The following is a 222,174-nucleotide window of genomic DNA, read 5'->3' on the forward strand; positions in this document are numbered from 1 at the left end:
CGGACTCTAATGAATTCTGAACCTTGTCAATGCTAAATGAAACAAACTGTTTATTATTTAAAGAAACAGTAACTGTAATTCTGGAACTGAAGTATCAGTTCCATCTAAGTGTCTTAATAAAAGATCAAAGTCCTAAGAAATCTGCAGTTGTGTTCCACATCATTTACTGTGAACGTGACACTAGGTTATTTGGCATTATTATTATTATTATATTTTATCTTATTATTTTCATTTTTCTTTTTTCTTTTTCGAGTATTGGTGTTTTGGGGTGGATTCACAGATCGTGATTGGCCTCTGCCTCTTGCCTTCCCTCCCTGTACTGTTGCCCGTCACCTTTTAGGGGTCGAGTATGGAATGTTGAGGTTCCCAGCGATGGGCCAGATGCCCCCAATCCGTGTCTGCCCCTCCCCTGCCTATATATTGAGGTGGTCATTGTCTTAGTGGATCGGGGGTGTGTGGTGTGCCAGGGGCCCCATGGTTATGCCCCGAAGATTTCTGGGTTCCACGGCCCAGGCGGATTGGTGGGCGGGCGGGTGGGGGGGGGAAGCGAGACAAGGATCGGGGCAGGCGGCACCGGCAGGGAGCCTGTTGGTCGAGAGCCACCCCCGGCGTGAGACCCATTACACAAAAGCAGTGTTACGTTAATTGAGGAGTGCAGTCTAAGCATCTAAGTGAGGCTCTAATCGTCCAGGGGGACAAGAGTCCGATACTGTCTTTGCCTCCAGGGGCAGAGTGTCACAGGTGGGGAAGACACCTCGGTCTGCGGTATCACATGGGTCCTCTCAGTGCCTCCGTGGTGCTGTATGGTCCCCTGGAGTGGGAAAGTCTAGCCCCCCTTCCCCCTCCCCAAAAATCTGTGCAGCTCTGCTCACTTCCCCCGCGACCCGACCCGGTGTCAAAAGTCCCAGTAAGGGGCATTCAGCCTGTGCAGGGGGGGGGGGGGGAGTCAAGGTAATAGGTTTCCACTCACAGTGGCGCTGTAAGGTGCTGGGCACCAAGTCCTGAAAGAGGGTGATCTCTGCTCCCTTGAATTTGATGGGGCCTTCCCGACTCTTGCGTAGTAGGGCCTCCTTTGTTTGGTAGCGTAGGAAGCGAATGACCACATCTCTAGGGTATGCTGCGTCCGTCCTCCTAGCGCGTAAGGCCCTGTGTGCTCTTTCAATGGTCCAGTGGTCATGCGGGATATCGGGCAGTAGGGTTTGCAGCACCTCCAATACGAGGTCTCTCACCGGCCCCTCTTCCTCCCCCTCCGGCAGGCCTCTCAGTCTGAGGTTATTGCGCCTCGATCTGTTAGCCATGTCTTCTATCATGAGCTCAGCGTCAGATAAGCGATGTGTGAGGTTATTGACCTGGGCCACGACTGTGTTATGGGCCGTAGTGGTAGTTTCTAGGCGGGCCTCCAGGCGGTGTGTCCTAGCTCTGAGAGCGTGTATTTCAGTCTGCAGTAAGGCGGTTGATTTCACGATCTCCCCCGCTAGGTATGAACGCACCTCGGTTAATTTGTCCCGAATCTGGGAGATGTTGCCCGGGGTCGTGTCTTCGTTGAGTGCCCCACGTGGCGAAGGTGGCTGGGACAACGCTCCATCGTCGGCGCCATCTTGATGGTCTTGCTGGCCGACTCTTTGGGCGGCAAACAAGCCCGCCACTGTGTTGTTGCCCTCTGGACCTCGTTTGGGGGCCTTCTTGGGGTGTCGTTTCTCCATTAGGAGGGTTGTCGGTAATTCGGTAAAGCTTATGTAGGCTGGATGCAGCGCGGTCGGAGCGGAGCTCTAGTCAGACGCGTCCAGCTCCCTTGACGGTCAGGCCACGCCCCCAGGTCAATAAAAATTTAACACAAAACCTTTTTAAAATTGCCCCCCTCCCCTCCAGTGTTTAAGCAGGCAACAGACTTCTGTTATGTCCTAGTTGTTTAGATCAATGGAGCTAAACTGTAGAGTCTGCAATTGCCCAGTACATCTGCCTTGCAAAGACTTCTTATTGAGTTGCATTGGGAAGTCTGATTTGACAGCCACAGAAAATCTGGGTGGGGTTAAAAGGGGAGGGCTGGCTAAGAGATCTCCAGTTTTTATAAGCGGTTTTTAGATATACCCCAATAAAAAAGGTCATACTTAAATGCATGTTTTCATTGGGCTTTTATTTTATTTACTAAACAGTACATACATATATATATTTTTATTTTTATTATTTTTTAATATGTAAAAATATTATTTGGGCTCTGGAGAGTCTTTTAATATATATTTATGGATTATCACTGAAGATCACTGTAATTGTATAATACAGTTGAGGTGTTTTTATATTCCCATAGGCTAAGCAAATATAATGCCTCATAGCAGATACAGATATGATCAAACCCATCAAATCAGCTATTAAATTATTATAGTGCTGTGTAATAGCATCCTAGTGGAATCTGACTACAATCTGCTCTAATTAGTTTGCCATTCCATCTAGGTGCCACGAGACTTGAATCTTTTGGAAGACAGCATCTTAATGAAAGAGAATCTGTCACAATAATATATTTTTTTCATACCCCTGTCCCTAATTCTCCTCTCTGCCCCAGTCAGTGTTTTTTTTTTTGTGCTCTCTATTCACCCCCATGTACCTTAAATTTTGTATTATTTGCAGTACTAGATCCTCATTCCAGGTTCAGCCATCTTCTAATTGCTGTTGGTGACATTATGCACATTATGCAACGGGAAGCACTTTGGAGACTGCTGTGGCCACACATGCCCAGTAAGCTGTGAGTGATAAAAATGGAACTGGGCATGCACGGCACTTGGAAATCTTGTGAAGCAAAAGGAAGGACAGGACAGAGGTGAGTACTGGGGGAAAGTTATCTTATAGGAATTGGAGCTTGCCAAGCGTAGGAAAAATAAACAAGACAAAGTAGTACCTACTTTGCCTATGTTTTAAAGAGAAATGGGTCAGAAATTAAGAAAAGAAGAAGAACAGATTGGGAAAGCGGAAGAGAAGAGGAAACAATAGGAGAAAGGCAAGTTTGGGGTAACAATGACTTTAATGAGCTACAGAGACGCAACCACTTAAAGAGACACTAGAGGTATTTGGAGTACAGCCACATACCTGATAAGACATCATGCAAAATATCGGAAACAATGAGGCTATATGAGGAGTTAGCAGTTTTTCTCTGACAATTTTTAAGAGAGTTTTCTTCCTTGTAACAGACTACCATTCTCTATAAGCAGCACTGTAGAATGGAATACATGTTTTGGTTCAACAGGCAAATATGCTAGGATGACAAAAGCCCTTTGAACTTCCAGAGGAAAATTACCAATTAAGGTTTAAGACACTTCGTTGTATACATATTACATTTAATTATGTGATGATTTGCTTTTAGTTACTGTTTGTTTACAGCACTATTCTGAATGGTATGTGTAAATTCATTTGATTTGGGGTTTTGTAAATAACTTGTAGGTTTCTTTATTTTTCTGATCTCCAATTTTAAACTCTGATATTTGAGAGAAAAAAATATCCAACAGATTCAGTTTCTCGATGCACACAGCAATAACATCTAGACCTCTTAGTAACTAATTCACTTCACACCCACCACCGCTGCAGTCTTCTTTCCTTGTCTACCACCATAATGTCAGGTTGGTTGGCCACTACTTGCTTCTCTGTCTGGATCTGAATGTCTCACTGCATCTTGGTCTTGTCATTGTCAACTACCGTTTGTGACATCTCCCATCTGGACTTAAGCAGGCCCAGTCTATTTTTTGTGCAGATATTTTGTAAGACAATCCCAGCAACTTTGTTGTGCCTCTCAGCATATGCTGCCATTGCTAACACCTTGCACCCGGCTACCATGTGCTGGATTGTCTCAAAGGCCTCTTTGCATAGTCTGCACCTTACATAGTTACATACCTGAAAAGAGACATGCGTCCACCAAGTTCAGCCTTTCTTACATTTGATCTTTGCTGTTGATCCAAAAGAAGGCAAAAAACCCAGTCTGAAGCGTTTCCAATTGTGCAACGACCTTGGGTATTGCCTCGTGTGGTAGACCCTTGCTTCTATTTATCTGGTGCTGAGTGCTAGTTCCTTTGCTGACAGGATTAGTGCCTTGGTGCTGTCTTTCAGTCCTGCATTTTCCAAACACTGGTAGGAGTTCGCAATGTAAGCCACATCCACTATCTGTCCATGGTACACAAAATGGAGAGTTTTGTCTTACCATGGAACTGCCACATTTTCTGCATCCTCTGTTGTCTCAGGCATGCTCTTTGAAGTTAATCTTTAGAGCCATATTTGTGTACTTGTGGGTGCTCTGTTTCATCCAGGACTGTCTCCTTGACACTGAATAGGCCCCGACCCCCTTCATTCCAACTGGTGTACAGTCTCTGGGTGCTGCATTTTCCAGTTCTTGACATCCAAGGATGCCAACTCTTCTCTCAGTCAGTTTACTATTCCACCTGGGTACCTGATAAATGGTAAGATATATGTGTTGATGGCTTAGATCTTGTTCTTGACAGTGAGCTGGGACTTTAGAACCTATCTGACTCTCTGGAGGTACTTGGATGTTATCCTCTTTGCCTATTCCTCATGGTTGTCATGCATTTGTAGTACCCCCAGGTACTTATAGCTCTTCTTTACATATTTTTGGCCTACTGGTACTTGAACATCTTCTGTCCTGATCATCTTTCCTCTGTTTTCTATTATCTGCCCACACTAATCTAGTCCGAATGACATTCCAATGTCCTTGCTGTATATCCTAGTTAGGTGGATCAGTAAGTCAATGTCCTGCTCACTCTTGTCATATAGCTTGATGTCGTCTATGTAGAGTAGGTGGCTGAGCATAACTCCCCTCTTGAACCTGTGTCCGTATCCACTATTTATAATAATCTGGCAAGGAGGTTGACGCCTATGCATAACAGTGCTGGGGATAGCGCATCACCTTCCCACATGTCACGCTTGATATTCACTTCTGTTACTGATGTGGTACTGGCTTTTAGAATAGTTTTCCACTTGCCAATCGAGTACTTGCCAAGCATTCCAGTATCCATGTGTGTGGCTTTGGGTCATGGGCTTTCTTGTAGTCAATCAAGGTTGACTACAATAAATATTTGTTTTTGTTACTCGTCAGCCACCACACTCATTAACCCTCGCCCCACCAAAGGTTTCCTTAACCATTTGCCCCCTGGCTGCTAGGACTGCCAGCAGGCAAATAGTTTGGGTATTTAAAATAAGGGTTTAGATCCAGATTTCTGCTAATCTGTTATTTACAGACAGACTGAAAGCCTGACAAAGTTCTTGCGGCTTTGGAGCCAGTATTGCAAAATGTTAAAGCGGCACTGTCATGCCGAATCCCGTTTTTTTCTTAACCCCCCTCCCGCCTCCACTACATCCAATTGACCCCCTAGTCACCCCCAAATGCCCCTAAGCCCCCCAGATTACCTATTTTTAAATCTGTATCTTCTGCCCCGATCTTTATTCAGGGCGCCGCCATCTTTGTGTGGGTAGGTGAAGTCCCTGTGGGACACGTCATCTACCCACACTACACAGACTGTGAGATTCCCGCACATGCCCAGTGAAACATCTGGACATGCGAACGGGAATTTCATCTATTAATTCATTCATCAGACAGACGAATGAATGAATAGAAAAAATCAGACGAACAAACTAACACTGAGTATCAGTGTTCGTTTGTTCGATCAGTTTATTACAAGGAGGGAGCTACCGACGTGCAGCTCCCTCCTTGTAATATGTAAAGACAGAAGCGGTGGGGAGCTGTGCTCCCCACCACTTCATAAGCCCCCCAGGTCCCCCCCTCACTCTATGGGGGTCAATATGACCCCCATAATAGCACAAGGGAGATTAAAATCTCCCCAATGCCCCTACTCGCTATACCGCGAGTAGGGGCATGTCCACTAAACAGTGAGCTGCTCACTGTAAAAACATAAATGGTAATAAGGGGGGGGGGACCTACTGTCCTCCCCCCTGGCCCCCACCCCTGCGCGGTGGGTGGGGGCACTAATAAAATAATAAGGGGGGGACCTACTGTCCTCCCCCCCGGCCCCCACCCCTGCGCGGTGGGTGGGGGCCCTAATAAAACAATAAGGGGGGGGGACCTACTGTCCTCCCCCCGGCCCCCACTCCTGCGCGGTGGGTGGGGGCCCTAATAAAACAATAAGGGGGGGGACCTACTGTCCTCCCCCCCCAGCCCCCACCCCTGCGCGGTGGGTGGGGGCCCTAATAAAACAATAAGGGGGGGGGACCTACTGTCCTCCCCCCCGGCCCCCACCCCTGCGCGGTGGGTGGGGGCCCTAATAAAACAATAAGGGGGGGGGACCTACTGTCCTCCCCCCCTGGCCCCCACCCCTGCGCGGTGGGTGGGGGCCCTAAATGAACCCCCCCATCAAGGTGACTAGGGGTCCCAAGCCCCTAGTCACCCCCCCCCCCACCCAAAACATTCTATCCCCTACCTACCCCCCTCACCCTAAAAATAGTGAGGGGGGAATAAAATAACTAACCTGTAAAAAAAAAAAATTAAACTTACCATTTGACGTCTTCTTTTTTCTAAATTCTTCTTTCTTCAGCCCCCAAAAAGGCCAAATAAAAATCCATCATACCCGTCGCACTTTAAAAAAAAAAAAAAAAAAAAAAACGAGCGCAAAAAAAAATTAATCCATGTTCACCCATGGAGGGCACGCCGCGTACTGAGCTCCGCAGGGCGGGTCAAGGCTTATATAGCCTTGCCCCGCCCTGCAATTAGGCTTAAAACACACTGATTGGTTGGTTTAAGCCAATCAGAGTGCTCTGTGTCATTTTACAAGCGTGGGAAAATTCCAAAGAACTTTCTGTGTAATTTTACAAGCTTGGGAAAGTTCTTTGGAATTTTCCCACGCTTGTAAAATGACACAGAGCACTGTGATTGGATGGCTTGAAATCCATCCTATCACAGTGCTCTGTGTCATTTTACAAGCGTGGGAAAGTTCTTTGGAATTTTCCCACGCTTGTAAAATGACACAGAGCACTGTGATTGGATGGCTTGAAATCCATCCTATCACAGTGCTCTGTGTCATTTTACAAGCGTGGGAAAGTTCTTTGGAATTTTCCCACGCTTGTAAAATGACACAGAGCACTGTGATTGGATGGCTTGAAAACCATCCAATCACAGTGATCTGTCATTTTACACAGCGTGGGAAAGTTCTTTTGAATTTTCCCACGCTGTGTAAAATGACACAGAGCACTCTGATTGGCTTAAACCAACCAATCAGTGTGTTCTAAGCCTAATTGCAGGGCGGGGCAAGGCTATATAAGCCTTGACCCGCCCTGCGGAGCTCAGTACGCGGCGTGCCCTCCATGGGTGAACATGGATTAATTTTTTTTTTGCGCTCGGTTTTTTTTTGTTTTTTTTTTAAAGTGCGACGGGTATGATGGATTTTTATTTGGCTTTTTTGGGGGCTGAAGAAAGAAGAATTTAGAAAAAAGAAGACGTCAAATGGTAAGTTTAATTTTTTTTTTTTACAGGTTAGTTATTTTATTCCCCCCTCACTATTTTTAGGGTGAGGGGGGTAGGTAGGGGATAGAATGTTTTGGGTGGGGGGGGGGTGACAAGGGGCTTGGGACCCCTAGTCACCTTGATGGGGGGGGGGTTCATTTAGGGCCCCCACCCACCGCTCAGGGGTGGGGGCCAGGGGGGGGAGGACAGTAGGTCCCCCCCCCTTATTATTTTATTAGGGCCCCCACCCACCGCGCAGGGGTGGGGGCCAGGGGGGGAGGACAGTAGGTCCCCCCCCCTTATTATTTTATTAGGGCCCCCACCCACAGCGCAGGGGTGGGGGCCAGGGGGGAGGACAGTAGGTCCCCCCCCTTATTATTTTATTAGGGCCCCCACCCACCGCGCAGGGGTGGGGGCCAGGGGGGGGAGGACAGTAGGTCCCCCCCCCTTATTATTTTATTAGGGCCCCCACCCACAGCGCAGGGGTGGGGGCCAGGGGGGAGGACAGTAGGTCCCCCCCCTTATTATTTTATTAGGGCCCCCACCCACCGCGCAGGGGTGGGGGCCAGGGGGGGGAGGACAGTAGGTCCCCCCCCCCTTATTATTTTATTAGGGCCCCCACCCACCGCGCAGGGGTGGGGGCCAGGGGGGGAGGACAGTAGGTCCCACCCCTTATTATTTTATTAGGGCCCCCACCCACCGCGCAGGGGTGGGGGCCAGGGGGGGAGGACAGTAGGTCCCCCCCCCTTATTATTTTATTAGGGCCCCCACCCACAGCGCAGGGGTGGGGGCCAGGGGGGGAGGACAGTAGGTCCCCCCCCTTATTATTTTATTAGGGCCCCCACCCACCGCGCAGGGGTGGGGGCCAGGGGGGGAGGACAGTAGGTCCCCCCCCTTATTATTTTATTAGGGCCCCCACCCACCGCGCAGGGGTGGGGGCCAGGGGGGGAGGACAGTAGGTCCCCCCCCTTATTATTTTATTAGGGCCCCCACCCACCGCGCAGGGGTGGGGGCCAGGGGGGGAGGACAGTAGGTCCCCCCCCCTTATTTTTTTATTAGGGCCCCCACCCACAGCGCAGGGGTGGGGGCAAGGGGGGGAGGACAGTAGGTCCCCCCCCTTATTATTTTATTAGGGCCCCCACCCACCGCGCAGGGGTGGGGGCCAGGGGGGGAGGACAGTAGGTCCCCCCCCTTATTATTTTATTAGGGCCCCCACCCACCGCGCAGGGGTGGGGGCCAGGGGGGGAGGACAGTAGGTCCCCCCCCTTATTATTTTATTAGGGCCCCCACCCACCGCGCAGGGGTGGGGGCCAGGGGGGGAGGACAGTAGGTCCCCCCCCCTTATTTTTTTATTAGGGCCCCCACCCACAGCGCAGGGGTGGGGGCCAGGGGGGGAGGACAGTAGGTCCCCCCCCTTATTATTTTATTAGGGCCCCCACCCACCGCGCAGGGGTGGGGGCCAGGGGGGGAGGACAGTAGGTCCCCCCCCTTATTATTTTATTAGGGCCCCCACCCACCGCGCAGGGGTGGGGGCCAGGGGGGGAGGACAGTAGGTCCCCCCCCTTATTATTTTATTAGGGCCCCCACCCACCGCGCAGGGGTGGGGGCCAGGGGGGGAGGACAGTAGGTCCCCCCCCCCTTATTTTTTTATTAGGGCCCCCACCCACAGCGCAGGGGTGGGGGCCAGGGGGGGAGGACAGTAGGTCCCCCCCCTTATTATTTTATTAGGGCCCCCACCCACAGCGCAGGGGTGGGGGCCAGGGGGGGAGGACAGTAGGTCCCCCCCCTTATTATTTTATTAGGGCCCCCACCCACAGCGCAGGGGTGGGGGCCAGGGGGGGAGGACAGTAGGTCCCCCCCATCTTTAACCCCCGCGCAGGGGGGGGGGGGGGTTATTAGGTGTTTTTTTTTTACAGTGAGCAGACAGTGAGCGGTATAGCGAGTAGGGGCATATTATTTACTAATACTAAGTAATCTTTACTTAGTATTAGTACATTTGGCTTCAAGACCAATTCAGGTCTTTCAGCCTTTTAGTAGATAGCTCCCGGATACCGTGGGAATTAGGGAGTTATCTACTAAGCGGCTGCAAGATGCAGCCACAGCAATGAATAGGATCGGAGTTTCATTCATTAGAATGAAATTCCGATACGAACAAAGTACCGAATTGCATCCTAACACCAATGGAGAAACTCTTCTCATTCTGTTAGGATGCAATTCGGCAGTTTTGCCGGCGTTCTGTCTAAGTGACAGGACTTTCGGCAATACTGACAGGAAGTATTGTGGGAACTGGGAGGAAAGCTAGGGATCATGGGAAAATTGCTTTGACCAGCGGAAATGAAGCACACTTTGCTCCTCCGCTGGTCAGAGCTGGTCAAGCGGAGGAATCCTCCATAAGGCAAAGAGTCCCTACTTTGTCTTATGATTTTAAAGAAAACTAAAGAAGAATGGAAGAAATGAATAACAGATCCTGAGAGAGGGGGAGAAGAGGAAGAGATTGAGGAAAGGTAAGTTCGGCATGACAGTGCCGCTTTAAACACTGTTAAACAATGTTAAACACTGAACAATGTCTGAATTTTGCTGTCTGAATGCCCCTCCAATGGATCTGGATATTTTTTTAGCAAATCTGGACCAGGGACATTTGGACTTTAGTGAATAACACTGCATACATTTACAGTATTGGCTAGATAGATGCTGTAAGCATTTTCTAATGTTATCAGTACAATGTGCATGAGGTCTATATTTCAGTATTTATGCTGATCATTTTATTATGATGTTTCTTGTTTATTTTAACTGTATTAAACTACTAAGAAAGATAAGAAAATAATCTGTGCTGTAGGGCACTATATTCAAAAGGAAGCTATATTTACAACAAGCCGTCTCACCAAGCAAAACAATGTGTCAGAATGTGGTATATCCTACTTAATTCTCTGGTTATTATCCCTTCTCATAACAAAGATCACCACTGGCAACAGCTGTAATACAAGCCATCATAATTATTTGGAAGGACATCAAAATATAATTTGTATTATCTAAAACGTAGAACAATTTGTACGCAAAAGAAATCATATAAACAGATTATAAAAAGGTCATCCAGTTAATTTTGTTGTACATTGAAAATCTATATAAAACACATACATTTAATGTTGCCGACACTTTTTTCCTTCAAATCTCAAGATAGGATGCTGTGACACCCGAGTATGTAATGACACCTGTCAACTTTTTGAAAATTACAGACTCAAGTATTCATAAAAAGCATGATGGATGCCAGCTCAACAAATCTATCCAACATTGAGGATTAAACTTGGGGTGAACAAATGGAGTGTCAAAATTTCACATTGCCATAAGTATTTTGGAATCCAATCCTCTAAGTTGTACATGACGGTCTCTCAAGTCGAATTTAACATCCAGTTCTTTCATTTACCCTTGAGATGCCACCGAGGATGCAAAATAGCCACAACATAATTACATAGGTAGAAAAGAGACATGCGCCCATCAAGTTTAGCCTCACATCCCAAAAAATAAAACAAAATAAAAGTAGTTTGATGTGCTTTCCAATTTTGCAAAAAACTAGGAACTGTAAGGGAAATATACCCCAACTCGCAGGATTCAACTCGACAAAAGACAACACAGAGGAGAGATACGTCTACCGGACCTTAGAATGGCTGGACTCGACGTATACGAGAGGAGACAGAGTCAGGAACGATCCGAGGTCAAGGGCACAAAGAGACAGCGTAAACTAGGACTAGTCGGGGTCTGGTACACAGTAAACAGCAAGCCGGCAAACAGAACAGATAAGGATAAAGAGATAACGTAGTCAGAAACAAAGCCAAGGTCAATACGAAGGAACACAACAAGCGCTAAAGGGAACTGCATATAACAACAGAATATCCCATCTCTCAGGAACATCAACAAACAATTTATCAATAGGCCTCTCGCTAGGTGCCATGCTTTGTTTCGTCTGTATGGCCTGCAAGATGGATGAAGAAATAGACAAAATAGTAGTAACCATTATCCTGTCTGGGGGAATGACAGGAGTAACATCAATCTCCTGTTTGTCAGCAGTTTCGAACTGTCTGGACAGAGCGTCTGCTTTAATGTTACGATCACCTGGTCTATAGGTGATAATATAAATGAAACGGGACAAAAACAATGACCACCTAGCCTGCCTAGAAGATATTCTTTTAGCTTCACCAAGGTAGGATAGGTTCTTGTGATCCGTAAAAATGATGATAGGATCCTTAGTTCCTTCTAACAAGTGTCTCCATTCTTTAAGAGCTAAGATAATAGCAAGGAGTTTGCGATTACCCACATCATAATTCTTTTCAGCTTTGGACATTTGTCTAGAAAAGAAGCCACAAGGATGCAATGGCTTTTCAGGCGACTCTCTATGGGACAAAACAGCACCTACCCAGATATCAGAAGCATCAACTTCAAGAATATAAGGCAGTGAGGGGATAGGATGCTGTAAAATAGGTGCAGAGGCGAATGTAGTTTTAAGAAATTCGAAAGCCTGAAGTGCCTCGGGAGACCAGACACGAGTATTACCACCCTTTTTTGTCATACGGGCGATAGGCGCTACAATAGAAGAAAAACCCTTAATAAAGCGTCTATAATAGTTAGAGAAACCAAGAAAACACTGAATGGCTTTCAAACCTTGTGGTAGAGGCCACTCTATGACAGCAGAAAGCTTCTGGGGATCCATACGAAAACCTTTGGCGGAAATCAAGTACCCCAAAACCTGGACTTCGGATTGGCCAAATAAACATTTTTCTAGTTTACAATAAAGACCATTAGCAAGAAGGGTCTTCAGGACCGTTGTAACATGTCTGTGATGAGTGTGTAAATCTGTAGAATATATTAGTATGTCGTCCAAGTACACAATTACAAATGTGTGAATAAAGTCTCTTAAGACGTCATTAATGAATTCTTGAAATATTGCTGGGGCATTGCAAAGACCAAATGGCATAACAGTATACTCGTAATGACCGGATCTAGTGTTGAATGCAGTCTTCCATTCGTGGCCTTTCTTAATACGTATTAAATTGTATGCACCTCTAAGGTCCAATTTAGTGAATACAGTAGCATGTTTCAGCCTGTCAAACAATTCTGTGATTAAAGGTATAGGGTATGCATTTTTGATAGTGATTTTATTTAGACCTCTATAATTGATACACGGTCTTAAATCACCTTCTTTCTTAGATACGAAGAAGAACCCCGCTCCAGCTGGAGAAGAGAATCTCCTAATGAACCCCTTTTCTAGTGATTCCTTAACATATTCCTCCATGATACGGTTTTCTTGAATAGATAAAGGGTACACCCTGCCCTTTGGAGGTATAGTGCCAGGCAATAAATCGATAGCACAATCATAGGGTCTGTGAGGCGGTAATTTATCAGCCTCCCTTTTATCGAATACAGTCTTGAGAAACAAGTACTGAGGAGGTATAACAGTAGACAAAGGAGGAGCAGTAGGAACGTTAATAGAATGTAAAGGGGTGACTTTAATCATACAAGATTCGTGGCAGGCTTTGCTCCATGATTTTAATTGCCCCGACTCCCAGTCGAAAATGGGATTGTGAGAACGTAGCCATGGGTACCCTAACACGATATGAGAAGAGGGAGAGGTGATAACCTGGAACTGAACAGTCTCAAAGTGTAAAACCCCTGTGTACATGAATAATGGTACAGTTTCATGGGTAACAACTGGAGTACTTAAAGGTCTACCATCTATGGCCTCAATGGCCAAGGGTATCTCCCTCTCTCTCATGGGAATGTTGTTTTTCGTAACAAACCAGAGTCTATGAAGTTCTCAGCAGCCCCGGAATCAACCAAGGCTAGTATGCTTTCAGCTATACAACTCTCTCCCATATGAAGAGAAACAGGAAGAAGCAAATGGTTAGGAGGCAATTTAGGAGACTTAGATATCACACCCAAGGCCAGTTCCCTATAAGGTCTTAGGTGCGAGAGTTTTCCGGAAGCACAGGACATTCTTTTATCATATGGTCTCTCCTACCACAGTATAGGCAGAGTCCGTCCCTTCTTCTATGCAATTTTTCAGTATCAGAGAGTTTAGCAACCCCTAATTGCATGGGTTCCTCCTCAGATACTTTGAAACTCAGGTTTATCAACTTTGGGGTTATTAGGTGTAACTAAATGTCTATTCCTGTTCTTGGTATAGAGCCTGTCACGAATTCTGTTATCTATATCAATGAGGTAGTCAATAAGGTCCTCTAATGCAATAGGAAGTTCCCTAGCCGCTACCTCATCCAATATAGTATCAGATAAACCTTCCATAAATGCAGTAGTTAACCCATTGTTGGTCCAATCTACCTGTGAAGCAAGGGTACGAAACTAGTCAGCCACAGACCTAGAGCCCTGTTTGATTCTCATTAATGTTCTGGCGGCATTCTTTGACCTTTTAGTTGTGTCAAAAGTTCTACGGAAAGCCGTAAGGAAACTATTGAAATTATGCACCATAGATCCATTGGCCTCCCAAATAGGATTAGCCCACTCAAGTGCTTTGTCAGTAAGTTGATGCATCAAAAACCCCACTTTAGACCTATCAGAGGGAAAGGAACGTGGATACATCTCAAAGTGGAATTCTATTTGATTAATGAAACCTCTGCATGTCTTAGCTTCCCGCCATACCTGGGAGGGGGTGTTAAATGGGGCGAAGTAGTATGCATAGTGGATACTTCGGGAAGAAGAGGTGTAGGAGGGTTAGGTGCGGTTGCAGGAATAGTTCTAGACAAGAGCGTCTGGAGAGCCTGAGCTATCTGATCCATATGGTGATCCTGCTCTACAAACCTAGCCTCATGAGAAGCCATTTGCTGAGCTAAATCTGCGGGGTCCATGGCCCTATCGTAATGTGACGAAAATTTACCCCAACTCGCAGGATTCAACTCGACAAAAGACAACACAGAGGAGAGATACGTCTACCGGACCTTAGAATGGCCGGACTCGACGTATACGAGAGGAGACAGAGTCAGGAACGATCCGAGGTCAAGGGCACAAAGAGACAGCGTAAACTAGGACTAGCCGGGGTCTGGTACACAGTAAACAGCAAGCCGGCAAACAGAACAGATAAGGATAAAGAGATAACGTAGTCAGAAACAAAGCCAAGGTCAATACGAAGGAACATAACTGAACACAAGCGCTAAAGGGAACTGCAACAGATAGGGCAAGGACTAAGGGAAAAAGGTGAGTACCTTCTAAATTAATTTGATTGGCTCCTGTCATATCCACACTCCCAAAAGGTAAGTGTATGGAGAGTGTGGCATGACAGGGGCCAATGGGAGCCTTTTTCCAATTTAGGCTCCCACTGTTTCTTTAAGAGCGCGCCCGAGACCCGCGGCGCGCTCTTAGATTCAGGCGGGACACGTGACCGCTTCCCGCGGTCACTGCCCGCCTTCCTGTTGCAGCCGTCGGATGAGCCGCGCGCGGCTCGTGCAGCAGCAGGACCGCGCGCGGCTCGAAGAGAGGACCGCGGCTGGCCCCTGGATAGGGTAAGTAACGCTACAGGAACCCAATACGTCTTCACCCCAGAATGGCAGTGAGATTAGATTTTCATCCCGAGAATAAATACCACTGTTTATACATGACATTAACCAATTGTTGTCTAGTTTGTTGTCTATAACAACTCACAAATCCTTCTAGTATGTTATCCCTAATTCACTACCATTTAGGATGTATGTTTCATTTTTACCTCTAAGTGCATTCCTTTACATTAAATTCCATCTGCCATGTGAGTGCCCATTTCCCCAATCTATCTAAATTCCTCTGCAGCAAATTAATATTACGCTCATATTGTATTACTTTACAGAGTTTAGTGTCATCTGCAAATACTTAAGCATGACTTTCAATGTTTCAAGATCATTTATAAATATGATGAATAAAAATGGTCCTCCTCCACCAATGCCAGCCAACATGGGGAACCTAATGAGCAGTGTTTACATTAAAATGCCAGCAGGGACATACCATACTTACCAGAACTACAATAATCGGTAGTTGTTCTGGTGACTATATAGTGTCCCTTTAAATTAAAAAAAGCAAACATGGGCCAAATGCAAAATTGCATTTAGCCATTATTGCGTGCAGGTCTGTGCTACCATCGCAGAACAGGCATTTGGCTGTAGCGTTGACCAAAAGGACCTATGCTCTAAAACAACCAAATATTGAATGTCTAAAAAGAAAATTAGGGGGCACAATAATAAGAATACAGTCATAGGAACAGTCATTAACTGAAAAAAAATGGTACTGGTTAATCCTCAATCTTCTTTAAACCCAATACAAAAAAAAGCAAGTCCTGCGCTCAAACTCCCACTACTCTTGGGCGGCAGCAACGACCATAGTACACATCAGCCCCAATACATACAGTAAAACCAAAGAAAAAAAAGTTACCTGAGCGCTTTCCAAAATCCCTGTGTATATTTAAACAAATGGAGGTTATTTAGTTACGTCAATGGCCATTAGAGGGAATGTCCACCTGCCACGTCAAGGCAAACCTCTTAGGTGGGTCCTACACTAACCATTCACCTTTCTTTCTTGAGCTTCTGGCAAATTTCTGAACATGAACATAATGACTTTTGAAAATGTCTGCCAGATAAAAGGCATCATTCTTTATAGTTTTTAATTGTTCAGAGAGACCAATCTCATTATTACTTTTAAAAACTGTTGCGATTTCGTCACTTCCAGTAGCGCTGCTTTTGGTTTTGATGTTCTGCACATGTGCGTACTTCCTTTTGCTCATTGGGAGAGCGCACTTCTTTTTTTTTGTTTTTTTTTTAATTTTTTTATTTTTGTTGTGCATAGAAGGTTACAACATTGCTTGCATGGCAACAGCAGCTCTGACCAGCTCATTATTCGTAAAGTCGTGAACATATTAGTGGCATACGATTAACTGGCACATTTTTTGTTTTAGTAGATGAGACTCATAACACTTAGTTATTGCTAGGCGTTGCATAATATCAGGTAATGAGTATATGTTTACATGCAGATTATTTGTTTAGATTAGTTAGGTACATGCTTAGTTATGAACGTTACAACATCACCCCTTACGCCCCTTAGCTACACATGGATGCAGTAGGTAAGGCCTGAGAGATACTACATTAACCCCTTGCTTCTTATAGCTATACATGGATGCATTTGGCACATTAAGACAGGTATTATTTCGCAATATTTACGCTAATGTGAGTAAAGACTATTTAGGTCGTGCTCTAAAAGTCCCTTTGTGTCTGGAAAGTCCTGCCTTCCGTGGAGTTAGCTTGTTCCCATGGTTGTCTGGTGGGCTGCTCACGTTGTGGCGGCTGTGGGTTGGGTAGCTGGTTCTGCATGGGGGCTGTGCACCATCTGATTCTCTGGGCCTGGGTCTCGGAGTGTCCATAAGGAGATGTGGTGCAGAGTGGGGACTGATGTGCTCTGCAGGGTGTTCGGGGTCTTGCAGTCGGCCTCTGAGGGTGCTGTCTCTTCGAGGGGTAGGCGGCATGCTAGGATGCCGGGGTGCCTGCGGGTGCGATATTACGGTCTGGACCTGTGCTTATTAGGAGCTGCCGTTGTGGGTGAACAGCTTAAGAGGGCACTGAACAGGACTCCTTACCGCTGGGCCTCCGCCATCTGGGTGTCTGTGGCTGGAGTGCAGGTTTCGCCGGTTGTGCCTGTCATGCCCCCTGTTTCTCCGGTTTATATTAGGTGCGGCGGCCATTTTGTTGCTCCCCATGCGGTCTCAGGTTGGGCTTCCTGCCGATCGGCTGTAGTGGTCGGGTCTCGAGGGTGTGTAGACCGGGATCACCCCCCCCGGTCCATAGGGGGGGGGGGGTACGGGGCCGGTGTCCCCGTGGGTCTGACTCCGAGTGCTGGACGGTGTGCTGCAGGGCGGTGGCCGTCCGCCCCGCTCGCCACCGGGGTAGGCCGCAATGGAGACATGTCGGCTTTCTCCTCCAGGGGACTGAAGCCTATCAGGCCAGCCTCACCCTGGTTCCAGGATACTCCGCCCGGTGGGGGCCGCCGTTGCCGGTCAGTTTGGAGTCGAAAATCTTAAGGTTTGTGTGCATTTCCATTGTAAGTTGCAGGAGCTGGTCTTGCGTGCGACCAACCAGCTCGGCGGTCCGGCCCCGCCCCCAGCGCGCTTCTTTTTAGCCATCGAGAGAGATTTAGCAAACAGAGTATTCACTCATGCGTGTTGGACGTTTTGAGAGGTTTCTCTTGATGGCTGGAGGGTGGTGTGAACACGCAGGGATCATGTGGTTGTGATGGAGTACAGAGGGTCGAATATAAAACCCAATACCGCCCACCATGAAAGCTTGAATCACCCAGCGGTAGGGACCAGGTTGAGTACCACTGCTCTGGACTGGTTGCTCATTTGAGCAACGTCCTCATCCACTTATTGTTCCTGTAACATATAATTGTGTCATCTACAAATTTCTCCTTTTATAATATAGTAAAGGGCTGCTGAATATATTGGTGCTATTTTAATACCAATAATAATGTATACTCAGGAAATCCCAATGAATATATATTGCACAATTTCAGTTTGTTCTCAAGCTGCAGCAGTATATCCTGCATATATGTGCATTCAAAGATAAGTGATAAACTGCACCTATGTAACACACATATACATACAATGCACTTGTTCTTCAGCTTTCATGATACACATCATATCCATACCATGCATACATTCTCAACTGTAATGGTATAAATAAAATAAATAAATAAATGCAAGCTTACTCTGAAGCTATGCGGTACTGTCCACCTTAATTGGGTCAGCAGCACCCATTTATGAGAATACAGTACATTTGTTTTCACTAATGTACCAGTAAGGTGAACCTTATGTTATATCATATTAAGACATACACACATTCCAAATAAAATGTATGATTATTACTACTAAGAAGTATATGTGATATGATTATTACTCAAAGAAGCTGTGTAGTTGACTTTGAAAATAAATAATATTGTGTAGAGCTCTGACTTGCTGAATTGATTAGAGAGGGTGATTATAATGTGATTCTAAATAAGCTATGCTTTATGAATATCTGCTCTCTGCACCCCTCCCTGCAGAATTCACTTTAACCCTACAGAATAATAAAACCATAAAGGGATAGCAAACAAAAACTACATATCACTTTCAGTGAAACTTCCACCAGCCCATTGTGTCTAGAGCCTGCTATATTGTCAATGGGTGCATGGAGGCAGTGACCCTGAATAGCGCTCTCACAGCAGCTGCCTGAAGACAAAGCACTTTAATCCCGCCCTACTCAACAATCTGCGCTGTTTGATTGGCCGCTGCTCTCCTCAGTTCTCCTATATCGAGCTGTGATTGGCGGAGGTTTTGGCTCCAAAACTACTGTCTCCCCTTCTCCCCCCCCCCCCCCCCTCCTCCTCTCCTCACGATGCGACGGCCGCCATGTTTACACGGTTGCTGTAATGCAAGCTTCTTGTAAAGCAGACTTGTAAACCGTGAATAAAGGCAGGGACCGTGCAATAAAGTCACTCCTTTCCAGGGGCAGATTCTATCCGTAGTAAGACTACAACTCCCGAGATGCTTTGGCAAGGTTACGTTGGGCAAAGCATCACGGGAGTTGTAGTTTTACACCAGTTGTGGGAAATTACCTTTGAGTCACCCCTAAGGTCAAAGTGAAGTACCAATGGGTGATTTCATATATCATACAAAGTACACGTTGTAAGGAGCCTGTCACACTTGTGTTTTAGCTCTTGGAGGAGTACCCATCACGCTCTGCTGACAGAATAGGGTGATGGGAATTGTAGTCCAAGAAGACTGGTGCTACACTGTATAATTATTTTTTTACATCACACACTGCATGTATAGTGTGGATATATTGCAAAGTATAGAGCTGTTAAATTCCCCAATTAAAACAAGGAAGTTGTTTGTTTTTTATGTAAAAGAAACATTAAATTCTAAAGAGCAATTAGCAGGAACCTTGTAACACATCCAATTTTGAACCGAGATACATTTTATATCTGCTCCACTTTTAGAACTTTGCCTTAAAACTAATATTTAAACAATTCTTGACAGGGTTCACTAAATTGAAAATGCCCAGAATCAAAAGTAAACTTAAAGTAAATTTAAACTTATGGGAAAACTAGCTAAAACAATTTAAAAATATCCAAATCTGCTATATTTCCAATGTCACAGTTTACCCTGAATTAACAAAAAAAAAAAAAAAAAAAGGAGACAGACAAGCAAGGGCTATACATCATTTGGAGACCATCAATAAGTTATGTTTACATAGTTTTAAATTCAGATTTGATTTCACTCGAATTTAGAATTTCATGAATAATCCTATGTGTTTGTTGCTTGCTTCCCCTTTGCATTAGCTGTTCTCTGTCAGGTTTCATTTGTGGTTTTTTTTTCTCCCAGATAAATCATTATCAGGATAATTTAAATCTCAAGGCCCCAAACTCTTACAAATCCCATTTAAAGTTCTGATAGAAACGCATCATGATAATTATACTGTTCACAGCTAGAAATCTCATTATTCTTTTCCCAATTTAGCATTACCATAGAATGGCATGCAGTCTGTTATCAGAAACCGCTGAGATTATTTTTCTATACACACCAGTTAATGTATTTATTCCCATATAATTAATACAAATTAACATAAAATGGCTAACACTAAACACAAATCTGTTTGCACCTAGCATATTGATATAATTATTTTCGATAAGAAAGGAAGCCCTGCAGGAATTTTCAAAAAGTAAACCTCTATTTTGTATAGAGGCTAGACGATTTATGGGCATATATTTATTTTATTTATAAAATATTTTACCATAATGGATACATTGAGATTTCTCTAATTTCCAAGTATGTCCTGGGTTTTGAAGAGGCCTTGTCAACCCCTCCTCCCCCGCACTCTCAAAAAATAAATAAAAAATAGCGTATCATAAAGATAAAATCACTGAAATTCCAACAAAGTCAACATTCTACCAAGATACAGTGACAACTTTGTCTTATGTGTTTTTCCTACACTTGACAAAATCTTGCAGGATCCTCCATAGACATTACTGTTGTACTCTCGCAGAAGAAGCCCCAGGAGCTGAAGAGAACCTCAAGAAGGAAGGTGGCAGCTCATGCTAGTGACAGGTTCAGGTAAGAAAAAAAAAAAACAAAAAACTACCTTCCTTCTGAGCAGTCAGTAACTGGGGTCCTTTCAAAATATGCAAAAACAACAAAAGGGGACAGAGCAGTTTTAAAATCATGAACATAATAGTTTTTCCTATAACTCACTTTATAGCTAGACACTGGTACAGAACGATAGAGTTCTACTCTGATTTATTAGGATGCGACTGTGATGGAAGAAAAGTAGGGGGTAACAGCCTTAAAGGACCACTCTAGTGCCAGGAAAACATACTCGTTTTCCTGGCACTAGAGTGCCCTGAGGGTGCCCCCACCCTCAGGGTCCCCGTCCCGCCCGGCTCTGGAAAGGGGAAAAGGGTTAAAACTTACCTTTTTCCAGCGCTGGGCGGGGAGCTCTCCTCCTCCTCTCCGCCTCCGATCCTCCCCGTCGGCTGAATGCGCACGCGCGGCAAGAGCTGCGCGCGCATTCAGCCGGTCTCATAGGAAAGCATTTACAATGCTTTCCTATGGATGCTTGCGTGCTCTCACTGTGATTTTCACAGTGAGAATCACGCAAGCGCCTCTAGCGGCTGTCAATGAGACAGCCACTAGAGGATTAGGGGGAAGGCTTAACCCATTAATAAACATAGCAGTTTCTCTGAAACTGCTATGTTTATAAAAAAAAATGGGTTAACCCTAGCTGGACCTGGCACCCAGACCACTTCATTAAGCTGAAGTGGTCTGGGTGCCTAGAGTGGTCCTTTAAATGAGCATTCTTAGTACCATAACCACTGTGTTCTGCTGTAGTGGTTATGGTGTCAATAGCCTACTGTAATCAATCAGTAAGAGTTGAATTTTTTTTTTATTAGAAAGGGTAAAACATTCAACTGAGGGGTCCCCCTGGGAGCCCAGCACAGCTTTAACTCTCAGCCAGTGAATGACAATGACAATGACAACTATCAACATCAGGGTCACTACAGTGGTGCTTAGATCACACATTTAGGTCAGGACAAGCAGAATTGGAGTTCTAATTCTAAAATAGTTGGAAACCTACATTTTGGTCACCCTGTGCTTTAAAGCAAATACAGGGTGAAATTAGGTCATGGTGATCAGTGACCCTTTGTTTATGCTTGTATGAACTGATGGCTTGGGGCATCTTCTCTGTTGTGTCTGCACTAACATGAATTGTCATCTGATGGACAAATAGACTGGGACATGAATAGACAGACATGCAATACAGCCTGGAATGACAGCTTGGGAAAGAAGTGTAGGAGGGAGGCAAAGAGGGCATGGGGTAATGTACAGAACATTATAATGGAATTCGTTGTCTGATATAAATGAGTGAATTCTGCAACGCAAGAGGCGAAGAGGAAGAGACAGTCTGGTATAGAGCCAGTTAGAGGAGAACCGTGACGCCTCAGGAAGTGAGAGCAAGAGAGACAGCCCTCCTGCTAGAGGAGGAGAAACCAGAGACACAGGGGGAGGGGAGTGAGTGTCAGTGTATGTGTGACTGTGTGTGTGCTCCTGGCAGCAGGACTAGGGGAGGAGAGAGAGAGACTTGCCTGGCCAGGCTGTATGAGTGTGTGTATGTCTGTATGCAGGGTGCGGCTCTAAAGTGCGACAATATACCTCTTTATAACGCTTTGCTGACCCCCCTGGGAGATCCTGCTGGCCCTTTAGGAGCTGGGCTTTGAATATTGGGAATCCCTGACCCAGCCACTGGGAGTCAGGAGCTGCAGCTCACCTCCCTTTATAGCCCAGTTCTCTGGAGACCACATTCTAGTTTACATCTCCACCCCCAGGACTTTTAATTCCCCCCTCCCCTCCTCTTTTTTTATTTCTACTTTGTTATATTTACATTTTTATTTCACCTCTCCAACCCCAGGAGTAAGGAACCAAGGCAAAGTGTAAGGAGGAAAGAGGGGAAAAAAACTTCTGTTCATTTCGTCTGGAACTTGTAAAATCTTTTTATTTTTTTTTGTGTGAGATATATTTTTTTTTTGTTCTCTAATCCCCCATTAGAGGAGATCTGACTGGGATATCGTTGTGGACAAGGGTCAAGCAATATTTTCTTTTATTTTATTTTTTTAAAGAAAAAGAATTACAAAGAAACAAGAAATTTCTGCTGGATTTATTATATCTTTGTACAAACAACTTCTGTATTAAAACTGGTGTTGAAGTGAAGCAGAACTATCCATACAGATTTTAAAAAAGGTAAGGGTGTTTTATGCTGACCAAGATACAATTGATTCTGTTTTAGGAATATATATATATATATATATATATATATATATATTAATTAAAGTGTTTTACCTAGGACGACATTAACATTTCTCCTGTGTTCATGTATATTTTACCATTTTGTTTTGCTATTTATAAATCTGAATAGTCTTTGGGTGTATATGTTTAGAATTGGCTTGGGTCACCAGGTAGCAGAGTTCATGCACCAGTTGGAGCTGTTGAATTGATGGATGCATGAGGACATTGTTGCTAAGAAATAAGTAAAATCTTTAGGCCAGTGTGCATGAATGTTCTGCGTGACAACTGGTGTGTACCTGCAAAATAAATCCTATTTATCTGATGTGTAGACACTACAAATGCCAGACACCAATTTCCCACAGCTTGTTGTGGTTGCCTTTTTTTCTTTTTGTTTTTGGGCGCAGTGGGGCTACATTATAATGCGCAAAAGCTTTTGTTGTATGTTGAACAACAGTTGAGATTTGTGGCTGGTAGATGCCTATGAAATTTTGCTTTGTTACAGGTCACAACATTGTGCAGGCCCTGGCTGCTGGCTGCAATCCATTGTGGTTGCATTGGCGTTGCTTAGCAGTTTTAAGAAAGCTGCAGACCTTGCATCGTTTTTTCCCAGTGCAACAGATCATAGCAGTAAGGTGTTGCACTTTTATAAAATACCGCAGTTGATTTGCTGTAGTTGTACAAAATGTGATTGGATGTGCAGTGGCTACTCTTGTTTCCAAGCAGAAATGGGACAAAATGTGTGGTGTGATTGGAAAATTTAGGTGGATTCCTTTGTGGGTTATACCGTATGTGTGGTTTCAATTAGATAAATTGGTATAAATTTATTTTAGCTTTCTCAAATATCTGCTACTTTGCTGTTCCAATATTCTAACCAGTTTATGAAACCGGCACTCTTCAAGTTACAGTAGAGCTTACAGTCAGCTCTGTGACGAATGTGTCACAACCTGCGTTTCTTTCTATGTGAAGTTACGTGCAATCCACAAGAAGGTTACAGCGTAAACCAGAAGGGTAAATACATAAAGGCTTATTAGTCATGGGTATAATATGTAGCCATGGCTGTAACCGCACTAGGATACACAATTCTTAATTAATCCACTTTAACGTCTGGATTTTTATTCAAACAATGTTATTTTTAATTTAAAAAAAGCTGTTTTGTAGACAAATCCGGATGCATATATATATATATATCTGGAGTTTTTGGCCTCAAGGAAATCCGTTTTTATTTTAAGAATACTATCCTGCCCCTACAGCAACCAAGTAAAATATGTGTATGCAAGAGAAATACTTCTGAAGCAATATGTGTGTATGCTTCGTTTCTGCTCAATTTTACGCATGTACAGCTTTTTGCATATATTATAACTTTGTTCTCTGCCCTTTTTAATTTTTTTTATAATGCAGTCTGGGACTCAGGCTGCTGAATGGGTTTTAAATCCCTTTATGCCCCCTACCCCCTCTCTCTCTTTGTGTGTTTTCAAACTGTTTCCATCAACTTTATCTGTAGAATGAGTGGGGGTAGGTGTTCATGGGATTTAATTTCTCTGCCTTCTCCTTACACACAGTGCAGGCCTTTGTTAATTCCAAACATGCACATCTAAACGGTTACTAATCAGACAGCCCACCTATTGGCAGCATTAAAATTCAAAGGTTTCAGTTTAGGGACACTTTTTTATTTTTTTTTGTAACACTGTACATTCTTACTCTGTGCTGTTTTTATTTTGTTGTATTTTCGTAACTTTTTTCCCCCTTAATACATATCTCACACATAATCATTATTAGTACAGTACACTGATATAGATTGTTTGCGTTGCTAATCTTTGAAGACTGGTATCGCTTACTTTAGTGTTTTTTACTTGGGCCTATCTAAGCCTGCTGCTCATTGCAACACCAATATTTATTCTCCAGTAGAAAACAATAGTTTTCAAACTACTCAACAGAACCTCTGTTAGGCCAGAAAAGTAACCTAATTAAATTATGTTTCTAATATAAACATTCATCATGGGTAAAGTCCAGAATTAAACATATTCTGTAAACAACAATACTATACTCCATGCTGTGTTAAACCTGAAAGTCCTGCCTCTCTAATTGCTGTCTGTGTAGGATTTTTGTGGTGATTGGTTTAGAGACTGGGTTTCAGGATAAGGTGGCCTGCTCAGGATGTGATGTCACGAACTAGTGTCCCTTCCTGCAAATGAAATGCAAACTTGTGTTTTGACATATGGAAGTACTGTCTCCGTATTTATACAGAGTGAGGCCTCCTGTATTTGAAGGTAAATTCTCTCTTAGCCACTGTGTAAGAGGAAAGCACCACAGTCTCCCTCATTTTCCCTTATCTTCAGATGAAGGTATTGATGTCCATGTTAAGTAAAATAATCTTTGTATTTATAGTAGAAACTCCGATATAGTGCTGTACAGTATCTAAATATCGTAAGGCAAATATAGATCCGTAATGAGTCTCAAACTACAGGATTAGAACTTTTTTTTTTTTTTATTTTCCTTTTTCATATATATCGAATCCTCATACCCATAATCTCACTTTGATCTACTATATATGTTTTTTTTTTTTTACCCTGTACTGGCATGCAGTACAGTATAGTGCTGATTTTTTTTAATTTAATTTCTCTGACAGGCTCAAACTAATGATTGATAATGTTGTGGTGAGATCAAAACGTTAATCACACTGATTTAAAGTAGATTGGTCTATTATTATTATTATTTTTTTTTTTAAACTGCCTATACATTGCCCCAGAATTTCGCTGGGGATTTCAAAGCAAGTAAAAGCTAAGGTGAAGTGGACTACACATGGGGAAGTAATAAAACACAGCATAACCAGAATATTAGCTGTCATTCCTGATTGGACAAGGTAGCGTCTTGTACTATGCACTGTAGATGCCTGTGGAAGATCTAGGGTAGCACATTCAGCAGCAAAGGAATTGAAGAGAAAGGTGGCTATCCCAAGGAAGGAGACCTTCTACTCCCCCATCTTGTTTCTACCTGCAACTTACATGTCATCTGTGGGTATCAAAAATGCAGAGACCCTTCAAGTGACACTTTATTTAGTGACAAAATGTTCTGAAGTTTCATTGGGCAGAAACCTTTCTGCAGTTCTTTAACCCCTTAAGGACCAAACTTCTGGAATAAAAGGGAATCATGACGTGTCAGACATGTCATGTGTCCTTAAGGGGTTAAACTAGTACAAATACATTGTAGCGCAGATGTGATCTTGCTAGCGCTCAAAATCTCAACATGGAAATGGTGATTAGAAATTGAGCACTCACCTATTTTTGTGTGTTTCATTTTTGTGCGGTCTAATACTGTGAGAAGTCATTAAATATTGTGGGGCAGGAGTGTGTGTTCATTTTCCAAAGCATGCACCTGTCTACCTGCTAAACTGTGGCTCAGTACACACAGTAGAATACAGGACACCATGATCACGTACTTTGATCTCCTTAGTATAGCTCTGACTGTGAGAGAGCAGGGAGACAGCTGTGTGCAGTGCTACCAATGATAACTCTAACAGCAAAGTCTCCTATAAAGATATCCAATGTTTCTTGGTGTCCCAGGTCTTGGCGATAGTACTGTTGTTGTTGTTGAATGTACATTTATTCCCATGTCTTATATTCTTGATGTTATTTTTCAAATTCCTAAGTACCACAACTCTGCCCAGACATCATCTTTGATTCACCCCTCTTCTTTGACATACATCTGTTGTCTCCATCTGCTCTTTACACCTTTTTTTAAAATGGAAAATCTTTTCTCCCCTCCACTGCCATATCTGCACTGAGTCTTACATTCATCAGGCTTGACTGGTGCAATATTCTCTCTTGCTTGGCATTGATCAATACCCTGCATAAAAATAATACAATTTATGCTGCTGCATGTCTCACTCTGCTAAATATTTCTTTCTGAGAAATCTAAGCCCCACTCGTTTCCAGTCTAGTCCCAGTTTCAAATCCCTTTCTCTTGTAAATCACTCCCTTTGCAACTTATGACTCATTTCCCCTCTACAATCTTCATCTAATTTTCATTCCATACATTTACCCATCCTCTCCACTCGACTCTCTCACTCCCTCCTCATTGAGCTTCTTCCCAGTTCCACTCTTAGACTCATCCCTCGTTTGCTCCCCCAGTACTTTTTACAAGCTTCTGAAAACTCGTCAGTGACATCATCACCCTCAACAATCCTTGTCAGTTGGACTTATGTGGCATTAAATTAACAATATTGTAAATGCCATCTCCTTTATGTTAAAGGGTCTCATACCCCATTAATGCTTTAATTTGAAAAAGTCAGTTGCAGGGCAGCTTTAGGATTGTATACTGTGAAATAAAAAAAAATAGCATTTTCAGAGAATTAAATGCGGGGTCTGTCTCTTGGAGTCTTGAGGGATATTCTAAAGTGCAGATCTTGTTTAGATGGGAATAATTAAGGAAGAAATATTGTTTAGTTCAGATCCCCCATGTAGCAATTATCATATAAATCGTATGGTACTTAAGGTAATATTCTTTTGACAAATTTTTAGATCCATGTATGCCAACAGTAATAAATGCATTGCTTCAGACTTTGATAAACACAACTATTAAATACCTTAGTTTATGCAAAAGATAGGAGGGCAAATGAACAATGGAATGGTGGCACAAAATGGCATGGTGGTGATGTTTGTTTGCTATTTCCGAGAATAGAATTCTGGTTGTCTACCTAACCTTGTCAGAGGGACACCGTGATATTCTGTGTTTACCATTACAGAATGCTATATCATTCTTCATTTTTATTAAAAATAATGATTTTATACTGTCTTTTTTTTTCCTGGTGTTTTGACCTGTTTTTAATATGTAAAGACGATCAATATTATGCTTTATTTTTTGTGCATACTTTTTAAATGCTTAATTCTTTATTAAAGGAGCTCTGTCAATTCCGAGTATTTCATTAAGATAAATTCTTTGTGAAATGCTCATTGTTTGCATTTGAATTTCGTTGAAATTCCAGCACAATCAATAGATCTCATAAAACAACATGGGGACTACATTGGCTTATGATAAAGTCTGAGCTGCTCCCCTGTGCTGACTCACACAAGCAGGCATGTCACCTTCAGGGGTCATTGCAAATATGTAGAGACCATGAAAATGACAGAGACACTCCAAGTAGATTTACCTATTATTAGATATCCTCTGTTGTGCTAAAATTTGCATCTACAGTGTTTCTCTCTTTCCTGCATAACAAACCTTCTCGTGTTCGATTTCTCTTTTCCCACATTTATGCCACACTGTTTTGGAGAGCTGTCAGATGAGTTTGCATAAACTCATCTCAAGGGGGACATCATGGCCAACAATTTTCAATACTATGTTTTCTGGTCCTCTATATTTAAACAATAAATACATGTGTTTTTAAGGACTAAAAATAAACCCCTCTTTACAGTATGTACCCTGGTTGTGCCTGCTCTTGGCTGGTCACTAATGTTAATTGCTAACGTTTTAATACACATTTAAAAGAAAATGGAACATCACATGGTTAAAGAAACACTATAGTGTTAGGAATACATAGCTGTATTTCTATCAGTATAGTGTTCCTATGCCCCTGCGGCACTCAAAGGGTTAAATAACCCTTTAAACACTCACCTTATTCCAGCCCTGAAATCCCTTGGAGCTGGCTCCGTCTCAGGCTCCTCCGAAATCATTGTGAGGGGGAACCTAATACATGGCAACCACCGCACATGCACACTGCCTCCGCCGGCCTGCCTTCTACTGCATCCTGCTGCCATTTCATTCCTAGGTAAATGTTCCACACACACTTAACCATCCACACGATCTAAAAGAAAACATGATACATCAGAACAAGCAACATTCTTCCATTGCTCCATGGTTCAGTTCTAACGCTCAGGTCCCCATTGAAGGCACTTTTGGCGGTGGAGAGGGGTCATCATGGGCATTCTGACCAGTCTGCAGCTGCACAGCCCCATGCAAAGCAAACTGTGATGCATGATGGTGTGTTTTAACATCTTTATATAATGGCCAACATTACGTTTTTCAGCAATTTGAGCTACAGTAGTTCCAGATGGGCTAGGCTTTATTCCCCGCATGCATCAGTGAGTCTTGGGTACCCATGACCCTGACACTGGTTCACCAGTTATCCTTCCTTGCCACCTTTGGTAAATATTAACTGATTTATACTGGGAACACCCCACAAGACTTGCTGTTTTGGAGATGCTCTGACCTAGTCGTCTAGCCATCACTATTTGGTCCTTAACAAAGTCACTCAGATCTTTTAGCTTGCGTAGCTGACTGTTCACTTGCTGCCTAATATATCCCGCCCCTTGACAGGTACCTTTGTAATGACATCATCAATGTTATTCCTCTGGTGTGATTGTTTTAACCCCTTAAGGACACATGACATGTGTGACATGTCATGATTCCCTTTTAACCCAGATGTTTGGTCCTTAAGGGGTTAAGCCATGTAGAATAGAGTATGTTTTCTGCAAAATCATGGTTATCTGGCCAGCTTAGTTTGCTAGAATACAGTTTTGTGAGGAGACCCCTCCAAATATTCCATATAGTGGATGTTTTTGTTTCCCATGATACCGCTGCTGTGTTGGAAAGGTTTATCATGTTAAAGCAGGAAATCACCATTGTTTACAATCATGCTCTATCATTCTGTTATGATCCTCACTGTGTGCTTTGCATGGATAAAATGATGTATTATACTGCTGTCAGTGTCGCAGAGCATGTATGCTACATTAAAGCACTCAAAATGTGTGCACATAGCAGCTGATTGTTGAATATCCAATATTTATTTTGCTTTGTTGTTTTTAGTAGCTTCTTTTAACAGAACACAAGACATGCAACTCGTGCGAAATTGAAGCTTATTCGTATTTGAAGCAAAAGTGAAACCCCAGCCTAGTAGACCCTACACCCCTTCTAAGCTATAGACCTTTAAGCTTATTTGAGCAGGGTTCTCTTCAACCTATCGTTCCTGTAAGTTTTCTTGTAATTGTCCAATTTATAGTTAAATCCCCCCTCTCATACTATTGTAAAGCGCTACGGAATCTGTTGGCGCTATATAAATGGCAATAATAATAATAATAATCTGTCCTCTGGCAATTCAAAGTCTTTCTCTGTTTGCTTTTGAAGTCATGAGCTATTTACTTATCAAGAGCCGCTCAACTGAATGTTTTAAAGGGCCATTACCTGTCTGAAAGGAAACAAACTTCTGTTCAATAGCTGGTCACATTATTTCTCTTGTTGCCTTAACCCCTTAAGGACCAAACTTCTGGAATAAAAGGGAATCATGACATGTCACACATGCCATGTGTCCTTAAGGGGCTATAGAGGGGTATTCCAAGCTCCATTACAACTTCATTGATTAGAAGTGGTGATGGTGTCTGCAGTGTGTATGTGCAGTGTTTTGAAATGAAACACTTCATATACTGAGTTTAACTCCTTTGCTGCCTAGAGCATTGTCATTGGGACGTCATTAGTCAAAGGTTCATATTTCTATGCACGTAGTTGCATTCATGAGAGCAGTCAGGTGAATGGTTGATGCTTGTTTTGTCTTCCAGCTTCTACAGCTCTGCAAAAGATGAATGAGTGTCTTTGGCCACTGAAAGACCCTGGGCTTCTGGTGGGACCCCGGTGAAAGGGAAAAGTATTGCAAAATTGTTTGCCTCATTAATGGGAAATGGGGCTAGGGTACTCCTGGTATCATAACAACTACAATCGGCTGTAGTGATTGTGATGCTTGGAGTAATCCTATAAAGGGACACAGAACCACCATAGATAATTGTAGTGGTTTTGGTGTAAAGGCACTGTCCCTGCAGTCTCTCATGGGGATCTGCTGTCACTGTTATTACTACATTACGCTTTGTTTTCATAATAGAATTGATTATATTTTTGTTTTCCAAAAGGCACTATGGCACCCACACATTTGTTTCAATGTGTAGGTTAGGGCACAATTATGCATTTAATTTTTAATTTTTTTTTATTATTAAATGGTTACCTCAATAACCATGACCACTTCTGCTTTTGGTAATATGAATCTGTATATTCACTTTTGTCCAGGGTCTAGTTGCACCCCCAGCCTGGAGCTTGTTCTGCACTGCCTAATGTCAGCCATGTGCAAAAACATGGTCTGGCAGTCTTTTGCCCACTCTATGAAATATCCTTGTGTCCGGCTCTGGTGATGGCTATCTAGATGTTTTATGGTCTAGGCCTGGTGCAAGATCAACGACCACAATAAATGTCATCCCAAGGTTTACAAAAAAACAACAACTCTTAACAAATATAAACACACATCAAACACCAACTCATGCTTTTGGCATGACACTGAGCTAATAAGTTTTAGCTGTAATGTCATTTTAAGGAGACCAACAAGTCAAATAGCAAATTGTTTGGCTGCAACGCAACTGTATACAAATCAAGCAAGCATAGTTAAGGATACATGGTATATAAAGGTGGTAGGATTGCTAGTGTCAGGTGTGGTGATTTGCATCATCTGAAACAAAGCTAACCTCCTGGGATTATTCATTGTACTTTCTAGAATTTGTAGAGAATGGTGCTGTAAAGGAAAACAATTTGGTGTGAGTGACTTGTGTAGACAAAAACATTTCTGGTGTTATTTACTAAGCTCCAAATGTGCCTCCGAATAACAAAGCATCTTAACTTTGAAGTTACTAAATCACAATTACAACAGCAGCAGTAAAGATGAGTCCTATTGGGTTGATTGGCAATTAGCAGAATATAACCGCTATAAAAGACAGGTCTTGGAGGTCTGGGGTGACTTGCAATTCATTATGTTTTTGAACTATGAGGTGTATTCACTACTGAATAGCAAAATACGCTGATGTGATGAAATATCTCCAATTTGTCTATAGTCACAGACTTTGTAGCTCTATTTTGAATTGTGTAACTTTATTTTCAGTTGAATATACACAAGTGTTTGCTATTTCTATATAGCATGAGCTCGGCCGCTCTGCTGTGATCCATGGTTGTGCTTGTTGTCCACACTACATAAATGATTAAACCTTTGGATTGTTCTCAAATTCCAGATTGAGCTCCTGTGAACCGAAACATGTTTGGAACAAAAGGAAATCTGAGAAGTTTTGTGCAACATGTTAACGAGAATCGGTACAGTGTTTCCAGTCATTGAAAACGAGTACAGCACTTGTAAAAGCTGCAAAGTAGTTTTTTGTTGTTTTTTTCTTTTTTTTTTCCCTTTGTGCCAAAACATGTAAAAGCAAAATTAAACAATGTAGTATTGTGTTTAGTATTTGCCTTTATTCAGATTAATTGAGAAGGAAATGAGAGATTATCACATCGTTGGAGTAGTATGCCATTTCCATCTAAACTTCTCCCTCTGCAATGTGCATGGAGAATACCACTGTAATTGAGTATCCATTTGCTATGGCAGTTTTTTTTATATAACTTCATGCGGGAACTTATTGAGCATATGTGCAGGGTAAATGTGAACGTAGATTGCTATTCATGGACAACAAAGTGAACTAAACTGAGAATTCAAAGTGAATTTAAAAATTTTAAAATAAGTAAAATTTTAAATAAGTATTTTTTTCTTCTTCTTTTCGGAACTATAGGTCCCGTTCCATTACATTGCACACTGTCCCCAACCCATTTACTGATTAAAATTAAATTTACTTACCTTACCCACTTTCCAGTGCTGCGACATCCCCACTGCAGCTGCCCACTCCGCATCTGATGACGTCCGCATGCCTGCTGATTTCATCCACTATGTCATCCAATTCAGTGCTTCTATCTCGTAACTGGTGGACGAGATAAACATGCGCAGCCAAACTCCCTGCTTCTCCAAACACAATCAAATGAGCAACATTTGAGTGCAGGTCCAGCTTTGAGTGCAGGAAGCATATCTAGTGACTGTCAGGAAGACAGGCACTAGAGGTGTATTTATCTACAAAACGACAATGTTTTACATTGAAGGGTTAAAATTGAAGGACCGCTGCACCCAGACCACTTCATTAGGTGACATTAGTGGTCCCTTTAAAGCCAAAATAATTTGAAACATTTTCTAACTCAACTATGTTTCCAGTTTGCCTACTTTAGCCTCAAATTTTAAATTCACTTAAATAATTTTTGTGGTACCATTCAGACGTATAATTAGTATTACACATACGCACCACTTACATGGCAGTGGGAGACTTAATCAGCTGCTAAAAAAAGCACATCATATCCTGTCCCTGCCTCCACCTTGTAAGTGCAATTAATGTATGTGTCATATCAATTTATAATTTGAATAAAGGGAAATTTGTACTACTACAGTATTTAGATTTTTTTTGTGTGTATACTGGACATGGAGTAAATTTTCATAAGCAGGTCTACTTTGCTCAGATGAGCATTTACTTCTGTGGCTGTGTAATATCTGTACAAATGCTCTAATGTTAAGATAACCAGGAGTAGGTAAAAAAAAAAAAAAATGCTTAGTCACAAACACTGGCCAAAATTGGCGTTTTCTGCATTTTTCACACACAAACAAATACTAATGCTAACTTTGGCCAGTGTTTGTGACCAAATGGCTACTAAAAAAGACTGGACATACTCCATTTGCAATACCTTGGTTTGTCTACTATTGCAAATGGTATGCCATTATGGGTGTAAATTTAATTCCTGGGCTACTATACAGTCTCAAAGGCAACGTAACCAGTCTGGCGAATTTAAATTTCAAATGTAACGTGCTATATTTGACCCTGTAACTTCCCAAAACACTATAATACCTGTACATAGGGGGTACTGTTTTACACGTGAGACTTTGCTGAATACAAATATGTGTATTTTATTGCAGTAAAAGCAAACAGTATTATGACATTGACAGTTAAAATGTCATGCAGAACTAAAAAAATATATTTTTTTCTTATTTTCTCCCATTTTTTTCATATTAAATTAGGTTTCATAGCTAAATATTTGATATTAAATGAAAGCCATGTTTCCCCTGAATAAAATGATATATAATAAGGGGGGGGGGTGCATTTAATATGAAAGAGGTGAATTACGGTTGGACAGACATATAGCGCAAATGCCAGGTTTTGTTTACGTTTTGTTTTGTTCATAACTTGTACATTTGGCTCAGTCCTTAAGGGGTTAAGGAGTGTGTAGTTATAAACTAAAGCAATATTTACATCAAATATCTGGCTCTGCTCCCTATGCATCATTGTTCTCTTCAACCAGGTAATGACTGAGATATTTAATGAGATTTATTAATAATGAAGGATACACATTGTTGTGATTTTCTTTCTTTCTTACCTCCTAGTTTGTTAATGCTGTGTAGACTATAGGATTAACACATTCTATCTGTATACATTGAAGCCAACACCAGTTTTGTTAGTGTACTGCCTCTTTACTGAACTTAATGTTTGGTTCTGTTTTTAAAATGGTTGGAAATAGTTTCTTCGTGTACCATCATTTGAATGCATCTTTTTCTCTAGGCTGTTTTTATATAAATGTACTATCAATAGCTTCTTGTTTGCCACAATATGTAGACCCGCACCCATGATAAAATCAGATTTGATTGAGCGCTATTGCTAATGGAAATCTGCGTGAGTTAAGTATATTAGTGACATTTGAATAATTGAGTGCCTTAATGTTCTAGACTCGGATGCCTTTATAGGGTTTGTTGCTCTAAGGTTGACAAGTCACTTTGGCTTTAATTATTTTGCCTTTTAAAACCACACCATTTCTCATTTATAGTGGATGTATTATTGCAGAGGAAATATAATTTAATCTGTAAAAAAAACAACTCCCCTCTTTATATGAGAATAAAAAATGTGTAGACAAAACTGGCTCAGCAGTTCTTGAGATCAGTGTTACGACAATTTAATAACTAATCTGTTGACATTATGAAGCATTGACTAGGATGCACCTGAAACATTAACCTATTATTTTGTTTTGCCATTTTGTTTCCTTTTCAAGCTTTGTGCACTAATATAATTGCTGGAAAAGACAGGAGACTTCATGTAAATTGATTATGTCCACGATGCATATCGACTTTGTGGTAAAAACAGTATCACACTGTGGTCAGACCTGATGATGATCATGCAGTGAATATATGTATTTATTCATTCAAATACAGTGAACTGAAATCCCAGAAGCTCCTCTTGAATTAACTCATCAATTCAGTTGTAGGCTTGCTGTTGATGAATTCCTATGTCTCAAAATTCTTCTGTGGATGATATCGTGCTATGGACCTGCAATGCTTATGCCATTTCATTTTTCCACTGTAAATTGCAAGGATCTACTTAAACGTTTGCAGCACTGCATGGAAATGCCAAAGCTAAATAAGCAGGATATGTAATGCTGGCCTACCACCAGGTTGTAATGATAGCAGACCTTAACCCCTACATGACCAGCACTTTGCTATTGTAAACCATTGTCACTAAGTGATGGCTGACGTACAGGTTTGTTTGTTTGTTTAAAACATCCTAGGTTTTTCCAATGTCAACAAGACCTCTCTTGTTAGACTTCTAACAAGTGAGGGAGTCCAGCAATAGACATCCTCCCCACACAGGCTGCACCATGTATTCGAATGCTGTGGCACCATACCACAGTGATCGGATACCAGCTGTCACTATTAACTGTTGGTGGTTAGTGGGTCACCCAGTACATGCTGTGATTGTGACATGGTCTGGGCTGTTGCTAGTTTCTTGTAACACATCCGGCAATATTGTTACGGATCTTTCCCTGGCATCAGATCACTGTAACAGGCTGTCACAGCCATATTATCCCTGTCACCATGATTGGTGTGAAGTGGAATGTTGCTGGACTAGAGTGGGGCAGTCCCGGGATACTGCCTGATTGGCCCCCAGGTTGCATTTTCTCCCTGGAAGGAATTCACAGCAGTGACTGCCAGCTAATGAAAGTCTGAAAAAAATTCCAGCACTTCCTTTTTGAAAGTAATGTCCCTTTATTCAGGTGCCCAACGTGTACAAGAGCAACGTTTCGACTACTGAAACAGTCTTTATCAAGCTTGATACAGTTGCAGGGGCTGAAAAGTTGCTCTTGTTTACTTTGGGTACCTGAATAAAGGGGCATTACTTTTAAAAGGAATTTCTTTTTCTACTTTCCTGAATATGTACTTATTTGAATGGAACCAGATTCCTTTTATCCTTGTGTGGTTGGTAAGGGCTGTTCTTATGTCAATTGTTGAAGTTATCTGGCCGCTAAGGAATGTCATTACTGTCATAGGCTGTGTGATTGATCAGTTTGGGGTCTAACCACTAATCCGTGTGTTGTTGGTGTTGGCTAGGATTTGCTTGAGATAGGATTCATCAAGGTGAGGGTTAGGGTTGCTAGGTTTAGTTAGGGTTAATTAGATTTAGGCAGGGTTAGAGTTATTTAGGGGTTGCTTGGGTTAACTAGGGTTTGTGAATTTCAGAAAAGGCTGTTATGAATGGGTTAACATTTGTTTTTCAAGGGTTTAACTCACTATTTGTACAAAACACATTTCAGAAAAAAAAAAAAACATTTGCCATTTGTAGGCTTGGGGGAGGAGGATGGTTTGATTGACCCCATTGCCTAAACTGTGCTGTTATTTGTTTTTGATAAGGTTTTCAATTAGTCTGCTAAAGTACTTACTAAACCTCATTACAATAGTGTTATAATTTTTTTCCAAATCTTGTCACATTTTTAAACTTTCATTTTTGCTGGTTTATGCATGTAATTTACTGATTTCTGAAAGGACTTAATCGACAAATTGTTGGCAGTTTTGATATATTTCTATGCTTTTTATCGCTGCACTCTTATAATGGCGTGATCCCTGAGCAATGTATGGATATCTGTGTGTCAGAAATTGATCTCTATAGACTGTTAAGGACTGTGAAGGAGTATCAAAGCTCAATTTATTGTTTTTTGACCAGAGTGGGAGGATGGGGGGTGGAGTGACCGTTCTGTCTTCATAATGGGGAGCTAGACATTCATCTTAATTGCCGTATCAGTACTGCAGAATGTTGTGAGATAAAAACCCCATGTAACTTCTGGCTATGGGAGGTAATTGGTATTCACAGAGACCTGGTATTATGATGCATTACATGCTTATATGAGTAGTTCACAGCAATGCAGATGATGCAAACAGTCTCATCAACAGCTGCTGATTTAACTTGTCTTCCTATGGTGCAGTAGAAACCATTTGTTGTGAATGGTTGTAGTGATTAGTCCCAATGTTGCACTTCACTTTAAGGAAAATGTGTTCTTAAAAAGCAACATATGATGAGGATTAATTTGAAACATTTTTGTTTTCTTTTTACATTACATGTACTCAAGTTAGATTCAAGTTAAATGTACTCAAGTAGAAGGTCTCCGTATTTTTGTTCCATTTTTCTTCTTTTGTGGGAACCCCAAGGTCCCTAGAGCATGCCCACATAATGCAGGTAGATAGAGAATAGAATTCTTTTGAAGCTGTATGTAAAGAGTGGAAATTAGATGTGATGCTAGCTGAGCATAATTTTGAACTGTGTTAAATCATGGATGGACTGCGTCAAAGGGACCGTAGAGAGAAAGCTCCCAAGCTGATGGTATCAGAATTTTATCAAGAAACGACGCATAAGCATTGTAAAGGGAGAATACACTCTCCCTACTGTCCTTAAGCACATTACGCCATGAATTCTGTATCTAGAGGAAAGACCCAAGAGCGGGAATGGGAACAACCATGGCTTGGTTGATACATTCACCACAGCCTCAGGGTGGACGTGGTCAATTATGTTTCAGTACATTTTTAAGTTTCTTTTTCCAGATTTTGCTAGCAGCATAGAACCTTTAAAGGAAGAGATCGGAATTACAGCTATGTTTAACATTTGGGCCTTAAAAGGTTTCTGATCACATCAAGTCCCTTTTAAAAACTGAAACATCTGCTGTGTTAATAGTCTTCAAGATAAATACCCTTTGTTGTGCAAATGGTAAAAGATACATGCCCATGGGTAATTTAGAAAACTTGCAAAATATTGACACGGTCGAGGCAGTTTGGCAGAGGTGCAGATGAAAGATATAGCTGTCACACTGTACATTGTGCCCAATGACTTGCTACTTCCAGTCACATGTAGATTTGCATGGACCTGACAATGTGCATTATGTCTCGGCACCCACGGGACTTGACTGAAATTGTCCTCCGCTATAGAATGCCGAAATTGAGGAACAGAGACAGCCCAGTCTGCATTTACTTGTTTTTCATATTTTTTATTTTTAGCACAAGTGTGTACAGCAAATAATTGTTGCAGTACATTCTGCCTTTTTAATGACTTGGCAGATGTTACGTGCATGGGGTAGGTAATGGTAGAGGTAGGGAAAGAGAGGCTGGTAGTCTTGTGTTCCATTCCAAGATATTTTGTCACGCTTTTTATAACCAGGTAAATTGATTGGCTGTTACTTACTGAAATGAAAGCCTAAATACTGCTTTTATTCTGCATTATTAGCAGCTATCGTTTGCATCTTTCAAGTAAGCTTGGAGTGCTTTGTTGGGCGATTTTCCAAATGCTTGCGCAAAGGAATCGGACTTGAAGGATCTGTGAGGGGAAGAGAGTTCCAGGGATTTGGAACTGCAAAAAAAAAAAACTATCTTGTGTAAGAGATGTGTGTAGAATGTAATGAAGCAGACTGCCTTCACATAGAGTGAGTTCCTGGGTGCTAATTGGTCATTTAGATATATAAAGGTCTACTTGGCTTATGTCATTTTTGTGTATGTTCTATACTGTAATATGTGTTTTGTGTTGGTACACAAGCTCAATAACCTCTATAGCGGCTCCTGCAGCCTTATATGATTTCCATACAGCCTCATTTTATTTATTATTATTATTATTATTGCCATTTATATAGCGCCAACAGATTCCGTAGCTCTTTACAATATTATGAGAGGGGGATTTAACTATAAATAGGACAATTACAAGAAAACTTACAGGAACGATAGGTTGAAGAGGACCCTGCTCAAATGAGCTTACAGTCTGTAGGAAGTGGGGTATAAAACACATTAGGACAGGAAATAGCGATCAAAAAAGGTGGGAGTGAAGCAGAGCTGGAGTACAGAGTAATGTGCTGCCCTTTAGGAGAGAGCAAGAGACAGGTATGTGAGGTAGAGGTTACTCTGGGAGGCCATAAGCTTTCCTAAAAAGATGGATTTTAAGGCCCTTCTTAAACGATTGAAGACTAGGGGAGAGTCTGATGGCGGTAGGCAGGCTATTCCATAGGAAGGGAGTCGCTCGCGAGAAGTCCTGCAAGCGTGAGTTGGCCGTACGGGTGCGAGCAACGTTCAGGAGGTGGTCACAGGCAGAGCGGAGAGACCGAGAAGGGGCATACCTATGGATCTGTGGAGATTTTATATTGCTGTGCGAATAGAGCAGTCTTGTGGCTCCTGGCAGATGAAGATAGAGATTAACCAAAATATGTCTTCTCAGATTAGTGAAACTACAGGTAACTACAAATACCACCCCTCACTCTATTGGTGCAGTTAGTCACAGACATGTCACCTTAGAGGTCTTTGCATTGGATGTTTGTTGTTTGTTTTTGACTGTACTACTTGCAGTGCTTTCTTATCTCAGGATGTTGCCATTTCTGAGATAGCAGAACTATCATACCACAGTCAATGTCTACATCCTTTATATGTGCAATGTTGCAGTCACATGATTTGCTGTAAACAAGCAGGTGTCCCTACGAAAGAAGACTCTGAGTGTATGTGTATAGATGTATGCATGAATATTGCATATATAACATGTATGAGCTGAAGGCATGGGTTACAGCCAGAAGGACAGGATATTTATTACGGTCTGTTGTTTATATTTGATGCTTTGAGTGCTATTGATACTTGATGCTCTATTAAAAGACCGCATAAGAATCTGTGTATCAGTGGAAATATGCAGTCCACACTGTATAGTTAAACCACTGAGACTTCAGACGTCTAACTGCAATACATGATAATGGGTATGGTCAGCTTAATCCCTCTGTGCCACACTGCACCAGATATTTCTTTGCTAGTATATAGCTATATATAACAACAAAACTCAGAAAAGGCCCACATCTCATGATGAACAACACAGATGTTCTTGGTGGCTAATTCTGTGTCTGTTTGTATGCATGTGTGTTTTTTCATTGTAAAGTCTAGCAGCTATCATTCAAACAGTCACTAGTAGCTTAGAACTAACATAGATTAAATAATTGAATATATTTAACGTCCAATGTCAGCATTTTAAATATCCTGACACCAGACGCTGGGTGTGCATGCAGTCAGTGCTTCCCTTTTGAGAAGCATAGGATTCAGTCAAAAAGAGAAGCACTGGCTTGGAAGATCGTAGTGATAAATGTACATGTGCCATATGTTTGCAACAGACATCAAGCTGCTCGGAGAAGTCTGTCTCAGCAATGGATTAGAAAGCTTAAGTTCTTTATAATGTCCTAACGTGTGTAAAATGTGTTTATGGTCGTAGAGGAAAGTGCTGGCACAAAAAAAAATCTTAATTTTAAAAAAGTAAACAAAGTCTAGCTATATATATATATGTGGCCTTTTTTTATTTTATTTTTTTACGATTAAATTGGTTCTTGCTATTCATCAACTATTTAATCTGTTATTGAAGTAAAACTCACACCACTATCAGGCAAAATTTGCATGCCTTGCATAAAAGTGTGAGTTCAACTGGTGAGCCAAAGTTGTCAATATGACAGTTGTATAATTTCCTGTTTATTCAGAGCTGTGATATTTTGGGAGCCAAGGCATATTTCTCTCTTTGTTAACTCAAACACAGAGTGAGGGTTTGCAGTGCATAATTTATCCTTTCGTTATAAAAAGTCAAAAGTCTGAATTTGTTCATTGTTATGTACCCTTGGAGAATCAGAAGAATTTGAAGCTGCCTTTGTCATCAGACTTTTCCATATCCATCCTGTTTAGTTTTACAAATACCGACTGGAGGGTGTGAATCCGTTTCACACCAACAAGTCGCTTTATTAAGGTGAAAGGGTTATCCATTGATCTGTGCAGTTGGCTAGCTAACTTAAAGGCCACCAACACTGCACTGTAGAGGGAGCTTTTAAGTAGAACCACCAGGCATATGGAGAGGTAGAGACATAGATATTTTTTAAATAGGTAAATTACAACTATAATAACTTATTTATAACGTGTAATCGGATTTTACTGCAGATTAATGATTGCTTACGGCAACAGGGAGAGTGATATGAGAGATATTGAATATAGATGTCGGTGCAAGCTACAAGGGCTGGATATTTGCAGAGAGAGAAAGCCAATGTGGCTAACACTAAGGCAGCTTTATTGTGGTGCCTTTTTTTAGATCAACAAAGTGCTTGTGTGAACAAGGTTCAACCTGATACACAGCAACACGCTGTAGTAATTTTATTACATCAATAAATCTCACCATGTGAACGGAACTTTATTCAATTATTGATTTGTATACATGGATGATATACGTGAGTCTTAGGCGTTCACAGCAAAATGTAATTAAATCCACTTACAAGCTACCTGTTATCTATTTGGGTTTTGGTTTTTTTTGGATTGTTTTATGCAGTGCAGATACACGTTAACAGAACACATTTCTTGAATGAATGAATGAATGTATACTATTTTTCATAACGATAAAGAAAATAATTGCATGCTTTTTTTTTTTGTTTAAATTAAAATCATTAATGATTCTCTCTCCAGCACTGTGTGGATGCCATGTTCTTACTATGCGCATGTTGCACTCTGTAACACCAACTTTTTGTTCCCTCCCAGTGCCCACCAATCTGATTAGCACAGCTTGGGTAGCACCTTTTATTACATTGCTGGTGGTCAATTCATCAGTTTGAGAATGAAATGATGTCTGTGACTCCGTTCCACTTTCTATATTAATTGGCAAAGTGTGAGACAGAGGTTAATGCCAAGAAATGATTGACAAGTGGGAAGAGGTGAATTTTTTTGGAAGTCTATACATTTGATAGCAGTTTGGCTAGCACATTGTAAATATGAAATACACTGAGATCTCACAGCTATATCGTTGCGTTTGTAAAAAAAAAAAAAAAAAAGGAAAATATTATGTAGTTACATGACAACCGTTTTAATCAGCTAAGACATCCGTTCAGTTCATTCTTTGTGATATTGGAATTGCTGCTAAGGGCTGAACTACTTATCCCACAAACATCTGCTGGCTAGTGGTTTATGGAATAAGCTCAGACGCTATTGAAAAGAATAATAGCCTCCTGAGCAGCTGAGCCACTTATAGGTTTCAGCAGACCTCACTGCAAATGCTTGAATCTCAAGAGATACAGGGGCAGCATCATTTTATGTATATAATTCATTAAAAAATAGGAGTCCCTTGCAGCTCTGATTGTCCTTTTAACCTTTTTAATATTTCCTAGATCATCTATTTTGTAATGCATTCAAATATCTTAAAAGGGCATCGCTGATTGTTCTTGTCTGCCATGAACCTATGCTTTTGCGCTAATTACCCCTTTCTTCTTCTTACATTTTTGTGCACAATGTATTTTCCATTTTTAATTTTTATTTTTTTATGAAAGCGACTGTATTTAGAATTTTGCTTTGATTCATCCCCAAGGTGTCAAAGTGTGAATATCTTCCCATTACCTGTCGTGTTATTGCGTGCTTCCAATTTTCTACTCCATAAAATATCTAATGTGTTTTTACTATAGTATTAAAACACAGACTGTGCAGAGCAATATCCCTTGCTTATAATGCTCTTGGCTTCATTTGTCTAGTATATGGGAATTTCAAGTCACAACTAGCTCTATATATATATATATATATATATATATATATATATATATATATATATATATATATATATATATATATATATACACACACACAAATGAGTGAGTGTGTGTGTGTTTCTTCTTTCTCCATCATATATTTTGGTATGGATACATTTATCTGCATTTGAAATGCATCTACTATAGTTGTGTCTTTCTTAAAGGGGCACATGCTCGGGGTAAGAATATAGTTTCTCCACCTGTCCAGCAATGGCCCATGCTCAAATGAGTTTACAGGTCATTGTTAGAATTCCGTTCGTACCAACATAATGTGTCCCAAAGTAGATATGACAGCATTATATAAATAAATAGAGACCCAGTACAAACAACTTGTGACAAAGGACAAGATGATCAATTTTGGTTTAACCCATTAAGGACACATGACATGTGTGACATGTCATGATTCCCTTTTATTCCAGAAGTTTGGTCCTTAAGGGGTTAAAGAAAAGCTAATTTTAGATTATGTAGAGATTAGAAAAAAATGATATAGTTACACTGCATGGTAACAGTTTATTGATCCAAGAAGAAATCCAATTGGCATCCTAGAGTCAACAAATATTATTTTCCATTTTGGAGGCAGAGTTTGGTTTTCACCTTCTGTGGATATGTATTTTAGTGCTCACAGTCTCCACTAATCTCTACTCCACTAGCCATTGGCTAATGAAAAATCAGCCTTGATCAGTGTGCCATAGACCCTCCATGCTTGCAGTGGCAAGTAACATATAGGCATGTCTAGTAGCGTAGGGGTTTGAGAACTTTGAGCCTTGTCTGTATTTTGTACAAGGAGTTTTTGAATTTGTTTTATTATCTGCTGGTGCTCCATAGAATACATTACTATTTATAATTTACTGATGTATTTATTGTTTTGCCTAATATTTGTCTGATATGTCGTTGCACAATAGTGTGTATTTCTGCTTACAAGTCTTTAAGTGTTAAGATTGTACCGCAGCCTCTGCCACCTACAAAAGGTTTCTGAGAACACAGTGGAAATGTAGGGTTCTTAATTTCAGAGGAAATCCTGTAATACAAATTGAAACTTATTGAAGCACAGTGTCGGCCTCTGTTGTTGTGAGGGCTAATGTTGACACCCCATAACTTTTGTAAATCACATTTCCGTTGATGCTCAGCCAGCCATAGGAGTAGCTCACACATATTTAGCATATCAAGTTTAGGCATCTTTCCAGTGCCCTGATACAAATGTATTTTTATTTGTTTCTTCTTAGTGTTCAAAGAAGTCCTATAATGGCAAACATGTCAAGCTGCTCTGCATATTATCTAGTATGTAAGGGCGTGCAAACAAAGTTTGCCATTGATAAATAGAATAATCCATGTTACAGGTGTATTCCATCTAGATGGGTATGGAGGGGGTGGGTTTAAAATTAAGACTATAGTTTAACGTAAACCTGTCATGCCAGGTTCAACTTGAGGTAAAACAGCTCTTAAAGTAGTAAATATCATTTAGAATATCATTATTTGCTTTTGGCACTGATATAGTTTTACTTTCCTTCTCCCCTTTCTTCCAGCGTTGCCATTTTTGTCAGTCCTTGGTGTTGTGCAATTGCTTGAGTTCCCAAAAGTTAGATCCTCAGATGTTGTAGACCTACTGCAACTTCCATAATGCGTTGTCAGCCTTTAGAATGGCAATATATTATAGAAGTTGTAGTTCTAACTCCTTTCTCCTGCCCTTATCAGCATAAGTGACCCTTTGACTTTCCCAGCGGTTTTGGGACAGTTGGGTGAGCTTGTTCTATTGCGCTCAACAGAAAGCAAGTAAGATGCCATAACCCAGTAGTAACTAAATTTTGCACTCAGAGGTTTTTAAAATAAGTTTTCCATTATACCAGAATTAACTATCTCATCAAACCCAAGGGTAGATAATATGCAGCTGTCCATCTAGTTTGTGAGCCTTAGGAGAGGTAAGCAAGTTTTTCCTCTTCAGATGATCATGTATGTATATAATACAGCTCACACTGTGAAATATCGCCTATATTTCTGTATGTGTGTTACCATCATTCCCAATATTATTAAAGGTAATTTCATTGCCCTGGATTACTAATATTGGGAGGGTTGTTTACTAAAGTGAGGACTGTCAGGAATTCAAACTAAACTTCAAATTTAAGGCCGAAGTAGCTAAAGGGGAAGAGTAGTTGACTTGGAGAATTCTTCCATTTTGGCTATTTTTTTGTCTGAACGTTGGATTTCACTTTGAATTGCCAAACATTCTCGCTTTAGTAAATCACCCTGTTTGTTTACTTATCTTTCTAATTAACAAATATATATATATATATATAAATATATATATATATATATATATAAATATATATATATATGTGCGGTGTGAAAATAGAATTTAAATGTAGAAATCCACACCTCTGTATCCTGGGTGCCTCCATCTTAGCTCTCTGTCAGTCACTGTTATAAGCACCTTGCAATAAGCATAGGCAACGCATACAGGGAAAATGAGATATTAAACCATGCTTCTATTTCTCCTCTTTATTTGCCATGTTTACCCAATTTGCCTAGTTTGTCCTGGATTGTGATGTCATTTATTAAATCTTAACATCAATTTAAAGGACAATGGAACATCTCGTGAAAACAGGTTAACAGAAGTTCTAGATCATTTTCAGTGTTTTATGTGTAAAATTCGGAAAACTGATAGTTCCCCTTTAAGCGAATTGGGAACCCTTTGTTAAAAGTGGTACCTGCTGATAGTTAAATGCAGTTGAAAGAGTATATATCAATACATGTAGCTAATCAAGTAAATAGAGGAAACTTACTATCAAGGTCTTGAGATTTGACTTTTTTTTTTTTTTTTTTACAAAATTCTAAAAATACTAATATTTTTATTTGCGAGATTTAAAAATATGCTCCAATTGTACTGTATATTCTACTTTACTGCTTTCCACTTACTAAACTCCAGCTGTTGAAAATATGATTTATGATTCTCTTGGCCAAGAAACAAGATTACGACATTTGAAAACCTGGAATGAAATTTAAATTATATCTACAGCCCTTTTCTTAAGAATATTAAGTTCATACATACTGCACCATTGTCTCTATTTATTTCTTCTTCTCCAGATTTTCCCATAATCTGTATCCCTTATTATAAGGGTAAGTTATGTTATTTTAATTAGCGCTGCACTGGGTCTTGTTTGTTGTGACTTTCTGTCCTACTTATACTACTCCACTTTTTTGCATGTTATTGTGTTAAGGTTTGAGGTACCTTCACGTGTGTGGAGCTGCTTACTGAATTTAGGTTCTTTATTATATTGTATTTGAGCGCCTATTTTGCACGGTTTATTTGTTATTATTTTCTATGTATTTGGTTGCATACTAAACCGCTAAAAGATGTTTGGCCAAAACCAAATGGTTTATGAGAGTAATATTTTATAAATGTGCATATTTCTTTTAAAGGGGTAGGCAAGCACAATAACCATCACATTCCATTGAAGTGGCTATGGTGCTATTAGGCTCCGTTTAGTGTCACCTGACACACTCAGCCAATCAATTCCAGTGAATAAAAATTTATTTTTGCTAATGTGAAACTTGTACATTAGCAGCTATGGTGAATGGTAGACTGGACCTCAGGGACCACTGATTTCAGTTAAACTATTCAAATGGTTTGACCCAGATGGGGGGAAATACAGGAGCCCTAGAGATTGTACTGCCGGGGCCCATATACAAAATTCTTCCCCACTTTTGCCATTACTCCACGTTTTGAACCCATTACTCAAGAAGCATTTCCCGCGCTGTTTACAGCAGCATAAAATAAATATTCTTTAGCTCCTCCCAAGTACATTTCCTCCAGCCCTATTTTACATTCCAATTATCCAAATCCATCCTCCATTGATATATTTCTCAATGCCATTTCCTCCAATTTCATTGCCGGTAGCCATATCCACAACTCATTGCCATACTCCCAGTTTACTGTCCCCTGGTTCATTGTTCCCAGCCACACCCCCAATGTATTGCCCCCAACAATACTCCACTACTAATTATCCTCAATTACCAGTCAGCATGAGAGGGTTAAATGGAAAGACAAGTAGGTTAATTAAAAAAACAAACAAACAAACAAACAGGCAGGCCCATGAGAGAGCTGGACAGAGAAACAAGCAGACAGATCATGACATATTAAGAAAGAGAAACACAGGCATAGAGAGAGGGAGACAGAGAAAAGCCATTAAAAGGCACAGGGAAATGATTTACATGCAGTCAGTTTTGAATCTTATTGTATCATGCTCTCTCTGCATTGCATGTACGGAATGTCCAGACTCGGGGAAGCGGAGTTAGGGAGAGATGAGTTGAAGGTCAGGTGGCAGACAATTAATTGTGTTGCTTGGGATCTGAGATACATAACCAGGTACAAGCCGCGTGTTATTTAAATATATAGGGCCAGCAAAATGTCATCCCCACCAGGTGCAGTCTGGGTCCATTGGACCAATGAATTTCCCTTTCCTTTGTGGGCCGATATCATTGGAGTGTTTATGAAATCAAGGTGAGCAAATACTGAAATAGTCTCCCTACTGTATGAGAGGTAACTGGAGCGTCTTGAGATTGTCAGTGATCCGACCTGTAGAAATGATCACTGAATAATTGGAGAGAATTTCCATGTAAAGTAATGATGCTGAACAGGGATTAACACCTCCAAGGTGGACAACTACAAACTATGCAAAGATCCTGAAAGCGACAGAGCTCCTATAGAAAGGACAGGAACTCACAATGCCAAAGTACCTGCTTTATTTGCTAGAATATTCTTCTGCAGAAAAGTACAAACTTTTTTTATTTATTTATTACAAAGTGCTACTCCTCTGGCCTCGCAGCATTGTGAGACATACTTACTTCAGTTTATTAGTTTGGTAATGATTGCAGCCACAGGATATGTGTCAGTGTTCACAAAATACTGTATTTTTTCTTTTGTTTATTGCGTGATGGCTAAAGCTTGTTTTAAGCAGAGCCTCCACCTCTTTGTTTTCAATAATGCAGGGTGAGTGATGTCACACAATGCAATAAAACCTAGAGTGCAGCTTCAGTTCATACTGTGAGATATGGGGCTGCTCTGGAACATGCATGTCCTGGTCCGCCTGAGATTTGTGCCAGCATTGCCAATTTAGGCAACTCCCAGGCAGCAATTGCTAACTCATCTCCTTCCCCATTAATTAAATGCAGAGAGATTAACTGTGGTGAGAGTACTGCTCTGTCTCCCCAGCTCATCCTACTGTATATTCATAATCGGAGATGGGATGAATGAACAACAGCATCTGCTGCATAGTAGTGGAACTCTCAACAATTCCAGTCAGGCTTGACATGTATGTCCCTGTGCTGTCTAAAGATATTTAAAAATAAAAAATATATCATAGAATAGAAAAGATTCAAAATGGTGAAGCTGGACTATGGATAAATAATGAAATAATGCTATACTGGGTATACTGACTATGGATAAATAATGAAATAATGCTATACTGGGTATACGGACTATGGATAAATAATGAAATAATGCTATACTGGGTATACTGACTATGGATAAATAATGAAATAATGCTATACTGGGTATACTGACTATGGATAAATAATGAAATAATGCTATACTGGGTATACGGACTATGGATAAATAATGAAATAATGCTATACTGGGTATACGGACTATGGATAAATAATGAAATAATGCTATACTGGGTATACGGACTATGGATAAATAATGAAATAATGCTATACTGGGTATACTGACTATGGATAAATAATGAAATAATGCTATACTGGGTATACGGACTATGGATAAATAATGAAATAATGCTATACTGGGTATACGGACTATGGATAAATAATGAAATAATTCTATACTGGGTTCTGGAGACACTCCTAAACTAACTGACCTTTAATCTAGTGTTGTTCATTCTCAATACCATACAAATTTAATAGACTTGCCAATGTAGAATTGTAACTTCTGTAGCAGCAAAATGTTGAGATAGGAAGCTGGTCCGTAAGCACCTGAGGAACTCTCATTTTCAGTCAAACTGCTCAAAAACAGGATAGTGACAGTAGCCTGCTAGAAACATAGTCATTTAAAGAGACTGTAGGGGTTTGTATCTCTTTAAATCTCATCACTACTAAGCAAAATAGATTGTCACTTTATAGATATTCTAATTCACTCGCAGAACATTTCTTTCTTATAAGTATGCTGGTCAGTTTAATAACCAAACTATATAAATATATATATTGCACAAAAGCCTAATGATTTGCATTGTACGTTCTAAGCATAGGTTTCATTGTTTCCCTGGAGAGATGCGTAGGGTAGCCCGCAGGGAAACCAATCTTTAGAACATTCAAATGACAAAGGGGAAGTCTGATTATTCTAAGGTTTAAGACGCACAAGGAAGATTAAGGCACATGAGCACAGGAAGGCAGCTGGAGCACTTGATGAAACGCGGTTATTAGTGAAAATATTGGAGCTAAAACGGACTCTTAGTAATTACTGTCTGCAGGCAAGATGAATGTTTACCACAAATGGTAGAGATTTGCTGGGTGCCATCACTAGCCATTCTGTACAGAATATATAATTTTTATTCCCTAACATTCCTTCTTTTATCATTATTTTTATATATATATATATATATAAATTTAATTAAAGGGACACTGTAGGCACCCATACCACTTTATCTAGTAATCTGGGTGCATGGTCCCTGTTTTGTTAGCACTGTAGCTGCAAACATAGAAACTACAATGTTTATATTGTAAGGACAGCCTCTAGAGACGCTTCCTGTTGTTTTACGGAGTTTGAATTGTAAAACCCCATAGGAAAGCATTGAGTTAATGCGCTTTCTGTGCATGTCCATTGGTCCCCTCCTCCCAATCTGGTAACGGCTGAGGAGGAGTGCAACCCAGCGCCGAGGATCTTTGGTGCTGGAATCAGGTAAGTGTTTAAAGTTTTTAATTTTTTAACCCTTTACTTGCCGCATGGCGGTGTTGAGGACCCTTTAATGTTAGAAATACATATTTATATTCCTTTAATGACTACCTAGCCATGTAAAAAGGGCATTATTGGCCTTTTCCTTCCAGAAGCATTTTTGTATTTCTTTAGACCCCCAATGGGACAGCAAAAAAAATAATAATTGTAATTTCCCTAACAAATAAACACAGGAAGGAACACATTCTGACATTCTGTTTGTCTTGTCTTCCTTGTAATGAAGGTGAAGTTTGCAGGCTTTATTTATTTACCTTATCCAGGATGCCTTATTTGGAGATCCACAGGCAAATAGCAGTTTAGGAAGACAAGACTCTAGTTTATAGCTCGAATACTGGATGAAAATCGTTTACTGCTTTGCAAACCTGCTGTCCTTGACCTGCTTCCTACAATTAAATATGTAAACAGAAAGTGCCATGAGCTTTCTGGATTTACACAGAACCTGTACACAGGAATAGGCAAATAAAAACAGACAATGTAATCTGGGTTTTGGAAGTACCTGCAAGGTAACCTATAGGTCACTTTATAGTTTTGTTTTTTCTTGACTGCTGTCTAGATGACTGTACCACCCACCCGGTGCCCCCCTTTCCCAATGACACACAGAGACCGTATAAAGTTGGGTAAGGGCATCGGCCACAGCTTTATTAATTTTCCATGCCAGCAACATAAATACTGTCAGCTGTTGGGGTGATTGCCCAACAGACAGGTCTATCCCCACAAACCATGAGTCCATGAGCAGCCTGCCTCCGCCATCAGCTCCCAACAGGCTGCGACTCCCCAAGCCTCCTCGGCAACTCCATCACTTCTGCCTGCGCTGGCCAGGACTCCCGCATGCTGTGACAAAACAAGAAAAGACAACCAACAACAAGCACCAGAAACAAAACCCACATTCCTTCAATAACCAAATGTCCTAAGGGCGGGAGGGCGGGAAAGTCAGGATCCCTGCACTTCCAAGAGCTGACTGGTAAGTCCCCTCCCCTCACTGTCCTTATAACTGTCTTCCATCTTAGCAACTATGTATCCATATATCCCCCTCCCATCTGCTCTTCCTTTAAGACTCCTTATCCTAGCCGCAGTCATGTCCCCCCTTCCTTGTCAGTCCAGGGAGGTGTCTTGACTGCTGTCTAGATGACTGTACCACCCACCCGGTGCCCCCCTTTCCCAATGACACACAGAGACCGTATAAAGTTGGGTAAGGGCATCGGCCACAGCTTTATTAATTTTCCATGCCAGCAACATAAATACTGTCAGCTGTTGGGGTGATTGCCCAACAGACAGGTCTATCCCCACAAACCATGAGTCCATGAGCAGCCTGCCTCCGCCATCAGCTCCCAACAGGCTGCGACTCCCCAAGCCTCCTCGGCAACTCCATCACTTCTGCCTGCGCTGGCCAGGACTCCCGCCACCGCGATGACGACTTCCCCTCACGCCTCCTGCCGTCATCGCGCCCCCCGCCGACAGCGCAGCCTCAATCCCACTCTGCAAACCCGTGTTCAGGATGTCCAAACCTATCTCGTTTAAGTGGACCCCATCCCTCCTCATTAAGTTCTGGTTCTCCCCTTCCAGCTCCACGTGTCGAACGACCACCCCACCTAGCCGCCGGACAAATTTCCCCACTGCAATGTTCAGCTTGCGCCGGCTCTTCTCCAAACCGCGCGAGTGCGGCAGCGCGCGCCAGCACGGCCTGGAAACCACCTCCGACCAAACCAAGGTCATGTCCGGAAACAGCGCCATGCACCTCGCCAAGTCGTGCCGAATCGCGTGGAGAAGGTCCACAGTCCTGGAAACCCCCAAGTCGTTCCCGCCCGCATGGACCACCACCACCACCGGCCCTGACACAAACTTACGGAGCTCCACGAACTCAGGATATACTTGCTGCCATCGGAGGCCCCTAATGCCCTTCCACCTGACTCGGGCCACGTCCACTGAGAACCCCAAATTTCGTCCATAGGCCCGGTCTTCAGCTCGCCTAGCTGCCCAGTACACGTAGGAATGCCCTAGTATCCACACGTACCGGGGCCGCCCACCTACAACGAGAAGAGGGTTACAGCATATGAGGTCGGACATAAGACTTAAAACGCCCCGACTCCCATCTTCCAATGCGTTTAATGCCCGCAGCCGAGTAACCCAAAACACTTGCCTGGGTAGCCGCCCCAATCCGAAAGGAATGGGCCGAAAACCCTTGACTTTCCATACCACCCGCGGCCAATGCTCTCTTCAGCATTGCCGAGAACTGATAGCGTGTTAGGGGAGACCCATCCGCGTGAGCCAACAAAGGGCCTCCCCGCTCCGGGCGCACCTCCAGAAAATCGTGAAAAGCCCCGACAGGACAGACGACATCCCTCGTGGCCCCTAAACGAACCCAGGCACCCCGGGCCGCCTGGTCCGTCTTAGAGCGCCGCACAAAAATGTCAACGGAGGAAGTAGACCACCGCACATCCGACAATGCCAAAGGCGAGGCCTTCCCCTTGCTCGGGGCTACCAACTCGCCGATGCGAAAGGCTCCAAAAAAGCAGACCGAGAAGGCTACGCGAAACAACTTCGATACATAATCCGAGCCACAGACCCGCGGCAAGACTAAAAGAATCCGCCGCAACATTTCCACCGAAATCGGACGACGACGATCCGGGCGACGCCGCAGTCGCCACCCCTTCACCACCCTCTGGATCCCAAATTCCTTAGTAACATCCCGCCAGCCCATAAATCGAAACAAGAAAGACAGGGCAGCCAGCGCCTTCTCCGCTACTGCGCAAGACCTACCTCTCCTGACCAAGTCATCCAGCAACACAAGAGTCGCCTCCGTACGTCCCATTTCCGTGGATACATCCCCGTCCCGTGCTGCCGACAGCCACTGTTTCCACACTGCCCGGTATGCCTTCCAGGAAGCCTCCGCCAAGGAGTCCGATACCAAGCCCATCAGGCCTCGAAATCGAGCTTCCATAAGGAGTCCGGACACTGCAGACCGGTCCGCCGCGCCTCCGGCGCTGCCTCGCGAAACCGTTCCCACTGCAAGCGAGACAATGCATCAGCCACCACATTTTGCACACCCGGGACATGTTGCGCCCGCACCCAAACATTAAACTGAAGACTAAGGAGCACGAGGTGACGGAGAAGAGCCAACACTGGAGGGGACGAGGAGGACGATCGGGCAATCACATGGACCACACTCATGTTGTCCGTGTGAAAGACCACCGTGTGATTTCTCAGCTCCTCACCCCACAGTTCCAGGGCGACCACTATCGGAAACAGTTCCAAAAAGGTCAAATTCCTTCGAAATGGGGAAGACTGCCATTCCTCCGGCCACTCCCCCGCGCACCACTGACCCCGAAAATACGCTCCAAAACCAACTGACCCCGAGGCATCGGTAAACAGATCCAAGGCAGCATTGGTGGTGGCCTCCCTCAACCAGCAAGAGTGCCCGTTGTAACGTCTGAGGAAGGAGCTCCACACTGCCAGATCCGCCCGAAGGCGCCTCGTGATCCGAATGTAATGGAAAGGTTCCTTCACCCCCACCGTGGACAAGGACAATCTACGACAAAATGCCCGACCCATCGGTAACACCCGACATGCAAAAACCAAGTGCCCCAACAGGCCCTGCATCTGACGCAACTGAACCTTCTTGGAACCTTTGACTAAGTCCACCAACCGCAGCAACCCCTCCAACTTCTCTTCCGGAAGCCGGAAAACCATTCTCTCGGTATCGATTTCGATACCCAAGAATGAAAGGACCAACACCGGGCCAACCGTTTTTTGTTCGGACACAGGAACCCCGAACTCAGCCGCCACCCGCCGGAATGCCTGAAGCAACGCTGTACAATCCTGGGAACCCGACGGACCAACAAACAAAAAATCATCCAGGTAATGTGTCAACGAACACAAACCCGCAACTCTGGACGTGACCCACTCCAAAAAAGAAGAAAACAGTTCGAAATGATAACAAGAGATAGCGCAGCCCATGGGCATACACATATCATAATAGAAGCAACCGTTAGCGAAACACCCCAACAAGTGAAAGCAATCCGGATGAACCGGCAACAAACGAAAGGCCGATTCAATGTCCGATTTTGCTAATAACGCCCCACGACCGGCCCGCCGCAGGAGGAGCAATGCCGAGTCGAAGGACGCATAACGTACCCTGCACGCATCCCTGTCAATGTCATCATTGACCGACGACCCCGAAGGGTACGAGAGATGGTGAATCAATCGAAAAACTCCCGGATCCTTTTTGGGTACCAGACCCAGCGGAGACACCCTCAGGTTGTGGAATGGGGGGGAATCAAAGGGGCCGGCCATGCGGCCCCGTTGAATCTCCGCCTCCAACTTTTCTTGTAACAAAACCTCTTTTCCCCGCGTGGACCGAAGATTGTCCGCGAACTGGCCCTCGTCCGACAGCACAAAGGGAATCCAGAAACCCGTTGTGAAACCGTCGAACAAGAGGCTAGCAACGTCCCTCTTAGGATACTGGACGAGCCATGGACGCATCTTTTCCACGCTCACTGGAGTCCTCTCTGCGAGGAACGTCGTCCTTACCAGAGCCCTTGGAGGCAGATGGTCTGCCCTTCTTGAAACAACGGAGAGCCGGGTGGGCTCCCCCACAGTGGGCACACTCGTGCCGGAATCTGCAGGAGCTAAACCACTTACAGTGGCTCTCGTTGAAGAGCCAACAGACTCCCTTCCTCTGACCTGCCGACGTACCCGTGGGGACGCCGGCCGCCCCCGAAAAGGGAGAGGGTCTACACGGGGTCATAAGTAGCAGCCACAGGCTGCCGTCCTGCACCCCAAAACCCATACCCGGACACGCCGCCATCTTCTGGCGGAATTGCTGGTCGTATTTGAACCAGCATTGCCCTCCATAAACCTTGTAGGCGCCCCAAATTAAGTCCAAATAACCAAATAAAGAGGGGGCCCTCTCAGGGAAACGGCGCACTAGTACGCTGGCAAAGATATTAAATCCTTGCAGCCAATTACCGAACGTACGCGGGATAGCCTTACCCTTTTCTCCCTCCAATTGTTCGCCACGTCGCGGTCTGTCCACGGACTCCTTGTCTGGCGGAACGAGAGAAAGGAGATCCACATACTCACCACGAATAATCTTCTCTTGCACCTCCGCTGGCACATGTAAACCTAGGGGAGCCAGTTCACACCCTGGGAGAAAGGAAACCACCCCAACCCCATGACCCCTCAAACTATCCGCACTACCGGGACCCTGAGCCCCTAGACCAGTACCCCTGGCTTGCCCCTCCACTAACATCCTCAGCAGGCGCAACACCTCGCTATCCTGACCTGAACTCCCTGCAGCACCCCAGGCGCCTGCGCATGCTGACTCACCAAATGAGGGGAGGCGCAGGGGCCGTCCTCCTTCACCTTCTCGCTCCTCCTCAGACTCCTCCTCCTCACCGGACTCCCCCTGGAGCCTCCCAGCTCCCAGAGGGGCTGCAGCCGACACGGCCTCCCGACCGCCGGCATCCTGGCAGTACTGCAATCTTGGGGCTGCCGCCTGATCCGCGGCACCCCATGAACCGGCCGGTCCTGGGGACTCCCATCTCCTTGGGGCTGCTGTCCGGCTCACAGCACCCCTATTGCCGCCTTCTTCCGCCGGCGCTTGTGGTCTCCGGGCGCCCGGCGTCCTATTTCCGGCGCGGGCACCCACTTCCGGGTTTTGCCCGTCGCCGGCTGCTGTCGTCATATCCGGCGCGCCGGCCGTGCGCGACCGGCGTCGTGACGTCACTTCCGGCCGCGCCGGAAGAGAAGGTGGAGGGCTCCTGGATCTTCCCGCCGAATCGCCATCTTGGAAATGGCTGCCGGACGCAGCCGCAGCTCTCACCTGGGACCGGATCGCTCGGGGGGACGACACCAGGCTCGGCTCCACATTCCCAGCCACTCCAGCTCGCCGGCTTCTTCGGCCTTCACGACCTCCTCTCACCGGGCTGGGAGACAGTCGCGACGGCGGCCTTGAACGCCTGGCCCGCCGCCCACCTTCCACAGGTCGAGCCTCTTCACCGGGGACGCCATCCATGCCGGCCAACACCTCTGCTAACGAGCCTGCACCATGTGCAGCCCGATAAGCCTGCAACAGGGCCACCAACGATTCCTGGGAAACGTCCATCACTCTCAAAATTCAGGAACAGGTAAGTATAAAACTTTTTAAGAATAATGTCTATAATATTTTTTTTTTTTTTTTTTTTTTTTTTGTTTTTTTTTTTTTGTTTTTTAAGGGGTCAGCAAAGAAAGACAGATGCAAATCTGAAAGTCAGGATCCCTGCACTTCCAAGAGCTGACTGGTAAGTCCCCTCCCCTCACTGTCCTTATAACTGTCTTCCATCTTAGCAACTATGTATCCATATATCCCCCTCCCATCTGCTCTTCCTTTAAGACTCCTTATCCTAGCCGCAGTCATGTCCCCCCTTCCTTGTCAGTCCAGGGAGGTGTCTTTCTCATCAGTAATTTCAACAAACAAACAAAAAAACCTAACAACTGGTTTTGTAGTAAAAACTAGAAGTAACACAAAACATGTTTTGTTTTTGTTTTCTTATGATAAAATTGTAAGTAGAGATAAACGAATAATGAATGTAAAGTGGATATACAGTATGTGTTTCTAATTGGGTCAAGAAGTTGCTTGTGTAATAGTTATATTGCTTGGCTGCTTTATGACCTTCGTCAAGGACAAGAAAAGATTTGTCTTGGTGCCAATCAGTGACTAAGACAGACCGTGACCTACTCTCTTATTTACATGTAAGAGCATCCTTAAATCTTGTCCCATTATTGGGGCGGTAACGGCCTCCTTTTTAACGAGACAGTAATTTCTTCTGGCAAACCTCAGTAATGGCAGCGTTAGTACATTTATGTGCTCTGACTCTTAGCGTTCTAAAATCTGTGTGATAAAGAACCACTGGTATCAATTTTGTGAATGCTGAATGTTTTGAGGTCATTGCCTAAACTTTCAAGGTATCCTGGAGGCTGCAAACAAAACATTGGTAAGCCTTTGTTACAAACCTACAATGTAAAATAATTGTTCTTAAAGGTTTCTTCAAGCAACGAGATCCCTTTAGTGATGTGTAGTGGTTATGGTGCTTGGAGTTTGCATGGGCAGTGTTTTTGTGATAAGTGCTGCACATACAGAGATAAATATGTTGTTGCCGGTCTGCTAAAGGTTTAAATCCAGGGTCATTAGGAGCCCGTATCTCTAAGGGAACTGCTAATGTTAATTCAGTGCATATTAAACATCTGTAACAGACAACCAATAGCCGTATGCTCTCCACCCTATGCTGCTCTAAGTCAAGGCATCTAAGACATCTCTCTCCCTGCAGCAAATGTCACGTACGATGTTTTGGAATGCTGGAAGAACTTGACATTGGTCTTCATTTATTTATTTTAATAGGGGGCATGCTCTGAAGGGTTAAAACACTGGTTTTGGTTGAAATAACTCTCTAACCTTTAAAAAACTAAATAAAAGACTACCATTCATTTTGCAACCTATTGTTTGACTGAACAATTAAGTAACAGACCAATACTTCAAACCCAATGTAAGCTCATTGAGCAGGGCCCTCAACCCCCTCTGTTCCTGTACGTCCAGTGGTCTGATCTCAATTATGTGTCTGTTAGTCCACCCATTGTACAGCGCTACGGAATTTGTTGGCGCTATATACATAATAAAATAATAATAATAATAATAACCAAGTTTGCATAACACTCAGATTAGACGCAGTATCTGATGGGTCTATGTTGTACTAAGGAATACTGCTGCAGTAAACTCTTTATTATGGCCTAGGGACCTGATGTATATCATGTGCATGTTCCTACCTGAGAGGACCATCTGAAATTACATGACACATTTTTGGTTTCTGGCTGAGAGTTACAATTTACTGCATATAGAATGTTGTGCTGATTTGTATCAAAGGGTGACATCACAGACAAGTTTTGCAATGTCACTATATTTGGGAAATCTTTAAAAGGATTCTATAGTGCCAGGAAAACAAAATAGGTTTAAGAGGTCTCCCCTCCCTCGCACTTCGCCCCCCCCCCCCCTCCTTCAGCCACTTGTCTAAATCCTGCGCTGGGTGAGGCTCCTCCCACACTCCTCCACCGGCAGGGGAGACCTAATGCGCTTGCGCAGCAATGGCCACGTGTGCATTAAACCACCCCATAGGAAAGCATTATTCAATGTTTTCCTATGGGGACAATCTGATGCTGGAGGTTCTCATGCAGAGTGTGCAGAGACAGCCACTGAGGGCAGACTTGAGCTGCAATGTAAACCCCCCCCCCCCTCCCCCCCCCCATATTGATATGTTATTCATTTGCTTTGTTTAAAAAGCATTATTCACCAGGAAACTTTGTTGTTTTTCTGCGTGTAAGCAACAGGATATAGAGAATATGCTCGCAGTTTGTATACAAGATAGCGGCAGATACTATCAGGGTGTTATCTAAAATATAGGTGATTGGTTTTGATAGTGTTTAAAATGTATTTTTGCAGTTAACCTTGTAGACAACGTGACTCTTGCAGATGGCTTAAGTTGCCTTAATACATTCTACCTGAGAATGTTATCAACATAATCAGACAAACACCAACTGGAATGCCACCTCACTAACTAAGATTGATAACAGGAGTTGTAATGGTTATTGTAAAGGGCTGTGCAGTTAGATGCAGCTCACTGCTTCAAGACTGCAGTGCAACATAATCAAAGCAGGAGTTACAGTTCTCTCCATCAATGAAATAGATCATATTTTTGCTCATTTGCATGTTAAAGGATGGTTTCTGACGTCTGGTTGCTGTACACATTCAAAAATCGAATTTGAAGACACATAGTCATCAACCTATTTTAGTTCTAATATACAATCACATCATCTTTGTGTGTCCCTGTTCAGACTATCCGTTATCGAAGCCAATGCTCACAATTTTGCGACTGTCTTGTTTTTCCAAGAGCAATTTTGAAAAAAGTGATGGTGAGAGAGGGGGAGGTGGGAAGGCAGGCAAAGGATTTCTGTAAACATTTCAATATATATGGGAAAACAATATTTAGATGGTATATAACACAAAAATAAATATTAATATTATAAAAATGGGTAAGGTTAGATATGAGACACTTCAGTTCACTAAAAGTGTTGTGAATAAGTGGTGTTTACAGATTTTGGTTTATTTGTACCCCAAGGGTTTTAAAGTGAATTGGGAGGCAAGTCTACTCTTACAACATGGGGGCACGTGCCCCTCTTGCCACGACTCCACTGCAAAGCAGATCATCCATGGGATGTTGGGTCATGTCATTTTACAGTTACACCCATAACGGAAGGTTCGATATAAATATGATAAATTTGGCTGTGTTTGGCTATCTGTGTCGCTTTATAATAGGATTATGGGTTTTGTGTTTCCTTGGCACTATTATTCTTCTTCATAGGTACTAACACTGGCCTATGTTCTTGCTTGTGGTGTTGAGTTTCCTTAATGGCAAACACCATACTGAGATCAAGCATTGTTTGGTGATTTAGATCTCTATACATTGGATTTCCTTTGGCTTTGTTACTCCTTGAGACAGTAATTGCAAGTCTATATTTTATGTATAATGTGCTAAGAAATGTACCTTCCAAGCTATACCTAACCTGACGTAATGTTCACAGGATAGAAAGATAAGTGCGTACTACATAAGTGCTTTAATCATTATATTTTGCCCAAACCATATAGAACTTCAGTAATGTGCTTTATCTGTTAGCTTCTATAAGACATTTAAGCCTTTTTGTGGTACTACCAAAAGAAAACATTTTGACTCCCATAAATAGGCTATAAGAAGTCAATATAATACGCGATAAGCATTACAACTAACCTGCAATATTGAATTCTGTGCCACATTAAACTACTATTGTTCTCTTTGATTACAAGGAATATTTGTAATTATGCTAAAGCCCTCAGAATGCAGTCCTCATCATTGTCTATCTCTATCCCACTTGCTTAGTCATTGAAAAATAATTATTTTGTTCAATCCACAACTCACCAATGCTTGTTTTCATGTGCCTCGCAATTCAGTTAAAATAGGCAATTGTGGATAAGAATGCTCACTCTGATCCTGTTATCACTGGGAAATAGCTAATGAATTGCAGATGGGTGACATAGTTTAACAATCTATGTTCGTGAAATAAAGCTTTGAAGATGTATGTAGTTCATAGAACCATTTCTGTTGCTTTTACTTATCACTTTACCTTGTGTAGTGGTCTGCTTGCAGAATTTATAAAAAAAACAATTTTATGAAAATGTGATATAAGTAAGCAGTAAATGAAGAATACAAAGTCCTAGAATTCGTTTTAATTGGTATTTGGATACCTTTTGCTATGGTTCAACGTGAACCATCTGGAGATAACCAACATAGTTACTCTGCTGCTTGCCCATGGACAAATGTTGCACTTGTGCAGGGTATGACCATATACAATTAAGAATGTATTGCACTCTCAGTGTTTTTCTGAAGTTGGAGAAAAGTTAAGTAGGTCATTCTTCCAGCAGTTCAGTAAAATTTTCTCTGAATATTCTATTGTATATGAAAACTGGAATGGAATGTGCAGAATTAAAATGTTTCTGCAGTTTCATCTTTTAGACAATGATGACAACAGTAGGTTTCTAGGGCTTGTTAAAAGGAACACAAACATGTATTCCTGACCCTATAGTGTTAAAACCACCATCTAGCACCCTATGGTCCCCTCTGGCCACCCTAAATATAGTAAAATCTTACTTGTGTTCGAGTCTGCAGCTGCTGGCTCTGTCCCTGTCTACCTACCCTGTCTGCTGACATTATCAGAAGTGGTGGTCTGAACCAATCACAATTCCCCATAGGATTTGCTGAGACTGTCAAGGAGGCATATCAGGGGCAGAGCCAAACAGCCCTGGCCAATCAGCATCTAGTCATAGAGATGATTGGAATCGATGCATCTCTATGAGGAACGTTTAGTGTCTGCTTCCAGAGGGAGGATACACTGAATGGCAGTGCTGCTTACTCTGCAGCAATACCCAAAGAAGCAGCTTTAGCAGCCATCTAAGGAGTGGCAAGTGGAGTTATCACTAGGCTGTCATGTAAACACTGCATTTTCTCTGAAAATACAGTGTTTACAGCAAAAAGCCTGAAGGGAATGATTCTACTCACCAGAACAAATTCAATAAGCTGTAATTGTTCTGGTGATTCTAGTGTCCCTTTAAATATTGGTGAACCAGCTAATGGCGATGATTGATTTGGCAAAACTCACTGGTTTGTCTTCTGTTGCTATGATTGTAACACATAATGCTAGAATATAAGGTTTCAAGACACTGATGTATCTATTGATGTATTTTCTGTTAGGTTTGGCACCCATCCTTATACTGGATGTCCACATTTGCTGTGAACTGAAGAAAAGAATCCAGGAGGCCGTGTCATCGGGTGAGTGATAAAACTAGTTTTATTCCAGAGACTGGATTCACAGGACCTTATTGTACAAAGCAGTCATGTTCTAGATGGGACTAATAAGCCTATGTTTTCTTTCTTACTATGACATGTATTAACAATGCAGTTTGAATCTGTTCTCCGATGTATGTTGCACACCAACATGTTAGAACAATAAGTGAAGCAATATTTGTACCAAGCAGCAAATCTCAACCTGCACAGCATTAAAGGGAGAACATCTGGCAATATTACTTCTCTTTTAAATTCTTCGATCTCCAGGTTACCTAAATACTATGCTAGTCTCTGATTCGTAAACTGATAAAACGCTTTAGCGTTTATTAGCCCAGCCTTCTACTCCTCAAGTGGTCGCTCCATAATATTATAAGGAAGTACGGTGTAAGAAAGGTCTGAATGTTTGACAGCCTCAAGTACTTGTATTGTTCCAACTGTTCTAACTTTACAGTCCTGGTCAGTGCATGATCATGATATGCATTGTGTTTACCCTGCATATTCACAATCAATTTTGCATGAGAATGTGGCCACAACTTTCAGCACAGATTCCTTAAGGCTTATTTTTTCAGAACGTGTATACTTTCAGGTTTGTTCCCGCAATTTTACCATGTATAGGCTTGTTATTGGCCATGAATAAGGAGTTAAACACCGTCACTAGACTAGCTGTCATAATAGCTGCACATTCTATGCCTCTGCTTTCTGAATGGTTTTCATTCCTGTGGAATAGTAGACTCATCACTTTTATAATAAAAGCTCATCAAGTCAAATGTTAGGTGTGTATGTATGTGTATATATATATATATATATATATATATATATATATAGCTGTATTTGATTAAAATAAAATACTTCAGATTTTAAAGAAACACTCCAAAACCACTTTACTACCCCATTTACCACTGCACTGCTGTATTGAAGTGACCAGGCTTCCCGCCAATGTACAAAGTCAAACTGTTTTTGAGCGATTTGACTTCTTAACTAGCTCCATTTTTTTCTCCACTACGAACGCTGAAGAGCTGAAAGCTCCCAGGCAGAGCTGGTGCTGTCTTTGAGGGAGGGCACGCTGTAGTTGCTTATAGTGCATGTGTTCCATTAATATTATTTTGTCATAATGTGAAAGATTAATAACACGCACAGATAGTGTTCTTGGCAATGATCAATCTATGTCAGGGAATCCTGTTAAGATTGGCCCACTCATTAATGTGTACTGCATAGTAATCTGCAAGAGAACCAATCTGCTGTTTGTGGGTTGTTGTTGTTGTTTTTTCTGGTGATAGCTACTGATTATTCAATACTCTGTAGAAATAAAAATTCAGATAGCGGCTGTTGGCAAACAAAGTGCAAATTTAAGGGCCAAAGCAACGGAATTGGAAGCATGGCTAACTTTTAAATTTTTTCCCAGCGGACTATTTTGGGCTTAAATTTGAAATTCACTTTGAATTTATTTTGAATTCTCACTTTAGTAAATAACCCTGTAAATGTGGTTTATTGATTATTTTGCTACCCAAACCATTCGTTTGTCCATAGAATTATGAGACTTATATCTTCTTGAAGATACGACTTTAATGTTCTGCAAGTATTAAAGTGAACCTGTTAAGGATAATGTCTAATTACCTTAAATCAGACCCTGATACATTGAATACACCATATATTACAAAGATTCAATATAAAATATTGAGATATTCTTACCTCCGTTTTAGCACTGCCGTGTTCTGAGCTTTATGTAACACCCACCTCTGGTACTTCCTTGGCACCTCCAGCTGTATTCTGTGATTTGTGTCCCCAAGCACAGGTAGATTCCATAGAAACCACAGTGCATGAGCTGTGCTTGCTTTGCTTGGTAGAGCAGAGGGACTGCCTGTGGGTGGTCTTTTCTGCTCTCCCTTGTGAATCAAATTGGTGGAATAGAGTCTAAGTGGACGTTTTAAATAAGAACTAGAAGAAACGCCTATCTTTAAATAGGTGTTTCTGCCACTCTATATATTTGTTAGGAAAACTGCTAGCACAATGTATCGATGAAATGTTATGCTCTTTCAATAGAGCATGAGTGGTTTGGTGCTTTAAATGACCTTGACCCTGCTAACTATTAAGATTCAAGATAAACATGAGCAAAGAGCGATATCATCAAATAGGACACTTTTTATACAAGACTCATTGCTTTGTTATGTTTAAACCACCCTGTCTGCATTCACCAGGATAACACAGATTACATATTATAAGGCACCAGTACAACATATAACTTTTTAAATTTTATTTTAGGCGTAACTCCCTCATTAATATGTAATCATACATTTCTTACTGTATAATTTCACTGATTCACGTGCTTCATGTGACTAGTGTATTATTAATATCCTGAGTGAGAGAATTATGTAGGTTAATGTACTAAATGTAGAAACCTGTTCAAAGTTCAGTATTCTTGACTCAGTTAAACTCAGCCATTCGTCCATCCGAAGTAATGAGAAGTAAGTTGGCCAATAATATCAATGGGCCAGTGTGTTATTAAAACCTTTTTATTAAATTAAACCAAGTAAAGCACTTTGAGTAGTCCTGCACTCATCCTTCAGGTATTTTATTAGTTACTCATTAGTTATTTTGTTTATTAGGGCCAGCAGCCACAACTCCACTTCAGCATTTACGCCTTGATTCAGGTAAAAGGGGCCCTCGGTTACGGGGGCTGAAGTTAAGTCTCATCGACAGCTCTTTGAGGGGCTGCCATTGTATTATGTTCATTGCACAGGATTGAGTGCACACATCCCAATTCATACTTTGACGATTCATGCAAAAACAGAGGGAGATAATATTCAATTGATTATACGGTAAAACAGTCTGTTATTTGACCATGTTGCTTGATTGTTTCAAGATCATTGCTTCTGAGTTACAACCTGAACCAGCATGCAAATCTTCAGTTTACATCATCAAGTTCTCAGGATTTCTTTTGCCTGTCAGTTGTTTAGTGATGCATATCTGATTAAGACTTCTGAATATATGCTCTCGCCTGAGAGTATTCAAGTTAACCTCTTGCGAGATTTGGACTGTGTGTAAGATGAACTATTTATTGATTGCTAATTCAGCATTTTGTGGCTTTTATATACTTTTTATTTGGCCACCCCATTTTTTGTCAAAGTATCTTGGCCATACATTATCGGGAGACTTAAAGGGACACTATAATCACCAGAACAACTATAGCTTTATGTAGTTGTTCTGGTGAGTGTAATAACTCCCTTCAGGCATTTTTATGGAAACACTAGGAGTATTTACATTGCCCCTAGGGACACCTCCAAGTGGCCACTCCTCAGATGGCCACTGGAGGGGGCTTCCTGGCTCAGGGCTGCACAGTAAGCAGCCTTGCCGTTCAGTCTTTCCATTCAGCCTCTACATGGGGACGCTGAATTTTCCTCATAGAGATGCATTGATTCAATGCATCTCTATGAGGAGGTGCTGATTGGCCAAAACTGTGTTTGACCCCGCCCCCTTACAGATTTTAGCCAATCCAATGCTTTCCCCATGGGGAATAGTACAACCTGAATTTATACATACTTCACCATGTATGGTTTTCTCCCTTTATTCCTTTGAAGATTCTTTCTTATCAATATCTACTATCCGTTCCAGACACTATTTAACCCCAGGTGGGGTGAGAAGCCTGTTTCCCACATACGTTTGTGAGTTTGCTACTAGCACCACATATTTTTATACTGATAAAGATATGTCTTTATTATTCTAGATTTGCTATAGATCCTCAGTAGGATTTATTCGTCCTGGACTTAATTTTCCAGGTTGTACTATTATTACATTTGTACGTCTATTGGGTGTTTTTTCCACCTTTTTTTTTTTTGCTATTTACTATAATAGGTGTCAGTGAGGTACACCTGGGAACACTTCAATCAGACATATATCTATTTGGTTTTTTAGTGTGTATACTTCTTTTTTTTCTCTTTATATTCAAGTTGGCTCCTAAATTTGTGTGTCAGCTTATTTTAAATTCAATGCTACGGTTGTTTACTCTTTATGCTGTGATCAGTATTGTGTCTTACAGGCTCTAATGGGCTTTTGTCAATTTGACCTTTATTATCACAGTGGAGATTCAGTAGCCGCAGAAGTTAGTACTCACTTTCTTGTAAATAGAAAGTGCAAGCCTCTCATATTGCCAGTTGCAATGCCTGAAGTGTTTATCCTACTCTTCAACCACTAACCCATATTATGGAGAAAGGCTTCCCGTGGGAGCTTTTTCTTCCTCTTTCACATTCTTGAGAACTGGGGCAATATAGTAAAATGGCAATGGCATGAATGTCAATAATGTTTACAGTAAAATAAGTCATGCCTCAAGCGCAGGGACATTTTTTTTTTAAAATGCCATTATTTTATTGATTGTTGATGACATGTTTAGCTTAAATTAGATTTTTTAACATTGTTTTGTTTTTTTCCCTCTCTTCCACTTGCATGAGTATAAACAAAATTAAAAGTAATGGCTCTAATTATTTGGACACTATATGGGGCATTCTATATTGAATGTAATATAATAGTTAGTTCAGGACTCTCTCTAATTTGACACCCCTACCTTGTACTGAAGATTGGTTACATGGAGTGTTCTGAAGGTGCACTGGCCGTATGCTCAATGTATGGTTAGGCTATACATGATTTTCTTCCTAATTCTGTCCAGATAAACTTTGATATTTGATGAATTAGCATAAGGAATACATATGCAGCATTTGCTTTACTTGTCAAAATATTAAATGTTGCATTGTTTACTGCACCTTGTGAAAATGACCGTTTACATTTATAGTTTTTAAAAGATCTTTGTATACTGAATTAATCAAAATACTGATGAGTCCTTCTTTCGAAACATTGTTTGTGGTTAGCGCCAGCCATTGATTTTAGTAGCGCTTTTGACAAGGCAGGTAGTTGAGCAGTCTGAACCCACGCCAAGTTTTAATGTTTATAAATTGGCTGAAGCGTTGAGATTTAAACTACAACATTAGTCTTGTGAAGTGTAATGAGATAATATGTTCTTAAAACAGATTGCGTCTGCTTGGCAGATGGCATATGTCTGTACTCCATACTGTACCTGAATATGACTATTTATGTTTTAGAGATATTGAGAAGTATGTGACGGGGGTAGCTGGGGTTTTTATATCCGGTACAGCTAATTTTGGCAGAAATTGCCATGTTTAAGCTAGACACTGTCAGAATGATGGCTTCCAGCTGATTACACCTTTTCTGAAAGATAATCTAGCTGGGTTACAGATTCAGCAAAAGGGCAGATGAAATCCCATAATGGAGCAAATGCTGATAATCACATTTGTGTCAATGGGTTTGAGTAAACCTCAGCTATAAACACAGTGAGCTCCTTTATACATTATATTCTTAGATTAGCAGCTGCTGTTTGTTTGTGAAACTGAACACGTGGTGTGTCGTGAGAGTAAACACAAAGGGTAACTTGAGACTGACCCTTTCATCTCCATTCTGGTATATTTTGTATATAAGGTCAGTGGGCTTACTAAAAAGTATCTCAAACATTATACAGTCGACCAGCAGCTGCATTATAGTGTGACAGAGGCTGATTGGTCCCAATCTGTACCCCAGTGATTTCTCAGCCTTAAACTCAATTCTGCATTTTATTTTAATTGATCAGCAGTAGGAATCTATAAATGTTTAAACTAGATGGCTTTAGTTTTGTTGATATCTATTACTATTTTTCCATGTGTGTCTCAGCGAACTGTGTTTTTTTTTTTTTTTTTGTGAGGGGTTCTGGAGTGATTGGTTTGTTGACTTAGGTTTGACTTAGGTTTGTTGACTTGACGACGCATTGGCATGAAAGCTTGCTGCTATGTCCATCAAGGAGTGCATTGATGGCAGACTCACTTTAGTCCTGCGACCAGTACTGTTTGTGGCTTGCTGCATTCTCCCAAAAGACTTCTCCGATGTTGTAAGCTAGATCCATTCTGAAATAGACAAACTGTATAAATGTTTGTTATGGTTTATAAATGTATACATTACAGCTTTAGACTATCTTATGTAGTCCACAAGATCTGTAGTTCCAAATGTTGCCTACCCCATATCTAATAGATATAGTTAAAATGGTCAAACCTCCAAAAGCAACTGTTTTGTGCAGCTCTGTAGAATAATTGAACAAATGATGTCTTAGAACATGAAAATAGCCCTATATATTGTACTTATTTTACAAACTAAAAGTTAAATTTTCAGGAGTGTGTGTGGGTTGTTAGGTTGGTAGTGGTGATTATATTCATAGTCTTTGCACTAGATAGGAAATCATGTATCTGATGTAACTCAATACCTGTTTATTAACGCCCCCCCCCCTCCCCCTTCACTCCCAAAGTGAGGATTGCCAGCCTGCCCTGCCACAGTAAAACATGTTTAACTGCAGATTTGTATCCTGTTTTGAAAGTTCTCCACCCACATAGCTGCTGTGCAGTCATGCAGAGTGCACATTTCCTTTCAAGTGACTTGCCAGGCAAGGTATTCTTTTGCCAAATTGAACTTTTATCATTTCCCCAATATCATGACTATGTTTGGTTTTGAGTAACGCTTACAACATGTTTGCCAAAATATAAATTACTTCTATATTTCTCCTGCATAAACACATGTATTTAAATTTGTACACTCAAAATACTACCAACATATGCATTTTTTGTGATCTCAGTGCCAGATGGTTAAAGGGACAGGGTAGGCATCCAGACTAGTTCAGCTCATGAACTGCAATAATTACCTGCTATCAGACAGCCATTAGAGGGACATCCGGGTGGATAGGTGACTTTTTCTCGCCTAAATGACACTGGACGTTCTCACGCTATGCATGAGGACTTCCAGCGCCATCGGAATCCCCTCCCACGCATGCGCATTAGGTCTCTCCCTCTGGCTCATGTCGGCTGGGAAGGAGCATGGGAGGAGCTGAGCCAGCGCCAAGGCACATCGGCGCTGGCTCTAGGTAAGTGACAGAAGGGGGGGGGGGGGGGGGGCTCTTGACAGAGGGGGAAACTATAGTGCCAGGAAAACAAGTTTATTTTCCTGGCAATATAGTTTCCCTTTTAAGTAAGATGTATGTATCATTAAGCCTTTGATATGAATGGAACCTGTCCAGCTCAAACATTTATATTCCCCCACTGAACAGTGCTGTAGAATTTATTGGTCCTATATAAAGTAGAAGTGAGTGTGGGAAGTTGTAGTTTAATAAAAATTGTGCAACTGTAGGTTGCCTAACACTATTTAAATAGAAATAAAACACAACAATTTATAAAAAAAAAACAAAAAGAGAGAAGGAAGGGTCACAAAGGAATACAAATAAACACAAAGGCATTGTCTTAAAACCATAACCCATAACCATTATTGGGCTTTATAACATGCATGCTTAAGGGGTTACTCCAAGCATCATAACCACTACAGCCCTCGTACCTTTGTTCCCACTGGGCTCCAAATCTCCCTACATCACTGGTGAAGTGCAGAGCCAGTAAATGGCACATTTTACACATACATTTGCACTGAATTGACATTAGCCAGTCCGTAAGTCTTGTTTTGACTCTGCTCTGCTGCTCATCACAATAATCACTCCTGTATTCAGTTTCAGAGAAGTTACAGTTATCTTTAAAAGGGAAGTGTAGGCACCATAACCTGCATACTGATGAAGTGGTTATAGTGCCATTAGGCTGTGGATGCCACCCCCACGTTCTTTTTCAAATCATTTTCAAGCATTCTAAACAAAAGCAGGAGTCCTTAAAGTTTCTGACACGTTTTCCACTTGCTGGAATTCTGTATTGGCAATGTCAATTTCATCCATATTTTAATGTCATTCGTTGGTGGGTCAATCAGCACGGCCAAGATCCAAGGGTGGCACCCACCTTCTAATGGCACTGTAACCACTACATTGCATGCAATTCTAAGGAACTTTACTGGTAAAAAGATTACCTACATGTTGGTGATACATACCCACATAACGTGTGTGAGACGTGTATGATGGAAAAATAATTTTATAGGCAGATTTTCAAGACATTCATCAAATTGTATGGGAATGTATCAAGAATTTCAAGTTCACACTGATTGAGATTTACTTTCAGGTGGCAGCCATGGCTCCTGTCTGGCCAACACTACAGTCATTGAGCCTGCTTTACTGATATGCTGGATAAAACGAAAATGTAAGCAAAAAGTTTGATTATGAAAAGAATTTCCAACATGGCTATATTCTGAGTCACATGCTGGCTGAATTTGGAAATAAGCTTTCATTCCATTACACTTCATTGTTTAATGAAACTCCTGTGCCCCTTTGCCCAGAAATTGGGATAATTAGTTCCATATTACTCTTTCCTTTGCCTGGAATATGAAGCAAAATAGAGAGAATTAATGGAACAGTAGCTGAATCCAAGAGTGTGACTCTTATGAACCTCAGACAGCCTGGTCCGGCTCTGAGACCAAAGCAATGTGTTTGCCAGTTCTGTGTCACACACACAGCACTATGGGATTTAAACACATGACCTGCCCATTAAAATATCAAGTATAGAAAGGGGACATTTGAAATGTGAAGAAGTGCCTGCTGAAGCGAGTTTACAGTGTGTGTATTTTTGAGGTAGGTAGTTTTGTATAATCTTGTGTCTTGCCCAGGTACACTTACTGATTAGGTGGTCTAATCAGGATTCTAACCTGATCTATCGCAGTGAAATTACCAATGTTCCACCTATAATTCATTCCCTTGCTGTGATGCAGACACTGAAATCCACTGTGCTAGGTAAATCTTTTTCCTGAAATGTGTTCGCTAGAGTAATTAATTGGCAATACGTTGGTTTCGTATATAACCTATCTGTTAGACAGTAGGTTGATGATCACAACATATTCTGGTGTAAAAACCTACGTAGACTCCACACACTTCTTCCAATTCTGTTTTTTGTTTTTATCCAATGTCCAATGAAGATCAATATAGAAAAAAATACAAATTCTTATTGTCTCTGTGTGCGGGCCATGATGTAAACGGTGCCTGGTGTTCTAGCATTTCTTGGGACTAGCTTTTAAACTGCACTTTTCACATTCCATGTACAGAGTTTAGCAATATTGCAGCAGTCTGATAATTTTGAATTGTGAATAGCTAATCTGCCCACATTTATGTCAGATGTTCATTTGCAGATAGCTGCTCTGGAGGAAATCATTCATTTGGAAAACACAGCACTGTGCCAGTATTGGCTTTACGAGGGGAAACATAATTGCAATATGAATAAATATTATGAAGGTGCTTGTTTTCAGGATCTGCTTAACCCCTTAAGGACACATGACATGTGTGACATGTCATGATTCCCTTTTATTCCAGAAGTTTGGTCCTTAAGGGGTTAAGGTTTTTTTAATTTGCACAATCTGGTCATTCTTTACTTTGTGTATCCCCCACCCCCCCTCTCATGTTTCACTTTATCACTATAGGGCTCCATAGCTTTGCAGTAATATATCACATTGAAGTTAATTTACAACATTGTGATTAATTGATAAGAGCATGCCTTGTCGGCTTAGCACAGTTCAATATTTAGTGAATAAACCCCCTGTGTAGAACTGCTGCAGCTATTTGTAGCAACAGGGAAAACCTTTTTCCCGTGATACATGCAAGCTCCTGTGAACTGTGTTTCTCTTGATGTTCATCCAGCTTTTTTGCGAACTAAGAATATTGGAAAATGCGGTGAACGACTTTGGTACCAAAGGGTAGTCTTCGCTGTTCTAGTCATTCTATATGACCTCCATCTACTAATCTCATTGTTATATGTGCCTTCTATACAGATCATTAATGATCAATTACCCGGGAAGGAAAACTTGTTCCTTAAAAAATAGATATTGTACTAAAACGTCAAAAATAGGCACAGCTTCATTGCTTTCAATAAGAGGCTGCATGATATAATAGAAAATATGGGGAGGTCTTTTGTTCTTTACAACTGTTCATGAAAACGTGAACAATTCTTACTTGCGGTAAGAGCACTTAAGCTGCTCTGCTTTGTATAGAGAAAACAACAAATACGCATTGTGTGTGCCAAAATGCAAGCAACTGTGAAAAGATATTTACAGTAGGTAAAACATTTTAGATTTACCAGTGCTTCGATTGTTCTACTAAATCTTGGCGGCTCTAGGTTTACACCCTGTACTGAATAATTGGGCAACAATAAGTCTGAAAATGTTTTGATGTACATATTTATCTGAAATTTGTAGAGATGGTGGAAATCTTGGTGGCATTGAGAGAGCGAATTATGGACACAAAGCAGTAGAGGGAGAAAATCATATAAACCTTAAAAGCAAAATAGACAGTCGTCTACTCTAGATGAACAGGGGGAGGGAGACCGAGAATAATAAGACAGATTGTGTCTACTTTGCTATAAGTTGTGTTATTGGAAATACCTCTGTATACATGTGGATAAAAATTACTTCAATACACCAATTTTACTTTATGGGATATGGGCATTGACACACATACATCTCAAAATATGGGACACCAACTCCATAAAAGTGCCTAGGATTGCATTGAAAAATGCATGCCAAGCAGAACTGGAATAAGACTACGGAAATATTAGATACTTGTGAATAACCGTGACCAGCAATCCTTGTTGGAGGTATAATAGCCACTGATCACCTAGTCACACTCTGTGCCAACAGCGAAATAGGCCACAGACCAGCCTGTCGAGCCAACACATAGTGCCATAAGCAGGACAATGAAAAAAAACACAGTATGTGCTAGCCTAGAAGGTTGAAGTAGAAAACTCTGCAAGTCTTTCCCTCCCTGTTGTGGGGTTACACCCTGGCACCATGCCTTACAAAGGTACATAAAGGAAAAACCGAGACAGCCGTAGAGACTGAGCACTCACAGCCTACAAATCTAGCAGAGCTGGAAAAACATGGAAACCCAACTGTCCTCAATGTGAGCAGATAGTCCTAGGGCGAGAGCTCAGATTACTCAAATAAGGAAATTAAGCATAGCTCTAGTCACAGATATTTAGGATGACTGTGAGGCCCAAACGTGTTCATATTTCTGTAAAATAATACATTCACTGGTTTAGAAGGACAGAAGAGAAGCCGATACTTTGAAGTCCAGTGTTAGTTGCCGACCCTAAACGTTACTTGCCACTGAAAGCCATAGCATACTTACCACAGTTGAATTTCTACTTGCCACGGCTAATCTTGCTCTCACCATAGGCTAGTGGCAAGTGAACATTCTGAGCTTTGCCGTAACCTACATAAGGGACATAAGCAACTATAGTGCTTGAATAATTTGTTTAAATATGTTGTTGGTTTTTTCCTCTTCTTTTATTTTTTATTTATTTATTTTTACCGCTGCATTTCTTTCCTATCTTTTTAGATCTGTTTGCATAATTTTCCACTGTTAGATAATCAGTACTTTGTGATTAGGCAAAAGGTATATAATAAATTGAGGTAAGCAATTATGAATGCTAGAGAACCATACAGAGTTCAGGCAAGCCTGCTAGGTATAGCCATAGAAAAGCAGCTAATTTGTCTGTTAACCGTGAAGAAAAATCTGAGCTTTTTAGTAGTCTTGTATTTATCTGTTGCCTGGTTCAAAACGAATTAATACAGATGCATATGGAATCTAAAATAATGGCGTGCATTTTCTAAGCCTGAGTTCAGTGAGAGTTCATGGCAGTTCTGAAAGAAGGAGACACTGTAAGAGTTCTCTGTTTAAAGAGATAAAGGAGCCAGGACAGTGCAGGGCAGTGAATCTCCTATATTTATACTGCAATATAGACAGCTAAGACAGCTATTCAGCATGATGTGAAAACATCTTCTCTGTGCCAGGGTATGGGCATTTCAATGGAGTTTAGATCTTTTATCCCCACTCTGCCGCTCAGATGTCTTGAGAACTACATTGCTCACGATCCTTGGTAGTTCACACATATTTTGAATCTTCTAATAACGAAATACAACTGGTGTTTTTACCATCCTGTTTTGTTACCATTTCGGTTTAATGGCAGAATTCTTAAGTTAAGACAAACATTGTTTTTTTCGTTTTCAGATCTGTGCTGCATGTTTTTTTTATATAAACGTCAAAACAGAATGCTACAATAATGGGGAACGCAATTAAATATGACTCTATAAAAGGGGAACACATAAGAACCCATACAGTGTCATATGCAATTTACTATATTCTGGTTAAAGAATGTTCACGCAGGGCATATAACCACTGAAAAAGCAGTCTTTGACCAACTGGGGTTGCTGTGCAAAGCCCACAATCAAAATAACACCTTTACAGTCACCTTTAAGCATGTATGGCCCGGTTTGTCACACTTAGTGAAAGGAAGTGTCCCTTTTATTTCAGACATATGGGTACTCCTAAATGTGTCATTGGGGAGGGCATGTTTCCTGGTCATATATAAGATTGCGTTAATGAGAGGTTTAGTCTTTCAGCTCTTTATGTAACCATTAGAGTGTCCCATCTGTTGATAAGGAAGCATTTGTGCACACAGGGACCTCTTGGTTGAGGTGTTATGTAAGATGGTGGCTTGAAGCTAAGGAGACATTATAATTGGGATTCCTTGACCAGCTTTGTTCAACCTGCAGCTGTCGTCATATTTCAGACAGCCAAAGACATCACTCTAATGTTCAAATACCTAATGAAGCCTTCCTTTCACTTGTATATTTCAATGTGTTTGTTATAAAATCAAGTGAAAAAACATTCTTTAGTGTGCTTTGTTTTGTTGTTTTCCCCTGATTGATAAAGAGTGCAGTGTCATAAAACAGGGTAACATTGGTAATATAGCATAGACCAACAACATTTTTACCAACAGGAAAAATGTAAGTATAGAAAATTTCCAAGCACCTTATGCAAGAGACAATAGGTATGTGGCTACAATGCAGACATTGACTTGACCCATGGGGAAAGAAAATGGGGAAGGGTGGGGGGGGGGGGAGGGGAAGAGAGAGAGTAAAGATTCACTGGAGTGGGTAAGGAATAAGAAAACAAGCCAGGGCTTTGCGTATGTTAAAGAAAGGGAACCATCCCTATATGTCTAAGGATATAAGCGTAGACATATATTTAGCATCATTAAGTAGATATCTTGTGATAGTGGTTTTTATTTTTTTTTCTATTTGGGAACTGATGCTGATGCAAAAGGGTGCTTATCCTGTACCTACCAACATGTATTAAGGACTGATGGAGCAAACTTATTCGCCAACACAGGTGTTCTTTACCTGCTAGTCAAACATTTATAATTTTACATCATAGATCTTTGAATTTCCAAAAGACTAGTTGGCAAGCAGAAACCCCCCCTTGTTTTCCATAAATCCTTTATCAATTCAGTCCTAAACCAGAGGGGAGGAGCTAAAACAATATCAATCAAGATCCAGTGAAGTGAAGAAATCCCCCTTTCCAAATGTTCCCCCAAGATGTTCTATACAAATTGGGTACCGGAGACAATGAATGATGTTTTTTTTAAATTTCTCCTTTTTTTATTTTTTCTGTTTTCTGCTTGTTGCATTGTAATATATTTTTATTACAATGTGTTCACTGTGACTATTTTTTGTTCATAAATAAATGTTCCTTTATTTATTTTTATTTATTTATTTATTTTTTAAATTCTTTATTTGGCTACAGGCATAGGCATACATTTGTATAGAGTAACAGACGCCTGCATGTTGTACATTATGTAAGACATTCATGAAAGAATAACAACATAACATACATCTTATGTTCCACAATCCGTTACATCGTTCTGTTTTTTTTTTTTTTGGTGTGGATTTTTATTTTTTTTCTACGTTATAATTACTCCCCACACACATGCCAACACCTGTCTGTGTCAATTTTGTTAATGCTGTAAAGTTTGACTGGGGTAGTGTATCATCAGGGCAATATCTCAATGACCTGTTCCTGTAGTGTTACATATATTGAAGTCTATTGAAGTACATGCCTCCCACATGCTTTCTCATTCTCCCTCCTTCAGCACCTCCGCCAAGTTTGCCTCCCAGTGGTCTATGTATTTAATTGTTCCTCATTTGTTAGACGAGGAGCCGGTATGTTAGTAAAGTATTGTTATGAGGCCTGTCTGTGTGGTTTCTTTTATACAGAGTTTAAAAAAAATAAAAATAAAAGTTGAGGGCGTATGAGCAGCCCTCCTCACCTTTTCCTCGCAAAGCCTCTTAGTTAAAGGACCACTCTAGTGCCAGGAAAACATACTCGTTTTCCTGGCACTAGAGTGCCCTGAGGGTGCCCCCACCCTCAGGGACCCACTCCCGCCGGGCTCTGGGGGGAGGAAGGGGTTAAACTTACCTCTTTCTCCAGCGCCGGGCGGGGAGCTCTACTCCTCCTCCTCTTCTTCCTCGCGACGTCATCGGCTGAATGCGCATGCGCGGCAGGAGCCGCGCTCGCATTCAGCCGGTCGCATAGGAAAGCATTCATAATGCTTTCCTATGGACGCTTGCGTGCTCTCACTGTGATTTTCACAGTGAGAAGCACGCAAGCGCCTCTAGCGGCTGTCAGTGAGACAGCCACTAGAGGTTTTGGAGGCTGGCTTAACCCTCAGAATAAACATAGCAGTTTCTCTGAAACTGCTATGTTTTTATAAAAAAAAGGGTAAAAGCTAGCTGGACCTGGCACCCAGACCACTTCATTAAGCTGAAGTGGTCTGGGTGCCTAGAGTGGTCCTTTAAAGGTACTGGAAGGAGTTTCCAGGTGTCAGATGTGTAATGTTTTGCAGGTCCGAGAAACTAACCATCTCCCCATCCGCATATAGATGTAGGCATCAATGCAAGCCTGTCCCCTTCAGACCTTTAAAGTCTCTCGCCCGCATACTGGGCATAAAAGCTAAATTTCTTGAGTACGGTGTCACGGGGGAGGGTGTGGATCTTGGCACATACATCCCGCTCGCCACATGCCATACATGTAGGGAAGTGATAATGGGCAGGTATATTGTGCGAGAAAAAGCTCTCTGATCTGTAGGAACCCATATATGGAATTGCTCCCATAGGGAGGAATTCTATATCTACCCAGCACCTTTAGTCAGGAGGGGAATGCCTGATCTCAGTTTATTAGAGATATGGATCTATAATTTATAGCCAATGTTTCATCACAATCCGATTTTGGAAGTAATACGATATTAGCTAGGGTTAGATCTGTCATGCCCTCCCTAAAGTCAGTGAAGAGTAATTCTAGGTGTCAGTCCTTCCCTGCAGATTTTGTAGGATCCTGTATCAAACACATCTGGGCCTGGTACCTTATTGCCTTTTAAAATGAATATGGCTGAGTTAATTTAATCTTTATTGATTGGGGATGCTAGGGCATTAGCGGAGTCTACTGATACTTTAGGGTCAATGTGACAATAAGTGTTCAGGTCGGAGAGGTGTTGAGAATTGCTAAAGCTGTGGTGAGGAGAGTGGTTATACAATTCATAGTAGAATTGGGTGAATATTTTATTTGCTTGTGTGGCATATATATATACACATATCAGTGGCACAGGTGAGAATATTTTTTGTGAGAGTTTGATTGCCATACGCTATTTGCACAGGCTTTTGTCAGTGATCCGGGGTAGGAGCTCTTCTCTTACCCATCTTGGTTGACCGTTAAACCATGCTCCCAATGTTCCTTTATTAAGTTCTGCTTTTGTCTGGTATAAATAACACATTATCAGAGAGAGATGTATAATAGTATTGCAAGTTTAAAAATATGTAATGGATTTTAGTTACATTTGGCCAGCTCAACTTAAGAATCCCCATTTGTGAAAACTTTGATATCAGAATAGGTATTGTTGCCTTAAACCTAGCATCCACATGTGACATGCACAACACACCATCAACAAGTTTAAGGGACCAAATTACTGTTCTTTTAACTATTTCAGCATTCACACCATTGGTACAGAAATCAGTTGAAAAGGTGGAATTATTCCTTGCATCTAATTGCTAGGTTCCTGGGCAGATTCAATGTCCTCGTTTATAAGTATGTTTTTCAATGTAAGAAGTTACACGCATGATCATCTATTTGCTAAAGGTGCACCAGCGGTTACATGCAGTAGCGCCTTTCATTTTCCAACTCCTCCTTTCATTGCTTTTGGTTTTCTCACAGGAAGGAATTTCAGTGCAAGTTTTCATTTTGTTCTGTTTGTTGCTTCTTTTGTATAACTGGATAGCTTTTGCCAACTGTGCTTTGCAAGCTATAAGATACACAAGGTAGCCCATATGTTTTAAGAACCTCTACATGATCCACGACCACGAATCCTATTCTGGTATTGCATTGCATCACTCAATATTTTGCACAGCCCCTGTCCAGATTCTTCTAACTATATATTTTAATCTGTTGGAGATTATCCTTCCGCAACATATAGGATAACTTTCATGGATTACCTGAAATGAACCTTTTCACCTCCAGTCACTCTAGTAAGAACCTCATTAACCTGCCACATTCCAGCCAACACAGTGGTTTTCATAAAAGCATGGTATGAAACCTATACCCCAATATATATTAACCCCTATTTCCTCTTTGATCATTGTTAATAATAAAATTAGATACATGGTAGTGGGTCAATTGGTTTATAATACATCTACCTACAAGCCAATCAATAACCGCTAAATCACCTGTAGTGGTGATCATCATATCTCTTCATGTACGTATTGTTGGGGGGAGGCAAATTTGAAACTTTTGCCTAATAATTATTTAATATTTCTTGCTGTCTGTTTACCCAGATATGCATTGTAATCGTTGTTATACTGACTGTTAGATTTAGTTTTACAATCATAGAGCAGAAGCGCTAAAGGGATACTCTAAGAACCAAGACTACTGTGGCTCACTATAGTTTTTATGATTCAAGGTCTCTATGGCAGTTTTATGGCTTTAGTTTAACCAATTTCAAGTGATTGGATGAAAGCCAGAGGATTTTCTAGTGCCCAGTATCCCTTTGCCTCCCGAGACTTTATCATTTTCATTTAATGATTCAATGCTGTTAGAAAAAATTATCTACAAAAATTCTTTAGACTTCAATGGTGACTTCTGTAGAGAATTCAACTTCAGTGTTCAACTTTCAATTTCCTCATTTTATGTTAAAAATATTTGTATGGGATGCGGAATTTACCAAACTGCCAAACTTTGTGCCAGTAGATAAGTCAAAGTATGCAATTTGCGGTCGCATATGACTTTGTCATATTCCTGCAATGTTCCTGGCCATGAATGATCAGTCTGCCTGGAGTTTTTGGTTTTATTCCTCCACCCCAAAGAGATGGACCATTCCTATTCTCAAGCCACCATCTACTCCTGATTTTGCCAAAGAAGAACAGCTCTTTGAATGGGGCCCATAGATTTATGACATATTCTGTTATTTATTAAAGCAATGGCCATTTACTTTTTTTTTTTTGCCAATCTTTATTTATTGGATTATTCAAAAGAAAATTTAACAATAGTCAGTCAGGTAAAGTACAATTAGTCTGAATGAACAACATTGCGCGTACAAGGTCATGCGCCTGCAACAACATAATCCCGTCTATAGATTCTTTTAGTTGGACCCTCTAACTGTTAAGGCTAGTTCCTGCGGTTATAGAGCGCTCTTACGAAGCTAGGCCGGAATCCCGGGTCTTTGCGGCGATAGCCGCCTTGAGCTCTTACCGATTTAGACTGCATTTCTAGCTGTCTCCGTTTGGTACGCTGTCACTGGGACACTTTCCTAGCTTCTTTCGTAGCCTTAGAGGGTTATCACTTAAGTGCACTGTGCTACTTGGAGTGCTATGTTTACGATTGGTCCCGATTGTCTGATTCTCGGTTCCCCGGTTTGGGTCTGTCGTCCTAAGGTGTATTTTCCCAACTGCAGCTTGCGGTGCTAAGTGATGAGTTGGTCATATGGGAGGTTGCCTGTGCATCTCAGATTTGGGGGGAGCCCCCGTATTACTTAGTGTCTGTCTACCATCCGCAGGTGCGGTGATCAGGGTTGTTCGCATGAGCTTTGGGGTCTTACTATTTACCGGGAGTCGAGTGATCTCGTGTTTAAAACGTGTCTGTGTGCTACCGGCTAATTCAAGTTGTCCGTCCTGGATAGCTCCAGGTCCCGGTGGTGTGGGTAGTTTGTCCGAGTGGGTGTTATGTCTTTCAGATGTCAGTTCTGGTCGTGGGGGAAACTGTCAGTAGTCTGTGTGTGGTTAGTTGGTAGGGCGTGTCTGTGCCTATGGGAGGTAAGGTATGTGTCGTGATGTTCTGCTAGTTTCAGCTAAGTTGGCTCGGGGGTTGCAATCCTGTCAGCCACGTATGTGGTCCATGGGTACCAGGTCAATGCACACCGCTCCGGTCTCCTGTGTAGGTCGTCTGTCAGGGTCTCCATTGAGTGTATGTCCTCCACTGCCGCCTCCCACTGCCTCAAGGTGGGCGCACTTGGCTGTTTCTACATCCTCGGGATGAGGGATTTGGCAGCATTGAGTAGCGGCAGCTCCAGGGGGCCATTTACTTTTAACGCAATAACATGTTTACAGTAACTAAAAACCTGTATGTTCTGTAACATTGTAATTCTGGAAGAGAAAATTCAGATCAGTTCAATGCTCTCAAAGCTAGACAAAATAAAATCCCTACAGTCTACACAGCACTGGCTATTTTAATTTTATTACAGCAATGTTATCCATGGTTTTTGATCCCCCCAGTTAGGCCATTCTAGCCTTTTACCTTTATCTCTCCGTCACTTTGGACCATCTTTACTGCCCAGGGCAGGTGGCATGCCCCAGAGCTTGGCAGGCCACAGCAGAATAAGAAGCCATGAAAGTGGTCAGTCAGCAGCAGAATAACTGATGTCATGTTAAATCCTCAGCGGAATGAGCAGTGTTGCAGAACCGCAGAAGAGGCTGGTAATTATGTTTGAAAGAGCAGAACAAATAAGATAGAGCTAATGGAAAAAAGGAGGAAATACCAGAAGGACACCAAGATAAGTAACCGTAATTTCTTAACCAATTCATTTATAGGATGCCTTTTCTATCTATTAAGCTTTGAGCTATAGACTGATTCCTAGGGGTCTAATCTTCTGTTCTGTGTTGAAACAAAAGGTCAATGAAGCATTTAAAAACTTAAGCATATATGTTAATTAGCCACCTATTATTGCATCAGTGTGGGAGCTTAATAAAAGCTCTGTGGTTCAAGATATGATCGTTTATTCTTTGAACTTGTGCCAGTCATAACGGAAATAATTTTTCAGACATATCTGCTCATCAATATTCACTAAAAGGTCATAAAGTTGATTTGTCAATCACCAATGTGTGGGTGACAAAGTCTGTTTCTGGTGAATATTTACAGGTCATAACCACTAGTTGCAGAGAATTACGGTACATATAAAAGAAAAAACACAGAACACAGTTTGTTTAATATAATTTTGATTGTGCGCGGACATTCCAGCTGACAATGTCCTGAACTTTTACTCCAGTAAATACTCGACTAGCCACTATTTACAACAGGGCTGTGCAAAAGGGCATCTCTGAACACACAGCTCATCATACTTTAAAGGGAGCGGGCTGCAGTAGAGCAAAGCAACAGCAAGTCTTTCATCTACAGGGCTGTGAGATGGATTTTCTCTTAAATCTCTCTTAGATCTGATCTAATTACAGTGCTGCAAACCATAGGCATTTTTGTCCAAAATATGTTTATTTTAAAAAAGATTCATGTGCCGTTTTCTGACAGACTGACACCGTAAATACAAATAAAGAAGAAACATTGCTGCTTTGTTGATTAAATTTAAACCAAGCCCAGCATTTCTTGGTGCACTGAGTCAGGAAAAACAGTTTTCCAATGCATGTCTTTTAAGTTTTTCTTCAATCAAGATTTTGCAAACATATGCTGTTGTAAATAAGTGATTCAATAACTTTCCCATGCCAGATATGCTTGTCTTCGTCTTGGAAGAACTACTTTCAGCAAGCCTGCTTATCAATTAATGAATAGATTTTGTTGCATTCTTAAAGGAACACAAAACACAAATCATAGCTTACTATGCTACTTGCACAAGTTATTCTGCCAGGTACACCATGTTTTCTACTCATTACGGTTCTACGTGATTTATAAAAGTTTCTACATTTTTATAAGCTCCTAAAATGCATGCTTGTTTTGGTTAATAAAGCTGCACGCGGCCGAATTGGCAATGGTGTGTGGCGGTGCTCCCACTGAAGCAAAGGGAAGTTTAGGATTGAAAAAGAAAGAAAAAGGAAGGAAGGGTGTGCCAAGGATGAGTCCGATAAGGTATTATACAATAGAAACAGATAAAAATGCAAAATAAAATACTAATACTTAAAAAAAAAAAAAAAAAAAAACACAATTGACCATAAAACAGGTACCCAAAAGAAAATTAGCAGCAGTCCCAAAAATTAGAAGTTATCTTCCTTCTTGGGCTAGTTGGTCACCAGGGACACTCAAGATTCATAAAAGGGAAAATTAAAAGAAAAACTCCCAATAGTGTAATAAATCCACAAAAAAAATTATAAAATCAAAAAAGAATTCCAGTTTACTTACATGTCCTATAGTTTTAGCCAGCTCTGGTGTATTGCACGTGCAGTGGTATTGACCCCCCGCATATAGGATCATTTGGAAGGTAGAGGTTGTTGTCACCGGATGAGTAGAGGGCCGCAAACAGATTTTGTTTTACGATGTTACTACATACAATGATTGTTTAACATAAGAAGATTTGTTTGACAAGGTACGTGAGATGACATCTTTTAAAAGAGCTCCATTTGCCACCCCGCAAAGTCTGGCACGTTCTATTGCATTGTTCATAATATTAGTTAATGTTTGTGACTATAGCGCTCCAATTTCTGCATGGATATTCTCCTTGAGCTGCTCAAGTGTACACAGTTTGCTCATGGACACCCGCTCTTTCAGATATCCTCACAATTATCGGGAGCTGAAAGGTCGGGCGAATGTGGCGGCCAAATAATCTGGGAATTTCTTGAAATTATCAATCCATTTTTATTTTTTTCCCCACTCATTCCTTCATAATATTTCCCATGATAACACTCCCAAGATTCCCTTATAATATATACATGCAACTACTAAGAAATAATTTACCTGTCAAATCCTACTCTGAATTTTGTCTATCCCTGTATTTGTGTAAACCTTTTACCTGTGGCTGGCTAGTTGGCTTGCAGAGAATTATGTCATTCATGATTCAACAGTAGCTGAAGGGCCAGGACTGGACAAACCTGCTGTAAACAATGGGTCCAGCATCTGTTATATCTTATGTGAGTCACCTGCTGACTATTGGCCCTCTGTGTACAACCTGGTTTGAAGAAGCAAAGCCATAAAACAGGAGGCAGCTCTAGTTTTTAAAATGAGGAAATTGATGCGGGTAGCATAACTTTGTTAGCATACGGACATAAACTATGCACAAAGGATAATAATGTCTAAAGCATATATTTATGCTAATGCATACGTGTATGAAACATGATGTTTTTTTTTTCTAAAGCACAAATAAACATAATTATGCGTAGCAGTTTAAAAAAAAGAAATTTGGCTGTTCTCAATTTCACACATTCCAACCAACGAACATAAATACTTTGCATATGTCTAGTTAGTTGGTACTTTTCTTTAAAACAATTGCATGCTGCCTTATATATATATATTTTTTTTCTTCCTGGAGACACACGGTAGATCAACGGCCTATTGTGTCCGCAAATATTTTGTTGGGGTAATAAGTCAGCAGTGAACTATTTAAACACGCAGTGTTGTTGTAGAGTATTAAACTGTCTGTCTGAAAATGTGACTGGCCTCTAAACAGCCTTTAAATCTGGACTTCGGCAACTAAATAGTTAATAGAGAGCATTTGTCTTGTTGCTTTCTGCATAGGAGATCTGTTGGCTGCTTTGTACAGAGCAACAATACTATAAAATTAGTTTTTCTCCTCCCCCCCCCCTCCTCAAAAGCGTCTGTATGTAATGTGCTCCTTTAAGCAGTGTTTCCTTCCTTCCTTGCTCTAATGAGCAGCCACCACTGCAATGCAGGCCCTGTTCATGCTAAAACACAGACAAATTACGCCTCTCTCTGCCATATGGTGTATCATGGTCATAGCCCTCCTCAGATATTGTCAGACAATAATATTGTATTTCATTGTAAATCGGCTTTAGATAAGTGCTACAGGAAATGCTACTATACCAGCTGAAAAAATACATTTATATAGGATTGTTCGCTTTCATCTTAAATCCATAATACTTAAAGAGGATAGATGGAGTAATGTATACATTAACAGTTTGTCCGAGCGATAGTACATATTCACAGTAATCTCATGATGAATAAATCACTAAATGAGCCTTGCGCCCTTACCAGGTACAATAACGGCAGAACAAGCATATGTATAGTTTAACTCCTTACCACTATGTGTTTCCCTAATTATGACCTTTAAAGCGGCACTGTCATGCCGAACTTACCTTTCCCTAATCGCTTCCTCTCTCAGGATCTGTTTTTTTGTTTTTTGTTTTTTCTATCTGCGCAATTTTCATTAAACTAAAGGACAAAGTAGGGACTATTTTGTCTTATGTATTTTTCCTACGCTTGACCTCCTCTGACCCACTTCCCATGAGCGGCGGGTGGGAGCTTTTAAAAGACAGTGGGGGGGACCTATTGTTCTCACCCCCTGGCCCCCACCCATGAGTGGCGAGTGGGGACCAAACATGGGTGAGAACCAAGCGTTTTTTTGTTTTTTTTTTAACTACAGTGAGCAGCCACACTATTTAGTATATAGTATTCATATTGACCCCCATAGAGTGAGGGAGGACGTGGGGGCTTAGGAAGTGGTGGGGAGCGCAGCTCCCTGTCGCTTCTATTTTTACATATTACAAGGAGGGAGCTGCGAGCCGGTAGCTCCCTCCTTGTAATACACTGAACAAACTAACAACAATATTTGGGGTTTGTTTGTTCGTCGGAAATTTCTGTTCATTTCTTAGTCTTTGTGACGAATGAATAAATAGACAAAATTCCCATCCAAATTTCAGAAGTGTTTACCTGGTCATGCGCAGGAGTTTCACAGCGCTATCTAGTGTGGGCAGATGATGTGTCCCACAATGCCTTTATCTGCCCACACAAGGATGGCGGCACCCAGGACTTGGGTCCGGGCACGAAATGGAGATTAAAAAAATAGGTAATATGGGGGGACTAGGAGCATTTGGGGGTGACTAGGGGGCAATTAGATGTAGTGGAGTCGGGTGGGGGGTGAAAAGAAACCCCAAAAACTGGATTCGGCCATGACAGTGCCGCTTTAAAGCAAATTTGGAATCATAACAGGACAGTGCTGAGTGGTCATAAGATTGGATTATTCCTAGTTTCCTGCAGTGTAATTATTCTGATAATTGTGTAGGTACCATATGGCTTTTTCATAAACTATATAACTGCTTATGTTTGTGACCATATTAATCTCTGAACAGGTTCATCAATGCAGTTTGTCTTTTTTTTTTCTTTTTCTTCCTGTTGTTTCTGTTACCGGTCAAGCACCAGTGTGTAATGTTGTTCAGTTACATTTCCCATGATGCTCAGCCAGACTTTATGCATCAAGGGAAATGTAGTTTGCTAGCAGTTGCAGGTTACTTTTGAAACAGTGTAACTAAATAGTGTGGTTAGAGCTGATGACTGTTCTAATATGACCCAATGAATATTGCATTCATGAAAGTGAATTGTTTATGCTTTTGTTGTATATTTAAAGCCGAATGATCTACAACTCTTTAACAGGAGAAAAAAAAAAAACATTTGCTGTGTCTAATTTGGTATGAAATTTTGTGGGTCAGTGAATGTGGTTTCTAATTTGCTGTGTCCAATCTGGTATGATGACGATTTGTGAGTCAGTGAAGATGGTTTAAACATGACAACTATAGAGAACAAGTTCTAAAATCTACACATGTTTAAATTTTAGGATCTCATTAAGTGAGGATCCAAAATCTTTTCATTATCCATTGGGTGATTACGGTAAAGAAATAAAAACAATAAATCTATACTACATTTTACTCAAAATCTTTACCATATATTAACATTATTTCATTGCAGATGGTCTTAAACCCTTATGGACCAATGATGGCCTTTGTGATCATAACAATGAATTTAATGTAATGTTAATGTAGTTGTTCTGGTGAGTTTAATCATTTCATGCATGCATTTTCATGCTAACACTGCCTTTTCGGGAAAAAAGGCAGTGTTTACATTGCTCTTAGGGACACCTCCAAATGCACAGTAAGCCGCTCTGCCGTTCAGCGTCTCCACGCTCTGCATGGCGATGCTGAATTTTCCTCATAGAGATGCATTGATTCAATGCATCTCTATGAGGAGGTGCTGATTGGCCAACACAGCATTTGGCCCAGCCCCCTTGCCTATTTTAGCCAATCCAATGCTTTCCCCAAGATTGGCAAAAAAAACCCCCGACAATTCTGATGATGTCACCAAGGGGGCAGAGCTAGCGCCGGCAGACCTGCGCGGCGCTGGAAAAAGTTTTTCATGCTTTTAAGGGAGGTAAGGAGTGGGGGGGCAAGCCACCTTAAAGGACCACTATAGTGCCAGGAAAACAATCTAGTTTTCCTGGCTCTATAGGTTCTTTGGGTCCCCCCCACCCTCATGGTCCCCCTCCCGCCGAGCTCTAGGGGGAGGAAGGCGTTAAAGGCTTGCCTTTCTCCAGCGTCGGGGACTCCGTCGGCGCTGGGGACTCTCCTCCCTCTTCTGATGTCACCGGCTGAATGTGCATGCGCGGCAAGAGGCATCCGTCACCGGCATCCGCGCGCACATTCAGTCAGTCCATAGGAAAGCATTCGCAATGCTTTCCTATGGAAGCTGGCGTCTTCTCACAATGAAAATCACAGTGAGAAGCGCTTCTAGCAGCTGTCGATGAGACCGCCACTAGAGGATGGATTAACCCATACGTAAACACAGCAGTTTCTCTGAAACTGCTATGTTTACGGCAGGCAGGGTTAACCCTAGATGGACCTGGCACCCAGACCACTTCATTGAGCTAAAGGGGTCTGGGTGCCTATAGTGGTCCTTTAATGGTGGGTTTTGCACTATAGGGTCAGGAATACATGTTTGTGTTCCTGACCCTATAGTGTTCCTTTAATTTTAGTGAGTGACTTTAGTGCTTTGTCATTTTTATTTATTTTATTGTATACTAAACTTCTCTAATTTTGTTTACACAGTTGGTTGGATTTTTTCCCCCTAACAAGATCCATTTTAAAATCATTGTAGGATAAATGTAGGGATTAGCTTAAATCCTGTTTTTTGGGGGTTTTTTTCTGGTGACAGAATGTTAATTGGTTGCCCCTGCATATATAGCATGCTTGACATCTGGGTTCAGACATCTGTCACATTACACAAAAGAAGAGGAATTAAAGGAAAACTGTCTTCTATTTATTTTTATGTATAGTTATTGAAAATATAAATGACACGTAATATAGACTATGCTTGCATTATTTTGTGACACTTACACATATAAGTAAAAACCCTTTTTCATGTGCTCCATCTGCTTTACTAATGTTCAATGGAGGCTGCCATTTTAAAACACTTTTTCCTCCCAAAGACCACTTGGTAACTGAGAGCTAATGAACATTTGCAAATCCTGAGATACAGGAAAACAGGTTGCGCCTGTACAAGTCAGCAGAGTATACAAGACAAATCGGTAAAATATAAAAGATAATAGGTACTCTAAGATAAGATATTAAATATGTAGTCCCAATGTTCTTCTGATAGCCTGAGTTCTGAATTGGTTGGATCTGCCCTTATAAGATTTTAGGTAAATGAAACAGAGGGGATACGGATAGTGTAGTATGTAGTAGCACAATGAGTGGTTAATACACTACATAAAGTGCGGAATTACCCACTCACTTGTAATAGAGCTATCATACAAGATATATTCGTGACAGCGTGTAGTGGTACAGTCCCCACCAATGGCTATGGATGTAGCTATGGTCTCTCCCGTGAATCACAGTGAAATATGTAAAGGCAAAAATAACATCCAATAGTGTCAACAAAGTGACTATAATGTGAAAAATAGGAATTGCACTCACAAGTAGATCTTTTATTAAAGCTCAAATGTGCACGTATAAGGCGCTACTAACCCCACCTAATGATATGGCTGATTCACAATTTCTTCAAGCAGTATATAGTGCTCTCTTTCTATAAGTACATAGGAAAATAGATGGAAAAAGTACTTAGATTTTTTAGAGCAGTAACGTTGCTCTATTTTGACAGCATGGGTGGTACAATCCCCACCTAGGATCAGATGTTAATGTTACAAATTGTTATGCTTAAGGGTATGCCAGGAACAAAATGTCATCCAAACATACCTTTGTTAATATTACTACTTACTGACCTTGCCCTCACTATGTGTTTCAATACAATTATTTATTTTACGTTGGCTAAGCATTATGAGAGTTATAGTTCTAGAACAGCTGGAAGGTAGCCTCTCGGTAACTTCTGGCCTACATCACCTTCCTTCATTTTACAAAGCATTGCTCTAATCCTGAATCCCTGGAATCATCTTGGGCTTTATCCTTGGCAAAATAATCTCACAACTGCATTTAAATTGCATAAAGATGCACTATAAACAACGTAATCATTATGCCCACTGTATTGGTTACAGACCCAGTGTGCTCCTCACCATTTATTAAACTAGGTTTGCGAAAGAAAGATGCAACCCAGCCCTTGAATGCTTATATTGCTAATGCAGAATTTACACTTATGCATTAACAATGTCAATTCTGTTCATATTTCAGCGGCATTCATTGGTGGATAAGAAGACACACATAGCCAATGAATGCTGTCCAAACTTATACAAAGTTGATATTGGAATCACAGAAGTGAAATGTGAAATAGTGAGTTTCTGGGTTGCATGTGTCACAATACACCAGGCTCTGGGTGCATGCTGGGACCATGACTGCTACTACTGTAGTGGTTATGGTGCGTAGACTGTCCTTTTAAATAACCTAAATTCCCAGACTTTGTTGTGGCTGCAGCTCATTCCACCTAGATTTACACAATAAAAACTTTTACTGGTGTTACATTGCAATTTCTGAGTGTAGATATGTTCTTGGCAACAAATACTGCTTACCTCTCAAGGGATGATTTGCATTCCTTCTTGGCAGTAGCATGCTAGATAGAAATTCTTAATAATCCGAGTATTCCAAATGTAAGTAGGGTTCAGGGCTGTTGGCACATTTGGTCAACCTTCCAGATGAACATAAAGATTGGATTGCCAGTATACGTGGCCATGTATTTACTTAGGACTGAAATAATGATATATTTCTATACCTGCCTGCATTCTTGTAATGCTGGTCTTTTATTTAATCACCAGATTTGTAAGAAATATTTTCAGTAAAGGGGGAAGGGGGTCCAAACTTTGCGCATGCACACTGTTGCAGACACTTTGGAGTAGGATCTAGCTGTAAAAGAGAGGCCAAATTTATATGCTGACACACTATGACTACCCATTAGTTAGTATCAGATGTGAATACAGGAAATTCCTCTTGTATGAGTTGGAAAGGCTTCATGCAAGATTAGAGGGCCCTAAGCTATAGATTTTTGCTCTGAAAAGTATTAACATGTCTAACCTGTTTTATATATCACTCCATTGTATTATTATTATTATTATTATTATTATTATTATTATCACCATTTATATGGCGCCAACAGATTCCGTAGCGCTTTACAATATTATGAGAGGGGGGATGTAACTATAAATAGGACAATTACAAGAAAACTTACAAGAACGATAGATTGAAGCTCAAACAAGCTTACAGTCTATAGATTTCATGTCATATCACAGGCTTAAGCAACATTTATTTGTGTTTTAATTCATTTTTTTACTACATATAATTAATTGGAATAGCTCTGATCTTTTTATTTCTTCTTTTTTTTTTTGTCTTTTGGGATGTTCTCGATGTAAACCCCTGCAGCAGTAAGAAGATTATTTATAAAGGGTATTCAAATATAATAAAAGCACAGAGAGAATAGGCAGTACCTGGCGTAGTCTGAACTAATACAAAAATTATACTGAAATATGAAGTTGAGTAATTTGCCCTAAATCCCCAGGCATTGAACCTTGTACTGTGAGCTCTGCCCGGGGCAGATAGTGGTTTGGACTCTTGCTATTTTCTATGGCATTACTGAATGCACAGCAGGTCATAATGGACACAACATCAGTTTCTCTGAGTTGTAGTTGAGCTCTAACCTTTCCAATATATAAAACATAACCTCAGAGGGATCAGTAGAAAATTGTTCATTTTGTTTTTGTTGCATTTGTACTATGCCTCTAATTTTGTGTAGTGATGTCGCGAACATAAAATTTTCCGTTCGCGAACGCGAACTTCCGCAAATGTTCGCGAACGGGCGAACCGGGCAAACCGCCATAGACTTCAATAGGCAGGCGAATTTTAAAACCCACAGGGACTCTTTTTGGCCACAATAGTGATGGAAAAGTTGTTTCAAGGGGACTAACACCTGGACTGTGGCATGCCGGAGGGGGATCTATGGAAAAACTCCCATGGAAAATTACACAGTTGATGCAGAGTCTGGTTTTAATCCATAAAGTGCATAAATCACCTAACATTCCTAAATTGTTTGGAATAACGTGCTTTAAAACATCAGGTATGATGTTGTATCGATCAGGTAGTGTAAGGGTTACGCCCGCTTCACAGTGACAGACCAAACTCTCAGTTTAACGCACCGCAAACAACCGCAAACAGTCCATTTGCACAACCGCAAACTCCCAATTTGCACAAGGTTGGATACCAAGCTAGCCATGTCCCGTTCCTTGTCCTCACTGATGTCATTGAAGGTCTCTTCCTCCACCCAGCCACGTACAACACCAAGGGTCCCCGAAAGGTGACAACAAGCCCCCTGTATTTTTTTTTTTAAATGTACACTACTGTTACACCAGATATGAGTTGCACTGGTGTGACACTGTGCCCTGGCAGGCCCTGAAACGCACACGTGTGAAGGAAACTGACTGCTATTATTACAGTCCAATAAGTTTTTTTTGACAACAGGATTTTTTTTAAATGCAAGCTATTGTGACACCAGATATGAGTGGTGGCATTGGGCAAGTGGGCACAGTATACGCTGTGAGCCTGACACACACGCTGGCAGGCAGGCAACTGCAATTAGATTACACAGGGAAAAAAAAAGCAGACTGATGTTCTAGCCCTAAAAGGGGCTTTTTGGGGTGCTTTCCTTACAGCAGAGATCAGATGAGTCCTTCAGGACTGTAGTGGACACTGAATACACTAGCCTAGCTATCTATTTCCCTATTAAATCAGCAGCAGCTACACTGTCCCTCCTCTCACTAAGAATGCAGCTTCCAGGGGGCAGGGCCTAGCTGTCATGGAGGAAAGACGCACTTCGTGTGGGATCCCTCAATATCTCACTTTAAGCAGCTATCAACAAGCGAATTTCACCCCAGAAGGGGATGACCCAGCAATGTTGCTCCTACCTGACCGACCCGACATGCTTAATAGCGGTCAGCAACTCGACAGTTTCTTACTTGCCTCCGCGTGGCAAGTGTGGCCTGGTGAGAGGCTGTCTGGAGCTAATGGACGCACAGAGCACAGCCGCCCAGGCTGACATACTCTTCTGCGACTCTCCCAATATGGCGGCAGCCACGTGTCCTCCTGGTACCAGCAAATCATGGCAGGATATTGAGTCTAAGCTGGACAGACTCTTTAATCAATTTTGGAAGCAAATAACAAGCAGGAAGCCCCAACAAGCTCCACCACAGCTAAGCGAAGCAGTCCCCATTAAAATCCACCAACGCAAAAGGCGTCGAAGACGGACCGGAGGCACAAACAGAAATGCAGAGCCTGCCCCACGTCAAGCACTCGTCTCCACCTTAAGCCTCCACAATCCCGCACCGGACGTGAAGCACCACCGGGACAGATCCGACCACCCGACAAAACAAGCTTCCACCACCTCAAGCCGCGAAACCGGCACTCAGCCATAGACTTGCCTTTATTGTTCAAGGTATCAGGGACTCCCAGGGTCTGCACCTGGCGCCCAGAAGGGATCGGATGGGCACAAGCAGTAAACGGCAGCCTGCCAAGCATGTCCCACTATAGCCGATCCTCCACACCATGCCTTTGATCACATTAACTAATCGTAAAGTAGCAAGCGTTTAAACGTCATTATTTCACCTCCTAAAGAGTTTATTGTCGTAGTTCCTTACATGTCTTTACCTTAACCGTTCATGTATTATGTTATTCACTAGTCTCATCTCATGGGGCGACTCACACTTGATTTATAACTAGTGGTGGAGCTGCTGATATAAATACACAGTTGATAACGTGCAAGCTACACCCTAAACATGACAGCCATCTTTCACAACAATGTACTGCTATATACTCATACCCTCAGTGCAACTAGCCATAATATACGCACGTTCAGCCTAGCATGCTCAAATATAACACACTTCTGTCTAAAAAAAAAAAAAAAATACAAAAAAAAAAGAATGCAGCTTCAGAATTAATCTAAATTGTATGCTGTCTAGGAGGTGAGAGGGTCTGGGAGGGAGGGTCTGCTTTTGATTGGCTGGAATGTGTCTGCTGACTGTGAGGTACAGGGTCAAAGTTTACTCAATGATGAATAGGGGGCGGACCGAACAGCGCATGTGTTCGCCGTCCGTGGCGAACGCGAACAAGCGATGTTCGCCGGGAACTATTCGCCAGCGAACCGTTCGGGACATCACTAATTTTGTGTTTAGATGTTTTTGTAACACGTCCTGTTGTCAAGTTACTGTGTTAGAGAATTGCTTTACCTCACAGCACTTCCTTTTCGAGTGCTCAGTCAGAAGGAATCCGTTTCTTGTGCTTAAGCCTTGAAGGCTAATTTATATAGACCACGAAAAATAAAACCTTTTATACTGTGTTCATAGAAACCTGCTTCAATGGATACAACAAGCTACTGTTAACCTTGAATTTAGGGTGCCAATGACTTCTAGCACCTTTTTTTTTTGGCATAATATCAAAATCTTCGGTTGGTCATTAGCATATTTACGATGTGATTTGTTTAGCATTTTTGCATGCTAACTGTACCTTATTTGTGTAATGTTGTAAAACGTAATTTCTCACAACTCCATATGTAACTTGGTGATGAGCTCATCTGTCAATCAAATTGCACAACAACATCCTGTTAAAATTTTGACCAGGAAAAGAAGAGCATATTTTTATATAATCCTCACATTTACATAATAATAATAATAACATTAAAACTGAAACATTAGAGGAAAAAAAGCAAAACACTGACACAAGAATTTTATTATGTGAAACAATATTGTATGAAACCAATTAACTTTATTTATCTGCACCTTCCCCCCACCCCGCTTTAAAATCTGTCATTTTGAAAGTGAGGAATAAACAGCTCCGTTTATGCAGGTTCTTTGCTTTGAAATTAGAGGGCAACAAAGTAACCTGTTTGAACATAGAAACAGGAAGAGGTTTTTGTTACTGTAGAGACAAGTACAAAGTTTAACCTTGATAGAGCTGTTAATGTAAACGATTTTTTCCCCTTTTTTCTTACCAACAGCAAAAAAAAACAAATTAATCAATAATAACTGTGATGCGGAAGCAGTACAAAACAATCTAATTCTAAAGGTTAGCAAATGACTCTTCCAGCATGGCAGAGGAATGGTTAAGAGTTCTCGTATTCTCTTTTTGCAATGTAGATGTTGCTAAAGAATGACTGTACTATGATCTACGGATGTTCAGAAACATAGCTGTACTAAACAAAAATTTATTTTTTTTTTTGCAGCGAGTGGCATTATAGAATTTTGCAGCTAAAATTTTCTGGGTTTTCACATTGATTATAAAAGAGCTTTTTATTTCTCTTGTTTCTGCAGAATGTTGACTTTGCAAGCTCAGGGAAGACACAGCAGGGAACAGTATACTACAGAGAGGTAAGTGCACAAATAGGTACATAAAATTCATAATCTTGCCATTGCATATCTTTTGCTTTTGCATCCAGAATAGTCAGCATGTTCTGTTCCTGATGCTTTGGACCTCTTTATGGTTAGTGAACTCAGATTTGGCTGGGGCAGAACTACCCCCCACCCCCCAATGTATCATCTTTATTAAAGTTTAAAAACAGTAAATATCATGTGGTTTGTGGTTAGAAATGAGACAACATCACATATTTTTTGTGTTTTTACAGTTGATTACTAGTAAGTAGTTTGCCCCCTTAGTCGGATCGTAATCTCTGATATGACTTTACTACTTTATAAATACGAGGTGAGTCTACGATGCTGGGATTTGTCAAGCTAACTATTCTGGATTATCTCCCAGTTGCCCGGTTAGTAAGACAGTTTGACAATGAAAAGAAAATGCGAGTAAGAGTAAAGTAGGAGGAGAGAGGGACAAGATGGACCCGCGGAACCTGTGGTATCCATTTGGGTGTTAAGATGTCTACTGTGGTAGTATTGATCCCAAGAATGTCACCTTTTCAGGTGGGGTTCAGCATTCTATGAGCCATCTCTTTATGGTTTCTTGTGGATTGTACCAAATCGACAAGTGGAAAGGTCGAGGGTAATAATGGAGACTTCCAGTTTTTAGCTACATTTATTCTTGCTTCCAGGATTATAGGGAGGTTGCAAACATATCTCCAATAGTTGTTCAGCTGTGTACAAGCACAGCAGATGTGGAGCAGTGGTCCTGGTAGTTGTTGGCATTTCCAACAGAGTTTCAAAGCACTTGAATATGTTGGGGTTAGTCTAGAGCAGGCTTCCCCAAACTACGGCCCTTCAGATGTTGCTGAACTACAACTCCCATGATTCTCAGCCTATTTATTTCATTCATAGAATCATGGGAGTTGTAGTTCAGCAACATCTGGAGGGCCAGAGTTTGGGGAAGCCTGGTCTAGAGGGTACCATGTATCACCTGTACAACATTTTCCTGCTTGCTTCCCAAGGTGGTAGGTAAATATATTAGATAAGGGTATGTTATAAATAGAGCTCAGTTGGGATTGGACCTTGCTGGATTAGCAATTGCTGTATTGTGGTGATCCCTGCTGTTATCCATATATCTACTGGGAGGTCCGGTGACAGAAGACATAAAGAGTTTGTCAGTGCAAATACCAACCCTGAATTTTGGGGGATGATCTTTGGTAGCCAAGTGTGCTTGGACTGTAGCGTGAAGTACAATGTTCTTAAGATATCTTCCCATATTGTTTTGTGTTTACTTGGTAGCAAAAGGATTTGCCACAAAAGAAGGAAAGTGAACAATGTGCATCCTCTAGTTGTGCCCACAGCAAGATAAATGCTCCTAGTTATGAGAGAGTGGTTGTGTGATAGTATAGGCTTACATACAGAACCCCCTAGGACACTGGCTAGGCTAGGGGTGCATATCAGAGTATGTTTTATTCTTGAGAGACTTTTCCAGATATGCGACTTAAACAGTCGCTTTGACTTTTTAGTAGAGTGTTATGCAAGTAGATTGGAAGCATTCTAAATAGATATAAAATTAGGGGCAAGATGTTCCTCTTTATATAGTGTATCCTGTGCACCCACAGATTATCCAGTTTAGACCATGTTTCCTGGAGTGTTTTTTATTTTGGCTAATGGCTTGCTGGGGCAGAAATTTAACAAGTATGGGCCTGTGATTGTGTTTGGAAGGTTCCTGTCCCGAAAATCACCAAATCCATTGATTAAGCAAGGCGTTCTCATACTTTTGACCACATAATATATTGCGTTGGAAGTATGTGCTTTGGCATTTTACAATATTTTGTAAAGTTGAAATAACTTTATTAATAAATCAATGTAAACCATAACGTACAGGAAGGTGGTCAGACATCAGCCTTCTGTTTTTCTTTTTTTCTTATGGACACTGTCTGTCTTCCTGTATATCTTTATATCCCAGCTTACATTTATGGAATAATAAAGTTATTTGGCTTTTACCCTTACCCAGACAAGTCAGCGTATCTTAGGGGCAGGAGAACTCCTGGATGCTATTTTTTAACTTATTCTAGTCTGTCTTACATATCTAAATAGTTAACTCTATGTTGGCCATTGCTGTCCTTTCTAATTAAACCAGGTAAATATAAAATCCACACGCAGAGTCCTCCACTGCATGCATTTGGTTTTCTCATTTTATGGTGCTCTGTTAACAAAAAGTTTCCAGAAGATGGCCTAAATAACTGTACAGTGTTCATCCAGATATGACAAGTAGGTGAACTGTTTAGAGAAAAGAGCTAGAAAGTTCTGTCTCAACACGTTTTTCCACTTTGTGTGTGTGTAATGAGCCTTGACTATCTGTAAACCTGCATAATCTCTTTGCCTAGTAGGAATCTGATGAATTACAAATTCCCATGTGTCTTTATTTTGGGATGGATGATAAGATGTAGAAGTGAGTTCTATGATAAGATGTAGAAGTGAGTTCTATCTCTATTTTGCATGGTAGTTTATATGTTTTACGCTTTTTACTGTGTGTTGCTTTTTATGGCATGTCTGACTTGTTGCAGTGTGTTTCCTAACATCGGTAGTGGAGCAGTGACACATCTGTCTCTGCTTGTTTCTGGGCAAGTTACGGTATGTGCGAGACGCACCTATTTGTGGTCAACATAGATATTGCTTGTTCTATAGCAGTGGTAGTCAACCTTTTTCTACCTTCATGCCACTAATGCATCTTTTTGGTTGAAAAGATTTCCTTACCGCCCACCAGTTTTCGCGCAAGTGCAGAATATTTTTTAGAAAGGAGGGTGTTTTTAAAAAAATAAATGTACGTACATTTATCTTTTTATTTCTACTTAATGCATGTTCATAATGTTTTTAACTTTATAAAGTTTAATGAGAAAACAATAAAGTAAACTGAAATTACCTTTACTAGTGATTAATGAGATCCTTGAGGTTGATGCTGCAAGACTATTTGATATCTGGTTCGATTTTCGTAAGGAACAAACAAAGGTCTCCTCTTTTGTTGATATTCAGACGACTTCTCTGTGTGCGCATAATATGATTTCTCATCTGTGCGTCAGTTCCCCTCCTCTCCCTCCTCAATTCCCGTCCCCACCTTTAAAAAAAAAAAAAAAAAAAAAAAAAAAAATTTAGCCTTCCTTATAGCAATGCCCAGTAGGAAGGCTGAGCTAGGTATCCCACTTACTATTACTTACTATAGCCCACTATAACAGACAGGCACACATACATACATACATACATACAGACACACACACACACACACACACACACACATACACACAGACAGGCACACATACAAGACACATACATACAAACACAGACATGCATAAGACATACATACAAAGGCACATACACACAGGCAGACACAAGACACACATACATACGACACACAACACATACACAGACACACACACAGACACACACACACAGACATACACACAGACAGACACACACACAGACAGACAGACACACACACAGACAGACACACAGACACACATACACACAGACAGGCAGACACATACATACAGACAGACACACATGCATACAAAGACACATACACAAACAAACACACAAAATATTTTAGTCACCCTCCTGTTTCCTACCTTTAAGGTGCAGGAGGGTGACTTTCCCTGGGGTCCAGTGGTGGCTCAGGTGGATGGGAGTCAGAGTTCCTACTCTGACTCCCTGGTCTTCCTCCCGTGCGGCTCTCAGTGTTAGCTGGGAGGAGTGACGTGCAGTCACTTCCTCCCAGCTTGGTGATGTAATCACAGGGGGCCCGGTCGCGGGGTTAAAGTGCCCAGCGCTGACCGGGCCCCCTTACAATCCACATCCATCGGGTGGCCCTGACAGCATGGGCCACCCGATAGAACCCTCCATATGCGGCCCCGGCGGTTTGCCGCGCGGGCCGGGGTCGCAAATGGTGATGGCGGTACCTGGTCGCAGGGGTACCGCCAGCTCGCACCCGCCTGATCTCTCAAAATTAGAACATCCCTACCGCCCACCTGGAATCCTGAAACGCCCACTAGTGGGCGGTAGGGACCAGGTTGACAACCCATGTTCTATAGGCTCTTTTCATTACATACTTGACCATGTGCACAAAGTAGCAGTGGAGTGGCAGTTATAAGCTTATATTGGTAAGTATTGAAAGTGGTGTGAATGTCCTTTCGGGGTGCATGAAAACAGATATACCATATTTATTTGGATCTAATGCACCATCGAATGTAATGTGCATTCAAATTTTGAAACCTGGAAGCCGTAAATGTTTTCGCTGGCGAATGTACTGTGCATTTGTACAAGAAAATACTACTAAGCAACATGTAGATCGATAAGCCTAATGCACCATTCTTACTCAAATCTAATGTGCCAAAGAATATAATGCAATTCAAATTTTGGAGACTTTATTTTTCCAATAAAAGTTTGCATTATATTCAAGATAAAACAGTAAATAGGCAGAAAACTTGACTGGTTACTTGGGGCTTTGAAACATCTTCATACTTTTTTTTGTCTAACTCCAATATCTCTTAACTAGTGTTGGTAAAAGTGGAATTTGCAACTATTCTTTTTTTTTTTTTTTTTTTGACAATCTTTATTTTTCATGTTATGTTGTACAGAAAAGTGAATAAGCAAAGATTCAAAACAACGGTTGCAAGGAAAATTAGTGCTATATCCCAACACTAAGAACAGTACATGAATGTTCACAGTCTAGCCCTGGGAGAATACAAGTAGGCACTAATAGTGTGCGTTCGAATAGATTATCCGCTTCTATACATGGGAGGTCCTACGTTGCTATATTGGGTGGTGCAGAAGCGTGGCTAGTCTTCGCGTGGAGACCCCCTGGATAACCGACAGGCCTGCCTAGAGTCATATTGGCTGTTTAGTGACCCGCAGTCATGCCCTGTCCTTCCCTGGGGTGGCTATTATCCTACTCGCCGTGGTTTGGCAAGGGAATTACTATGGCAACTATTATTTTTTAATTAATATATTATAATGTTGATAAACCTACAAAATTGCATATACCTCTGTATCTAGACTGTAAGCTTGTTTGAGCAGGGTCCTCTTCAGCCTATAGTTTCTGTAAGTTTTCTTGTAATTGTCCTATTTATAGTTAGATTCCCCCTCTCATAATATTGTAAAGCGCTATGGAATCTGTTGGCGCTATATGAATGATGATGATAATAATATAACTTAGTGGATAGGATACCTCAACTCTCATGATAATCTGCTACTGTGGTTCTCAGAATATTTTTTTTTTTTTTTTTATGTAAGGACCTCTTAATTATGTTTTGGGCAGTCCCTGCCTTGTCTCTGTATATCTTGTGACTGGGTTGGAACTGCAGTGAAAATCCAACACAGTCAGTATATTTTATAAAGATTCTATCTTTACGAAATAGAACTTTTTGGGGAGACTGGGTGACAGTGCTGCTTTAAACAGAGGACAAGAGGTTATAGTTGTCTAAACACACCTCTTATGCACTCCTATGCTTAAGGTATAAAAACCTAAGAAATCGTGTTTCCACAACTATACCAGTTCCCAGCTTGACATGAGATGAGTACAGAAAGGGTTGTGTTTCACACTTCATGCTGCATTTCTACAGATACCCTTAGCAATGGACACTGTAACAGTGAGATATGCAGGTGACACAGAACAGTACTTTTTTGTATATGTGTTTGTACGTACGTATTTCTTTGGAGTTCCTTTAATGTAAAAATATAACTGTACTAATTCCTCGTTCCCTTTTTTAAAAATGGGTTTTGTTGCAACAGTCGTTTGGCAACACACATACACACGCTTGGTCATACCATTTATATTGTCCTGATGTCTTCCTTTAAGGTCGTAGCTCTGTCATTCTTTATTACTTTGCTAGCAAACATATCTGAGTTTGTATGGGAGTCCTAGATGAACAGTGTTCAGTCTGATTTCCTAGGAAAGGGTTGGAAGTACAGCCAAAGATTCTATAAACATTGAAAAATAAAAGCTAAGCTAGCAGTTTCTTTTTAAGGAGCTGTTCCCTGCCTGCTGTGGCTGTCAAATTAGGCCATGATGTAACATAATGGTTACAGCTGTCTGGTGTGCCACATGTATAATCTGTTATAGTCACTTCATTTGGACATTGTCTCTAAACACACCCTAAGAATTATTTTGCTGTGCATTTTCTTTTCCCAATGTGACGTGTGACTTCACACTCGCACTTCCTAGTATTACATGAAATGATGCAACCCAGTTTACATCTTTAAACTACACAGCATAGAAATGTGAGCAGGAAGTTACCAGGGAATTTTGCAGCTTGGGTGTAAATGAAAAAGAAATACAAATTAAATTTCCCAAGACATACATTAGCTATGATTTTTGCGTTACACAAATTGTGGATGATAAACACATTGGGCACCAATACAATTTCTATGCAATTTATAGCTATTGTCCTAATGTAACAAGCTGTGTTTTTTACATAGTCATTTTTATTAATTTTGGCAAAAGCAAATAAAGTAAGTGGACATCTATTGTACGTTGTGCATCTTAATCCTGTCTGCACTGCCCCAACTCTCTCATTCTGAAATATTCCTTTCTTGTTAGTTACTGTACTGCAGTATGTATATCACAGCTCAGGCACATACAACACGGACAGTAAGCATAGGTGAACCACAAGAAGGCCACCAATAGATCAAGAGGACATCTGGTAAGACGGATAGTAATTCTGTTACTGCATGTCTTTCTGGCATTTTCACCTCCACTGGCTGCGGAGCGTTGAAGCAGCATTCCAGGCACATGTGGTCTATTGTTAGGTTTACAGTAAATTTTTCGGGGCGGATTATATTAAAACAGGGGTAAGCATCCTTTGGCAATTAAGAGGTTTTGGACTACATCTTCCCTGGTGCTTTGCCAGCATTATGACTGTAAGAATGTTATGGGAAATGTAGTCCACAACATCTGAAGTACTGAATGTTGCCTACCCCTGTATTAAAATAACACGCGTGCACTTATAACAACTTCAGCGCATTGAAGTCCCCTGGCGCCCGACACAGCTGGTTCCAGGTGACGTCTTATCTGGAAGGGTTACTCCAACCCTTTTAAGTGTATACTTTTTTGATTTAGCATGCCTTATTGGTAGTGATCGCTCTCAGCCTATCAGTGGCACCTAATCAGAGGATCCCTGATTGAAACCTCGGCAGAAGGAGCATCAAAGAAGGAACAGAGGGAGCACTGAAAATGAAGTTAAGATAGTCCTCTGCACCTCTTTGCACCACTGCAACTTTATTGAGAAAGTTGTATGTTTTAAAAGACCAGTAAAGTCACCCAGGCTGCTTCATTTCATTGAAGTGTTGTTGGATGCTGTGATCATGTCAATTTATCCATTCAGGGAAAAACATCGACATTTTACATAAATGGCAATGTTTCCCTTAAAAGTTTAAATACACCTCCAGTAGCTGTGACAGCCACAGGTGACTCTTCTGCTGATTCAGTGCTTTCCTATGGGGAAGCTTGGATTCTTGTGCATATCACTGCGCACAAGGTCTTCACTGCTCCTCTGTGAAGAGCATTGGGTTGGACTGTCTTTGGAGGAGGCCATTCCTCTTCCATGACATTACAGGAGGCTAAGAGGTAATCAGCACCGAGAGAGCCTCGGTACTGGTCAAATGTCAATTGATTTTAAGGGACCTGTGGGAGGTAAACACACGCCTATAGAACTAGGGACAGGGATACTAAAGCGTTAATTTTGTGTGTTTCATGTCCTATGGTGTTTCTTTAATGCAGTAAGTGGGCTGCTCCAAGTTTATACTTGTGTGTGCATTTTTGTATCCTGAAAACATCTTGGCTCCTCTCAAAGTGCAGCTTTAATTTCATATGGGTCGCTGATTTATACATTGTGTTCCCCCTACATCTTCTAGATGCTTTGTGTAAAATGCAGGGCTTCTTGTTGCAGTAAAATGGGTAACATTTTACTTTATTAGCATTTCTTTCCATGTGCTATTTTATGTAAAAGCTACTCATACTGAGGCAAGAAGTTAAGAAAGTGATATTAGTAATGTTTATCCTTGTATCTTTTTCATCAGCATGAATTCCTCCAACTGTTCCCATTTTGCTTTTTAGCCACCATAAACGTCAAAACAATGAACTACATACAACCCCTGAAAGTCAGTCTTTTTAGTATACACAGCTTGATTAGGAATATTGATTTCTTGATTTATTTCTTGGAACTAAATTTTAGTACATTGTGTGCTCACGTTGATTGCATAAAAGGCATTTTTTATTATTTCAAAAATGGCAATTTAACAAAACAGAACCTCTTTCCAGTGAAATTATTCATAAAAATCAAGTAAAATTAATTTGTGTATTGTGTGCAAGGTTCTATGAGGACACATATTTATTCGACAGCCATATGGTTGGCTTTTGCTGACTTCACAAAAAATAGTCCGTCTAATAGAACTAAGCTAATGTACAGAGGTACTCAGGGTCATTCAAGGTGCCCTACATTGATGGTGCTTTCAGAAATGTTCGTTCATTTAACTCTGATCTGTAGCAAATACCAGAAATCATTGTTGTCCACCTCAAAGTGCATAGGTAGACTGTGAAGCTGAAGCTTATTTATACAGCTTCCAATCTGTCAGAAAAACCCAGCACAGATATCGAAGACGTGTCTCTATGCGCTAGATATACTTACCGCAAGTCTCTCCTCCATCCTTCCTCCATGTGAGTGCTCCTGTTCCAACGCCCGGTGCCACATATCAGAGCTTTTTTGTGTCTCCTCTTCCTCAGGCCAGGTTGATGACACGGATGTGCATACATCATCATGCTGATGGCACGCACGTAATTACGTCATACAGGTCAAATCAACCAAACTCTGCCCACCTAAAGCTGTATATATATTCTCGTTAGTTTTTATACTGTGCCCTGTTGTGGTTTCCCTTTAGTGATTATCCCAGAGCTCGTCTTCTATACGTTCTATTTGTTATCTGACCTCGGCTCGTATCTTGACAATTCTGCACTCCATTGTCCTTGACCTTTGGCTTGTTTACGTTACTCTCTCCCTGAACTCGGACTATCTTGTACTAATTCTATATAGCCTTTCTAAGTCCGGCCTTTCTAAGGCCCAGTATTCTATACTCAACAGTGTCAGAGCCTAGTGGATCTGTCCCTTGTGAGATATTCCCCAGGCAGGGTACCTCAAACTAAACTTATAAAATTTGAGTTCCAAAATGGGGTGTCAGTGTAACAGGTTGAAACCAAAAATGTTAAGAATTCAAAGCTGTATACTGTGTCCACTTCTGTATCAATCCACAAAATTTTCTGTATAAACCTTAAAGAGTTAAGGAAACAGCAACGTAGTGTAACACTGTGGATTTATTGATACCCTTTAAACCCCACTGTTGAGTACATTTGATCAAGACTTGGGGAGGTTTTTTTACGTGTTTTAGAAGCTGATATAATTGATTTTGGTTATTATTTTTTTCATTTTTTTTTGCACTTTCTTATAGTTTTTTTTAGCTTTAGTATTCTGGTTTAGTATACTTTTAGTACTTGAGTACTGCGTGTTTGGTCTTAATCCATTCTGACAATAGCTTGATGAGCACACTCCTCGAAAGAGCTATTAAAGAAACACTTCCCTGTTAATGCAATGTATTGTCCCTTTAAAAGTATGCATATTCAAATAATGTATTCAGCAGTTAAATCCTCCCGTTACTGCACACATGTTCTATATTTGTTTGCCAGAGCTGGTAAAGGAAATTACCTAAATAAATTATCTAAATAAACCTAGCAATTCGCCTGAATGTCAGTATAATTTTGCATTTTTTCTAACCACACAAGTGAAGCATCTAGGAATTAAATGACTTCTATATGGCCTTCAGAAGAGAAGTAATTTATTTTAAGATACTGGTACATTTTAAATATATTGTGTGAAAATGCATTATTTATTCCAATTTCTGCTGGATCTGCCTCTCTTTCCAGTGTGTATCAGTGTTCAGCCAGAGCAGGTTTGCCTTCACAAGGAAATAGAGTTTATTATTTTTCCCTGGTCTTATTTCCTGCCCACTTAGTGCAAGGGCTGCATCAGATTTTCCTCATTTTTAACTCTACTCACCTTCTTATGCATTTAATATAGGTGTTTACCAACTAGTCTAAAGACAAAATGTATAGTGTAGAAGTAAGTGTGCGCAATAAATATGCGCACGGCTATTATTAATGATCTTATAAGATTGTTCAAAAAATAATTCTCATATTCACCAGGTCTGATACCAGATAAGAAAAAAGTCATTAGATACGGGTAGGCAACCTTTGGCATTCCAGGTGTTGTGGATCTCCTCATCAGGGCAGATGTAGTCCACATCTGGAGTTCCGAAGGTTGTCTACCCCGTCATAAGTTATAATTCCGAGGACAATTTTCCACTTGCAAACTAAAACGGACAAGATGAATGTGGAGTAAGACCACATGTGCTCGTGTTTTTAAGAGGGGGGGGGGGGGGGGGAGAGAGAGAAACGGTGACCTATATGGCTCTGTTCTCCTGGTTATATGTATAGAGAGAGATCATTTCTGGAAACTGTGATGTTATGGAAAGAAATCCTTCCCCCAACTCCCTTACCCCTCCCAAAGTTAATAATAAAATGTGATACATAAGTTATAAATGCAAATATATAGAGGTATGCCTCCCAGCTCTCTGCATGAATGTAGGCATGACATATAATTTTTATGGAAATCTGTATTCCTAACGCTATAGAGTCAGTGTCTCTATTGGTATTAGCCACTCCCCATTTGGTATATAAAGGATTAAACCCACCGCCTTTCTTATTTATTTATTTTTTGCTTACCTTGTTCAGCAACAAGGCTGGCTCCCTCTGCACTGCTAATGTCTCTTCCCCCAGGGACTTCGCATCGTGCAGGAGGTATGGCCTCATCCATGATAGTCCATCCAGTGCTCCTCATAAAGTAGAATTAGGGACCTTATGTGCATGAGTGGAGCATTCCAAATTCCCCATAGAAATCATTAAAGGACCACTCTAGTGCCAGGAAAGCATACTCGTTTTCCTGGCACTAGAGTGCCCTGAGGGTGCCCCCACCCTCAGGGACCCCCTCCCGCCCGGCTCTGGAAAGGGGAAAAGGGGTAAAACTTACCTTTTTCCAGCGCTGGGCGGGGAGCTCTCCTCCTCCTCTCCGCCTCCGTTCCTCCCCGTCGGCTGAATGCGCACGCGCGGCAAGAGCTGCGCGCGCATTCAGCCGGTCACATAGGAAAGCATTCATAATGCTTTCCTATGGACGCTTGCGTGCTCTCACTGTGATTTTCACAGTGAGAATCACGCAAGCGCCTCTAGCGGCTGTCAGTGAGACAGCCACTAGAGGAAAAAGGGGAAGGCTTAACTAATTGATAAACATAGCAGTTTCTCTCAAACTGCTATGTTTATAAAACAATTAGTTAACCCTAGCTGGACCTGGCACCCAGACCACTTCATTAAGCTGAAGTGGTCTGGGTGCCTAGAGTGGTCCTTTAAATCAGTGCTTTCCTACGGGCCTTCCACGTCACTTGAGTTAACATTGCAATGTAAACAATACAGTTTCTCAAACACTGTAATGTTTTACATGGTAGGGTTAAGAGGACAAGGACACTGCACACATACTACTTTATTCTGATTAAGTGGTCTTGGTGGATATAGTGTTCCTTTAATTTTTTAGAGCTGTTCAAGACATCGGCCCACATCAGCCTGCTCCGTATAATAATGATTTCTAGCCTTGTATACCGGTATTTATTTTGTTTGCCATTCAGATGGTGTTTATGCAGTGTTTACTTTTTAACCATTGCATTTTTCCAGGAAGAAATAATTGGAATTCTCTCATTGCTGTGTATCCTGGAAACATTTGATTTTCAGTACAATATAGGATACAGTTCTACACAAGCACTAGTGATATACTGTGCACAATTCCATTGTTGCTAATATTGTACAATTGCGTGTAGTGTTTAAATAGAGCGAGAAATGCTCTGTTTTTTAACCATCTTGTTTGCCAAGGGGTTTCTTTAATAAACAGTACAGAAAAAAAATAGTTAACTCCGTATTCAGTGAATACCCATTTACCAGTTCTTATGATCATAGTTCATTGCTAAAATTTGTCTGTTGGCCTGTTGTTGTTTTTACATGCCATTCCTATGAGTATATTGTCACACACAGTTTGTGATGTTTAGATTCTCATTCTCATAGCATCATCAAGTTTCCTTCCTTCCCTATTGTAGCATTCCTTAAACGACAAGGACCTTGGACTCCAGGAAGCCTGATTTGATTCTTCCTGAGGAGGAATAGACCCATAGTATAAGCGAAATGAATGGTGAAGATTTGCCTGCATTTTTCTCCAATGGATTGGTCTGCATGCCTGTGTCTGATCTGCGCCATTGTCCTCCGTCATCTTGGAGAAACGGCGAGCACATATTGACAAACCATATGCTACCTGATTTCCACAGGCGACTATTCGAGAGAAAAATGCCTTTGCAACTATGCTTGCTCAGTGATGATTTTGTACTTTGGCATGGCTCCAGATTCCTCAGGAATCTTACATTCTTTTCATTTTCCAGCAGTGCTGCTGCCTACTAGAAACTGTGCTTGTTTTCCAGGCAGAGGAAGAAACCAAGGGAAGATGTATTCTGTGTCATTCAACTTTGCTCAAAACTGAATTCTTATGTTAGGGTTCTCAAATGTGAAGGCAAACTGAGCTTATGCAGTGGCAAAGGCATGCTACTTCTTTATTAATTGCTTGGCACAGAAGTATAAACAAAATATAAGATTGTTGCAGTAGGTGCATAGACTTCTTCTCAATTCAATACTGGCCCTTGTGGCATTCCATAATGCTTAGCTTACATCATGTACACAAGGTATTATCAGGACCTTGCAGGAAGCAATCACCTGATATGTACAACATTGAAATGAGCATTCTCTGCATCATAACCGCTACAGCCTTTTGTAGCAGATATGGTACTATGATTATTTGGGTGCTGCCTCCCCCTTTTTCTGTCAAACTCTTTAAGAGAGCAAATATTCCCGGGAGTTGTAGCACAGCTTAATGGCATTCATTAATTTTTGGATTGCATACATTTTATTTTCAAAACTTTGCTGGGTTTTGTTTTTGCATTTGCAGCCCTAGTGTTCTTTATTCTTTCTCACAAATGGTTTACAACGTAGGCACATTTTCCTGTGTTTATTTATTTCATAGTTTTGTTGATAGATGTTATGATGCCATTGTCTTTATGATCTTCAACAATTGTACAGTAAAAAAAAAAAGTTCTTTGGAGCAGGATAGTCACGGGCTTATTGCCTAGAGTTGGTATACAGAGCAGTATATAAATATATCTCATCGATTTGTGAAACCTTGACAGCCTGGTTCATTGATTAATATGAGGCTTCGTTCGACTTAATGAAACTGGACATTGCATCCTTTGTTTGAGAAAAGAACACTTGTTTGTAAAACGTTCTGGAATATTATCTGCCTGGAAAGGCCGCTTGTGTCCTGTATGCTAATTGTCGTCCCGTCCCATTCCAAATGTATTATGGCTGTTGCTCTCTATAGCTGTTTGTTCATCATGTAGATTTTTGTTGTTCACTACTCATTGAAATAATTTCATGGCTGGTTTTGAGAGTGGAGATGGCCTTTGATTGTAAATTTCCTGTACAGTTTTTGTTTTATACAATAAGCCTACTGATTTTAGAAAGCACACATTTATTTTCTCACAATTTTGAGAGTTTTACAGATGTTTTCCTTTTCTGTGGGTTTTGTTGATGTTATTTTTTTTATATTTATTTTCCTCCTGCTTACACTGCAGTTTCCACATTTGTGCTACTCCTTGGCATGGTTTGCAGACTACTCACATCCTTTTACAGATGACGTGGGTTAACTCGATTTGTGCCTTAGTAATGAGTCTTTCTGAAAAGGGAAGTCGACTAGGGAAATAAAGGCTTCAAATTTTCCTTCAAATTACACAGTTGCTTAAAAACATCATATATAGATTGTGATTTTCAAATTCCTTGCCAATGAATAACAAAAAATGTATTTAATATTGCCGATTATACCTTTAACTTGCAGAACATTGGTAGAGAGCTGTATATCACAGCTGCACTGGTCATTGAGATGCATACACGCCAACCAGTATGTATCTCACACTGCCTAAAACAACATTCCAGAATGCAATGGACACAGCTTTTTTTCTAATTAAACTATACATACTGTAAAAGAGAATTGTGCCCACCTCAATGACGCCACTCCAATGCCAAGTATGTATTATAGCCAATACCAGGGACACTCCACATGTTCTGAACTATGGCATTATAGGGGATGTAGCCCAAAACATCTGGAGTGTCAAAGGTTGCTAGGTAGCTAAGTATATACATAGCTAGTTGTTGGCTTTTTTTCATCAAGAAGGCTACCATTCAAGTGCAGGTGACTTTAATAATATCTCTTAACTACAAGGGGGCCAAAGAAACCATGTGATCTCTAAGCAATGCGAGAAGGTGGCAGATTTAAGGTGGTGTTTAAATAGAGGTCTTATAAGAAGGAGAACTGTTTATAGTTGGTAATTGGTAAACCCACAGCACATAATACTGTGAGGGTCGCCAATTTGCATGCACTTTTAACTTGGCACATCACCCAAAGATGAAAACCCTTTTGAGGTTAGTGCAGCTTGTTAAATCTGGCACCGTATCTAGTGGTGTCAATTTTAACATATCCAACACTGCTATTGAGAACTACGTTTCCTATGATGCTTTGCCAGCCATCACAGGGCTTGAGGCAAGCATTAACCATTGCTCTCCAGGTTTCTTGTTCCTGTTGGGTGTATATTGCTTTTGCTACAGATTCCAGTGTTTTTCACTCTTTCAGCTGCTTTACACATTGGCTAAAGTTATCATGTCCTCTACCCCAGATTCCATGGCCACTGTTACGTAAAGATGTATTTTTGCGATGAAGGAGAATTTCCCTAGAATTTAGTAAATTTATTTTAAGATGCAGCCTGACATTTTGACATTGTATGATGGACTCTTAGTTAACAACCAATCAGCTGTCAATCACTAGAAGCTTGTATGTGTTAGCTACGGCCCAGAGCTCATAGAGACATATTAAGTAGATGTTTTACTATGAAATGTATTATTGCAAATCTCTGTAATTACATACATTCCATTGATGGCTGGTCCCTTTAATGTTCTACAGACAGCAGAGTGTATCTAAAGCTCCTCTGCACTATACCTCCCCGATCTGATGTTGGCTGAGCCTGATTGGAATTGTAGCTGATCGAAGCTGGTGTGTTAAATTTAACACATTGGATATTTTACATTTTCCAAACTCAGAAGGTAGTCAGAAAAATCATTTTTTTTATATATTTGCAATTCTAGCTCTTCCCCTCTGAGTTCTTTCAAATGGGGAAGATACATGTGCGTCATATAATGAACTATGATTATATAAAGTGTGTTTTGGAAATCTAGAAAAATGCCTCCCTTGGCGCAATACCACGAATTAGGTAATTTTAGTTTTGTGTCCATGCTTTTACCAACAGACAGCACCGAGCCAAGGAGTTTTGAATCTATGGAGCAGTGTCCTGAAATGCCCCTACTAGATTTGGGGTGTAACACCAATTAACATGGTAACTGCAATTAATTAGTGCAGGTTATTAATATATCTCTTGACTTTAACTTCTTCTTTAAGGTAGAGGACATGTCTTGAAGTCGTAGTGGTAACAAAAGTGTTTAATGTTTTTGACTTTACAGAAAGGAACTGATTTGTATTTTGTTCACCTTTTGAAAGTGTGGAAATTTGCAATATAGTGGCTTATTTTTTCACATAGGCTAAATCTTTATGAAATGCTGAAATTTAAAGGACCACTATAGGCAGCCAGACCACTTCAGCTTAATGAAGTGGTCTGGGTGCCAGGTCCATATAGGATTAACCCTGCCTGCTGTAAACATAGCAGTTTCAGAGAAACTGCTATGTTTACAAATGGGTTAATCCAGCCTCTAGTGGCTGTCTCATTGACAGCCGCTAGAGGCGCTTCCGTGCTTCTCACTGTGATTTTCACAGTGAGAAGACGCCAGCGTCCATAGGAAAGAATTGAGAATGCTTTCCTATGGACTGGCTGAATGCGCACGCGGCTCTTGCGGCGCATGCGCATTCAGCCGATGACGACCGAAGGAGGAGGAGAGTCCCCAGCGCCAAGGGAGCCCGGCGCTGGAGAAAGGTGAGTGTTTAACCCCTTTCTCCCCCTTCAGCCCGGCGGGAGTGAGACCCTGAGGGTGAGGGCACCCTCAGAGCACTATAGGACACATGACATGTGTGACATGTCATGATTCCCTTATATTCCAGAAGTTTGGTCCTTAAGGGGTTAAAGCAGAACTACAATTAAAGATAAACATTTATGAAATCATATTAATTGTGTTGGAATTTCACTGAAATTCCAACACAGTTAAAAGATATACTAAGGCAAAGTAGAGACTACTTTGTCTCAGTATTTCTCCTATGCTTGATACGGTTTGACATTGGGTGGAGCTACCATCTGGAGGTGTCAGGGAATTGGTTCTATCTATGGAGCATCCCATGATCTAGCTGTATCCTCCATAGACCTCGATGCTGTACAGCATTCACATTCAGCTCCTGCGTGGAAGAGTACCGGATGGAAAATTATGGTGGCACTTGTGGACAGGTTCAGGTAAGTTAAATTCACCTTTGCCAGCTCCCCTGTCTTCTAGACCCTCAGCGAGATGTCACCATTGGGGGGGGGAGGGGCCTCTGCAAATTATCAAAATTTCCTAGACGGCGAAAGTTTTCCTTAAAGTAGCACTGTTACTGCTTCATCTCATTGAAGTGGTAATAGTGTGTGAAGTCCCATGGCTCCACTCTTTCATTAAATGTTAAAGGGACACTATAGTCACCTGAACAACTTTAGCTTAATGAAGCAGTTTTAGTGTATAGAACATGCCCCTGTAGCCTCACTGCTCAATCCTCTGCCATTTAGGAGTTAAATCCCTTTGTTTATGAACCCTAGTCACAACTTCCTGCATGTGACTTGCACAGCCTTCCATAAACACTTCCTGTAAAGAGAGCCCTATTTAGGCTTTCTTTATTGCAAGTTCTGTTTAATTAAGATTTTCTTATCCCCTGCTATGTTAATAGCTTGCTAGACCCTGCAAGAGCCTCCTGTATGTGATTAAAGTCCAATTTAGAGATTGAGATACAATTATTTAAGGTAAATTACATCTGTTTGAAAGTGAAACCAGTTTTTTTTCATGCAGGCTCTTTCAATCATAGCCAGGGGAGGTGTTACTAGGGCTGCATAAACAGAAACAAAGTGATTTAACTCCTAAATGACAGTGAATTGAGCAGTGAAATTGCAGGGGAATGATCTATACACTAAAACTGCTTTATTTAGCTAAAGTAATTTACGTGACTATAGTGTTCCTTTAAACGTTTTAATGCTAAACGAGAGTCCTCCAGCAGCCCATCCCCTCTGTGCTGATCGAGCTAATGAGCAATGTAATCTCTGCCTTACCCCGACTTCTAGTTTGAGCCAGGTTGTGAGTGGCCAAGGACCCTCCTTCAGTATTTAATTGCTTGAAATGGAGGGACAGCGCCAGGAGACTCACAGGTAAGTTAAGGGTTAAGTAGGGAGCGTACGTTTCCACGGTAGTATTTAGCCTTGTGCCACACTATTTGCACATAATGAACTTTTTTTTTTTTTTAAAGCTTGTTTTGTAAACAATGTCATTAGAACATGACTTCCTCAGGGCCAGGGTTAAGCAAGCCTCTTGTTATCACGGTTTGTGCTGGTTCTTAGTCCTGAAGCTGTTAATTATGTCAAGGTCAAAAGGACACCAGTCTTGCTGGGTTTTTTATCGAGACCCTAAGGGGTTTTACTTTTTAATGCTTCTGACCAAATGATCACGGTCCATACCTCACTGCCTTTATAAACACAGTCTAAAATATGCAAATAGCCTATGTCATTGTCCCCCTAGCTAATTTATTTGCACAGGAATAATAAACAAATAATAAACTCTATGTAGCATTTAGTGGCCTTTGTTTATATGATAATCATCTCAAGTTGAATTTGACCATTTTTTAGGGTTTATAAATTAAATTTCAAATTTTTTGTGCACTTGACCTTTTTTTTTTATTGTATACTATACCTTGTACAATATGTATAATTACGTGTGTGTGTATATGTACTTAAGAGTGGGCTATGTTTTTAGGTGTAATTGAGGTAGTGGTCTAGCATGTACATACTGTGTGACCACTCATTATCATACCGAGCAGCATTTAATTTGCTTGTCTATCACTGTGCTCAGCAGGCTGCTAAATGATTTTCTTGTATTCGTGCCAGTCATTGAATGAGCCTGTAGTGTTAAAACCAATAGGCATTGTGGAGCTGCTTGTCTTGACCATGTGTTACACACAGTCCATCTGTCTTCACTGCCGAGAATCACATCCAGCACAGTCAAAATGCAGTGTTCCATCTCTGCTCTGGAAAGTGCACCAGCCTGTCCAACTCTCTAACCTGCATGTGTGTGTAGAGCTCTGCTGTAGAAACGGCTACTGGTAGTCATGCAAAACTAGACTAGCATTTTTCGTTTTCATATATGCTGTTTTATTGTTTATGCTTTATGCAATAAAACAGAAGTCAGTTTTCAGGCACACATTACAGCCTCTATCATAGGTAGTCACCAAATCAAGAATTGGTGGGGAAGCGAGCAGAAAATAGACAAATGGCCAAACTGGAAAATGTCACCTACTATTTTTTTTTACTTTTTGGCTGTAAATTTGCAGTTCCTCTGTTACTTCCTGACCGTTCCCTTTAGTAAATATCTCTGTAAGCAGGGTAGAATTTCCACACAGGGAAGCTGTGTTCCTCCCGCTGATATAGAGGAGTATTCTGCACAAAACGTCAATCTAATGCTGAATGCGGAATGCTCAGAGATAAAACCAACTAAAATATTTCACATCTTTTACCAAGTTTATTGGTATGCTGTGCAATTCTGCTTACTGCTACTGGGCTCTGTGTAAAGCTACAGATAAGGCATTTGGAGATAAATGGAGAGATCATTCTGGTGGAATCATATTATCCAGTTTAAATAAATGCTGCATGAGTTTGCCGTTTTACTTTATTTAATTGAGATCTTTGAATTACATCCTTAGCCTCCTTTCCATCCCATTTTGTGTTCTACTGCTCTTTTTTTTTTTTTTTTTTAACCCCTTAAGGACCAAACTTCTGGAATAAAAGGGAATCATGACATGTCACACATGTCATGTGTCCTTAAGGGGTTAAAAGAGTGACATTACATACTTTAGTTTTTCCAAAAGACTGGATACAAGTCTCACAGCACATTTGTAATTCATATTTTTGCACTTTGAATCAATGAAATAAAGTGGTTCTTTTGGGCTCTGATAGATCTGGCCTGCCATGTTTCGCAGGTCTGAAATAAGGTGATATGGGACCAGCAATTTGACATATCTGTGATGCAATTACTGGTTTTCTTTTAACCTTGAAATAGTAACCACACCAGGACCAATAACCATTGTAATGGCAAGGGATTTGCTTAAATAAACACTCTAGCATCTTACTAGTGCTAGATTATTATACTAACTATTATGATTATTTGGGTCCCCCCTTACTTAGTTAGAATTAAACTTTTTAAATACCATATTTTCTCCAGTCCTCAAAACTGATTACCTCAGTCAATCCAATACTTCACCATAAGGAAGCACTGGGAGCCTAGTGAGTATGCACAGCCGTTATAACACTGCACCACTCTGCACCTCCTCTTGGAGATACATTAGACCAAATCATCTCTATGAGGAATTTTCAGCATCTCCATGCAGTTTTGCAGGACTTTATCCAGATTCTCCTCCTAAAGCTTTATAAATAGCAGCCATTAGAAGTGGCAATAGGCATCAGTGTAAACTTTGCTTAAGCTGCAGGGACAGGATCTTTTGCCCCAGAACTTCTTCATTAAGCTGGAGTGGTTCTGGTTCCTAGACTATCCTTTAACCTTGGCTCTGAAAACGTTAAGTCATGTTGAAGTGATACGATCTACAAAACAAGCTTCATAATCATTCAGGGTTATGCACTAAACTGGAAATTGTCAAGTATTGACAAGGAAATTGCAAACTGTAGGCTAATAATAGCTTTTTTGGTTAACAGCCAGTCAGTGTTAACACACTTAGAGTTTAGAGCTTAAAAAGTGTTTGTGCTGGGCATTAGCATGAGCAGGTCAAAAGTGAATTATGTGTTTTGAAATACTTATTTTGTTGCTCTCACTCTCAAGGCAGCACATTATATAGTTTTCTATTTTTTTTTCTATCACAAAGATTTTAAGGGTGAAATTTTTAGCAATCAATGGGTGTTTACAACTTCCAATTATGTATCATTGCCAAAGACAAAGCTTTCTTTAAGTTTCTGTTGTTCTGTATTTTTATACTTGGTGCAGCACTTTCGTAAGCTGGAGTTAAATTTATATCATGGAAATGGGTTAAATTGCCTGTCTTTTTTTCAAGACCTTTTTTGGTGGTGCAACTATATCATATGGGAATGGTGCCCATGTATGCCTGCTGGCCCTTATGTGGACATAAGGGAACATAATCACACATGTGGTGGCTATTGTCAAGGGTTTTGAGTAGACCGGTGCAAGATATCTGGACATTTTTACTTTCCAAAGCTTGGGACTGAGTTCTCCCCAGCTCACTGTACGACACTGAGTCAAGCCTGAGATTCCAGACATGGATGTGGTACAGTTCAAGTTACAGGATATGTATGTTATGAATATGTATAAATTATCGACTCAGATGTGCCAAACTATGACCTCCTTCTCCTTTACTAAAATATGGTAACAATGGAAAATATACAAAGGAATGAAAAGTTAAAGGATCACTATAGGGTCAGGAACACAAACATGTATTCCTGACCCTATTCTGTTAAAACCACCATCTAGCCCCTCTGGGCCCCTCATGCCTCCATAAATATAGCAAAATATTATGGTATTCAAGCCTGAAGCTGTAAATCTGCATGCCGTTTGCCTTAGAAAAACAAGCAGTCTGCTGACATCATCAGAAGTGGTAGCCTGATCCAATCAATGCTTCTCCATAGTATTGGCTGAGACTGACAGAGGCAGATCAGGGGCAGAGCCAGCACAATTCAAACACAGCCCTTGCCAATCAGCATCTCCTCATAGAGATGAATTGAGTCAATGAATCTCTATGAGGAAAGTTCAGTGTCTGCATGCAGAGGGAGGAGATACTGAATGTTTGGATGCATTTTAGGCAGCCATGACCCAGGAAGGATCTCTAACAGCTATCTGAGGAGTGGCCAGTGAGGTTATCACTAGGCTGTCATGTAAACACTGCATTTTCTCACCAGAACAAATTCAATAAGCTGTAGTTGTTCTGGTGACTATAGTGTCCATTTAACATAGGACAGAATAAAGGTCCACCCCCGCAACCCTCACAGCATTTCCGTCTCTTACTCTACTCTAATGAGTTTGATTTGTATTCTTGTTTTTGTATCACACGATATTACTAAAGCGAAAAATTGCACTAAGAACGTTTTATTGTTACTGTAAAAGGTTAACGAATAGTAAATGTAAACCAATTGTAAAAGGCTGTTAGAGATCAAACTTAACGTATGTGAATGTAATGTATCACTTGGCCTTCAGAAAATAAAGCATTTAAAAAATATATTCCTGACATCTACGTCTGTAAAGAGCATTTTTTGTCAAGTGACTAATTAGTATGTTCTTTAGCTTACAGTCCTTCATTACCTACATTTGTGTTTGTGGTCATAACACAAACTAGGAACATTTTAGTCTATCATGTGACACAAATGTAGCCAACGCAGGGTGTCCAGCTTTATCTTGCATTATCTAGTGATAATTGGATTCAGCAGCCAAAGCTTGCATGGCCGCAGCAGGTCCAGAGCCTCACTATTCTCTAATAATTATTGGCTGAAATCCGATTGTGATATTAAATTAATGTAAAACATGACCTGAATTATAGTGGACTTAATTTAAGACCAGTGTGCATGCCAGGTTTTTTTTAAATTTCCAAAGGCGTCAAACTCTAGTCTTTCCATTTAAAATGTTTATATATATATATATATATATATATATATATATATATATATATATATATATATATATATATATATATATATATATATATATATATATATATATATATATATAATAAAAGTAAAAGAGGAACTTACCTGTGAAGGACCCCTACTTAATGATACTAAACATTGTTTCTGCATTGACTTCTTCATCAACCAGGCAATAGAGTAGATTACTCTGTTATTCCTGGTATCGCTACAGGATTTTCTGGAATCTTTAAAGCAACAGTAGTAATGGCAGATTTCACCCACTGATCGTTTTATAGCTCCTAACATGTTAAATGGATAAAGAGGGAGGTTTTACATTTTAGGGGTGTGGCCAGGGTCCAGGACTTGTTAAAGGGATCCTATAGTGCTAGGAAAACAAAGTAGTTTTCCTGACTCTATAGGGTTAATAGGTCCCCAGCTCCCTCCGGGTGCCCTCTTGCGGGCCTGAAGGGGTTAAAACCCCTTCAGCCACTTACCTGAATCCAGCGCCGATGTCCCTCAACACTGGGTCAGGCTCTGCCCACGCTCCTCTCCCGCCAGTGGGGAGATCTAATGCGCATGCGTGGCAATGGCCAGCACAGCCACTGGAGGCCGACTTAGAGCTGCAATGTAAACATTTCAGTTCTCTGGGACTGCAATGACTTACATTGCAGCACTAAGTGCAAAAGGGTCACAGCACCCAGACCACTTCAATTAGCTGAAGTGCTCTGGGTGGCTACAGTGTCCCTTTAATAACTGTTAAATGTAATGTAGAACAACAACAATGCATCTTATTTACACAAACCGATTTCTGAAGACATTTACTGCAGTTTAAAGACCCTTTACTGTGAGTATTATTGCTATTGTATTATAGTGGAGCTCTCTTATACACTATACACCCTAGCAATATGAAGTTCCTAGAAAAAAGGAACAGAGGGATTTGAGTCCAAAATGGGGAGTGTCCTTCCTAAATAGGAACACTTGGGAGGTATGTTATTAGCTGTTTGTTACTAATAAAAAAATAAATAAGTACACACTCTAATGAAGCTGAGGGTCTTTGTCATACACGTGATAATTTAATCCAAACCAGGCTGTTGGATTGCTTAGTGGAGTAAAAATAGATACAGGAAATTTGTGTCTATTATACCTTATATTAGTGGTTTGATTGGATTGCTGTTTAGATGTTTTTCAATGTTTGCCCTTACAGTGTCCACCTCTGTAATGACAGATTTATTGTAGTTATTCCAAAATCGTTTTGTAACCATTTCCATTGCTTATTTCGTAATGAGTTGTTTATTGTGACCATCCTTCTTGCAGTTTCCAATGACTTTTATTAGCTGTGCAATTTCAAATACCGCACAAACTCTGCTGAAATTACTTCCTAAGCACATTTTACAATACTGGATGGGAGAGTGACATAATTTTATATATTCTAAAGTGGTTGGCTATTTTGTTCTATCCGTTATTTTGCCTATCAATTTATATAGCTCATAAACAGAGCAGGCCCTGCTTCTTTTCACCAGTCATTCTAACCTAAGTTAAATGCATATCTGGTAAAACAGAAAAAAAACAAAAAAACTTTCACTATGCCACCTGTTGTGTATGTTATTAAAATTGAAGGGGTTAATAAAATAAAAATTGTGCATTGGAATGGATCAAAATTAAAAATGTAGCAGCAGGTATGTCAGAAAAATACTTTTGGCAACAAATAGCTATACACTGAACAAAATGATAAACGCAGCACTTTAGTTTTTGCCCCCATTTTTCATTAGCTGTCCACACAAAATTGTCTCAAATATTGTTCACAAATCTGTCAGTGAGCACTTCTCGTTTGCTGAGATAATCCATCCACCTCACAGGTGTGGCATATCAGGATGCTGATTAGACAGCATGATTATTGCACAGGTGTGCCTTAGGCTGGCCACAATAGAAGGCCACTCTAAAATGTGCAGTTTTATCACACAGCACAATGCCACAGATGCCACAAGTTTTGAGGGAGCGTGCAATTGGCTTGCTGACTGCAGGAATGTCCACCAGAGCTGTTGCCCGTGAATTGAATGTTCATGTCTCTACCATAACCAGTCTCCAAAGGCGTTTAAGAGAATTTGGCAGTACATCCAACCGGCCTCACAACCGCAGACCACGTGTAACCACACCAGCCCAGGACCTCCACATCCAGCATCTTCACCTCCAAGATCGTCTGAGACCAGCCACCTGGACAGCTGCTGCAACAATCAGTTTGCATAACCAAAACATTTCTGCACAAACGGTCAGAAACAGTCTCAGGGAAGATCATCTGCATGAGATACTGTGACGAGATACTGAGGCCCATTATTGTGCCATTCATCCACGATCATCACCTCATGTTGCAGCATGATGATGCACGGCCCCATGTTGCAAGGATCTGTACACAGTTCCTAGAAGCTGAAAACATCCCAGTTCTTGCATGGCCAGCATACTCACCGGACTGGGCACCCATTGAGCATGTTTTGGATGCTCTGGATCGGCATATATGACAGCATGTTCCAGGTCCTGCCAATGTCCAGCAACAGCCATTGAAGAGGAGTGGACCAACATTCCACAGGCTGTAATCAACAACCTGACCAACTCTATGAGAAGGAGATGTGTTGCACCGCGTGAGGCAAATGGTGGTCACACCAGATACGGACTGGTTTTCGGATCCCCCCAGACCTCCCTAATACAGTAAAACTGCACATTTTAGAGGGGCCTTTTATTGTGGCCAGCCTAAGGCACACCTGTGCAATAATCATGCTGTCTAATCAGCATCCTGATATGCCATACCTGTGAGGTGGATGGATTATTTCGGCAAAGGAAAAGTGCTCACTAACACAGATTTAGACAGATTTGTGAACAATATGTGAGAGAAATAGGCCTTTTGTGTACATAGAAAAATTCCTAGATCTTTGAGTTTAGCTCATGAAAAATGGAGGCAAAAACAAAAGTGTTGCGTTTATAATTTTGTTCAGTGTATTATCCAAAATAAGAAAAACAATCAAGTGACTTTTTAAATCTTGTGGCATCTTCAATTATTGATCGATATTCCCCTTTATAAATAATATTCCCCTTTTCTATGCATTTCCAACATTCTGAAAATGTTCTTCTGAATTAAAAGTAAACATCTGGCGCAATTAATGATCTGAGTGTTTCAACATATAACTTCCAGCTGAGTGATTTTGTTGCCTTTACGTGTCGCAAAGAAAGTTGTTCCCCCGAAGGGGTTAAATAGTCCAGTTAGCGTGACATTATTAGTGGCCCATGATCCAAGAAATTCTGCCACAACCAAGTTCTTAAGTGTTCAGTAAACTTGTCGAGCAGGATTTTTTTTTTTTCTGTGGATGAACATCCTGTGGTTTAATGAGTTGGTCTCAGATTTCTTCAGAATGTAAAGGTAGGGGAGCGGGTTTGTATATCATCCAAGATCTTTAATCCAGAATTGTAAAAAAATAAGTATACCCTGCAGAGCTGTACATGTGCTGCAGAACCTGATGGTGATCAGCTGATTTCATATGCTAGCTTTCTCCTGATCACTTACTTTTTGTGTGTGTTTTTGTTGTTTCAGTGCCTGAAAATGACTGCAAAGAGGAATTTGTTTGTGCGGTTGGTGCCTTGCCGCTGTCTACGAGGAGAAGAAGAAACTGTGACCTCACTTGACTACTCGCACTGTAGCTTGGAACAGGTGCCTAAGGAGATTTTCACATTTGAGAAAACATTGGAGGAACTCTATTTGGATGCCAACCAGATTGAAGAGCTTCCCAAGGTACCACTCTTGCTGAAAGCATTCATATTTTCCATGACACTGATGACAAACAGCCTCTTCTCTCGGGTCCATTCCAGCTGTACTTTTATAAGCATTACCTCACATGTTACTGGTCTCTCTTTATTTCCTGGCAGGATTCTAGCCATTCACTTAACACCTTTCTCTAAGGGCAATCCTGCTATGTTTGTTGGCTATTTGCTGATAGTTTATATACTGCGCTGCCTACTTTCCAAAGATGGCAGAAAAGGTGTAAAGTGGGCAATAGAAATAAGCGAGTGAGGGGGATAAAAGAGGGGGAGAGAATTACCTCAACGTGGGTGGGATTTACAAACCTTTGTTCATGAAGATTTGCATTATTATAATATTTACTGCTGATTTATACTTGTAATGCTGGTTTTCCGATCAAGTACTTAGCTTTTCTCTGCATGTCTTATAAAAAATGTTTAGTTTTTTTCACTGCCTTGCAAAATCTTAAATTCCATATTGTTGCAGAAAAAGGGAATTATTCAAGAAGGGCATGTTTTTATTTAACACGGCGTCTTGAATCAAATACATTTTTTATGAGAATGGACTAACAGTGATTATAGTTTTGGATGAAAGCAAATCTCAGCAGTTTTTACTGAACTTTATCTTTTGTTTTGTACAATTGCACTGTGTACGTAAATATTGATTCTGGCTTTGAAATCCATCTCCCCAAAACTTTTTTTTTTGGCACTAGATAGGCATTAGATTTGTGCACAAATCTTTCAGCTGCTCCAAACAAATCGACTATTTGTCAATTTATGGACAAACTAATTGATTTGTGCACAAGTCTAATAGCCATTCTTTTTTGATCATTTCTCAGAGTGGAATAGACAAAATATGGCTTGGTTTCTAGACATTTTATTGGTCAGTTATTGTTTGTTTGTTTTTCCTGTCAAATGTGGGTTCTGTTTGAACATCTCATAGTCCTTATGAAGATTTCACATTCTCAACCTCTCCATTCCAAGAACTCATGGTCTTTTCTGAGAGACTTACATTGTACATGTACACAGCTGGGTGTATTTTTCATTCCATAAATTAGTATAGATCTACGCTGTAAATCACAGCTAAGTGGCAATGCAAGGTCTCTCCTGTGTATTCTCTCTGGTCTTACTCCTTTTACTGTCTCTATTTTGAAGAACCAGAAAATGAAATTGCAGAGCATTTAGTGCTCCCTTAAACGGTTAATTACAGTGAGACAAATTATATTTATTAATTTCCAAGACCATTGGTTACTGGGTTAATAACACCTGCTCGCACAAATAAATGGCGTAGGGCAGTGGTGCCTAAAAGGGAGATTCCCAGATGTTGTAGAACTACAACTCCTATGAAGCTTTTCATGCCTTTGGAATGCCTTTACAATGGCAAAGCATCATGGAAGCTGTAGTTTAAAAAAAATCTGGGTATCTACCTTTTGGGCACCCCTGACTTGAAGGAAGTGGTCAACAGGAAAGTGGCTTCCCATTGAAATATGAGACCTATGAGCTTCTTGTCGTGTCTCCCACTTGGGTTCTTATGTCTTCCTAAGAGGTGGACCTTTTTTAGAATGGATGTGCAAATGACCGTTAAACATTAAAATGTATTGTTAGATAGGAAAGATACACATTCTAGTCTCACGTTGGTTTAATGCTGGAATTGAAATAATGGTGGATCTGTATGCGCAATAAGCCTGGCATTCCGTAGATTTATTATCCACAGTCACGCTGTGTTGCTGTAAGGCTTTTGTGTGTGTATTCTGTTTCCTTTCTTTTTATAATTGCATACTTTAAACTTTCCAGTTACTGAAAATGAACGTCTCCGACTGTGCTTCATGTGTGGATGTAATATATATTACATGGCATTTAAGGTTTACTAGTTGAGCTCCCAACAGCTCTGGGCTTTCACAGAAATTCTTCAATTATTTATGGATATTTATTTGCTGACATTAAAGGTTTAAAGATCTGTTCTTTGTTCTCACTGGCTTAATCCAGAAATCCTGTGATATTTAATAGAACCTGGCCCCGTGGAACACCTTGTTTGTTACACTTTGTGCTTGTTTCATTATGGGGCAACATGTTTAGCTATTTCCACACAGGCCGTCATTGGTCGGACAGGGAATACAATATGTTTGCTTATGATACGGGAAGGTAAAATTATGGTAGCAAACAAGCAGATATGCAGAACTTAAAATGCTGCATGTGAATGAAGACTATAAATGTTTGGAAACAAAACAAAAATAAATACTCAGGACTGTAAAAGTGGTCCAACAGTATTTTTCATTAAATTAATGTATTTTTATTTTATTTGCTTAGTACTGCATAGTCATTCATTAAAATTATCTTTTTTTTGTGTGTGTATTATGGGTCCAAAAAGAGGCATATTTATATGAATATTATCTCCTTCAGTCTTAAAACAAAAAGCAGAAAAAAAACAGAAAAAAAAAAACAGGCCAAACTCAGAACATGAAAGTTTTTCTTTAGTGATAAAAGACCAAAGTTATAAATTTGATATCTTGCAACACTAGTGGAGTGAAAATTAAAAACCGTGGCCAATGTTTGCAAGGTATTAATAAAAGGGGAACTGTAACCTCTCTGGAATCTCCCCCCCCCCCCCAAAAAAAAAACATTCTAAAACTTACCCTTATTTCAGTGCTAGGTCATTCTCTTTGTACTAGACATCCTCCCTTTTTGGTCTGCGGGAATTTTGGTCTCTCTCCAATCCAGTTGGGAACATAAAATTATTGGAACTATTAAGGATGTGTGGCTAACATCACATTTCACAATCTAATACTTTTATATGAGAAGATGTGCGAAAACCTTAAAAACTTGTAGATCTTAAGGTAAAAGTGTTGGATAATGCAAACCGGGCCGGTGCAAGCATTTCTGCCGCCCTACGCAAAGATCCATTTTGCCGCCCCTTCATGTCACACACAAGCTGACACACATACACTCACTCCCTGACAGACACACACACACACAAACTCACTGACAGACACACACACACACACACAGAAACTCACTGACAGACACACACACACACACACACACACAGAAACTCACTGACACACACACACACACAGAAACTCACTGACACACACACACACACACACACAAACTCACTGACAGACACACACACACACAGAAACTCACTGACAGACACACACACACACACACACTCAATGACAGACACACACACACACATTCACTGACACATACTCACTGAGACACACACACTCACACACACACACACAGTCACTGACAGACACTCACTCACTGACAAACACTCACCTCCCTGGGGTCCAGTGTGGAGCAGCTCCTCACTCCTCCCACCCGCTGTTTATTATGCCGGGGGCCGGAATGACGTCATATTCTGGCTCCCAGCATCACAGAGAGCGCACGAGGGAGGAGTGAGAGGCTGCAAGAAATATATGAAGTTTGCCTGCGGTAAAGCAACATCCGTTTCTATTGGGACTAAGTAAAAGCTTTCCTCTGCTGGTAAGCCAACTGTTCATACTACAAGGCAGCTCTATTCCTGTACCTTCTAACAGCACACAGAACTCCTAGGTGTCAGGAAAGCAGTGCAATTCTAGTACTTGCACTTCTATATATTTTGAGTAAATGATTAATTGGGGAAGAAATTCCTGTGCACCAGCTGTGTTAAAATAGAAATGTGATCTTAAAACAGTTCACAAGTGTTTGTTTTGAGCAGTTTAGAAAATTATTTGGAAAGTTCAGAAATCTCTTAAAGTACAATTTACAGTAGATACTCGAGGATGGTAGTATTGATTTAAGAAAATGATTTAAGAAAAGTCTGACCATTAGAATACTAATTTACATAGACTCAAAGAAAAAAAAAGTCTTTGGCACTTTAGATGTCATTAAATTGAAACTATAGGCACCCAGACCACTTCAGCTCATTGAAGTGGTCTGGGTACAGTGTCCCTTTTGCACTTAGTGCTGCAATGTAAAACAGTTTTAGAGAAAATGAAATGTGTCAGGGTCTTACCTGGAGGTGGGAGTCCCAAGTGCAGAGATCTATACTCACCCTTGCAGATAAACACAGCCCACTGTAACTAGGTAAGAAACCACCTGGGCTGTGGATCTGTGCACGGGGGCTTGACAGGAAAAGTGCTCTAATTCGCAGTGCAGGCAAAGGCACAAGCAAAAGGATTGTCGAGGTGTAACCGTGGTCAGAGGATGCCAGAGGTCAGAATAAACGAGGCGATGAGCCAAGATCAGAAGCCAGGGTCAGTCTGGAGAATACCAGCTCAGGAGACAAAATAGCAGGAACCAAATACAGCTACCGGAAACCTCGAACTGCCCCTGCCCCCAGGGAGAGGCTGTATTAAATTCCTGGATAATCAGCAATCTGCCTCAGGTGGACTTAGAGTGACAGGAGCAGCCACAGGTGAAGTCCAGCCCCTTTGTGCTGGAGACAAGTTATGACAGGGCCAGAACCCCTCTAAGAGAATAAGATCCTGCATTAGCTCAAAGGCAGGATAGCAGGCCCAGGACACCGAAGGACCCAGGATCAAATCTCCTATTTGGCACCTATGGGGTGGCCACGCCTGGCTGTCTGGATGGCACGAAGAGAACCGTGACAGTATGTTTACATTGCAGCACTAAGTCTAACCCCAGTGTCTGTCTGCCCAACAGCCACTAGAAGTGCTTCCAGAATGTTACAGGACTTTTGGTCCACTAACTGACGCTCTGCATGACGATATCCAGTGTCTGCTATTTCCCCATAGGAAAGCGCCCCATTGTTGAGTGATGTCAGAGGAGGCAAAGCAACAACCCAGCACCAGGGGACATTGGTGCTGGGAACAGGTAAGTAAATAAAAGGTTGTTTACCCTTTATCCCTTTATTCACCAAGGGAGGGAGGAGGGGGTGCAGAGGGAGCTATAGTGACAGGGATACAGCTTTGTATTCTTGGCACTATGTTATCCATCCAAACATCTTTATACAAGCCATACAGGATCAATGACAGAAACTAGGAGCCCATTGATGATGCTTGGTGTTCGAAATTGCACGATTTGTGAGACATAACCCCCAATATGTCCTTCAGATCTGTATCTCTTACAAGCTTTTCAGTCAATCACTCTTTTGACCGGTGGATAAGAGCATCTTCAAAACTTTGAGATTTATTCACCAAAATCTTTATTGTAACAAATTGATATCCAGGTGCAAACCCAGAGACTAAAACAGCTTAACTGAAAAAATTCTCCATATCGGCTATAGTCACCGCTTAGCCAGTTTAGCATGAATTTTGCGATTTGGATATTAGTGTTTTCAGCAATTCAGTGAATGTGAATCACCCAGCTCATTTAGAGTTTAATTTCCAGATACAGAATTATTTTTGCTTGAACATTCACTGGTCAGGTCAAGTGAAGAAAATGAATACATAGGCATTACTTGTCTTCAACTCTATCATTGCTATCAAAATCACATTTATTTATTCCAAGCTAAGAGTGTGAAATAATTGTGTCATGCTCAGCCAAACCTATGGCATTATTACAGCATTAATTTTAATCATGAGGATATAATAGGTGAGATGGGTTATTGCCCAAGTAGTACATGGCAGTTGATGTTTAACATTTAGTTTGGGATTTTTTTTAAGCCTGTCTGCCATTTATAATGCATGCCTTATGTCCAGCTTAAAATTGCATTCAATGAGTTTGGAGAGGGAATGGATTCTTTGCATCCCAATCGTTACTGATACAGAAAGCCCCATGTGCAAAATCTGGGAGCTGTGTTTTGTTTTTAAATGTAAAAATCCAAAAACTGTTTGGGTCAGACTGACTTTCTCTTATGCATACATAACAGTAGTTTATTCAGTAAACTAGGAACTATGAGGGACAGACAAGGGGATTGCACACATTTTGATCTTATAGGAACACCTCAAGCACTGTAACCACTACAGCCCAGTGTAGTGGTTATGGTGCTACCCCATGGTAAGATGTCAAACTATTTGAGCACCATTTTACAACTTACCTGGGACCTGCCAGGTGTTGGAGCCATATCAGGTATACTCCAACAGGAGAAGCCAAGTTGCTGTTCAAAGCAGAGCAATGCTCTATGGCTGAGAGTGTCAACTGGGTATTCTCAGCCAATGAGCCCAGTCTGCACTGGAATACATTGCGGGATGTAGTGGTTATGTAGTGGTGAAATGTTCCTTTAGATTGTAAGATTGTTTTGGCAAGGCTTTCTTCAATTGCTGTTTCCGGATGTCGTGCATGTTTTGTCAGAATTAAATATTTGTCTTGTTTCCTATTGTTCAGCTCCGTGAAATATGTTGGCGCTATATAAATAATTGTAATTGGAGCCAAAGTAGAAAACATTTCCAACGTGGTTATATTTCTAGTTTGCCTATTTTGGTCCTAAAGTTTGAATAAACCCCAGCAGGGAGGAAATGTGGAACTTATTTCGATGTAGTGCATTTGAGCTCATTTTTGATTCGTAAATGTAGATCGCATATGAAATCTTGGTTTGATAAATATGCTTTTGTGATATATTGCAGGAGTTCTTTTTGCATTACTGTAACCAACCTCTGTTCGAAGTTATTTTTTGCATATTTTTGCTGCCGTGTGATCCTCACCAAGAAGTGTCATAAAAAAAACAGAAATACCCTGCACACTCTGCCTGTGCACACCTTCTTGGTCCAAATTCACAAATTATGTGCACGGGACTCAGTAAAAAATCTACTTTATGCCAAGTAAAGCAAATATCTTTGGTTTGGTTCTGGCTAGTCCCGTTTAACAATATTCAGCAAGTGAAGTCAGGCCTAGAATAAATCCTAAACATTGGGAAGAGGAATGTTATATTAATAAAAACCTTGTGAGAATGTGCCTTATCTAGAGTGGTAATGGCTAACACTGGCATTCCAGATGTTTGTAAACTATATTTCACGTAATGCTTAGCCTGCCTTATGACCATCAAATCAATGTCGTTACACCCTTTATCTGGCGTTTCTAGTAGAATTCTATTGGCACTAGATAAGTGAAAATAACAGGTTTTTATTTAATATTGGTAGCGTCATTGGAATGGACCTGTTCTTTAACAAATGTGCAGATTACAAAGTGTGCTTCAGTTGTGATTAATATATACCATATAGTGCATAGTATAATATTATATTACAATTTTTCACGATTTTCACACGCATTGTGTTTTCGGTTTTGAAAACTTTAAAAGCCTGATGTATACCATTAGGAGGGTTTGATAAAGATATAGGTCTAAATGTACTGTTCAAGTTTAGTATGCTGACTGGTTACTGGGACTGACACATTTTCGGGTCTCTTTTGCTTTCCTGCAATACAAACTTTCCCTGTCCGTCTCACCACCCGCTCCCCCAGCTTTTTGTTGAGTGGAGAATTAAAGGTTATACTTGAAGTATGCTGTTCGTTTCAGCATAGAATATTTTATTTCCTTTTGCCACGATATCACGTTTGCAGATGCACTTTAGGTGTTAGGTTACCTGTGTGGGCTATACTGTCTGTTTTGTGTTTCTCATTGGTCACATGTCTCGTGTCTACGGAACATGAAACAGGTGACTGATCTGTTATAAAGCTGTGTAAATACCAGAGCTGGGCAGGTATCTGGCCTGATACACAAAAGATTGAATAATAAGTAAATAATTCTCCAAGTTTCACTTACGGTTGTTACACAGCTGTGTCTAGGTGTGGTTAGTCCCAGTGCAGAAACACTAGACTTGAAATACTGATCCCAAACACATGGTTGAAAAACACTGGGGTCTTAATTATTAAGTGAAAAACATGGTTGCACCACTTGGGCAAAAATACCTGATTTGGAAAAGTTCTCCACTTTAGCTATAGCTCACATTGGCAGCTTTTGAAGATGTTGTTAGCATCACATACAGTCTGATCAACTGTGACTGGTGCTAAGCATACATAAAAACAAGTTAGATTATCACATTTTATTATATATATTTTTTTATTATTTGAGGTTAGTCCAGGTACCCAAACAATGGCAGATACTGCTAGATGAGTTGGTAGCGATTTCTGCTAATTAATGAATAAACATTAAACATTTGCACATTAAGGAACAGCAGTTTCTTTTAACTCGTATAACTGCTTCTCGTGCATTTTTCCCAATGAAGACGTTGTTGCATGTTATCCCTTAGAAGTTTGTGTTGATGGATGTACTGTTCTGTCCCTTTTTATTCGGAATAGTTTTTAAAAGTGCCTTTTCATCAGAAATATTGTTTGTCCCCTTATATGGCACTCTAAAAGGGTACGCTAGGCACCGTAACCAATACAGTTCAGTATAATTATTATGTTTAGAGAGCATGTGGTATCAAACTACTTTTTTTTTTTTTTAACCCATTTGTGGGAAGTTAGTTATATATGTTGTTTTTACCAAACAGGCTTATGGCGCTGGGTCACCCAGGACTCTTCTATGCACCATCAATGTCATCCAGGTTGGCCTTAAAGGAACACTATTGTGTTAGGAATACAAAGCTGTATGCCTTACACTATATAAAAATGTCTGCCCTCCCCCAATGTAAATGGTTAAAATAAAACTTTATTCACTTACCTGATTTCAGCACCGATGCTCCTCTTCTGTCAGCCAATGGCGAGGAACCTAATGTGCACATGCATTAGGCCTTACTCATAGAAAAGCATGTACTGAATACTTTCCTATGGGGTTTTTTTTTTTTTTTTTTTAACACGCTGGACGTCTTCATGCAAAGCGTCCTCATGCAAAGACAAACTGCTGAAAGCGCCTCTAGTGGCTGTCTGGTAGAGGCAGTTGTAACCATTCAATGTAAACATTGCAGTTTCTCTAAAACTAAAGTGTTTTGCATTGCAGGATTAAGGGAACAGGGACAGTGCACCCAGACCCCTTCAATATGATAAAGTTGTCCGGGTATCTAAAGTGGCCCTCTAAGTGACAAGCGCCCAAACTCCAATTTTAAAGTGGCACCATGCAACCACAACTACATCTCACTGTAGTGGATATGTTGCTTATTGTCTCAGGGGGCCCTGAAATGTTTGTCAAATCAACACAGGCTGTAGCCAACTTTCAGTCGTTTAGGCAATTTTGTATAAATACCAAATAAATTATTTGTAGCTAACCTGTTTTCCTTGGTAACACCCGCAACATACAGCATCACCAGTCAGTTCAAACATTTCCTCTGTCTTGTATTTTAGTATCGTGGGTTCGGCATAATCCGCTTGGCTACATTAAAAAAAAATAATGTTTGCGCTAACTTAGGTACAATTATTTTCACTTTAGCTAACTGAAAATACTAAATATTATTTTTTCTTCTGAGTGCTTAGAAGTACACAGTGCACTATCCAGGGCATGTTGAGAATTAGCACCCCTGCAATCTGAAATCGTCAGGGTTATTCAACAAACTAAGAATTTTAGAGAATTAAATCTGAATGGTGCAGCTGAGGCTAAAATAGCAGATTTGGAAAAAGAAAAATCTCCATCTCGGCTTTGGTCACAGCTTTTATTTTAGCAAACTGTTTAAATTCACTTAAATTTGGAATCGAGCGTTTAACCTTGCTCAAGTTCTGTTTAAAAATTTACATTTACAATGTTGCTATAGAATCTCTAGTACAGAGAGAACATTTTAAGTGGTGTTCATAGTTGTTGCGGTTTCTCACAGCTACTTATCTGCTTTGTTTGCTACATTTTTAGCTCCGTGATCTGTGAAGTAGAAAATGGAAGCTGACTATCTCTCTCTCTTTTTTTTTTCTCTACAGCAACTATTCAACTGCCAGTCTCTGCACAAGCTGAGTTTGCCAGACAATGACCTAACAATATTGCCAGCATCTATAGCAAATCTCATTAATCTCAGGGAACTAGATGTCAGCAAGAATGGTACGTTTTTTTTTGTTTGTTTTTTAGTCAGTTTGTTTGTTTTTTCAAGGTAAGTCAATTGTATATCAATACGCAGCTAACTACTGTATTGTCTGTATGTTCACTTATTTGTACAGACTGCATTCCATGAAACCTTTACTTTAAGAAACACTGCAAGAACCACACTACACTATTGAGGTTTCCTAGGTAATTGTGCACAGTGTTCACCTGTCCCGGTCTTCCGCCATTGGGCTGGAATGATTTTTAGGCAGCTGTAAACCATTCCTGCTGAGATGCAGCATGCAGGCGAAACTCCGTACATGTATTTGTAGAGTAAGAGCTTGATGTAATTTAAAAAAGTACGTGTGTTCTTTTTTCCTGCGCCCTGTTATAGTACACATTGTTATGGGGCCAAAATTGAAGTAATGAACAAAATGTAGTACTGGACAGGCCTGATGCATTGGTATGTTTTTTTTTGTTTTGTTTTGTTTTTTTGTGCAGCAAGCAATATCATATGAAAAACGAGTGCTAAGTGCCAAGAATACAGGAACTCCCAGGGCTCTTTAAAATCTTTTTTTTTTTTTTTTTTTGTAGACGAGAACATACAAACAGCAGCTATCAACACTTGACGAATAAAGGAGCAAGTATAGTGGTGATGGCTGCTATTTGTACACCATGATTTATGGAATAAAAGATTTTAAAGAGCCCTGAAAATACCTTGATTTTCTTTCTTGGCACCATTGTGCCCCTCGTTTTTTATATAACATTGCTTGCAAGTCGATTTGGATACAGTAAAGCCACAATGAAAAAAAATGTAGAGCGACCCTATATTTAAAGTTATGCTCCTCTGAAGTCCATGTGTATTGCATTTGACTTTGTTTTGTGCACCAACCAACATTTTCTTATTATTGTGTGGGATTCAGCAGACCTATTAGTTAGGATGCCCCAGCCAGCATTCTGGAAGTGGTCTATGTATAAAAAAAAAATCTGTTACTACTAAACAGCAAAAATATATCTGGAAATCAGAACAGGTTAGAGGCAACAGGCAAAACAGAAGCATTATCTTAGTAGGTATCTGTAGTCATCACAAATTTAAAGGGACACTATAGTCCCCAAAACAACTACAGCTTTTTCAATAGGTCCCTTGCATCTGATATAAATATTTTTTTTGTTAGTTCAGGCATGTGCTATTAACGTTACCGTTCAGAAGTGTTTTGGGCACACTGAAAGATAGAAATAGAAAATATGGATATGACATGGAAATCTTGTATGGAATAAAAACATGGGGAATGCTATTTTATGGGCCTTTGAATAAAATTACGAGGTTGTCTGCAAATGCTGTTAATTTAAAGGTTTACATACCTACAGAGGTGACTGGGATATAGGTGGAGGATCTAAGTATGGGAGATAGTCAGCATCATGGGTTACCCCTCTCTCCAAAGTCAAGAACTGTGGTTGAGTTGTTCTGTAGTTTTTTTTTTTTTGTTTTGTTTTTTAAAAGAGGTGCAAGTATCACCAAAATATAGCATTTTAAGATTCCTAATAAAATGTACCCACAAAATCTTATTAAAGAACGTCAAGACTGAGGAGAGTAGAGTATCTGAAGACAGGTCCTCTTCATATTGCCTATTGTAATTGGGCCAGAGAGTTACAGACTCTGACTAGAGTATGTCCGCCCCCTACAAAATCAAGCTGGTGTTGGGCAAATTATGTAGGCAAAAATGCTTCAATGCAAATGGCTAACAATTTAGTTAATATTTTTACGTTTTGGTTTAGCAGAGAGAGAGAAGTTTGTAGGAAGGCACCTGTTCTAAATATTTATCCTGCTTGGGTAACAGGACGGTTGTTGTTTTGTTTTTTTAAGCAGTATTATTGCTTTAGAGAGTGAATGTTAAATTAGATCTGAGCACTGTAATGGTTAAAAGCTAGCAACAAAATGGTTTACATGAGTCTATGGAAAATGATAGCTTATAGAGATCGCTATACTAAATAGGAGAGCTTATGATTTTCTGTAAGCCTTAGTGACGATAAGTGGGTCTGCCTGCCATAAAGGATTTATATAATTTTAAGATGGTGGCGGATGGGTGAACTTAGGTTCACTGGGTAAAGGCATCCATCATTAAAATGAATTCCAGTTTTGTACAGCAGTCTGCTGTGTGTGTGTTTGTGTATATATGTATATATATATAATTTATTTTTCTTTGCGTTGGAAGCATGGAAGTGGTGGCACGTTTCAGTTTTATTACTTTATTTTCAAGCTTGAGAACTTTTAAATCACAAACTGCTTTGCATTTATGGTCTGATTAAAGTCAGCAATAACTGCTGAAATTGTTGCTCAGAAAAATCTGTTTACTGTGCAATTATTCGGTTTCCCAAGTACAGCTTTCCTTTTATTTTTGTTTTAATAAATCTGTTAAATTGGAGACAGGAGAGTGTGGGGTTTGTGAATAGAATCAGGGGCTTCATCAAATTCTGCGCACAACATTGAGTCATTGATTATGGGTTGACAATCAGTCGTTTTGTCCGTCCATCACATGATAGATGCCTTTTAGCCACACAAAGAAGAATATAAAGTTTCACTTCTTCCAGAAATTGATGTTTTGTTGGGTTTTTTTTGTTGTTTTTTTGGCAGTGACATATTTATAGTAACTATGTTTTGTTTACTGCTGGTTCTTAGCTTCTCTTTCACACTTTTTGTGTTCTGGTCTTCACTTCTGTTTTAGAGTTCGGGAAACATTATTTTTGGTTTTCTTTTGTTGTCCAGCTTCTGGGAAAACCTGAGAAAAGTTCCAGTAAAATTGCAACATTGTTGTGTAATAAAATGTGTCTATTAGACAGGCTAGAGCAAGCATGTCATACTCGCGGCCCGCAATGGACATCTTTGCGGGCCGGCGAGCCATGAGTACATGCTTGGTATTAAAGCAGAGTAGGCACCTGCTTTCCCCACATTGCAGGTGCCTACTCTGCTAAAACCATGGCCATTGGAGCAACTAAATGACCTCCATTTGTCTAAATATACATAGGGATTAAGGAGAAAGCGCAGGTAACATTTTCTTTTCTTTGGTTTTTACTATATATTGGGGCTGATGTGTATTGTAGTCGTTGCTGCTGGCCCAGTAGTAATGGGACTAAGCGCAGGACTTCTCTTTTTGTATTTGTATCTGCTAAAACTTACCCGGCCAGCGAGGAGGGCTAGCAAGGCAGCACACTGTTCCTGCTCCTCACTGCTCCCTCGCGAGCGTCGTCTGTAGTGAAGCCGTGCGCCGGAATATGATGTCATATTCCGGCACCCGGCATCACTAAACTGCGCGCAAGGGAGAAGTGAGGAGCATATAGAAGATCCCCACTGGACCAGAGGGAGAGACCCCACATCCGCTCCCAAAGGTAGGGAGCAATAAAGAAAATGATGTGTGTGCAAGAATGTGTAAGTGTGTGTGTCTGTCAGTGAGTATGTGTGTGTCTGTCAGTGAGTATGTGTGTGTCTGTCAGTGAGTATGTGTGTGTCTGTCAGTGAGTATGTGTGTGTCTGTCAGTGAGTATGTGTGTGTCTGTCAGTGAGTATGTGTGTGTCTGCCAGTGAGTATGTGTGTGTCTGTCTGTTTGTGTCTGTGTGTGTCTGTCTGTTTGTGTCTGTGTGTGTGTCTGTCTGTTTGTGTCTGTCTGTGTGTGTGTGTTGGTCAGTGTTGCATTGGCTGCAACTGAACAGTGGAGTGCATGGAGGCACGCAACGCCACGTCACATTCCGACTTGCTCCACTTTCACAGGGTTTCAAGAAGTAGCAGGAGGATCAGATTTGGCACAGGGTGCGGACTGCGCCATTTAGGGTATACCAGAGGCCGGACTCTGAAGTCGAATACTGGCAGCAGCAATGTGAGTGGAGTCTGCTTGTTGGCTAGAGGGGGGGTGCTGGGATTTAGTACATGGGGGGGGTGGGGGTGGGGGGGAACTGGGATTTAGTAGAGGGGGTGCTGTGGTTTAGTAGAGGGGGATACTGTTTTTTTTTTTATACTGTACTGTTCAAAATAACTCACGTGTACTGTTCAAAATAAACCTACATTTCTATGAAAATGTGAGTTGTTTTTTTTTTGTTTTTTTTACATAAACTTAAACCTTGTTTATATGGCCCGTGCTAGACTTTGAGTTTGACATGCTTGGGCTAGAGTGTCTACATTAAAGGAATAATATAGAGTCAGGAACACAAACCTGTATTCCTGACTGTATAGTGTTAAAGCCACTATTTAGGTGGTAATAAAACTTACCTAATTTCCAGCGCCGCGCGGGTCTGCCAACGCTGGCCTCGCCTCTGATCCACCTCTTGCTGACATAATCAGAAGTTATGATTTCTGCCAATCCAATGCTTACCCATAGGGAAATCAATAGATTGGCTGAAATTGGCTAGGGGGCGAGGCCAAATGCCAGTTAGGTCAATCAGCACCACATAATAGAGATGCATTGAATCAATGCAGCTCTATGAGAAAAATGTAGTGTCTCATAGTGCAGAGTGTGGAGACCCTAAAAGGCAGCACTGCCTCAGGAAGCACCGCCTCAGGAAGCACCTGGAGTGGCCAGTGAAGGTATTCCTTGATCTGAAAAGGCAGTGTTTACATGAAAATGCCTGCAGGTAATTGTACTAACCAGAACAACTACACTAAGCTGTAGTTGTGTAGTTGTTCTGGTTAGTACAATTACCTGCAGGCATTTTAGTTGTAGTAGTTGTTCTGGTAACTAAAGGGTTCCTTTAACAAATGAATGGAAAGTAAGCTTTTAGAGAGGTGTCTTGTCTCAATGTTTAGTTCTGCCAGCGCTATGCATAAGTTCCTGCCCCCGTTTCCATGTCTGCACACATTGTCTTTACCCTAGCCCTTTCCTTTGACGAGAAAGAGTTCAGGCATGGGTGTCCTCTATGTAGAATAAATTGCATCTATGTCAATACCCAATAATGCATACATTTTGTCTTTCATTATTTGAAACTGTATCAGGCATTCTGACAAAAGATTGTTGCAAGGATTATGTAATACGATCCTAGAATAAACGGGCGTACTTTAAACAGGTTATTGCTGAAATGTATTTAACAAAATGTGGATTTTGCTCAACATTCAGAACTTAATTTGGTGTATCCTAGAGTCATTAAAAAGTTATGCAAACCGCAAACCAAGATGTATCGGATAGGGATGCACCAGAATTTTGGCTGCCGAAAAAGGGCCTATCCCGTTTCGGACGAAAACGGGTCAAATTTGCTAAAATTTTAAGAAAAAAATGGGACGGGGGGGGGGGGGGGGGGAAAGAACACTATGGGACAGGGGAGGGGGGAAAAGAACACTATGGGACAGGGGAGGGGGGGGAAAGAACACTATGGGACAGGGGAGGGGGGAAAAGAACACTATGGGACAGGGGAGGGGGGGAAAAGAACACTATGGGACAGGGGAGGGGGGGAAAAGAACACTATGGGACAGGGGAGGGGGGGAAAAGAACACTATGGGACAGGGGAGGGGGGGAAAAGAACACTATGGGACAGGGGAGGGGGGAAAAGAACACTATGGGACAGGGGAGGGGGGGAAAAGAACACTATGGGACAGGGGAGGGGGGGAAAAGAACACTATGGGACAGGGGAGGGGGGGAAAAGAACACTATGGGACAGGGGAGGGGGGAAAAGAACACTATGGGACAGGGGAGGGGGGGAAAAGAACACTATGGGACAGGGGAGGGGGGGAAAGAACACTATGGGACAGGGGAGGGGGGAAAAGAACACTATGGGACAGGGGAGGGGGGGAAAAGAACACTATGGGACAGGGGAGGGGGGGAAAAGAACACTATGGGACAGGGGAGGGGGGGGGAAAGAACACTATGGGACAGGGGAGGGGGGAAAAGAACACTATGGGACAGGGGAGGGGGGAAAAGAACACTATGGGACAGGGGAGGGGGGAAAAGAACACTATGGGACAGGGGAGGGGGGGAAAGAACACTATGGGACAGGGGAGGGGGGGAAAGAACACTATGGGACAGGGGAGGGGGGGAAAGAACACTATGGGACAGGGGAGGGGGGAAAAGAACACTATGGGACAGGGGAGGGGGAAAGAACACTATGGGACAGGGGAGGGGGGAAAGAACACTATGGGACAGGGGAGGGGGGGAAAGAACACTATGGGACAGGGGAGGGGGGGAAAGAACACTATGGGACAGGGGAGGGGGGGAAAGAACACTATGGGACAGGGGAGGGGGGGAAAGAACACTATGGGACAGGGGAGGGGGGGAAAGAACACTATGGGACAGGGGAGGGGGGGAAAGAACACTATGGGACAGGGGAGGGGGGGAAAGAACACTATGGGACAGGGGAGGGGGGGAAAGAACACTATGGGACAGGGGAGGGGGGGAAAGAACACTATGGGACAGGGAGATATGGGGGAAAGAACACTATGGGACAGGGGAGGGGGGGAAAGAACACTATGGGACAGGGGAGGGGGGGAAAGAACACTATGGGACAGGGGAGGGGGGGAAAGAACACTATGGGACAGGGGAGGGGGGGAAAGAACACTATGGGACAGGGAGATATGGGGGAGAGAACACTATGGGACAGGGGGGGGGAAAGAACACTATGGGACAGGGGAGGGGGGAAAGAACACTATGGGACAGGGGGGGGGGAAAGAACACTATGGGACAGGGGAGGGGGGAAAGAACACTATGGGACAGGGGAGGGGGGAAAGAACACTATGGGACAGGGGGGGGGGGAAAGAACACTATGGGACAGGGGGGGGGGGAAAGAACACTATGGGACAGGGGAGGGGGGAAAGAACACTATGGGACAGGGGAGGGGGGAAAGAACACTATGGGACAGGGGAAGGGGGGGAAGAACAATATGGGACAGGGAGATATGGGGGAGAACAATATGGGACGGGGGGGGAAGAACACTATGGGACAGGGGAGGGGGGAAAGAACACTATGGGACAGGGGAGGGGGGGAAAGAACACTATGGGACAGGGGAGGGGGGAAAGAACACTATGGGACAGGGGAGGGGGGAAAGAACACTATGGGACAGGGGAGGGGGGAAAGAACACTATGGGACAGGGGAAGGGGGGGAAGAACAATATGGGACAGGGAGATATGGGGGAGAACAATATGGGACAGGGGGGGAGAACACTATGGGAGGGGAGAAAAGAACACTAAAAAAGAGGGAGGGGAGAGGAGAACTGGGGGGGGGGGGGGGGAGAGAGGAACATTAAGTGGGAGGGGGGGACCACTAAAAGAGAAGGGAAGTTTTTGATATTAGATTAATTAAATTCATTAAAATGTCTAATATTAAAAAAATTATAGGAAAAAACTTTTTTTAAATCATTTGGGGGAAAAAAGTCCTATTCGGTTTTTGGCCAAGAGCATCCTGAATTTTTGGTTTCGGCCCAGAATTTTCATCTTGGTGCATCCCTAGTATTGGAACTAACTGGCAAAAAAATAATTCATAAAAACATAAAAATTGCAAACACATTTCAACCTTAGCAAGGGATCATCTGTAACTTCAGATAGACCTTTCCAGTTTTTCACTTTTCTATTGTTTTAGTTTATTTCGTTTTAAATGATGTTAACAAAAGTGTTCCTTTAATGCAGAGTTAAACAAACCTCGTGAGCCATGTTACTTTGGATCTAAAAATGGCCTTTGCTTTTTATTTATTTTAAGTTTTGAATGTATGTAGAGCCCTAATGGTGGATTTAAATTCTGTAATTTTTGTCAATACATTTTTTGGCAGATTGATTCAGCTATTCCCTGAGGAATAGTACAACTTGGTAGTGAGAACACGGGCAATATGCCTGGGTTTTTGAGAGCAACCACATTCCAAATATATGCCTTTAAAATGTTATCTTATCAGACAATAATTCTGTCATCTAGAAAAGGCGAAACACTGGAAAGGTCTATCTGAAAGTTACAGATGACCCTTTGCTAAGGTTGAATTGTCATATAAAAGTGGAACAGCAGTGTTTAGTGTAATGGATCTGTAACCATGGGGAAGACTTCTGTTTGTATTGCGAGCAAGGGTTCTCAACATAACCTTATTTGGGTGCTTCCAGCCAACTGGCTTATTCAATGTTTATATTCATCCTTCTGTTCTGTAACACATAGAACAGCTCTATAGGAGTTTCAAGCATTTGTGGACCCTGTTAATGAAGGAAAATGTACCAGGCTGTTCTGACAGTAAATGTTCAACAATTAATATGCCAGTTTACAAGCAGATGCACCAGTCCTTTATCCACGCAACCCAGGACCAGTCTTTCATCGCAACCCAAGTTTCTACCACCTGCTTAATAAGTAAAAACACTTAGTAGCCTGTTAAGCATTTTGTTCTTGTGTTTAACAAATATCTCGAAAAATAGATGATCACTTGATTTACTTTACTTTAAAGGGACACTGTAGTCACCAGAACAACTACAGCTTATTGGATTTGTTCTGGTGAGTAGAATCATTACCTTCAGGCTTTTTGCTGTAAACACTGTCTTTTCAGAGAAAATGCAGTGTTTACATTACAGCCTAGTGATAACTTCACTGGCCACTCCTCAGATGGCTGTTAGAGATCCTTCCTGTGTCATGGCTGCCTAAAATGCATCCAAACATTCAGTGTCTCCACCCTCTGCATGCAGACACTGAACTTTCCTCATAGAGATTCATTGATTCAATTCATCTCTATGAGGAAATGCTGATTGGCCAGGGCTGTGTTTGACTCATGCTGGCTCTGCCCCTGATCTGCCTCTGTCAGTCTCAGCGAATCCTATGGGGAAGCATTGTGATTGGATCAGGCTACCACTTCTGATGAGGTCAGCAGACTGCTTCTTTGTTTTTAGGCAAACCGCATGCAGATCTACAGCTTCTGGCTTGAATACAGTAAGATTTTGCTATATTTATGGAGGCATGAGGGGCCCAGAGGGGCTAGATGGTGGTTTTAACACTATAGGGTCAGGAATACATGTTTGTGTTCCTAACCCTATAGTGATCATTCACGGGTAATATACATGTATCAACATACATAAATGAAATTCACCCAGACAGAAAGCAGTTGTATACATCGTAAAGAGACCCCCAATTCGCTCTTTGAGCTGAAGACCTCTTTTAAACAGGCACATTTTTTAATGTTGTGATGTTTCTTTTTGAATGTTAAAGTCAAAATCGAATTATGCAGTATAAACTGAGCTTTTTATTCTCACATTCTCATAGAGCAAAAGGGAGGCAGCTACTGTTTATGTTTGATCGGTGAGCCTTAAGGTAACCTTTGAAATCGTGCTCGAAGTTAAAAATGTTGAGTGTCATTACAAATCAATGTAAAGGCTCTGCATCTATGTGAGTACCATATTTAATGGCATGGATATGGTTGGGGGGTAGCTAGGATATGATTTAGAGTACATTTTAACATCAATGAAGGAAGGTTTATCCAATTCTGATTTAGGATTGGAAAATTGTCCACTTTGATTAAGGAGGAACACGACTTGCAAGGTTTAACCCCTTAAGGACCAAACTTCTGGAATAAAAGGGAATCATGACATGTCACACATGTCATGTGTCCTTAAGGGGTTAAAGGGACACTATAGTCACCTGAACAACTTTAGCTTAATGAAGCAGTTTTGCTGTATAGAACATGCCCTGCAGCCTCACTGCTCAATCCTCTGCCATTTAGGAGTTAAATCCCTTTGTTTATGAACCCTAGTCACACCTCCCTGCATGTGACTTGCACAGCCTTCCATAAACACTTCCTGTAAGGAGAGCCCTATTTAGGCTTTCTTTATTGCAAGTTCTGCTTAATTAAGATTTTCTTATCCCCTGCTATGTTAATTGCTTGCTAGACTCTGCAAGAGCCTCCTGTATGTGATGAAAGTTCAATTTAGAGATTGAGATACAATTATTTAAAGGACCACTCTAGTGCCAGGAAAGCATACTCGTTTTCCTGGCACTAGAGTGCCCTGAGGGTGCCCCCACCCTCAGGGACCCCCTCCCACCCGGCTCTGGAAAGGGGAAAGGGGTAAAAACTTACCTTTTTCCAGCGCTGGGCGGGGAGCTCTCCTCCTCCTCTCCGCCTCCGTTCCTCCCCGTCGGCTGAATGCGCACGCGCGGCAAGAGCTGCGCGCGCATTCAGCCGGTCACATAGGAAAGCATTCATAATGCTTTCCTATGGACGCTTGCGTGCTCTCACTGTGATTTTCACAGTGAGAATCACGCAAGCGCCTCTAGCGGCTGTCAGTGACACAGCCACTAGAGGAAATAGGGGAAGGCTTAACTAATTGATAAACATAGCAGTTTCTCTGAAACTGCTATGTTTATAAAACAATTAGTTAACCCTAGCTGGACCTGGCACCCAGACCACTTCATTAAGCTGAAGTGGTCTGGGTGCCTAGAGTGGTCCTTTAAGGTAAATTACATCTGTTTGAAAGTGAAACCATTTTTTTTTTCATGCAGGCTCTGTCAATCATAGCCAGAGGAGGTGTGGCTAGGACTGCATAAATAGAAACAAAGTGATTTAACTCCTAAATGACAGGGAATTGAGCAGTGAAATTGCAGGGGAATGATCTATACACTAAAACTGCTTTATTTAGCTAAAATAAGTAAGGTCACAACTTTAATCATTCCTATCTAGTCAAAGTCTAACAACGAGTCATCAGAGTTACAATCCACAAAAGGGTCTCAAGCACCCAGACTAGATTAGGTTTTTATGAGGAGGTTCAGGTTAGAATGTTCTCTATGCCCTTAGCATACAGGGTTATAGTGAGGGTGTATACTGCTCTGCCCCAGTTCTAAAGCTGGCTCTGTATTAGCAATGCTATAATCACGCTCAAGATTTTTAACAGATAATGAATTCAGCTGTGAACCCTCAGCCTCTTCACTCTTTAGCCATTGGGTTATCTGCACCTTTCAGAATGGGCTGTATAAACAAACAAGGTCACACATTGGCTAGAACACTATAATGCTTTGCAAAGTGCTTTACAAATAGTATTGGCAATCTCTGTCCATCAATCACAACTAACATTTGGCGTAATTGGAAAACTAATGGATGCATACTTCACTTGTCAATCTTGTCAATAATGCATATTGTCAAGTAAAATCTCATTTACATTTTGTCTTGGTGGATTTGATTTTTGTATACCATGTGCAATATTGACATTATTAATTGATGTACAAATTGTTCAATTAAACTTTAACAAATACGGAACTGGCTTTTAAAGGGATACTTTAAGAATTATCCCCACTACAGCTTAGACCCTTGCACTAATAGTCTGTAAATGGCGAGTAATGTTGCCCCATATTATTTCCATCTAAGACTGGACAGTTTGCTATCGATATATATTTTTACATATACATTATCTGAGCAGCAGACGAGGGGAGAGCCCTTTTGGTAAAACAAGGGTGCAGAACATAACTTTTAGCATCATGAATACTCTAGTGATAATGGTATATAGAGTGCTAATTTAATGTTAAAAGAAAATGCAATTATTAAAGGAACACTATAGGGTCAGAAACACAAACATGTTTTCCTGACACTATAGTGCTAATCCCACCCTTGAGGTGACTTGCACCCCCTTAGCCCCCCGAATAAAAGTTTAAAACTTACCTTATTTCCAGCGCTGCGCAGGTCTGACGGCGCTGGCTGTGCCCCCTTTGTGACATCATCAAAATGGCCGATTTTTAGCCAGTCCAATGCTTTCCCGTAGGAAAAGCATTGAATTGGCTAAAATCGGCATGGGGCGGGGCCAAATTACATTTTGGCTAATCAGGACCTCCTCATAGAAATGCATTGAATCAATGCATCTCTATGAGGAAAATTCAGTGGGGACGCTGAACGTTAGGGCTTCTTTTTCGGCAGCACTGACCCAGGAAGCACCTCCAGTGGCCATCTAAGGAGTCACCACTTGGAGATGTCCCTAGAGGCATTGTAAACACTGTCTTTTCTCTGAAAAGGCAGTGTTTGCATGAAAAAGCCTGAAGGGAGTGATCAGGGCCGCCATCAGGGGGTGACAACCGTGACGGTTGTCACGGGCCCGGCGGTCCTGGGGGGCCCGGACTGCTTTGGCAGTCCAGGGCCCCACAATTACTTAATGCACATATATATAGCGATCATCGCTATATATATGTGCAGCCGCGGGCCCCCCGGCTCCCTATACTTGCAGAGGGGGCCCAGCGGCCTGCAGAAGCACTTTCCAGCATTTCCCTCGCTCTAACTCCCGCAAGACGTGCGGCCGTTAGAGCGTTGCCATGGCAACGCTCCGCGCGGCGCGCACACCACATCTCGCGGCAGTGAGAGCAGGAAATGCTGTAAAGTCCTCTTGCAGGCCGCTGGGCCCCCTCTGCAAGTATAGGGAGCCGGGGGGCCCGCAATTCCACCTGACCGGACCACCAGGGATCAAAGGATCTTCCCCCCTCCCTGAACCAGGTAAGAAACAGGGAGGGGGGAATAACAAAAATACATTTAAATTACTATTACTACATTTACATGCATACACTACTAAACACATACACACACACTGCATTCATTACACTGACACACACACTGCATTCACTGCACTGACACTCACTGCACTAACACACTGCACTCACACACACACTGCATCCACTGCATTCACTACACTGACACACACTGCACTAACACACGCACACTGCATTCACTACACTGACACACACACTGCATTCACTACACTGACACACACTGCACTAACACACACACACTGCATCCACTGCACTGACACACACACTGCATCCACTGCACTGACACACACACACTGCATCCACTGCACTGACACACACACACTGCATTCACTACACTGACACACACACTGCATTCACTGCACTGACACACACTGCACTGACACACACTCTGCCTTCATTGCACTGACACACACTGCATTCATTACACTGACAGACACACTGCATTCATTACACTGACACACACTGCATTCATTACACTGACACACACTGCATTCACTACACTGACACACACTCTGCCTTCATTGCACTGACACACTCTGCCTTCATTGCACTGACACACACTGCATTCATTACACTGACACACACTGCATTCATTACACTGACACACACTGCATTCATTACACTGACACACACTGCATTCATTACACTGACACACACTGCATTCACTACACTGACACACACTGCATTCACTACACTGACACACACTGCATTCACTACACTGACACACTGCATTCACTGCACTGACACTCACTGCACTAACACACACACTGCATTCACTACACTGACACATACGCACTGCATTCACTGCACTAACACTCACTGCATTAACACTCACTGCACTAACACACACTGCATTCACTGCACTAACACACACACTGCATTCACTGCACTAACACACACACTGCATTCACTGCACTAACACACACACTGCATTCATTACACTGACACACTCTGCATTCACTGCACAAACACACACTGCACTAACACACTCACTGCACTAACACACACTGCATCCACCGCACTGACACACACTGCATCCACCGCACTGACACACACACTGCATCCACCGCACTGACACACACACTACATTCACTACACTGACACACACACTGCATTCACTGCACTGACACACACTGCACTAACACACACACACTGCATCCACTGCACTGACACACACACTGCATTCACTACACTGACACACACTGCATTCACTACACTGACACACACTCTGCATTCACTGCACTAACACTCACTGCACTAACACACACTGCATTCACTGCACTAACATACACACTGTATCCACTGCACTAACACACACTCTGCATTCGCTACACTAACACACACTCTTCAACCACTACACTAACACACATACTGCATTCATTGAGGGGGGGGCAGGGAGGGAGGGAGGGGGGGGGGGGGGCCCAGACTTTGTGCTTTGTCAGGGGCCCCAAAATTTCTGGTGGCGGCCCTGGGAGCGATTATACTCACCAGAACAACTACACTTAGCTGTAGTTGTTCTGATGACTATAGTGTCCCTTAAAAAAAAAAAAAAAAAAAAGGAAAATAAAAGTATGTAACTAACACATGTTATGAAAGTAGGAGGGACTCTGGGCAGACTAGTCATCAAAATCACATTCTCTAGTTGAGATAATTGCTTGCTATGGGTGGAAAAAAATAAAGGCAAGACACCACTTGAGAGATTTTCTTTCTCTATTTCACACTTTGCTGCATCGTTGCTGTTGCATTTTGGCATAAGAATACCATATTGTTCTAAAGTAGGTGGATATTCAATGCATTGCATACCAGCATTATTTTAGCTAGTAGACACTTTGATCTAGGCTTTTCTGCTACTTAATTCGGTGAAGTCATCTTTTAAAAGAACTGACTTTCACTGCAGTGTGGAGAATAGAGGCACATGTCTTCCATTTTTTTTGTCTTAAAACAGGCACTGCATAAATGGAAGATTTAGGGCCATTCGATGGTGGGGATGATTATAATATCCTTCCAGTACTACTTCACTTTGTTCACAAGCAGTAAGCACAAGCCTACCATGGAAACTGTGCCGGGTTATTTACTGAATTGTAAATAGTTGTGAATCCAAAGAGAGTTTTAAAGTTTAGGCTGAAAAAAAGCCAAACGATTGTTTTGATTAAAAATTAAAAAATCACTTTAAATTGCAACAGAGAGCACAGTGAATGGCCCTGTCTGGTGTTTCTAACCATGCTTAACCTCGTTAACCAATTTCAATTATTCCCTGTATTCCAACACATACCAAGCTGAGCAGTAGTTCTGCTCTCTAAAATGTCAAAATCCCAACTAGCAAACAGCGTTGGATCCCCATTCCTTGGACATCGTCCCAGTTTGCATATTTTCATGAGGTCTTTCCTAACAAAGCACATTTCAGATTTTCATCTAATGTTTATTTCAGTAGCACATTTATCTTGCATATAAAAGCTCTTTCCATTTTCTGATATTCTGGTCCTTCTGGTGTATGTGGAATATGAAAATGCTCTCAATCCGTGTGCACAAACCCATGTGAAAATAAACCCGAGAATATATAATTTAACATGCTTAACACAGATTTTAAAAAAACAAAGCAGAGAGCAGTTTGTACTGATAAATTGATATTGACCTTTTTAAGGATGTATACTCTCAGCACTTCTAGTTACTGAATGCCCAACCAATTACTTATTTTGTTCATCATTTCAACAGTGCTGTGTGATTGAATGGCTCTTTATAAATAATGATAATATACGTTAAAAATAATCATTGATATCTGTAGATCTCCCCTTATTGAACACTCCTCTCTAACTGGTAGTTTGAAATAATGGATATGATGTGTTTTAAGTAGCCATCCTTTTAGTAAAACCAGAGTCAAAATGGTAATCCAGGTTTTCGATAGCTGTTGTAATACAAGTTTTGCCAACGCCTAATGTGTAGACACTTTCTTCGAAAATCCAGAACATGTGTAAATCTACTTTCTCCATCTTACCTCCAGTTGATGTCACTACACTTGGTACTGTTTTTTTTGGTTTTTTTTTTGCAGTTTAACGTGTATTTAATTTCCTCTGACCTAATTTCTTTTTTGTAACACCTAAAGATTGCTTTTCTCTAAAAAAACAAGAAAAAAAAAACCTAGAAATAAAGCGTTAAAAAAGTGGCAATCCAGAATTGTACTCCTTACTCACTGTGCCTACAAAGGTATTGGCTACTTCTCAGTGACGATCATCTTAGGTCGCCCTGTCTGTTTACAAAGTAAACTTGCATGTTAGTTTGGTACTAGACTATACGTGGTTGGGATCAGTTGATATGCAGATGGTGTTGGTCCCCCTGTAATGAACTAAGGGAAGTTAAACTCATTTGAGACTTGAACTGGTAATAATCCAAGAGCAAGCTATTTTTTTTTTTTTTACATGTTGGTGTTTTTTACATGCTGTTTAATATATTGAATAAAACTTTTGTTTTCAATGTCACGTTAAAAAACAATCATGCTTTCATATCATGATGTATTGATATAAAGATGCCAAAACCAAGCGATTTATTCCCTAATCATAGAACTGTTTGCAATTTCTTCAGAACTCTGTTTGTCGAATAAATCCCTACGTTTTAGTTTACTAGAGTGAACACTATAAAAGTATTTATGAGATCGAATGGAACTTTAAAATAAGTTCTGTCAACATAAAAGTTTGAGCGGTGTGCAGAATAAAACTGGTATCTGTTCGAGTCTTGAGTATAATGGCTCCTTCCGTATGATTGAAATGTATAACCGGATGCTTTACAGATTAATTATTGATAACTATCCTCAATAATACTCGAGAGTTTCTACCATTTATATTTCATTCAAGAAGCCGTGGCAAGTTTAGTATAATGTCACCTATAGTTTATGCACTATATTAACTGCGTAATAAAACCACCTACAAGGACCTCTACAATTGGCTTTTTTTTTTTGCCAAAACGAGCAAACAATACCACACAATATTCCCTTGTATCATATAATATTGCAATTATAGTTATCTGTGAGTATACATAGACGTACATAATATAGGTAGGTTTGTTTGTTTATATTCCGGTCCTTTTTTTTTTTTTTTTTTTTTTTTTTGTGAGAATCAAGGGGGGAAATTAATCTTCTACTTTGCTGCCAAAATATTGTACATTATTTTCAACTCTTTCTGCCAAAGAAGTAATTACAGAAATGAAATTAATTACTAAATGATCTCAAATCCTTAGATACATTTATCTTGCTCTCCAATTACCAGATACACTGCTGAGGGAATATACTGCTCTCATTTTATATGTTCATCATGTGCCTTAATAGTGGATAATTACTATGTTTTCCATTTATCTTCATTTCCAAGTCAATTGGAAAAAGGAAAAAGTCATCTCTATCAAATATTTGTGTTGGTAGGCTGGAGAGTGCCAGACTAGATGGGTCATCTAATGCTTTTCTGTTTTTACTTTGTTCGCTTGCTTGTGTTGGTTTTTGTTAATATTTGTCTTTCATCTTTTAAACACATGTACGTATATGTTGAAATTAATTTTGCTTTCATTTTGCTCATTTGTAGGTATACAAGAGTTTCCAGAAAACATAAAGAATTGTAAAGTTTTGACTATTGTAGAAGCAAGTGTCAACCCAATTTCAAAGTAAGTTTTAGAAAGGATAATGTTAACCGATAGCCAAAAGAAAAACGATTATATTATATTGTAAATTGGAGTTGCATACGTTTTGTCACTTTTTGTACCAAACATGTTATATCAATATTCACCATCAATTAAGAGAGTGCCAGTGTTATTTAGCATTTATTGTACAGTTAATGTGGTACAGAAAACAGAGAGAGATGGAAAAATATTTAGAAAAACCAAAAAGGTGACATATATATCAGAGTTCCTCTGAGCACTGCTTAGTGAATCTCCCGGCACCTACAGGAAGACCCCTTCCTGGTTCAGTAAGCCGTCATGGGAAAAGTAATATCACTAGAGAACAGTTCAACTTATCACATATGATAATTGATACAGGTTAATGCAGGATAGCCAAACACTGCTATCAATTTATACACCATCCAGTTGACTTATCTGCTTTCTGCTGCAGAGCCATACCATGCAAAGCAGTGTTTCTGGAGGGAAAAGTGTTTTAAAACACTGCAGTTGTGGATGGAGTGCAGAGTAGATCTAAAAAATAAAATAAATGAAAAATATAATAAAAAAAACAAATATAGCAAAAATGTGATGGCTTAAAACAAGCTGTACCTCATGGATGAAAGTATGTTAGGCGGTTTGTGTGCGTGTCTGGCAGTGTGTATGAATATGTGTGCATCTGTGAGTCTGATCATGTATAGGAACGTGTCTCTGTGACTGGGACCACGTGTGATATTTTTATGGGGCTTGCAGTGCCAGTTTAAAGGGACACTATAGTCTCCAGAACAATTACAGCTTAAAGGATCACTATAGTGTCAGGAAAACAAAGCGGTTTTCCTGACACTATAGTGCCCTGAGGGTTCCCCCACCCTCAGGGTACCCCACCCATGACGGTGAAACCCCTTCATTAAAACCCCTTCAGCAGCATACCTTAATCCAGCGCCGGGCTCCCTCGGCGCTGGTGACCTCTCCTCCCCCGCCGACGTCAACTCCCGAGTGGAGCGGAATTCTAGCAGTCCATAGGAAAGCATTTCTCAATGCTTTCCTTTTTTTTTTTTTGTAAATCTTTTTATTGAGATTTTCATGTTGAGAAAGGCGTTCAATTGGTAAACAGTAAGAAACTCGCAGGTTTCTGTTCTCTGTAAGTAAAGTTAAGACAGTGAAACAAGTAGAAATCTGCATACATTTCAATAGAGAGACCCGCGGGTCTCCGGGCATGATAAGAATAGCTATCCAGCATAATGTTTACAGCGTGGGTATTATATAGTGCGAGACGGTAGCTTTATACAGAATAACATGTATGTATCAAATTTAAAAGTTTCGATCAACAGGATTATATGCAGTAGACAAACATTGGTTGCATACGGGGTAAACCGCTCCCTACACAGAAACATAAGAGTCACCTAGCACTGTATTTCACGAACAGTTGGGTGTGGTGTCAAGGCAGGTATAAGAAAGGTGGGTTCAGACTCCCGGTGGGTTCCGAGTTTTGGGTCAGTCATGTTCTCACTAAGTAAACCTAACATGTTGCGTTGGCGGGTGTTGTCGCTATCGTGGTTAGCGTCACTGTAAGGTAAGAATCCGGTCGTATAGGGATACATTATTGAGGTAAGAGTCGCCCTCATGTAAGGTCGACGCGGATTGGTTTCCATAGTTTGGCTACGAATTTCCGCGGGAGGGTGTCCTACAGTCCTTGTCACTAGTGTACCAATCTATGGTTGTTGCTTCTCTTGGCAGAGCCCGCGGTGCGCGTATATCCCAGGATGTGAATAACATAGGTTTGTTGAGTACAACGTAATTGTCAGGCATGAGCTGTGGAACCATCTCATTACAGTGTGTTTCAGCGTTAGCGTGAAGTGAGTTTGGAGTGGGTCTACGTGATACAGGACTGTTAGCTGCGGACGTGTGAGGTCCCAGATATTTACTCGTGAGGTAACAGTGTGTGCGTCTGGGTTCTCAATGCTTTCCTATGGACGTTCTGCACGTTGGATGCAAATTTCGCATCCAGCATCGCAGATGCGCCTCTAGCGGCTGTCAGGAAGACAGCCACTAGATGTTGGATTAACCCCTAATGTAAACATAGCAGTTTCAGAGAAACTGGGCAAGCGCCAGAGAAACTGCTATGTTTACATGTGAAGGGTTAAAACCTGAGGGACCTGGCACCCAGACCACTTCATTTATCTGAAGTGGTCTGGGTGACTATAGTGTCCCTTTAATGTAGTTGTTCTGGTGAGTATAGTAGTTCCCTTCAGGCATTTTCATGTAAACACTGTCTTTTCAGAGAAAATGCAGTGTTTACCTTGCCCCTAGGGACACCTCCAAGTGGCCACTCTTAGATGGCCACTGGAGGTGCTTCCTGGCTTGGTGCAGCACAGTAGGCAGCCCTGCCGTCCAGTGTCCCCACGCTCTGCAAGGGGACGCTGAATTTTCATTGATTCAATGTATCTCTATGCGGAGGTCTTGATTGGCCAAAACGGCATCTGTGTCGATTTTAGCCAATCCAATGCTTTCTCTATGGGAATGCATTGGATTGGCTAAAAATCACCATTTTGGTGATGTCACAAAGAGGGGGGTGGGCCAGCGCCAGAGGAACCACGCAACGCTGGAAATAAGGGGAGTTTTAAACTTTTATAGGGTTGCTATGGGGGGGCAAGCCACTTATATGGCGGGTTTTAACACTATAGGCTCAGGAATACATGTTTGAGTTCATTGAGCATAATAAATTGTAACCTAACGTACACATTTTGCAACACATGTGAATACTTGGATTTCCCCTTCAATATATGCCACTGGTTAGGTACCTGATGCAGTACAGTTTTGTAGGATATCTGCACATTAGTAGAGGTGACTTTCTAGTGAGCATGGGTGGATATGTCAGAATGCGTGGGATCCTAATTGGTGCAACCTGCAATTTTTGGATTATTTTCTGCTGGAAGCATCAGCAGGATATTTACTAAACTTTGGCAAAGCTGCTGTTGTGGACTGTTAGCCAAGATGTTCCATTTTGTTTAGCTAAGCATCATGGGAAGATAAGTCCACAGCAGCTGCAGTGTCGGAGAATAGCCATCAGTGGTGTAAGCCATCTCGTTTTCCGGGGCCAATTACACTTCTCTCCAGCTCTGCTCACTGTGATGACTTGGATGCAGTGTTAGATGGCAGCTGCAATCAATCATTTAGAAAACCTTGTTCAGCAAATGTAATTTGTTATTGGAGAGGCAAGTACACAAAATGTATCCCATATACTAAGAGGGGAGGGAAATATCTCCCATATATATATATAAAAGAAATGTGTTTTATAAGACATAATGCAGCTCCTGTCAGGGCCACACTTTCCAACAGGCAGACGATGCATATGTTTTAATGTTAAATCCTCCTATTTTCTTCTGCACACCACACGCAAAGCATTTTCATTTGTTTCATATTTTTGAGATGTGGAGGGTGCACTGTAGTCTTCCTATCTTGGTGACCAATGATGCAAATCCATCTTCCTCTGTTACGGCTCATTACTTCTCTGTATTGCTGTTTGAAATACAGCGTATCCTTAATGGACCTCAAACCCACGCCTCGCTGACTCCTTCTCTAGAAATTGGGTTTTGGCATTAATATCACATGACTTCTATATGCATGCCATATAGTAAGTAAGACCAAAGCGTAGAACCCCAACATTTGCTAGTCTGCAGAGCCAACATTTTTATTCCGGAACCACATGCAGGTTCTCTATGCTTTCCTTTGCAAAAGAAACAATCTTAATGGTGTGGCACATTAACTGAGCTGTTACTGATCAGCCATGAAATAATTTTCACTGTTAATTTATCTGGATGTGCATAGTGTAACAATTTTCAATTGCAAGTTAATGATTTTACAAGATCATTTTGATTCTTTTGTTAATCTAGCAGTTTGGTTAGTCTCAAAGCATGTCCGATTTACCAATCCTATTCTCTTCTCTGCAGGCTTCCAGATGGATTTTCGCAGCTGTTGAACTTAACTCAGTTATACCTAAATGATGCTTTTCTTGACTTCTTGCCTGCAAATTTTGGCAGGTAAGAGCACATTGTGTTTTATATATTTGCAGTTTTTATGAGTTTTTCCCCTTTATTTTTCACAATCTTTTTTTTTTTATTTATTTATATACTTAATAGTGAAAATAGTATCAGGTAAATATTAGAATTGGTGGGATAGATTGCAGTGCTTTGTATTTTGTTCTGAATGATGTGAGGTTTTTTTTTTTTAAGTGAAAATCTTCCTGTGTGGAAATGAAAAGGAATATACCAGCTGAAATATCAATTGCTGTGAGATCGCCATGCAGCCTGTCCTTTCATAAACTATTTATAATCATTTTATGATCCTTCTGCCCCTCCACCACCAGATTCCTATATCCCTTCCATGTTCATACCAACTTCAGTCCTTTTTCTTTTTCCTCTTCATTTGAAATCCACAGGTTTCCTTTATACAGCCGAATTCTTCCCTCCTCACAACATGTTACCTCCTCTTTACCCATTGCATAGTACACTACTTTTTCCCCACACCATAGTATTCCACTTTTCTTGTCAACACACATTACTCTCATCTCTCTGCACACTGCCAGTTCATTAAATTACCACTATATGATTATCTGTAATATGTCCATCTTCCCACATCAACTTCTCCACTCCTCACAGCACAGACACTCACTCCCACAACCTAATCCATTGTGCCTTATCCGCTCCCAGCATTGTGCCTTATCTGCTCCCAGCATTTTAACCAACCTCCCATTTCACAATACAGTGACCAACTCCCATACCTTCTTCCTGCAGTGTAGAACCTGCATCTATCACCAGAATGCAATCCATCTCACACCCCCTCATCACATCTGTTATCACCCTTCATCTCATGACGGAGCAAGGCCTACGATGACATGATGGATTTAGGCCTGCATAGACATGATGGAGCTAAGCCTGCATAGACAAGATAGAGCTTGGCCTACATAGACATGATGGAGCTTGGCCTACATAGACATGATGGAGCCTGGCCTGCGTAGACATGATGGAGCCTGGCCTGCGTAGACATGATGGAGCCTGGCCTGCGTAGACATGATGGAGCCTGGCCTGCGTAGACATGATGGAGCTTGGCCTGCGTAGACATGATGGAGCTTGGCCTGCGTAGACATGATGGAGCTTGGCCTGCGTAGACATGATGGAGCTTGGCCTGCGTAGACATGATGGAGCTTGGCCTGCGTAGACATGATGGAGCTTGGCCTGCGTAGACATGATGGAGCTTGGCCTGCGTAGACATGATGGAGCTTGGCCTGCGTAGACATGATGGAGCTTGGCCTGCGTAGACATGATGGAGCTTGGCCTGCGTAGACATGATGGAGCTTGGCCTGCGTAGACATGATGGAGCTTGGCCTGCGTAGACATGATGGAGCTTGGCCTGCGTAGACATGATGGAGCTTGGCCTGCGTAGACATGATGGAGCTTGGCCTGCGTAGACGTGATGGAGCTTGGCCTGCGTAGACGTGATGGAACTTGGCCTGCATAGACATGATGGAGCTTGGCCTGCATAGACATGAAGGAGCTTGGCCTGCATAGACATGAAGGAGCTTGGCCTGCATAGACATGAAGGAGCTTGGCCTGCATAGACATGAGGGAGCTTGGCCTGCATAGACATGGCAGAGCTAAGCCTGCATAGACAAGATAGAGCTAGGCCAGCATAGTCATGATAGTTAGGCCTGCCTAGACATGATGGAGATTGGCCTACATAGACCGGATGGAGCTATGGCCTGCATAGACCGGGTGGAGCTAGGCCTGCATAGGCAGGACGGAGCTAGGCCTGCATAGGCAGGACGGAGCTAGGCCTGCATAGGCAGGACGGAGCTAGGCTTGCATAGGCATGACAGAGCTAGGCCTGCATAGGCATGATGGAGCTAAGCCTACATAGAACTTAGTTTTTCATTGTGAGTGACTTTGGGACAGTGCCCACAGCAACTTTAATGGTGAATTCACACATCTTCCTGTGTAGCTTACAGCCGGGACTTCGACATTTACATGGACCCAGCTCTAGTATTACAAACGTATAGACATGATGGAGCTTGGCCTGCATAGACATGATGGAGCTTGGCCTGCATAGACATGATGGACCATAGACATGACAAAGCTAGGCCTGCATAGACATGACAGACCTAAGCCTGCATAGACAAGATAGAGTTAGGCCAGCATAGTCCTCAAGGAGCTTGGCCTACATAGACATAATAGAGCTACGCCTGCATAGGCATGATAGTTAGGCCTGCATAGATATGATAGAGCTAGGCCTGCATAGATATGATAGAGCTAGGCCTGCATAGACAGGACGGAGCTAGGCCTGCATAGACAGGACGGAGCTAGGCCTGCATAGACAGGACGGAGCTAGGCCTGCATAGACAGGACGGAGCTAGGCCTGCATAGACAGGACGGAGCTAGGCCTGCATAGACAGGACGGAGCTAGGCCTGCATAGACAGGACGGAGCTAGGCCTGCATAGACAGGACGGAGCTAGGCCTGCATAGACAGGACGGAGCTAGGCCTGCATAGACAGGACGGAGCTAGGCCTGCATAGACAGGACGGAGCTAGGCCTGCATAGACAGGACGGAGCTAGGCCTGCATAGACAGGACGGAGCTAGGCCTGCATAGACAGGACGGAGCTAGGCCTGCATAGACAGGACGGAGCTAGGCCTGCATAGACAGGACGGAGCTAGGCCTGCATAGACAGGACGGAGCTAGGCCTGCATAGACAGGACGGAGCTAGGCCTGCATAGACAGGACGGAGCTAGGCCTGCATAGACAGGACGGAGCTAGGCCTGCATAGACAGGTCGGAGCTAGGCCTGCATAGACAGGTCGGAGCTAGGCCTGCATAGACAGGTCGGAGCTAGGCCTGCATAGACAGGTCGGAGCTAGGCCTGCATAGACAGGTCGGAGCTAGGCCTGCATAGACTAGACAGGTCGGAGCTAGGCCTGCATAGACTAGACAGGACGGAGCTAGGCCTGCATAGACTAGACAGGACGGAGCTAGGCCTGCATAGACAGGACGGAGCTAGGCCTGCATAGAACTTAGTTTTTTATTCTGAGTGACTTTGGGACAGTGCCCACAGCAACATTAATGGTGAATTCACACATCTTCCTGCGTAGCTTACAGCCGGGACTTTGACATTCACATGGACTCAGCTCTAGTATTACAAACGCAGTTTATTGAGGAAAAAAGTTGCAACAGCAATTAAGGCACCTTAGGACCTATATAAGCCGCCTGTTTTAGAGACGGCTCTGGCACAGGGTCATGGTTCATGGAATAGGTTTTCTAAGCACCTTTGCAGATACCTCTTCATTTCTATCACTTAAGCCTCACAGAATCATGCAACCAGGCAGACTAAAATATTGCTGCTCTGTTGAACTTTTAAGTCCGCTAATAGTATTGTGGCTGCAGATTGTTGCCAGTTCACGTGGAAAATTCCTTTCAGCTTTCCTTTTTTTTTTTTATATATGGGTGATCTTTGAATTTTTGACCCGGTATCGAGTTAAGAGCCTTTTAAATATTTATGTTTTCATGACTTTCACATTTTATGATCCTAGGAGTAAATAGTTCTACTAGAAAACTAACTCATTGTCATTCAGTGACCTAGACTTATTGTTCTTGTACTATGCACCTCTTTATGGGTTGGAGCTATTTATCTTTCAGGCTTATGTGGTGGGTGGGCCAGACCCTGTTAAGGATGATGTCATGCAGTAACAAGTATTGGATCCCAGACTCTCATAAGAGGTTTGGAAAGAAGCTTTTTAAAAAAAACTTTTTAGCAACCTGCAGTGCATTCCACTTTGAATATTAAAATGTAACATATATTCAGATCTTTATGAACTGTAGTATTGGATTAAAAATAAATTGCTACCTTTACATTTGCAGTCAGTTTTACTGACACAATTTTCTTACAAATCACAATGTCCCGTGCATTGATGCACAGTATGGAAGTCAACACATTCTACTTATGCTTGATGTCTCTTTTAGAAGAAAAAAAAAACACTACAGTGGCTCCAGAACCGTAAACTGTACATTTTATGTGATGGCTTTTTAAAATATGTGCGAACACTTCTTACATGAAGATACAAATATAGGGCTGTGCTCATTGGGACGAATGTGTGTCTGTATTCTCTCTGCAAGGGTTATTTACAGGGCTGTATGTACATTAGGGATGTAAGGGATTGTAAGTGCTCACTAGTATTGAACCACTAGTTTTAGATGTGCTAAAGTGTACTACCAGGGTTTAAACCAAGCGAAATAAAGCGACTTTTTAAATCCACCCCGTTTGCAGTATCCATTTAGGAACATTGAACTGTGGATATAAAGTATACTTTTACTCCTGGCAACAACACCAAAGACATTATTACTAACTTTGACACTTTATATCCACCACTGTGGAGGTGGTAAAAAGACTTTGCACTTTAGAGTTTAAGAATTGTCCTATTATTCCTTTTTTTTTTTCAAACAACATTTAAGGGAGACCCTTCAGCGCTGACACTTTTTCTGCAGTATTTGATTTTAAAGGCTGTTGGGTGTTACCTTTTATGTGTTAAGCAGCTTAATATACTTTATCGTATGTATACAGTTTTTATTTTCATTACTTGTGAGTTTGTGTGCTTTTTTGATTGCATTGTTTCAGATTATATATCTATCTGCTTTCTCTTAGGTTAACTAAGCTCCAGATACTGGAACTTCGGGAGAACCAGTTAAAAATGTTACCAAAGTAAGTATGATACATATGAAGTTTATTTTCAAGTTAAACTTTAACATGGATTTCTCTAAATCAGGGTTTACAGAATCCTGCAGCGAGCTCTGCCAAGACTAGAAAATGGCCAGTCCTAGGGACACAGGGACAGAGTACCTCCTTGCACAATAACCTTTGCAAAGATCATACTTTGTTACATTGCTTGGTGTGTTACATTCTTGCATTTTGAAAGAATAAAGAACGCTGCATGTTTCTTTTGTGTGTGCATCCGGTGTAATCTCTTTTTATGAAGACACACCTTGGGCTGTGTTGCCATTGCTATGATAAGGATGTTCACTCCACTCAGCAGTTAATTTGTATTTGTAATTTTCACCATTTTTATTTTTTTATTTCTGTGGGCGAGGCTGCTCTTTTGGACTTGAGCATCACTATACTGTTTGTTTGGCGTGTCAATAACTAAAAAAAGAAAAAACTATTGTTGAGAAACATTTTAGCACTGTGAAAACAAAACAAACTGCTGGGAAATTTGACAGATACAGTTCTTCTCAGTAAAGGGCGGTCACCATCATCTGAGTTAAATTTAATTTGTATCTTGTTGGCCAGCAGTGTCCGACTAGTATGTCATGTTTAGGATTTTCAAATTAAACTGTTCGAGGATGTTTTGTGTGTTATCCAGGGATTTGCTGTAAGGAACTGTGTGTCCCCAGATGGGCTGTTCTTGTTTAGTTTTTGTTTGTTTGTTTGTTTGTTTTTTGTAAGGACACATTATTGATGCAGTTGATTCTGTCTGTTGCTTAAAGTGTACAGCGTAGATTTCACCATAGTGTCTAACGATACTGGAGAACTGCATTAGGCAAGTTTCTCTGGTGGTTGCTTGGAAGAGGAAGAGGAACTACTCCAGAACCTGAAAAATACTGGGGTACAGTGAATTTGATTATTCTTTCCACATTGAAATGTAATCAAATATGTCATTGATGGCAACATGTGATGGCCAGTGTCATAGCAATAGATGGTCTGGTATTGCACAGGTATTTTGTCAATTAAGCAAGCTTGTTCCTGTTATTAGGGTGTGTGCTATTTGAGCTTCCCCAACAGGTGTAGTTATATATATATATATGGGAGGCAGGCATTTATGGGAGCTGATTGTTATAGAATGTGTAACACACTTGGAGCAAAAATTATGGTGACTGCGGTAGAAATAGAGTGGGCTACATTTTATATCAAAATGAATATAACATGATAGCTTAACTCTAAGAGGCAGGCATTATTTCAGAGCCCATAGTGAATATGTAGACAGAAATGTGTACAGCTTTATAATATTGCCCCACTAAAACAGTTCCTCAAGTTATTAATAGAGCACTGGCAGTCATAGAGTACCAATAGGGTACTGATTAGTCATAGAGTACTAATAGGGTATTTAGTTAAGTGAATTTCAAATTTAAGGCCAAAGTAACTGAATGGAAAGCATAGCTGGCGGATAGAATGTTTCCAGTTTAAATGTTTTGACCTTAAATGTGAAATTCACTTTGAATTCACCTTGAATTCTCCAGTTGGTGAATAACCCTTTACATTTCCACTGGTTCAGCACTCAAACCCAGAAAGATGTCATGATTTCCAAATGAGCTGAGGATGATTTGGATCAGCAATGCAGAACAATAAAAAGTTATACCAGCAATGTTTAAACTTCTTTAATGTAAACATCGTGGACTATACTTCACCTGATGCTCAAATGGTAGATCCTGTTTGAAAGTACTTCCAAAAAATCCTTGAAAAATCATGTTTGAAAGTCCTTTAAAGGACCACTCTAGTGCCAGGAAAGCATACTCGTTTTCCTGGCACTAGAGTGCCCTGAGGGTGCCCCCACCCTCAGGGACCCCCTCCCGCCCGGCTCTGGAAAGGGGAAAAGGGGTAAAACTTACCTTTTTCCAGCGCTGGGCGGGGAGCTCTCCTCCTCCTCTCCGCCTCCGTTCCTCCCAGTCGGCTGAATGCGCGCGCGCGGCAAGAGCTGCGCGCGCATTCAGCCGGTCACATAGGAAAGCATTTATAATGCTTTCCTATGGACGCTTGCGTGCTCTCACTGTGATTTTCACAGTGAGAATCACGCAAGCGCCTCTAGCGGCTGTCAATGAGACAGCCACTAGAGGAAATAGGGGAAGGCTTAACTAATTGATAAACATAGCAGTTTCTCTGAAACTGCTATGTTTATAAAACAATTAGTTAACCCTAGCTGGACCTGGCACCCAGACCACTTCATTAAGCTGAAGTGGTCTGGGTGCCTAGAGTGGTCCTTTAAGTCCAGAGTTTGCTAAACAAGATATAAGCCATTCTGTTATAACTATCTATGCTAATGGAAGACCGCTTCTAAAACCGGGTTGAGGTACTTGTTCAGTGACTTTGATATGCAGGTTGTTTTTATGTGGCTATCTATTTAAATTACCGGATGCTATGGTTTTATCAACCTGGCACCAAGGAGGAATGTTATGAACTGATAAATTACAATACACCAAATAGAATTAACGTGGCTTCAGTTATAGTTAAAAAACCTTTGACTGGGATATTGTCTTGTTTTTTTCTTTGCATTTAAAATGAATCTAAGAAAATAATTCTGCTTTATATATGACTCTCTCAGAACTATGAATAGACTCACTCAACTTGAGAGACTTGATCTGGGAAGTAATGAATTCACAGAAGTGGTACGTATGGCAACAGATTGTCATTCAAATTGTACATAATTGGTCTCCACTCTCCAGCTGTTTTAAGACAAACAAATAGAACACTAGGCCAGCATTTAAGATTTATAGGAGTTATAACAATGTGTTTAAAGCTAACTGTGGCTACCCTAGCTTGCCTTATCAAAGGTGTGTTAATAATCGAAATTGCAAAAATCCAAGCGTTAATCCACTGCTTAGTTGAGCTATAAAACTGCCACAATATGTTTGATTAAAGGTGACAAACTAGCTAAAGGATGACAGAGGAAGACTCAAAAATGCAAACCAATAGCCTTTTCAATGATTAATGTTATAATAGTGCTAAAATTAACTAAGCAGTCAAGTGATACGTTGTTACACAGTTTGATTTTAATATGGGTAAAGCCCCTTGCGTTATTTAGTAAGACAATCTAACTACACTAAACTCTACTGCTAAATGTAGTGGTTATGGTGCTAGCAGGCTACTGACTTCATCCCCATGTTCTGCATTAACCCCCCCTCTCCCCAGGACAGGTTTATTGACTTGTTAGATTTCAAGTACAACACAGGGTCTGTTAATATTATTTAACTATATGTGCTTACTTCCACTTTAGATCACTATTTATATAATATCCTTCATACACTTCCCTCTTCCCATTAAATCAAAGTAGACAAGCATTGAATTCCAAACACTGCATCCGCCATCTACTTACCCATCTACTTATATTAGAGAGACAGGCAGAAGCACAAACTGGGCACTCACTGGTGTTGCCCACGTACAGCTATTATTACCACTGGTATTTATATAGTGCCCGCATATTCCATAGCGTTTACAATAGTATCAAAGATTTAACAATAAATTAGGTTGTAAAAACGTACAGGAACAATAGGTTGAAGAGGACCCTGCTCAAATGAGCTTACTCTATAGGAGGTGGGTTACAAAACACATTAGGACAGGAGGTAGCAACCAAACAAGGTGGGAGTGAGGCAGACTGTAGTGGTTATGGTGACTTTAATGTTACTACAAATGTGCTAAAATGGTTAAAAATAAATAAATCTGTTTCTAGGCTTTTCTGCATATTGCTAACAAAACACAAAATAAAAACTAAACTAAATGAGCTTTGAGCTAGTCAAAACTTTGCCGTGTTCTTAAACCCCTATTGTATCAGAGTCTCAAACTGAAATCTGAGCAGGTCAAAAAGATTGCATTAAAATGCACAAAGAGCAATCATATTAATTATGGATTTTGCAAAATAAAAATCACTTTCCATATGGGATTCATACAGAAATACCAAAAAAGTTACTATACAGCAGGGGTGCCCAAAAGGTAGATCTCCAGATGTATTAAAACTACAGCTTCTATGATGCTTTCCCATTCTATAGCAATCTAAAAGGCATGCAACGCCTCATGGGAGTTGTAGTTTTAAAAACATCTGGGGGTCTACCTTTTGGGCACCCCTGCTTTAGACGAAGGATGACCATTGACATATTTCTAGATAAAGACTAACACAAACAAATAAGAACAGGGTTCTCCCCCCCCTCCTCCCCCCCCCCATCATTTTCCATAATTCCTGAATGACCTCTTTTCTTTAGATTCACATTTATAAATTCAGTAATTTGACTCCAGACCATTTGGAAAGTAAACCTATGATTTCTTTCTCTGCTTCTTTATTTATATATTTTCTTTCATTAATTTTGTGCACTAAATGAAATTAGATACCAAAGAAAGGCTTGCTAAATCCTCAGAGTATCATATATTTCAGTAAAGCAAAACGTATATGAAGTTACATTTTTCAGCCCTGATTAAATCTGTTTTTCTTTCAGCCTGAAGTACTTGAACAGCTAAGTGGTCTGAAAGAATTTTGGATGGATGGAAATAGATTGACATATGTCCCTGGGGTATGTATGCCTCTTTCTGCAAAGTTTATTTTTCAGACCTCAACATCACTACAAACCTAGTCAAAGGAATAGCTTGCAGAATGTGGTCAGTGCTCTCTCCCCGGTTTATACTGGCAGACAGAGAGTATTAACGAAGTCCAGAGTAGTTAATCAAGAGTTAAGCTGAGCTTTCTTTGGTTTGCAAGGTTGTCCTGAAGACCATGTAGAAATACAATGGTACCTTTTTAAAATACACAAAATAGAAAACTGTTTCATGTTGATTGACTGTTATGATGCCAAAAAGTTGGAACAATTTGGTTTTATTTTATAGTTTCAGTTTAGACTCTTTGTGCTGGTTTTATATAGATGTACACATTTCATGTAATGGCATGGCCAAATTAAAGATGGGAAATATTGGCCACTTTTGCAACATTAATCAGTGACTCCAGTCTCAGCGACACAGAAATTCTCCCCAACAATGAATAAAGTGCATTGTCCATGGTGCTTTTGACTTTTACAAGTATTGAGGCAGGTTCCTTGCAGACAGTCTAATATGTAATGCCGACCCAGAGATCGAGAAATCTCCTGACTACATAATGCTCCTTTCCTATAATGCTTAGTAAAATAACTATTGGTTTAAACAATAAACCTTAAAAGCTAGTAGAGCCCCGAAAAGTACCTCCCAACTTTAAGGTGTCGTGTTTTCTCTTAATGGGGCTAACATGCAGCATTTTTCATTACGGATAAAATTCCTGGACTTGTCCACCTTCTGAGAAATGGCAGTGGGAGAGCCACTCTCTATTCCTGGTGCTGCTATCTGTAGATTCAGCTCTTGACTTTAAAACCAGTAGATTAAACTATAACCGATGGACATTTATATGTGTACAGTATAGTATAAAAACAAGAGTTTCTTCAGAATGCTGCGAGATCAGTGATCCAAGTGTAACAAATAGCCTGTTATTGACTTCTGAGAGTGGAGGCGGATCGTTAATGGCAATACGCATTAGGCGTCAACTGTTTGAAACTCGACCCATCCATACAATAAAATAGTCCCTACGTTATCTTTTGGATTTCTATTGCTTTGAGAATTTCAGTGCATTTGCAGCACAGTCTCTATGCATTTTTCAGTGGTATGGTCACTATCTTTAGAATACAACCAAGCCATGCGAGGTTTCGGCAATTATACAGTTTCCAAACAGCATTCTTAATATAGGAAGACTCATTATTTAGCTGGTAAATTTACTCTGTGGGATGAAATGCCTTTAGCGCTTCTGTTTTCAAAAGCTGATAAATTTTTCCCTAGTGCGAGGGATAATTTAGTAGCTACAGAAGAATACACCCCCTCATCGTTGGGAATACAGAAAGCGTGGGTAATTGCTATTTATTAACGAGCAGCAAATAACAGACCCAATTTATGAGAATCCCAGTGGCGAACCATTATAAGCATCCCTGGATTGTAAGCGACAACACAGATCTGTGAGGTGAGCAAGCAATGACGTAACGAGCTGTTTCTCATCTGCCTTGTTTACTTGTTACTTTAGTTTCTTGGAAGTTTGAAGCAACTGACGTACCTGGACTTTTCAAAGAACAACATTGAAATGGTTGAAGATGGAATCTCTGGGTGTGAAAGTTTACAGGACCTATTACTGTCCAGCAATGCCGTACAGCAGTTACCAGAGACCATTGGTTAGTATCTCACTAGCCTACCTGCTCATACTGTAACTTACTATCTTGGTGTTATATTCATGCAATACCTTAACTTATTATCTTTGTGTTATATGCACTGTTTGTACTGAATATATAATCTGATTCTAAATTTTACAATAATGTTCACGGTTCAGTTTTTTTAAAATGACCAATAAGACTACACCAAATTAAAATTAAAACACTTGTTTGAGTGCATATAGTTTAATCTCTGGCTCTGTAATTATAGATTTGCTGTTCCTCCCTAAAAACGTATTTCAGTCACTCCCTTCATAAACTGATCAGGGCTGTATAGCGCTGTTTAGTTATGTTTAGTTTTCACCCTATCTTTGGCAATGTAATATTACACCATATCAGGCTGTCAGGCTGTGACTAGCTAAGCAGCTGCTTTGCGAAGTACTTCTGGGTGATTGTAGTAAGTAGTGAAACTATATATTCTTATAAATATAATACCGAATTCTGAAAGGTGAGATCAGTCTGCTAAAATCTATGATTCTTTGCTTCTCCTGCTCTCCCATGAAACATATTGCAGGAAGTTTAAAATATATATTTAATCCTGCCTCTTCATTATGGGAACCTGCTGACTGCTCCATGTTACAGATAATGATTTTTTTCTTCTAACCACATATTTCTGTCTTCTCTACGCAGGTGCACTCAGAAAATTAACTACTTTGAAAGTGGACGAAAACCAGCTAATGTACTTACCGGACTCCATTGGAGGGTTGGTATTGGAATTCCGTTTGAATTAATGTTTATATCTCACTGTTGCATAATTCCTATGTAAAACTAACCGTCTCATACTATTCTGCAAATGTATTCACTTGGATGTGTCACAACTAAATGAGGTTTTAATCAATGGGGATGTCATGTGTGTACCAGCATGCTGAGCAAAAATTCACAATTGTAAAATAATTCTAACTTTAGCCATTGTGCATCTGCAATCTGCATCTACAAGCCAAGTGCAGTCTTTTATCTGTTTGTCATATCTATAGGTATACACCATGCATCACATTGCATAGATGTGCATTGTCCAAACTGCCCACTCAAAACAGTAAGGCTGGGAGATCATTTTACATGTGGTCTTCTTCATATATCAGATAGCACAGTTCATCTCGGCTGCCTTCGGCTACCAATATTCAAAAGTCTCCATGTAGTATAGTTGTAATCTAATAAAGTATATAGGTGCAGTGAGCAATAGGGATGTGAACGCATGTTAAAGGTACACTATAGGCACCGAAACAACTTTAGCTTAATTAAGCAGTTTTGGTGTACATATCATGCCCCTGCAGTCTCCATTCTCTGCCATTTAGAAGTTAGATCACTTCTGTTTGTGTTTACACAGCCCTAGCCACACCTCCGCTGGATGTGACTCACATAGCCTGCATGGTTTAATTTTTCAATCAGATGTTAACTTGCTTCAGAGGTTTTTATCATCCTGCTCTGTAAATTGAACTTTAATCACATACAGGAGGCTCCTGCAGGGTCTGGAAGGCTATCCATAACCCTATGCTGGCAGAAAAGCACTGAGAGGTGATATAACAGAACTGTATAAGAACCTTTTTTTTGACAATTGGTATATATGGCTTTTCAGTTAGAAATGTCCTATAATACTGGAATGATATCTAGTCTCCAATACAGAGCCATGTTATTTTTGCTTATAAGTACTTGGTTAGTACATTTACAAATTCAAGTTTGTTGGATACTTAGAATTTTAAAACTATGTATTTTTCCACAGACTTGTTTCCATTGAAGAATTGGATTGCAGTTTCAATGAAATTGAAGCCTTACCTTCCACTATTGGGCAATTTTCCCAAATCCGTACCTTTGCTGCAGATCATAACTTTCTATCACAACTCCCTCCTGAGGTACTAGGAATGTTTGGTGATTATGTCATTATAGTAAATAACATACTTTTATATCATGATGTCGGAATGTGGAAATAGCCAGGGAGTATGATTTGTTGGGGGAAAAATGCAGAGGAGTATGATAGCAATGTCAGTCTCTCGCCTCTCTGACTCTGAAAGGTTAAAGAGAAAATAATACCCATGGATTAAAAAAGGAATCCTGATAATTTATATTCCCTAGACTCCACCATAATCGGCAAACACTATTAGTTTGGGAGCGGGGCCTAACTGCCATGCTGTGCAGACGTGTTTCTCTGGAGCCCCTAACAGCTTAAATATACTGTAGATAATATTTTAAAGCTTACAAATAGCCTTTTCAAGAACCAGTCAGAGCCTCTGGTTCTTGGAGTTTCTGAGACACTTTTTTTCTTTGTGTCCTGGCATGTATGGCCTAGTCGTCCGTTTTGTCGAAGGAGTTGGACGATCTTCAGGGCAAAGTGACGTGGCTTGCTGCAACATCGGACCCTGCCCTCCCAGACCAGTGGGGGTTATCCCGTTCTCAACTGCAGAGGTTGCCGCTAACCTCATTGACAGACTGCTTCTGTTCACAAGACATGATCGCTACTCGTAAAAAGGCCGGGCCGCTGCACCTAGACTAAAACACGGGGATATCCTGTACAGATGCGACCAACTGTGTGAGAGGTTCTGGGCACTACTGCATAAACAAGCATTCCAAAAGCCACTGGGACTCAACAACAGAGGAGCTGGAGGGAACGGGATCCCACATCGGACAAATCCGTCATTTTCAATAGCATCACTCAGAAGTCGGGCGTTCCTGAGTTCCATTAGAGGATTGAAATCATCACATCGCTCACATTCATGGTGAGCTATTTGGGGGAGATGTCCAGTGGATAGACCAAAGTGCATTGACGCATTCTCCATGGAAAATGACTTGTACATTTGTTTATGACTGGATCAGTGGCTCATTGGTAAAGGCTCCATATCAGGCCTGGGGCTGGCCTGGTGATGTTTCGGGACACCAGTATCGTCGCCGTGTATCCATCTGTGACACTTGTGCAACCCCTTCAAACTTACCCTGTGTGGAAATAGGGTGACTGCATACTATAGTGAAACTAACTGGTTACTAATCTGGCCTTACATTTGTTTCCAGTTTTGATTTAATTTTCATGTGTCTTAATGAGTGTTTCTCTGTTGAAGGTATTTACACAGATGTGATGACCCTAGCTCAGCACCCTTCATGTGGCTTACGAATAAGCATTTAATCTTTTAGTCACTAAGTTGGCATACCGTTTATCTTTTTCTTTATGGCATAATATATGTTTTACCTTACTTAGACAGCACAGTTAGATGTCTCATAATTCTTCTACTAATACTAGCTCCGTTATTCGCTAATCAACTACCTACCATTTTACAACACACTAACCGAACAGTTTTATGCAAAGTAATATTTAGGAGAATCCTAGCTTGGCTGTTAGTGAATTGTGCAAATCTTATTTTTTTATTTTACTATTACATTATTTTCTGTTTAAGCGGCACATATCATTTACTTGCCTATACCTTAATGTTTAATCTTCTGTCATTTTCCTATATTTTATTTCATGAGAAAATGTATGCATATAACTATTATGCTACAACGTGGTACTTCTCATATATTGTCATTCTAATGCGAAGTGATATGTTCGTTTTCCAGACCTCGCGAGAGGACCCGGCGGAGCTGCTGGATAGAGCTCCGCCGGTCCTCTCTGCTGCCTCCCTCACACTCCGCGGCTGCATGTTACAGTGCCTGTGGGCCGGTGAGGGAGATCTTTGATCTCTCCACCGGCCCATGAAGGCACACAGCGGGGCCGGCGCTCGGATAGCGCTGGCCCTGCAGTGGCGGGCCAGGGAGATCCTGTGATCTCCCCTGCCAGCCTCGGCCCCACGGCCATCGCGGCTCACCGGGCATTTGCCCGGTGTGCCCGATGGCCAGTCCGAGCCTGGCCACGGCCCACAGGGAAATTTCCCGGTATCCCGGTGGGCCAGTCCGGCCCTGAGGCTGGCGGCCGGCGGCGGCTACCCGGGCCACATGACGAGGTCTGGAGGGACGGATTCGGCCAGCGGGCCTTGTGTTTGACACCCGTGTTCTAGAGTTCTAGCATTATAATCACATTATCCTTGTAATGAGGGATCTCTACTCGCTCAGTCATAGAAATTTGATGACTGTACAATTGTGCAATGTGATCTTCTAACATTTTACCAACAAACCACAAATGCATTGTAAGGGAAAAATCGCTTTATGTATTATATTCCAGGTATTTAATGTGTATGAGTAGACCCTTTTCCCATCCAACTTGTGTCTCAATTTTGCTGTTATTCTAAAGTTAGTTGAAAGTTCAACTCAAAAAGCTTATAGTGGCTAATGATTGTCAAAGCCTAGATAAGTGAACATGGTCTTAATCTGAAATATTGTGCCAGATCAACCACAGAGGCAGGGTATAAAGTGGTTCCATTGGAGTTGGCTAGCTGTAAGGAAAATGTTAATGAAATGTTGGGGTAATTTTAAATGAACAATCCAAACACATAAAGCTTTTTAACTTGCTGAAGTGTTTTATGTCTGGATAGTGTTCCCTCTTTCTTTCATTTTGCAAAAAAGTGCTGATGTTAATAGAAATGCTTGACCCCCTTGGATGTCAATCAGGCAACCGGTCCTTTTACTTCCTGGTTGTTTAGCTCACTGGAGCTAAACTCAATTGCCAAGAGCACCTGCCCTGCAAATACTTCTCATTGGACTGAACTGAGAAATGTTGTGGTTGGACAGCCGCAGAAAGTCTAGAGACTTACAAAGGGTACAGGCAGCAGATCTGCAGCTCTTGCAAGCTGTTTTTAGATGTAACCTCAGAGCTTTTAGAGTTCTCATATTCTACTATCTACTAAATTGTTAATATGTATATATTTCCATTGAAGTATTTCTTTAAATTAGTTTAGATGTGCATTTGCATCTGGAAAAATCCAGCAAATTTGTTTTATATTTCACAACTGTTAAGATCCAGTCTCATTTTCAGATTGGAAACTGGAAAAATGCCACAGTACTATTCCTTCATTCAAATAAATTGGAATATCTCCCAGAGGAAATGGGTGACATGCAGAAACTGAAGGTCATTAACCTAAGTGACAACAAGTAAGTCAAATAACATTTTCACAGTCCGGTGTCCTCAGTGATAATTGTGTGTGTGTGTGGGCTCATGTTATGGGACGGTAAGGGAAGCCAGCTTTGTTCTGTACAAAAGACTTGCACTGTATAAGTCAACTGACACGCAGGCTGACTCAGCCTGATATGCAAAACTTCTAAAATTAAAGATACTTCGCAGTTAGCATAAAGGTCTAATAAGTTTGTGATGGGGGCTACACATACAAAAAAATACAAGCATTCACATCCCATGAGCAAGTTACAGGCACAATCCAAAACACAGTGCATGCAAGCCTTCACCCACTTCACATGAACATTCAAATCCCATACTACATATCTACATTTATATCTATCTCTTTTTAAACATATATGTTAAAGATTGCTCATTTAGTTTTAGGATTGTTTGCTTGGTGGGCAAAAGGTAGCTGAAAATGCTATGCATAATTAGAAAGCACTTTGGATTTTTTTCCAAAGCATTAAGTAACGCATACAAATGTTACCAATGATAAGCTTGTACCTGATTGTATATGAACCCTAATAGGCAAAGCTTTTCCTCTGCTGCAATATTAAAAGCCCATTGCAGTTCTTTGGCTCAGAATATTTTGTCTACAAAAATGTCAGCATGTGTCTTCTACGGACTCTAAAGAGTGCAATGCTTTTATCATTTCCAGGAATCTCTGATACACTGCTTTGTTTGCCCAGCTAAATAGACATCTCCCATATAAAAGTATCACTCCATTACTTACTATGATATTACCCTTAGGTGCTTGTATTGTGTGCGCATAGTATGTACATATGTGTAGTTGATTTTGATAAAGTGTCTAGAAGTGATAATGGGGTTTCACCAGATAGTGACAAGAGAATTGTGCTTGTGTCTTGAATTGGACCCATGGGATTCTGAAGGTCAGGAAGGAGTGTAAGCACAGTCTAAGGTGATAGGCTGCCCAGTTTAAATATCTATCCTATAAATGTGTTTAAATAAATAAACACTAAAAACACTAAGGCTTTTAACACTATGCTGAAAGCAATTGCTCTGCTGTCACCCTGGATGTATTATTGTAGGGCATGACTATTTAGGTTATTTAATAAGTGAGAATTTAAAGGACCACTATAGGCACCCAGACCACTTCAGCTCAATGAAATGGTCTGGGTGCCAGGTCCCTCTAGTGTTACGCCTGCAGCTGTAAACAAAGCAGTTTCAGAGAAACTGCTATGTTTCACTGAGGGTTAATCCAGCCGCTACAGCCTACAGCCGCTACACTGACAGCCGCTAGAGGCTCCTGCGCTTCTCACTGTGAAAATCATAGTGAGAAGATGCTGGACGTCTATAGGAAAGCATTTAGAAATGCTTTCCTATGGGCGGTTTGAATGCACGCATGTCTGGCGCTGACGTCGGCAGGAGGAGGAGAGTTCCCCAGCACCGAGGGACCCCGGCGCCTGAGAAAGGTAAGTGCTTAACCCCTTTAGCCCAGCGGGAGTGAGACCCTGAGGGTCGGGGGGGACCTAAAGACCCTGTAGTGCCAAGAAAACGAGTTTGTTTTCCTGGCACTATAGTGGTCCTTCAACCCCTTAAGGACCAAACTTCTGGATTAAAAGGGAATCGTGACATGTCACACATGTCATGTGTCCTTAACCCATTAAGGACACATGACATGTGTGACATGTCATGATTCCCTTTTATTCCAGAAGTTTGGTCCTTAAGAGGCTTAGGGGTTAAGGTCAAAATAGCCAAAGTGGAAAAAATCTTTGTTAGCTACACTTTCAGTTCGGCTACTCTGGCTTTAAATTTACAATTCATTTTGAATTCACTTTGAAGTGTCTCTTTAGTAAATAACCCTAATAGTCATGCCCTATGATATTACATTCAGGGTGACAGCATGGCAGTCAAATATAGCAAATTATTAAAAGTATTCCTGGTTGTAATCCGCTTATGATCCTCAAAGAAGTTATTGTTCTGTTGTCACACCCGCACATTAGAAAAATACATTGATTGTCATCTTTTTTTCCTCTTTCTACAGGCTGAAGAATTTGCCCTTTTCTTTTACAAAGCTGCAGCAACTTACTGCTATGTGGCTCTCCGATAATCAGGTGGGTGCTGCGATATTCCATTCCTGACCTTTCCAAATGATACATGCTGTTCCCTGATCTCATGCTGTCATGAGGAGCGCTGTCTCTGGACTATGCACTTGGTGCTTGTATTGTCTTTAGAAGTAGGAGGCAACATGCTTGTAGAAATTAAAGCCCTATTGTTTTGTTTTTTTCTTAATATGCTGAGATTTTATTGGGCCATGCTGTAGTTACATGAAACACTTTTACTTTGGTTACATTTGTCAAAATACAACTAGTCATAATCAGTGGTCATTGAATCTTGCACAAAATACATACATGTCCAGAAAGCTATGCACTTAATAGTCTAGCTTCCTATGTTTCCATCATGAGAAGAGACTGATTACCAATAGGGTATAGGAAAAAAAAGAAAGGACTGGAATGATTACCGTAGTTAGTCATCTTTTACTAAAATTAGAAAGAAATGCACATTCTAGCAACAGATAAGTCAGCTGGCTTATTTACTCCTACTAGACATTTTATTCCTGGTTTTGTTCCCTGCTCAAGTCAGCTTTATGTCTGTCACGTGCCTTCCCTGGTGGTAGTCTCTGCTGGAAGGCTATTCCCTGCACATACAACTTTTTGTAAACATATTTCCTGATGTTATATGAATATATTGGTTTTTATCTCTTCCTTGTACTTTATGATGCTCATAGAATTCCTTGTAAACAGAGCCATGTCTTGACAAATACTGGTCCTCTCTTTATAGTCCAAGCCACTAATACCTCTTCAGAAGGAAACCGATCAGGACACACAGAAGACTGTCCTGACCAACTATATGTTCCCTCAGCAGCCGAGGACTGAAGATGGTAAGGACTTAGTATGATTTGTTTTTGAGTCTGTAGTCAGTGGTTGAAATGCAGTTTCTCTCTCTCTCTCTCTCTCTCTCTCTGTCTCTCTCTCTCTCTCTCTCTCTCACACACACACACACAAACACACACAGGTGATTTCTCTCCTTTTGCAGTGAGCCACGTATTGCTATTTAATGCATTGCATAGGCCTCTAGTCTTAATTCTATTACATCGATTGTTCCACTCGCAAGACCTGGCTGAAGTATTTCCCGCCATTCCATAATTCCCTTTGCTTTGTGATAATTACTCCACATTCACCAGTGCTAGTGGAATACAAGCTCTTTTACTTACAGTCCATGATAATAGAATATTTGTGGAATTTGCTTTTAAATACCTTTTTATTATTTGGTTAATGCAATATTTTTTATGTTTAAAAAACAAAAACAAAAAAAAAACATATATTTTATTTAGAGTAATTTCTGTGCAAGAGCTACTGTTTCTTTTTATTTTATTTTGTATTTATTTAAATAAATGTACAAGCTCTTTTCGCAAGATGTTTACAAATAAATCCAAAATAAAAGGGAAATAGTTGTCAGAATGTTTCCCATTGAGAAGGCTTGCATAACTCTGATGGAATGAAACATATATATATATATCTCCATTTAAGGCACAATGATTTAGAATGACTGATATTTATTTTTTCTATAATAACATCATTGTAAATTTAATATGAAATGTATTGTTGTTATAGAAATGCTCGCTTCACTCGTCCAGTTATATAGCTTGGTAAATGCATTAGATACACAAACAAAAATGATGGAGTCAATATAAGTCAAATAAGAGTTCTTCTGTGGAATTGTCTTGCAGTTATTTTCTCTTCGGACAGTGAGAGCTTTAACCCTTCACTGTGGGAAGAACAGCGGAAGCAGCGTGCTCAAGTGGCTTTTGAGTGTGATGATGACAAAGATGAACGGGAAACTCCGGCACGGGTTAGTATGCTATTACTTACACGGTTATTCACTAAAGTGGGTTTAAAGAGAATTTCACATTTTAGCCTAAAATAGGGAACTGGAAGCTGAGAAAAACAAGTAGCAAGAGAGGTGAGAATGGACAACCGCTCACTTAGCCTGCCCTTCGATGGGTCCCCTCAGATCTCAAGCTGGTTTTAGAAGCACACTGGAAACTGGAAGCACAGCGGACTTGGAGACTTTCTCAGATTCAGCTATTTGAGCCTTAATGTTGAAATTCACTTTTAATTCACCATGAATTCCCAACAATTCTCACTTTAGTAAATAACCTGGTTAGACAAATATTACATTATGCTCTGCTTTGTAACTCACGTGAGAAGTGTGAACGTTAATATCAGGGTTGTCTTTTTAATATTGATTGGGCCCCCCATCCCCGGGCGTGCAATCACGTCCTCCACCCCAACACAGTGGCGGACCTAAAGTAGAGAGGTGCAAGAATTTTTTTGGGCCTCCCTATCGCATGGTTGATTAAAAGGTAGATCCCCCATCTGTCGTGCAACTCCAGCAATGCATTGAACGCTGGGGCTCTACCATTTACCCATGTTTGCAGGTTTGTATTTAGCACTAAGCAGTTTTTGAGTGTTTGAATGTAAACAGGTTTTTGTATGTGGTGTTGGCGTGACTGCAAGCATGTATTTATGTGTAGTGTTTTTAAATGCAAGGGTATATTTACATATAATTTTGGTGTGTAACACAGATGTGTGTTTGTACATAGTGTTAAAGTTTAAATGCAGAGGTGTATTTGTGTATAGTGTTAGTGTGTGAATGCTGAGATGTATGCACATATACACACACAGAGATATATACACACTGAAACACATGCAGAAACACAGATACAGACACATACACAATGACACACAGATACATAACCTGACACACATGCAAATACACAGACGCACACATAGATACACCGAAACATTCTGCCTCCACTCTGCCTACTCTTCTTTCCCGCATGCTCCTCTCTTTGTGGGAGGAAGTGACGCACGGCCGTCACTTCCTCCCAGCCGGCTGCCGAAAAGTAAGTGCTGACAGAAGCCCACCGATTGGCCCTTTGTGCATGGGACACCCAGTGGGCTTCCTTAGTGTGCTCGTTTATTATTACCCTGAATGGCTTGGATGTAACATGTTTTGATATAAAAGACTTACAAAGGATGGGATAAAAAAACAACAACAATGTATTTGTTTGTGAAACAGGAAGGCAATTTGAAGAGGTATCCTACACCATACCCTGATGAACTCAAAAACATGGTCAAGACTGTCCAAACCATTGTGCACCGGTTAAAAGATGAAGAAAAGGCAGAAGAAGCAAATCGAGAGATGAAACTAAATGAATCGCAGCCAACTACAATAAAGGATGTTGGTGTCAAGGTTAATCTGGTCAGTACTCTCAGGAGACGAATTTAAGTTAATGTATGGCAGTTATATGAATAAACAAAAATAAGTGTGTACATGGGGAGATTGTAGCCCACTAGAAAAAATTGACTCATTATATTCTTAAATTTCCCAGTTTTTAAGATGATCCATTATGCAGATTCTTATTTTTAGATCAAATTAATGACCCCCTTGCTTTCAATATGTTTTCGAGTGTTAATAACTTTCTTGGGTTCCATTTATTATTATTATGATTATTTTATAGAACCGTCGTATTCTGTAGTGCTCAAACGTTTATCCCATTTACCTTACCCTGTTGCACGGCTGCAGTAGCAGCTCCAGCCAATCTGTGGCCAGCAGTACTATAATAGACTAAACAAAATATAATGTAACAATTTACAATTCCATATTAAAAACAAAAAAGTGTTATCTATTTATAAAATGTAACCAATTGAGATAAACCTTTCTGAATTTGGAATGTTATCCATCTACTACTGTATGCTGTTATCTTTTAAATATTATAACTGATTTTAATGTATAACTATAGAAACATAGAATGTAACGGCAGATAAGAACCATTCGGCCCATCTAGTCTGCCCAGTTTTCTAAATACTTTCATTAGTCCCTGGCCTTATCTTATAGCTAGGATAGCCTTATGCCTATCCCACGCATGCTTAAACTCCTTTACTGTGTTAACCTCTACCACTTCAGCTGGAAGGCTATTCCATGCATCCACTACCCTCTCAGTAAAGTAATACTTCCTGATATTATTTTTAAACCTTTGCCCCTCTAATTTAAGACTTTGTCCTCTTGTTGTGGTAGCTTTTCTTCTTTTAAATATGGTCTCCTCCTTTATTGTGTTTATTCCCTTTATGTATTTAAATGTTTCTATCATATCCCCCTTGTCTCGTATTTCCTCCAAGCTATACATGTTAAGATCCTTTAACCTTTCCTGGTAAAAAGCAAAAGCATAGCATATTATATGATATCTCGTAGACTAACAATGTATTCCTAAATGATTCATTAATTACTTTCCCTTAGATACAATTTCATTCTCTTCAGTCCTTAATTCCTTTATTTATTTATTTATTTTGGCTAGACATCGGAGAGTGTGCCACTTAAAAGCGATTATGATGACAAGCACATAGTGGGAAACTGCATACAGAAGAACTGTGACCCAGAAATGGAAAATAATATTGGAAGTTCACAGCCGGCTACTCTCGTGAAAAATCTTTGGAATACTAAAACCGGTGTTAATCATGAAGACACGCTTGAGGTATGGCTCTTCCATGATCATTAAGCCAGGCACGGAGAGAAGAATCAGTGTCTTGTTGAATCTGTAACTTTGTTAGATGAAACAAAGTCACGTTATTATATATATATGGCAAGCATATATTGTTATTGTTTAATGTATGTGTGTGATTGCCTTTACATTCTGTACGCTTGCACACAGAAAACATGGCAAAATACAGAAATGCAGTGGTTGTGGTTAAATATTTATATATAAAAACATTGCATGTTATTTCTTCCTCTGGACGTTTTGGGCTTCCTTCATCTTAGGAGATGCATTCTCACTTCACTTCCAGTACCGAACCCATCACTTAAAAGGGGACATTTCAGCCAAGTCCTTCTATTAACGCAGGGGTAACTCTCAAGGCAGTGAAAACCTTTCTCTCTCAGCATCTTTTGCCTTCCGTTTATAAAGCATCGTAGTAAATAGAAACCCTCATCATCTGGAATTTTACATGTTGACTAACCCTCTCAAAAGCTGTGATTGCTTAGTAGATTAGTTGTAAATTTAAGTTTTTTTAGGTAGAAGTCGTCCCGAAACGACATGAAATACTATAAAGCTTAATTTTGACTTCTATCAGGACTTTCATTCGATACATAATAGGTAATTGACAGAGTTTGTTAAAATTATTGTCACTATTTTGATATTTTAAATTCCACCACACTTAGATTTTCTTTAGATTTATCTCAAGCTATGATGTTCTGTGGCGGAAGGCTCTGCTATAATTGTTCTAAAATGAATCACTTTCCTGCTCACCTGCCGTGGGTACACTTTGTAGAAATGAAATGAAAGACTCCATTATCTTTTCTGAGAACACATTTAAATGTAATGCTTTGAACTTGTCTTTCATCCTCTCTGATTGAGTACTTCAAGTGCCTGGCGGCTGCATTTATTTATAATAGTTAATGCTCAAACGTATAAAAAGTCCCTATTTATGTTAAGAGGATACAACGTGACACAAGCCCTAAATTCCATGTTTGAATTTAGCATGGTTCAATTGTTAGCTGAGAATAGGGCTGTGTGACTGAATTGATCAGTATGCATGGCACCGAATGACACAACATGACTCACACCTACAATCTGTCATGTAATTCCTTACACATCTAGTGATCTGGTCAAGGGCAGTAATCTGGAATTCGAGAATAAAGCATAGTAGAATTTATTTTATTTTATGGACATGCAGCAGGTGAAAAAAAGTCACTTTCTTGATAAATATATTTTCTTCTCAGCAGGAGTCAGAAGACCTATCCTATGATGAAGAAATGAAAATGGCAGAAATGCGTCCTCCACTCATCGAGACGTCAATAAATCAACCTAAAGTGGTGGCACTGAGCAGCAACAAAAAAGGTGACCAAAAAGTGAACCACAAGGGATGTGTTATCTCGTTAGCCATGAGAACTACGATCATTTCCTATTTAATTTTTTCCAGTAAAAACCGTAAGCTATACGCATTTTCAAACATTAGAATCCTCCTAATGTATGTTAAAATAGAAAATGAAAAATATATATACATGCATACTCCCTTCCTTTCTCACAGAGCTATATATGTCTGATAGAACAAACTGCTAATCAATGAGCAGATAAATATTTGTGGTGAAAATAACAAACAGACATAATAGTGTAAAATGTTTGTACATAAACCTGAACTCCTTGCTAGGTTTGTTTTCAGGCACATATAATACAAACAGTAATTCAATTATTTTCACGTTATATTAGTTAATTTACTCATACATGACCTTAAGCAATGTAACTAGATTTTGTTTCCTGTAAGTGCCCTTTTACACAATAAAGGCTTGGGTCTTGGTAACAGAGAGTATTTATCTACTCTCTTCCTATAATTGTCAACACATCTCAACTTTTGGATTCTGCGTTGTTTGTCTTGGTAATAGTATGTAAATGTTGGCGTGCTGATCTATAGGTGTCCAATAAGGGCCAAAGACAAGCACATGTATGATGCTGGTGCTGATAGAATTCACCTCTATAGATGATTTAGGTCCTAAAGGTTTCAAACAATATTTTTCATATGCTCCCTGTACCATTTCTCAACATGACAGAGCAGAACACATTATTCATTATATTGCTACCACTACATTCTGCAGTGCTATACAATTTGGTTAAAAGCACTAAAATAATGAATGCAAAACACATTAGAAATTCAGAAACAAGAAGTGAAGGCCCTGCTCAGTCTGAAGAAAGTGGGTTAAAATACACAAAGTATGTAGTAGAGTGAGTGGAGGGAAGATTAATTGCCAAGTGTGTACCACCAGATATTCTTGCAGCAATGCAATAGAGAAGTATTGGAAACATGGGCACTTTGTTCATAGTACATTTAAACAAAACAATATCTTCAGAGCATCATAAATACACCAAATTTAATTTTTTCTACATTTATATATTATACTGGAATCCCACTGATAAATTTGTTTTTGTAAAGTAGAGAGTTTTCCACTCACCAGAGACTTTTCACTGAACAGATCTATGCATTGTGTTTCAGAGGATATAAAAGATGCCGACTCTTTGTCAGATGAAATGACCCACAACAGCAATCAGAACAACAGTAATTGTTCTTCGCCATCCCGGATGTCAGATTCTGTTTCTGTAAACACTGACAGCAGTCACGATACTTCTTTGTGCTCGCCAGAGAAGGAGTCCAACATATCTACAAATCTGAAAATCAGGTATCCGTAACTTTCTGTGCAATTCTATGTATGTCACAAACACACTGACAACCAACTCATCTGGTGATCACCAAGGTTAGACCCTGACTCATTTTGTGCTAACTCATCTTGTGGCCACCACGGTTAGACCCTGACTCATCTTGTGCTAACTCTTCCGGTGGTCACCAGAGTTAGGCCCTGACTCATTGTGTGCTAACTCATCTGGGGGGTCACCAAGGTTAGACCCTGACTCATCTTGTGCTAACTCATCCGGTGGTCACCAGAGTTAGGCCCTGACTCATTGTGTGCTAACTCATCTGGGGGGTCACCAAGGTTAGACCCTGACTCATCTTGTGCTAACTCATCTGGTGGTCACCAGAGTTAGACCCTGACTCATCTTGTGCTAACTCATCCGATGGTCACCAAGGTTAGACCCTGACTCATCTTGTGCTAACTCATCCAATGATCACCAGAGTTAGACCCGGACTCATCTTGTGCTAACTCATCCTGTGGTCACCAGAGTTAGACCCTGACTCATCTTGTGCTAACTCATCCGGTGGTCACTAGGGTTAGCACTGCCACTGGACAGACACTAAGCAGATTAGCAAAGTCAGATTAAATTTGGCTCCAGTGTCCAGATAATGAAAAAAATTACAAAGGTACAAGTTACATAAAAAGTAGATAAATAAATGAAACCATTTATTAGCCTTCTGCTAGATTCTAAGTGAATATTTGCTTCTAGGTATCAATACTCCTTTTAATATTAGTAATTACCGTATTTATCGGCGTATAACACGCACTTTTTTCCCCTGAAAATAGGGGGGAAATCGTGGGTGCGTGTTATACGCCGATATCCCATAATTACTTATCTGTCCTGAAGCGTGGGCTGGCTTCACAGCGCGCACCGCGGTACAGGAACTTTAATTTCAGGTTCCGGTTTCCGGCGGGACTGAAAGGAAGTGTGCACAATAGTGTGCACACTTCCTTTCAGTCCCGCCGGAAACCGGAACCTTAAATTAAAGTTCCTGTACCGCGGTGCGCGCTGTGAAGCCGGCCCACGCTTCAGGACAGGTAAGTAATTATGGGAGGGGAGGAAAGTACACTACACTATGGGAGGGGGAGGAAAGTACACTATGGGAGGGGGAGGAAAGTACACTATGGGAGGGGAGGGGGGGGGGGAAGTATACTATGGGAGGGGAGGGGGAGGAAAGTATACTATGGGAGGGGAGGGGGAGGAAAGTATACTATGGGAGGGGAGGGGGAGGAAAGTATACTATGGGAGGGGAGGGGGAGGAAAGTATACTATGGGAGGGGGAGGAAAGTATACTATGGGAGGGGAGGGGGGGGGGGAAGTATACTATGGGAGGGGAGGGGGGGGAAGTATACTATGGGAGGGGAGGGGGGGGAAGTATACTATGGGAGGGGAGGGGGGGGAAGTATACTATGGGAGGGGAGGGGGGGGAAGTATACTATGGGAGGGGAGGGGGGGGAAGTATACTATGGGAGGGGAGGGGGGGGGGAAGTATACTATGGGAGGGGAGGGGGGGGGAAGTATACTATGGGAGGGGAGGGGGGGGGGAAGTATACTATGGGAGGGGAGGGGGGGGGGAAGTATACTATGGGAGGGGAGGGGGGGGAAGTATACTATGGGAGGGGAGGGGGGGGAAGTATACTATGGGAGGGGAGGGGGGGGAAGTATACTATGGGAGGGGAGGGGGGGGGAAGTATACTATGGGAGGGGAGGGGGGGGAAGTATACTATGGGAGGGGAGGGGGGGGGGGAAGTATACTATGGGAGGGGAGGGGGGGGGGGAAGTATACTATGGGAGGGGAGGGGGGGGGGAAGTATACTATGGGAGGGGAGGGGGGGGGGAAGTATACTATGGGAGGGGAGGGGGGGGGGGAAGTATACTATGGGAGGGGAGGGGGGGAAGTATACTATGGGAGGGGAGGGGGGGAAGTATACTATGGGAGGGGAGGGGGGGAAGTACACTATGGGAGGGGAGGGGGGGGGAAGTACACTATGGGAGGGGAGGGGGGGGAAGTACACTATGGGAGGGGAGGGGGGGGAAGTACACTATGGGAGGGGAGGGGGGGGAAGTACACTATGGGAGGGGAGGGGGGGGAAGTACACGAGGGGAGGGGGGGGAAGTACACGAGGGGAGGGGGGGGAAGTACACTATGGGAGGGGAGGGGGGAAGTACACTATGGGAGGGGAGGGGGGAAGTACACTATGGGAGGGGAGGGGGGAAGTACACTATGGGAGGGGAGGGGGGAAGTACACTATGGGAGGGGAGGGGGGGAGAATACTATGGGAGGGGGAGGGGAGGGGGGGAGAATACTATGGAAAGGGGGGGACACTATGGGAGGGGGGGACATTTCCTGGAATTTCTTTCTAAAAATGAGGTGCGTGTTATACGCCGATAAATACGGTATATCAACCTAGAAATTATGAAATGCTCAGTTGCTAAATGCACAGCATTTACACACAGCAGGAAAGTCAAATTAACCACTTTCTAAACAGATATGAGACAGGCATGGTTATGTGAAAAAACATGTATGGGGCAGGTACTCATTTCATTTCTGTTATATAAACGTATATATGTTTCAGAAATCAAACACCGTTATTTGCATTTACTCAACAAGCAGGCTTAGTATCCCTTATTTTAACATATACAATTATTGTTAAAAGACTGCGCTATATATCTTAGGAATACGTTTGTCTTAATTACTTTATTTACAGAAGCTAGTTTGTAAATTTGTTTTACCTGCAATTGAAACTCATATGAATGCAATTTCAAAAGTGTTTAGCATCCTTTTCTAGGCATTATTAGTAATGCTTGAAAAACAAAGGTGTAAGGGAAAACGGGATCTATTTCAGCCTATCAAGGTCCTTCCAACGCTTTTCTATGTGGGAACTGTGTTTTCCCTTTATGAGTCATTCCTTCAATCCCCTGCAGAGGAAATACTTATTCTCATAAGCCATGAATGAAGACGATTGCTGAAGATGGCCCTTCAGATAGGTTAGCACACTGTTTGTGAATCTAAATTGCTTTTCTAGATAAGTGAGTATTGGAGGCTGCTGGATAACAATAATGCATAATGTTGTAGCAAGATAACTTATCTGGTTTAATATGTATGCTGAATGTTTCCCACGAGCTGCCCAAAAAAAAGTTGCGGCAGCAAAAACTTGTCAAACTGTATATATGTGATATATCTTAAATTGCAGACTGTGGTATCCTATTAGAAGAAAGCCTTTATAATTACTTTAAAAAAAAAAAATAAAAAAATTAAGGGACCAACATACTCTTTAGCACTGTACAATGAATAAACAGAGCCTACAAATAAATATAAGAACAAGAGTAGACAAGGCACACTCTAAAGTACCGGTTTTCCATCTTATGGGACCATAATTATTTACATGTCATTATCTTTGTTACCCACTCTTGCATCCTGGCATTGTATGTTTGACCCATTCTTCAAACATGACATTATCTTTCGACCGTTTATTTGAGCATGGCATGGCATTCTTTGAATGTTCCTGTTTGTTAAATGAGCTTAGAAACGTATTTTTCATCTGTAATGTATTCTCGACTTCTGCAAACATCCGAATCAGCTTATTCTGGTGTCATGAGGATGGCAGTAACATTACAGTAAAACAATGAATTGTTGGTGGTTACTGCTTGTGGTCTGATGAAAATGATGTTTCAGTTAGGACCCTGACCTAACGGTTAAGAACAACTGATTTAAAGAAATAGAATTTGGCCATATCATTTTTCTTTTTGCTCTGTGTTGAACATTCTTTAAGTTATAGTGATTCTGATGTATTTTTCTGAAGCACCCAAAATAATTTATAAAACATGTGTTTGGCAGAGCAACATTCCATATGTGTTCTTTAGTGAAAACTGCAGTCATTTGCTATCAAACACTAATTCCTATCTAAATTACAGTATGTAAATTGCAGTCATTATAGCCTGTGTATATACATTTAATCTGCTGCTAAGAAAATATACTGGTATTTTAGCTTATAACTGACTCCGTGGGTATGGCCATTAAATTACTGTCTTAAATCCTTTTTTTTTTTTTTTTTTTTTTTACTTCAGTAATAATTATTGATTTCTAAATAATTGTTTTAATGGCTGAAGCAAACACAACATGTTCAAGTCTTTGATCATTCTGACATAACCCCCCTATAACTTTGTCATTGAGAAAGAAGAAGAATTATTGTGTGCATGGTCTGTTTAGAAAGGCTTCCTTAACAGACCATGCATTCCATTTTGCAAGCATGAAATATATTGTGGGCTAGAAGATGTATTTTGTGTTTTTTTGATGAGAATTCAGATGTGATCAGTGACTCCTGACGTGTACTTTGTACTGTCTGGCAGACACTTTACTCCATTAATATGCATAAAATTAAGTAATCAAATAGGCCTCCCTACATGGTCTTAAAGGGTAAGTCCATTTTTACAGTGTTACTGAGACTGCACATTCTGCTAACACATTGCAAGGGAGTGCTGCCTGATCAGATACATCTCTTGTTGCCTGGCTTTCGATTGTTATATAAGGTACAATTAATCTTTACCTACTTCCTTATACACTACTCATTAAATTGCCATGTGCTATGCATCCCTGCAATGCAAAAGGTAAAAACTATTGGCATATGGAACATTTTCCCATAAGGCACAGTGGAAAGTTGTATAACGGTACTTTTATCAAGGTTGGTGGTGGATTAATTCTAGCCAGTTTAATGCCCATTATATGCTTCAGTGCTGCATCTGCTCAGTTTTTATGAACATATTTTCTTTATTGCGAGGCACCAATCATATTGGTGACAGATATAAATAAGGTCCTTTTATCGTAGGTATTTGCATAGAAAAATTCTCAAAAAGAAGAGAAACTAGGCGCTGTTATCTTTAATTACTAATCTGGTCTGTGCTATTTGCCATCCCATTTTAAAATTACAACTGTTACAAAACGGTTAAGTTATCATTCTGATGGTCTTTCTTTTCATTTGCAGAAAAGAAGATGAAAACTTAAACAACCTTTTGCAAAATGGTGAGAAATTAGTCCGAGTGGAAGAAAAGGAAATTACAAAACTTCCTGATGTCAACACCGAGGAGGATTTGGTCCTTAAAGATAGAGTTTTAGCTAACAACACAGACAAAGCTCACAACTTAAATCAAATCAACAAAAACATTAGCAGCATTGTAAGTGATGATGCAATGCATTGCAATGCTCTGGAATCCAATCCAATCATATCCCAGGAAGAGGAGTTGGGGAAGGACTTCACATACTACAGTGAGAAAGTAGAGGTAGCACACTTTGAGAACCGGCATAAGTACTCGGATGTATGTGTTATGAATAAAGTCAATGGACACTCTTTGGATGAACCCATGTCTCCAGATACAAGTGACCCTGTCAGGAGTGCGTCCGAGGATTCAGTGCCTTCTTATGATATGTGTGTTTCCAAGAGTACGGACGATCTGTCGCCTCAGCCTGAAGATTCGATGGCTTCAGTTGTGAAATCAAAGAGTATAACTAACATTGAGGCAGGTGCACTTAGGATCTATGATATCCTCAGTGATCCTGGTTCTCAGCAGCAGGTGTACCATGGGAAAACCGTAACCTCTGGTGTCGAGGGGCAAAGCATTGTCAGGAGCAAGTCAGCCACCCTACTTTATGATCAGCCCTTGCAAGTGTTCACAGGATCTTCTTCATCTTCTGATCTTGTATCATCAGCAAAGAAAACGGTGTTCAAATTTGATTCTAACCACAATCCCGAAGGCATGTACCAAATGAGAGGTCCCCCAATGGCTCAGATGAATGCTGTCCCCCAGTATAATGTTCAGTACAGTAGTAGTGCAACAACCAAAGACAACCTATGGTCGCAAAAACAAAGTACCCCTACTGAGCAAGGTAACGTGCCACCACCTCGCTTGCAGGTGGCGGATAGCGTTGACAGCCCCAGTTATATGAAACATTCAGCAAACATGAATTTCTCCAATCATAACAATGTCAGGTCAAGTACTATGTATAATATGCATCAAAGAACAGGACCCAGACATGTTGAGGCATGGGCCATGTCACAAAACGACCGTGTCCTGCAAGGTGCAAGCCGCAATACTCTTCAGAGACAAGGCAGTGTTTCGTCAAATGCTTCTGTTTCACTTGGGGATGTAGGCCCAGTAAGAAGAGTACTTGTGCCGGAAGGAGATTACATGACCTACAGAGAAATACATTCAATGGGCCGACCGCCTCACATGATAGCTGGTCCTCAGAGACCAATGTCTGCAAGGACCTACAGCATCGATGGGCCAAATGTACAAAGGCCACAAAGTGCACGGCCTTCTGTTAATGATATTCCTGAGAGAACAATGTCTGTCAGTGATTTTAACTACTCTAGGACTAGCCCATCCAAAAAAACAAACCCTAGGGTAAATTCAGAGCACTCATTACTTGACCCACAAGGGAGAGGTAAAGTCCCTCACGACTGGAGGGAGCAGGTACTACGGCACATTGAGGCAAAAAAGCTTGAAAAGGTAATCTTGCTTTTTTTTCTTTATTAGAACAAATGTATTTATTATAGTTTACAACTGATTAATTTGATGCATATAACCTCTTACCCATTGTGGGAGCGATGAGGAAAACATTGGTTTGACAATGCAAATTACATTGTTCTTCGTTCCAGTAATCCACAGTTGTCTCTCTGCTCATCTCTGTGGGCAGTGTGTTAGCAAAGCAATAAGGGTCTTACCTAGAATTTTCTGCTATACACATTGGAGAGATGCCGTGCATTTGGTAAAAGCCGACTAATCTATTATGAAAGAGCATTTAATCATAATCTATGTGTGTAAAAGTTACCATATCATGGCAGTCATGCTGCAGAGGAATCAATATTCAGCATTTTGTTTCCTGACTATTTGATCTGCAGTGCATTTTGCTCAACACACAAGAAGTGCAAAAGAAAATTCTATTTGCATCCTGCTTAAAAACTGAACATTGGAATTTCAGTTTCTTGAAAAAGTTTTGTTCCTGAAACATTTAAACTCATACTTGAGAATGTAATGCAATTTGTTGTGTTAACTTTGTATTTTAGCTATTGTATTCAGGTTTTGTTTTACGGTAGTAAGTGCCAATTTTCTATGAGTTATAATATATATTTTTGTAACACTTTAGTGATATTGATATCTGGCTACATCAAAGCTTTCTACTGCCCCCTGTCATGTTCCATATGTATTGATTGTGTTACCTTAAAAGTATTACCTTAAAAGACTGGAAGAATGAAAACTTAACAACGGTGCAGCAAATATGAGAATGGTTATGTTTTTATTGATTCCATTGTAAAGCCCTCTCACAGGTGGACTTTTCCATTTAATATGCTCATGTGAAATCCTAATAGATGTGCCCGAGCTAAAATAAATATTATTAGCACCATCTTTGAGGTAACCTCCAGGCATCCACATACATTATGTGCAATGCATAGGTTGGGTTACACTTGGCTATGTCATCAGCACCACTGTAGTTTTATGAAGCAGTTTTGGTGTATATATCATGCCCCTGAAGTCTCACTGCTCAGTTCTCTGCAAAGAGTTAAAGGGACACTCCAGGCACCCAGATCACTTCTGCCCATTGGAGTGGTCTGGGTGCCAACTCCCACTACTCCTAACACCTGCAACTGTAATTATTGCAGTTTTTTATAAACTGCAATAATTACATTGCAGGGTTAACTCCACCTCTAGTGGCTGTCTTCTAGACAGCCACTAGAGGGAACTTCCTGGATTATAGCAAGGATTTTCCTTGCTAGAGCGTCGCTGGACGTCCTCACGCTGTGTGAGGACCTCCAGCGTCGCTCATTTCCCCATAGGAAAGCATTGAAATTTGTTTTCAATGCTTTCCTATGGGGAGACCTAATGCGCATGCACGGCATTGCCACGCATGCGCATTAGGTCTCCTCGGCCGGTGGGCGGGATCAGTCTCCCCACCGGCCAACGGAGTCAGTAGGAGGAACGTCGCAGAGGAGGAGACAGCGACGAGGGACATCGTCGCTGCCTCAGGTAAGTGACTGAAGGGGTTTTCACCACTTCAGCAACCGGGGATTGGGGGGTGGGAGGGAGAGGGTACCTCCAGTGCCAGGAAAACTGATTTTTTTTCCTGGCACTGGAGTTTCCCTTTAAATCACTTTTGTTTCTGTTTATGCAGCCACAGTGACTCACACAGCCTGCATGAACAAAATGGTTTAGTTTTCAATCAGATGTTAACTTGCTTTCGAAGTTTTTATCTCCTGCTCTGTAAGTTCAACTGCAATAACACATGGGAGTCTTCTGCAGGGTCTAGATGGCTATTGACAGAGCAGAAAATAAATTCTAAATTAAACAGAAGGTGCAATAAAGGAAGTTTAAACATTAGATCGCTGTTTAGGAAATCTATACAAGTCACATTCAGGGAGGTTTGCCTAGGGCTGTATAAACAAAGTGATTTAACTTTTAAATGGCAGGGAACTTAACAGTGAGACTACAGGGGCATGATCTATACACCAAAACGTCTTCATTAAGCTTAACTTGTTTTGGTGCCAATTGTGTCCCTTTAAGTAACCGTTTTGCTTGAGAAGTCCCAAGTAGCATGATTTCATTATTTTTTTTATTACTTAAACTACTTGTGGGCTTTACTGCATTCAATAGAAAGGGATATCAAATCCAGCCTTAAAACGTCGTTAGTAAAATACATCTAAAATTAATTGGAATTAAAAATAAAATAAAAGCAAAAAAAAAAAAAAAGCTAGATGTGGAGGTTCATGGCATATTTGAGCAGTGGATGAACTGCAAAGTGTATCATGAAAAACTTCATACAATCTGATGACATCCAATTTTATAACAAGACACGGAGGCTCATATTGCATATCCCTTTCTTTACTGTTGACAAATAGCAGCAAAGGAAACATACAGAATGAAAAAAGAATGAACATGTGATAACGTAGGCCCCTCCCCCTCAGGTCCCAGTATAACAGGCAGCACTTCCCTTCCATTTCCCTCTTTCTTTGCTGCTCTGACACAAAGATAAGTACATGCCATATTTTCTCTTATATACTATTCATTGATAATTTAATGGATTTTTATTTAATTTGTATTTATTTAGTCTTTTATTTCGAAGGTTAGTAATTGTGTCGTTATACACTAGCCTCAGGGCCCAGACCTCCCCTGCTTATGTAACCTTGTCTGTTTCTTCTGCTCGAGCGCCTCTCTGCGCACTTCTTCTTGTTTCATTATTCCTCCGCGTAGCTTGCGGGTGCCGCGAATCCCGCGAGATTCCCGGCGGCCATTTTCTGTCATTCTGTCCCTACCTCTTAGTGTGTCGCTGGTCTGGGCCCTGGTGAGAGCGTTTTTTCCTTTGCTTAGATTGTTTGGGTGACTAACCCATACGTCCTTGATCATGCCTAAACCCAGACTATCTACTGGGTCCGCTCACTCTGGGGAGTCGGATTCCCCAGTAATCAGAACTGAGGCCCCTGTCACCTCAGATATTTCGCCTTCTATGGCGGATGGGACTACCCAACCCGATGGACCACAGTTTCTGGCGCTACAGCGCTCGGTGACAGACGCCATTATGGCTGCTATGGGGTCTATGTCCTCCACCCTCTCCCACACCATTTCACAAGCCCTCTTGCCCCGTCCTTCAGACGAGCAACTCTCGGGCACCTCGACACCCCAGGGAGAGGTATCTAAAGGGGACTTCAAAAAGGCTGCCCGTAAATCTAAACACTCCTCTGCCTCCAGAAACACCATGACTGGCGTACCTTCGGTCGCCCCAGAAAGCGTGTCCCATCCACGCAAAAGAGCCTTTCCGCGCCAGGCAGAACGGGCGCGGCTTTGGAAATGTGCTAGAGCACAGATTGAGAGCGGCACCGACTCAGAAATCGGGTCAAATGAGGAGGCTATGAACGAGTCAGATTCCGACTCTGATGCGGATTCCGCCGATGGCGCTCTCGACCTCCTTTCCTCTGCTCAGGCAGAGATGCCCGGAGGCGAGACGGGGACCAGGAACCCTGCGGCTGCGGGGCCATCCCTCGTGGATCCTTCGGGGGTCCCACTCTTCGACCCGGATGACCTTCATCATCCGAGGTCGGCGGAGTGGCTCCCAGCCGACCACGTTGCCACATATCTGGAAAATTGGGTCAGAAAACCCTTAAGCAAGGCGGCCCGCAACAAATTGAGGGCGGAGTGTCCTAGGCCTCTGGTGCCTAACAAGGTGTGTGACACCCCAGAGGTTGATCCAAAAATGACCCAGTTCCTCACTAAACTGGGCTGGAACCCCCGTAAAGGACTAGAGTCCGCTTTGAAGTCCTGCCAGGACAAGCACCTGGACATATTCGGGCCTTTGGCCAAATTATTTGACTTGGCGGAAGACGCCAGAGCGGAGAACCGCATGGTCGACCCTGAAGACCTTAGAGGTTGGGTCCAGAGAGCAATTTGTATTGCTGGGAGCGTAAATACCTCCCTGTCTATTGAAAGGCGTAAAGCCATATTGTTCAAAATTGAGCCAAAACTAGCCAACCTCGCCCTTACGGAGGCGGGCAAAGACGCCCAAGGACTCCTCTTCGGAGACTCCTTCATCAAAGACTTGGGGCGTTATGTGGGGGCATTCACAGCTCTAGACAAGGCCCAGGCCTCCATGAGGCGAGTATTCCAGGGGCGGGTCTCTACCAGGGCCGGCAGAAGCAGGAGCCGTCTGTCCGGCCGCAACTATCCCCAATCCCGTGGCACGGGAAGAGGCTCCTTTCAACAGTATCACCAATACCAGGAGACCTCCCGCCCCATGTTTTTTCCATCCCGTGGACGTCAATGGCGATCCAGAGGCCTTCGGAGTAACCCAAACTCCAGACGACCATACGGTGAGTTGCCTTCTACCACACATTTCTTCTCCGGGTTACATAGGGGGCAGACTCCAACATTTTTTCCCAGCCTGGTCACAAATCACTTCAGATCCCTGGGTACTGGCCACTATTCAGGGCTTCCATATAGAACTCACCTGCCGCCCTACACACATTCCCCCTCCTCGACCGATCCGCTTTTCCATCCAGGATCGCGGTCGGATCGACGAAGAACTTTCATCCCTCCAGTTCAAAGGGGCTATCGAACTAGCACCCCCCAGCCCTGCGGGCGTAATAAGCAATATCTTCCTAGTGGAAAAGAAAGGCGGCCAATCGAGGCCAGTCATAAATTTGCGCCCCCTCAATGCCGTAGTCAGGTACCGCCATTTCAAGATGGAGGGTATTCACCTGCTAAGGGATCTCCTCCTCCACGGAGACTGGCTAGCGAAACTAGACCTAAAAGACGCGTACCTGACAGTGCCAATAGCGGAGGCCTCTCGGGACCTCCTACGCTTTTACTGGCGACACGAAATATGGCGATTCACCTGCCTGCCCTTTGGCCTATCCTCAGCCCCGTGGTGTTTCACAAAACTTCTACGGCCCGTTATGGCCTGGCTACGCAGTCGAGGAGTTCGACTAATCGTCTACCTAGACGATATTCTACTCATGGCTCAGGAGCGCTCCACCCTCCTCTCACACCTACGACTAGCCATAAACCTCCTGTCACGCTTAGGTTTCATAATCAACTGGGAGAAGTCATGCCTGACCCCCGCCACCCGCTTGGAATTCCTAGGTTTCCAAGTGGATTCGGGGGCAGCGACGCTGAGTCTCCCAATATCCAAGATTCGTTCCATCCGCAAAGAACTGCGCAGGGCCCTTATCCGACCCCAGCTCACCTTACGCCAATTGGCACGCCTCATAGGCCTACTGGCCTCTTCAATCCAGGCCGTGTTCCCAGGCCCACTCCACTACCGAGCGCTACAGCGCCTAAAAATCGCTCACCTAAGAGCCGGGGCATCCTACGCAGACCTAGTCTCCCTGGACAACGAGACGAAAGACGAGTTGCGATGGTGGATTCTCAACCTGTCTGCGTGGAATGGCAAAGCCATCTTCGGCTTAACGCCGGAATTCACGATCGACTCGGATGCGAGTCTACACGGTTGGGGAGCCCACTGCGAGGGCATCTCAACTGGGGGCCGGTGGTCGGAGTCCGAAACCCGACTACATATCAATGCCCTGGAGCTTCTGGCAGGCTCCTTCGCCATCCGCAGCTTCGCCAAGGACCGTGCCCTATCATGTATTCGGCTCCGCATGGACAATGTTTCGGCGGTGAGATATGTCAACCACCTGGGTGGTACACAGTCGGCGGTCCTGGCCAGGTTGGCGAAAGATTTTTGGGAATTCTGCCTGGAACGGAACCTGATGGTCTACGCAGAGTACTTACCTGGCCTGCACAACGTCCAAGCGGACTGGGGTTCACGTTATCTTTCAGACACCAGCGACTGGAGATTAGCCAGGAAGGTGTTCTCCAACATATCATCTCTTTGGGGGCCATTTACCATAGACCTTTTCGCCTCCCGGCTCAATACTCAACTCCCACGCTTCTTCAGCTGGAGGCCGGACCCAATGGCGGAGGCAGTGGATGCCTTCCTACAAGAGTGGAAGGGAGGCCTCCTCTATGCCTTTCCCCCATTTTCCATGATCCCTCGCTCACTCCTGCAGACCCGCAAACACCGGGCGGAGCTAGTCATGGTCACCCCATTCTGGGAGACGCAGTCTTGGTTTCCCCAAATACTCGAGATGACGTTGGACTACCCTCGACTCCTGCCGGGTCGCCACGACCTGCTACAAGACCCGACGGGTCGCTATCATCCCCTCCGGCTGGAGGGCTCTCTCCCACTTCTGGCGTGGCGAATCTCCGGGGACCCTGGGAAATCCAAGGAGTTTCGGACGCAACTAGACTCTTATTGGCGGCAGCATGGGCTCCCGGCACTAGACGGGCATATGGGTCAGCTTGGCGAGCTTGGGCTAGCTGGTGCATGGCTCGGAACGAGGATCCCGTTTCGGCCCCTGTAACAACGATCCTGCAGTTCCTGACGTCTCTCTTCGAAGCCGGTAAGGCTTACAGGACCATTAACCTTTACCGTTCCGCTATCTCGGCGATTCACCAAGGCTTCGAGGGCCGCCCCGCGGGACAACACCCTCTAGTGTGCCGACTCGTCAAGGGCTCTAGATTTTCAAGGCCACCCAGGCCCCGCTACTCCACGACCTGGGATGTTTCAGTTGTATTGACTTTCCTCTCATCCTGGCCCGCTAACGCAGGACTCTCCCTCAAACAGCTGTCGGCCAAATTGGTGTGCCTGCTCTGTCTCATCTCATGCAAGAGAGTCTCGGATGTCAGTGCACTGGATGTCGATGCCAAGTCATACACCCCGGACGGGGTAACTTTTAACATCAGCAGACGCACTAAGACTTCCATCAAGGCGGTATCCTACCCTAGTTTCCCTGCCTCTCCTTCGCTATGCCCAGTGACCTGCCTTCGTGAATACGAATCTCGCACCGAACCACACCGATCTACTGCCTCCCGTCAGTTGTTCTTATCTTTCCGCCCCCCTTTTCACCCAGTTTCCAGCACTACCTTATCACGCTGGGTGAAATGGCTGCTGGCCCAAGCGGGCATTGACACTACAGTGTTCGGCGCCCACTCAGTACGAGGGGCTTCGGCCTCTTCTATGATGTCTGCGGGCGCCCGCCTGGAAGACATTATGAGAACAGCTGATTGGTCTAGGGAATCTACCTTCCGAGAATTCTACTTTCGGCCGGCCCCACACACATTCGCTGTAATAATGGATCAGCTTTAAACTTGCAATATGAGCCTCCGTGTCTTGTTATAAAATTGCATGATTTTGCTATTACATGACGAAAAGTCATGATTTTATTAAAGACACGGAGGCGAGTATTGCCCCACCCTTTTTTGTTACTCTCACGCTGGTAAGTATATATCTCCCCACCCATATTACTCATACCACGATACACCTATGTTATAGTTTGGGACGGTAAGTGGGGCCGTCCTTATAATTGTTGTTTTCAATATTACTGGATATGTTAACATTGATTGTTTTGTGGGATTGTATATACAAGGGTCTTTGTTCCCACTGGTGTAACCTTGTCCTAGTTACAAGTATCGACTTTAACCTGTTGGCTCCTGTCCTTTATGTCTCCACAGCTTAATCTGGCAAGACGTCTAGCAAGGGTCCGGTTTATTGGTCTCCTCCTGCTGTCCTCCATCGGTCCTATGAATTCTACGGCCACACTTCCCAGTTTGTGATGTTATACCTCCTCGGTTTTTTTTTTCTGTTATTCCTTGGGACTTTATTCTCGCATTACTCTAGTTATGGACATTGTTCTTTGGTCGCATCTGCAGAAAGAGGGAAATGGAAGGGAAGTGCTGCCTGTTATACTGGGACCTGAGGGGGAGGGGCCTACGTTATCACATGTTCATTCTTTTTTCATTCTGTATGTTTCCTTTGCTGCTATTTGTCAACAGTAAAGAAAGGGATATGCAATACTCGCCTCCGTGTCTTTAATAAAATCATGACTTTTCGTCATGTAATAGCAAAATCATGCAATTAAACTCAAATTCCACACTATTTCCTGCTGAGAACATTGTTAGGTGATACACTGCTGCCACCTGTGGGTTGTTTTTTGTTTTTGTTTTTTTAAAGAATCACAAGAGAAACATTTTGCAGTCAGAAAATGTATTTAATGAAAAAATATATGTTCATAAAGGCACACTGGAAATGTCTGACCTTTATCAGAATAGGGACAATTTGCAAATAAATTTATTTGGGGCAAAAAACAAAACATTTAATATGACTGCAGAATGCCCCAATTCGTTTGTCATACATACGCTCGCTACTTCAAATTGTACTTATATTTCTTTATTTAGTTTTGAAAATCTGAAAGAGCATATTACATGGAAAATTCTGTTTTGCATTTTTTGTAACCATTATCACCCTGATCCTTATGCAAAATTAGTAGTGCTCTGTAAACATTTTAAAAATGTCCACAATTCACTTAAATTTGACCTAGTGGCACGATTGCTTGAAATGGGTTGTCTGGGGAAAAAAAAAGTTTAAACAAATTGTGATATATTCAAAAATACATTGTGCATTTCAAAAATACATTGTCATTGAAAACACCGTTACTTCTGCATTCTGTGCATTGAACGTTTAACCCCTTAAGGACACATGACGTGTGTGACACGTCATGATTCCCTTTTATTCCAGAAGTCTGGTCCTTAAGGGGTTAAATGGAGCAAGCACAATTCCAGAAACTGTTTTTATTACATGACAAGACTTCACAGAAAAGACTGGGTACTGTTTAAATGTTGGTTTGTGAGAATTGATGTGTTTTTAACATATTTCTGATTTATTTATTATTATTTTATAAATGGCAATAGTGTAAGAGGCTGCTAAGCCAGTCTGTTGTTCACCTTTTGTAGTAAAACCTGAAAGAGTTTCACACGGCTGCCCTTTTCATTCTAGCGGTACGAGTAAAGTGATCTGTGCCTCAAGCACATTGTATGATAGACTATTCTAGTGTCATCTAAACTGACATAGCGGACCGTTTTCAAAACAGTGGAGAATAATGCATGGCACTTTCTCAGATCACACAGAGTGGGACTCAAACACACTAAACAGCGTTAGCAGAGAAGAGATGATCCCAGGTTCTCTCAGTTTCAAATTCTATTTAGATGGAAGTTTATATCCCACTGATGCGACTTCCTGTAGTAAATCAGTGTTCATCTCTAGACCTTGGATTTGTGACCAACCAGGACATGATAACCAATGAAACAGCCCCAGTGGTTTCAAAATTACAGTGAATCCCAACAAGCTATTCACTCAGACTGGAGACATTAGAATAGACTCGACCGATAGGGTGGCCGAGTAGTAACCCTAAGACAGCTTTATATTCCTTAGATGGAATGACTTCCAGGATAATTATTTGCAGGTTAAGATAGGTGTGTACATGTGCTTAGAGTTTAATAATGCATGCCCCAGTCTCTCCCCTGGAGTTCTTGCTTTTTGGTCTTAGCTGCAATATTTACTAATTTACCTTACTCCCTTTAGAATAGGGCTGTCCAACCATGCCCCTGGTGCTTCTGAAAATTTAGTGTTTAAACAACAGATAAAGGGCCAAAGCTGTGCACTGCTATTCTAGAACATCCTCCTCAGGAGATTTATAAAGATATTGATAAAGGACCATGAAAGAAAGTTTTTTTTTTTTGTTTTTTTTTATCACAGTGTTGACTGTAGCCGCTCGGGGGGCGAAAATCCTTTTAAACTGGCACAGTTGATTTACATAATGAGCAACCGTACTTAAGCAGTCTCTCTACAATAGATTTGCAAATTTAGAAGTTTTTCCTTTTAAAGTGGTAATATTCTTGTACATTTTTTTTTTGGCGCAAATGCAATTTGTTGTACATTATCTCACAACGGAAATTGTAAAAAGTCCTTTAAACTGCTAAACTACCTGGACAACCCAGACATTGTTAGTGTACAGTTATAATATTGGCCATCAGAGTGAGATCACCCTTAAGCAGAGTTCAGGAAATGTGCCACAAAGGTCAATGTGTAATCTCTATACCATAACATTGTCTGATGTACAAATGCATGTTGGGTTTCAAGACACACAATTCTTGTTGACACCATGTAACTGCACTGCTATATGTTCTGTGTTTGCATGAACTGTGCATGGCATCTATATTGTGTGCTGATGAGTGGGACTTTCTATAACCCATTGTGTTGATGCATGCCTTACTAATCCGTGTTGTTACATCTGTCCCTCTTTATTCAGAGCATGCTGTCTAGGTCCTTTAATTCCACTTACAGTGCAGCTAGCAGCTCTCTCTGTGGCAGCTATAGAGATCTGCATGGCAGCCAGGGCAGTGTTGCCTTGAGTGTTGCTGACAGAAGAGGTTCTGGTGCACACATGCTTCGTGTGAGTAAATACTTCAAGTAGCTTCTCTGGGGTGGTCACATAACTGCTGAGGAGTAATGTAACCTGGGAATTATGTTATACACTGACAATTGGGGGAAAAAAAATGTTTGTATTGTTATAATGCTTTTACACATGTATGAATTAAAGGGACTAAAATGTAGCCTTCACTATTAAAATGTTTCATATTTAATGAAAAACGCTGATTGAAAAACTAAACATTCCTATTTATAAGTGCAACCTGAAGTATAATATTAGAAAATACAGAGGCATAATCCACAACATAGCACAACCATGCTAATTCACATAGCCCAGAATAGGCCTATATTACAAAGTACAGCTCTATCAAAATCTCCGAACCACAAATTAACATAAGTAAGACGAGAAAATGCAAAAAATAAAACACCCCAGTGCTAACTAAAATAAGTCAATGACATTGATGATTTTGTATTAATTATATTTACTACTGTTGTTTACAAGATAACTTTTTTTAATTTAGATTTTATCTGAGATAGTTGCCTCATTTTGTTTACTTCCTTGTACTTTCTGTCTGTTGCAATATTTGTGGTGGTTTGTGTGCGGCTGCTTTGAGTTACTCTTCCAATCATGGAGACTATCCACTTTGTAGGTTAGGTTCATTTTAGCCTGTCATCTCGACCCCTACCTCAAAAACTCCAGTGTTTCACGTTTTATTCCAAAAGTACTTATTGGCATGATGTCATGACTTTATGGGAATTGTAGTTATTTTTTTTGTACATTGGTAAACTCAGGCCCTGATTAAAGGGACACTATAGGCACCCAGACCACTTAATTTCATTGAAGTGCTCCTTTCACCTTAACCCTGAGAAACTGCAATGTTTACATTGCAGGGTTATGACAACCTCTAGTGGCTGTCTCCCAGACGGCTCTTAGAGTTGCTTCCTGGATTCTAACAGAGTTTGAATGAGGAAGTCCAATGTTTTCAAAATCCCTATCAAAGCATTGATTCAATGTATGTGGTGCTCACTGCGCATGCACATGAGGTCCCCCTGTTGGCACAAAAAAGATAAGTAAAACTGGTTTTTAACACTTCAAATGCCACATGGTGGGAGGACCTAAAGAAATAGACAGAGGGACCCTATAGCATTAGGTATACAATTTTGTATTCCTAACGCTATAGTTTTCCTGAAGATTGCCCAGAGCCCTAGGTAGGGTGCTAGATTGGGACCCTTCCTGGAACCCTGGATTCTGTGTTGTGTGTGTTAGATTGAGTGTGCTGTCTGAGTGTTGTGAGGGGAGGAACAGAGGACTTTTTTTATAGTATTTGTAAAGGGACACAGCTCTGAGCAGGAAGATCTTTTGAGGACCCTTTCACAACTGAAGCCATAGCAGCCGCCTAATGTGTAATCCAGGTCTGGGAAAACTGACACTTGAAGTACAACTCCTAGAAACCTCTGATGTGTGCATGAAACACTGCTTATAGGGCAGGGGTAGGCAACCTTCCGAACACCAGATGTTGTGGACTACATCCCCCATAATGCTCTTACACCCATAATGCTGGCAAAGCATCATGGGTGGTGTAGTCCAAAACATCTGGGATGCCGAAGGTTGCCTATGCCTGTTATAGGGTATACTATAGATAATTAGTTGAGCAGCAGCCTCTTGGTTTGTAAAAGCACTAGTTAATGGCTGCAAAGAATGGGGATTTGTAGCAGATGCGGACATTTCTAATCTGAACCTTATTTGTTTGCATATTGTTTATTCAATATGTGATGCATTAGTAAACTGATCATATCCAGCTTACAGTTCCCCTTAAAAAGTAGCAGTAGCCAAAATGACCTAACTGTTTAGTCCCAGTTAATTACCATAAGCTCTTGATTCTGCAATAGAATGGGAGGAAAACCTACTTTAACCAAGCTGGTATTAAACTGCTGTCTGTTAAGTCTACTCACAGTGGCCCATAAATCCCTTGCTTAAGAAAGCTGCATCATAATGTGCACTGGGTGGAGCTAAACACAAAGATTAGCATATATAGTTTATAATTCTACAGTTGTAACTAGAGAATTATCATCTCCTGTACTTGATTCTAAGTGAATAGACCCCAGGTGTTTAAACCCTGCATCCGTATCATGTATCCATGTTCCAAATCTAACACCATATCCACTCTATGTTAAAGATCAACTGACTGAGTGTTGTGGAGATAGCGCTTTATGACCTTTCAAGTAAGTACGCAGTAAGCACTTGTGCTTATTTAAGACTTGGTCTGTAGGTTAGTCCAAAGGGATTATTTCATTAAATGGACACTATAGGCATGCAGACCACTTCATCACAATAAGGTGGTCTTGATGCAGAGCTCCTGTCATTTTGTCCCTGCAATATAAAACATTGCCATTTAGTAGATACGGCAATGTTTTAGCAGAGCTAAACACACATCTATTGCCTGTCTTCAAGATGCACTTCTGCTGTGAGAATTAAGTCGTACACTGCTCTCACAGGTAACCTACTCAGATGCTTTTCATACTCTTTTTGTCCATAATGCTCCTCTATGAGGAGTATTGGATTGGACAAGAAGACAAGAGTCTGTGTGTTGCGTCGCGGGAGGCGGATTGGGTGGTTGCAGGGACTGGATCTTAGCGCTCGATAAAAGATAACGAATGCCCTTTTTACAGCTAGATTAAAGGGAGGTCAAGAATCTAAATGGTGAGTACAGGAGAGAAGCATAGCGGGGCATGAAGCGATCAGAATTAGTCCCCTCCTGGCCGCCTGTTTTACAGCTGGGGCGGCGCAACTCTGCACCTTTATAAAATGCAGGTTCCTCTTGAAATCGTCACCAAATACAGATGAACTGCTAAGTAATCAAACGACAGGTTCTATAAGCCACTTTAAGTTCAGCACTTAATAAAATTTTGATCTTTTTTTTTTTTTTCCATTCCTTTTTTCCTTTTGATTACTTTTTCTATGACTTATATTCTATTTAGTTAATTTAAGATTAGTAAACAAACCTGTTCCAGTTGGAGTATCCTAAATTACTATTATAATATGTTACATTGCGGCATTTCAAGATTTGTATTGAAAATACAATTTGTTGTGAAGCAAAGCTGCTCTTGCAAACCCTGTATTGACTGTTGTTTAGCAGTAATTGAATTTAATAGCTTTCATGCTTTGCTTTATCAGCAAACCTCTATCATCTTGCTCAAAATTCCATTTCCTTTTTTTCTTTTTTTTTTCCTGATAATTCCTGCTTTAATTGAGATGGAGAACGGATGTTCAGCTTTGTTAAAGGGAAACCATCACTTTTCTGTAAATTACATAATCGGATGAAACATTCAATTTTCTTTTTAAGATTTATTAAATGATTTGTACTGTGTCATGGCATTTCTCATGACACTCAACCAGCCAAAAGCCAGTGACTGGCTGATAACAGTGTAAGAACATTTCAAGTATATCTTGCAAATATGTATATATGGTAACATTGTGTTTGTTCTTATTACGGTTCCCCATTCACTTTCTAATGTTTGTTTTTACAACCTCTTTAAGCACCCTCAGCATGGCAGCACAGGAGAGCCAAGTCAAGATGATGTTTTTGCTTCTGGGCAGCAGAACTACTCAACCCTGGTTCGCAAGGAGAGTGTTACGGATGGCGTAAAAAAGGTAGATGGATGTATTTTACAGGCAACATATTTAGCTATATATAATCCATGAAAACTCTGTTTATGAACACCTTCATGTGCATTTCTGCACCGCTCTATCCCATAAAGCTAACGGGGAAGCCGTAAAATTTATAATAAAAAGAAAACCAAAGACCCCCAAAACAAGGGATCTGAACAGAAAGTTTTCTCTCATCCTCTACTCTGTGCATGGAGTAAATAAAAAAAACATATCTGAAGGCAATCAAACAGATACAAGACAAGGCCAAGCCACTGTCCCATTTCCTTTATTCACTGGTACCTTTCAGTGAGTGGAGAGTTATAAAATGTATTTTACCCCCCACCTCCAGGTCGGGTCCAAGCTCATATTCACATGAGAGTCTGAGAAAAGCCATTGCTGAGTACTGCTTTTCTTACAAATATGTAATTTGTAATCTGTATTGATTTCTTTTCAAATTCTTTTAAAGTTTTTTAAAAAACATTTTTGAAACAAAAATATAACTATTATAAATCTTTTTGTATTTTTTACACGGCCGCAGTCTTACTGAGACATTACAAACAGAATGTGTATGTTTGTATGGCTCCAGGCAATCATTTCATCCATATGTTCCTTATGTTTTTCTATGGGTCTGGCAAACTGTTAATGATTCTGACACAATGAACAAAGGACCCACGAGTTGCATGATCTTTTCTTATGATAATTGTTGGATTCTAAGAAACACAATTATGTGGGAATGCACACATACATTCAGCAACACTTTTTCAGGGTGTAATCCCTATATAAACTTCCTCGAGTGCAATATTACACAAATCAAAATATAATAAGGGTACACGCAACACACACCGATGCCAATAAAATGATCTTTATTACAAAGTCAATCATAAAATCAAAACAAAAATGAATAATAGTGACAAGGTATACTCAAATTATCAAGAGTACAGATTAAATCTCAAGCCTAATATACAAGACAAAACAGAAGAAGGTTGCGCCAAAGCTGACTAAAGTGCAGCTAAAATGAACAAAGTACAAAGTGTAAGTGGTGCCAAAACAAGTCTTTAGGTGGGCCTGATGGGGCACCGACGGCCTATGTGGAGGAGTATTCTCTCTAAGGGTCACTTAAGAAGGCTTTCCAGGATCCGTATGTAAAGAAAGAAACAAATAGTGCAAATATGTCTGATAAGAAGGTTGATATGCAGGAAGAAGAGATCTATGGTAATCCTACTCACGTGTAGTAGAGCTGAACTAGCTCTAGTGTGGATGGCATACAGCGGTAAAATCCCCGCTTATAGGGTACGTAGAGAAGTATTGGTCTTTTACTCCGTATGTGGAAGAGAAAGACAGATGATAGGGCAGTACGTCTGGTAAAGATGGTGTATATAACAACAGAGTCTAATGCAGTCCTACTCATGTTTAGTAGAGCTTAAGCCAGCTCTAGTATGAATAGCGTACAGCGGTATAATCCCCGCTTGTAGGATGCGTGTAGAGGGTTAAGTCTTTTACCGATATGTAGATCATAAGGGAGAAGAGAGACAACTAATAGTGCTCGCTGTATAAAATCTTATGTAAGGAGTATAAATAATAAAATGTGTACTCACATAGGATTGAGCAGGCGGACTGCTCAATGACTTAGGCGTGAGTGGTATAATCCCCACCTCGGATGTCTTTGGAGTAATACTCAGCAGGAAAGATAAAATTAGGATACCAAGCAAAAATAAAATAATAAATAAAGGAGTAAAATGGCACAATCAGAGTGATTTAAAAGTAGCCAAAATAGCTTTATTTGGAATACAGAATAAAATATATAAAATATCCACAACGCGTTTCACCTATAATGGCTTTATCAATGGCTTTATATAATGGCTTTATTTTTTTTTTATTTTTTTTTTTTCAGGAGGTTTTTATTTTATTTATTATTCATTTTATTTAAATCTGGCTTAGAGTATTTCACACAATAGTTCCGATTGGGGCTTACTCACTAACCAGGAACTGTAAACTAGGATTGGATATTTTAGACACCCCAAATTTTTTTACATTTTTTTTTTTTGCAGTGCGTATAAGGGTTACAAGCAGCATGAGGTGCCCCGAAAGCAGTCCTCAGGCATTTTAGTCGCTAAACATGCGGGACAAATGATTGCTAGGCACATTTTTATATTATTGTTAGCTTATACAATCGATTGTAAGGGGGTAGCATTCACTGCAGTACACATATCACCATTTAGCAGTTGTTGTTAGTTTAACAAGTCATGGACATAGCTGTAACGGACCGTTTCACTTACAAGAGGATAAAACCCAGTTTAGGCGATATCCCCCTTTTCCATAGACCAGCAGCTACTGCAAGCACCAATCTTCCAAACTGTACAAATCTTCCAACTCCCGAACTGGAAACACACGAACCCTGGAATAGCTGAACAGGAAAAGCATACAATCCGCTTACACTCCTGGCAGTCAGCATACAATCCAATTCCCCCCAAAACGAGACGACACATCGGTTTGAGGGTCAAGCAGAATCTCAGGTCTGGAACACCCAGCCTGCTTTTTATTACAGTTGTGCACATACAGGACACACCCAGGGGGAGGCATAAAACAACCAATCAAGTAACAGTACAACCCACACATCCCCTCCCCTCAGATAAGCAATTAACATAATTACTACATACAGTAAAAATACAGTTTCCACACATACTCTGTAACTTTAAAACCATACATCACATTCACATAAAAATACATATCCACAATCAATCAATTCAGGGGAACAACATATTAAAAAATGGCATGAATCAGACCAGGGGTATCTTTTGTTCCCCCTGGCTGGCAGTATTTTAATCAAACAGTAAAACAGCAAACAGTAAAAGTAAAAACATCCCCACAATGCACCCTGGCTTCCTCCCTTCTGCCCTGGAGATAATTGGAGAAGTAATCCAATTATCTCCCAGGTCAAAGACAAAATTCCATTACACATGTGGGGACCTAAATACAGGATTATGTTTTAAAATATATAAAGTTACTTTTTATACATTAAACACAGACATGTAACATATCCCCAGATAGCTCAGGTCTGCGTGCACATTATGAGGTGAATGGCACGCAGACCACACAAATACAGTTTAATTGCCATGGAGCCAAAGTCTTTCCCATAGTCTTTCATTATATGAATAGGCTCCATGGCATAGCTATCTGGGGGTATCACTGCTCACACAGGGCAAGTACCGAATGGCCCCACTGTGTTTAAAGGGCCAAAATGAGTGACATGCACTATGTTAGGGCCGAATACGTTTTGTAAAAGGGCCCAATCTCCCAGGGCCATAGTCCAAAGGCAAGAGGCGGGCAAGCAGCCCCCTCCAAGGACACGTGGCGAGGTCGGTTTCGCCACAATAGCATATACATTAAGTTGTATGAAAGGTATCATCACATGGCAGGAGCTAGTTGTGTCAGGCTAGTCAGCTATTCTGAGAGACATCTTATCTTATGTGTTATACCATGAGTGTAATGAATATCCTATCATTAACCTTAAAACATTTGTGTGCTTTTGTGTTATCATTTACTGTGTAGTTCTACATTCATAGGATTAAACATCTATCGCTCTATGCGTAACTGTAAAAGGGCTAACACAGATAGGCATAAGTAAGGTTATTCAAAGGATCGGTAAAAAGCAGTCATTAGCACATGAAATCAAACTTGTATGCGGTAGTCTCCGACATCGGCATTTGCCCATGGACCCGTGAGGTATAGTATGCGGGTCATAGGGGAGTCTGTGTTGAATCGCCATTCATCCTATTCCTGCTGTGGGGATGTGGCTGAGGCCCCCTGGCTGATCCCAGGGAGGTGGTGCCACTCGGGCGGGGGTGCCCCTACTGCCCCAGGCTGGTAAGTAGGCCTGCGTCTTCTGGCCTGAGACTCGGTGGCATATGGTGCCCGAGTGTCTCCCCCTCGTGGGGGTGGCGGGAGGCCTGTAGGTTGTTTGCTGCTTGTGCTTCCGCCTATGAGGCCGACTCCTTCGGGTCGAGACCCTCTTGGCCTTGAGCCCAGGTGGGCTAGGGTGGATGAGTGTTAGCGCTTGATCCGGTGTTGTGCCCGGGGGGGTCTCCCTCTCACCCGGCTGCCCGTGGTTTCTCTCTCCTGGTGCCATAGGGACCCGTTGCTTCGTCTTGGCGCGCTGTGCGCGTTTCTTGAGCTTCTTCCAGAATTTATTGAATAATTCGTCCAGACGCTGCATGATGTCTGTGCCGCGGTCGGAGCGCCCTTCAGGTATTACAGGCTGGGTCCGCTGTGGCTGTGAGTGCTCCGCCGCTATTTTCAGTGTGCCACATGTCGCCGGCCCTGGTGCCTAAATGTTGTGCATAGGCATGTTCCAGGCTTGCAGCGTGGACCAGGATATCACCCGCCGGTCCCTGGGAGGGGGGGAGAGAGGGCGAGGGGTAGGATGATTGAGGGTTGCCAGCCCTCCTGTAGGCCTCGGCACCTGCAGCTCGGGGTCTCAGGTGGTCAGGTCGTCGATTTGGGTGTCCAGAGTTGCACCCCAATGACCCCAGTTCGACTATGCCTCTCTAGAGTAGTTTTGTGCCAGGTTTAGGGGGTATATTCCCCAAATTCAGGCGAGTATTGCAGGAGCTGGGTTTTGGCACGTCCACTCTGTTTGGCAGCTAGGCTCTGCCCCCTCTCTAATGGCTTTATTTTGTCTCCACTTGATAAAGCCATTATAGGTGAAACGTGTTGTGGATATTTTATATATTTTATTCTGTATTCCAAATAAAGGTATTTTGGCTACTTTTAAATCAGGCCCAACTAAAGACTTTTTGTCACCACTTACACTTTGGACTTTGTTCATTTTAGCTGCACTTTAGTCAGCTTTGGTGCAACCTTCTTCTGTTTTGTCTTGTATATTACCTTTGTTCATAGGGCTTAGAGGCAACCCTATTTTTAGGTTGCTGCCTCCTACTTTACCTATTTATAGGATTGGTCTATTTTAGCGCTGTTTCCTTCTTTTTGTATAAATCTCAAGCCTACCTGAGAGCGAATAAAAACAACGTACCTCAGATCCTAGCCCTCTACGTTTCTAGTTTGAGTAAACCTTGTCACTGTTGTTTACTTTTGTTTGATGACTTTGTAAGAAAGGTACTTTTATTGGCATTGGAGTGTGTGGTGTGTGTTCCTATTATAATTGGTTGGAGTCTGATACGAGTAACCGTAATATAATGCTAGCAGGTTGTGAATTCTATGATTATTCTCATTGAGCCTGAATGTGTTTTTATATGGATTTAGTCATTCCATCCCAATACTGCATTTAGTTCTGGTTGTTTTTTGTTTTTTGTGTTTTTGTTTTTTTTTCTTTTATGAACTGCTCTGTTTGGTAACTGGCTTGGAGTCTATTATTTTATACATTATTTAATAGCGAAAGTAATTTACATAATTTGTCACTTGTAGATGCATATAACCAATGGGCAAATGTGCCAACCTTCAAGACCTCAAGCAAACTATGGTCCACTTCATCATCACCCCGCCCAGCCAAGTGTGGTAAGATATCCCTTCCTGTTGCAACTCATTCATAAACATTGGTCTCTTTTGACTTTTTCATAAATGTGAATGAAATTTAAATGGAATGAAACAATATCATAATAAAGAAGAGGGTCTACCTTTTTTGTGTACAAACTAGTTTTTGGCTTTTCGAGCAGCTTCTGTCTGTCTTATCTGGACGTTTGCCATCACTCACAGAGAAAGTCAGTGTATCTCCCTTACAGCCTCCATAGGCTCACATTTAATAAACCTATCAGTGGGCTGTTGTATCAAAGAGGTATCTTTGGTGTAATCATCGCATTCCGTATGTAACAGAGTAAGTGTATCCACTCTGGATGGCAGTGATTAAGTTTTATGGTTAGTTTTAACCACTGAGCTATATCAAGTGTTGGAGAATTTGTTGTTGTTGTTGTTTTCTGTTCACATTTTCACAACATTAGAATGCATTACATTGTTTTGCTCTTGTGCTCTGTTCTGTTTCTAGATCCGTGTAAGGCTTATAAAAGATCCTGAACTTGGATTTAGTATATCAGGAGGTGTTGGCGGTAGGGGAAATCCATTCCGACCTGGAGATGATGTAAGCATTTTAAACTTTATATAATGTGAAATGTCATTTTATTGTGCACATTATGGCAACATTGTGATCTGATATTTTTCTGCAACTGTCACAAACCTTTGGCTGCCAAAATCTAGTACAGTGTACCATTTATCCCTTGAAATAGTTTCCTTATATAGTTGCCCAATTGAAAGTTCTTACACTCCCTATCTCTTCTTAATGATAAAAAGATACACACCAAGAAGTATGTTAAAAACTATTGTACTCTTAAAGAGTAGATATTGGAACAACATAAACAAGGCCAGTGAGATAGCTTAGTGGGTTGACTCAGTCCTTTATCCTTCTCAGGTAGATAAAATGAGTACCATTAAATTGGATAATAGCAACAACCCCTGGATGTTGGGTTAAGGTAACATCCTCAGGACGTACTTGAAAACCAGAGTAATCTGAATGTACCTTTCCTGGTTAAATACTTTGTTAGTATTATTAATACTGTGTCTTTTAGTAGTTATGGTTAATGGAGGAGATGAAGGCAGCCCCTAAAGTTCAAGTAGTTTAACAATAAACAGAGTTCTCTCCACCTCCTACGGGCCACAAACTCTGCTTGGAACATGATAATGAGAAAGTTCATTACCTGCCCAGAACATTTGTGCTACTTGAAACTGCCATGCAATGATAGAATTGAGTACTGAACATTGAATGAGTCACCTATGCCATATCGCGTAGTGTTTTCAGTGCCGTAGATTCACCTTATTCATCATTACTCCTCTATACGAATGTTTTAGAGGGATAGTGAAGAAGGAGATATGATAATTATGATTCACAAAGCAGTGCTGGAGCTTTGGGTCCTGGTCAAACTTCAGATTATGTTTCTGCAATGCCAGATTGGTAAAAACACTGTCTTACTGACTAATATTCTTTCTATTACAGGGTATTTTTGTAACAAGAGTCCAGCCTGAAGGTCCGGCATCCAAATTGTTACAACCTGGAGATAAACTAATCCAGGTAAGGTGGAAAACATTATTTTTAATTTTTTTAAATCATTCACCATACATTAAAGAACATCATTAACACACATGCTTTCATCTTGTTCCATGCATCTCCATTTCTGTCTAGTGGGGAGTTTCAGGCAAGTACAGTATCATGTATGTCATTGCGAAGATCTTCGATTCATTTAAGCCTTTTAGTATTTAAGGAATGTCGTATGGTGTGCGCCTCTCCAACTATGAGAGAGTCAGCGGTATGCAAAAGGAATATATCTAAACTTCAATGTATTGTTTGTAGACCATTGCAATCCACTTGCTTCTTTTACAGTGGGTGGGCTTAATGTTCAACCACTTGTTCTCAGAATGCAGTGTAAATAAGAAAATAAAACATCAAGTAATAATAAATTAATAAATTGGTTAGCAGGATATGCAAATGGTATTTAATTCTAACTAAAGTGAGTATTGTCTAGAATTTAAAGTGAATTTCATATTATAGGCACAAATACACAAACTGGAGGCATAGATAACTTTGAATGCTTTTACAAGTCAGCTACTATTCATATTGTGTTCATTCTAAGTTACCAACAATTCATATTTTAGTAAATAACCCTGTAAGCGTAAAAGAGCTGTCTGCACATTGATAATTGACACACACCATCAATGTTACGCAAATCATGTTTTTCTGAATTAAGCTAATAGTGGCAAATTGCACCGTTACCTTAATTTATAAAAAAAATTATGAATCTAAGTTTGCAAGGTTACAGAAGCAGTGGTTTGTATCATCTTTAAAGCCTATTGCAGTAAAGCACACATGTGCGAGAAAGCCAGCCCATATATAAGCTTTTGGGATAGTATAATTATATGTGATAATTAGGGAGGACGATTGAGGAGGTTTGTCACATTGTCCTAAATTATTTGCCAAGTAAAAATGAACCAATAATTCGCAGAGATCTTGTATTGGTACCTTTACTTGCATTAGTATACCCGTAAGTGAAATTCTTTTAATACCCTAAGCACCAATCACACTACATAGGACAGCCACTAGAGCCAATTTCTCCTAATATCCTTTGATTTCCATGGCTAATACTGCTCATTCAAAGAGTTGTATGACATTGGTGCATCATGCTGATTGTCGTACATGCGCCATATACTCTCAAATGTTTCTTTATGAGAATCCCCTGATTAGACAAAAGTCATGTTGAAGTGAATATGGAAAGGACTTGTGGTCTGCACAGAGCATTGTTCACAACACAATTAAATGCTATGGGGTGAATTAAAACATTGACTTTTAGTCAGGCCTAATCGCCCAAGACAATGCTTACGCTCCTGCAACCATATTCCAACATCTAGTGCAAAGCATACCAGAATGTGAATACTGATATAGCAGCAAAGGGGGGGACGACTCAATGTCAATACCTGGTATTTTGGAATGATATATTTAACAAGCTGATACCTGCACATCTATGGCTTCCTATAAGCGTGAAGCATAATACAAATACATTATATAGACTGTTCTTATTACTTAAAAATAGAACAGAAAAAGAAAGAAAGGGTGCACCTTTAATGTAAATATATAGTACAAATAAAATAGTATAGTCCAGATAACTTAGCAATAGTCCAGAGTAGTAGAGTCCACAATGGTAAGGAAAATTCTTGCAGAGCAGCAGTGATTCGTCACGGGTGTAGACTTGTAATTTCAGTGGAACATATAGAAAAGAAGCAAAGAAACGGAAATCCAATGGTGCAGTATGTAAATATACTTGGATATTAAAAAATGATACGTAGGTACTACTCACAATTTCCAGAGCTACAATCCAGCTCTGGTATGAAGGGCGTGAAGTGGAATGATCCCCACTCAAGGATATATGGAGTATAACTCGAAATATAGTAGTCCAACGGCGGTATGGTTTCGGCCGAGAATAAAAAGAATAAAATATATAGTGCTCACTGTATATCACAGTAGTAAAAGAGTAAAAAATATGAAATGTACTCACAATATATTGAGCAGACTCACTGCTCGATGTTTAGCGTATGGGTGGTACAATCCCCACCTATGGATTCTTTTGGCGTCTCTTTGGATGGTAAAAAAACAATGTAGTCAGGCTAAGGATAAAATTAAATAAGTAAAACGATAAAATAAAAAAGGAAAGTGGCAACCAAAATATTTAGAGCCAAAATCCTTTTATTATAACAAAATATAAACTTATTAAAAACTATTTTTTAATAAGTTTATATAAAAACTAGTTTTTAATAAGTTTATATTTTGTTATAATAAAGGGATTTTGGCTCTAAATATTTTGGTTGCCACGTTCCTTTTTTATTTTATCGTTTTACTTATATTATTTTATCCTTAGCCTGACTACATTGTTTTTTACCATCCACTCTGGACTATTGCTAAGTTATCTGGACTATACTATTTTATTTGTACTATATATTTACATTAAAGGCGCACCCTTTCTTTCGTTTTCTGTTCTATTTTTAATTATCTATAGGGGATTAGAGGGTACCCCCTTGTCCGTAGGTGTGCTGCCTGTACAATACACTTTTTAATTTTGTGGCATTTTAGCGCTGATCCTACCTTGATCTTTTTTGTTCTTATTACTTGATGATTGTTGCCAGATTTTTTTTTCTGTTTAACAGAAGTAGTTTTAAAAAAAAGTAATTCTTTTTTTTTCTTTCCTTCTTTAGGCAAATGGCTACAGCTTCATCAATATTGATCATGGACAAGCAGTCTCATTGCTTAAAAAGTTCCAGAATGCAGTGGAGCTGATTGTTTTACGAGACAACTCTGTATAGAAGCAGATATCGTGGAAGGAGAAACCTGAAAAGCCAGCACGTTGTTCAGAGACTAATTAGCATCAAAACTATTTTTTTATGTATATAAGTGAAAGCAACTTGAAACAAGAAAAAAAATACACATGGATTTTGATAAAAATGTACAGAAAGACATACATTGTCTGACCGTGTGGTTTAAAGGACTAGACCACTGTAGAGAAAATGGAAACCGGGGTGGTATACACCTTGCTTTTAGGGTTCCAACATTCTATCAGTCTTGCCAATGAGAACAACCCTGTGTTGCTTTTGTACAGAATGTAGGTTTATTTTTTTGAAAAGCATACATATTACTAAACTATGTGTATATAAGCCTCAACTGTAGCAAGCAGGCAGATGGCAGAACTGTCTTTCCTGTAGCTATTCACGCCTTGCTTTCTCTACACCTGCAATCACTGTTTTCATTAAAAAAACAAAAAACACTTCAGTAGATGTGAACAACTAACGCAAGATGTTGGTTTTGCCATGTGGATGAGCAAATAGCATGTCAGGTAGGCTGGATAATGTAATACAGTTTCTGATCTCAAATAATTGGTAATGCAGGAAGTAATAGTACCTTACTATGACGAGGAATGCCTGTTTTCTTTTAATTTTTTTTGTATGGCACCAACCTCATCTTTAAATTTATTGAGATTTTTAGACGTGTGATATATGTGAAGCACATTTTAGTCGTTTATTGACTCCTTTTTTTTTTGTGTGTGCTTCGTTTCCCATGCTTTTGTGGCTTAATTGATCCTTGCGAGAGGGTCTTGCAGTCTACAACCATCAAGCGGGTATGAAGACCCATCCTGAGAGCATTTCAGTGGTTGTAGCATGCATTCCATGGAAGCTCCAAACTGATACTACCCATTCCAGAAAATGAACTTACTTTTTTAGGTGCCTATTCATTTTAAATGTCATGGTCCAAAATTCTCCCTCATAATAACACACCTTCAGAATCTTAGGAACATCTTTGTATGGGTTTAACCTTGGAGATTCTTTTGGTTGTTTCTTCCTCTGAGGTCAAACCCACTTAGTGGGAAAGCCTTACTCAAACACCTTGAGATAACTGGTGATCAAAAGAAACTAGATCATACCAAGGAGAGGAGTTGTGCAGTTATATGCATTGTTCTTGTGTTTACGCATTCAGTTGAAGATCTTCCTTTTTAGGAGAGGTATAAAAATATTGTCATTATCTGAACTATAGAATAGCCTCTTGTCTTGCTATATTTTAAAGGAAATACTGAGCATCTAGCTAGGTAACCAAAGCAAGTTTCTGAAGATGGGGCAACGTCATAGAACAAAAATAAGGAGAGCTTCAGTGATTGGAGAAGGTCCTGTGGACCCATGAGTTTGTAACAGTAGTGGTAAAAGGGCTTTCCTACATGTAATCTTGAAATGTGAACTAGACAAGATAGAGTCATTAAAGGGTTTCTAATTTTTAGTGATTTACCACAAGCTGCCTTTTGTTCCTAACCGTTAAATATATTTTTGTTAATGGTTTGTGTCACAAGGAACATTATTTCATTTAATATTGGCTCTCGTATGAGTGAATAGGGATTGCAGTGCTTATTAATTCATGGTTGTTGAAGACCATGGATAAGTGCCATAGAAGACCAATAACTGTTTTATTTAGGGCTAATGGTCTTTATTTTTTTTAATAGAGCAATATTATATTACTACTTTTTTATGTTCCTTAAGATGAGCATGGGTCACTAACACAGCACAGTCTTGGCCAACCTTATCCTGATGAGGGAATGTTTGTTTAATTTATTTCTATTTTGTAGCCAAGTTAATATATCCAGGCCGCTAAAAGCCCTGGCTATAGGGTGTGACAGATTAAAGAGGTATTGATTGCATTAATTGTTTTCAAAGCCAAAATCATGGTTTGGCATCCACACCTCTATAACTTTTTTTAATTTTTTTTAACTACATCTCCTGTCATCACCTCTAGTTTGGGTGTAGGACAGGACAAATTTGGTGGGCTAAAAGGAGAGGCATTTAGCAATGCAAAGGTTCAGAAGTGGCAGGCTATATATACTTGCCACTCAGCCCTTGCAATTGTCTACCATGATATTGCACTTGGTTTTAAAAGTCCCCAAATATTTTATTTGTTCCCTGACATACTGTATATTTTTCAGATTTTAAATGAAACCCTTTAACAACTCTTTGTATATTTTAACTCATTTTAGCTGTGTGTCCATAATATTTACATAGGAATTGATGATATTTTGGAATATATTCACAGAAAAAAAAATTGCTGTATTTTGTTACAATCTTCATGCCGTGTGAATGCATTAAAACTCTGAACAAATTAATGTCAAGTTTGGCTGTGTAACACAGACCTTTGGGCTGCGTATAATTTCTCATGTGGTTAGTTAAGAAGCAAAAAATTGTTTAGTTTTTTTTTGTTTGTTTTTTATTAGAATATATTTTTCATTGCTGTAGACAGTGAGGGAGGGATTGAGCTCACATCACTGAGATTTTAATGCTTACACATTCTTTTATTGAATCAGTACATTTGCCCCTCCAAGAATCCCAACCAGTAAGTGTAAATGAACAAGTCCGTTTCTATCTTTTATGTGTTAGCACATTTGGGAATGTTTGGGGGCTGTTGTATTAAATTAAACAATCAAATTATTTTCCATATGACAATTTGTCATTTGGCAACATGCTACTAAATTACTTAATTGTACTCTTCTCTAATGAAGTCTCATTTGTGATGGTATTTTGACAATTGTTGCACCCCGTAATTCAGAAATATATTTATATTTCATTGCTATATTAGCACACCAACAGCACATTCGGTTTGGGGTAATAATGAATTAATTGCCAGTTAAACATTAACTGATGACTTGATTACTGTAGCTGGATTTATGAGGACATTCCATTTGCTCTGTTTTAGCTAAAAACTCTGTCACATTTCAACTTGACTGCACACTGCTCTTAATATGCTTTAATATGGATGGATATTGAATGTGGTTGGCATTCAAGCACCTTACATAAATTATAGAAACCGTTTAAACAGAAGGTGTAACCTTTTAACACATTTAAATGCAATACATTCACGGAGTGGTGTAACAAGATTGATTAAAGAACTGCGAAAAAAGCTTTTTTTATGCCCCCACTACAGAGTTATCCAGTTATCCCTAGCCAAAGGCTTACAGGGGTTCAAATTCAGTCTTTCTGCCAGTATTTTCACGTCCCTATTCCTATCCTGCACGCTCCACATAGCGTGCACCTCCAGGGGACAGGCATTGGAGAGCGGATGCTACAGGGAGCATGATTTTCCTCCTCTTCCACTAGCAACCAGGGAATACCAAACAACCTTCTTTGTTATGCCAATGGTCAATATGCATCATTATTTTTGTCACAATGTGTCATTTTTAGTCTGTTCCTCTTGGGACGATCCCATGGTCTTTAAAGTGATACACAGTGTGTGATGTGTGTGTATATGGTTTAATGCTGCAAGTCTGCATTCAGTGCATTGCAGAATACAGGTTATTGGACTGGTTTACAGAAACCTATCTATGCAGAGACACGCACATTGACATCACGCACAGTAACAAATTATCCCTCAATTTCTGAGGACAAGAAAAATTCTATACATTCAATATCTAACGGTTTTATTAAAATAACAAATAAATTCCCCATCTATTTATTATGTATATAGCCTCTTCTCTTTTCTTTTGACTGGATTTTCAAGGACATTTGTAAATATACTTTTTAAGGCCTACTATGAACTTGCAGAACATAGCAATAAGCAATGATTAAATCAATCCCATCTATTCATGGTTAGATATGCTGTGCGATTTTTAATTTTATCTTTTTTTTTTTCCTCTTGAATTATTTCCTTGTCAAAAGCTGTGTAATGTTTATGATCAGCATTTATTCAACATTCCAATTTTTTTGTATATAAGTAAATTGATTCTCAAGTAACACATGGAAATTAGAAAATAAACTAATGCTCTTTCAAGTAATGGCTTCATGGGTTTTATATTTTGTTTAACGTCTTAGAAACAGAGCATGCTCTGTTTATGCACAGCTCGTTTAAATATGCGCTCATTCTGAAGTGTGACACCAAGTGACTGAGCCGTTATGTCCGAAGATTGTAAGTACAATTTGCAAATCGTGTGTCACACTGTGAAATTGTGTGACTTGACTAGCTTGCAAATGCATTCAGATTCCTTACATAGAAAATAGATAACTAAGTATGAAGGGTTCATAATCACATCTTTGTATTACATGCCCAGCTCACAATGTGACATTAAAAATATATGAATTAATTAATTTAGTTTTATTATTCATTATTGGTTAGATAGTACCACAGAAATTAATATGTGATACTGTGTCATTTTTATAGGACTATAACAACACCTAATATTTCCAATACAGTGAGGGAAAAAAGTATTTGATCCCCTGCTGATTTTGAATGTTTGTCCACTTACAAAGAAATGATCAGTCTATTAATGGTAGGTGTATTTTAAGAGTGAGAGACAGAATAACAAAACAAAAATCCAGAAAAACGCATGTCAAAAAAGTTATTTGACTTGCATGTCAATGAGTGAAATAAGTATTTGATCCTCTATCAATCAGCAAGATTTCTGGCTCCAAGTTGTCTTTTATAAGGGTAACAAGCTTTAGGAGCACTCTCTTAAAGGGAGTGCTCCTAATCTCCGCTCGTTACCTGTATAAAAGACACCTGTAAACAGAAGCAATCATTTCGATTTCAAACTCTCCATCATGGCCAAGACCAAAGAGCTGTCCAAGGATGTCAGGGACAAGATTGTAGACCTACACAAGGCTGGTATGGGCTACAAGACAATCACCAAGAAGCTTGGTGAGCAGGTGACAACAATTGGTGTGATTATTTGCAAATGGGAGAAAAACAAAATAACGGTCGGTCTCCCTCGGTCTGGTGCTCCATGCAAGATCTTACCTTGTGAAGTTTCAATGATCATGAGGACAGTTAGGAATCAGCCCAGAACTACACGGGAGGATCTTGTTAATCATCTCAAGGCAGCTGGGACCATAGTCCCCAAGAAAACAATTGGTAACACTACACCGTGAAGGACTGGAATCCTGCAGTTCCCGCAAGGTCCCCTGCTCAAGAAAGCACATGTACAGACCCGTCTAAAGTTTGCCAATGAACATCTGAATGATTCAGAGGAGAACTGGGTGAAAGTTCTATGGTCAGATGAGACCAAAATCGAGCTCTTTGGCATCAACTCACCATGTTTGGAGGAGAAAGAATGCTGCCTAGGACCCCAAGGACACCATCCCCACCGTCAAACATGGAGGTGAAAACATTATGCTTTGGGGGTGTTTTTCTGCTAAGGGGACAGGACAACTGCACCGCATCAAAGGGACGATGGACGGGGGCCATGTACCATCAAACCTTGGGTGAGAACCTTCTTCCCTCAGCCAGGGCATTGAAAATTCCAGCATGACAATGACCCAAAACACAAACCCAAGGTAACAAAGGAGTGGCACAAGAAGAACCATATTAAGGTCCTGGAGTGGCCTAGCCAGTCCCATAGAAAATCTGTGGAGGAAGCTGAAGATTCGAGTTGCCAAATGTCAGCCTTGAAACCTTAATGACTTGGAGAGGATCTGCAAAGAGGAGTGGGACAAAATCCCTGCGATGTGTGCAAACCTGGTGGCCAACTACTAGAAACGTCTATTGTGTATTAAAGGAAAAGCCCTGAAAGTCTTGCTCTAGTTCAGTGCAAGCATGTTTAAACATTGATTCACACCGCACTTTTCTTTAGTGAACACAGAAGAAAGCTGTCTGTGAAAGTTCCCAGGATGGCAGCATTCTGTACTTTTGGTAAGTATGCAACTGTGAGAGCTCATGAGAAAAGTCTCACCAATAGCAGCAGTAGGGTGGAGCTCCGCTGTTAAAATCTAGCCATACTTTTGGAATCCTACTGGGAATTCTACCCAATAATAATCCAAACCATCACAGTACCCTCAACATTATACCCTTAAGAGCACAAACCATTTATGTAAGTAAAATACCCCTGTGCTACCTGTCGTTCCAAACCTTTAGCTATACCTGTGAGAGGAGTACAATTTGTGCTTAGTTTGGGAAACCGCTCTAAACTCTGTACTGCCTCTTAAATGAATAGTGTAAGGAAGGACACCTCAACAATGATGTAAAGAGTACACGAGAGGGAAGGGTTGGCCTTTATTTCAGAAGATCTAGCCCATCGTTCTCCTCGGAGTTTAAAAAATGGCCGACCTGCCGATAAAACTGGATACCACTCACAGAAAAAAGGCCCTTTGGATACCTCTTGTCACAAGATAGCTTGAAGAGTGTCCAGCTATGCCTGTTATCAGGTTGGCAGTCCACCAGATGCCAACCTTTTGTCTCTGCTGAACTGATACCCACAGCCACTGACTCAATATCCTAGTCCACACTATGTAGTGTCACAGGGTGGTAAAAGAGTATGCACGGTGTGAGGCACCTGACTTCTGTTACCTAGTAGACATTTGCCAATAAATATATATACACCCTGTTCCAAATTATTATGCAAATTCTATTTAAGTGTCACAAAGATTAAATATTTTGTTTTTCAGTTTAACTCATGGATGGCATTGTGTCTCAGGGCTCTTTTGATCACTGAAAACAATCTCGGACACCTGTGATAATTAGATTGCCAGGTGAGCCCAATTTAAGGAAAAACTACTAAAGGAGGGTGTTCCACATTATTAAGCAGAGTACCATTTTCATGCAATATGGGGAAGAAAAAGGATCTCTCTCCTGCCGAAAAGTGTGAAATAGTTCAATGCCTTGGACGAGGTATGAAAACATTAAATATTTCACGAAAACTTAAGTGTAATCATCGCACTCTTAAGAGATGTGTGGCTGATTCAGAGCACAGACGGGTTCCTGCAGATAAAGGCACATTGAGGAAGATTTCTGCCAGATCCATGCATCGGATCAAGGAGTAGCTGCTAAAATACCAGCTGCTGGTGCCTCTGGAGTCCCACAGACATCAAGGTGTAGAGTCCTCCAGAGTCTTGCAACTGTGCATAAATTCTATTCGGCCACCACTAACCAATGCTCACAAGCAGAAACGGCTGCATTGGGCAGAAAAATACATGAAGGCTAATTTTCAAACAGTCCTATTCACTGATGAGTGCCGTGCAACCCTGGATGATCCAGATGGATGAGGTAGTGGATGGTTGGTGGACGGCCACCCTGTTCCAACAACGTCGGCTGCGACGTCAGAAAGGCGGTGGTGGAGTCATGTTTTGGGACGGAATCATGGGAAGAGAGCTGGTCGGCCCCTTTAACCCCTTAAGGACCAAACTTCTGGAATAAAAGGGAATCATGACATGTCGTACATGTCATGTGTCCTTAAGGGGTTAAGGTCCCCGAAGGTGTAAACATGACCTCTGCAAAGTATGTGGAGTTTCTGACTGATCACTTTCTTCCCTGGTACAGCAGGAAGAACTATACTTTCCATAATAAAATCATCTTCATGCATGACAATGCAGCATCTCATGCTGCAAAGAATACCTCTGCATCAATGGCTCCCTGGACCTCAATCTTTGGAGCATCCTCAAGCAAATGATCTATGAGGGTGGAATGCAGTTTACATCCAAACAGCAGCTCTGGGAGGCTATTCTGACATCTTGCAAACAAATGCAAGCATAAACTGTCCAAAAACTCACAAGTTCAATGGATGCAAGACTTGTGAAGCTGCTATCAAATAAGTGGTCCTATGTTAAAATGTAACATGACCTGTTAAAATGTTTAAAAAGTTAAAATGTTGTTATAAGTTTGATTGAAATAGCTTTTGATTTCAATAAATATGTTGCAAACACAACACATGACAATTTTCAGTTCTTTACAACCTATAAAGTGTTTTGAAACTTACTGTGCGTAATAATTTGGAACAGTGCATTGTACGTTTTTTTATGTCTAAAAAAAATACTGTTATCATTAGGAAGTTTGTTCAATAAAATTTTAATTGTACTCAATAGTTGATAACATGAGAATTATGCTGACTGTTATTTGCATCAATTATTTAGGTAAATGAGAAAAATATCATTTGCATAATAATTTGGAACAGGGTGTATAGGTTATGGTGGGGAAAAATGTGATTCTTTGTTAAACTAATTTGCATATGGCCACCCAGAATCCTTTGCAGTAGTAACATCACTGTAGATGTGTGATTTCTGTGGGAAAAGCAAGTCTTATGCTTGACTGGTGTGCAGATTTTTGTTTAACATTGTATTAACTATATATATATATATATATATATATATATATATATATATATATATATATATATTTCCTCCTACACTAGGCACATGTTTATGCACTTATGAAGTGATCATTTTTTTTTTTTTTTAAATCCATTACACTCACATTCTGGCTCCTTTGTTCTTTGAGAGGCACACTGCCAAAATGTATGCAACATACGTGTATTTTATCATCCAGCAGTGGGATTGGAGTATGAATAAAAGTTGCTCGGTAAGAACACTATTAGATTTATGTAGTACTTGTGTAGCTGTCAGTCAATGTCCAGCACATTAGTTACAGTAAATGATACAAACAAACTTGGACCCTGACCCCAGCTTGAGAAGGTTTACAAATTCTTACTAGTTCCTTCAGATTTAAATTTTGCGGCTGACTCCAGTAATCATCTGCTGTCTCTTACTCCATTCAAGTGCCACCCTGTGTCTCATGTGCGTCTCTTCTGCTCCTTTCTCCTTGTGAATAGCAGGAGTGTAGAAGGAAGGGTAGGAGTCATGGAATTTGAAAATAGATTTGTAGTGTTGGTCTTGCTTCCAAGCAGGCATGATGTCATCACCTGGGCGAAGTGTGCAAGTACATTACAAAAAGGACAGTTAACCGTTATCTGTTGTTCATTTGGAGCCAGTTAATAAAAGTAACAGTTACATACAGGCATGAGTATTTATTATGTTATAAGGAATACATAACAGTTGGCGACGAGGATACAACTAAGAATTTACTATATTATGGCTTTATTGATACCATTGAAAGAAACAGGTAACTGGGTTTGCTGGTCTGAAAGGTTGAAAGGCTAATGACATTGGAGATACTACGTCTGTTGCGGTCTGTCTCACAACTACTGGTGCTAAAACAAATTAGATTGGAACTAGGCAGTGACGTACACTTGACCCATGGGGCCCCGGTGCGAAAATTGATCCGTGAGCTCCCCCCCCGCGCTTACTCTGTGCGGGCCAGGGCCGCAACACATGGTGGCGGGCACCTGGTCGCAGGGCTGCGACCACTGCGACCGCGGTATGTACGCCAGTGCATGCAGATGCACACACACTTAAAGGACTACTACAGACACCCAGATAACATCAGCTCAATGAAGTGGTCTGGGTGCCAGGTCCCTCCAGTTTTAACCCTGCAGCTGAAAACATAGCAGTTTCAGAGAAACTGCTATGTTTACACTAGGGTTAATCCAGCCTCTAGTGGCTGTCTCATTGACAGACGCTAGAGGAGCTTCCACTATTCTAAGACACCGAATGTCCATAGGAAAGCATTGAGTAATTCTTTCCTATGGGCGGTTTGAATGCGCGCGGCTCTGGATTGAGTCCTGCAGGAACTTTTTTTTGAGCAGGAACACTGTTCCTGCAGGCACTCAGCGCCCCCAAATGCCCCCTTTCTCCCCCCGTGTTCCCCCTGTCATGGGGGGGGGGGGGTGGCAAGAGGTGATAGATCCCCCCCTCACGCTCTCCATATCATGCACGGCGAGGGAGCTGTGTGCTCTCTGCTTGTCTCGCCGCGCACCGTTTGCTGATGCCGGGAGCCGGAATATGACGTCATATTCCGGCTCCCAGCTACAGCAGACAGCCCGCGCGGCGAGAGGGAGCAGAGCGCACACAGCTCCCATGCCGCGTGTGATATGGAGACAGGCATCCGCCCCACTAGAGCCCAGGGACAAGTCCACGCCAGCACTCCAGGTAGGGAGGCTGGGTGGACATTTTTTTTATAAAAAAAATAATTTGTGAGTGTCTGTGAATGTGTGTCTGTGAGTGTATGTGTGTATGTATGTGTGTCTGTGAATGTATGAGTGTGTGTCTGTGAATGTATGAGTGTGTGTCTGTGAGTGTGTGTGTGTACGTATATATATATATATATATATATATATATATACACACACGAGTGTATATTATTTTTTTTGGGGGGGGGTGGGAATCTTGGGAGAGTTCCCACACATTATTCCACAGGACTTGTACCCTCCCGATCTCCCCTGTCGGCTCACGCAGAGCCGGCGCTATCTGAGTGCCGGCTCTGCTCTAAGCCTCCATGGGCCGGCGGGGAGATCAAAGATCTACCTCACCAACCCACAGCAGCATGGAGGGAGGCAGGAGAGGACCCAGGGAGCTCTAGACAGCAGCTCCGCCAGGTTCCAAAGACATTTGCAGCTCTCAAGCCTAGCTCTCTTGCTTTATCCCAGTGCTGGATCGATCCTGCATCCAGCAAACAGGTCACTGGGATCCTTACAAATCCAAACAGAACATGAGTACCAAAAGACACTGACATACAAAACTTTTTTCTCGGGACTAGCCCACATGATTATTACATAAAGATTTCTGTGACAACTCAATAAAAATACAAACAGTCAAATAATAGCAGAAAAAAAAACCAGCTATGTATTATAACACAGTGGCATATTTATACAGGGGTGGGGAAGACCGTAATTAACCGAAAATATCTCTCCTGCCTGCAGAATTAGCAATATGCAAATCTACCTGAATATGCAAATTAACCAGCCATGCTATTCAGGTAGTGCTGTTGCTACCAACAGAGGGCACTACACAGGCTCCATAGCCAAATCCACCTAGTTGGTATCAATCCTCAGCAGTACAGGAGAGCAGGCAAAACATTTAACAGTATACACACACAGTATACACACACATTATAAACAATTACATTACACACACCATATAATGGGTACAGGGTGACTAAAACATAAGAAAAGTCCAGCAACCTACATAAATAGTCTGTCTCAAGGTCCAGGTGATAGTGACTACGTCACATAATCTCCCCCAAAGGTAGACTAACCAGGTACCAGACCTCCAATCGGTCTGTACCTGAGTTAGTTGTGTGGCCCACCCCAAAACGTCCAGCTAACCTGGTAGCTTCCAGCGTAATGATCCATTTTCTAACTCCTTTGTCTGTTCTGGGTGAAGTTTGACAACCACTGTTTCTTCAGGTAGTTCTATCTGCCGCTGGGGAAGCAGACCGTTTGTCTCCACTCCCAGTAACTCAAGGCTGCTGCTGGGGAGGGGGACCTGTTGTCTCCGCTCTCGGTTGATCCAACTGGCGCTGGGGAGGGGGACTGTCTGTCTCCACTCCCGGTTGCTCAAACTGCCGCTGGGGAGAGAAACCGGTTGTCTCTTCTCCCTGTAACAAGCACCGCCGCTGGGGAGGAAGGTCGACTGTCTCCACTCCCAGTAACTGCTGCTGCTGTTGGGGAGGGGGACCGGCTGTCTCCACTCATTGCACTGTACACTGCCGCTGGGGAGAGAAACCATCTGTCTCCTCTCCCTGTAACAAGCACTGCCGCTGGGAGGGGGACCAACTGACCAAGACTAGAGAGGAGATAACAGGCTGGTGAGGATCAACAGATACCAAAACAATCAGATAACGACTGAAATTTGGGGTGGGGTTTGGCATGATCCAAAAACAGACTCTATCTCAACTACAAATGATGACTCAGCGATACCAGCCAGTAATGAAGAACCCTGTAATGATGAGTCAGACATTTCTAACCAGGACCAGTTTTTTCATGTCTGTACCCCCAGAAAAAGAACGCCTGTTGTTTGCTGGTCTCCAGAGGTGAATGTCAGAGACACTCGCTGAAAACAAGGCACCATATACCAAAAGACAGAAGAAACAAGAAGCTGCTCTCACGTCTTCAATTCAAGAGGGAGCTGCAGAAGACTGGTTTATTTTGTTGTTTATGTTGTTATGCTTTTATTGATTTGTGTAAATATGTATATAAAAAAAAGTTGAGTAGGAAGGGAGATGTAGTGTTGTCCTTGCTTCCAAGCAGGCATGATGCCATCAGTTGGGCGGAGTTTGCAGGTACATTATAAAAGGACGGTTGACAGTTATCTGTTGTTCAGTTGGAGTGCAATCAATCAGCAGTTGCTAAGGCCAGTAAGGTATTGTCATGTATAAATTGGGGCATTAATTCTCAGAATGAAAATACAATTTTGTCTCTTTATAAGGCACTGGTATGGCCACATCTTGAATATGCTGTGCAATTTTGGGCACCTGTTCTAAAGAAGAATATTATGGCGCTAGAAAAAGTGCAGAGGTGAGCTACAAAATTAATAAAAGGAATGGAACATTTTAGTTATGAAGAAAGGTTAACAAATTTACATTAAATTTAGTTTGGAAAATGCCACCTCAGTAGGGATATGATCGCGTTTTGCAAATATATTCAGGGCCAATACAAACTATTGTCTGGAAATCTATTCATAAATAGGACAATATATAGGGCAAGAGGTCACGCAATTAGACTGGATGAAAGGAGATTTAGTCTAGGCAAAGGGAATGCTTTTTTACAATAAGGATATGGAAATCTCTGGCTGAAGATGTGGTTTTATTGGTCTATGCAGATGTTTAAACAGCAATTGGACCAATATTGCTTCCTCTTCTGCATGCCTCAGACCTGCATCCAGAACTCAGATCAGAATGCTGCTCATGCATGTGCGTCAGGCCCGGACTGGCCATCGGGCACACCGGGCAAATGCCCGGTGGGCCGTGATGGCCGTGGGGCCGAGGCCGGCAGGGGAGATCACAGGATCTCCCCTGCCAGCCCCAGCAGGGCCAGCGCTATCCGAGCGCCGGCCCTGCTGTGTGTCTCTATGGGCCGTGGGGAGATCAAAGATCTCCCTCACCAGCCCAGAGACACTGTTACATGCGGCCGCCAGCTGGGGTGTGAGGGAGGGAGGAGAGGACCGGCGGAGCTCTAGCCAGCAGCTCCGCCGGGTCCTCTCGTGAGGTCTGAGCGTTGCCGCAGTTACCGCGGCAACGCTCAGATCTCGCGAGAGTGAACTCTAGCCGGCAGGTTAGAGTTCACTCTCACCACTGGATCACCAGGGAAGGCAGCATGGTCCCCCTCCCAGGCAGAACGGCTCCCCCCTCTTCCAGGCTAAATGTAAGAAGGGAGGGGGGATATAACCTTTTTCTTTAAATTATTAATAAAAAAATATTTACATTTAAATAAAAAATCACACTAACAGCCCCCTCACACACACATCACCCCTCACACACACATCACCCCCAGACACACGCATCACCCAGATACACACAGCACCCTCAGACACACACATCACCCCCAGACACACACAGCACCCAGAAACACACAGCACCCCCAGACACACACAGCACCCAGACACACACAGCACCCTCAGACACACACAGCACCCTCAGACACACACAGCACCCAGACACACAAAGCACCCAAACACACACAGCACCCAGACACACACGGTGCCCCCAGACATACACAGCACCCAGACACACACAGCACCCAGACACACATCACCTCCAGACACACACAGCACCCAAACACACACAGCACCCAGACACACACAGCGCCACCAGACACACACAGCACCACCAGACACACACAGCACCCTGACACACACAGCACCCTGACACACACAGCACCCCCAGACACACACAGCACCCAGACACACACAGCACCCCAAAACACACACAGCACCTCCAGACACACAAAGCACCCAAACACACAGCACCCCCAGACATACACCGCACCCAGACACACACAGCGCCACCAGACACACACAGCACCCTGACACTCACAGCACCCTGACACACACAGCACCCCCAGACACACACAGCACCCAGACACACACAGCACCCAGACGCACACAGCACCCAAACACTCACAGCGCACCCAGACACACAGCGCACCCAGACACACACAGCACCCTCAGACACACAGCACACATCACCTTCAGACACACACACAGCACCCTCACTCACACACAGCACCCTCAGACAGACAGCACCCTCGCTCACACACACATGTATATATAATATATAAAATAGCCCTCAGTGAGTTAACAGACAAAGAAAATTAGAAACCTAGAATGTGACGGCAGATAAAAACACCCTCACACACAGCACCCCTCTTACATACACACACACTGCGCCCCTCACACATAAAAATATGTCCAAAAAAAAAAAATATATATATATATATACACACATACACACACACACACACACTACAGCACCCCTCACACTGGACCACTACACACATTACGCTCCAGATACACGCTAGATCCCTTACCCTATATGCACTCTTAATCCTCTATACACACACACAATCTCCTATACACACTCTGGGTCCTTTACACGCTAGATCTCCTAAACACACAAACTGCACCACCTACACACACACTACATTCCTTGTCAGCAAACACATCCAACATTCTCTAAACACACCCTCTCTACAATCCCTACACACACTACGTCACCTATACACATACACTACAGCCCATATGCACACACTCGCTACATCCCCTATAACACTATGCCTCCTATACACACACTCTCTATAGTCCCTAGCCACACATATTACACCACAAACACAAAAGAAATTTACCTATTTACACAATACCACACCACACTCTACACACATGCAATCCCACAAGCAGGCTCCAAACACATGCACCATACACTTTCCTGGCCCTTTTGTCCTCTGGTATCCCACTTGGGGAGACACCAGAGACAATTTAAAAGCAAACACAGCGCAAGCATGTTATTAAATTTGCTTGCGCTGCGCAGAACAAATACAGGGTCTTTTTCTAATGCCAGAGCTCTTCAGCGGGGCTCTGCGCATTGAATCAACTTGCTCACTTTGAGAGGGGGCGTGCTTGTCATTAGTGATGACAAAACACACACTCTCTGGCCCCGTCCCCTTCTTAGGGGGCCGCTCTGATTGAAAAATGCCCGGGCCTAATTTTTTTCCCAGTCCGGCCCTGATGTGCGTGCATGGAGGGAGCCGTTTAAAGGCTTCTCAATGAGAAGCCACTAAAAGGCTGTTTCTGAAGCCTCTGATTGGCTATATCCCCATGAAGAGACTGAAAGTCTCTTCCTTGAAAAAGTGGAGGGCTTGCAAAGTTTATAAAAACTGCAACTTTTGCAAACTGTTTTAAGATATACCCCCAATGAACACATGCATGCTTCCATTAACGGTGTGGGTACTAAACCATATGGGCAGTGCAGTGTTCCTTTATGTAAGAAGACTGCTGGAGTTAGTGGAAGGTAGAATCCGGTTGGTCTGCTAACTAGGGATCGGATCTCACCCCAAAAACCTTGAAGGCATGGTCATTCCCAAAAGATGTGTAGTATTAAGCATGTGGCGGCAGTGCCAACATTACGGGTCAGCAGAAGGATAAATTAACACCAATCTTTGAGGTACCAAGTACCATCTCAAAATCATCTTTTGATTGGTTTCCCGGTGATCCAACCATCTTGAAGTGTGTGGCATATGCTTCATGGCCTTAACCCCTTAAGGACCAAACTTCTGGAATAAAAAGGAATCATGACATGTTACACATGTCATGTGTCCTTAAGGGGTTCAGGAACACAAACATGTATTCCTGACCCTATAGGGTTAAAACAACCATCTAGCCCTCCCTGGGCCCCTCATGCCTCCATAAATATAGCAAAATCTTACTTGTATTCAAGCCCGAGGCTGTAGCTCTGCATGCTGTTTGCCTCAGAAAAACAAGCTGTCTGCTGACATCATCAGAAGTGGTGGCCTGATCCAATCACAATGCTTCTCCATAGGATTGGTTGAGACTGACAAGGAGGCAGATCAGGGGCAGAGCCAGCACAATTCAAACACAGCCCTTGCCAATCAGCATCTCCTCATAGAGATGAATTGAATAAATGAATCATTATGAGGAAAGTTCAGTGTCTGCATGCAGAGGGAGGAGACACTGAATGTTTGGATGCATTTTAGGCAGCCATGACCCAGGAAGGATCTCTAACAGCCATCTGAGGAGTGGCCAGTGAAGTTATCACTAGGCTGTAATGTAAACACTGCATTTTCTCTGAATTATACATAACAATTGTCTGTAAAATACATAACAATTGTCTGTATGGTTTTTGAATCAAGATGTGCTTAAGTAAATACAAAAACAAAGATAACCCTGGTAGAATGGTATGGAGTGTATGTTGGAAGTTTTCCCCTTCGGTTAGCTTGCCCATGCTATTGCGTCTTGCCCAAGGTTTCTTGTGGGATCCCCCGTCATGGGGAATGCTGAAGGTACGTGCACCACCAGGACCAGATAGATGTGTAAGAGTGGTATCTGTCTGAGAGGGAGTAGCAATATTCAATATTCCTAGTGGTTTTCACTCTTTGGATCCAATCTCTTATGGGCAGCGGGTTTGATTTTTTCCAGTATATAGGGATCAATTGGTTTCCCGCTGTTATCAAATGTAGTAGTTGTGTTTTTTCTTTGGGAAAGTTTGGTGGTGGGAGAAGGAAGATGAACGAATCTGGGGTTGGGGTCAGTTTTTTCCCCAGTATCGTCTGTATGAGGCTAGAAATGCGCCTCCAGTAGATTTGTATTTCTGGGCAGGTACACCAGATGTGTGATGCTGTGCCTGAGGGGTGATGGCATCTCCAACATTGATCAGAGGATTGGGGGAATATGGCTCTTAGTCTCACTGGTGTATAATACCATCTAACTATTCTTTTATAGTTACTCTCTTGGGTCTCTGTGTTTCTAGATGTTTTGTGAATATTTCTAAAGATTTTGCGCCACCTATCAGGTGGTATGGTGATATTGAGCTCCGATTCCCATGGAAAGTGTACATGACAGAGATAAGCTTCTTTTTTAATATGTGCCCCTTGCAATACTTTTCAAAGGGTGTTAGTTCTCGGAGTGCCCTCTGAGCCAAGTGTCCTTTCTTTAAAAAGTGTACCATTTGAATGTATGAAAACATTTGCATTGCTGTGATATCAGTCTCTCCGGTAACAATTTGTGTAAAGGTTTGATTTCATTCACTTCAATTACTGCCTCCACTGACAAGTATTGT

At 41.3% G+C, this 222,174-nt stretch overlaps 1 protein-coding gene across 2 annotated transcripts; it reads left to right on the plus strand.

Moving 5' to 3' along the window:
* The first annotated feature begins 20,530 nt into the window (after positions 1-20,530).
* Positions 20,531-209,058, plus strand: ERBIN (erbb2 interacting protein). 2 transcript variants are annotated; one of them, XM_063454077.1, is made up of 28 exons: positions 20,531-20,549; positions 60,783-60,860; positions 92,636-92,692; positions 118,356-118,553; positions 128,282-128,399; positions 145,389-145,467; positions 149,409-149,498; positions 154,146-154,202; positions 156,814-156,877; positions 158,696-158,770; positions 160,291-160,435; positions 161,102-161,174; positions 162,189-162,318; positions 165,360-165,475; positions 167,503-167,572; positions 168,300-168,399; positions 169,249-169,370; positions 170,604-170,786; positions 171,880-172,056; positions 173,301-173,418; positions 174,566-174,749; positions 179,745-181,266; positions 191,451-191,594; positions 195,108-195,221; positions 200,640-200,729; positions 201,214-201,306; positions 202,216-202,290; positions 204,960-209,058. In XM_063454077.1, the coding sequence occupies exons 4-28, from the start codon at positions 118,365-118,367 to the stop codon at positions 205,065-205,067; spliced, it is 4,236 nt and encodes a 1,411-aa protein (XP_063310147.1). In that variant the 5' UTR covers positions 20,531-20,549; positions 60,783-60,860; positions 92,636-92,692; positions 118,356-118,364; the 3' UTR covers positions 205,068-209,058. The 2 variants fall into 2 exon arrangements, with proteins under 2 accessions (XP_063310147.1, XP_063310148.1); XM_063454078.1 differs by lacking the exons at positions 20,531-20,549; positions 60,783-60,860 and adding an exon at positions 87,548-87,623.
* The last annotated feature ends 13,116 nt before the right edge of the window (positions 209,059-222,174 follow it).

This window comes from Pelobates fuscus, chromosome 5, assembly GCF_036172605.1.
Source record: "Pelobates fuscus isolate aPelFus1 chromosome 5, aPelFus1.pri, whole genome shotgun sequence".
NCBI classification, from domain to species: Eukaryota; Metazoa; Chordata; class Amphibia; order Anura; family Pelobatidae; genus Pelobates; species Pelobates fuscus.

Excerpts from the sequence above, each read along its gene's own strand:
- ERBIN (XM_063454077.1), top strand. The coding sequence starts at position 118,365 with ATGACTGCAAAGAGGAATTTGTTTGTGCGGTTGGTGCCTTGCCGCTGT. Across the intron at positions 165,476-167,502 it reads ATTAACCTAAGTGACAACAA|GCTGAAGAATTTGCCCTTTT; the intron begins GTAAGTCAAATA and ends CTCTTTCTACAG. Across the intron at positions 173,419-174,565 it reads ACTGAGCAGCAACAAAAAAG|AGGATATAAAAGATGCCGAC; the intron begins GTGACCAAAAAG and ends ATTGTGTTTCAG.